Consider the following 288,358-nt stretch of genomic DNA (forward strand, 5'->3'; position numbering starts at 1 on the left):
AAAGAGCCATGAGAATGATTAAAGGATTAGAAAACATGCCTTATAGCGATACACTCCAGGAGCTCAATCTGTTTAGTTTAGCAAAGAGAAGGCTAAGGAATGACTTGATTACAATCTAGAAGTACCTACATGCAGAGGTGAATTATGGTTTTGTGGGGCCCTGGGCCAGAGCAAGCGGGGGCCCCACCCCTTCTGCCTGCAGTCCTCCCCAACTCCCCTCCCCAGTGCTCCTGTGAGGGAAATGGGGTCATGATGCAGGGGCTTGCCATGCTCCGCCTGTCCGCCCTGCTCCCTGGCAGGAGCGCCAAGCAGGCAGAGCGGGACAAGCCACCGTGCCCTGACCCTGCTCTGCAGCAGGGGCAGCTGGGCAGAAGGGGTCAGGACATGGGGGTTCCCATTTTTCTGGGGGCCCGCAATTGTCTGGGGCCCCTGGGCATGGGCCCTATTGGCCCAGTGGCTGCCTACATGGGGAACAAGTGCTTAATAATGGCATCTTCAGTATAGCAGAGAAAGGTAGAACATGATCCAATGGCTGGAACTTGAAGCTAATCACATTCAGACTGGAAATAAAGCACATTTTTAACAGTGAGAGTAATTAAAGTGCAAAGGGTCATGGTGGATTCTCCATCACTGACAATTTTTAAATCAAGACTGGCTATTTTTCTCAAAGCTCCACTCCACGAATTATTTTGGGGAAGTTCTACGGCATGTGCTATCCAGGAGGTCAGACTAGATGGTCCCCTCTGGCCTTAGAATCTATGAATGTCTGAAAGTCCAATGTTTCGTGGCATGGCAGAGCTTGAAACACTTTGGCTGCCCAGTCAGCTGTGGGCAGCAGGAACCTCTCACATTGTTGTGGTGTATTTCATACCCATCCTTCCCAGAGTAGTACATGCCAATTCCAGGGGCAGGGCAGTGGAGAATAAGGCCCTGATTTGTTAGCTGCTTTACCTTTGGACTAAAGGTTTCTCTCCACTCTGAGCTGAGGAGACCCTGTACAGGCGGCTCTCACCTATGGGTGCAGAACTGGAGTTTAGGCTCCAAAGCCTGCTTCCCCCTGACTTTGGAAAAGTCCATCCAGTGGGGTATTGCAGAGTTCAGGTATCATGGCTGGGGAAGGAACTCGGGGGTTTGGCCACATTCCATGGGATTCTCCCACCCCGACAAATCTATGGGGAGTATATAAGAGGGAGACATCCCTCTCTACAACAACACTATTTGCCATTGTAGTTCTAAACATGCTAGGTGCTGCATGGCATTTCGTCAGCACCCCATTCTTTCCAATACTGAAATCCAAAGCACGAGGGAGAAAATTTGGATTGAATTTTAATCTTTTGCCTCATTCTTCTTAAAGGCAGATTTACATAGTATGCCATAAATCTGTCATGTAGTTAATGACTCACTACTTGTTTTAAAGCTCACAGGAATTGCACAATATCTGCTGATCTTTTTCTAAAATATGAGTTTGGCTTGCCCAGTTGTTTATGTAGGAATGAATGTGACTAGACCCTGTGCTGACTGATAGCATCTAAGCACAGACATGTAAACTAAAGAAGAGTTACTGCATGCCCTATGCCAGTAGGTATTTGACTATTATCCGGATTCTATCGTCTATGTAATTACAGCTGTGGGAGTTTTGCTTTTTTTTTTTTTAAACGAGCCCAAACCAAAACCCCAGTAGCAAGCACCCCGAACTTCAGTGACACTTGGAGCTGAACTCTGATCCAAACACAGTGGCTTGTCCCAATCTCTCCAAATGGCTAAGCCAAAATCCCAGTCCGGAACTTTGCAGGCGGGTCCAATTTGAATCTATATCTGAACCTTCTCTATCTTATGTAAGAGTTCACTAATGGCATATATTTCTTGGAGCTTCTAAGAACTATGATTTGAAACAAGCTACCATACCTGAAAACAGCCCTTGATGGAGACACTGAGAACGGGACAATCCCACATGGTGACTGATGAAACTCTCATTCTGATCTGATTGTGCCTGATTCTGATCTGGCACATACTGATGTAAAGTAGACTGAAATCAGTGGAGTTACACCAGTGTAGATGTCAGGTAAGTGTGATCAGAACCAGACCCTCTATTTAGAACAAAGCCAAGTCAACTTTTAAGATCACAGTCTATCACCATGAGTACAAAGTACAAATCAGGAGGTGGTGGTAGAACAGGCAGTATGAGCCATCATGTGCATAGGTGCAAATACAGAATGGTTGGCCTCTGGCAGCTGGAGAAGACCTCGGTATCAATCAACAGGGAGCCTTTTTGTCCATTGAAGACTGTGGTAGTGATCTCAGTAGGTTCCAAAGGAAGCCATTGGCTTGTGTTTGTTGCAACATTTGGGCCAATGAATATTTTCCCTGAATAAGGGCTTGGACCCATTCTTATATATATAAAGAATGGGCCCAAGCCCTTATTCAGGGAAAATATATATATATATATATATATATATATACATATATATACACACACACACACATATTCAGTGCACTGTTAAGAATCCAAGCAAATAGCAAACCCTCTCTCTCCAGCTAACTTCACTGTTGACTGGAGCTGCTTGGGACATTAGAATGTTAGATGAAAAATGAAAGGCAAAAAAATTCTTCGCTCCCCTTCCATTTTTTTGATGAGTTTTGCTGTTAACGGATGTGGCCCAGGGGTTCTGATTATAATGGGGTGTAAATTTTGTGCTAAACTTGTCAGCTCCTAGCAATATCTGTTAGCTTGCCAGCAAGAGCTGGAGATAATGAATTTCTAAAAGAGCTTGCGGTCCATGTTGGTTCCGTGCAGAATGGATGGCAGCAAACTGGAAAGTCACGTCCTCCAAATCAGCTTTTCCTCTCATTTCCCTGCCTGCATGAGTCAGTAATATATCTGGTAATATATTGCACCATTGGGCACACACGCTGCTATCACAGATGACACTAACTGGCAATCTCAGAAAGACACTGTCATCCCTAAGTGGAGATCTGGGATGAGACACATCGGTAGGGTGGGAAAGTTTGGACTTTTGCTGCCTGGGCTGGACTTATTCTGTGGACAGAGAAATGTAGTCCCCAGTGCAGAGTACAGTCAATCCAGCCTTTTCTTGCCAGCTAGTGCTGATGAGATCCATTTATGGAATAGAAAACGTTTCAACGAAAAATGCAAACAGAGAGCCTGGTTCCATACCATTGAAAGCAATGGGAGTTCTGCCAATGGGCTTGATCTTGCTCTCTCTGAAGACAGTTCCATCTAATATGGTCTAATTAGAACTGGTCAGAACGTGGCATCAAAAATCCCCCCCCCCTTTATTTTTTCATTCTCAAGTGGAATGAAAATGGTGAAATTTCCTGCAAAATGAAAATTCCAAAATTTTGTTTTGGAAAATTGAAATGACATTTTGTTCCAACTTTATCAACTTGACTTGTATTATAAATGATAATATAACAAAACGTAAGTTGAAAGAATACGTTCAAAACACTTTAACCTCGTTGAAATTAAACTTACTGATTTTTTTGTCAAAATTCTGCAAAGTTGATAGATTCCAATGGAAAATTTAGATTTTATTGAAGCAGCATTTACTGATGGAAATCTGCTCCACCCAAACAGTTTTGACCAGCTCTGGTTCTGACTTCAGCAAAGGTAGACCAAGAGAAGGCATCAAAAAATCTATCTTTGGAAAACAAGTGTTTCTTTGGAAAGCTTTATTCTGCAGGTTATCAAAGAAACTTCATGTAAATGACCGGCCTTCCAAGAACATTTTTTCAGTATTTATTTTCAGACAGGCAGATGATCAATACGTTCATGGGGTATCAGAGTGGAATAAATGCCATATTTTTAACAGCAAGGGTAATTAACCATTGGAACAACCTACCTTGAGATGCAGTAGAGTCTCTGCCACTTGCAGTCTTTAAATCAAGACTGGATGTTTGAGCTGTAGTATCTCTGCTAGTAAACAGAAATTAGGGCCTTGCTGCAGAAGTTATAGGGTGACCTTCTCTGGTCAGGTCAGTCTACTAGACCCTTATAATGGTCCTTCCTGGCCTTAAAATCTATGTAACCATCGGATTGATCTTCCTGGAGAATTTCACCCCTAGAGGTGGCCCTGGGGTTGAGCACACTGACATGTAGAGTGTGGAAGCTTGTGGTGCATCTGACCATGCTGTATATGATCTGCGGAAAAAGAGAGAACTTCAGCCTCCAGAGATGTCAATGCAGCCCCTCCCCCAGCATTAAATTAGCTTAATATTATTTTTAAATTATAGGAGTGGGGCAGAAAACAGAGAGAATGTAAAACCCAGCAGAAAAAAACCAAAAGCTATAGAGACCTTCTTGGAGTGATCATAAGTCATTCACGGTGAGGCACGCAATACATCTTTGTTCCACCACGTCTTCCCCGTTACCAGATCTCTTATTTTTCAGTTTCTGTGTCCCAGTAAGTACAGAACATATAGACCAGGGTCAGCTTGGTTTGGTTTATAACAGTTTCCAGCCAGGAACTGCTCTGGAGTATGCTGAGAGACGCCGAGTACAAAACGAAGTCAGCCAGCTCAACAGTGCATTGTGCAAGGAAAGGCATGGAAAGAATCATTGCACTTGCAGGACTCCTGTGTGGGGTTTTTGAAGTCTTCTCCTGGATATCAAGGGCACTCGGCATCTAGCAGGAGCAGGCTCTGAGTCAGCATGAGGATGTGGTAGCACCCAAAATATGCTAAGCACTTCCCAAACACAAAGGAAGACATTCCCAGCCCTGAAGCAACATACAGTCTAAGGAGATACTGATTTAGTTGGGGACTGGTCCTGCTTTGAGCAGGGGGTTGGACTAGCTGACCTCCTGAGGTCCCTTCCAACCCTGATATTCTATAACACAGACAGTTGAAGGGTCGGGGAAGGAGATGCAGCATCCAAGAAAACCGATCAAGTTGATCACAAGCAAGTAGCTTATTAGTCACAAATTTGCTGAATTAATTTTTAGTCATATCCACACTAAGGCCTCCTGGTCCCTCCACCACTTTGTCCCCTAGCCTTGCCCTCCACAGCAGTCCCAGCTTCAGGTCCATTATCTCTACACCCCTGGCTCCCAGCAGCCAACCCTTCCCCTCCATGTAATTTCATAGTCCCATTTGGCTTTAAAGTCTATTAGCTCACCCACTCTGATCTGCTGTATAACACAGGCCATAGATTTTCATCCAGTTACTCCTCTGACTAATTTCCCCTAATTTTATTAATAATGAAGACTCTTTGGTGTTCGTGTCTTTTATCTCGTCTGGCATTTCTCTGATCATCGTGTTCTTGTCTAGTCACTGTTTTATTGAGTGTTCCCTCGAGCAATAGAGGGCCGACCTCCACAGCTGTAAATCAGTGCAGCTCCATCACAGTCAATGACTATTTATACCAGCTGAGGGTCTGACCTGTTATGTGGTTTTTATTTTTATTTTTATTTTTTTTAAAAAACAAGACTCTGCATAGCCAGCTCCAGACTCCTCCGTGGTTGCTCTGATTCAACTGTGTGTAAATATTTTAAGACAACTTTTTTCATCCTTCCTGCTTCCTGCCATCCCTGACATGCAGATGGCAACTTACTGTGGGAGAAGTTTTTGTGCGTCCTCTGTGGGCCTCCTCATGTTTGGGGAGAAATGAACTGTCTTTTGAGTGGAAGGCTGCAAGGAGATCATCTTTCTCCAGCCTAGCAATGACCTTTCTGTGAGGATCCTTTCATTGCTACTTAGTGTACTGTCCTCTAATTGCACTTGAACAACCTGGCCTCACATGGCCAGCTACCAAAGTGCTCCTGCAGACATCATAAGTAAGCAGATAGAGGTAAGATCTGGCTGAGATCAACCTTATCACTGTCCATAGTTTGTGTTACCTCCTCAAAAGACTCCATAAAGACCTGGGGAAGGCAGAGAAGACCTCCAGAAATACACAGATGTAAGGAAAATAATCAGTCCTGCTGCCTGCCTGGACCAAGGATTATTCTTCTGGGATCTATCCCAAGAGTTCTGTCCAGGCAAGAGGTCATGGCTCCTGCTGAACTATTTCCATTTCAATACTGGGTTCTATCCCTGCATGTCAGGTAAGTGAGGCAGCTGAAGGGATAGATATTGAACATGCAGTGCGAGTTAGACAAAGGCGCATTTCTTTACATAGTGCTTTTCATCCACGGGGCTCAAAGCACTTTAGAGATGGCAAACAGAGGCAATACTGTGAGTAAAGTCCTTGAGGAAGTCCATGCTAGAGCAAGGAGTAGAACCTTGCTCCCATGACACATGGCCCTAGCTTTTAACCACAACACGAGCCTGTCCCCTGTAGGGCCCTGTGTCCAATGACCAAAAGTGATGGTGGAACCATACCCTACTTGAAGTCTAACACCAGCCCTGGTGACCCCATTAAGACGGGGTCCCAACCTAAAGTTTGAGAACCACTGATCTAATTTGAGAGAAGGCATGATAAGAGAGGGTCACCGCAGAAGGGAAAGAAGCTGAGGGTAATGATTAAAGTTCAGATTTTTGTCATGGTTATTTTTAGTAAAAGTCACAGACAGGTTGTGGGCAATAAATAAAAATTCATGAAACCCTGTGACCTGTCCATGACTTTTATTAAAAATAAGCAGTGGGGAAGGGCTGACTACTGGGGGTGGGGGCTGAAGTCCAAGCCCAGGGGTGGCAGGGGAGGGACTGAAGCCAAAGAAGTGAGGATGGTTTGTTAAAGTCATGGAATCCGTGACCTCTGTGACTAAATCGTATCCTTAGTAATGATAGTAAGACCATGTGCTCACAATGGTTTAGCTACTGCACAGCTTGATGGATCCAAACTAGTGCAAGTTCTTTCTTTTAACAGATCTATAAAATTGTTTCCCCCTGACTGCTGCACAGCCCAGGTGCCAGGGGTTGGCAGACTTCTTGGGGGCGTCGCAGCAGGAGTAAGCCTTAAGCAGGGATAGGAGGGGCCCTGAAAGTGAAGACACAAAGCTTGAATCTCCTGTGGTGTGGAAGTCAGCAGAGGAACTCAAGGATAACAGTGACATGGTCAGAGCCATAGGCAAGGAAGAATCACACAGATTTTTAAGGCCAGAAGGAGCCAGGGTGATCATCTAGTCTGATCTCCTGTATAACGCAGGCCACAAAGTTTGACCCAGTAATTCCTGCATTGAGCCCATGTCTGGTGGCTGAGTTAGAACATTTCTTTTAGAAAGACAGCTGTTGTGTAACAGTAAGGAATCATATGAGCACAGGGGTGCACAAATAACTGTTTAATTATATACAACATGCAAGGCCTAGCTACCTATATACACTGCTACTTCATCAGGGTTATGGTGACTTCTGAAACACAGAAGACAGTGAAAAGAACAGGCATCTTAGAGACTAACAAATTTATTAGAGCATAAGCTTTCGTGGGCTACAGCCCACTTCATCGGATGCATAGAATGGAACATATAGTAAGAAGATATATCTTCTATTATACATACAGAGAAGGTAGAAGTTGCCATACAAACTAATTAGGCTAATTAAGATGACAGTGAGGGCCACTCAAGTGCTATTTAAAGGGATAGTAACCCAATTTCAATGTTACAACATCAAATCTTGATTTAAAGACTTCAAGTGATGGAGAATCCACCACATACCTTGGTAAATTGAAATTGTTCCAAGATCCTTCTAGCAGTTGCATTATAGATTTGTGATCAGGTTGCTTCATAACCTTCTCTCTGATCAGCTAAACAGATTGAGCTCCTGTAGTCTTTCACTGTAAGGTGTGAAACCTTACAGTGAAACCACACTTCAGTCTTGTACCAGTTTTCTGAACTATTTTCAGTTTTTCAACAGCTCATTTAAAGTGTGGCCACCAGAACAGGACACAGTATTTCAGCAGTGGTCTCATCAATGCTGTATACAGAAATTATCAGGTAGGAGTGGACACCTTATTTTCTCCTGTCAATACATCTAAATACCACGTTAGCCCTTCTGGAAATCTCATTAGACTAGTCTGTGGGCACAATTCTGCTCCCATTTAAGTCAGTGGGAACAGGGTCAGGCCTATTAACTGTATTATACCTCCCAATATGCATATGAGGTAGATAAGGGGCACGCAGGAGTAATCATTTTACCCACAAATAAAACGCAATACCTCTGAGGTAGGAAATCGCAGCTGTTTAACATTATACAACAATTTAGGGTAAGACGTGACAAAGAATATTCTATCGGAAACTGCAGAGAGAATTCAGATAGAATCATGGGGGGTAAGTGAACCTCAGGCTTGGGGAGGCTAGGCCCCCGGCCAGCTGGCCCCGCCAGCTCCCCTTCCCCAGCTGGAGCCCAGAGTCCCAGCCCCAGAGAGCCTGGTGGGCGGGCAGGCAGGCAGCACCCCCCACCACACTAGGTGGGTGCGCAGCACGGCTCCCAGCTCTGGGTGAGCCCACCCCCCCCCCCGGTTCTGGCACCACTGGCCCAGAGCTGCAGGGGGAAGCAGGAAGGGGCCTGAGGGTGGAGAGTAGGCAGGGCCACGCAGGCAGTTTGGGTAATCTGAGCCTTCCCCTGCCTTTAATACCCGCCGCCCATGTATAGAATCATAGAAATATAGGTAGAAATATAGGACTGGATGGGACCTCGATAGGTGATCTAGTCCAGTCCCATACACTGAGTAAGGGCTAAATATTATCTCTAGACCATTCCTGACAGATGTTTGTCTAACCCAGAGGTGGGCAAACTACAGCCTGGGGGCCGCATCTGGCCCTCCAGACATTTTAATCTGGCCCTCAAGCTCCTGCCGGGGAGCAGGGTCTGAGGCTTGCCCAACTCTGGCGCTCCAGCTGGGGAGTGCGGTCAGGGGCTTGCCCCACTGCATGTGACTCCCGGAAGCAGCGGCATGTCATCCCTCCAGCTCCTATGTGTAGGGGCAGCCATGGGACTCCTCACACTGCCCCCACCCCAAGCACCACCCCCACAGCTCACATTGGCTGGGAACCGCAGCCAATGGGAGCTGCGGGGGCGGCACCTGTGGACGGGGCAGTGCGCGGATCCGCCTGGCCATGCCTCCGGGTAGGAGCCGGATAGGGGCCATGCCGCTGCTTCTGGAGCCTGTTTGAGGTAAGCGCCACCCGGAGCCTGCACCCTGACCCCTTCCCGTGCCCCAACCTCCTGCCCCAGTCTTGGTTCCCCTCCCACCCTCCCAAACTTCTCGGTCCCAGCCTGCAGCACCCTCCTTCACCCCCAGCCCCTCATCCCCCCAGCCGGAGCCCTCACCTCACCCTCCTGGACCCCACCCCTCCTGCACCCTGAACTCCTCATTTCTGCCCCCCCCAGAGACTACACCCCCAGCCAGAGCCCTCACCCCCTCCCGCACCCCAGTCCCCAATTTTGTGAGCATTCATGGCTTGCTATACTATTTTCATACCCAGATGTGGCCCTAGGGTCAAAAAGTTTGCTCACCCCGGTCTAACCCCCATTCTTTAAAACCTCCAATGATGGAGATTCCATAACCTCCCTAGGTAATATGTTCCAATGCTTAACTACCCTTACAGTTAGAAAGTTTTTGCTAATGTAAACATAAATCTCCCTTGCTGCAATTTAAGCCCATTACTACTTGTCCTGTCCTCAGTAGATAAGAACAATTTATCACTCTCCTCTTTATAACAACCTTTTACATACTTGAAGACTGTTATTATGTTCCCCTCTCAGTCTTCTCTTCTCCAGACTAAACAAACCCAATTGTTTCAATCTTTCCTCATAGGTTATGTTTTTTAGATCTTCCATCACTTTTTGTTGCTCTCTTCTGGACTTTCTCAATTTGTCCACATCTTTCCCAAAGTGTGGTGCCCACAACTGGACACAATATTCCAGCTGACACCTTATCAGCGCTGAGTATTCAAGAATTACTTTTTGTGTCTTGCTTACAACACTCCTGCTAATACATCTCAGAATGATGTTTGCTTTTTCTGCAACAATATTGACTCATATTTAATTTGTGATCTGCTATAACCCCCAGATCCTTTTCTGAAATACCCCTTCATAGGCAGTCATTTCCCATTTTGTGGTTGTGCAATTGATTATTCCTTCCTAAACATAGTACTTTGCATTTGTCTTTCTTGAATTTCATCCTATTTATTTCAGACCATTTCTTCAGTTTGTCAAGATCATTTTGAATTCTAATCCTGTCAGCCAAAGCACTTGCAACCCTTCCCTGCTTTGTATAGCCCACAAACTTTATAAGTGTACTCTCTATGCCCTTACCAAATAATTTATGAACATATTGACTAGAAATGGACCCACGACAACTTACTGTGAGACCCACTTGATATGCCCTTCCAGCTTGTCTTTGAACCATTGATAACAACTGTTTGAATATGATTTTCCAACCAGTTGTGCACCTACCTTTATAGTGAGGCTATCATTTAGATAGGTAGAAGGTAATTTCTTGTTAGAATTTGGTCAGGGCACCAGGGTTAACACCTAAACTCCTACAAAAAGGGATATGTGGCCTTTATAGACATAAAAATAAGGACTTGACAGCTTCTATCTGCCAAAAGATGGCACTTCTAGCTGCACAGTGCCTCATTGCACTGCACATAGCACTGATTTTGTACTGATTCAGAGGGTAAAGTACCACCTGATGAATTGTCTCCATCACTTCCTTCAGCACATAGGAAATCACATTCATGACCCAAACACCAGTCAGGCTTGATCAAACAGGCTGTAATCACAGATGTCTTCCCAGTGCTCAGTGACTCAACCCCCCCTCCTCTTGATCACAGTAGTGCATCCATCAATTCGTCTCCAGGATCCATCTTCTCCTTTCTTCACCTGTGCTTGGATCAAGAAGATTCTCTGAGAAGGTCACCTGCATGTCATCCATCCTCAGTTCTCTTCCCAGGCTGCCTAAAGTGATTTTTGAGTATTGCAAATGTCCTTTCCCTGGAGCCATTTGTTCAGAGGTGGTCTAGAATCAATGGAAAATACCCAGAGTTTTTCAAGATATTCAGATTTCAGCGTGGTAGCATGTTAGTCTGTATCAATTACAGTGAGCTATTATTAGCAGGAGGAAAAATCACTTTTATAGTGGTAATCAGGATGGCCCATTTCAAACAGTTGACAAGAAGGTGTGAGTAACAGTAAGGGGGGAACATTAGAATGGGGAAATAGTTTTTAGTTGTGTAATGACCCATCCACTCCCAGTCTTTATTCAGGCCTAATTTGATGGTGTCCAGTTTGCAGATTAATTCCAGTTCTGCAGTTTGTTATTGGAGTCTGTTTTTGAATTTTTGTTGTTGAAGAATTGCCACTTTTAGGTCTGTAATTGAGTGTCCAGGGAGGTTGAAGTGTTCTCCAACTGGTTTTTGAATGTTATAATTCTTGACGTCTGATTTGTGTCCATTTATTCTTTTGCATAGAGACTGTCCAGTTTGGCCAATGTGCATGGCAGAGGGGCATCATGCTGGCACATGATGGCATATCACATTGGTAGATGTGCAGGTGAATGAATCCCTGATGGTGTGGCTTATGTGATTAGGTCCTATGATGGTGTTCCTTGAATAGATATGTGGACAGAGTTGGCAACGGGGTCTGTTGCAAGGATAGGTTCCTGGGTTAGTGTTTTTGTTGTGTGGTTGCTGGTGAGTATTTGCTTCAGGTTGGGGAGCTGTCTGTAAGCGAGGAGTGGCCTGTCTCCCAAGGTCTGTGAGAGTGAGGGATCATCCTTCAGGATAGGTTGTAGATCCTTGATGATGGGCTGGAGAGGTTTTAACTGGGGGCTGAAGGTGACGGTTCTTGTCAACTGTTTGAAATGGGCCATCCTGATTACCACTATAAAAGTGATTTTTCTTCCCACTGATAATAGCCCACTGTAATTGATTTGTCTCGTTAGAGTTGGTAAGGCAACCCCCATCTTTTCATGTTCTCTACGTGTGTATATCTATAGATATAGATATAGATATATATGTGACAGGTTTCAGAGTAGCAGCCGTGTTAGTCTGTATTTGCAAAAAGAAAAGGAGTACTTGTGGCACCTTAGAGGCTAATAAACAAATAAATGTTTTAGTCTCTAAGGTGCCACAAATATGCCTTTTCTTTATATATATCTGTATAATATATATATCTTCCTACTGTATTTTCTACTCCATGCATCTGATGAAGTGGGTTTTAGCCCACGAAAGCTTATGCCCAAATAAATTTGTTAGTCTCAAAGGTGCCACAAGTACTCCTCATTGCTTTTTCAAGATATTCAGCATCCTTATTAAGATCTGAATAGCCCAGTCACCCTAGAGATGGTATAATGTCCTATTTTCTTTTTCTGGGCCATAGATGACTCAGACTAAGTTTTTCACTGCAAAGTCAGGATTACTTGCCTTTACTTTCTTCCCTAGTAAGGATCTAATCCATGGTCCACTGATCAGACCCTCTTGTGCTTTAGGTAGGTTGAGAGATTCCTTATCTGCTTTTTCTTTCAAACAGATTACACACTGGTTAAACCTTTGGAAGATGAAGGAACTAAAGATAAACCGATGGCTCTAAGAAAAGGAGTACTTGTGGCACCAGACTAACAAATTTATTTGAGCATAAGCTTTCGTGAGCTACAGCTCACTTCATCGGATGCATGCAGTGGAAAATACAGTGGGGAGATTTTATATACACAAAGAACATGAAACAATGGGTGTTATCATACACACTGTAACAAGAGTGATCAAGTAAAGTGAGCTATTACCAGCAGGAGAGCTGGGGTGTGTGTGTGTGTGTGTGTAACCTTTTGTAATGATAATCAAGGTGGGCCACTTCCAGCAGTTGACAAGAACCTGTGAGGAACAGTAGGCTCTGTTAGCTTTGAGTGCTTGGAAATATGTGAATTAGAAATGCCCCTGTGGCAATGCAGTCATTTCGTAGTTGCTAAATGGGAACTGCTCACAATAACACTTTCTACCTTCTAGGAATGAAAATAAGTGTTTGTGTATGTTTTTTCCTGTTGCACTTCCAGTGGCTTAATATCCCAAAGATAATTATATGACTCAAGAAAATGAGTGCATACTTTAGAAACTCCCAGTACTGATAATGCTGATGGGTGGTTTAAAGTGTTTTGAAGCTCTCTGAACCCACAAGAACAATTGAATTCCAGGGCTTTACCGATACGACCTAAGCAAGCCCAGGCAAATGGCTGCATAGTTTTCAGAGAGTCGTCAGTGGATGAAGTACAGATAGCTCACTGGGAGAGCAATCTTTCGTCTTGCAGTATCAGGGTGAAGCGTTTTCGTGTCAGAGGAGTCACACTACGGACACGTTGTCAGGTAAGATTTTACTGTTTGTAATTCAGACTTTTTGAAAGGCCTTATCCAGATGTAGCTGGAACATTTTCCACTGTGAGTATAGAAAAGAGCCATGTACTTTCTGGGAGATGCCTCTTCTTAGTTCACAGTAAAGCCACAGAGAAGTATTTATCTGTTGACTAGATAAGCAAATACCGTGCGTAAAATGGACTGGCAGCTAATCAGTCTGTGCATGCCACTAACTGAATTAGTGATGATGGCTTAAGACTTTTTTTTGTATGGTGGTTGTTATACGTTTAACAGAGACAATATGGTTCGCTCTGTATGAGACACAAAAGACGACACAGCCCTTGCCCTGAGGATTTTAACACCAGAATAGGTATCTTACAGTCTACTTTTAAAATATCCCATGACTGATGTTGAAATAAAAGGCAAAGGAAGAAATAAAAAACATCTGTTTAACTATTCCATGCAATTTACTGAGAAAGGATCTTTAGGAGCTTTAAAATAATAATAAAGGGTCCTACCAGCTCCACGTGGACATAAAGATCTCATAAGACTTTTTACAAGAATAGGCAATTACACCACTTTCCTGGCCAATATTTCCAGTCCCACCAATGTTGTGGCTTCCCTCCACCCCAGAGGTGGCTGCATTTCTATGGCATTATACAGCCTTAGTTTGTGAGGTTCTCTGGGGTTGTTTGTGAGGGAATTTTTCCCCCAAATAATTTGAGGAGCAATTTCATTGGCATAATAACCTCTGGGGAGCTTTGGTGGAGTTGATTTTTATGGACAGAGGTGGTGAGAAGTCTGAAATGGATTTAAATTATTATTTTTTGCATAATTTAAGTAATGCATAGATGTCTAGGACTATACACAATATTTGTTTGATTTTTTTTTACATTTCTTCCATAGCTGTCTTACAATAGGCCAGATTCCAGCACCCTTAGATATATTAAAGGTGACTTAATGCTTCCTGACTCTGCAAATCGTCTTACTGATTTCACATTGGACAAGATTTTTAAAAGTACTCAGCAGTTCCCATCGTCATAGTTATTTCTAGATTTTCAAACACACTTAGCACCCTTTGGCTACCAAGCTCTTTTAGACAATCTGGCCCTAAAATACTACTCTTAAGCTTAAATAAGGATGGTAGAATCTATCCGAACCATGTTAATGATCACCATGTGTTCTTAGTAAGGTAATTGACATTGTAGCATATATATTTTTCCCCATTTAAAAATCTTTCAAAACATTGTTCGGAGACGGCTCTTAAAATAGGGGGTAGGACAATTGTTGCTGTTTTACATAAACATCTCTTCCCAGGAGATCATTCATTTCACGATTCCCATGTGCCCGCACTGAATGCTTTCTCCATGGGCAGGCATGGGACGTGGGGGAATGTACATTTCAACACAGAAATCTAAACCCTGTCCCAACATGCATATGCAATGTGTAAACGAGTGACTTGTCTCAAGTCATAACAGCTTTTTAGAAGATTTCTCTCCTGGGGATTGTAATGCCCAAAAACCACAGTGCTCTTGGCTTCTCCTTTAGCTATAATAAAGTCAGATTAATAATGTAGTAGTTCAAGATAACTATCATGAGATCATTTAATTAACATTGTGACCATATTCCGTGCCAGTTGGCTCAAACTTCACGGTTTAAGAAACTTTAAGAGCGGCTATATGGATTTTTTTGAATGATTGCATTAATGAACAGCTCATTAGTCAGCTTTCTGGTTAATTAAAGGAGAACGTTCATGGGGAAGGGATATGTGAGGCAATAAAGGGCCTTTGAGGATGATTAAATAAAGAAGCCATGCCGTGGTGTTTGATAACCACAAAGGCAGCTTCCTTCCTTGTACATTCCAGCACAATGGACATTATTCCTACTATATGAGTGTGTGCATGAGGGTCTGAGTGATTCCATGTCACTGTGTTCTAGGGGCCTGATCCAAATCTCATTGGCTGTGCTGGTGGCTGGAAGAAGTTTCCATGCATGTTGCTCTTGAGAGCAGGTGTGTAACTATTCAAAGGCTGGTTCAAAACGCTGAATCTTTTCCAAGGGCTGAACTATGTCTTGAGAGCAGGCTGTGCAGAAGCAGAGTGAGGTGACTGCACTGCTGTGACCATTTCAAATTTGTACATCTAAGGCCTTCTTTGCACTTAGAAGTTTGGGTTTCTTTTGCTGCTTTAACTATGCCATAATAGTTAAAGTGGCAACACTCCCACAGTTATGTCAGTATAAAAGCGCTTATGCCAGTATAACTTGTTCAGTGAAGTGAACTAATTTATACTATCATAAGTGCACTTATACTGGTATAACTGCATCTGCAGCTAGGCTTTCACTGGTGGAGTTGTGTCAGCAAAAAGTCACACACTCCCAACCAATATAGCTATGCTGGTAAAACTTTTATACAGTGTAAACCAGGCCAAAGCCAGTTGTACATCTGCACCCTAGATGCAGCACTTATTTAGATGTGTATTTGGGCATCTTCAGTGTCCAAGTCCTGAACTGAGGGAAATGCTGTCTAGATGAAATTACTATAAGGTGGGTGCACAACTGGCTGAAAGACCGTACTCAAAGAGAAGTTATCAACGGTTCACGGTCAAACTGGGAGGGCGTATCTAGTGGGGTCCTGCAAGGGTCTGTCCCGGGTCTGATGCTAGTTAGTATTTTCATGAATGACTTGGATAATGGAGTGTAGAGTATGCTTATAAATTTTGCAGGTGACTACAAGTAGGGAGGGATTGCAACTTGCATGCACTTTGGAGGACAGGATTAGAATGCAAAATGATCGTGACACATTGGATAATTGATCCAAAACTAGCAAGATGAATTTCAATAAAGACATGTGCAAAGTACTTCACTTAGGAAATAAAAATCAGATGCACAACTACAAAATGTGGAATAACTGGCTAGGTGGTAGTACAGCTGAAAAGGATCTTGTGGTCACAAGGAATCATAAACTGAATATGAGCCAACAGTGTAATGCAGCTGTGGAAAAGACTGATATTCTGGGGTGTAGTGACGTTTGTAACACATGGGAGGTAATTGTCTCACTCAACTCAGCAGTGGTGAGGCCTCAGCTGGAGTACTGTCTAGTTATGGGTACCACCACACTTTAAGAAATATATGGGCAAACTGGAGACAGTCCAGAGCAGAGAAACAAAAATGATAAAAGATTTAGAAAACCTGAACTATGAAAAAAGATTAAAAAAACTGGACGTGGTTAGTCTTGAGAAAATAAGACTGAGGGGGGACCTGATATAAAGAGGATGGTAATGAATTGTTCTCCATGTCCAATAGGACTGGTCCCAGTACAGACCCCTGGGGGACACCACTATTTTCCTCTCTCCATTCTGAGAATGGATCATTTATTCCTATCCTTTGTTTCCTATCTTTTAACCAGTTACTAATCCATGACAGGGCCTTTCCTCTTATCCCATGACAGCTTACTTTGCTTAAGAGCCTGTGGTGAGCGACCTTGTCAAAGGCTTTCTGAAAAGCCTTGGAAGAGTTCCACCACGTCCTCCAAAAATCTGACAGCTGCATGATGCAGTATTGGGGATTTAATCCCATGAATCTCTTGCTTGTGTGTGTTAGTGTCAAGTTGTTACAATTTATTTTCCTGTTGTTCTGGCCAGTTGAATTCTGCACAGTTTAGTCTTAAAGAGCTCTAGTGCAGCCGTTACTGTCCAGAGAATACAGGCAATAGATTGTTTTAATCTGGAAAAATTCCAAACCAGAAGCTTAACTGACCTTTGTCCTCTGACATCCAGTTCTTACAGATTAGAGGTTGAAAAAATGTTACTGAAATAATTCACATATTGCAGTATTTATTCTGCCATTAGGGAGGACTTTAACGATGAGGACAATAAGGATAAAGAATTGGATTTGTGCCCCTTTTTGCTGTGTAGTGATGTGAAGGATGAGTGGTGGGGGGGGGGATGAGGTTTTTTTCTGGCCCCGCCCCTTAAACCTTAGAAATATCAGGAATGTTAAGTCTTGTCCTGCTTGTTTTTGTTAGAGGACTAAGTTGAAGGTCTCAGGTATATTGTAATTTCTCAGCCCTTAGTTGAAGAGAGGGATAGCTCAGTGGTTTGAGCATTGGCTTGCTAAACTTAGGGTTGTGAGTTCAATCCTTGAGGGGACCATTTAGGGATCTGGGGCAAAAATTGGGGATTGGTCCTGCTTTGAGCAGGGGGTTTGGACTAGATGACCTCCTGAAGTCCCTTCCAACCCTGATATTCTATGAAGGGCTGAGGAAATGCTTATGTAACCCACTGGTGAGTGTGTAACAAGTCCCCCTCTGTGCCAATTCACAGAGGATATGAGTTGTTATGGCCCCCAACTACAGAGCCTTCATTCATTAGCGCAAGATGTAGCACTGCATGCTTTACACTGGGAGGTCCCTGCTTCAATCCCTGGTGTGTTGGTCAAGATGGCAGCCATCACTTCCTCTTTAACATGTGCTCCTAAATACCTGAGGTGATTTTTGAAAATCTCCCTCAGCTCTGACTGCATAAGACATTTGAGCTAATGGGGTGTTCACCACCATGCCGCGCTTCAGTCCCAGAGCACCCACCCACAGAGTCATTGCCTAGGACCGGGCAGCAGGTAAGAGCGGGTCAGCTCCCGCACACCCAGCGTGCGCTGGGGTCTCATTGTTAGGCAGAAAGCAGGGGCCATATTCACAGAGGCGAATGCGCCGGCATTGGGGCACCAGTTTAATAATACTGCATAGGGCCCCATAAATCCTAAGGACGGCCCTGCCTATGTGTCAGGGAAGAAGGGTTCAGGAGGGTGGACACAAGTCTACCCTGTTTCTGGGCCATGGAAGTAGTAGCTGCTTGGTGAGGGCTGAGGGAAAGAAGTCTTCCTCGGAGTGGCAGTAGGAGGAAATGGGCCCCAGACTTTCTGCCAGTATTGGCACAACTAGCTCCAGGAAGGGGCTCAGAGAGAGAGAGGGGGGCAGGCAGCAGGACTCTTAGTGATTCAGTGCAGCAGTTTCCAGGCTCCACGGGATGAGGATGCAACTTTCAGCACTGCTGTTTAGCAACATTAGACCAGCTGGGCCTGATTCTCCCATCTCTCTTTTACATTAGGGTAACTCTGTTGGCTCTGAATTACCTTCATGGAAGTGAGGGGAGAATTGGGTCCACCCCATTAGGTTCCTTCTGATCTAGTCTTAGGGGTATGTGCTGGGGTATGCCTTACCATGTAAGCACCGAGGACCCAGGTTATGCATTCATTTGGAAGCTTGAACTATTGGTGCGTGCACACGCGCGCACACTCCCCCCTCCAGCTATCGATAGAAGCACATACGATGCTCACAGTCATAGCATCTACGTGTCTAAACTGCATTTGAAGTAATGGCAAGGTCATACCTATTCAGAACGAACTCTCCATGTGGACACTCTTATTCTGCACTGAGCGCCTTTTTACAGTTTAACTTAGTCCACTTTCAAAGTGCAGAATAAAGGTGTCCATATGGAGAGCTATTCCACAATAGCTATCTTGGGCTATTTCTCCATGTAGACAAGCACTATTTGAGCTTCAGCCATAGGAGCCAACTCCATGGGTGCTCTGTGGCTAGAGCACCCACGGGGAAAAATTAGTGGGTGCTCTGCACCCACCTGCAGCCAAGCTCCCCCGCTCCCTTCTCACCTCCTCCTCCCCCATGTGCACCACATCCCTGCTCCTCCCGCTCCCTCCAAGAAAGTCCTAAGCACTGCCAAATAGCTGTCAGGCGCTAGGAGGGAGAGGGAGGAGCAGGGATGCGGCACGCTCAAGGAAGGAGGTGGAGAAGAGGTGGGTCAGGGGCAGGGACTTGGGGGAAGGGGGTGGAATGGGGGCAGGGCAAGGGTGGGGCAGAGGTAGGGCCAGAGTTGGGGGTGGGGTCAAGCACCCACTGGGCAGAGGGGAAGTCCCAGCTCAAAAACACACTATGCCCCAGATACCAGGATAAAAAGCCCCTATTCTGTGTGAAAAACATCTAATACCTAGTATCTAGTGGTTTTCCTCCTGATGTCTGGCTATTGCTCTGCTAAGGTTATGTTAATCAGGTGATAACGGTGGCCCAGAATCTTCCCTGCATTAAGACTGCATCAGTGCAAAGCAGGCACAGCACTAAAACCAGCACAGCCAGCCCCAGCCTTAGCACTGAATCCAGTTCAAAACCATTCTCCTTGTCTGGACTTGCCTCAAACAAACTCATGGACTGTCTCCTTCTCCCCTCCCTTCTTCCTCAGCTCATCTAGCAGTGGCTTCCTCTTTATCTCCCTGCCCAATCTTGTCAAAACAAGCGTGTCTTCCTCTATGGTTTCTGCTAACTAGAACAGTCATCCTGTACCTCTGTCTGCCTCACTGAGTCTTCATCTATTTTCAGATCTCATCTGGAATAAAGCTGATTCATAACCCAACACTGCTAATTACCTGTGGATAGACTGGCAGCTGGCCATACAGGAAGGGCTAGGAATGATTCCCATGCTCCTTTCCACATGGACAAGATGGGAGGAAAAACGTCTCTGCCTCCATGTGCTATTAATACCTCACAAAATGCAAATCTCCAGGTACTCTGGAAATTGATCATTTAAACTCTGGTGGCCATTAAAAATAATAAATAATAAGAGTAATATTATATTATAATTAAATACTAGAGTAGATAGCAAATCATTAGGGTTCAGCTCTAAACCACACTATACTGCATAGCTAGAGACTGCTGAATAGCATCCGAGAATTTCTAATGTTCAAAGGACATGGTCAGATGGGTCTTCAGGGGCTGAAGCCAGGTGCTCTGGATCTAAAAGCAGGAGCTGCTGCTGCTGCCTTAGCTAAAGGACTAGCTTCCTTAGCTTGAAAGCAGTAGCAGACTCAGAAACCTGTTATGTGGCTTAGCCCCTATAGGGGGCAAAGAGTCAGACTGTGTTACTGTGATATAATATATAACATACTGTGACAAAGTTCCTGCTCTACCTTGGTGGGTCTTGCACTTATTGGCAGATTTGCCCACCTTGAAGCTCCACGGCAGCCCTCAGCTTGGCCGTTTTTCTGAACCAACAGTCCAGGTCAACTCCTCCTGTGTCTGACCAGGAGTTGGGAGGATTTGGGGGGAACACAGGCCCACCCTCTACTCCGGGTTCCAGCCCAGGGCCCTGGGGAATGCAGCTGTCTAGAGTGCCTCCTGGAACAGCTGTGTGACAGCTACAACTCCCTGGGCTACTTCCCCATGGCCTCCTCCCAACACCTTCTTTATCCTCACCATAGGACCTTCCTCCTGGTGTCTGAAAATGTTTGTACTCCTCAGTCCGCATTCTCACTCTCAGCTCCTAGTGCCTCTTGCTCCCAGCTCCTCACACGCACACCACAAACTGAAGTGAGCTCCTTTTTAAAACCCAGGTGCCCTGATTAGCCTGCCTTAATTGATTCTAGCAGCTTCTTGATTGGCTGAGGGTGTTCTAATCAGCCTGTCTTAATTGTCTCCAGAAGGTTCCTGATTGTTCTGAAACCTTCCCTGTTAGGAAACGGAACGTCTTTTGCTTGCTCCTCAGCTATCTGCTTTCTATTCTTTCCTAAAGCCCCCTGGCCCGGATTTTTCTTACTTTTTGCACCTGCCTTAGTCCCCCCCCCGACCGGGCCAGACGCTTTTTTGATTTTTCTTTTTCTTTTTGTGTTTTTTTTCCGTCTACGTCCTTCGCCGGCCATCCCCCCCGACGCCTGCTTTCGGGCGCAGCTATTTGCCTCAGCTGGGCCCCTGGAGGAGGGGGGGGAAGATTGCCGATTTTGCTGTCCGGAGGGGGGAGTGGAAACCCCCAGACCCAGCCGTTTTGCCAGCAGCTCGGACCTTACAACATTCTTAACATACCGGAGGACTTGGAACACAGCCAACACAGCCGGAGACGGAGATTTCATCAGACAGAAGAAATAATATAAATCATTGTGACGAAGGCCGTAAGATTGAGTAACTTTCTGAATTATACTCTCGTGGGGGGGAGTTTGACTGTGATTACTTGCGTTTGTGGCGGCACAGGGGGTGTGGCGTGGAGACCCCCACCCCCGATCCATCGGTGCCCCTACCCCCCCATCGTTATTACAACTGTCACGGCCCCCCCGCAGTCTGTCCCTGCTGGCAATCTGCCATCTCCCTTCGGATCCAGCTGTTTGCTTTGAACTTTGCCTTCCGGACCGGACCTAACAACCGACCAACCGAGACTCTTTGGACAAACGTGTGTGGGTCTGCACCCCCCCCCCCCGGATTGCTTATCCCACAACTTGCCCCTTTTACTAGACCCCGATTTTGTTCCCCCCCCTCCTCCCAGCCCCCCTCCCTTGGCATTTTTTCCCTTCCCGTCCGCAGCCAGCGGAAGGAGGGGCTATTCTGCCTTCTCCCCCCCCCCCCCCTTCTCCTTCCGGTGTCTCCCTGTCTCTCCCTGCTCACAATGGCGGGGAACGAGAGGGGCGAGACTGCTTTAATAAAATTAGTTGTCCCTTCCCCACCACCACCCCTGCCCAACCCCCAAGGTCCCCCCCCTACTACTATTGTTAAGGTACTTGCCACCCCCCCTGCTGGGGCACCGGTAGCAGGAGGTACCAGGGTGATTGCTGCTGCTGCTGCTGCACCCACCACCCCCCCAGATTCTAGGAAACCCCCCCCGGTTCGCCAGAAGGGCCAGGGCGGGTGGAAAGGAAAGGGCCCCGCTAAAACCACTGAGCCCTCCATGGCAGGGGCTGCCCCCACCGCTGCGGCCTCGTCATCAACCGTGGCGCCCCTCCCAGCGTTTCCCTCCACCAGCTCTGCGATTGTCCCTCCCCCGGCCCCCAGGACGTATGCCCGGGCGGCAGCGGGCTCCCCGCTGCCTGCCGCCTCGTCATCTCGCCCCCCCCCGCCTCCGCCACCATCACCAGCGGCTGAGGCCCTTTCCCCGCCTTGACCAGGAAGCATGGCGTCCGTTGCCTCCTGGTGCCCGCCTCGCCCCACGTGGAGACATACGTGCAGGCGTTGGCGAAGGTGGTGGGACCCACGGCTATTGTGGCGGCCTCCAAGATGTATGGGAAGGTCGTTTTCTTCTTAGCCTCGGAGGATGCCGCCCAGGAGGCGGTGGAGAGGGGCCTGACGGTAGGGGGGGGTGTTTGTCCCCCTAGAACCGTTAGAAGACCTGGGCGTTCGCCTCGTCCTTACCTCCGTTCCTCCCTTCTTACCCAATGCTGCCCTGTTACCCGCTCTTTCCACCTTGGGGAAACTTGTTTCTGTCATCAGCCCTCTCCCGTTGGGCTGCAAGGACCCCACCCTCCGTCACATTTTTTCGTTCCGCCGGCAAGTGCAGCTTCTACCACCGGCAGGGGCGCGTGACGGAGAGGCGCTTGAGGGGTCCTTTCTAGTCCCCTACGAGGGAGCCCGCTATCGGGTCTTTTATTCTACCGGAGAGGCCCGGTGCTACCTCTGCCGCTCAGCGGGGCATGTCCGCAGAGACTGCCCTTTGGCTCGGGGGGGAGGGGCACCCGAAACCCCCGAGACCCGGCAGGACATCGGCCCCGTCGCTGCCGACGCCCCTGGCTGCCCAGTACCTGAAACCAACCCTCCTCCTACTCGACCCATCGCTGCTCCCGTCCGGGCCCAAGAGATACCTTCCCTACAATGCCCGGGCGAGCAAGGGGTTTCCACCCTTGCTAGTACCAACCCAATAGAGCCCATGGAGGAGGGTGTGGCAAGGATATTATCGGGTACAAGAGAGGGCCCTCCCCAAGGAGAAGCCCCCACCCCTCACGTTGCCCCACCGCTACCTCCCCGAACCCCTAAACCGTCGCCTCCGCCCCCCGACACGACCCCTGCTAACCAGCCCCCAGATGATGCTATGGAGGGCTGGACCCTAGTCCAGGGGAAGCGAGGCAAGCGGAAGGCTCGAGCTCCGCTGCATCCACCCGACGCGGAAGCCCCCCGGAAGACCAGGAAAGGAGGCACTGCTATCGAGCCTCCCGCCACGGCCGCGAGCGAGATCCATCCACCGGTGTCGGGAGGGGAAGACGGACTGGCATTGGAGGGCAGAATCCCCCCTCCACGGGAGACCCTCCCCTCCGAGACTTCTGAGGACACCCCTTCTGCCTGGACGCTACCCGAACCCCCCGCGGACCCTGAGGCGGCCGTTGAGGCGGGCCCTAGAGGAGAGGCCCCCGGGGTGGCAGGAGTTGGCCTCTCCTCCGTGTATGCGGAGATTGAGGCCCTAGATTTGACCCCGGTCACCCAGGGAGGGGATGATTTGCTGCCGGCTGGCCTCGAGCTGGGCAGCCTTACCCCAGCCTCCCTTTCCCCATGCTCCCTCCCCCTATTTGCCTTCCCGGGTGAGCACCCTGCAGAAGGCGGTCCACCACCTGATGCCGTGACCGCTAAAACCACCATGGAGCCAGCACCTAGCATTCTTGGGAGCCCCTCCCCTTCCCCCTTAACCCTTGACTCTGCTCAGGAGGCACTTTCCTTTAGCTGCTCGCCTCCTGCACCCCAGAGCCTTACCCCTGCCCCTGCCCCCACCCCTGCCCCTGCCCAAGGACCCTCCTCCTGCAATGTTACTGCCGCCCCTGGGGTTATTTCCTTTCCGCCTTTTGCAGACTCCCCCCAGGGAGCAGTCTTTGCACTTTCTAGTCGCGACCCGTTAGGAGTGGCAATTTTTCCCCTGCCATCCCCCTCCACCCCAAGGTGTGAAATGAATTTAATAACCCCAGCCTGTCAGACGCCCCGTCGGTGGTCCGCACCCTGTCTACCTGCCTTAGCGGACCACGAGGCTGTATTAAGAGGCCCATCAGGGAATACCTTGGGAATTGTAACCCCACCCCCCCATGAGCTGCGGCATGCGCTACGGAAGTTCCTAGAGCACTCCCGTGGCGCCCGCAATAGGGCACAGCTGGCTCTTCGGCTATGGGGGGACTTTGATCAACTCCTTCAGGCCACAAAGGCCCTTATAAAGGAGGGCAGGGGGCAAGGAAAGCGCGGTGCTGCGGCCTACGAGCGAGCCCGCAGCTTCTGAAGCGATCTACTCACCCACGGGATGGGTCATGGGTTGCTGTGCAACCCGCCGGGGGCCCTGAACCCCCCCGCCAATACGAGACCCCCACCCCCCCAGCCCTCCGTATGACGCCTCTTATTATTGCGACCCTGAATACCAGGGGCTGTAGGATGGCTCTCCGCAGGTCCCAGGTGCTCTCTTACCTTCGGGAGGGGAGGTACTCTGTAGTTTTCCTGCAGGAGACCCATACAGACCCGGCCGCCGAGGACAGGTGGCGGCTGGAGTGGGGGGACGGGGTATACTTTAGCCACTTTGCGACCTGGCAGGCTGGAGTGGCAACCCTATTTCTCCCCCAACCTACGGCCTGAGGTGCTAGGGGTCAATGAGGCCGTGCCGGGCCACGTGCTGCACCTTCGAGTCCGTATGGAGGGGCTCGTGGTTAATCTTGTTAATATCTATGCCCCGCAAATGAGCTCCAGGCGGCCACAATTTTATCAGCAGGTGTCCGACTTTCTCGGCACCCTGGATTCGCATGAGTGCCTGGTCCTGGGAGGGGACTTTAACACCACCCTCGAGGAACGGGACTGCTCAGGGGCCGAACCGAGTCCGGCCGCCGCGAATATTCTCCAAGGGATAGTCGACCATCACTCCCTAGTGGACGTCTGGCGCGACCATCACCCAGATGACACCTCCACGTTCACCTTTGTCCGGGTGGAGGCCCATCGGTCACACCACTCTCGGTTGGACCGTATTTACTTATCCCGTTTCCATCTTTCACAGGCCCACTCCTCCGCCATTCGGCTGGCCCCATTCTCCGATCATCATTTAGTCGCTGTAACGGTTTCCCTCCGTGCAGAGAGACCGGGGCCGGCCTATTGGCACTTTAATAACAGCCTGTTGGAGGACGAGAGCTTTGTGATGTCCTTCCGGGAGTTTTGGCTGGCCTGGCGAGAGCAGTGGCGTGCCTTTCCCTCGGTGCGGCGATGGTGGGATCTCGGGAAGGTGCGCGCCAAGCTCTTCTGCCGTGACTACACTCGGGGCACCAGCCGACGGCGAAATGCGGCAATAGAGCAGCTGGAACGGGAGGTCTTAGAGATGGAGAGGCGCCTGGCCGCCGATCCCGAGGACCCGTCCCTCTGCGGAGCGTGCCGGGAGAAGCGGGAGGAGCTCCGGGCCCTTGAGGACCACCGGGCCTGAGGTGCCTTCGTTCGATCCCGCATCCGCCTCCTTCGGGAGATGGACCGCGGCTCCCGCTTCTTCTATGCCCTGGAGAAAACGAGGGGGGCCAAGAAACACGTCACCTGCCTTCTTGCGGAAGACGGCACCCCCCTCACGGGTCCGGAGGAGATGTGTGGGAGGGCCCGTGACTTCTACACAAGCCTTTTCTCCCCGGACCCGACCGATCCTGACGCTTGCGGGGTGCTCTGGGAGGAACTCCCCACGGTCAGCGTGGGCGACCGAGACCGACTAGAGCTGCCTCTCACCCTGGCCGAGTTCTCGGAAGCCCTCCGTCGCATGCCCACCAATAAATCTCCGGGCATGGACGGGCTGACCGTGGAGTTTTACCGCGCGTTCTGGGACATTCTCGGCCCAGACCTAGTCACCGTCTGGGCTGAGTCCTTGCAGAGCGGGGTCCTCCCTCTGTCATGCAGGCGAGCGGTGCTCGCTTTGCTGCCGAAGAAGGGGGACCTCCGCGATTTACGAAACTGGCGTCCCGTCTCACTCCTTAGCACGGATTACAAAATCGTAGCGAAAGCAATCTCGCTGCGGCTAGGGTCCGTGATGGCGGACGTGGTCCACCCAGACCAGACCTATACTGTCCCGGGTCGCAGCATTTTTGACAACCTCTTTCTCGTCCGAGACCTTTTGGAACTCGGGCGGAGACATGGTCTATCGTTCGCCCTCCTGTCTCTTGATCAGGAGAAGGCGTTTGATAGAGTAGACCATGGGTACCTCCTGAGCACTCTGCAGGCGTTTGGATTTGGACCTCAGTTTGTGAGTTTTCTCCGGGTGCTGTATGCCTCCGCGGAGTGTTTGGTTAGGCTCAACTGGACCCTGACTGAACCGGTCAGCTTCGGGCGAGGAGTGCGGCAGGGGTGCCCCCTCTCGGGCCAGTTGTATGCTCTGGCGATCGAGCCTTTCCTCTGTCTCCTCCGCAGGAGGATGACGGGGTTGGTGCTGCGGGAGCCGGAGCTGCGGCTGGTCCTGTCGGCGTACGCCGATGACGTACTCCTCGTGGTCCAGGACCCGGGTGACTTGGCGCGAGTGGAGGCATGCCAAGCCATTTATTCGGCAGCCTCCTCCGCCCGAGTCAACTGGGTCAAGAGCTCTGGCTTGGCGGTGGGGGACTGGCGACAGGTGAGCTCCCTCCCACCCGCACTTCAGACCATCCGGTGGAGTGCGGGTCCACTGCTCTATCTCGGCGTTTACCTTTCCGCCACGCATCCTTCCCCGCCGGAGAACTGGCAAAATTTAGAGGGCGGGGTGATAGAGCGGATCCGGAGATGGACGAGGCTTCTCCGATGTCTCTCCCTCCGAGGGAGAGCACTGGTGCTTAACCAACTAGTCCTGTCCACGCTCTGGTACCGGCTCAACACCCTGGCCCCGGCCCCGGGTTTCCTGACTCACCTCCGGAGATTGATTCTAGAGTTCTTCTGGTCAGGAATGCACTGGGCCCCTGTTGGAGTTCTTCATCTACCCCTGAAGGAAGGAGGACAGGGCCTGAAGTGTCTGTACACCCAGGTCCGCGTTTTCCGCCTCCAGGCCCTGCAGAGGCTCTTTTATAGTGCAAGTAGTTCGGCATGGAGCATACTGGCGCACGCCTTCCTGCGCCGTTTCCAAGGGCTTCGATATGACCGGCAGCTCTTTTATCTTTCTTCGAGGGGTTTTCCGCGAGACCTCTCCGGGCTGCCGGCCTTCTACCAGGACCTCCTCCGGACCTGGAAATTGTTTCTAACAACCAGGTCTGTGGCGGCCACCGTGGGGGCAGATCTCCTCACGGAGCCCCTGCTACACAACCCCCAGCTCTGTGTGCAGGTGGCGGAGTCCCGCTCGGTGCGCCAGAGGTTGGTCCTGGCGGAAGTTACGAGGGTCGGAGACCTCCTGGACTACGACCGGAGAGACTGGCTGGATCCCCTGATGCTCGCTCGGCGCATGGGGCTCTCCAGCCTCCGTACCCCCCGGCGCGTACTTCAGGAGGTGAAGGCCGCCTTGACCCCCGCTGCTCGGGCTTATGTTAGCCGAGCCTTGTGCGAGGGCGCACCCCGCCCATCCCTTACCCCAGGCCCGCCGGACCTTTCCATCGGGCCCCCACCCCGTAGATCCCAACACACCCCTCACCCTTTCACTGCAAGCCGGCTGCACGAATTGCAGCCAGTTAGCTTTCAAATTGCTTCACGGAAATACTTATATACACTTACGCTTCACACCCTTCACGCCCACACCCTGGTGTCCCGCCCCGATACAAAGTGGCGGGATCTCCTGCCACCTTTGGAGGGTGAGCAACCTCGGTGGGCCAGCCTGTATTCCACCCTGGTCCCAAGGCCCGTCGGGGACATCAGTTGGCGGCTCCTTCACGGAGCTGTGAGCACGGGCGTGTTTTTGACACAGTTTACCCCCATTCCGGACACTTGTCCTTTTTGTAATGTGAGGGAAACCCTGGCGCACATGTATTTAGAGTGTGCCAGATTGCAGCCCCTTTTCCGGCTCCTCACAAATATTTTATTACGCTTCTGGCTTCATTTTTCCCCCCACCTCTTTATCTATACACTTCCCATCCACGGCCCCACAGAGTCGCGGGATCTTCTGGTCAACCTCCTCCTAGCTTTGGCTAAAACAGCCATTTATAAAACCAGAGAGAGGAGGTTGGCCCATGAAACGTCCTGCGATTGTGGGGCCGTTTTCCGATCCTCAGTACACTCACGTATCCGGGCGGAGTTCCTCTGGGCGGCGTCCACCGACTCCCTTGAAGCCTTCGAGGAGCGATGGGCGCTGTCTGGGGTTCTCTGCTCGGTGACCCCGTCCGGTTCCCTCCGTCTGACCCTTTGATTGAGGGGAAGAGCGAGAGACGCCAGCCCCAGCCATTGCCGCTGTGGATACCATCATTCCTGTCATCTAGGAGGGGTCCTATAATACATGGGTGTCTACCCCCCCCTCCCTAAACCGCCCACCCCGCAGCCGTGCCCATCTTACCGGGCACTCTCAGGAGAGGGAGGATCGGTGACACTGGGCGCGGCACTGGGTAACTCGAGGGGGTGGAAGACCACGAGTGTCGAGGAAGCCCCCCCGCTCTAGGCCACCAGGTAACTCAGGAGGGTGGAAGACCACGAGTGTCGAGGAAGCCCCCCCGCTCTGGGCCCAGGCTAGCCTGAACACTTCTCCCTCCTGAAAGCCGCTGTGTTATACCTTCTGATTGCGTTGTTTTGTTGCATAGTTGTTTTGTTTCCTTTGGTAATTCTGTAAGCGTTACCAATAAACTTTCTTTCTGTTTCAAAAAAAAAAAAAAAAACCTTCCCTGTTACCTTACCCAGGGAAAAGGGACCTACTTAGCCTGCTCTCCTCCTCCTCCTCCTCCTGCCGCCGCCGCCGCCGCCCTCTGGCCTGGGCTTTCCTTGCTTTTTGCCCCTGCTTTTGGCTTCCCCCCCGACCGGGCCAGATGCTCTCCCCCCTTTCTTTTCCTTTTGTTGTTATTTTTCTTTCTCTGCTATTGCTAGAGTGCCGGCCGGCTGCCAGCTGGCTGTTAGGCCGCCCGCCCTTGGACGCTGCTGCCGCTCCAGCTGAACCCCCCCCCCCCCCCCCGAGAGAGGGGTGGCCTGCCGGCCCGCTTCCCCAGAGGGGGGGAGTGGAAGGACCCAGCCCCAGCCGCTTGTTGTTTGTCTGTGGACCCATCTTAGGTTGAGAGGAATCTTATCACTTGCTCCGGCATTTCTGGAATGCAAAAAAGAAAACCCGGAACAGACAGAGAAACAGCCGTCTACCAGAGGAACATTGCCCGGGGAACTTACAAATCATGGTGGAAAGGGTCCAAGACTGAGTAACTTTCGAACTGTGCTCTCGTGTGGGGGGAGGCCTTGATTGTGTCGTGACTGTGTTTGTAGGGACACAGGGGGTGTGGCACGGAGCTGCCCCTGATCCATCTGTTTCCTCCCAACCCCCACACTACCATCTTCACAACTGCCTCCTCCACCGTCATTACTGGCTGTTTAACATCTGCCTCTGGACTTCGCTGCTCGCCCTGATTCCACCGTGTGGGCCAGGAGCACCAGCCAACCAAACAGGATTCTCTGGACAAGCGTACGGTGGTTCATGTGCCCCCCCCCAAACTGCCTATCCCACAGCCTGTCCCTTTTTACCTGACCCCAACTCCTGTTAACCACCTGCCACCGCCCCCGCTGGGGCATCGGCACTGGAGGGCATCGGGGTGATCTCCGCCACTGCCATGCCCACCGCCTCCCCAGACTCTAGGGGAGCCCCCCCCAGCTGGCGGGAAAGGCCAGGGCAAGAAGAAGGGAAGGGCCCCGCTAAAACCACCAGGCCCTCCATGGCAGGGGCCACCCCCACTGCTACGGCCCCGCCACCGACCATGGCATCCCTCCCCGCTGCCCCCCTTCACCAGCTCTGCGGGTGTCCCTCCCTCACCCCCCAGGATGTATGCCCGGGCGGCGGCAGCCCCCCCACCTGCCGCCTCGTCATCTCTCCCGCCCACCGCCTCCGCCACCGTCAACAGCGGCAGGGGCCCCTTCCCCACCCTGACAAGGAAGCACGGTGTCCGATGCCTCCTGGTGCCCGCCTCGCCCCACGTGGAGACCTACGTGCAGGCGTTGGCGAGGGTGGTGGGGCCCTCGGCCATTGTGACGGCTTCCAAAATGTATGGGAAGGTCATCTTCTTCTTAGCATTGGAGGCTGCCGCCCAGGAGACAGTGGAGAGGGGCCTGGCGGTAGGGGGGGCGTTTGTCCCCCTAGAACCGCTAGAGGACCTGGGCGTCCGCCTGGTCCTGACCTCTGTCCCTCCTTTTCTCCCCAATGCTGCCCTGTTACCTGCCGTTTCCACCCTGGGGAAACCTGTTTCTGTCATCAGTCCTCTCCCGTTGAGCTGCAAGGACCCCACCCTCCGTCACATCTTTTCCTTCTGCCAGCAAGTGCAGCTTCTACTGCCATCGGCAGCGCGTGATGGAGAGGCGCTCGAGGGTTCCTTCCTAGTCCCCCACCAGGGGGCCCGTTACCGGGTGTATTTCTCCGCGGGGGAAGCCCGGTGCTACCTCTGTCGGGCGTCCGGGCATGTCCGGAGGGACTGCCCCTTAGCCTGGCAAGGAAGGGCATCTGGGATCCCCGAGACCCGGCAGGACATCGGCCCCGTCATTGCCGACGCCCCTGGACGCCCGATACCCAAATCTGCCCCCCCATCTCTTCGGACCACCACTTCTGCTCAGGTCCAAGCGGCACCTCCCCTACAACGCCCAGACGAGCGGGAGAGCCCCGCCCTCGCTGCTGACAATCTGGCGGGGCCTATGGAGGAGGGGGTGGCAGAGATACCACCAGGCATGGGAGAGAGCCTGCCCCAGGGAGAATCCTCCCTCCCTTATGCCGCCCCACAGTCCCCTCCCAAGTCCCTGAGCCATCGCCTTTACCCCCTGACACGACCCCTGCTAACCAGCCCCCAGATGATGCCATGGAGGGCTGGGCCCTAGTCCAGGGGAAGCGAGGCAAGCGGAAGGCTCGAGCTCTGCCTCATCTACCCGAGGCGGAGGCCTTCTGGAAGACCAGGAAGGGGGGCACCGATGCCGAACCTTCCGCTTTGCCCACGAGTGCGTCCCGTCCACTGGTGTCAGCCGGGAAAGACGTGGTAGCACCGGAAGGTAGTGTCTCCCCTCCACGGGAGACCCTCCCCTCCGAGACCCTTGAGGAAGCCCCTTCTGTCCTGACACTACCCGAAGCCCCCGTGAACCCCAAGGCAACCACCGTGGCAGGTGCCAGTGGGGAGAATCCTGGGGTGATGGAAAGTGTCCTCTCCTCTATGTTCGAGGAGATCGAGGCCCTAGATCTGAGCCCGGTTGCCCAGGGGGAGGACGACCTTTTGCCAGCAAACCTCGATTTGGGCGACCTCACTCCACCCCTCTTTTCCCCATGCTCCCTCCCCCTAACTGCTGCTTCTGCTCCCACCTCCGAGGAGCCCCTGGACTCCTCCATTGACCCGGCTGCTGATGGCACCCCACTGACGACCACCGAGCCCACTGAGGTGACAGCCGGTGCCACGCGGCCAGGACACGAGTCACCAGGGCCCCCTCGCGTTGGTGCGGAGCAATCTATTTTCTTCCCGGGCGGGGGCCCAACAGAAGATAATCCACCTCCTGATGCTGTGGCCGCTAAATCCACCATAGAGCCCGCGCCCGGTATCACTGAGAGCTCCCTCCCTACCCCCTTGACCCTCGAGTCTGAGCGGGAGGCGCCACCATCCAGCTGCTTGCCTCCCGAAACCCAGAACCTCGCCCCTGCTCCTGCCCCTGCCCCTATCCAATTTACCTCCTGCAATGTTATTGCCGCCACCGGGGCTGTCTCCTTCCCTTTCCCAACTGATGACACCCAGGGAGCGGCCTTTGTGTTCTCCTGTCCTGACCCATTAGGAGCTGCTATCTTCCCTCCACTGCCCCCTATCACCCCAGAGCTTGAGGGGGGCCTAGAAGCTCCAGCCCATCAGGCACCCCGTCGGGGGTCCGCACCCTGCTTGTCCGTTTTAGTGGACCACGGGGCTGCACCAACGGCCCCGCCGGGGAACAACCGGGAAACCGTAACCCCACCCCCCCATGAGCTGCGAGGAGAGCTGCGGAAGCTTTTAGAGGATGTCCGTGGCTCCTGCAACAAGGTACAACTTGTTCTCCGGCGATGGGGGGATTTTTTTCAAATCCTCCAGGCCACAAGGGCCCTCATGGGGGAAGGTAAAGGAATGGGGAAGCAGGATGCCGCGGCCTATTGGCGGGTCCGCGTCTTCTGTGACCAATTACTCACCTACGGGATGGGTCAGGGACTGTCGCACGGCCTGCTGGGGGATGCGAGCGTCCCTGCCAGTGAGGATCCCCCCCGGGTCCCCTCATGACACCTCTCACCATCGCAACGTCGAACACCCGAGGTTGTAGGATGGCTCTCCGCAGGTCCCAGGTGCTCTCCTTCCTTCGGGAGGGAGGGTACTCTGTGATTTTCCTGCAGGAGACCCATACGGATCTGACCGCCGAAGACAGTTGGCGGCTGGAGTGGGGGGACAGAGTCTACTTTAGCCATTCCATGATTTGGCAGGCTGGAGTGGTGACCCTGTTCTTCCCCGACCTACGGCCCGAGGCGCTAGGGGTCTCCGAGGCCGTGCCGGGTCGCCTGCTGCATCTCCGGGTCCGTATAGAGGGGCTTGTGGTTAACCTCGTTAACGTCTATGCCCCGACATCGGGCCCGGAGCGGCTGCAATTTTATCAGCAGGCATCCACCTTCCTCGGCACCTTAGATTGTCACGAGTGCCTGGTCCTGGGATGGGATTTTAATATCACCCTCGAGGAGCGAGACCGCTTGGGGACCGAGCAGAGCCCGGCCGCCGTGGACACCCTCTGGGAGATAGTTGAACATCACTCCCTAGTGGACATCTGGCGTGACCACCACCCGGATGACACTTCCACGTTCACCTTTGTCCGAGTGGAAGCCCATCGGTCGAACCACTCCCGGTTGGACCGCATTTATTTATCACGCTTCCATCTCTCACGAGCCCACTCCTCCAGCATTCGGCTGGCCCCATTTTCTGACCATCACCTAGCCACCGTGACAGCCTCCCTCTGTGTGGAGAGGCCGGGGCCGGCCTATTGGCATTTTAACAACAGCCTGTTGGAGGATGAAGGCCTCGTGATGTCCTTCCGGTAATTCTGGCTGGCCTGGCGAGGGCAGCGGCGTGCCTTTCCCTCGGTGCGGCGATGGTGGGACCTAGGGAAGGTGCGTGCCCGGCTTTTCTGCCGCGACTACACTCGGGGCACCAGCCAACGGAGAAAAGCGGCAATAGAGCAGTCGGAACGGGAGGTCTTAGAGCTGGAGAGGCATTTGGCCGCCAGCCCCGAAGACCCGCTCCTCTGCGGAGCGTGCCAGAAGAAGCGGGAGGAGCTCCGGGCCCTCGAGGACCATCGGGCCCGGGGTGCCTTTGTTCAATCCCGCATCCGCCTCCCTCGGGAGATGGATCGTGGCTCCCGCTTCTTCTATGCCCTGGAGAAAACAAGGGGGGCTAAGAAACACATCACCTGCCTCCTGGCAGAAGATGGCACCCCCCTCACGGAACCGGCGGAGATGTGCGGGGGGGGCCGAGCCTTCTACGTAAGTCTTTTCTCCCTGGATCCGACCGACTCTAGCGCTTGCAGAGTGCTTTGGGAGGAGCTCCCTACCATCAGCGCGAGCGACTGAGACCGGCTAGAATTGCCTCTCACTCTGGCTGAGTTCTCGGAAGCCCTCTGTCGTATGCCCACTAATAAGTCTCCAGGCATGGACGGGCTGACCGTGGAGTTCTACCGCGTGTTTTGGGACATCCTCGGCCCAGACCTAGTCACCATCTGGGCCGAGTCTCTGCAGAGCGGGGTCCTCCCTCTTTTGTGCAGGCGAGCTGTGCTCACCTTATTGCCGAAGAAGGGGGACCTCCGCAATTTATGAAATTGGCGTCCCATCTCGCTCCTCAGCACGGACTACAAAATCGTAGCGAAAGCAATCTCGCTGCGGCTAGGGTCTGTGCTGGCGGATGTGATCGACCCAGACCAGACCTACACCGTCCCGGACCGCAATATCTTTGATAACCTATTTATGGTTCAGGACCTTTTGGAACTTGGGCGTAGAGACGGTCTGTCATTCACCCTCCTGTCCCTAGATCAGGAGAAGACGTTCGATAGGGTGGACCACGGGTACCTCCTGAGCACTCTGCAGGCATTTGACTTTGGACCCCAGTTTGTGGGTTTTCTCTGGGTGCTGTACACTTCCGCAGAGTGTCTTGTTAAGCTCAACTGGACCCTGACTGAACCGGTCAGCTTCGGGCAAGGAGTATGGCAGGGGTGCCCCCTCTCGGGCCAACTGTACGCTCTGACGCTCGCCCGGCGCATGGGGCTCTCCAGACCTCGCACCCCCCGGCGAGTACTTCAGGAGGCGAAGGCCACTTTGCTGCCCGCTGCTCGAGCTTACCTCGACCGGGTCCTGCTCGAGGGCACACCCCACCCACCCTCTATCCCAGGCCTGCTGGACCTTTTAATTGGACCCCTGCCCCGCAGACCCAATCGACCCCCTCACCCCTTCACTGTGAGCCGGCTGCATGAACTGCAGCTGGTACACTTCCAAAATGCGCCAAGGAAACATCTATACATGCTCGTGTTCCACACCCTTCATGCCCTCACCCTAGTGTCCCGCTCCGACACAAAGTGGCGAGACTTTCTGCCACCTTTCGAGGGTGAGCAGACCCGTGGGCCAGCCTATATTCCACCTTGGTTCCAAGGCCCGTCGGGGACATCAGTTGGCGGCTTCTTCATGGAGCTGTGAGCACAGGCACGTACTTGGCGTGGTTCACCCCCATCCCAGATACTTGTCCCTTTTGTGGTGTGAGGGAAACCCTGGCACATGTATATTTGGAGTGTGCCAGGCTGCAGCCCCTGTTCCAGCTCCTCACAAATCTCCTATTATGTTTTTGGTTGCATTTTTCCCCTCACCTTTTTATTTATGCACTCCCTGTCCGTGGCCTCACAAAGTCGCGGGATCTCCTAGTTAACCTCCTCCTGGCCCTGGCTAAAACGGCCATCTATAAAACCAAAGAGAGGAGTTTGGCCGATGGAGTTTCCTGTGACTGTGGGGCTGTTTTCCGATCCTCGGTCTGTTCACGTATCCGGGCGGAGTTCCTCTGGGCGTCATCCACCGACTCCCTTGATGCTTTTGAGGAGCGGTGGGTGCTGTCCAAGGTTCTCTGCTCGGTGTCCCCATCCAGGTCCCTTTGTCTCTCCCTTTGATTTGGGGAGAGAGTAATGGATCCCAGCCCCAACCATTGCTGCTGCGGACACCACCACCTTAGAGGGGTCCTTTCACACGTGGGTACACGTGCCCCCCCCCACCCCCGGATTGTCCACCCCATGGCCTGACCCTCTTGTTGGGTGCTTTCAGAGGAGGGAATTGTTGGTGACACTTGGGCGTGGTGCCAGGTAACTCGAAGGGGTGGAAGACCATGAGAGTCGATGAAGCCCCCTCGCTCTGGACCATCAGGTAACTCAGAAGGGTGGAAGACCACAAGAGTCGAGGAAGCCCCCGCTCTGGGCCCAGGCAAGCTTGAACACTTCCCTCCCCTGAAGCTAATGAGAAAACAGTTGTGATTGGTTGCTGTGTTACACATTAAATATGCTGCTGTTTTTACTTTGTGTGTTATGCAAATAAAAAAACATCTTTTGCTTCAAAAAAAAAAAATTACTCTCTTATAGCCATCTGGCCCGACCCTGTCACAATACACACATGTGAAATTTTTAAAGATGTGCTAATCAAATTCTTAAGTACATGGCAAAACTTAAAGCAAGTAATTGTAAATGTTTTAGTATGATTTGGCTCAATGTTGATAAAGCACTCTCCCTGACCTCAGCTCAAAAAGCCTATCTAGCAATCCTGCCAGTAGCTCCCTCTCATTTAAACCAGGGACCACAAGTTGAAGCACCCTGGCTAATTGCTACTGTTACAGCAGTCTCTAAGACACAGGTTATACAGCTACAGAACTGGTGGCAACTTTTTTTACATTTTTTTTCCCCTGACAAATGCCGATTTGTCGAAACCCAAACTGTTCATGAAACAGCGTCAGGTGTGAGACATCTGACTTAAAAAAATTTTGGTTAAAAAAGGTTTCAACTCTGTTGAACCAGAAAGTTTTGATGTTTCAAGTTGTTCTGAAGTTTTAGTAAATTTATACTAAAAATGTTAAAAAAAGAGAAGTTAAAACTGAGAGAAAACATTTCAATTGACCTGAACTGATTTTTTTTTTCCAGTTAATGACAATTTTTGAGACTTCAACTTCATCCTGGTGTGCGAATGGATGGGAAAAAATTTTGAAATGTCAAAAATTTTCACAGGACAAGAAAACAAATTGCCACTTCACCCTAGTCAAACCAACACCTAAACGTAATCTGGAAACTGTACACCCTTTCCATGTCTTGCACCCCCATGTGTGGTCTGGGCACAATTTGGCCAATAGGGTTAGACATAGAAATACTAGTTTCGCTCTGCATCAGTGGTTAGCTGTTTGCAGATTTTGAAGCCTGGCAATTGCAATAATTCACAATAGGTTTTGGTTATTCCTCAGAAAGAACTCCAGGAGGTGTTACCAGCAACTCTCTGACACTGTATGGGAAGCATGGACCTTGGTGACAACTGGAAGCTGGATGAAATCAACTGGCTGACTCACAGTGGTATTTTTCACTTTGCTAGTGACAGAGGAGGTATGGTAGCTGTGCAGTTTTTAATCCACCTGTTTAATCACTCTGTGCTCCAGACCCAAAAACCTTCCAAACAACAGTTTTGTGGAAACCAAAGTGTTTTGCTTTAACAAAAATGTACCACCCAACTCTATTTATTTTCCTTTAGTGCTGGTGACGGCCAGTCTTGGCACCTGTTACATGTCTTGGGAATTGTCCAAGGTATTGCATGGCCTTTATCCCTACAAATGCTTTCAAACTATTGGACCTTGTCCTTTGGCTTAGGCAGCAGGGGCTTATGCAACACAATGTACGGCCAACCTGTGGAACTCGTTGCCGGGGGATGTTGTGAAGGCCAAAATTATAACTGGGTTTAAAAAAGAATTAGATAAGTTCATGAAGGATAGGTCCATCAACGACTATTAACCAAGATGGTCTGGGATGCAACCCCATGCTCTGGATGTCCCTAGCCTCTGATAGCCAGATGCTGGGATTGGACAACAGGGATGGACCACTCAATAATTACCCTGTTCTGTTCATTCCTTTTGAAGCATCCGGCATTAGCCACTATTGGAAGACAGGATACGGGCTAGATGGACCATTGGTCTTATTCAGTATGCCCATTTTAGATCCATAGATCCTTGGTTCAGTCCCTGGAGACAATGACCACAACCACCAGAACATGTCCTGTTAACACTAGAGATTCTGATGCTATTCAGCAGTCTCTAGCTATGAGGTATAGTATGTGTTTGTGTTGAAGTGAATAAGGCTGTACTAATAATAAGCTGATAAAATTGTCATTTCGCTGCTTACCAAACTTGGATAGCACTTCACCTGCACTGGTGCTAGGGCTTAAATTCAGCAGGAACCCACTGGAGCAGAGCTTTGGTAAATATTTTCAAACCCGTGGGAGCTCCGCTGGAGGTGCTGGTGCCTCCCAGCACCCCGCTAGGTCCTGGGGGACTTAAGTCCGGAGCCCTGAATGGGGGGAAATAATCTTTGAGAATTTAAACCCTGACTGGCGCCATCCTGATCCTGCAGTCCACCTTTGTTAGAGAGGATGTGCTGCATCAGGGGCGGGGTCAGGGAAGATTCTCCTGATGGTGGTCCATCTGAATGCACCAAATTGTGGGTCTAATGTACTTAAATATTTGCACAAAAATGTAATTTCTTTTCCTCACAGTCCAATGTGGAAGTTGTAGGGGAAAAGAAGGCTGTTCCACAATAGTCTGTTTGTTTAAAAGGGTATGAAGTAAGGCTGGATAAGGCAACAGATAATTTAAGGTTCCTGGCGTAATTACTTTGTCCATTTTAAATATCTAGAAGAAAAACATTTTATATGGTCTTATCTCAATTCCCATTACTATTGATTTGTTGAACACTGGCCATGTGCTCAGGTCTATGTTATTCTTTCATATTTACATTATGGTAGTTCCCAGAGGCCCTGATCCTGTTTGTGCTTGGGGGCTGAACAAATAATGGTAGACATGGTCATTGCCATCAATAATTTACACTCTAGGAAGACAGGCAAAATATAAGGATAGAGAAGAGAGAGATGATCATATATAATGATTAGATACATTTATACAATATGGGTATGTGTGTGTGCACATTTATCAATCTGTGTTCCAATCTACTCTATAGTTTTGCAAATAAATATATTAGATCTGACGGGAAAAAATTCTAAACATTTTTCAAAAAATTTATTGCATTTTTAGAATTTTGAAAAACACTGAAATTTTTATGAAAATTTTTGAAAATAATTTTTTTTCCACCTGCTCTGAAACAAGCATTGTCTTAGCGAACCCTCAGACATCTCCCGCCATTGTCCCTCGACCTAACCATTAAATGTTGGCTGATGTCTTATTGGCACCATAGTATAGTCTTGCCTCAGCTAAGGTCAGGAAAGGAAGGATGGGCTTGTGGCTGAGGTTGGCCTGGGATTCAGGAGATGTGGATTCGTTTCTCAGCTCTGCTATAAACTTCCTGTGTGACTCTGGGCAAGTCACTTTGCTTCTTTGTTCTTCAGTTCCCCATCTGTTAAGTGGGGATGATTCACAGATAATAAGGCCAGAAGGTACCACTGTGATCCTCTAGTCTGACTTCCTGTAAAACACAGGCCATAGGACTTTCGTGTTTGAATTAGAGCAGTGGTCACCAACCGGTCGATCATGATCAACTGGTTGATCCTAGAGGATCTCCCAGTCGATCGCGATCTCCAGTGGTGCAGCGGGGCTGCCTCTAAGGCAGGCTCCCTGCCTGCCCCAGCCCCACACCGCTCCAGAAAGTGGCCAGCGCAGCCCTGCACCCCCAGGGGTGGTGGGTGGGGGGGGAGGGTGCGCGGGGGGGCAGGGGTCTCCCTCCATGTGCTGCTCCTGCCTGCAAGCACCGCCCCCGCAGCTCCCATTGGCCACAGCTCCCTGTTCCTGGCCAATGGGAGCTGCAGGAGCGATGCCAGCAGAGAGGGGCAGTGCACAGAGCCATGTGCCCCCTGTCCCCCCAAGGGGCCACAGGGGCACGTTGGCACCTTCCGGAAGTGGCGTGGGGCCAGGGCACGCAGGGAGCCAACCTTAGTGGCAGCCATGCTGCACCGCCGACCGGGAGCCGCCAGAGGTAAGTGCTGCCCAGCGGGAGGCCACAACCCAACCCCCAGCCCTGAGTCCCCTCCCAGAGCCACCAACCCATACCCCCTCCTGCACCCCAAGCCTCCTTCTGCTCCCCAAGCCGCAGCCCTGAGTCAGCACCACAAACCCCCTCCTGCATCCCAACCCCCAGCCCTAAGTCCCGTCCTGGTGCCAGCACTCCATACCCCCTCCTGCACTCCAAGCCCCAGCCCTGACCTCCCTTCCAAGAGCCAGCACCCCATACTCCCTTCTGCACCCAACCCTCTGCCCCAGCCCTGACTCCCCTCCCAGAGCCTGCACCCCCTCCCCTTCCTGCACCCCAACACTGTGTCCCAGCCTGGAGCCCACTCCTGCACCCAAACTCCCTCCCAGAGCCCACACCCCCTCCTGCACCCCAGCCCCTGCCCCAGGCTCAGCCCAGAGCCCCCTCCCACGCTGTGAACCCCTTGGCCCCAACCCAGAGGCCGCACTCCCTCCTGAAACCCAACCCCCACTCCAGCCCGCTCAAAATGAGTGACAGTGGGGGAGAGCAAGCAATGGGGCAGGGGGAATGGAGTGAGCAGAGCGAGGCTTTGGGGAAGGGGTGGGGCCCCAGGGAAGGGGCACAGTAGATCCTGTGTTGCCCTTAAATTCGAAAAGTGATCTTGCGCGTAAAAAGTTTGGAGACCACTGAATTAGAGCATATCTTTTAGAAAAACACCCAGTAATGATTTTAAAATTGCCAGTGATGGAGATTCCACCACAACTTTTGTAAATTGTTCCATTGGTTAAGTAACCTCACTACGGTTAAAAATTTGCATCTTATTCCCAATCAGAATTCGTCTGGCTTCAGCCTCCAGTCATTGGATCTACTTACAGGTTTGTCTGCTAGACTGAAGATCCCAATAACAAAGACAGTATAGTATAATAGTACTTCCTTACCTCACAGGGGTGTTGTGGGGATAAATTCACTGATGTGTGTGAAGTGTCAAGGTCCTTTGGTGAGGGTGACTTGCTAGATTTCAAGTCCCCATGTCTTATCCTCAGTGTAGGATAGTCCCTAGTGATTAATTTTCTTCTAGTGCCTTGTGAGAGTTTCTCCTGTGAGTGTTACAGGTGAAAATTCACAGAGTTAAAGGGCTCGCTTGGTCTGCTATTCAGGAGGAGGGAGAAAACTGGGCTGTAGCCCTTCCCCTCCTCTCCATAGGTTGAAATGTACTCTGGCTACACAACATCCCCATTTGATAGACAAGAGATTTTGGTATCTGGGAGATCAAATCCAGTGACTGAAGGGGAAAGAGTCTCTTTGGTTTCTTTGTTATTTATTTGTCTTTGAGGATCTGGCCTTTTTCAGGGTTTTTTTTTCTTTTTAAATAATTGAAAAACAAACAAAAAATCTCAAAGAGGGTGGGAGAGTTAATGCCGAATACGTTTGCCTGCTGTGGTTGCCTAGCAACCAGTGGGCAGGCAGGCCGGATGGCAAAGAGGGGCCTGCAGTAGCGAAGGGAGGTGTTTGTGTCCATTCAGGTGGACACAGGATCCGCGTGCTCACTTCTGGAGCCTCTGCTCTGGTTAATGATGCTTCTGGCCAATCTTTGGCCACTAAAAGGGACAGGCGATGGGAGTGGCGGGGCTTCTGAAAAGTCTGGAGGACACAGCAGAAAATGAGGTTGTTGTTTTACATGTGCAGCCTGGGTGTCCCATCACGGATCAGAATGGTGCAGTGCAGCCCCCCAGGACTCTGCCAGCGCAAAGTGTATGGGTGCTGGTGGGACGATGAGTTTTCATTTTGCAGCAAGAATATGCTTTGGTTTTGGGGCTGAATTGACCCAAAGTTTCTTTGACAATTGCTAATTTCCAAACAGACATGCTGAGAGAAAGCACCACCTGGCAGAACTAGTGGCGAGCTAAGCAACGGCCTCACTGCAGTGTTACTAGAAGCAGTTTTATTTCTCTAACAATATACATCTATGAATCAGGCTGCTCTTTCCAGGCATTTGTTCTTCTTCCTGCAGACAATGAGATTTCTGAAGGCGCACCAGCACCACTCAGATTGGATCAGTTGGGTAAGTCCCATGCAGAGCATATATTCCTATGTCTTTTTCTTCTCTGCATCCTATACTGTAATTTGGATGAGAAGACTTAGTTAAAAAATAGGGCAGCTGCTGAGTGCAGTCTGCCGCATAAATGCATCATTACCAGTGGCTCCTTTCTGCATTGCTTTTAAATGCACAGACCAGAGAGGTGGACACTGCTGCATACTAGGAGATGTATTTAGTACCTTTCTGAATCACATTTGCTTGGGTATTTAATTTTGTGCCAAGAGCTTGCACCTTTCTGTTGCAGAAAGTGTAAATGCTCCAGGTTTTTGGAAGTGCAGTTAAAGTTTAACCCGTGCCTGGCACCAGCACTTCTGTAACTCTCTGCTCTGATGGTTAGTGCTACAATGAGCTCCCAAAACTTTGTCCTCTGGTATGCTATGTTCCTAGTGGTTAGAGCAGAGGGGAATCAGGACTAGAAATGTGTGAAATCTGAGGAGTGAAGAGTCCAGCTCCCAGAATGAAATCAATAGTTCACTTCATATGGGTTGGTTTGGCAGGGTTCAACAAACTTAGGGGAACATACAGTCAGCCCCTTGCTTGGGCTCAAGATCCCACGCACTTTACCTTCAAGTGGGGAACTGGGTGCTGGTGGCCTGCTCTATCCCTGTTAAGTCTTGTAGCTAGAAGTTCCCCTGTTTGGGCTGCAGGGGGCACTAGGTAGCTTCTTGGGGGCCACCCAGTGTAGGCGACTGGCTCAAACAGGCATAAAGGCATTTCTGGGGACTGGGTGACCATCTACCCAAATAATGCAACAGGAAGCAGCAAACAGACCCTGCTGTCGGGTCTATGAGCTGAGGCTGAGAGACACCCCCTAATTATTTGCTTGGGGTCCTCCAGCACTTGCTTTCTAAGAGAGATGATCCATAATCTCTAGCAGGTTCATTAGGACATCGTTAGGCAATAAAGGTCATGAGTCTTCTCTTAACCCCAGCTCAGCAGGGCCATGGCAGAAGTAGTCTGTTTTGTAGCCCTAGCTAGAAGTGCTGTATTGAGGCAGGCCAGAGAGGATGAGATGGACTACATGTTGCTCATCAGAAGATCCTCAACAGGTGGCTCATACCATCAGCGCCAGTAGAGACAGCTGAAGATATTGACCACCTGTTGCCCTGAGGAATGGGGAGAGGGCATGGAGACACAAGAGTGCGTGTGTGTGTATGTGTGGTGGTGGTGTGGGTCATGCTTTCAAGACTGCCTGACAAAATGAAAAATGAGGCAAGAGGTTCCCGGGTAGTTTAGAAGTAGGAAAGGTTGGAGGTGTAATATGCAGTAAACATGCGAAGTGCAGTTATTCTAAGAGAGCTGACTAAATATGTTCTGGTTCTATGGGCAAGTGGCTTCTCAGAAAAGCTGGTGGCATCACAGCCAGCCTGGCGTGCCTAGCCTGCTCCATTGTCACACTGACAGTTCTGCCCTACTGCCATTGAGCAAGATGGCTGTTCAGCAGCAGGTTCTCAGCATGGGAGAAGCGGAAGCTGAGGCACTCACAGCAAAAGCGGTTATCCTGAGGAAGAGGTACACTCTTTCCCCATATAACCCCTTGGTGCCAGTGGACCTAGAACAATGGCTTTCCCTTTGTGCTTATGCTTCATACCAAAGTCATCTTAAGTTAGGGTGGTCTCAGGTATGAGCCCAGTGCTCTTTGTCAGCATTCTGCACTGTGAGGGCTCTGGGACCAAGTGACGTGATTCACATTACTAAACGACAGAGAGCAGACCTCTCTAAAACCAAACACGTTAATTATGTTCTCACAGAAGGAGGTGGGCAGAGTCTAATCTGAGGTGCACTGATATTTCAGGACTGTATTTGTTTGTGGTACGACTTTCAACATTCTGTTTAGCTAGACATGCAGAAAGACCCTTCTCTTGTGGTTCCCCCCAATCCTCCCCACTGCCTCACAGAAAGTCATGCACTTTTAAACTTGACCATTGGAGCAGAGCATCATGTCTCATAGAGGGCAACATTATGTGTCCATAAGAACGTACAATTTCCCTCATTGGATCATTAAGTTCTGGTATTCCACCTCCAGGAATGGTCATCACATGAACTTCGGTGGGAAGTGAATCTTCCTTCCCCACCACTCACAGTGCACCGTTTGTGCAATGTAGTTGGGGGGAAATGTCTTCCCTGACTCCTTCATTGATCATTTTATGCTCTGAAGCCTGAGATTTGAGTATTGCTGCGAACATACACTCCTTTTTCTGAAATACTGGTTTTCTGGTAAGGAGATTGGATTTTATGGAGACACAACCTCTTTTGGAGACAACATACAGGAACTGATAGATCACCAGCATCCTAAAGTAAAACACAGGGTTGTCCATAGGCAGAATTAAAAATGAGAAACAAGGTGGGTGAGGTAGTTTCTTTTATTGGACCAATTTCAGGAGACCTGAAGAAGAGCTCTATGTAGGCTCAAAAGCTTGTCTCTTTCACCAACATAAGTTGGTCCTATAAAAGCTATTATCTCAACCACCTTTTCTCTCGAATATCCTGGCACCAACACAGCTACAACAACACTGCATAGAAGAAAAATGGTCATTTTATCATGTACACATCTCTACTGTGAACCTCTGGTGCCCAGAGTTTGGATTTCTTAATGCAATGCCTAAATGGAAACTATATTCTAAAAACTGGATTGTAGGGAAGCTCTTGTGAGCTCTGTCTGCTTGATGTCAGGATTGAGATTATTAAAAAATAATCCATACTAGATGGGTGTCTAGTCTAGTGCTGAATATCTCTAGCGATGCAATGTCAACAGCCATCCTTTGGCTGCTTATTCCATTGCCTAACTGATCTTATAGGTCTAAAATCTGCAAATTACTTAAAACGTACTTGCCCTGCTGCAGATTCCAACTCTTCCCTTCTGTGCTTTTCTTATTGATCCCTCACATCTTCAGTCTTTCTTTACGTACCTTTTGTCATTGTTTTTGCCCTTCCCTTGACCACATCCTCACTAGTGATGGCTGAACCTCAAAAGTTCTAAGATCTGGTTTGGTTAAATGAAACAGCAGAGAGTTTGGATGATCAACTAGCAGCCTAGTTTTGTAGGTCCAAAAGATCTTAACTGTGTCTTTGCCACAAGCTCTAAGCAAGGGATAGAGCATTACTGTGCTTCTCTGAGAGTAGACCAGGAACTTTATTGTGACCTAGGACTCTCTGGTTCCATTCCTGCTCCGAGAAGGCAATAATCTGTGCCAGCCCTCTACTCAGTGGAAATCACTTTCCCTGGTGTGCTGGTACAACTGGCAAGTTGAGGGTGCTCCCACCCAGTTCCTGCTCCCCATCTGAACACTTGTGTGGGAAGGGGAGTAGCGGCTGTGTGGGAACATTCAACGTCCCAGAGGCCAGAAATTATTATTAAACGTAGTTTTGGTTGCACCCTACATTTCCACTGTTCCTTCCAAACCTAGAGTAAGACAGGATCTCACATCTAAACTAGATAAGACCAAAACAGAATATGAGACAATTGTGCAAAAATGGAAGAACAAGGAAAGATTAGAGCTTAGAAGAAGGAAGAGAGTTTTTAGCAAGACAGAGGTGTGTGTGAGAGAGAGAGAGATCGAGAGAGATCTCCTCATTGTCAGATAGTTAGAGACTTCCAAGTACAGAAGTGCTCCAAGCACTTTCATGAGATTCGGGTCCTTCCTGCTTCCTATATAGCTTGAAATATCATGAGAATGGTCTTTATTATGGTATTTGGGTTCTTTTGGCTTCCAGCATGAAACATAATAGAGGAGAAGAAAGTTTAACCAGTTTTTTCCCCCCACAGCTCATAAAAGGCTTGGTTTGGATGATCAGTACTGTCGTCCCTAGCAGTCACCAATGAGTCTGATCCTGCATGACAAAGGGCATCTCCTGAGTCGAGCTTTGCACGTTCAGTTTCACAAGAGCATAGGAACTGAGGGTGATGAGAAGCCTCCGGAGGTATTCATCATCTGACACAATTGTGCCCTTTTGTAGCTGCTAGCTGAAGTGTCCCGTACTCATTCCCAAGTTAAAACGATTGTGATAAGCAAGTACTGGAAGCATCATTTTGTCAGGGGTCCACAATGATTAGCCTAAAATGAACTCTTCTCTCTTCTTCTCATCCATTCTGTCTACTCTCCCAAAATTCAGGATTTCTGCACTTATGATTCTGCCTGTGACTGTTGTTCTGTAAATGATGAAAACAGAATATTTCACACTTGCTCTGCAGCCTAGCAGAAGAATGTTGTATTGTCTCCTTGGTGAGCTGTGAGGTGGAATTTTTAGTCTCGGAGAAAGGAAGGGCAACGGAAAGATGCTTTCTTAAGGAGGGGCGTCAGTTGATGCTGCCACAGCTACATCCTGCTTCTGAGTCACACCCAACTGGAAGTGTCACTAGAAATTGGTCTGTTTGCTGCTTTAGGATAAGATAGTTGAATATCAGGATGAAGAGAGGCCAGATGAGGAAAGATGTGTGCGAAGAAAGAGCTCTCTCCCTACATGAGTGGATCAGAGAAATCTGTGATAGAGTAATGGAAATTTGATAAAAGTGGAAAAATAAAATGGGGGGATGGGGTTTGAGATGGGAAACCCACTCTTCCTGACTCCAGATCTGAATGCTTTTGTAAAAGACCTAATACATCTGTGGAAATTCTTAGAGGCTGTGCACCAAATTTCCTGATAGCTGAACACGTGTGATTATCTAGATGTACTAGGGGAGGCATGCTACAACTACTGTGATTGCAGGAAATACAGTTTCTGTGGTACGTTGTTCCTGTGCAACCATTACAACTAGGAATCCAATCCCATTTGACTTTTTTAAAAATCCCTTGCCTGTTTGTTCCCATTGCTTAGTAGCCACCAGCTGCTTTTTTTCCTTGTTCTGACTTCATCTCTGGCTGGAATGAATCCAGGAAGCTAGTGCTCCATTTAACGGAGTCCTCTGCCAGAAACGAAACAGGTCAAATTATTAGAGGAAAGAAAAATGAAAGCTCTTTGGCAAAATTGGGAAAACAGATGTGCAGAGATGACTTTGCTGTCTGTAGTTGCAATGCAGCCTATTAAATGCACAGCGGAGGGGAGCTGATAAATATGTACAGCCGTCACCATAGTGAAAACCTGGCAGTGGCTATTAATTTAGTGCAATAATATATTTCTTTTAATGCTCACCAAGATTTTGAGTTTACTGGCCATCTGGTAGCTGGATTGTTTAAACACCTTTTGCAGATGGAATTATGGAACTACTGCTTGAAGAGCACAAGTGGATGTGCCTCTGCTCATAATTTAAAACATTTCAGAGAAGCTGATGACTGTTAAAATAATATCTGCTGAAACAAGCCGTGTATCTGGGATAAATGAAGTTAGTGATTAATCAGAACAGCTACATTCTTTCCATCTGACTGGGCAGGAGACATGGTAAGGAGGCTTTTTTTTTAATGGATCTGTGTTACTTACTAAATTTACTCTAATAAAACGTCTTCTTTATAGACTGTATTTTAATTCCACGTTTTGGTTCATGCTGTTGTCCAAGCATCTTACCATGACTATTTTGGTTGTTCCTATCTTAGGCTGGCTGTACATACACTATAGCAGGGGGTAATGCTAGTGGGGCTGTAAGTCGTGGGCTGCCTAGTCTAACATCAGAAGTGGCAGTCACAATCAAGAAATAATATGGGGTGCAGGCATTTGGGGTTGCCAAATTGTCAGCTGGAATGGGATAATTATTTGTTTGTTTGCATTTAGAGTCAATGTGATGACATGCGTAGGTGGTTTTAAATGTAATGAGCATCAATACCAGACTGAACTTACTGTTCAGAACGGCCGAGTCCACAGGAGTTCAGTGCTCTTGCCTGCAGCCTGGGTGTAATAAACATCACAGACCTATATAGTAAAAGGGAGTCACTAACACAGAGCTGACTGGGGACTCGAGATGACACAGGAGGTTGGTGATGACTCAGTGCAGAAGGGTCATTAGAAATGCGTGGAAAAATTTGTCACGTTTTGGGGAACGTTTGCTCTGCCCACTCCCAACTAAAGAAGAAATGTGTGGGAAATCTGGGGAAGTTTTTTTTTCCCCTCTCTCATAGATTAGAGAGCCTTCCATTTTTAGATTGCTGGTCTTAAATCTGTTCCAGGGCCCTTGTTAGCAATAGGTGGCTGGTCATGGGCCTATGTGAAATGAGATCATAGAATCATAGAATATCAGGGTTGTAAGGGACCCCTGAAGGTCATCTAGTCCAACCCCCTGCTCGAAGCAGGACCAATTCCCAGTTAAATCATCAAATTTGATGATTTATCATCAAAAAGATATCATCAATCCAGTTCATAGTGAATTCTTGTTTACATGACTATAATAGGCATCCTCAGCAGAGAGGCCAAAGACTGTGTGGGCATGGGAACTGAAATACCCTCTTGTCCCATTTAGGGTTACATTCTAACTCCATTAGACAAGTGGTGTGAGGAAGCTTGAGCTCCTGCTGGCCTGTACCAGACCTGTCACCTACTAGAGAACTTCAGTCTCCAATCTTGCACCCTTCACAACCACTAAATTAATTGTGAAGTCAAAACAGAATTGAACAAGAGAAGGACTTTGAAAAGCCCTGGCAAATGTGTCTCCAAAAATACAGGGTTTGGGGGGAAAGAGAAACAAAGTTACATAGGCAGAAAGAGACCATCATCCTCTGAAATTCAACACAATCCAGATCATGCATTGTGCGTTGAAGGGGCTATAGAAAGACGTATTAGGATATAATCCTCTTTGCAGGTGCCTGTAAGGATAGGCTAAAACACCAAACCAAACCTTTCTAAACACTGGGTTGGAGGAGTCTCTGGCTAATGTAACCAGACTCAGTTAAATCCCACAAATCTAGTTTTATTCAGATTGTATAAAATTCAATACAGGATCAAGGTAACTAAAGAAAAAATAATTAATTTACAGAAGCCTTACCCAGGCAGCCTATGGAATGCACGACAGCCTAGAGGAGCCCAGAATTCCCATAGTATTTATCACTATAGAGATTCTCCCCTCTCAGCCCCATCTCTAGCACACACCCCATGCTGGGGGCTGTGAGGGGGCTAGCATAGCATCAAATATAGTGCTACACTGCTGCTGCACTGGGGAGATTCTCCTCCAGCCTGTTGCAGCACTTCTCTGGCCCCTCTACACCATCAGAGTAGCACATAGGAACAAGGGCTGAGCCCAGGATCAGCCCCTTTGTCTTCTTTGTGGGTTTGTAAAGCACCTTGCACATTCTAGGCACTATAAAGTAACTACTAGGATAGGGCTAATCCTGCAGTCACTGGAAGTTTTGCTTGAGTAAAGGTAGCTGGAGCAATTAAATAGAGAAATCTAAAGGTACGTCTACACTTTGAGCTGGGGGTGTGATTCCCAGCTCGAGGGGACATACTCACACTAGCTCTGATCAAGCTAGTGTGCTAAAAGTACAGCATAGCCATGTGAGTGGTGGGAGGAGCTAGCCACCCTGAGTATGGGCCAGTGCTAGCACTGGGTACATACTCGGGGTGGCTGGCTCCTCTTGACATGACAGCTACACTCTATTTTTAGCAGGCTAGCATGATCAGTGCTAGCATGGGTATGTCTCCTTAAGCTGGAACTTGCGCCCCCAGCTCAAAGTATAGACATGCCTTAGCATTGTGTTCTCTCTCCTGATGAGAGACAAAAGAAGGAACTATCCAGTCACCGTAAGAAATGTTGGCGCCAGGAAATAAGGGAAAGGTACAGCACATTGAGTACAGATACATGGCATGAAGGGGGTATGCCTGCCTGCCCCCATGCCTCAGAAAGCTGAGTGCACCCCTTTGTACAGTGCTTAGAGATGCTTTGATGAAAGGCACTAAGTCCAAAATAATCACACACACACACACATGCTACCCACATACCGGTAGGTCTCCCACTTCGCAATCAGACTCTACAGCATCATAAGTCTGAAGAATGGCTTGCTTAGGTACGGTTGGTGAAGTTAAATCATGAATAATTCCAGCCATAATGAGAATGCATTCGTGGAACTGGTGTGCTGAATGGCAAAGAACCACTGTGTGCTGACAAATTTCCTGTTTTCCTGTTTCTACAGTACTGCTGTCCAGCACAGTCAATAAATCCACTGCTTGACACGAAGGAATATGTACAGTAAGCGATTTATGGGAAAATGAGTCGGGAGGCAGCTGTGCAGCAGGGAGAAGGGCCTGGATTTAATAACAGTAATGTTATTTATACTGCCCCCCCACATCTGCACACTTGGGATGCTGCTCAACAAAACAACGAAAGTGCAAATACACTAACAAAATGCAAATCCTTCACTCAAATTCTAACCGGTGTGAAAGGATTTCCTAACAGAGAGCAAGAATGGTCTTGCTAAAGGCACGGGACTGGGGCTCTGGAGATCTGGATTCAATGCCTAACTCTCCCACAGACTGTCTGTGTGACCTTGGGCAAGTCACTTAATTTCTTGGTGCCACCATTCCTTATTTGTAAAGTGGGATGATGATGATGATGATAGAGAGATGCTTTTTCTCCCACCCTTTGTCTGTTTTAGCTCTTTAGACTGTAAGCTCTTTGAGGCATGGGCTGTTATCATGTTGGCTGGGGCCTCTAGACCCTGCTGTAATACAAATAAACGATAGCAATACTACAAAAGGGGAACACTGAGATGGGGAAGGAGTGGAAGGTAATAAACATGGCCAGACCTGTTTTCATAGTTTCATGGAGTCTGAGGCCAGAATGGACCATTAAACCATCAACTCTGAGTGATAATTTGGGTTAGACTAAAGCCCTTCGGTCCTCAGGAGATTAAACTTGTGTGCCATAGGCAGTGAATGAGAGACTGAGGTACCACCAATGCCTGAGGCCCCGGTTTTAATGCTAAAAACATTTTTTTATCTCTCCGTCTTGAGTACTTATATGGCCTCCATTCTCTCAGTAGCTGAGCACCTCATAATCTTTAATGTATTTGTCCTCACAACAATCCCTGTGAGGTAGGGCAGTGCTATTAGCCCCATTTAACAGATGGGAACTGAAGCACAGAGAGACAAATGTTATGTCTACACTGGCAAAAAAAAAAATCCTGCAGCAGCAAGTCTCAGAGCCCAGGTCGATAGGCTCGGATTCAGAGGGCTTGCACTAGGGCACTAAAAATAGCCATGTAGATGTCCCAACCCCCTTGCCTGATTTCAGAGCCCAACTCCAGCCCAAGCAGGAATGTCTACACAGCTATTTTTATCACCACAAGCCCAAGTCTGTAAACTCAGGCTCTGAGACTTGCTGCAGCAGAGTTTTGGTTATTTTATTAGTTTTTATTTTATTCTATTTTTGCATTGTTGACACACTAAGTGACTTGCCCAAAGTCACACAGGAAGACTGTGATGGAGCAAGGAATCCAAGGTCTCCCAAGTCCCATGTTGGTACCCTAACCACCTAAAGTGATGGTGATTATGGTTGAAAAACTGACCATGTAAAATGGGACATGCTTGCTGTTTCCTGTGATCTGTGACTTTGGTGATTAAGCTTTTTCTGCTTTTTACTCCTATTGGGATGTCAGTCAACACAGCTAAGTGAGAATGAGCATGACTCTGTCTTGACTTATGTATCACCAAGAGAATTGTTAAACAAAACAAAAATTGTTAAATAAAACAATCCCCAATCCCCAAACCAACACAATTTGAATGAAATGTGATTATTCTGAATATAAAATAAATAAAATCTTAAATTACCTTCAGGGATGGATTCAGTTCGATCCATTCCAGTGCAAATATTGGCAGAAGAAACTTGCAGAGGAGACCATTCTAATTAGAAATTACCAGATTTCCCCCCCCCCCCCGTGTGTGGAGCATGACTCTGCTCCATCTTCACCAGAAGACCACCAAGTATTCTGTCACTCCCTTAAGCGGTTGCTTAAAACTGTTTCAATGTGTTTTTATGCCCTAGAATAAAATCCGAAGGAGTTTTAGATGAAACCGCGGTTAAAATCTCCAAACTCCTGCCACAGGGTTTCCACCACCAGCAGGCCCTGCTATGCCAGCGTTGCCTTCTCTGCCAGAGACTTCGCTTACTGAGTTCGATCTGTCCTGCTTTACTCCGGGTGCACTAGGACCTGGTAGCTCATTGGCGTGTGCGTGCGCGTGTGTGTGTGTGTTGCAGGATAGTGTAGTGTTACCATTTCGATGCCAGTCCCCTATCCCGCCCAGCCCGCTCAGCACAGTCTGCTTGGGACTGAACTCTCGCTGGATACATGGTGCAACATTAGGACCCAGCAGAGACTGCCATGATTTGGGCAGTAGGTAAAGCTCTGACATTCCTTTCATTCCAGTGTGAATGGGGCTGATTGTTGTGTCCTGGATCTGAGGTTTTCCTCTGCATCTCGATCCGTTTTCTACACATCATGTCAAGCAGCACGTTTGCACGGTAGCCGCTTTATGCTTTTTTTTTTTTTTTTGGTGGGGTCAAAACTAGCCATGGTAGCCTCATGTGGATTGCAAAGTTTCTGCCGGGAACTTCTGAGCAAGAAGTGAAAGGTAATAAACACAAACTTATTTTTGGAGGAGGTGGGGGGAAATTGCAAAAGCTACTTGCTCCATGTGATCTCCTTTAACAGAGCATGGGAGACTTTGGGGGGCACCGCGGAAGGGTTGAAGCCTTTGATTGCAGCTTTGGGGCTTTATTTTGGATGTAAACAGCGACTGGGAAGTCAAGTTAGTTCGCTTTTCCCTGAAAGAGTCTGACATATGGTTGCAATGTCTGAGATTCCTTCAGTCAGAGCTGCCTGACCATGGAAGTGCCTGTTGCCTCGCTCAGTGCTTGTTGATAGTGGAGCAGACTGGGGAAGGGGAAAAGAAGCTGGGGGAGAGAGAGAGAGATTGAGAGGGTGCCTTAGTGCAGGGGTTCTCAAACTTCTTTGCACCGCGACCCCCTTCTGACAACAAAAATTACTACAGGACCCCACGAGAGGAGACAGAAACCTGAGTCCGCTCACGCCCCGTCACGCCAGGTGAAGGGGGCGAAGCAAAAGCCCCACTGCCCTATGCCGGGAGGCCAAAGCCAAAGGGCTTCAGCCCCAGGCAGGGGGCCTCTAACCTTAGCCCTGCTGCCCAGGGCTGAAGCCCTTGGATTTGGGCTTGAGCTTTGGCTGCGGACCCCAGCGAGTCTAAGCCAGCCCTGGCGACCCCATTAAAATGCAGTCCCGACCCACAGTCTGAGAATTGCCTCAAACAGAGAAAAGCTTATAAGCCACATGCTTGTATGAAAGCTGTGCTGAGTAACCAGAATTCGGGGCAAACCGTGCACATTCTGATACCGGTTCTGCAATCAGTCAGTACAGATGTACTGCGCTTCTGCAGCCTGTCTCAGCAATTCTGTCTTTGTTCCATGGTATGGTCAGAAATAGGGCTGTTAGATAACCCTCCAGACAATACTTTTAATGAGTCCGGTGATAATTTAAAAAAGTTGTGTTGAAAGGTTCTGGGCAAACGACACTCTAAAGGTTGGGGCCTGATCCTCAGCTGGCTCAACGCTGGAACTCTGAACGGACAGACACCAGCTCAGAAATTCTGATCCATGAGCTTTCCTTGGAATGTGGCAGTGTAGGGGAAGAGACCCCGGTATGTTAATGCATAGGCCCTGCCGTCAGGGAGCTGGGGGTCCCACCACCCGTGCATGCTGCCGGGGACAGGGGTGGCACTTAACATGAAGAAGCAGCAACACAAGTTTATTTTTCAGCTGATTTATGTGTTGTCTTCAGCTTTAATGCAGTGTGAGAGCTGAATGACCCTAAATTGTGCAGAGAGAGACTCCACGTTTATTGAGTATCATGTTGCCTCTATATAAATCCATGGGACCTGCGTGCCGATCTGGTCGCCCCATCTCAAAAAAGATATATTGGAATTGGAAAAGGTATAGAAAAGGGCAACAAAAATTGATTAGGGGTATGGAGCAGCTTCCATATGAAGAGAGATTACTAAGGCTCGGATTTTTCAGCTTGGAAAAGAGGCGACTGGGTTGGGGGGGAAGATATGATAGAGGTCTATAAAATCATGACTGGTGTGGAGAAAGTGAATAGGGAAGTGCTATTTACTCTTCATAACACAAGAACTAGGGGGTCACCAAATAAAATTAATAGGCAGCAGGTTAAAACAAACAAAAGGAAGTATTTCTTTACACAACACACAGTCAACCTGTGGAACTCTTTGCCAGAGGATGTTGTGAAGGCCAAGACTATAGTTCAGAGGTTCTCAAAGTGGGGGTCAGGACCCCTCAGGGGGTCGCGAGGTTATTAAATGGGGGGGGGGTTGCAAGCTGACAGCCTCCATCCAAAACCCCTTTGCCTCCAGCATTTATAATGGTGTTAAATATATTAAAAAGTGTTTTTAATTTATAAGGGGGGGTCACACTCAGAGGCTTGCTGTGTTGATTGAGTCACAAGTACAAAAGTTTGAGAACCACTACTATAGTTCAAAAAAGAACTAGATAAGTTCATGGAGGAGAGGTCCATCAATGGCTATTAGCCAGAATGGGCAGGGATGCAAAATCATGCTCTGAAGTGTCCCTAGCCTCTGTTTGCCAGAAGCTGGGAATGGGCAACATGGGATGGATCACTTGACGGTTACTTGTTGTGTTCATTCCCTCTGGATCACCTGGCATTGGCCACTGTCAGAAGACAGGATAATGGGCTAGATGGACCATTGGTCTGACCCAGTATGGCTGCTCTTATGAAACAATAGTTTTTAAAACCTTCCCAAGCAACACACATGATTTCTGTACATTTATCGTCTTAAAAATAGTTTTAGGGTCAGTAAAGAAATGACCGTCTAAGTCATAGAATCATAGAACTGGAAGGGACTTGGAGAGGTCATCTAGTCCAGTACCCTGCATTCAAGGCAAGGATAAATATTATTTAGACCATCCCTGACAGGTGTTTGTCCGACCTGCTCTTAAAAATCTCCAATGATGGAGATTCCATCATTCCATCAAGTCCTATCATTATGTTTCCAGTTTTCTTTTAAGGTTGAATATGTCCAGTGTTTGATTAAACTTTATTAGAGAACACTGAAACTATTTCCATCTGAACTTTAAGGTTAGGGAACTAAATGTCTGTGGGTAGTGATGTGTCTGTCCTTAAAAGTCCCTTATTAAAAAGAACCCCAGGCCACTTGTAATACTCTTCTACATCAGAAATGTCACTATACATTGTCGTTTAAAGTGGTTTAGGCCATCAGTGCAAGAAGTTTTAACAGACTCCTTTCTCTGAAACATTTTAATTACTGAGGTGTGATTAAAGTGACATTAATAATTATTCAATCAAGCATCCTGCACTAGAAGTGAAAATGTGAGTTTGAAAACACTCAGCAATCATTTAGCAGTTGGTGAAGCCAAAGAGATAGGAGCCTTTAGAGCACATATAGATTAGAATTTGTCTTTCTGGATGCTTGGGCTTAGCAATTTTAATCAGAGTTTAGAGTACATCATCAGACAAGGGGAATATGCATGTAAGGTTGTTTGAAGTCAGAGGAGAGACGTAAGTAGGATATTTTCTTCTTTTGCAGGCATGCATGGTGGGCTGGGGGAGGAGAAGGAACTGGTCTAAAGAAGCTTTTGTATTTAGGTTACACTTTATTAGAGAATGGTGAAACATACTAATGCACCACAGGAAAGAATGAAGATAAAACTGTATATAAAGGATGCATAGATGAAAAATCAAGTCAGTTTAAAGAAGAAAACAATTAAATTGAGGCAGGTTTAGAACCTGAAATTACAAGTCTCACTGCCAGTTATTGTGGTTTTACATTTTCCTATTTTTTAAAAAAGTTTTTTCTCTCTCCCATTGCTGTATGAACAAGAACAATAGTGGAAATTGACTTAGTGGCTATACAGTGGAACCCATGCAAATGATTATTCAGCAGGTGCTGTCAGATGCACAGAGCAAATGATCAGTTACATCTCATCTATCGACGCATTTACCCTGGTCATGGTAGCATTTATAGTAGTACTTTATAGTGTTTATAATAATTTTAGGTGTTTTACAATAGTAGGTAAAAAACAAAAAGCCTTTCAGAGAGAGAGAGAGAGAGAGAGAGAGTGATTTTTAAATTGAATGGGGTCCTTTTACATTGTCTGCATGGAAATTTGAGGGGTGTATTTATGACAGCTATGTTGCAATTAACAAAAAGAGTTAATTATTTGAAAAGTATTTTAAAGGTGGCCTGTAAATACTTTATCAAAAAACCAACTGTGTGTTGAGTCCTCCAAATAGCAAAGGTAAAGGGATTTTTCACCCTCTAGTTACATTAAAGTCTCCCCCTTTTTTTTTCAGTCCCCCTTAAATCGCAGTACCATGCTCCTGCCCATCTGTGAAGCCCCAGCATGCCCTCTGTTGTGATGTCATAGCAAATAATAGTTCTACAGCAACTTTCATCCAAAGATCTCATAGCACTTTACAATCATTAGCAGATTAAGCCTCACAATACCTCTATGAGGTAACTCTATAGTGATTGCTTCACTAAAAATGCAGACACTTCTGAAGTGGAAAGTAGTAGCTGTGTAACAGACCACAGCAGTCTTGCATAACATTTTAGTACAGGAGGTGAAGTACACTGATCCCGCTGAAACTGCTGAGGGAATGTAAATAGGCAGAATATAATTGGCCAAGTTCCCAGGGGAACCCACTGTGCATGGAATTGGCCTATAGGGATTGTACAGCACCTGGCACACTGGGGCCCTGATCGTAGTCTGGGCCTCTGGACACTACTGTAATACAAATATAAATAGTAGTAGCAGAGTCAGGTCAGTGATGTGTTGGGAGGCAGTGTGGTCCAGTGGATAGGGCACTGGATAGGTGCTTGGGGTTCTATGCCTGGCTGTGCCACTGGCCTGCTAGGTGATGCTGGACAAGTCGTGTCATCTCTCTCTACCTCAGTTTCCACTTTCTGTGAAAGGAGGATAGTGGATCTTATCCCCTTCGTGATCTTCAGTTAAAAAACACTAAACTAGGTGCTCTTGCTAGCATTATAGGCCCAGTTTAGTAATATTTTTTTATCTTCTATCCCAAAAGATATTAAAAAATGGAAATGCAAAACCCCATTTCAATACCATGTCACATATTTGTAAAATATCGCTTCTCTCATCCTGTGTGGGTCAGTGCCAATGCTCACAAGGGCTTGTGAGTATTGGCACTGGATGTGATGTCACAACGTGGTGAATGCTGGAGCATTTGCAGCTAAATGGGAGCCAGTCAGCCAAGCTTTGGAGGACCTGGAATGAAATGTTAAAATGAATGAGTCAAATTCTCTGCTGGTGTCACATGGAAGACTTGGCCCAATATGCTGAAGACTCCTGTGAATCTGTTTGTGCCATTCAGCACATAGAATACCTATAGCTCATTTTGAGTAGCACATGCTGAAGACCCAAATATGGTGTCACATATTTTCTCTGGTACATCTATGGATACATTTTGAACATGTGGTTTAAAAAAAACCTGTAGGACCTGTTTCTTCACCTTCTTACCAATGTTCCCTCTAATTTTTGATAGGCTGTGTGTGCAAAAAATTTCTTCTGTGCAAATTGTTGTGCTTCTGTGCAAACTTTTGTGCATGCCGTGTTTCGCCGTGTGCATGGGGTTTAGGATCTGTGTGCACGCGCACAGCTGAGAGGGAACAGTGCTTCTTACATCAGTTTTATGCTGGTGTAACTTCACCAAAATCAGTGGATCTAGAGATCTTGGATTTATGACTTAACTGGATTGTTTGGGGGTGGGTGAAGATTCTCCAGCACACCACATCTACCAGGTCGGGACTAACTAACTCTCAAAAGGGAATGTGGTTTATCCAAAAAGGATAATCTGTAGCACAATACATGACCAAGTTAGATTCTTCCATTCCTGAAATGTGTTTTGATGATGATGGAGACTGGCTTAAATCATAAGTGGCTTGTGCATGGGTTTAGACCCCCAGACAAGCTTGCCTTCTGGGCTAGAACTGAGCCGGAATAGCCTGTGTATATCCTACTAGTACTTGGCAGCTAGATACCAGCCAGACCTATTCTGAGGGCTTCGCTGTAACTGCTTAATGGGAGACTGTTCTTATGATGTGAAAGCAGGGCCCTGCAGAGGTTGTGAGAGGTTCTGTGGAAAGGAAGAGAGGATATGGGGCCTAAGGGCCACCCACTGAGCAACAAGAGGGAGAAGAGGCAGCTGCTTTGGGTGGGGATCCCATAATGGAGGAACTCATCTTCATGCATGGGCCTGCAAAGAGAGAAGGTGGCTAGTGTGGCTGAATACTTACTTATTGGTATGGGGAGAGAAGATGATGTATGGTAGGAAAATCAGAAGTAAGGGAGGGGTGTATGTGTGTGTGCATGCGTGAGAGAGGGAGTGGAAGAGAGAGGGTAAGATTGGAGGGAGAATGCTGGCAAGGAGTGTGGAGTAAATAGGAAGGAGAGAGATGGGGAGGAAAAGTGGTATAGGTTGGAGAAGGGAGAGCAGGAATGAGCAGAGGCCTGTGAGGACAAGGGGGAGAGATGATGAAAGCGTAGAAAATGGAGAAGAACACAAGTCCCAGAGAGGAAGACAGAGCTCCCACAGAGCAAGCTGGGGAAGAATGAGGAATAAGGTGGGACTCAGGACAGGGGAGAGCTATTATAGTCTAAGGAGCTGGGACTTCATTATTGACACAGAAAATATAATGAAAGGGAACAGGTAGGGAGAAAACAGTAAAGGGGACAGAAGCGTAACTAGAATGTTCTGCTGCCCACTCTTTAACAAGGGAGAGCTGGCGGAGAGGGGGGCTTCCCGCTCAGCCTCCTATGTGCAAACATTATATAATATAAAAATCAGGTCAATGATTGGTTTAGCAATCAGCCAGATGGCTCAGACTGAAGCTAGGATTGCTGTGAGGGGAAGATGAGGGAGTTGCATGACAGAGTGAGGAGGGGGAGAATTTTGTTTAACTTAGCAAACGGCCAAACTTATAAAAAATAGGTCATGCACCTGTCATTACCCTGATCTTTTAGGGCCACATTCTGCCATTCTCTGCTCACTCTGATTAGTACCTTGCTGTGCATTGATTTCAGTGTATATGCTCACTGTGTATGGTGGAAGAATCAGGCCCTTTGCTTGTGTGTTGCATCATTTTCACCACCCTTTTCTATCTTTGTCTTTTTTAGACTGTAAGCTCTTTGGAGCAGGGTCTCTGCTTTCTTCTGTGTTTGGAAAGTGACTACTGCACTATGGGTGTGACCCCCAACTAAATAGGTAGCAGATTTCGGGGCCTTGCAAATCAGTTTCCTGTTGTAGGAGAAATCAGTGACATGGAGTTTGGGTATTTTCTTAGTATAATTTGCTTTAGTTGCCATATACAGCAAACCTGAAACAGAGGTGGTCAAACAACATGCGGGCAATTTTCTCTTTCAGGAATCAGCCCCACATGAATACCCAATTCCCAGGAAGCAACTCTGCCTCAAGAACTGACTCTAATTAGAGGGATTAAGGCAGAGAGCAAACTCCCTTGTGGCTTGCACTAGTTCCCCTGAAAGAAATCTTCATCTCGAAACTAACAATGTAGCATACTGCATAGAATGTCCACTACCAGCACTCTAAGGGAAAAAAGACTTGTAAGACTGTAATAATGCCAACTGGTGACTTCTGCTATAACAATAGCTAGCTAGCATAAAGCCGGAATGTGATCTCTGTACTCCACACATAATTCTTTTGATTTCAGCTGAACTACAGAGGAATGAATAAAGTAGAATACAGTGTCAGAATCTGCCCAATAATAAACAAAAGATGAGGCAGGAAGCAAAAAAATTCTGACATTTCCTGGCTTTTTCATGCTTGATGGTTGTGGATCCTGAGCGACATATGACTTAAAGTGCAGTTCTGAAAAGTGGCCAGAAAAATGACATCATGGGGTTCTATATTTTATGATGTTACAATGATTCCTACTAAAATGTGGTCAGTTTATACGTAAAAAGTTGTGTTTATTTCCTAGCTGCCACCTTGCCAAACCCAACCAGCTCTCTGAAAGGCTTTGAATCTTATGCCTCATCCATAGCTGCAGGCCCTTATTTAAACCATTTATAATCCCATTGTCTTCAAATGTAGTTGGGGATGTGTGGGTGCGTGTGCTTGAAGGCTAACGGGATTGAACAGGCGAGTGTAGCTGAAGGCAGAGTATTTATTAAGTTACGATGTGTAAGACAGAAAGACCTCCACTGGACTCTTAGAGCACCGTCTGAGATTGCGGGGCTGGCAGGCAGGGAAGAGTATATTTTTATATATGAACTCTGCAGATTTGATCAGGAATCCATGAAACAAAAGTCTAGTGCCCCACAATGCATTTTTTATACAGCCACTTTTTAGAGTAGAACTGCATTTTAAAGGTCTGAGCTGGTAAAATGTTACTCCAGCTTTCAGGTGGAAATAGCTTGCTCTTTGCAGCATCCTTATAGCGGGAGGAATTAGGGAGATGGCTGGATACATGTCTGGATATGTCTGCATTGCAAATCCCCCATTCCCCAACGCGCAGTGAGTCTCAGATCCCGGGTCAACTGACTCGAGTTTATAGGATTCATGCTACAGGGCTAAAAATAGCAGTGTAGGTATTCCCATTCAGGCTGCAGCATGGGCTCTGAGACCAACTCCTCTTGCTGGGTTTCTGAGCCGGGGCTCAAGCCCAGAGGGAATGTTTACACTGCTATTTTTTGCCCTGCAGTACATGTCCTGGGAGACCAAGTCAGTTAACCTGGGCTCTGAGACTCACTGCAATGAGGTTTTTTTGCAGTGTAGATGCAGCCTATCTGCTAATGTAATAGTCCCAGTGGAAACTTTTGCACTCAGGAATATTTTGTGGATTTGGGAAAATCCCAGGAAGATTTTGTTTTAATAAAACACTTTTTTTTGGCAGATTTGGGACAGATATAATCTGGTTTCCATTTGTTTCCAGAATATTAAAGGGGAACAGTCCTCATTCCACTCAGAGCAGCAGAGTTAAATTGAAGAGAAAAAAAATCACCTCTCCCCAAGAATAAATCCACATGGAAATTCACTGGACATCATTTTTTGAAATGTCAGAAAAATGTGAGGATAAAATGGGCACAGTGTCTTTTTAATATTTCTTATATATTAATATAATTTAATTTAATATAATCTTAATTTAATTTAATATAATCTTATATATATAATATATATTTCTTATAACATCAAATTCTGCTTTTCGTTTCTATAAATCTGGAATAAATCCTCTTCAGACAGTGGAGTAACACCAGTTTTACACTGATGAGCCAGGAAAAGAATTTTGTCCCACATCAGAAAGAATGCAGCAAATGGGCAATTGCTTCATCTAAAACAATAGTAGATATTGCAGTATTTATTGGCATGCATATTATGTGTCTTTTCAATTAGCTTGCCTATGGCATGCCATTCTATAAGTGTATCATCACTGCAATGCAGTTGCTATGCCTTTCCCTGCAGGGACATGTCATATTCTGAAATCCCTACCTCTTTCTTATTAACTAAGTCTCCTGATGACAGGTAGCATGACTCTGTGCAGTGTCTTTCACAGGAGTTATGTGATCTTTGGCATGAGCGATGGGTATCGCCTCCCCAAACAGTCCTGTGTTGCCCTGCCCGCACTCCGCTCCCAGGTCCACCCCTGGGCTGGGGCAGCTGGGGACCGGCCACCTGCCTGACGCTGGGGGAGCTGGGGACTGGCAGCCCACCCGCCCGGTGCTCCAGGGCTGGGGGAATTGGAGACCAGCAGCCTGCCTGCCTGGGGCTGGGGAAGCTGGGGGCCCGCAGCCCGCCCACCCAGCGCTCTGGAGCTGGGGTGAAAGGCACTCTGGTCTCCGGTGCGGGTGGGGCCTTGGCCAGAAGACATGGGGCTGGGGGCTAGCCTCCCCGAGGCAGCAGTTCACGGGCTGCCCATTGCCTTTGATCTTTTTACAATGCAGCATTTTAGGAATACATTTTTTCGGATAATCTTCCATGGAAAGATCCTTTGGATTATCTGGTGTGACTGGGGCTGTCAATTAGTCTCAGTTAACTCAAGCGATTAACTCAAAACAAATTAACTCGATTAAAAAAATTAATTGCAATTAGTTGTAGTTTTAATCGCACTGTTAAACAATAATAGAATACCAATTAAAATTTATTATAACTATTTTTGGATATTTTTCTATATTTTCAAACATACTGATTTCAATTACAGCACAGAATGTAAAGTGTACAGTGCTCGCTTTATATGATTATTTTTCATTACAAATATTTGCACTGTAAATGTCAGGTTATGAAATATTTGAACTTATTTTTAAATTTCTTTTTCCCTTTGGCAACACCTAAGTGAAATTAATTGTGCTGGGTAATTTCTGACACCTGAAAATATAATAATTTTTGAAGGGACTAACACGGTGAATCATACCTTGGATTGGAGTTCTGCAAATGTTTGTCCTGTAAATTGAAGCAGTTTGATATATGGATGGTTTCATTTCAGTGAAAAAATATTTTTCCTGCTTGAACACTTTGCATGGCAAGTTTAGCTTGGAGCAAAGTTTTTTTTTATGGCCTGAAGATCAGAATATATAATGTAATGAAAATGCCAACTGCCCCTTACCTGTATTGACAAAAGAGGTGCTGCCCATTCCTTGAATTGCAGGCTTCATGTCATCCTCTATATGTCAATGTTTCAAGGAGAGTTTCCTGCCTTTCCACTCTCCAGAATGTATAATATTTAATTTTCTATCTCAGAGTAGCAACACTGACATGAGACAATATGATCATTGGCATTTCATGTTACTGACAAGCAAAGTGGCAATTTAAAATTACTGATTACATTTAAAAAAAAAATCCTTACTATAAATCCAAGTTGTTGTAGTATCATAGATCCAACTATTCAGGTCTCAAAGGAAGAGAAAAATCAGGGCTAACAATATTTAGAGGCTTCTAAAGTGCATGCAAAGTGTCTTTATTCTGTAAATCATAATACAGACATTTTAAGGTCATTGTCTTCCAGGGCCAGAAGCAAGTGCTATATCTTCTATTGGAAAGGGTGAATCCCAGTTCTCCAACCAGATGAAGCATATGGGCCTGATTCTATGTGGGTGTGCACCTTGTGTAGTTCCTTAAACCTGTGCAGAAGAAATGCAAAGTGAATGTAAAATGTAGCTATTTCAGTATGGTAGGATTTTACATCCACTGGGCGCTCGCTGGGCAGGTTTGTTAGTGACCAACCCACATTCAAGGCAGTGGAGAATCAGGCCCTTTGTTTTTAGTTGGCCCAAGTTGTTATACTGTCATCTTGTCACTGATCTAGGTGAAGGACTGATTCTTGCTGTCCTCAGAACAGTGTAATTTTTATTTACGTTTGGGAGTGGAGAGGGGGTGGGCTGAGAGTTGTGAAGAGAGAAATTTTTGAAGCATTATTTTTAAATGCTGCAACCTAGCAGATATGGGATATTGGGCAGAGTTGAGGTGAGAACAGGAAATGGCGCAAGATAAAAGCAAATTGGCACATGAATATTACCATCATATAAGTGGTTTAAAATGTATACAAATGCATGGGTGCCTTTTTAAATTAGAGCATGAAAAGATTAGGGATCTATCAGTGGAACTCCCAGACAGTAGAGCCCCCTGTCTTTTTGGTACTCAGATGGTTTTAAACTAGATTTTTAACCAACTGCACTATGGACTAAGGTTGGTCTTGGGGAGGGATAGCTCAGTGGTTTGAGCATTGGCCTGCTAAACCCAGGGTTATGAGTTCAATCCTTGAGGGGGCCATTTAGGGCTCTGGGGCAAAAATTGGGGATTGGTCCCGCTTTGAGGACTAGATGACCTCCTGGTCCCTGATAATCTGTGATCCTTGTGGTGAAGCCACTAGCCTAGGATTCTTTAAGACCCAAGTTTCAATGGGTAGGGCTGTCTTTCAGAGGCACTACAGCCCAAGGTCAAAAAATGGGATTTTTCCTCATTGAAAATTTTGGTGAAAACTTTTCCCTCCCTCCCCCCTCCCCCATTTTCATCTAAATTTTCCCCTGGAAAATGTGTTTTTGTGAAAATCTGAATAATAAAAAAAGTTTGATTTGCATGTGCTGCTACACTGTCTCATGGGAGTTGTAGTTTAGTTGCCTCAGGATTCTCTTCTATAATCTGGGCTCTTTGGTCAGGCTACATGTCCCATAATGCACCACCATCTTCTCTCTTGGAAAGGGAGGTGGTACATTGTAGGAATCTCTAAACATGTTGCCTTATGAAGGACACTCCTGGAGAACATGGACTGTGTACTTAGGTCTCGAGAGTCCCAGGTTAGCATCTTCATAACAAGACCACCTTTCATCCCATGATGCAGTCAGTTAAATAAGATTACTTCAGTCAGGTGAACCCTGGCTGGTGAGGAGGGTGTGACTTATATAATGCTTAAAGGTTTAGAATGCACCAATAGATCCAGTAGTCTATTTGGATGAATATTGCCTGGGTTTTCCACATGAATCTCTTGCTTGATTGCTTGACTGGTTTTGTATTCTATGGTGGTGGATTTTTCTATTATACTTAAAAAAAATTAGCAATGAGAATTCAATTCTGTCCAGTCCTGGCAATGCTGTATAGCAGGGGAAGAAAACACTACGTATTTCTTCTGTATTTATAAGAAGCACTTCAGATCATATAACTCACCGATGTGTAAATCAGATGCTCTGGTATGGTGGGGAGTGTGTGCTTCCTTAATGTCTTTCATTTCCAAGCAAGCATGGATACATTAGTTCTTGTTGCACTTAGCTGGTGTGAGGATGAGCGTTATCTAATGATCATGCTAGTTTCTTGAAAATGGCACCACCAAGGAGTATTTCAGCTTGAAAGCCCTTCGGAAGAAGACAAAACAAGAAGCTAAGTGTGAGATCATTTTAAACGTGTTGCAATACTTGTGCAAATGAACCATCTGTGCCTAGATGCTGTACATTGAGACTCTTTTAGCAGCTTGTCATAATTAGCATTGCAACTTGTCACTTGAAAGGGACACCAACAACTTAAAAAAACACTCTGTCCAAAGTTGTTTTACCTACTGTTACAGGTAACGCTTGAGATGACTGTAACTGAAAGAGATTAGAGGAAAAAAAAACCTCCCTTGCTCTGGCCCATATGTACACCTGCAGCAGCCTATAGGGGCCAGACAGAAGCTTCAAGGCATCATGGGAGAATTTCCTCAGTGCAGGAGCAGGATAGGACTGATGTGAGTTCTAGGGAACCTCTGAGAAAATTTTATGCAGTAAGATAGAGCAGTCTGTGGGGCTGCTCTTACTTAGGGCTTGTCTACACTGGCACTTTACAGCACTGCAACTTTCTTGCTCAGGGGTGTGAAAAAACACTCCCCCTCTCCCTCCGAGTGCTGCAAGTTTCAGCGCTGTAATTTGCCGGTATAGACAGCTATGCCCCTCGTGGAGGTGGTTTTTTCAGAGCGCTGGGAGACGTCTCTCCCAGCACTGTGACGTGACTACACAAGCCACGTTAAAGCACTACCATGGCAGCGCTTTGAAGTTGTCAGTGAAGACGTGCCGTTACATTGGGGGCTGTTTCAGTCCATGCAGCCACCTGGAATCTGTAAGGTGCAAAGGCATCAAAAACCATCTTTACCTCACCTCCCCGGGGGCTTGCCTTCTGCGCTGTGCACAGAACAAAATATAGCCCTCTGTTTTTCCAATTTGTTTTGTGCATTTGACAGCACTTTGGTCATAGTCAGTTTCCACTGTTTGTTACAAAAAAAAAATCTCATGGAGCAACTGGGGAGAGAAAAGTACTTTGCAAATAGGGTAGCATGGTTATAATTCTCCCCAAATTGGCTGTGGGACTGAGGGGCTGGTGTAGAGTCTGAAACTATTTCAAAGAATTTACATTCTCTGTATTATTTCTGGAAATGCTTTATAAACCGCAGAATCACTTATTCCCTTTTCAATTTCAAGTGATTACTTCAAACGCGATTTCAGAAGCCTCAACCTCATTTAGAATCGTTTGATCCATTTAGAAAAATTTAGAAAATAATTTCTCATAGGAAATATTTCCCTCCATGCTGCACCATGACTTTCTATTCAAATTCTACTCGCGTTCCACAGTGATGAATGTCAGAGGAAGTGCCATATGTGCAACTAATGCAGACTATGCCACAGAAATCCAGCTGACTGAGAAGAGATCAAGGGGAGGTGGTGAGAGATGCAAGATAAATGAATTTATCACATGGTTCTGCAATTTATCACTCGATATGTGTCTAAATGGTAGCCACTTGTGGCTGTTTTATATGTATTATCTTTGTAAGACAAGTATTTTCTGTGCCTTTTAGAAGGAGAAACATGATTTATTCACATGTATGTGTGCTCACAATATAAACACACATTGTTTTAACCCTCCAAATAAGTCCCACTTTGTTTGGAAATAATCCTGTTGCAGGTCCGTGTATAGAAGAATCGGCTGAAACCCTTCCATTGCTATTCTCTAACACAGCCATAGAGTGCAGCATTCGTGAAATTAGCAACATTCTTTTGGAACTTTTGCAGCTCATTGTGTGTGTATCTGGTGCATAGAGCAGCACTGCAGGAGCATTTTGCCTTGTGTCTAGTGTTTTACTCAGCACTCAGGAGGTTGGCTAATGGTTGGGACTCTACATTTCTGAGCTGGAGCTGCTTGTGCCCATCACTTACTTTGAAAGTTTCTCCTACTTCTATATAAGATTCCACTTTGACTTTTAGTAACCCATTTATTCCAATCAGTCAAATGAAGGCCCTCTCTACATCTGCTTCGGGGAAGAAGTCTGTTTCCTAGATGTACCATTAGAGTTTCAAGAAATCTGTTTCTCTTTTGTGTTGGTAGGAATGAGGAAAACCTGAAATTTTGTATTGGATCCTTCCTGGATACCAGACTAAACTCACATCAGACACAGAAAATGTTTGGGTATCGCTCTTCTGCCTCTGGGTTGGCCAATTACTCACCTCCATTGGTCTTAATACATGAGTCATTAGAATGGTAGTGAACCTGTAAAGGAGTTATAAAATGTGTTATAATCACCCTCTGAATACAATATCTCCTTCTATATGATATGAAAAATACCACAATGCAAAGATAATATGTTTAAAATGGGTGCAACTAGCTACTGTTTAGAGAGTAGCGGTGATGCTGAAATTTAGCATAGTGCAAAACGTGGGCTCAATCATTCTCCTGTTGAATTCAATGAGAGTTGGATCAGGCCTTAAATATGCTTAGGATTCATGTCAACTACAAGTTATTGGACCTGATGCAGGAAACACTGGATAAATGTCAATTTAAAAGGAAAATATGTACTAGCCACTTATGCAACTAGATTGAATTCTGGCTTAGCGGTTTGAATGACTGCAAAAATGAATGCATATAACAACCACACATTGGCTTCTTGTTTCAGTGGACATCAAGATTTATTGTTGCTGGAGGTAAATATTGACCTTGGCTTTGCTTCAGACAATGTTTACCTTCCAGATCAATACATTGTGATGTCTGCCATAGCCATGTGTGTGCACATGCATAGGTTCACCACCAATTGAAATGCACACACGGTGGAAGGTAGCACTTGTTTAACAAAGCATGGCAACATGACACAGCAGTTTGGAGAGGAGTTACAGAGGACTGTTATATAGAATTGAAGGTATATAGGAAATGTAGGTAGGCTGAATGGAATTACTCAAATTGGAATGTGGTCTGACATACGAGTTAACTTTATTCTTGCAAAAAGTGTCCATGGGCTAGACAGTGAGTGGTCAGGACCAAAAGATGGCACTGTCATCCAAAAAGTGCTCCTGGGCACCGTGCAGACACTGGTGATATACTGACTCCAGGAAGTACCACCCGGTGAGTCACCAAATCCACTCTCTGTAGGGTGACCTTACATCCTGTTTTGGCTAGGACAGTCCCCTTTTTAATCTCTGTCCTGGACATCATGACTTTTTTGGTTGTCCCATTTGCTCTTCCCCGGGTGCGAGGGAGCACAGAGGAGCATTCGGGCAAATGCCCAGTTGCCAAAAATGTAGTGACCTCCATGATATTGTCTTGGGTGTGCAGCGGATGCTAGGCGGCTTGGGCCAGCCCTGCACGGTGAGTATGGTACCACACGGTGGCATGGTGTGGTATTGCCACCCTTACTTCTGCGCTGCTATTGGCGGTGGCACTGCCTTCAGAGCTGGGTGGTCGGAGAGTGGCGGCTGCTGGCCAGGAGCTCAGAGGTGCTGGGCCTATGAACTGCCAAGCCTAAAGGTGTTGGGGCTCTGCCCTGGCAAGCCCCAGCACAAATTAAGCACGCTCATATTGTTTCAGTGCAGAAAGGGCAGGGGAGGAGGGCAATAGGAGCGGAGTTGGTCAGGGAGAAGGACTGGGGCAGAAAGGTCATCTGTATCTACTCCCGGTGTCCCGTTTTCAGTTTAGGGAATTATGGTCACCCTAACTCTCTACCACACCACACAGCTCTCCTGTCTGTGTAGTGACTAGGCCAGAGTTTGCTTGGCTTATGAGCTCTGAAAGAGTCTCAACTGGAGGTGGTATAATGGACACAACCTATGGGCCAGATTCTGCCACCCAGGGCTGGCTCTACCTTTTTTGCCGCCCCAAGCAGTGAAGCAAAACAAATAAACAAAAAAGTGGCCGCCGAAGTGCCACCAAAGAAGAAAAAATAAACCAAAGTGCTGCCGCCAAAGTGCCGTCAGAGTGCCGGCCCAAGAACGGCCGGAGTGCCGCCGAGGAAAGAGTGCCGGCCCAAGAACGGCCGGAGTGCCGCCGAGGAAGGAGTGCCGGCCCAAGAACGGCCAGAGTGCCGCCGAGGAAGGAGTGCCGGCCCAAGAACGGCCAGAGTGCCGCCGAGGAAGGAGTACTGGCCCAAGAACGGCCAGAGTGCCGCCGAGGAAGGAGTGCTGGCCCAAGAACGGCCAGAGTGCCGCCGAGGAAGGAGTGCCGGCCCAAGAACGGCCGGAGTGCCGCCGAGGAAGGAGTGCCGGCCCAAGAGCGGCCAGAGTGCCATTGGAGTGCTGGCCCAAGAACGGCCAGAGTGCCGCCAGAATGCCGGAGTGCCGCCCCTTCCGATTTGCTGCCCCAGGCACCAGCTTCCTTAGCTGGTGCCTAGAGCTGGTCCTGCTGCCACCCTTACTCACACTTAGTAGTACTTCATATATAATCCTGCTGATCAGTGGGACTACTTGCAGAGTAAGGCACTGCTCCATGTCTCTAGAGATAGCAGAATTTTGGCCTATGTTAATTATCTAAACACCTGATACAGGGCCAGATCCCCAAAATATATAAATCAGTGCATGGAGCTTAGCCAATTTACACCAGCTGAGGGTGTGATTTATAAGGATTGAGGCCCGGTTCCTCAAAGGTATTTAGGCTCCTACCACTTCCAGCTGGTATAAAGTGGCATAGCTCTATGTGCTGTTTTGCGTGTGCTGAGGATCTTGGCTATGGCATAGTGTTCTCCACAGCTTGGTGCCTAGACAGTAAGATACATATGAGAAATAGCTAGCTAGATTGATGACAGTATTGACTATTGGATCTCCCTGCATGTATTTTAATGTCATATCTCTGTGTGTTCAAATGTCAAATCTTGGTACATTCAACATTGGCAATGACTTTCTCTTTAGAAGAAGTGTTTTATTCACATAAATAATATATTTGTGTACAGTCCAGCGACTGCATCCTTGTCTTCTGAGTAACCAAGAAAACTCAGAATGACACATGAGACACACAGGAGGCCAGGATTTGGTCTGTGTGTTGATTCTCATAGCTAAAACAGTGTAGTGTGCTCAGTCCTGGTCCCCTGGCGCAGCTTGTGAGCAAAGTCTGTGGACAGGGGAAAGGCACATGGGGTTGGGTGCATCCATATCTTTCTCTCCAGCCTGTGGACAGGGCTCAGGGCTGCTAAACTTCCCTCATGCCAGAACATTTGCTATCATCCCATCCCCAGATCCATCCTCATCAGGCCAGCCCAGTGTGGAGGTCATGGAGATGTATTCCTTAGTGCATGGGAAGGGGAAGAGGTTAAGCAACCTCCTTTTGTCACCCCTCTTGCTGTAGCAGATTTCTACTGTGTTCTGGGCCTTCTGCAGCATGTACTTAGGCTGAAGGATTTAGCCATTTATTTGTGTGGTGGGGAAAAAGTATTCCATTTACCAAGGAAATTCTGATGATGAGTCCTTCACAAATGAATAACTAGCCCCTAAATTCATCAAAATCAAAGTAAAACAGTGCTCAGCTAAACAAGTACACCCAGAAAACCTGTCAGCAGTCCATGCATGTGATAGACCCAGAGGCAGCTCCAGAGCTGCCAGCTCAATTGCTGGAAGGGGACTCTGACAGGGAGTTAGATGCTGATGTCCCTGGAAAAAAGATCCTCCATCCTGTTGCTTGGCATATTGAGTCTGTGCCTGGCACCCCAAGAAGAAGGATAGACAAGGAGAAGAGGGCAATGTGGGGAGGTTGCTGCCCCAAATGGCCTTGTGAACAGGTTAAAAATCCATAAAACAGTTGCTATAATATACAAATTCAGACAAAACAAATTCAGCATGGATTCTGTTGCTCATTTTTTTTTCCTAATTGCAAGCTCATAGCATGCATTTGCATTATTTGGCAGTTAACTGGAGTAGAGGGTTTATATAACAGTGTAAGCAAATGGGTTCGCACAATAACTTGTTTCACTGACTTGTTTGAAGCACCAGTGTGATTCCCTGCCATTTTTTAAAAATGCAGTGAGATTTTGAGTGTATTTAGTGCCAGTGAAATAATTCAGAGTGAGGGCATTAGAGAGAGGCTGAAATTATTGTATCAGGAGAACAGTACAGCCACTGCAGTGCGACTTTCCCTGCAGGTACCGGAGGGCTCAGGCTAACCTGCACTGTCCCCATAGGCTGAGGAGGACCCTGTTGACAGGACAGCATGATTAAGCTTGTATTACCAGTGCCATTGCCGGGGCTGTACCTGTTCTGCAGGTAGAGAATGTTAATCTCCAAGGCTGTAAATCCAGCACCTTTCATAAATAATAAACTCCCTAATTCCCCCTCCCCAATCAAATGGCTGGCTTTTTTATTAATTTATTTATTTTTGAATGATATTTGTTGGAACAAATGAAAAACCTCCCAGTAAAATGCCTCACCTTTACAAAGGCACCTCAGGCCGCAGCCTCTGGCAGCTAGAGGAAAACAACTCTGGCAAACAACCCCAAAGGCTTTTTTTAATTCTTTATTTGATTTGCTTATCAAAGTTTTGTTGAAATCTGTGCTGGGTGCATTTCTCTGCTGGAAGTTTCATATCATTAAAAATCCACCCGGCTGTAAGCATCTGCTCAGCAGAGTTATGAGCAATCTATCCATGAGCCGTGCCTTATTATCTCTCATCTATGAGTGGAAATCTAGGCTAGCATTTTCAAAAGTGGCTAGTGGTTCTGGGTTCCTCCATTTTGTGTGTGGGGGCGGGAGGGAGCGGAGCTGAACAAAATTTTTAAAAGTGCTTAGCCCAGACCAGCTCCCATTTATGCACCACAATTAGTGGGTGGGTTTTCAAAAGGGCTCAGAATCTTCTGTTCTCAGTGGGAGCTGCAGGGTGCGGGGTACTTTGTTTAGGTGCCTTTATGATAGCTGTGCATTGCTGAAACCCTGGCTCCTTGAGCCTGATTTGCAGAGAGGCTGAGCATCTGCAGCTGCCATTGATTTCAAGAGGTCAATACGTTGGTGCCGGGCCCATACTGGTCTCAGGTTAGTAGACCATGCCTGGTATTTGTGGGCATGATTACTGCCCAGATAAACTTTTCTGTCCCCAACTGTGGGCCAAGTACTTGCCTCTATCCCCCCTTTTTCTGAAGTCATTCCCATAGTTATAGTGCTCCCTAAGTTCAAGGCTCAAGTGGCTTTTGCCTCTTGAAAAAAGTCTGGGGCTTCACCCCTACAGGCCCACCACAGGGCCCTAGCAGGTCAATACTCTGAATAGCTGTTCTTTCATCGAAGCAAGGTCTGCAGAACCTTGGCCTCCTTGCAGCTTTGGAGACAGAACATAAAGGCAGAACTACACATCCTGCACTTGCCTATCATTGAGTGTCTGAATGGGCATCTGTGTCTATTCTGTAACGAGCAATTAGGCCTCTCCGGTGTGGGATCCGCCAGGGAGGTATAGCCTAGGCCATTGTGCTGGGGCTAGGGATCAGGTGACCCTAGCCCAGGACAAGTAGCTAGTGGCGGATGCCCCTGCAGGGATCACCATCCAAAGGGAAGTCCAGGAAAAAGGACCCAAATACTCTTCCAAGGTTCTTAAGCCCACATCGCCAGGTGTGGTGACTATAGAGCCACTAGGTTGTTGTGGGACCCTTAGGCCCAGCACTAGTTTTCTAATCATGCTTCCCGAACCTGTATCAGGGGCTTTCCCATCCAGTCCTATCATTAGATACTCCTGAGCTGCTTTCAGAGTGGTAGCCATGTTAGTCTGTATCAGCAAAAAGAAGGAGGAATACTTGTGGCACCTTAGAGACTAACAAATTTATTTGGGCATAAGCTTTCATGGCTAAAACACACTTCATTGGATGCATGCAGTGGAAAATAGAGTAGGAAGATATATATACACAGAGAACATGAAAAAATGGGTGTTGCCATAGCAACTGTAACAAGACCAGGTAATTAAGGTGGGCTATTATCAGCAGGAGGGGAAAAACAACAAAAATACAAACAAACAAAAAAACCCTTTTGTAGTGATAATCAGGATGACCCATTTCAAACAGTTGACAAGAAGGTGTGAGTAACAGTAGGGGGAAAAATTAGCATGGGGAAATAGTTTTTACTTTGTGTAATGACCCATCCACTCCCAGTCTCTATTCAAGCCTAATTTAATGGTGTCCAGTTTGCAAAATGAATTCCAATTCTGCAGTTTCTCGTTGGAGTCTGTTTTTGGAGTTTTTTTTGTAGGAGAAGCAGGCAAGTGACTTTAACCAAGACCCCCTAGGATGGAAGCTAGTTTTATTAGGCCTGTATTCCTTCCCCTTGGGGCCTATCTTCCTGGGCCAGGCAATCCTGGGATCAGTTCCCCCTCTCAGCCGAAATCCAAAGGGGGTTCAATAGAAAAGCAGTCCCACATGAAACTAAGAACAAGACCTGTGGCAGAAGGAGTCCTAACGGGTTAAGCACTAAATCCTCTGGTGAGGCACAGCAAACCTCTCCCTGTCCGAGAGTCTTGTAAGCATGAGCCAAAGGAAGGGCCTCCCAGGCACAAACTACCTAGGAACTACTCTGCCATCTTTTGACCCTGTGGGAGTAGGGGATTCATGTTCCCTTCCAAAGATCTTGGTCTCAAAGAAAACATCCTCAATGAGGCTAAGATGCCCCATCTCTTCTTGAGACTCCCCTGTGCCAGGCGCTCCAGGCGGAGGGGCTTTCCCAAGAGGAAAGAAACAGAAGGAATCTTTCTCCTCCTCCTCCTCCCCTTCTTCCTCCTCCTCATGGGAACAAGGTCAGCTATCTGAATCCAAGCTCCCTTGGCCTGACCAGATCAGCCATTCTGGACTGGGCAGCCTGCTATGTTTCCAGTCCTCAGCCTTGTGGATACAGAGGTGGAGGTAAAGGAGTACTTGTGGCACCTTAGAGACTAACTAATTTATTAGAGCATAAGCTTTCGTGAGCTACAGCTCACTTCATCAGAGGTGGAGGTGTTTGTCTTAGCTGCTTTCTACCAAAGCTCCAGGAAGTTCTGCTTTCAAGACTGATCCTTTTAAAGGGTCTGCGGCAGCGGGAGGAGCCTGTCTTCTGGTCTCATTGGCTGCGGGCGTCAGCTCCAAACTCCCCTTTCTTGGCCAGTATACAGTGAAGCAGAGGGGACAGCTGGGACTATATCTGTAATTACCCAGTTAAAGAAATGCTGCTAATGAAGGGTCTCACTGATTCAGCTGCTACGTTTGCTCAGTTACATCCATATGTTGGATAATAGAATTAGAAGAAAACAAAAGTGCTACGAGGAAAGGAAAGGAAAGCAAAGGAAAGGGATGGGATTAGTCGGCCCATCTGAATCATGTCTAGAAGGATGTTGTTCACAGGAGCTGATTGAGCTAAACAATATTTGTTTGTAAAGTGGAATCAGTGCTGGTGAATGTTGGGGATGAATTAACAGCATTGGTGGCTGAATTCCCCTTGTCATAGGCACCAACTCCATGAGTACTCCAGCCCTGGAGCACTCACAGAAAAAATTAGTGGGTACTTAGCACTCATTGACAGCCTGCTCCTCGCTCTCCCCCTCCAGCACCGCTTGCCCACCAGTGGCCCCACTGATCAACTCCTCCTTCTCCCTCACAGCGCCTCCCGCCTTCTGCAATCAGCTGTTCCGTGGCGTGCAGGAAGTGTTGCGGCGGGAGGGAGGAGGGGAGGTGTGCTAAGGGGAGGGAGCAGAATTGGGCGGGAAGAGGTGGGGAGGGGTTTGGGGGAAAGGGGTGGAGTGGGGGCAGGACCTGGGGCAGAGTGGGGGTTGAGCACCCCCAGGGCAAGGAGGAAGCTGGCACCTCTGCCCCTTGTTACCACAGAACAGAGACAGTCAATAGACCTTAGTTCCTCTGCTGAGATTGCTAGGCTCCCAGTTTTAGGATGGTGTTTTGATAATGTGGATATACGTCTCTTAGGAAATGGACTGAGATCAGCAACCCATTTCACATAGGTCAGTCAACAGCCGTGAGATGGTCACAGATTTGGGTTACTACCACTGGAGGGAGGAATTGAAAGAGCTCAAAGTGATGGACTCCATTACCAGTCGCCTGAACTAGAAGCAAATACCTGGTTTGCATTTGGGACCACAGGTGGGCCAGTCCTGCATGTACCTGGCTTTAGATACAGAGGCCCCAATTCATGGTGCTGTGAAACTGTCTTTCCTCTATCCCTGCACTGGTGCTGTGGTGAATCAGGACCTCTGACTGTAAACTCTTTGGGGTTGGGAGGGACTCTCTCTTGCCATTTGTTTGTACAGCATCTAGCACAATGGGGAGTTGATCTGGTTAGAGCCTAAGTGCTACTGTAATATAAATAATAATGGTCTATTAGTACTCCCACATGACTTCTCCTAGTCTTAGTACTCTTGCATACACCCACACACATCTTTGTGTCCCTCTTGTCTTCCCAGATCCTAACCACTTCCCTTTTCTTTGTAGCTCCCAATTTAAAAACAATGTTGTGGTAAAGCAAGCACCTTCCACCCCTTTCTTCAGATGATTAAAGAACAAACAGCTGATTATGTAATCCATGCAAGAATGAAAAGGCCCCTTTCAAGACAGGGTAAAGCAAAAGACCCACTGTGAGCCAAAGAGCTAGAAAATAAACGCCTGCCACATCCGTCCCTCTGTTTTTCCTGTTCTACTTTACTTCCCAGCAATGCTCCCAAATTCAGTTTATTTTTCAGTGTAGGAGATAACCTGCTGCTTTAATTTGTTTGAGATACAAATAGTAGCTTTCTAAGGAGCCAACTCCTCGTCTCAGTCTCTCTCAGAATCAGCCTTCATACGGTCACATGTGCTGCCTGCCATTCTCTTGCTGCCAATCAACTTTCTCTTCCTGCCCTCCCATTTGCTGTCAGCACTGGTTTTCAATAGCACTGCTTCTGCATGGAGCACTGGCCCTCTAAATCTTTTCCAGGCAGCTTCAGTGTGGTCTAGTGATTGCAGGCGTTCCATAACTGGGCCAGCAGCATGTGTGTTCTGTGGAAGGCTGCCACTTCGCCTGATGTTCCCAGCAGGCTGGCCCAGAATCCTGCCACCCTAGCCTGCAGGGCCATTAAAGACTCTCAAAGAGATTTTCTTCATTGCATTGTCATGAGGACAAGGAAAAGTGAGAACTTGAGTTTCGTGTTACTATTTAGTTGGTTTAGTACCAGCGCCGTTGTGCGATATGGACTATGACATCGTACGATATACAGAAATGTACGATATACAGAAATGAAGACATTGTCTGCCCCAAAGAGTTCATTCGTAAGATCAAGACATGTGGAAGATGGATCACACTAGGAAATCCAGAGGATGCAGGGTGAGATTCTGTGATGTGTTTCTTATGCTTTAAGCTGCCTTTGCACCTTGAATTTGGGCTGCTCCAGGGGCCAAAACTCCTCCTAGTGTCACTTGGGCAGCCCACCGTAAACTGCCTCAGGGAAGAAGCATTGCTCAGAATCCCGCTAGTCCCATTCCTACCAGCCCCAGGCCTCACCCTAGGCTGGAGCTTGTGGGAGGCCCCCTGAAAGGGCTGCTTAGGATGGGAGAAATCTCTGGGAGAAATCTTCCTTGTCTGGTTGTTGGTCTTACCCTTCGTGTTCAGGCATTTTCTCCTGTCCAGGTTCACTTCTGTTGGGCATGGTGGAAGATGTGATTTTTTAAAAAGGGGCTTGAATGCAGGGCGATTGGGACAGAGTGAGCGGGGCGATCCACCTCTGGGGAGCAGTGTGATAAAATGCCGTGTTGCAGTGGTTCCCAAACTGGGGTTCATGAAATGTTACAGGGGGTTCTTGGGAAAAAATTCCCTAATGGTGGCCAACGATCTCCCTAGGGACCCTGGGCAGCCCGGGGCCAGCAGCCCGGAGCCCCTGGACTTCCAAAGGTTAAGCAGATCAAAGCAAGCATATCTATCACAGTAAGGAGATTTAAACTTCAAGACTCCTTATAAGAAATGGAAAGGGAGGTGGATATTTTTTGCTGTTTTTAAAATTAAATAGGTAGCTAGTATTGTTTTTAAAATGATTATGGAGAACAAGTTTAAGCTTTGTTGTAATGTGCGTTGTTTGCCTGGATTGCTCAAGACCTGAATGCTTGTGTAGGAGGAACTCTGAGTTGGCTTCTTAAATACCTTCATGCTTTTTCACATCTGATACTCCTTGTTGAAACATAGGAGCCTTGTCTTATAACAGGGTTATTCAAAGTGATACAAGCTATGAAAGTGAGATCTTGGAAGAGTGTTACCGTTTTCATAATCTAATAAAATACTGTAATGATAAATAATAATAAATAGTGTGTAATAAGCATGTCATAAAAACAAACTTTATATTTCCAAGATCACTGTTTTTATAATTTATACTCAGGTAAAGGAGAAAATCACTGGAAATATTAATTTTTAGGAGGGGGTTTGCAAGACTTGACATTTTAGTGAAAGGGGTTCACGGGTTGTTAAAGTTTGGGAATCGCTGCCTTGTTGGAAGGAGGTGAGTCACCATCTCTAAGAGTTTGTACCTGGGAACAAAGGCTGTGCATGGTGAAGTAACCTTGGGGTGAATTCTGTTGGCTCAGCCCTGAAGCAGTTTTGGAACTGTTTTAGGGCTGGCTCCCATTCACATAAATGGAAGTTTTGCCATTGTCTTTGTTGGGAGCAGTCCCTTCTCCTCCGGAAAAGAAAAGTCAGTTGTTGAAACTCCATTAATAGCATCATACTCAAAGAGGAAAGAGACCTCTGCCTCGGACTGAAACTAATTATTAAGCTTAAATACCTTTCAAGTTTTATTTTATTGTCTATGGTCTGGGTTAAGGCCCTCTGCGAAACATGGATCTTTCAGCAACCATTATCTGTCTTACACGCAAACTGGTGTATGTTTCCTGTGCCAATTAAATCTGACATTTTATTCAAACTTATGGACACTGAACATAAAACACCACTACAGTAACAGAGACAAAGCAGAGAGGGATGATTTCTGCCTGGAGTTACTTGGGATTGGGACTGGTGTAACTGAGGTCAGAATCTGGCCCTGCATGTAAACACTTTGGGAGATCATCCTGGTTGTCAAACTTTTGTGATTGTAGCAAGAGTCTTGTGGTATTGATGTTTTATTTAAACCCTCGGCTCCTGGAGACAAGTGATTACGTGAGAATCTCTGTTTTCACTGAAAAAGGAAGTTGCTAACCCTTGTGGCTGCAGAGAAAAGGTTGAAAACATGACCCGAGTACTAAAGTCTCAACAACCAGAAGGCAAGTAAAAAGAACCCCAAATTACTATTATTTTTAAAAAATCTCATGATTTTAAGACAGTCTCATTATTTTGGAATCCTGATTCATGATTTTTGAATGTTTGGGGTTGGCAGTGCTGGATGATTCAGTTTGCTTTCCTTGCTTAGATTTTTCTGACGTGCTACAGTACACAGCTTATAGTCATAAAGCAAATCTAGGCTTGTTTTATGCAAAGCTCCCACTGATTAATTCATAGGAAATTTTGTGTGTGTGAGGTAGGCAGGGTTAGGCTGCTACCATGTTATTTTGTAGCAGAATGCGATATAATCATGTTAGAAATGAAAATTCTGTTCAATATAGATATATTTGGTCTATATCGGTATCAACACAAATTCCAGAACAATTTACCTTGCTAATCTGACAGTCTTTTCTTCTGCCTTATATTCACCCAATTGAGTAATCTTTTCATGTTGCTTTCTAAATATAGATATTCTGCACAACAGATCATGCCTACTCTGAACGATCAAATGGTGAATTCATTAACATTTCATGGCAACTCTGCTTTTCTCTCCTCTGGATACCAAAAAAAAAAAAAAAGAGTTTGCATATCAATGCCTATGAAGATATTGGGTTGAATTCTGTCCTGAGTTTTACTCATTTAGCCCTACTGAGGGCAGTGGAATTGATTCAGGGAAGAGTCACTAGTGAAACTGAGAGCAGAGCTTGGCTTGTTGAAAGCAAATGTTATTTAAAATGTGTGTGGTGTGTGCTATCGAATATTCAGTTATCCTTATCTTACTCTGAGTAATCAGGGTAAATTACTTTCTGTTATCCTTGGCTGCTTTTCTCTCCTGCAAAGACTGTACAGACTCGCCCACATGCTGTATGCTGTTGTCATTTATTATTTATTTGATGACAACCATGTGCTACAAACAGATGAAGAATCTGATTCTCCCTAAGCTTAAACTGGTGTAAGTCAAAAGGACATCCGCTGATGTCCAGGCTGCACCAGTGTGAAACCAGTGGGAGGTGAGAATCAGGTTCGAGATCACTGCTGTAAAAGAACTTTTCAGCCTAGAAAAACAATATAGACAGGGAGTATTCAGACACAGGAGGGGGTAATGGAAACTAGATAAGGCAGAGTGAATGAGGCATGCAGTTTAGCTCATGGTTTAGTAGTTCTCTGACTTTTGGATGGATTTTTTTTTAAAGTAAAATAAATATTTTTACTCATATAATTAGTAAATGGTCATCTAGTTGGTAAACACCAATCTGAGGAGATGACTAATGAGGACAGACCTCCTTGAAGGAGTGAGTCTTAAGGAGAATGGAGATAGTTTTGGCTGAGGCAAGGAGGGAAGGTTTATTGGGCAGCGTGGAAGCGTGCTCAGAACCAAGACCTGGAGAAGGACACAAAGGGGAAGGTGAGTCATGCAGTTTGAGTAGAGTCTGGGGACAGGAGGTGGAGTGGAAAGAGCAGATGGTAGGCCTAAGCCAGGTTATGCTGGGCTTGGAAGCAGGGACAAGGAATTTACTTTGATGCAGATAGTGATGAGAAGCTGGTGGTGATGGAATTTGAAGAGAGGTTGGACATGGTCTGAGTTGTGGGCAAGGGGCATGAATTTTGTGGTTGCATTTTGGACTGATTGAAAGGAGGGCTGAGATGATAATTTAAGAAGCCGGAAGGAGGAGACTGCAGCAACTGAGGCAAGAGGCAATTAAGGCCTGGACATGGTGGGAGTTGAGAGAAACAGGTGGACTTGGGAGTGGTGATAGAGAAAAAACTAGCAGGATTAATGTCAGTAACAGTGTTGATGGTGGAGAAGGAGGAGTCATGGATGTTGCCAAGAATAGCTGGAAGAGGCTGGAGCTAACAACAATAGACTAGAGAAGGGAGTAAAGATGAAGTGAGAAAGAGAAATCAAAAAGGCAGACAGGGTGCATATTTGGCTGCAGGGGATAATTTAGGTAAGAAGAAGTAGATCTGGAAGCTATCAGCATGGTGGTGATTTAAGTTGTGCAACTGGATGAGGATTCTCAGGGGAAAGGTGCAGAGGGAGAAAAGGAAAGGCTCATGGACAGCTCCCTAAGAGACTCTGATAGAAAGAGTGGGGAACAGGAGGTGGAGCAGCTGAGAGAGACCCTGTAGAATCAAAGATAAGCAGAGAAACAAGAGAAGTCAGGCTCTCTGAATCCTGAGAGAGAGAGAGACAGAGAGAGATTTGAGGAGGATGGGGAAGTGATGGACCATTTCAAAGGCCATAGTTCAAGGAGCATGAGGACAGAGAGGAGGCCATGCCACTTGGCCAGGAAGGTTCACTGATGACATTGAAAAGGGCTTTTTCAGTAGAACACAGCAGGCAGATGCTGATTGAAGAGGACTGGGAGGGATCTAGCGGAGAGGAAGTCTGGGCAGAAGGATTAGACAGTACATTCAAGGAATTGAGCAGTAAAGGGAAAGAGGGAGTGAGGTAGTTGGATGGAATCTTCTTTGAGACAAGTGTCCACACTGGTATGCTTGATGGCAGGGGAAAGGAGTTAGGTGACAGAGAGTGGTTAAGGATGTGGGAGACAGAGGGAGTAAGGGAACTCATGAATCAGGAGGAATATAGTCAAGGGAGTAGGTGGAGTAGTGAGCAGAAGAGAGTAGAAGACATGCTTCTAAGTTTTGTTAGCATTATGGCAGCCGTAAGAAATGTAAGCATAGTTATCCTTGATGTGGTTCTGTTCATGCTCTAGCTAGATCTTCGTTTTACCATATTAAGAATATCTGTACATACTGAATCATGTTATCTCTACCTATGTGGTGGTGATGGTACTCTACGAAACAATTATGTTCTGAATTAGTTGAGTGTTATTCATGAGTTCAGTGAACTTCCATGTAAAAGGCGTCATGGACTTCAGATCGAATTGAATGCTGCCATTGGGATTGTTTCAGATATTTGGATTTCTCAACCCTTTCTTTCAATAATACAATCTCCAGATATACTTCCCATTACTATTTTGTGGCTATACCTTGATTTATGCTCTTGCCAAATTTTATAAGCTAAGCAGGGTCAGGCCTGCTCAGTATTTGGATGGGAGACCTCAAAAGCTAAACGGGTGCAAGAAATGGCATTGATGATTCAATAGATGGTACTTGTTCCTCATATCCAATGTGCTATCTTGGTGTTGTTGGCTTTGTGCAGTTTGAATGACTTCCATTCAGATGACATGTGAAAACAAGGTTCAGGCCACTTATGACCATTCAAGATCCCAGTGCATTTCTTAGGAGCCATGGTGTCAGCCCTTGTATTATAGCCAAATTCCAGTTTGGGCCTTGTCCAGACTAAGAAAAAAAAGTTGCTTTTCTCAATGGGATTAGCTCAATCAACCTATCTTAACCCAATTTAAAACTCCACCATATATCAATATAGACACAGTTTAACTGCTTTAGCTTGATTTTAGCAGGTCAAGATATTGTCTAGGCAAGGCCTTTTGGGAGCTGATACATCACTCGAGTTGAACGTTAATGCTTTATATATCCTGTGAAATCAGAGATTCCCCGGCTGTTTGAGATGGCATAAATATTTATTCCTAGCTCTAGAGATTAAAATCATGTCAGATTAAAAAGGGGATGCAGTGATGATGGAAATAAATTAGTAATCAAAATAATGTGATTTTATGATCTTATGTTACATACCCTGTCAGGGCTAGAAATTAATTCTTTATGTCTTTAGGGGCGAGGGTTTCCCAGCTTTCCAATGATATAGAACAATAGTCTAGATTCCTGAGGGTTCACAGCGTGGCAGGCCTTCAACAGTCACTGGTGCCTCGGTCTAACAGTGCTTTTGTGGCATTGAACGAGGACTGAATATAGTAAATTCTGAATCTCAGAGCTCTGAAGCTTTCAGTGCTTAGTTTTGAACCTACTGGGCCTCTGACAGCTGGAATTGCCGCCTGTGTTTGGTTCAAAGCACAGCTGTGCTTTCTTTTCATTTATGGTTAGGTTTAAGGCATATTTTTTCCCGTGGCTTGTATAACTGCGCAGAATAGTCGTGTTTGAAATTATGGTGTAGTATAAACCTTCTTGGTACGCTAGAAAAAGCAGTGTTACATTATATTGAAAATTTGTCCTGTGCAGCCCTTAGCTGGGTGGCTGACCTTGGATACATTTTCCATCGTAAAGGACCAATCCTGCAAGGTGCAGAACACCTCTTGAGAGATTCTGAGTGCCCTCAGCTCTCAGTGAAATCAATGGGAGTTGAATCTGTTCAGCACCTCACCAGAAAGCACTCAGACCTGGCAGGAATGGGCCCTAAATCCGAAATGATGTGAATAAAAAAAAGGTCTGGATACTCCAGTAGAGCCACTCAGATCATTCAGCAAGACTCAGTTCATTATTCCAACATACGGCTAACGTGAGTCATGGCAGCAAGACTTTTCCCCGACTGTTTTATTGGCACTGACATCCCATTTTTCTTTCTTATAGGCCCCCTATCTGCTTCTTACAACCCCAGTAGCCCTGTCCAGATACTGGAAGACATTGGCTTTCTTTACCAGGACCATCAACTGTTTACCGACAGGCTTGATGTTTCCCCGTTAACAGCAGAGACAGTCAGTGGTGCTAAAAATAAAGCTGGTAAGCAAGCAACAACCCTTACACACCTACCTGTAAAATTAACTCCAGTTCCTTTTTCTGTTATCGACTTCTTGAAGAGAAATTTAGAGTTTCTTCAGAATGATCTGTAAAAACTTAAAAAAATCATGGGCCAAATCTTGATTCCCACTGAAGTTGAGGGAAATGTTGCCATTTACTTCAGTGAGAGATCTGGATTTGATCCTGTGTCATTTTTCACCCAGTGCAACATATCATGTTACACTGCAGTACTCAATTACTCTTCACTGGACAGTTAGACCAAGGTGGATGGCTCTCTGCTTAGGGAATAGGACTGCAAGAATCCTATGAAAAATAAGCACAGATCAGTCCTTTTGGGTCAAGTTTTCAAAAATAGGCAACAAAAGTGTGTCCCTAAAATATAGAACGTAGGGTGCAAATGGATGACTGGCTAGGCAGGTGCTGTAGAGAGACCTCCATCATAGGGATGGTGTCCTTAGCCTCTATTTGCCAGAAGCTGGGAATGGGCGACAGGGGATGGATCACTTGATGATTACCTGTTGTGTTCATTCCCTCTGAAGCACCTGGCATTGGCCATTTTCGGAAGACAGGACACTGGGCTAGATGGACCTTTGGTCTGACTGAATATGGCTGTTCTTATGTTATGTTCTCTGCTTATGTATGATAACTTGCTTTCTTCACTGTGATCGTGTCATTTGCCACCTCTGATGTGTTTATCTCATCCACATGTTGTTTATTGTCATAACCTAGATTGAGAACTCGTAGGGGAAAGAATATTTTTACAGGGGGTCAGCACGATGGGGCCCTGATCATTGGAAGTGGCTTCTAGATGCTACGGTAATATAAATCAATAGTAATAACAGCTGTAAATGAAAAGTAGGCAACTGCTGGTACAGATTAGGTAAATGCATGTGCAGGTATCCAACTGAGCACATAAATGGATGTTTTTGCATCTGCACATTTTGCAGGCTCATTTTACGGGCCTATTTTAAAAAAAATTACCCCTTCGTTATTTTGCAGATTTAAATGGAATCTATCCCTTTGCAAAGTGTGAAAATGTTTACATTTTAGTGATTTTTACATATGTGTTTTCTGACTCAAGCTCTGATCCAGCACTGATCCAGCAAAGCAGTTAAGCACATGTGTAGCTTTTAGCAGGTTAAGCAGTCCCATTGACTTCAACTAAATGGACATCTTGTGATCAAAGCACTTCCTGGCAGTGATTAGACCCTGCATAGGCAGATAATGTCCTCTGAAGGAACTTTGCAGAGTGTGTATCATGACTGTAGTGAAACAGCATGGTATCCACTCTCCCCTGCAAACCCTACAGTCATCTTTAAGACTTTGCCACAAAAATGTTAATAGAAGTGACCTATTTTCATAGTGGAGAGCTGAGGGTTTTTCTTTTCTATCTGGCATCCAATTTTGTATGTAAGTGATCACACAGTGTGAGCAATAACAGATGAAACCTCAGGGAGGTACCAAACCTCGAGAGAACATTCTTTTTTTAATTACTTTCAAATGCATTTTTTTTAAATAGTTCTAAAAAACTGCTATGAGAACTGAGAACAGCAGGCTTCAGAAATAACATTTCCAAGAGTGACCTCAAAAAATGAACACAGAATGGTGCTTCCTCATTGCCTAACAATTTGTGATGATTATATCCAACTCCTGAGGACTTGATTCTAATCTCGTTTACACTGGTGTCTCTAAAGAGTAACTTCATTGGTCTCGGTGGAGTTACACCCCTGTGAAACTGGTGCATGGTAAGTGAGGAGGAAGCAAGCCCTGGTGAGATTGTGTAGATAGAATTATTGCTTTGTTACAGTCTAGGAAATTCAGCGAAGACCCCAGCTACATATTTCACTTTTTGCAATTCATTAGCTGCAAAGGTTTCAGAGTGGTAGCTGTGTTAGTCTGTATCAGCAAAAATAACGAGGAGTCTTTGTGGCACCTTAGAGACTAACAAATTTATCTGGGCATAAGCTTTTGTGGGCTAGAACCCACTTCATCAGATGCATGGAGTGAAAATACAGGAGCAGGTATAAATACATGAAAGGATGGGCGTTGCTTTACCAAGTGTGAGATCAGTCTAACGAAATAAATCAGTTAACAGCAGGATACCAAGGGAGGAAAAATAACTTTTGAAGTGGTAAGAGAGTGGCCCATTACAAACAGTTGACAAGAAGGTTTGAGTAACAGTAGGGAGAAATTAGTATTGGGGAAATTAAGTTTAGGTTTTGTATTGACCCAACCACTCCTAGTCTTTATTCAGGCCTAATCTGATTGTATTCAGTTTGCAAATTAATTCCAGTTCTGTAGCTTCACCTTGGAGTCTGTTTTTGAAGTTTTTTTGTTGAAGAATTGCCACTTTTAGGTCTGTTATTGAGTGACCAGAGAGATTGAAGTGTTCTCCTGCTGGTTTTTGAATGTTATGATTCCTGATGTCAGATTTGTTTCCATTTAACTTTTGCATAGAGACTGTCCGGTTTGGCCAATGTACATGGCAGAGGGGCATTGCTGGCACATGATAGCATATATCACATCAAGGGCACGTTCACCTGCACATCTACCAATATGATATATGGCATCATGGGCCAGCAATGCCCCTCTGCTATGTACATTGTACCGGGAGTGGTTGGGTCATTACAAAACCTAAACTTAATTTCCCCAATACTAATTTCTCCCTACTGTTACTCAAACCTTCTTGTCAACTGTTTGTAATGGGCCACTCTCTTACCATTTCAAAAGTTATTTTTCCTCCCTTGGTATCCTGCTGTTAATTGATTTATCTCATTAGACTGACCTCACGCTTGGTATAGCAACCCCCATCCTTTCATGTGTTTATACCTGCTCCTGTATTTTCACTCCGTGCATCTGATGAAGTGGGTTCTAACCCAGGAAAGCTTATGCCCAAATAAATTTGTTAGTCTCTAAGGTGCCACAAAGACTCCTCGTTATATGAGCTGCAAATTGTTTCCAGTAGAAAACTAGGTGAGTGGGTTCAAGCGTTGAAAAAGTGGATTGGAATCAATTCAGACAATAGTCAGTATTTTGCAGTTACTCACAACCTGTGCAACCTTACTGAAGTCAGTGAGTTTCACAGCGTGCAAATTAATGTGGTATTTGGCCCCTAAAATACAGTACTTGGAGATTTGTGACTTTTCCTTAGCTCCTGTCCTCCTGTGGCTCAGGATATTGCATTATCCTTTTTATTCTCTGTGTCATTTATGGAAGATATTTTATCTAATTTGCCTATCTGTGATATTTCTAAGGTGCCTGACACCTGGGAATAGAACAGCCAAGGTACTATATAAGCAGATCTGATTTACATAGCAGTGCATCTGTCACCCTATCATCTTGTTAGAACTGACATGTCAAAATTACTGTTAATCATGTAGAGATGGCATTGTTAGAAATAGATCAAATTACTGGACTAAGATAGTAGATTCATGTCCAGATTCTACTCTTAATTACACCTGTACAACCTCATTATTTTTAATAGCATTTCAGAGTTTTCCCAACGTTATACTGCATTGTTTGGTAAGGAGGAGAGGAAGCTGGGCACTATAGTGTAAAAGGATTAGATGATTTCTCAGCAGTTGCCAGCCTTAAATAATGGTGTCATCAGAAAACATAAACCCTGATTTTCTTCTGTTCTATGTTTAGTTGAGGACACTCTTTGCAACTTCCACACTTCAAACTTCCTTGGGATCTCAGAGGTGGAAATGAGAGGTTCAGAGGATGTTGCAGCTGGAACAGTATTACAGCGATTGATCCAGGAGCAGCTGAGGTATGGCAATCCAAATGAGAACATGAATCTGCTGGCAATTCAGCACCAGGCCACAGGGAGCGCAGGACCATCCAACAGCACTACAAGCACACTTTCTTCCACAGAAAACCTCACACAAGAAGACCCACAAATGCTCCAGCAGTCAGCACGCCAGGAACCTCAGGGGCAAGAACATCAGGTGGACAATACTGTGATGGAGAAACAGTCCAGGGCCACACAGCCTCATCAGAACAATGAAGAACTACCAACTTATGAGGAGGCGAAGGCTCAGTCCCAGTTTTTTAGGGGCCAGCAGCCAGGTGCTGTTGGCCCAAGTTTTTACATTGCTGGAGTGTCCAGTCAGAAATCGAGAACAGAAGGGAGGCCAACTGTGAATCGGGCCAACAGTGGGCAGGCTCATAAAGATGAAGCACTTAAAGAACTTAAGCAGGGTCATGTCCGATCTCTAAGCGAGAGGATAATGCAGCTGTCTTTGGAGAGAAATGGTGCTAAGCAACACCCTCCTACCTCAGGGAGCAACAAAGGCTTCAAAACTGGAGGACCCCCACCCACGCAGCCTTCTGGCAAAGGAATGGATCCCAGAGGTCCCCCGCCCGAGTACCCCTACAAAGCCAAGCAGGTGGTGTCACCAGTCAGCAAGACTCAGGAACATGGGTTGTTTTATAATGACCAGCACTCGGGAATGATGCAGATTCTCAAACCCTCCTACCCTGCTCCTCTGCCAGCAAGAACGGAAGGAGCAGTTGTCAGATACCAGCCTCCCCCGGAATATGGTGTGACAAGGTAATTCTAGCTCCTGGCCTTTGACATTCTTGCTTTTGTAAATACTCTTGGCTTTGAACTTTTTTTTAAATTGACGTTGTTGATGCTTTTAAGCAAACAGGCCTACTATTTTCTTAATCCGGCTTCTTAGCTTTGAGGGTGAACTCCATCAGCTCCGTAATGCTAGAAAGCCAAGTAGGTTCATCTGTGGGCATTTTTTCCTGTTAAACAGCTTGAACCAAGGAATCAAATTGCAGCAGACTTTCCCACAGACTTAGAAATATGCTGTGTAGGTCATAAATAATTGTTTTCTGAAGGGATAAGTGAAAGTACAGTTGAACAAGCCCTGATCCTGTGCCCATTGACATCAATGGAATAACTCCAGTTGGCTTGTGCGGGTTCTGGTCCTATATAAACAAATATGGATCTGATTCCCATTACACTAGGGCCATTTTACATCACTAGCAGGGCAAAAGAGCCTTAAAATGGATGTAAATATAATTTACTCCCATTTCAAGGCCCTTTACACTGGAAGAATGGCCTTAGTGTAAATGGGAATCAGGCCCCATGATTATAACACTGATGATATATTTAAATATAGTGGATTATATTCTGCTCTCAGTTACAGCAGCATAAATCTGGATTAACTCTACTGAAGTCAATGGAGTTACTCTGGATTTGCACTGCTGTAACTGAGAGCAGAATTGGGTCCAATATTCTGATAACCTCTGAGCTCTAAAGTTCTTCAGAAATGAATATTGTATTTAGAAGTTCTTTAGTATCTTAATTCCTATTAATTTCACTTTACGCATAAACCTAAAAGTATCTGAATATATTTATACAATTGAACTATAGTAGAAAAAACATCAATTAGGTATGCAATTTTTCATCATTAATCTAATACCAGCCTGTACAGATGTTCCCATTTTAATGTAGGTTATTCGAAGCAACAAAGCTATCGGTCACCACCATAGGTAGTTAGAGGTGCCGTAAACTTTCTAACACTTACTGTGATTCAGCTTCTAAATTAAAGGACATAATGCTACCTTTGGAAAACCCTATTTGTCAATTGTTTGTAGTTCACAAGTAAGAAAAAAAAATGCTTTGGGCTGAGATTTGGCCTAAATTTTTTTTAGTCCAGGAGTGTTAAAAAAATGAAATAGGGTGTTGGTTCTTTTAAAATGAGAGTGTGAACCCCCCCCCCCAAAAGAAAAAACAAAAACAAAACATAAAGCCACGCTCTGCAAGGTAATGAGTTACCTGCTTATTTCAGGCTGTCCTCATTGGGTGTGAATTTCACTCAAAGTGTGAAATGCTGTCTTATGCAAAGGGCCCTATGTGCCTCTTATGCTCCACTTAAATCCTCACAAGTAGGCTTATGTGGCACATAGTCCCTTGTGCTGACCTTCTGCACAGGGGTGAGTTTCCCTCAAAGTGCATAACTAGTCATCTTAAAATGTTACCTTTTGTGGACTGACTCCTGAGAGCTACTGGAAACCAGTTCAGCATCATAGCTCCCACTGAATTCTCATGCTCCTGTCTGAAGGTGGAGTTTGGCCTCGAGTATGCCTTAAAGAATGAGGCTTCCACCATTCCTTAGGGAATTATTCCATAGTCCAATGGACCGCACTGTTAGGACATTTTTCCTGATATGTATAATCTCTGTTTCACCACATGACTCTTAACAATTCCTCCTTGGTCTCCCTGAACAACATCTCTCCTTCCTCCTTGGATCTGGAGGACTTTAAAGATCCACATATTTGGTGGTGTGTTAATATTTTTCATGTTCAAAGTGGTCTAATTAGATATTTATTGACCCATAAATCCTTGAAGCTCCTTTGACTTTAACTCCCAATGCAGAGTTCCTCTTCTTTCCTCAGCATTGGTCCATGGTGAAGCTGGAATACGGTCTGAATTTCCAGGCCCATTTCTCCTCATTTCTGATCATTTTTTTGAAAGCATAAATCAGAACATGAATATTTCATTATTGTGAATGTCTGAAATAGTGTAGGTAACTTGTTTGCTTGGAAAATGAGGGTAAAGATGATTGCTCGTTCAAATAGTGCAATGGTTGTACAAATTGATTAAATAAAATCTGATCCTGCCAGGCGGGGATGTCCAGAATCAGGACCTTGCCACTTTATTTGCAAGCATGAGCCTGCACTGGTGGCCTGTCGGCCTTCCCTTAGGCATGTTTAGTCTTGGGAACATTATTTGAATTCCACCAGCTAAACATGTGTTTTGAATACCAGCATTAGCTCTCCAGAGTTTGTATAATTTTTCAGCTGAAAATTATGCTCATAAGAGCCAAGTGAAAATCCCTGTTTATGATAAGAAACAGCTATATGAGAATGGGAAATACAAGATAATGGGGTCACGTTCAGGTTATATTCTCAGGAAGCGTAACAGGATTCCAGCTGTGATTCATTATGTTAACAAACACTGCAGACACCAAATGGATTAATCTCCACATAAAAGGGTGATGGCTTGATTTTTATAGCTCATGAAAAATGCTGATTCAATAACCAAGGAGCTTGTTCTGCTGAGTCTCTTTAAATATTCCTTGGGCAAGGCCCTGTGTACTAAGCAGCAGAGCTTACTCCAGTGTATATGGCAGAGCATCACTGAATTCTGTCTCAAAATGGGAATGATAGAGTGAGGTTAATTGACTGTGAAATTGTGTGGGCCCAGTTTGTGAACTCCTTATTGCTCATCGGTGAGCAGCAACTCTTACAAGTAGTCCCATTGACTTCAATGAGACTGCTCATTTAAGAATGGCCATACTGGGTCAGACCAATGGTCCATCTAAACCAGTCTTCCAACAGTGGCAAATGCCACATACTTCAGAGGGAATTAATAGAACAGGGCAATTATCAAATGATCCATTGTTCCCTGTTGTCCAGTCCCAGCATCTGGCAGTCAGAGACGTAGGGACACCCAGAGGCTGGGATTGTGTACCTGACCATCTTGGCTAAGAGCCATTCGTGGACCTATCCTCATTAACTTATCTAGTTCTTTTTTGAACCCATTTATACTTTTGGCCTTCACTACATCCCTTGCTAACAAGTTCTACTGGTTGATGGTGCGTTTTGTGAAGAAATATGTCCTTATGTTTGTTTTAAACCTGCTGTCTATTAATTTCATTGGGTGACCCCTTGTTCTTGTGTTGCGTGAAGGGGTAAATAAATAACACTTCTCTATTCCCTTTCTCCACACCATTCATTTTATAGACTGCTGTCGTATCCCCTCTTAGTCATCTCTTTTCTAAGATGAACAGTCCCAGTCTTTTTAACCTCACCTCGTATGGAAACTCTTCCATACCCCTGATCGTTAATTGGTGCCCTTCTCTGTATCTTTTCCAATTCTAATATAACTTTTTTAAGATGGGGAAACCAGAAGTGCACACAATATTTAAGGTGTGAGCACACCATCGATTTATATAGTGGTATTATGATATTTTCTGTCTTACTATCTGTCCTTTTTCCAATGGTTCCTAACATTCTGTTAACTTTTTTGACTGATACTGCAGATGTTTTCTGGTTCTGTCTAGATGATATCTGAGCTTTTCTGGGGTTTATTTTCTGTGTGCATATTCCTACTGGCAATGTTTAACCAGTCATCATCGCCGTCACTGGCGACAATTGCTCAGGAACAGTTTGAACTACTTTATTCTTGTATCTGGATTTGTTACAGTTTATTTGTTTTTACACATGGACTGTGTATGTCTTTCTTTCTGGTACTTTTGATACAGCTCCCCTTTGAAATGACAATTTATGGTCTGTTTGGCAACAGGAGAAACATTCAAAATGAGGATTCAGCCTTTGGCTAAAGTGGCGCTGATTTGGTAAACGTCACTCTGACTTTGGGCCATTTTATCTTCCATGTCTTTTGCTACAGTCTTCACTGACACAGTGATATCCCACAGCACAGGATTATGTAAGATCAGCCTCTGTCAGCAAATGGCTGGGCATCTCTAACCACACACCAAACAGCTCCTCAAACCATCATCCAGATTTGTTCCAAATTGGCGTGGCTTCTTTAGTTGTGCCACATGCACACTTGTGAGCTTGGCGGGCCGCTGATTCCACTTATGAATCTGGAAATGTTCTGCCAGGATAAAAGGTTTCAGTGCCAAATGCCTTTGTAAAGTGGCTGCAGTCTTTCGATAGCTCGTCTCTGTCACTGTGAATGTATGAAATGCTATGTGCACAGAGAACAGGAGCACTCGTGGCACCTTAGAGACTAACCAATTTATTTGAGCGTGAGCTTTCGTGGGCTACAGCCCACTTCATCGGATGCATAGAATGGACATATAGTAAGAAGATAGTTATACATACAGAGAACATGAAAAGGTGGAAGTACCCATAGGTTTTACTTCCCACAGGTCTCAGAAGGGAATGCTACCTTTTTGTTGTGCTGCACCATAATCATCAACAAACTGCTGTAATCATTCAATGCATGATTATCAGTCCTCACAGGATTCATCATAGGGAATTGTTTTGTTTCTAGGCCCACAATGATCTTGATTAAAATAAAGCATCAGACAATTGCTCCTCACCCCAATTTGTTCATTGTTTAGAGAGGGTTAGTGTAGATTAATTATCTAGACATCCCATCCATGTCACTAATTTGTGGCATCAGAAGCTGCAGTGGAGGACAATCATGAACAAACTTGATTAACAGCAAAAAAAAAAAAAGAGAAAAGTACAGAAAAGCATCCTCTAACTTGTTACATCTAAACTAGGGTTGTCGATTAATCACAGTTAACTCACGTGATTAATTCAAAAAAATTAATCACGATTAAAAAAATTAATCACGATTAATCTCAGTTTTAATTGCACTGTTAAACAATAGAATACCAATTGAAATTTATTAAATAGTTCCATGATAAAGAGTTTTCACTACAGTACTTGTATGAGGTGAATTGAAAAATACTATTTCTTTTGTTTATCATTTTACAGTGCGAATTTTGTAATCAAAATAATAGTATAAAGTGAGCACTGTACACTTTGTTGCAGTTTAAATCAATGCAACTTACGAATATAGATGTTTTGTTGTTGTTACATATCTGTACTCAAAACAATGTAAAACTTTAGTGCATACAGTCCACCGAGTCCTACTTGTTCAGCCAATTGCTCAGACAAACAAGTTTGTTTACATTTATGGGAGATAATGCTGCCCACTTCTTATTTACAGTGTCACCTGAAAATGAAAACAGGCGTTTGCATGGCACTTTTGTAGCCAGCATTGCAAGGTATTTATGTGCCAGATACACTAAACATTCGTAGGCCCCTTCATGCTTCGGCCACCATTCCAGAGGACATGCTTCCATGCTGATGACGCTTATAAAAAAAAGAATGTGTTAATTAAATTTGTGACTCAACTCTTTGTGGGAGAGTTGAAGGTCTCCTGCTCTGTTTTCCCTGCATTCTGACATATATTTCATGTTATAGCAGTCTCGGATGATGCCCCAGCACATAGTATTCGTTTTAAGAACACTTTCACTGCAGATTTGACAAAACGCAAAGAAGTTGCCAATATGAGATTTCTAAAGATAGCTATAGCACTCTACTGAAGGTTCAGGAATCTGAAGTGCCTTCCAAAATCTGAGAGGGATGAGGTGTGGAGCATGCTGTCAGATGTCTTAAAAGAGCAACACTCTGATGTGGAAACTACGGAACCTGAACCACCCCCCCCACCCCTTCAAAATCAACCTTCTGCTGGTGGCATCTGACTCAGATGATGGAAGAAAAACCATGTGTCCATCCGCACTGCTTTGGATCGTTATCGAGCAGAACCTGTCATCAGCATGGACGCATGTCTTCTGGAATGGCGGTTGAAGCATGAAGGGGCATATGAATCTTTAGTGCATCTGGCACTTAAATATCTTGTGATGCCAGCTACAACAGTGCCATGTGAACGCCTGTTGTCACTTTCAGGTGACATTGTAAACAAGAAGCGGGCAGCATTATCCCCTGCAAATGTAAATAAACTTGTTTCTATGAGTGATTGGCTGAACAAGAAATAGGACTGAGTGGACTTGTAAGTTTTACATTTGTTTTATTTTTGAATGCAGTTATTTTTTGTACATAATTCTACATTTGTAAGTTCAACTTTCATGCTAAAGAGATTGCTCTACAGTACTTATATTAGATGAATTGAAAAATACTATTTCTTTTGTTTTTTACAATGCAAATATTTGTAATAAAAATAAATATAAAATAAGTACTGTATACTTTGTATGCTGTGTTGTAATTGAAATCAAGATATTTGAAAATGTAGAAAACATCCAAAAATATTTAAATAAATGGTATTCTGTTATTAACAGCGTGATTAATTTTTTTAATCTCTTGACAGCTCTAGTATTTATTTCATTTAAAATATCCATATCCAGATAAGATCCTGGGGCTCTGTAGCAGACCCCAACCATTATCCAAGGGGAGCTTCTGTTACCTTTCTTCCCCAATTGATTTTGACCCAGATTCCATTTTATCCATTCCATCACTTCCAGTTTCTTTACAGTCTACCTCATCATTAATATACAATGCTGCTCCACCACCTTTACCTTTATTTCTGTCTTTCCTGAACAGCACATACCCTTCACTACCTGTAGTCCAGTCATGACGACTGTTCCACCATGTTTCCAGTATCTCTATAATACCTGGTTTCACTTTCTGCACCAATAGTTCCAGTTCTTCTGTTTTGTTACTCAGGCGCCTTGCAATAGTGTACGGACATCTTAGTTGTTGCTGCTTGGCTTCACTCAGATTTCTCGCCCGATTAGGTACAGTCGTTTTACCGCCAGTATCACATACCTGTTATTGGCAGTGCTATTGGCACATCTTTCCTCTTGATGTCCATTTTCCTACCCTCTGTTGTCCCTTTCTCCATTGCTGTATCCTCTTTCACATGATTTTCCTTCTGCTCAAATATTGGAATCAAACATTGAGATTATATGAGCACCTCCCAACTGTCTCTCCTGAATTCGTAGTTTAAAGCTCTTCAGCGGTGCCAACCTCCATCCCAGAAGTCTGTTTCCCTCCCTGCTCAGGTTGAATCCATCCCATGAGAACAGTCCTCTGTTGGTGAATGCCTCCCAGTGGTCTACCACCTCAAAGCCCTCTTCACAGCACTGTTGTGCAAGTCATCTGTTGATCATCATAATCTTGCCTGGTCTCTGCTCTCCTCCTCCAGGTATAGGTAGAATCCCACTGAAGATCACGTATCAGAGGGGTAGCCGTGTTAGTCTGTATCCACAAAAACAATGAGGAGTCCAGTGGCACCTTAAAGACTAACAGATTTATTTGGACAAAAGCTTATGCCCAAATAAATCTGTTAGTCTTTAAGGTGCCACCGAACTCCTCATTGTTTTTACTGAAGATCACCTGAGCTTTCATTTCTTTAAGCGTCTTCCTCGGCCTGGTGTAGTCTTCCTTGATGCACACTAATGAGAATCTAGCAGTATTCTTTGTCCCCATGTGAAGAATAATCAGTGGATTCTTGCCTGCTCCCATTAGGATTCTCTTCAGCCTTAGGTCCACATTCCATATATTAGCTCCAGGCAGACAGCACATCCTTCTATTCTCCAGATCAGCTCTGGTGACAGGCCTTTCTGTTCTTCTTAGTAGGAAGTCCCCAGTTACGTAGACCTGCCTCTTCCTGGTGTTTGGGAAGGCTCAGGCTCCCGCAGCCTATGATAACGACCACCCATGCCTCTTCCCCTCTTCCTGTAGGACTAGCCACTCTTCTCTTCTTCCTTGCTCTTCCATCTTCTGTTACTGCTTCTCCCTTTCATTTTCCAACAGCCTGTTCCTCAGCTCTATTTCTCCTTTGCTAGCCGGTCTTTTCTTCTGCCATGTTCTCATAGTCACACGCTTCCACTGGTCACTTTTTTCATCCACAGTTCTCTGATCTGCAAGTCTTGAGGTTTCCCTTCAGCCTTCTCTCTCTATCATCTGCTCAAATCCCCTTAGAAACTCAACCATAGTTTGCATCTCCAAACCTCTGGCCTTCTCTTCCTTTAGGTCTATCAGGCGGCACTTCATACGAACGAAGCACCTTTTAAGTACCCTCTCCAGAAGATTGTACATCCTGCAGCTTCCACATCTAGTCACCTTCATTCCGTGGGTCACTACCACTGCTGCTTCTGTAGCTGTCATAACCTTCCCTCCTAAATGCCTGTCAAAAAGGAAAAACAAACAAACAAACTATAAAACTATCCTGACAACACTAGAAAAGTGCAATCACTAGGGAAACAGCTATAATGGAAAAAAGTGAGAGCAAAGCTGGTTGAAAAATGATTTCAAAATTATGAAGTGTTCCACGTGGACCTATTTTTCATAACATTTTAAACTGAAAAATTAATCAAATTTTTATCAAAATCATTACTGAAATTTTTCATTCCCAAAAGCAGTGTTTTATTACTTTGTACAAAATTTTTCATTTACCAAAATAACAGGTTTTCAGTAAACAAAAAATGCCACTGAGTTCTAAAACAATTTTGACAAAAACGTTTTAAAAAATTAATAAAAACATCACTGGAAATTTTGCAAAAAATGGAAAATACCTATAATTTTGATAATTTTTCTTGAAGAGTCATTTTAAAAAATAGGCAGTTTTGTCATGAAAAACCTTTTACACAGGAAATTTCAGCCAGCTCTAATACAGAGTAAAACCATCATTTAAAAAGAATAAAGAAAAATCATTGGCATTTATATGCCCTGTTAGTCCAAGGGAGCTCAAATCTGTTGACTCTCTGGACAGAGGGCAAGCTTCGTTCATTTATTTATTCATTCAGGCATTAACTTGAGGGTTGGATATGAACTGTATTTAACCTCATCAGGGAATCTTATTTTTTCTAACTGCCAGTTTGCTTTTTGGATTGTTGTGTTATATGTATTGTACATGCATCCAGAGGTTTAACAGTGGGTTCAGTTTAAAAAAAACTTCAAAGGAAACCTGGGATAAATGGGACTTGTAAACAGTAAAGAACAAACTGTTCATCAGTAATTCATTATGTTTACCAGCCACACATCAAAAGAAGCGACATAAATTGTACAAGTTCAAGATGAAAATAGTTATGAGAACATCCAATACAATCTGGCCTGTGCAGAATCTATGGCCTGATTCTGCTCTCACATGGATGTAAATCAGGAGTAACTTGGGGTGAATAACTCGAAAATCAGGAATGACTGAATTAACTGGGCCTGCTTCTTCCCTCACTTCTCAATGTAAACTTAGATTGGCTGAAGCCAACGGAAAAGTGCAAAACTAATATGGTTAGAAATCCCCAAACAGGATAATCAGGGCTTAACCAGTATAGTTAAAGTAGGTACAGCTCACCTAGTTTGGATACAGGTATATCAGTATATAGGTACTTTATACAAGTGTAGCTATTCCTGTACAGGAAAGGGAATTAACTATACTGGTATAAGTCTCCTTTATGCTAGTATAACTGTGTCTACATTAGGCTTTTACCAGGATAACTATTTGGGTAAAATAAACACTAATTGAAATAATTATATTGATAAAACTATTAAGTGTTAGAATAGGCCTCACATAAACTAGTAATGTTCCATTTACTAGGTTGCATTGGGAAATATCTGACATGCTCATAATTGTATGTGACATTTCATTGCTCAACCCAGTTTATAATATTGGTCATACTATTTTTATATTGTTAACTTTTGAAACAAAAAGAAATTTCAGTTCCCTGATGAGGACAGGATACTGGCGGTTTCCTATGAGGTTTTACAAAGTCGAATGTGATGAAGAAAAGGGCAGTAACAAAATGGCCTCAGTATATCTCAAAAAGAAAAGGGGTACTTGTGGCACCTTAGAGACTAACCAATTTATTTGAGCATGAGCTTTCGTGAGCTATATAGTCTAACATCTGACGGCCACACCGTTCAGTTCACAATAAAAAACTGGTTGACCAGGTATAGGTCCAACCTCAAACGTTATTGCAAAGGAATGAATAAATGGGGCCCTTGAAAGGCCTCTCCCACAGCACGTGCGCCCGCATGCACAGTCCTTTCCTCTCTCTGATTTTGCTGGTGATAAGGAGACAGATGTGGCAGAGCAACATAACATTCCAAGCAGTATCACCTGTGATACTGCCCCTTCCACATAAGGGAGCATTGCGCAGCCTAAGCAAGATTCATCATGTTACTTCCCATTATAATCAATACTGAGAACAGTGTTGCTGTAACGTCCCATCCCCTATGACATCATCACTGGCATAGCCGTGTAGGAGAATTCCCAGTTCCAGACAGAGTTCCATTCAGTTAACAGTGGCTTTGCGTGTGATAGCTTCCCTTATTTCTTTTCCCCTTGATGCTCTGTGACCTCGCTTTAGCATCAAACATTATATGGCATAGGTGGGATGTGGCATGTAGTGTGAGAAGGCCAGGAGGAGGGGGGCTCTGCCAGCAACATTGAAGTGAAACTATATGGCTATTGAAGCGAAACATAGTATAACAATTGCAGCAAATCTGTCTCCTGATGTATTTGGTTCAAGCTCTTTCCGGGCACTCACCTGCTTTCTTGTGCCAACTTAATCATTAGTGAATTAGCAAATAAGTTTTAAAAAATTCACTAATGCGATGGTGTACTCAGCACACAAAGTAGCCTCATGAGCATTTACTGGTTAAGTCTGCCCTGCTGCCCATTCCCATCCCGCCTGTGTAATGGCACCTTTGCTGGTTCAGGGCATTTCCTATTTCAGCGAGGTTCTGTCCATCAAGGCACAAGCTAAGATACCTGTGAATTGCCAATAGGCCACCTGCCTAGCCATTGTTATTAGGCTGTGGTGAGCTCTTTAGTACTTGGGCCTTTGCTTTTAGGTAGGATTTTCAAAAGCATTCAGTGTTGGTCTAACTCTGCACCCATGGAGGTCAATGGGATGTTGATTCCAGTGGGAACAGAATTAGCCAATGCTAAGTGCTTTTGAAAATCCCATCTTCCCCTCCTTGTGAAGCACCATACACTGTGAAAACAACATTGATCACATGTATTGTGTATTCAGCAAAAAATATGGTGTATACATAATAGTATTCATAGATTTTAAGGCCAAAAGGGATAATTATGACCTCCTGCATAACACAGGATGCAAAAATTCACCCAGTGATTCCTGCTTCAACTCCAGTAACTTGTAGTTATCTGAGAACTTATCTTTCAGGAAAAGTAGCCTTGATACGGCTGCAGATGATGGAGAATGGGTAATTGGAGAGGAATGTTGATCCAGTGGTTAGGATGCTAACCTGGGGCTTCGGAAACCCAGGTTTGATTCCTTGTTCCATCACAGACTTCCTGTGTGACATTGGGCAAGTCACTTAGCCTCTCTGTGTGTCAGTTCCCTATCTGTAAAATGGGGATAATAGCACTTCTCTACCACAGAGGTGTGGTGAGGATAACTACATTAAAGATTGTGAGGCAGTCAGATACTATGGAGATGGAGACATAAAAGTAGCTAAGATAGAATTACCCTCACTGTATGGAGGGCTGGTTAGGGGAGGGGGGATTGGCCCCCCACCCCCATCCGCCCCCCCCACTTCTCACCCGCCTGATGCCCCCCCTCCCGCCCCTGGACCTTTTCCCCATCCAACCACCCCTTCTTCCTGACCGCCCCCAGAACTTCTGTCCCTGACTGCCCCCCACCGCCCCATCTCCTTCCAGACTCCCCCCCGGGACACCAACCACTCCTTCTCCCTGTACCCTGACTGCTCCCAGAACCTCTGCCCCTGACTGCCCCCCGCCACCCCATCCAACGCCCCCTCCTTCCTGACTGCCCCCCAGGACTCCTGCCCCCATCCAACCCCCCTGTCCCCCGCCTTATGACGGCCCCGACCCTATCCACACCCCCACCCCCTGAACACCCTACGAACTCCCCTGCCCTCTATCCAACCCCCCTGCTCCCTGCCCCCTTACCGCACTGCCTGGAGCACCGGTGACTGGCAGCGCTACAGCCGTGCTGCCTGGCTGGAGCCAACTATGCACCGTGCAGCACAGGGCACCGGGTCAGGGCGGGCTCTGCAGCTGCGCTGCCCCAGGAGCTCGCGGCCCCGCCGCCCAGAGCATTGCACTGGCGGTGCAGGGAGCTGAGGCTGCGGTGGAAGGGGAACAGCGGGGGAGGGGACGGGGGTGAGCCTCCCGGGCCAGGAGCTCAGGGGCTGGGCAGGAGGGTCCCGTGGGCTGGACGTGGCCCGCGGGCAGTAGTTTGCCCGCCTCTGATCTAGACCATGATCAAGTCATCTCTTTGTTTTCAGTAAGATCAATAGATAGATTAATGCATCTGAATATAACTCACCTATTCATACAATCATTATGAGGGTCTTTTGTAAAATGACTTTGATGATTTGAAATAATTGATCAGGGTTGTCCAGCCAGCCGTTTTGCAGCTGTCTGTCCAGCCAGCCGTTTGTCCAGCCAGGGTTGTCCAGCCAGCCGTTTTGCAGCCGTTTTGCAGCTGTCTGTCCTTTGCTAGGCTAAAGCTATTCAGGAACATCACATTGCTCGCTTCACTTCCTCCCATCTTCTGATTCAGCCTACCAGAATTCTACTCACTGACTCCAGGCAGGTAATGGTTCAAGGATGGGGAATATATTGTTAGCATCCATCAACCAGTACTCCTGAATTTTGTTGGTGTCTGAAGTCTGTGACACTAGTTGTGCAAAAGCAGGTTTCGGAGTAGCAGCCGTGTTAGTCTGTATGCATCCGATGAATGAGCTGTAGCTCACGAAAGCTTATGCTCAAATAAATTGGTTAGTCTCTAAGGTGCCACTAGTACTCCTTTTCTTTAAGCAAAAGCAGGATACCCAGTGCTTTCGGATAGATGCCTTTTTATCATTTTAGAGATCCAGATAAATATATAAATCATTGTCAATCACATGTGAGTAGATGCTTTACCTGGAGTACTGTTGTGATTTATATTATGGTAATACTTATAAATCAGGGTCCCATTGCTAGGTGCTGAACAAACTTGTAGTAAAAAGATATGCCTTATCCCAAAGCCCCTACAATCTAGATGGCTGGTATATTTTCAGGGCAGTTTTTCTGGGCTGATATAATTCTTTTCCCGTATTTGTTTTTATTTAGCCGACAATGTCAACCTGCTTTTCCATCGGTGCCGGTACAGCAGCACAGTCCAATGTCCTCCCAGGCCTCCTCCATTACTGGCCCACTGCACTCAGCAACCTTGCCACAGCTCCCATCAACTGTAACTGCTCAGCCTTCACCTGTGACTGCACCAAGCCAGCAGCTCACGCCTGATGCATATGCCATTGTGGAGCGAGCGCAGCAAATGGTGGAGATGCTGTCGGAGGAGAATCATGTTCTGCGGCAGGAGCTGGAGGGGTACTACGAGAAGGCAGACAAACTTCAGAAGGTACGTGGAATGTTCTCACAGGGTATAAGAGAGGCAAGCACCCATTATAGTGTGTCTAAAGTGTGTCTATTACCCTCCTAGGCACGGGCAGTGATCTAAGTAATCCTTCCTAACATGAGGCACGCAAACTGCCTGACACAGCCTGTGGTTCCTATCGTTGCCATGTGGGCCCTCTGTAAGTCCTTGCCAGTCATTGGATGGACTGTGATTCCAATACAGTAGGCTGTGCAGACTCCTTTGCCATGAAGATGTTACTCAGAAGGCGTGCTGTTTTTTCTTTTCTTGGGAGCATCTACTTCTTCAACTTTTTTATGCCTGCCTTAGGGAAACTTCCTTCAGTAGGCTCCCTTCTGGAGTGCAGCGTCTGAATACATGGCATTTTCAAGCTAGCACCTTTGTAGAGGTGTAGCGTAATCAGAAACATTTTGTACATACCTGAATATGTTTAGTGATCGCAACAAAATCTGTCCTGTGTGGTCTTGCGCATTTTAATAGATTTGCATTAGTCCTTCTTTTATCATAAGAAACAAACACACCAGTACTGTGGGTTGACTGATGTTTGGGACTTAGATAATAAATCTTTTCTGAGGAGTTGTTTTTAAATTTAATAATAAAAAAAAGCAACACTTCAGAGCCCAGTTTTAAAACATGGGCACCAAAAGTTAGGTGCCTAAATCCATTTTTAAGGCCTCTACATAGGTGACCTGATTTTCAGAGTTGCTTCCTTTGACCTCATTACATACCCAATCTAATGGGACCCACACTGTGTAAAATAATTATTTAAAGATTCTGTTCATATTTCCGTCACTGTGCCTATTTGTCTAGCTAACTGTCTAAAGCAACAATAGAAGAAAATGGAGAAAAAGAAAATCGAGCAAGAAGATGATACTTAAAAAAAGAGACCCACTGCCAAAGAGTGGGCACTGCTGTCTGTCTCCTGTCCAAGCTAACAGTAGATTGCTTAACTCAGTGCTAGAACTCTTAGGGTCTGTTTTTAGAAAGTGGAGTCTGTACATGTTAGGGCATAAACAATGATGTACCTACCTTGTGTTCAAGCCCAGGATGGCCTATAGGTTGCCGTGACTTCACTGCTGTTTTAACCTGAGTATTCTAATGTGGATTAGCAAACCCAAGTTAAGAACACACCTTTTTTTGCAGTATAGACATACCCTAAGTATAGGAAATACTGCAAATATAATCGTAACGTTACCTACGTGCAAAGGAAAATACTGTGAAGATTTTACACCACTGCACAATCAACAGGACTTTTATATATCCACTTTGAACTTCATGGGCCAGATTTTTAGAGAGTTGAGGCCAGAGGTCCAACCCCATACTGAATTTTGTGTAAAGAGTTGTAAAGGTTTTAATGGTGTCCTCTGTATGGCCTTCCTGGACAAAAAATGTTCTTTGAATAGGTTGGATTCCAGATGTTGGTTTTACAAAGGCTGCTTTATATTTTTATAAAATATATTTGAGTGTGATGCACAAAAAATGTATTAATTGAAGAATCTTACCACTTTATACTGGTTAGTAATTACATTCTATTTCTCTTTTTGGTGCTCTGGAAGTTTGTGGCATTAGGCCTTGACACAGGAAAGCACATGCTTAAGTCCCATGGAACTAATTACGTGCTTAAAGTTAAACACATATATAAGTGCTTTCCTGAATAGGGACGCTTCCCTGAATCAAGGCCTTCATTGGTCAGTCATTTAAAAGGGCTCCATTTTCTTACCTGCTTTGATGTGATGGACATCCGAGAGTGCTAAAGGAGTTGGCGGATGTGATTGCAGAGCCATTGGCCATTATCTTTGAAAATTCATGGCGATCAGGGGAGGTCCCGGATGACTGGAAAATGGCTAATGTAGTTCCCATCTTTAAAAAAAGGGAAGAAGGAGGATCCGGAGAACTACAGGCCAGTCAGCCTCACCTCAGTCCCTGGAAAAATCTTGGAGCAGATCCTCAAGGAATCAATTCTGAAGCACTTAGAGGAGAGGAAAGTGATCAGGAACAGTCAGCATGGATTCACCAAGGGCAAGTCATGCCTGACTAATCTAATTGCCTTCTATGACGAGATAACTGGCTCTGTGGATGAGGGGAAAGCAGTGGATGTGTTATTCCTTGACTTGAGCAAAGCTTTTGACACAGTCTCCCACAGTATTCTTGCCAGCAAGTTAAAGAAGTATGGGCTGGATGAATGGACTATAAGGTGGATAGAAAGCTGGCTAGATTGCTGGGCTCAATGGGTAGTGATCAATGGCTCCATGTCTAGTTGGCAGCCGGTATCAAGCAGAGTGCCCCAAGGGTCGGTCCTGGGGCCGGTTTTGTTCAATATCTTCGTTAATGATGAGGATGATGTGGATTGCACCATCAGCAAGTTTGCAGATGACACTAAACTGGGAGGAGAGGTAGATACACTGGAGGGTAGGGATAGGATACAGAGGGACCTAGACAAATCAGAGGATTGGGCTAAAAGAAATCTGATGAGGTTCAACAAGGACAAGTGCAGAGTCCTGCACTTAGGATGGAAGAATCCCATGCACCGCTACAAACGAGGGACTGAATGGTTAGGCAGCAGTTCTGCAGAAAAGGACCTGGGGTTACAGCGGACGAGAAGCTGGATATGAGTCAACAGTGTGCCCTTGTTGCCAAGAAGACCAATGGCATTTTGGGATGTATAAGTAGGGGCATTGCCAGCAGATGGAGGGACGTGATCATTCCCCTCTATTCAACATTGGTGAGGCCGCATCTGGAGTACTGTGTCCAGTTTTGGGCCCCACACTACAAGAAGGATGTGGAAAAATTGGAAAGTGTCCAGCGGAGGGCAACAAAAATGATTAGGGGACTGGAACACATGACTTATGAGGAGAGGCTGAGGGAACTGGGATTATTTAGTTTGCGGAAGAGAAGAATGAAGGAGGATTTGATAGCTGCTTTCAACTACCTGAAAGGGGGTTCCAAAGAGGATGGATCGAGACTGTTCTCAGTGGTAGCAGATGACAGAACAAGGAGTAATGGTCTCAAGTTGCAGTGGGGGAGGTTTAGGTTGGATATTAGGAAAAACTTTTTCACTAGGAGGGTGCTGAAGCACTGGAATGCGTTACCTAGGAAGGTGGTGGAATCTCCTTCCTTTGAAGTTTTTAAGGTCAGGCTTGACAAAGCCCTGGCTGGGATGATTTAGTTGGGGATTGGTCCTGCTTTGAGCAGGGGGTTGGACTAGATGATTTCCTGAGGTCCCTTCCCACCCTGATATTCTGTGATTCTATGACAGACAAAGAAGGGTCAAGTCCTTCTCTCTGAGGCTCCTGAGGTTCCTGTTGGACTTTAGTGGGAATTGTGAGTGTTCAGAACCTCTAAAAATAAAGCCACTCATTTAGGTGCCTAACTTAGGCACCTAAATCTGAATTTTTTTGCCTTAACTTCTATGTCTTTGTTTCCTCACCTGTCAAATAATAATTATGTTTACCTGTTTCACCTCAGTGTTGTGTGATTAGTTAAATAATGCATTTTGGACTTGGAAATTGCTCAGTGTTATTGAAAAAAGGCTGTATGTAATTTTTTCTAAGCAAAATGTGTCACTGCGAAATAATTATAATCATAATTAATAATAACAATATCTAGCTTTGATCATGCTTTTCATCGGTTGATCTCAAAGCTCTTCACAATCCTCCGTGTATTTGTCCTCACAAGACCCCTGCGAGGTAGGGATGTGTCATTATCCCCATTCTACAGATGGGGAACTGAAGCACAGAGAGGCTAAGTGGCTTGCCCAAGGTCACACTGGAAGTCTGTGGTGGAGCAGGGAAAAAATGTTTGCAATATGAGGACAATCTTTCCTCCACTGACATTCAGAACAGAACAGAATAAAAATACTGGGGACTGTGAAAAGCAGACTGTGTTCTTGATGTATATAGCACAGCTAGTAGTTTGTATGAACAGATTGTCCCTACGTGCTGTCAAATTCTAGACCATGTTTGAATAGACATTTTGCAATGAGTTACAAGGTGGTGATTAATCCTGGCATTGTTTGAAACATTGTCTCATTCTGACATCTAAAAGAGCTGTTATCTTTTTGATATTTCATTTTTAGCTCACTTGTTCATTGCTTTCTTTTTTTCTTTCTTTCTTTGTTGTTGTTGATACTACCTCTTTGAAGCTTAATGATCAGGTTGGCATGGTTTCAACCAACGTCTCATCATGTAGGTTGTTGGAGTGGGTTGGCATCAGAAGCCATCTGGGGATAGAAAGGATTGGGGATGGGGTGGGAGTTGAAAAGGAAATTGCAGAGCTGCTGAGAAACATGAGAATGATTTACTGGTGTTCCCCTTGTCCCCCTTTATCACTTTAAACAAAAGTAGCTTTGATGGTAGCTCTCCTTTTATCCTGCAGCAAGCCTGCCTCTGGTCGTAGCTGCTGGACCATGTGGAGGGACTTGTGTGGTGGAGTGTGTTTTGGGGGGAAAAAGATATCTAAAGAGTTAAAGGGTGTCAAGGTTCCTCCCCCACTCTGAACTCTAGGGTACAGATGTGGGGACCTGCATGAAAAACCTCCTAAGCTTATCTTTACCAGCTTAGGTCAAAACTTCCCCAAGGTACAAAATATTACCCCCGTTATCCTTGGAATGGCCGCTACCACCACCAAACTAATACTGGTTACTGGGGAAGAGCTGTTTGGACGCGTCCTTCCCCCCAAAATACTTCCCAAAACCTTGCACCCCACTTCCTGGACAAGGTTTGGTAAAAAGCCTCACCAATTTGTCTAGGTGACTACAGACCCAGACCCTTGGATCTTAAGAACAATGAACAATCCTCCCAACACTTGCACCCCCCCTTTCCTGGGAAATGTTGGATAAAAAGCCTCACCAATTTGCATAGGTGACCACAAACCCAAACCCTTGGATCTGAGAACAATGAAAAAGCATTCAGTGTTTTACAAGAAGACTTTTAATAAAAAAATAGAAGTAAATAGAAATAAAGAAATCCCCCCTGTAAAATCAGGATGGTATATATCTTACAGGGTAATTAGATTCAAAAACATAGAGAACCCCTCTAGGCAAAACCTTAAGTTACAAAAAAGATACACAGACAGAAATAGTTATTCTATTCAGCACAATTCTTTTCTCAGCCATTTAAAGAAATCATAATCTAACACATACCTAGCTAGATTACTTACTAAAAGTTCTAAGACTCCATTCCTGTTCTGTCCCCGGCCAAGACGACTACAGACAGACACACAAACCCTTTGTTTCTCTCCCTCCTCCCAGCTTTTGAAAGTATCTTGTCTCCTCATTGGTCATTTTGGTCAGGTGCCAGCGAGGTTACCTTTAGCTTCTTAACCCTTTACAGGTGAGAGGAGCTTTCCCCTGGCCAGGAGGGATTTCAAAGGGGTTTACCCTTCCCTTTATATTTATGACACGCCCCCCAAATCTCAGCTAGGGTGAAACACTGGCTGGGATTTCTTCCTGGAGCTCTAGGAAAACAGAGTTAATAAGACACATGCATCTCTAAATATACTACCAAGTACATAAAGACTAACAATATTTTCCACATCTCAAGGACGATTTTAACCAGTTGATTCTGGGAAACTTTCACGGGAGAGTGCATCAGCCACTTTATTAGAAGCTCCTGAGATGTGTTGGATGTCGAAATCAAAATCTTGGAGAGCTAAACTCCACCGAAGAAGTTTTCTGTTAGTTTCTTTGACGGTGTGAAGCCACTTTAGTGCAGCATGGTCGGTTTGCAGGTGGAAACGCCGTCCCCAAACATATGGGCGTAGCTTTTCCAGAGCGTAGACAATGGCATAACATTCTTTTTCAGTGACTGACCAGTTGCTTTCCCTCTCAGACAGTTTTTTGCTGAGAAACACTACAGGGTGGAATTCTTGATCAGGTCCTTTCTGCATTAAAACTGCTCCCACATCACGCTCGGATGCATCTGTGGTTACTAGGAACGGTTTGTCAAAGTCTGGGGCCCTTAGTACAGGGTCAGACATGAGTGTCGCTTTAAGCTTGTTAAAGGCCTTCTGACACTTTCCGGTCCACTGAACAGCATTTGGCTGTTTCTTTTTGGTTAGGTCTGTCAGTGGGGCAGCGATTTGGCTGTAGTGCGGTACAAATCGTCTGTAATAACCGGCCAAGCCTAAGAAGGATTGAACCTGTTTCTTTGACTTTGGGACAGGCCACTTTTGGATAGCATCCACTTTGGCCTGTAGGGGGCTGATAGTTCCTTGACCCACCTGGTGTCCAAGGTAAGTCACTCTGTTTAGGCCTATTTGACACTTCTTAGCCTTAACAGTTAGTCCTGCCTCCCTTATGCGCTCAAGGACTTTTTGTAGATGTTCCAGGTGGTCTGCCCAGGAATCCGAAAATATGGCCACATCGTCAAGGTAGGCGACTGCATATTCTCCTAATCCCGCTAGGAGACCATCTACAAGTCTTTGGAAAGTGGCGGGTGCATTTCGCAGCCCGAAAGGGAGTACATTAAATTCATACAGCCCGAGATGTGTGATGAAGGCTGACCTTTCCTTGGCAGATTCATCTAGCGGTACCTGCCAGTACCCCTTGGTTAAGTCCAAGGTAGAGATGAACTGGGCCCTTCCCAGTTTCTCTAATAGTTCATCTGTGCGTGGCATGGGATAGTTGTCTGGGCGAGTTACAGCATTTAGCTTACGGTAGTCCACGCAAAAACGTATTTCCCCATCTGGTTTGGGAACTAGAACCACTGGAGATGCCCATGCACTTTCAGAGGGGCGGATTACACCCATCTGTAACATATCCTGGATCTCCCGTTCTATAGCAGTTTTAGCTTGAGGAGACACCCGGTAAGGTTGGACCCTAATTGGGTGAGCATTACCTGTGTCAATGGAGTGGTATGCCCGTTCAGTCAGTCCTGGGGTGGCTGAGAACGTTGGCGCGTAGCTAGTGCACAGCTCCTGGATCTGCTGTCGCTGCATACGCCCAAGGGTCATGGAGAGGTTCACCTCTTCCACACCACCAGCACATTTCCCTTCGTAGTAGACACCTTCAGGCCACTCAGCGTCGTCTCCTCCCTGGGCTGTAAACTGACAAACCTTTAATTCTCTGGAATAAAAGGGCTTTAGAGAATTAATATGATACACCTTAGGCTTTCGGTTGGAGGTGGGGAATGCTATGAGATAATTAACAGCTCCCAGGCGCTCCTGGACCACGAATGGCCCTTCCCACGATGCTTCCATTTTATGGGCCTGGAGCGCCTTTAAGACCATGACCTGGTCTCCTACTTTGAAGGAACGCTCTCTGGCATGTTTATCATACCAGGCTTTTTGCTCTTTTTGAGCATCCTGTAAGTTTTCTCTAGCAAGGGCTAAAGAGGTTCGGAGGGTGGTTTGTAGGTTGGTTACAAAGTCCAGAATGTTAGTTCCTGGAGAAGGTGTAAATCCCTCCCATTGCTGCTTCACCAACTGCAATGGCCCCTTAACCTCACGGCCATATACAAGTTCAAATGGGGAAAACCCTAAACTGGGATGTGGTACAGCTCTGTAGGCAAAGAGCAACTGCTGCAATACTAGGTCCCAATCATTGGAGTGCTCATTTACGAATTTACGTATCATGGCCCCCAAAGTTCCATTAAACTTCTCCACCATGCCATTTGTTTGATGATGGTAAGGAGTGGCAACCAAGTGATTTACCCCATGAGCTTCCCAAAGGTTTTCCATAGTTCCTGCCAGGAAATTAGTCCCTGCATCTGTGAGGATGTCGGAGGGCCAACCTACCCTGGCAAAAATGTCTGCTAGTGCCTGGCACACACTTTTAGCCCTGGTGTTGCTTAGAGCTACTGCTTCCGGCCATCGGGTGGCAAAATCCATGAAAGTCAGTATGTACTGCTTTCCTCTGGGTGTCTTTTTCGGAAAAGGACCCAGAATATCCACAGCTACTCGCTGAAATGGAACTTCAATGATGGGGAGTGGCTGGAGAGGAGCTTTGACCTGGTCTTGGGGTTTTCCCACTCTTTGGCACACCTCACAAGACTGGACATAGGTAGAAACATCCTTGCCCATTCCCTCCCAGTGGAATGACCCCCCCAAACGGTCTTTGGTCCTGTTCACCCCAGCATGGCCACTAGGGTGATCATGGGCTAAGCTCAAGAGCTTGGCCCGGTATTTAGTTGGAACTACCAACTGTCTCTGAGGATGCCAGTCTTCCTGGTGTCCCCCAGAAAGAGTTTCCTTGTATAAAAGTCCTCTTTCTACAACAAACCTGGATCGATTAGAAGAGCTGAGAGGCGGTGGGTTGCTCCGTGCCGCCGTCCAAGCTCTCTGGAGGCTTTCATCTGCTTCCTGTTCGGTCTGGAACTGTTCCCTTGATGCTGGAGACATCAGTTCCTCATGGGATTGTGGACCTAGGCTTGGTCCCTCTGGAAGCGATATAGGGGATGGAGCTGTTTCTGTTGACTGTGAACCGCTCTCCGCTGGTGCACTATGTTGGGATTCAGGCTCCGGCTGAGCCTCTTGTGTAGGGTTATCGGCTGCTGCCAGTTCAGGTTCGGTGGGGCCCTCTGGTGTTGAGGTTGCAAGTACTGGATTCAGTGCTGACACGGGGTCTGGTGTTGGTTGTTCGGCTGGTTCCGGTTCTGGGACTGGTTCCGTCTGGGTCTCTGGGACTGGATCCACTACTGCTGTTGCAGACATTGGCCTGGGGTCCAGGTCCATCACCTCTGACTGGGTCCTGATAGAAGTTTCCGGAACAGAGCTAGGCCTCACGGCTTGTTTAGCCTGGTTGCGGGTGACCATTCCCACCCTCTTGGCCTGCTTCACATGATTGGCCAAGTCTTCCCCCAACAGCATGGGGATGGGATAATCATCATAGACTGCAAAAGTCCACATTCCTGACCAGCCCTTGTACTGGACAGGCAACTTGGCTGTAGGCAAATTGAAAGAGTTGGACTTGAAGGGTTGAATCGTCACTTGGATCTCTGGGTTGATTAAATTGGGGTCCACTAAGGAAGCATGGATAGCTGACACTTGTGCTCCGGTGTCCCTCCACGCGGTGACCTTCTTCCCACCCACACTCACAGTTTCCCTCCGCTCCAAGGGTATCTGGGAGGTATCTGGGCCTGTGGACCTCTGGTGTGATTCCGGTGCAATGAACTGTAATCTGTTGGGGTTCTTGGGGCAGTTGGCCTTTACATGCCCCAGCTCGTTACACTTAAAACATCGTCCAGCTGACGGGTCACTGGGGCGAGGAGGGTTGCTGGAGAACGGGGTGGTGGGACGATAAGGGGTCTGGAGGGTTCTTTGGGAGGTAGGTGGGGCTTTGGGCGGCCCCCGGTAATAGGGTGTGGTCTGGGGTGGTCCCTTCTGGTCTCCGCTCCAACTGCGACCAGTTTTCTTCTTCTCTGCCACCTCCACCCATCTGGCTCCAATCTCTCCTGCCTCAATTACAGTTTTGGGTTTCCCATCTAGGATGTATCTTTCTATTTCCTCAGGAACACCCTCTAAGAATTGTTCCATTTGCATTAGGAAGGGCAAATTTACTGGAGATTCAACACTTGCTCCTGATATCCAGGCATCCCAATGTTTTACAATGTGGTAGGCATGTCGGGTAAATGACATGTCTGGTTTCCACCTTAGGGCTCTGAACCTCCGACGAGACTGCTCGGGTGTTATCCCCATTCTGACTCTCGCCTTGGATTTAAACAGTTCATACTTGTTCATGTGTTCTTTAGGCATTTCAGCTGCCACCTCAGCTAAGGGTCCACTGAGCTGCGGCCTCAGCTCTACCATGTATTGGTCAGTAGAGATGTTGTACCCAAGGCAGGCCCTTTCGAAGTTTTCTAAGAAGGCCTCAGTATCATCACCTGCCTTGTAGGTGGGGAACTTTCTGGGATGGGAAGTGGTACCTGGAGAAGGATTGCTAGGGTTTGTTGGTATATTCTGCTGGGCCTTTATCCTCTCCATCTCCTCCACATGCTTCCTCTCTTTTTCCTTCTCCTCCTCCACATGCTTCCTTGCCTCCATTTCCCTCTTGTGGGCAGCCTCTTGGTGTTGTTCTGCCTCCCTTTCTTGTTCCTTCTTCAGCTGCATGAGTTCTATCTGTCTTTCATGTTCCCTTTGTTTTTCCTCAGCCTGAAATTTGGCTAATTCCAGCTGTAGTCGAGCTGAGGATTTGGCCATTCTAACCTCTCTGTTTTTAACTAACTTTACACCCGAGGTTTAGAAATAAACAAACAAAACTTGGCTGTAAAATTTTGCTGTGCTGGAATAGAATACCTATTCTCTGATAGTGATTGTCAGCCTACAGAAAAAGACAATTCCCTTGTCTCTGCTCTGGGCCCAAATTAAAGCAAAAACCCTCCAACTACTTGGAAACCTGCTTACCCAGCCCAAAGAAGAAAAAAATTTCTTTTCAAACCTGTGCTCCTTGTAAAACAAAAAAAAAAAAAAAATCAAAATCCTAAAAAAAACCCTGCCACTTTTGTCTCCAGGCAAATGGGTAGAGCACACACCCCCTATTTACTTTTAGGAAGAAAAGAAAAAAAAAAAAACCTCTGGGTTGGAAGACTGTGAATTTCCCTGCAGGAGTTAAGTACCCTGCCTCCAGGCAAAGAAAACCTGCAATTCACAAGATAATCCCCTTTTGTCTCTGCTTGGCCACAAAGCAGAGAGAAACCAAGCTGCTTTCAGTTTCAAAGCTGCCTTCTGGACTTCCTAAAAATTCCTTTTTAAAATCTGTATTTCTAGTTCAAAAAATCTCAACTGGATCTCAAAATGATTTCAGGTTAATCCCACCACTGTGCCACCATGTCAAGGTTCCTCCCCCACTCTGAACTCTAGGGTACAGATGTGGGGACCTGCATGAAAAACCTCCTAAGCTTATCTTTACCAGCTTAGGTCAAAACTTCCCCAAGGTACAAAATATTACCCCCGTTATCCTTGGAATGGCCGCTACCACCACCAAACTAATACTGGTTACTGGGGAAGAGCTGTTTGGACGCGTCCTTCCCCCCAAAATACTTCCCAAAACCTTGCACCCCACTTCCTGGACAAGGTTTGGTAAAAAGCCTCACCAATTTGTCTAGGTGACTACAGACCCAGACCCTTGGATCTTAAGAACAATGAACAATCCTCCCAACACTTGCACCCCCCCTTTCCTGGGAAATGTTGGATAAAAAGCCTCACCAATTTGCATAGGTGACCACAAACCCAAACCCTTGGATCTGAGAACAATGAAAAAGCATTCAGTGTTTTACAAGAAGACTTTTAATAAAAAAATAGAAGTAAATAGAAATAAAGAAATCCCCCCTGTAAAATCAGGATGGTATATATCTTACAGGGTAATTAGATTCAAAAACATAGAGAACCCCTCTAGGCAAAACCTTAAGTTACAAAAAAGATACACAGACAGAAATAGTTATTCTATTCAGCACAATTCTTTTCTCAGCCATTTAAAGAAATCATAATCTAACACATACCTAGCTAGATTACTTACTAAAAGTTCTAAGACTCCATTCCTGTTCTGTCCCCGGCCAAGACGACTACAGACAGACACACAAACCCTTTGTTTCTCTCCCTCCTCCCAGCTTTTGAAAGTATCTTGTCTCCTCATTGGTCATTTTGGTCAGGTGCCAGCGAGGTTACCTTTAGCTTCTTAACCCTTTACAGGTGAGAGGAGCTTTCCCCTGGCCAGGAGGGATTTCAAAGGGGTTTACCCTTCCCTTTATATTTATGACAAAGGGCATTGAACAAGGCTTCACTTGTATGACTTAACAATATTGATCTGCACTAATAAGCTGTTAAACTGCCTGGCTGTGTTAGTAAATTAATTTAATTGCAACAGGAACTTTATGTAACAGGTGGCTTTTAGGCAGGAAAGACTAACATGGGAGAATGGTTGTGGGGATAAAGCATAAGCCCTGGGAATCTGGAGAGGTAGGTTCTCTTTCCACCTCTGCCACAGACTTCCTGTGTAATCTTGGGTAAGTCACTTCATCTCCTGGTGCCTCATCTGGAAAATGGAGATAGCCAGTATAACATGAGATCCCAAAGTGATGAGGTGTCTAAGGGGGAGGGGAGTTATGTGATCCAGGGAAATGTTGAGAAGGAGCAGGGAGGTGATATTACCTCTGTATATGGCATTGCTGTGACCACTAGTGGAATGCTATGTCCAGTTCTGGTGTCTGTACTTTAAAAAGGATGTTGAATAATTAGATAGGGTTCAGAAAATAGACACAGGAATGATTTGAGGTCTGGAAAACCTGCCTTCCTGTGAGAGACTTGGAGAAGCTCAATCTGTTTAGCTTGGTAAATAGAAGGCTAAGAGGTGGCTTCAACATGGTCTATAAGTACTTACCCGAGGAGAAAATTTCTGGTAGTAGAGGCTCATTAATCTGGCAACAAAGACATAACAAGATCCAGTGGCTGGGAGCCAAAGCTAGATACATTCAAACTAGAAATAAGTGCTGATTTTTACACTAATGTAATTAACCAAGGTGTGCTGGACTCTTCATCACTTGAAGTCTTTACATTAAGACAGGATGTCTGTCTAAAAGATCTGCTCTAGTCCAGCCAGAAACGATGGCATGGCTCAGGAGCTGCTGAGTGAAGTTCTATGGCTTGTGTTATGGCAGAAGTCAGGCTAGATGATCATAATGGGCCCTTCTAGCTTTGAAATTTATGCCTACTTTGTAAGGCACTATGATATCTTCAGAGGGAAGGCACTGTTGGGGTGTTATGTATTATTATAGAGTAAAAACCAGCTAATTGAAGCATTGGTCTGATTCTGCAAAACTTGCAAGAACAGGCTTTCTCTTGAGATTTCTAGTAATTGTCATCCCAAGCAAAACAGCTTTTTTTGTTAAATTTTGGTCCAAATTTTGGCTACAGAAGATGAGAAAAAAAGTTGTCCAGATGTTTTTGAACCGCAGTAAAGATTCGGGTTGAATTTTGGACAAAGATGGACAAAGACTGAATTTTGGACAAAGTGTTTTATTTTATCCAAGCATGTTTGCCCGTTGCCAGTTGGAAAGTAAACGATTGCTGATAAATTCTCCAGTCGTAGTTCAGGAAAGAGTGAAAAATAAACTCTCTTCCTGTACAAGGTGGTTTTCTTACAGCAACAAAGTAATGTGGCAAGGTTTATTCGAGTTATTTTGAGTATGCGGTCTCTTGTGCTCAAAGTGCGACTGTTATTTTGGTGTGTCTCAGTTGTGCTAAAGAGAAAGGCCACCTTTTAAAGATGTTATTAGCTGAACAGTAATTCTGCTTCCTGGAGTTCTTGCTTTTTAAAAACAAAATAAAAAGGACACTAATTTGTGGTAGCACTAAGACAGTGTTTAAGATCATACTGTGCTGTTTCACTGCCATGTTACAAGAAGCCCATTGGATTCTCTGTGTTGTGCAGAATTGGGGGTCACTTGGGAAGCAGTGGACGTTAGGTAGCTTTGTTAATGACCTTTTAAAAATTTTGAGTAGAGATGAGCAGTGAGTGCATGGTAATTGTTAAATAACCACGTAAGTTAGATATTTGATGAGTTTGGAGACTGATCCAAAGCCCTTGAAGACAATAGGAGATTTTCCATTGATTTCATTAGGCTTTGGATCAGGTCCAGGTTAGTTTCCATTAACATAGATTGATACCCCTGAGTTTTACCTTCAGTGTCAGGTCTAAATAAACTGAAATCAAAAGTAAGTCGAAATGGCTGAGTTTCTCCTAGCTCGTTCTACATCCCAACCCTGCAAAGTCACACATCACAGGCCTCAGGGTGGTTCTAAACAATCACAAACCTTTTGGGGAATCTGGATGCAAGTTCGAGTTTGTGACAAAATGCAAAGCCTGGCCAGTTTCACTAGTTTCGAGTTCCACTGCAAACATTTTGTACAGCTCCAATACAAACATTACTGTAGCTGGGCCTCTTCTTTGCCGTTGCTGCAGCATCAAGTCCAAGCAGCATCAGAGAGTGCCCTAAACCCTAGAGTTTTCATGCCAGATGGGCTCTATTATAAGGAGAGATGGGCTCAGATCCAAATTGCCAACCCCAAGTGTCCAAAAATCCTGAATCAGGCCCTGAATATGTTGAGATTGGCTAAAATCTCATGAGATTGTAACCAGTGGTGAATTTGGGTTCTTTTAATTTGCCTCCCGATTTTTGAGCCATTAGGGGTCTTGTTTTCCTGCTTTTCTCCACAGCCATGAGGTCTATAAATATAGAGCCAGATACTCAGTTGGTGTAAATCAGCATAGCGCCATTTACTTCGCTGGAGCTATGACAGTTTGCACCAGCTGAGGATTCGGTCCTTATTTATAATTTTTTTTTTTCAAATGAAAACTGAGATTCTATCATAATCCCAGCACTCCAGTAGCTGGTTTTCATGAGATTCAGCGACACTGCATACCAGACCTTGCTTTTGACTCCCCTCTAGCACCCTTGGACCAGGTAGGGATCTGAGTACACTCTAACTCTGTAATGGCTTGAATACCAAATCTGTCCTGGCTTGAATGCACAAAAGGAGTTAAATACCTAAAATCCTGTTTTAGACCCCTAAATCCCGCGTTTTGGGACACTGCAATGTACTAAACTCCTGCTGAATCCTGCAGGCACCTAAACTCATTCAGCGCCTAAGTTTTGGCAGCAGAAATTGCCAAGGCACCTAGGTCTTTGCCTCTGAGCTAGTGCATACTGCCTCCCTGTCTGGGTGCCCTCACCACCAGGGTATAGAGTCATTCTTATGCTTGTGCTCTCTTTCTGGCACAAATAATGAGAGAAAGACAGAGACCTATATCCCAGGGTCCAGTCCCCCTGCTCCAATGACTCTAATTATTTAGCCACAGGGCAACAGCTTCCACTGGAGAGACTAAGGCCTGGTCTACACTACGAGTTTATGCTGGATTTAGCAGCGTTAAATCGAATTAACCCTGCACCCATCCACACAACGAAGCCATTCTTTTCGACGTAAAGGGCTCTTAAAACCGATTTCTGTACTCCTCCCCAACGAGGGGATTAGCGCTGAAATCGACATCGCCGTTTCGAATTAGGGTTAGTGTGGCAGCAATTCGAAGGTATTGGCCTATACAGAAATCGGTTTTAAGAGTCCTTATGAAAACAGAGAGTGCCCTAAACCCTAGAGTTTTCATGCCAGATGGGCTCTATTATAAGCGTAGAAGTGACATGTCTGGGGCTCTGTCCCGGAGCGTCCGTTTGATTCTTTGGTTTTCTGGTACACTTGTCTGAGCTCCTTAAGTTTCATGCGGCACTGTGTTGCATCCCTGATGTAGCCTCTGTCTCTCATGGCCTCGGAGATTTTTTGAAATGTTTTGGCATTTCGTCTTTTGGAACGTAGTTCTGATAGCATAGATTCCTCTCCCCAGACAGCAATAAGAACCAGTACCTCCTGTTTGGTCCATGCTGGAGCCCTTTTTCGATTCTGGGACTGTATGGTGACCTGTGCTGATGAGCTCGCCTGGCCAAACAGGAAATGAGATTCAAAAGTTCCTGGGGCTTTTCCTGTACACCTGGCCAGTGCATCCGAGTTCAGAGTGCTGTCCAGAGCGGTCACAATGGTGCACTGTGGGATAGCAGCAGAATACGGACCCTGGACTTCAGAAAAGCAGACTTTGACACTCTCAGGGAACTGATGGGCAAGATCCCCTGGGAGAATAACATGAGGGGGAAAGGAGTCCAGGAGAGCTGGCTGTATTTTCAAGAATCCTTATTGAGGTTACAGGGACAAACCATCCCGATGTGTAGAAAGAATAGTAAATGTGGCAGGCGACCAGCTTGGCTTAACAGTGAAATCCTTGCTGATCTTAAATACAAAAAAGAAGCTTACAAGAAGTGGAAGACTGCACAGATGACCAGGGATGAATATAAAAATATTGCTCGGGCATGCAGGAATGAAATCAGGAAGGCCAAATCACACCTGGAGTTGCAGCTAGCAAGAGATGTTAAGAGTAACAAGAAGGGTTTCTTCAGGTATGTTAGCAACAAGAAGAAAGTCAAGGAAAATGTGGGCCCCTTACTGAATGAGGAAGGCAACCTAGTGACAGAGGATGTGGAAAAAGCTAATGTACTCAATGTTTTTTTTGCCTCTGTCTTCACGAACAAGGTCAGCTCTCAGACTGCTGCACTGGGCAGCACAGCATGGGGAGGAGGTGACCAGCCCTCTGCGGAGAAAGAAGTGGTTCGAGAATATTTAGAAAAGCTGGACGTGCACAAGTCCATGGGGCCAGATGTGTTGCATCTGAGAGTGCTAAAGGAGTTGGCGGATGTGATTGCAGAGCCATTGGCCATTATCTTTGAAAACTCATGGTGATCGGGGGAAGTCCCGGACGACTGGAAAAAGGCTAATGTAGTGCCCATCTTTAAAAAAGGGAAGAAGGAGGATCCTGGGAACTACAGGCCAGTCAGCCTCACCTCAGTCCCTGGAAAAATCATGGAGTAGATCCTCAAGGAATCAATTCTGAAGCACTTAGAGGAGAGGAAAGTGATCAGGAACAGTCAGCATGGATTCACCAAGGGCAAGTCATGCCTGACTAATCTAATTGCCTTCTATGACGAGATAACTGGCTCTGTGGATGAAGGGAAAGCAGTGGACGCGTTGTTCCTTGACTTTAGCAAAGCTTTTGACACAGTCTCCCACAGTATTCTTGCCAGCAAGTTAAAGAAGTATGGGCTGGATGAATGGACTATAAGGTGGATAGAAAGCTGGCTAGATTGTCGGGCTCAACGGGTAGTGATCAATGGCTCCATGTCTAGTTGGCAGCCGGTATCAAGTGGAGTGCCCCAAGGGTCAGTCCTGGGGCCAGTTTTGTTCAATATCTTCATAAATGACCTGGAGGATGGTGTGGATTGCACCCTGAGCAAGTTTGACACTAAACTGGGAGGAGAGGTAGATTCGCTGGAGGGTAGGGGTAGGATACAGAGGGACTTAGACAAATTGGAGGACTGGGCCAAAAGAAATCTGATGAGGTTCAACAAGGACAATGTTTTTGCCCCATCAGGCAGTGGGATTTCTACCCAGATTTCAAATGGGCGGCGGAGACTGCGGGAACTGTGGGATAGCAACCCACAGTGCAATGCTCCGGAAGTCGATGGTTGCCTCAGTACTGTGGACGCACTCCGCCAACTAAATGCATTTAGAGCATTTGTGTGGACACACACACAATCGACTGTATAAAAACGCTTTCTACAAAACCAACTTCTATAAATTGGACCTAATTTCATAGTGTAGACATGGCCTGAGGAAGCCCCACATTCAGAATATCCCATAGCCCAATGGTTAGAGCACTCACCTAAGAGATGGTAGTTCCCTGTTCAAATCCCCTTTCTCCTTCAGGTGGAGGTGGGCTTTAGCCAAGGGTCTCCCACATCCTAGGGGAGTACCCTAACCACTCTCCTCCTCCTTACTAACAACATAGGTGCTGCTGCCAAGAGAGGATTTACAGTTCAGAATCCCAAACAGAGCTACATGCCTCCCTATAGCCTGGATTTAGGCACCTACCTCTGAGACTTGGTGGGATTTAGCACAACCCATCTCATTGGCATCTCCCATTGGCTAGCTTAGGCTGCTCCCCACATAGTGTGCTGGCTTTTGTGAGTTGCAGTCCAAAGTTCCTGTCTCTCCCCGTTTATTGTAGAGGAGCTTGGACGCCTATCTCAGGCTTTGTGAATCTTTTCAGTATCACCATGCCAAATTCCTTTTGTGCATTCAGGTCTCTATAATTTGCTTAAGTTTGGATTGGAATCTAGATTTCAACAGTCCAAGTGCAAGCGTGTTCAAATCCTGGCTTTTGCTTCAGTCCATTAAAGCAGAAGTTCCCAACCTTTATCTAAGATGACGCACCATTTTGTCTTTTTTTGCAACCTATCATTATATATACGCACCCTCTGCCCCAGGACCAAAACCCTAATCCTGGCCTGGTGCAGAGGGGCAGCCCTGGGCGCGGGAGGGTCGGGGGATGGAGTGTGAACCCAACCCCACTCACCTTACAGCAGCAGCTCCTGTGCCCTCGGGGCCAAACCTGAGTGGCACTGCAAGTCCGTGTCCCAGGCTGCAATGTCTGGAACAGGGATCCAGCCCCAGCCCCGCTGGGCAGGAGCTTGTGTGTGGGTTGAGTGTGGGGTGGACTCATTCTCCACACCCCACCTCCTCACCCACCTAGGCCCTCCCCTCGGCACCAGAACAGGAGTAGTATATGCTTGCCTAGGCCAGTACCTAGTAATGGATTAATTGGCCCTGGACATGGCAAACCATCTACAGCTCTCCAGTGACCTACTGGTGTTCGGAAAACAGTGTGTTAGAGAGATAAGGGGCCAGATTCACTTACACCAGTATAAATCAGGAGTAACTCAGCCCATTCTAATGTGCATATTTCCTCAGCACCCCCTGAGGACAGCTTTCAAGTGGAGGCCTCTGTAGCTGAAGAAAGAGGATCAAATCTCTGTTACATAACAGTCGTCTGTCCACCCCGCCCCCCCCCTTGAGTTTGCTTGGAAGCATTTATCTGAGCATTGACCTGTGCTATTGTAGCAGAATATTTCTGAGGTGGGTGGGAAGTTGATTGCTCAGTGCAATAGGGATGTTTAAAAAGTGCAGGTATCAGTTTGTTATCTGTCTAAAAGAATTCTTATTATAGAATCATATGCTTGTTTGAAACTTGGAACGTGCATCACCCCGGCACACAAAAACCCCTGGGAAATGCTCCAAGCGAGTGTCAGAATGACATACATTCCTGCCCTGCTTTAATGGGAGGTCTCTCTCCTTTCAGTTTGAAATAGAAATTCAGAGGATTTCAGAAGCGTATGAGGGCCTGGTCAAGACCACCACTAAGAGAGAGTCTCTGGACAAGGCTATGAGAAACAAGCTTGAAGGAGAAATTAGGAGACTTCACGATTTCAACAGGGATCTCCGTGGTATGTTGAGTTTTTTACACATTTTTTCACTCTAAGTGACATGCTGTATCATTCCTCAATTATCAAGCTCCTAATCGCCAGCCTCAGGCTTTAGACAAACCGATTTTCATGTGTTTTAGATAAACTGCTTTAGAAATCAAGTTCTGTTTGTTGGTAAAGGATAAAAATGCTCTGATTTTCCAAGTTACAAACAAGTTCCCCAGCAAACTACATGAGACAACTTTAAGCATTGGATTTTTGTTCTAATTCTTAAAACACCAATTTAACCTGAAGACCAAAATTATAAACTCTGCAGTAAACCTCTAAAGGTTATTCTTCCCAGTCTGCAAATCTAATCTATAATGAGTTCAACAGCAAGGTATGTAATATAATGTAATATATAATATAAAATATAAGTCTCAAATAGGACTGTCGATTAATCGCAGTTAACTCACATGATTAACTCAAACAATTAATCACAATTTAAAAAATTTATCATGATTAATCACAGTTTTAATTGCACTGTTAAACAATAGACTACAATTGAAATTTATTAAATATTTTTGAACGTTTTTCTACGTTTTCAAATATATTGATTTCAACTACAACATAGAATACAAAGTGTACAGTGCCCACTTTATATTATTATTTTTATTACAAATATATTTGCACTGTAAAAATGATAAGCAAAAGAAATAGTATTTTTCAATTCACCTCATACAAGTACCATAATGCAATATCTTTATCATGAAAGTGCAACTTACAGGTGTAGACTTTTTTCGTTACATAGCTGCACTCAAAAACAAAACAATGTAAAACTTTAGCGCCTACAAATTCACAGTCGTCCTTCTTGTTCACCAATCGCTAAGACAAACAAGTTTGTTTACATTTACAGGAGATAAAGCTGCTGGCTTCTTATTTACAATGTCACCTGAAATTGAGAACAGGCGTTTGCATGGCACTTTTGTAGCCAGCATTGTAAGATATTTACATGCCAGATATGCTAAATATTTGTATGCTCCTTCATGCTTCAGCCACCATTCCAGAAGACATGCTTCCATGCTGATGACGCTGGTTAAAAAAGTAATGTGTTAATTAAATTTGTGACTGAACTCCTTGAGGGAGAATAGTATGTCTCCCGCTCTGTTTTACCCGCATTCTGCCATGTATTTCATATTATAGCAGTCTTGGATGATGACCTAGCACATGTTGTTCGTTTTAAGAACTCTTTCACTGCAGATTTGACAAAATGCAAAGAAGGTACCGATGTGAGTTTTCTAAAGATAGCTACAGCAGTGGACCCACGGTTTAAGAATCTGAAGTGCCTTCCAAAATCTGAGAGGGATGAGGTGTGGAACATGCTTTCAGAAGTCTTAAGTAGCAACACTCCAATGCAGAAACTACAGAACCCGAACCACCAAAAAAAAGAAAATCAGCCTTCTACTGGTGGCATCTGACTCAGATGATGAAAGTGAACATGCGTCGGTCTGCTCTGCTTTGGATCGTTATCGAGCAGAACCCTTCATCAGCATGGGGGCATGTCCTCTGGAATGGTGGTAGAAGCATGAAGGGCCATATGAATCTTTAGAGCATCTGGCGTGTAAATATCTTGCAATGCCAGCTACAACAGTGCCATGCGAACCCCTGTTCTCACTTTCAGGTGACATTGTAAACAAGAAGCGGGCAGCATTATCTCCCATAAATGTAAACAAACTTGTTTGTCTGAGAGACTGGCTGAACAAGTAGGACGGAGTGGAGTTGTAGGCTCTAAAGTTTTACGTTGTTTTATTTTTGAATGCAGGATTTTTTGTACATAATTCTACATTTTAAGTTCAACTTTCATGATAAAAAGATTGCACTACCGTACTTGTATGAGATGAATTGAAAAATACTATTTGTTTTGTTTTTTACAGTGCAAATATTTGTAATCAAAAATAAATATAAAGTGAGCACTGTACACTTGGTATTCTGTGTTGTAATTGAAATCAATATATTTGAAAATGTAGAAAACACCAAAAAATATTTAAACAAATGGTATTGTGTTATTGTTTAACAGTGTGATTAATTGCACGATTAATTAAGATTTATTTTTTAATCACTTGACAGCCCTAGTCTCAAATGCATTACAAACATTCAAAAGCCAAATTTTCAAAGAGCTTCCCATTGAATAGGCAACATTTGTAGACACCCTTTTTGCAAGTGCAAATGGATGTGCACATTGTTTAACTGTGTGCCTAACTATCCACTGAGTGTGCACAGATTCCTCTTTGTGCGCTTGTCCAATGGAGGCCCTTTAAAAATTGAGTCATGATTTTACTCAGCACAGCTGGAGGCTGGTCACCATTTTACAGATGGAGAAATGGAAGTGAAGAGGCAATAAGGCTAGAGCCAATGGAGCAATGGGGTGCAGGGAGGTAGAATGAGTAGTGCCTGAGTGGTGGAGGAGGGTATCACATGTCTCTCTCTGTAGGGGAATCGCAGTTCAAAGCAGCACTGTTGCTTCTCTGGTACTAGCTGCTGGTCAGGAGTGAGGCTGTCCCCTTTGTGATGTGCAGCAGTACCACCCACAGCAGGATTGCCCTTGCACTTGCAGGGTGAGCTTCACCCGTGTACAGAGGGCTGGCAAAATGCTTAGGCATCATTTCATTGCCCTGTCATCCTCCAGGTAGTTCTTAATTGGGACAAAAGCATAGGCCTTGTGCTGGCCCTCAGCCTGGAGCTGAATTTCATCTGGAGACCACCACAAGCAGCTACATTAGAGTACTTCATACCGTGATCCACAGTGCTGCAGGCATTCAGGTCTCCTATTTCCTGTACTGTTAGTTTCAGGCTTTCATCTCCTGAAGCTTGACAAATTCAAACAGGAAATAAGGGGCACTCTTTAACATTGAGGGCAATTAACCATTGGGAACACATTACCCAGGGATATAGTGGATTCTTCTTCACTTGACAGCTTTAAATTAAGTCTTGCTCAAAGAGATGCTCTAGCTCAGTGTTTCTCAATGACAGGTCCGTTGACCGGCGCCAGTCCCTGAGATCTCCCTGACACAGTTTAGGAAGGCAACAAACTGGTCCCAGGTGTCAAAAAGGTTGAGAAACATTGCTCTAGCTCAACCACAAGTCACTGGGCTTGGGACAGGAATCACTGGGTGAAACTCTGTGGCCTGTGTTACTGCAGGCAGTCCAACTTGATGATCTAATGTTGCTTCTGGTTTTCAAATCTATGAAGGCCTGAACTCTGCCAACCAGTAAACATCTTCTTAGCAACCAGAAACTAAAAGATTAATCTTCTGAAGGAGTCCAGGGCTCATCCCTCACTGTTTGATATATACCTCAGCCTCTTTCATTTTTATATCTCCCTTTTGAGCTTCTATTTATACCATGCTGCTGGCATGCGTTTTCTTGGTTGTTGGCCTATAATTTTATATACATGTATTTATATTTAAAGTATTTCCTGTTTATGTGCAGACCGACTGGAGACTGCCAATAGGCAGCTAGCCAGCAGAGAATTTGATGGGCATGAAGATAAGGCAACAGAGGGCTTTTATGCCTCTCAGAGTGAGTACTGCATTCATCTCTTCTGAAGATATGGTTTTTAACTGGAGTGGAGGAGGGAGCTTAGTCATCATTTTTTATTGCCTTTGTGGTTAGGTTTTACTTAGCTAGTTCGTTGTGTAACATTATTGCAGCTACCAGACTAGGTTCTGTTGCCTGTTCTTTCTCTGTGCACCAGAGCCATGCAACAGGAGTGAACGGTACACACAAATTAGCTCATTTTGATTAAATATTTACTTTAAAATGTTGCTTGCAGGGGTAGTCCCAGAACACACACATCTCAGAGAAGCCAAATTCTTCTCTCAGCTGGGATAGGTTCAGAGTAACCTCCACTGACTTCATTGGAATGACTCAGGATAGACACTAATGTGAATGAGAGCAGAATTTGGCCCCTTCTTTGAAGAAGGGAACTGGAGGGACAGCAGTCATACACTTCTTGTGACATCCCAGGCATTTCCCCACAGGTTCAGGCTTCTTTATTGGCGGGATGCTGTGCTGTTCCAAACAGAACAAAACCAAATGAGAAATTTCCCACAAAAAAAAAAATTATGGAAAAAAAATAGTTTTGGGTCAATCAAAAAGTTTTGTTTCGATAAAATCACAACATTTCATTCTCATTTTGACCTTTTAAAAAATTAATCTAAAAATAACTAATTTTCTTTAAAATAATAGCCATATTGAAATGGAAAATGAAAACATTCCATTCTGAATATTTTGAAATGGGACATTTTGATGTTATCAAAATATTTTGTTTCTTTTATTTCTGAACAAAATTTTGTCAAAATCTACATATTTTCTGAAATGTTTCTATTTCTACAAAACCAGAGTGTTTTGTCAAAACTCCATTTTGATGAAAAATTTCCAACCAGCTGTTTCAAAGGAGCTTCAATGGGAGCTCAGGGTGTTGAAAACCTCCCTGGTGTTATGCAGCACCTTGTCGGATTTGATCCAGTTGAAGCAAATGTCCTGAATGTGACTTAATCTTCATTTTCTGGTGTGTGTTGATGGTTTCCTTGAATGACAGCATGTGACTATATAGCACTGACTGCATAATAATGTACGCAGGAGGCGATATTCAGGTTGCACAGACAGCCGTAATTTAGTCAGTGGATGATTCACTTTGCAACTGTAGCTTTCTTCTAGCATTGGTTTTTTTAATATGGAATTTCCTACATTTTAAAAAAAGGAGAAATAGGGAAACAAAGAAATTCTACCATGTGCTGCTATTTGCTAGCAACACTAGAATGTGCTGCATTGCACAGCTTGTGCAATCTGTGAGGCAGGAGCCTCATTCCGTGACCACCTGTCTTTAATGTATTGACTTTTTCTTTCTTGTACAGTGCTTAATAAATACTAAATAGTTCTAGAGGTTTCAGAAGTGTTCTTCTACAAGTAGATGCAGCCATGTATTCCACATAAGTGTGTGTGCTCCCAGTGCATCGGAGCCTGAGAATTTTGCCTCATAGTACCCGTAGCACTCACGCTTCGTGGTTGTAGCCCCTCCCCTGGTTATATAAGGTATAGTTTGCTCTCACTGCCTGGGGCTGGAGTCGGAGCTCTGTGTGGTTTTCACCTCACAATCTCTTCTCAGTTACTGAGAGTTTTTTCTCTTCGTAGTTATACAGTTAAACCCTACTTAGTGTTAGTGTTAGTTAGCAAGTTAGTGTCGTTAGTGTAGTTAGTTGCCTTGGGTGATGCCCTCCCAAGGTTCAAACGCTGCCTGTCGTGTTCAAGGGCGATCCCCTTCAGTGATCCCCACATGAGGTGCTTGCTCTGTGTGGGCCAGGGTCACGCCAAGGAGTGGTGTTAGATTTGTTAATCGTTCACAGAAAGGACTCAAGTGGATAGAGACCTTCGTCTGAAGCAGCACCTCATCGAGCAGGCCATGAGGCCTGTTTCAGCACAGAGGCCCGAGTTGGATCGGCGGTCGCTCTCAGATTCAGTGAGTGACGCTGCTCTGTGTTGCAGGGCTGGCATCTCTCCTAAGAGATGAAGAAGCTGTTCAGCCTCCTGGAGTGCGCCAAGGAAAAGGTCTCATAAAACCAATTGGGACCACTCCAGGTCTCGTGGAGACTCTTCTTCTTCGTTTAAGAGGAGTATGGACTGGTGTCGTGCTACTGCCTGCACGCGGGATGGAGCAGACCCTTCAAACTGCTCCCCAGTACCGCGTAGAGGCATAGGGGAGCACATAGCAGTGACTAGGATTACTAACTTCGGTTGGACATATTCCTGGAGGTTTCAGCAGATGACATAATCTTTAATTAAAGATTAATCTTTAATCCTTGGAGGCTCCAGGACAATCCTGGAGGGTCGGCACCTCTACGGTGACTCTAGTTCCAGCTCTGGAAGGCCCGTGGGGTCCGGTACCAATGGCAGTGATGCCAGCACTGGGTGTTTACACACTGACAGTATAGCAGGCAGCTGCAGATCTACTCTGCCTATCAGTTCTGGGCTTCCCGCTCATCCAGGACTTCACTGGGGTTATGGCATCCACGACCTTGTTGGCACCGTCTGGGCTTGTCTCAGTATCTTGGGGTCCGTGGACAACACAGCCTGATTTCCACCTGCCACAGACTGCAGAATTGAGGCCAGTGCGGGGCCTGGCACTGAGAACCTCCTCTGCACTGGTGCACTCCTTGGCACCGACATTGTCTTGACAGCAGATCCTGTCTTCCATCTCAGCACCATCTGCTGCATCAGTTCTAGAGCTGCTGATGTTAGTACCAACGCTGCTCCTGGCCCCGGATGTAACTGTGATGTATTTGGTGTCGGCTGCGCCAATTCCATCAGCAGCACTAATACTTCTTTCCTACTAGGTAGCAGGTGAATCAGATCATCTCCTTACATCATCAGGGCCAGCTCCATCACTGTCCCCGGAGACCCAGGGCGCCTCAGGATTCAGGTTGGGATCTTTCTTCTGCTCTCCCTCACCTGATTGATGCCGAGAAGAGCACTGGTACCAAGACAGAGGCCCCGACCCAGAGTCTCCTCGCCACCAGTGCCCTACCCGTACTTCCAGTGACCTCCTTGGAATCTGTGGGATGGTCCTCAGTGTCAAAAGTCACATTCCTCACCCTGTTCCAGAGCAAGACCTGATAGGGGTACGTCGGCGGCGGTGGTGTTCCATTGTGAGTTCAGACATCGGTTGAGCTTCCCTTCTCAGAGTTGTCCCGTCCAGATCTGACAGTTCAGGGCAGGACCCATCTCTAGTGGAACTGCTGCTTCATCATCATCCCTTGATGATTTGAGGTTACCAGGCTCCTCTTCTCCATCAGTCCTGAGGACTTCAAGGCCAACCAGGACCTTCTGCAGGGTGTGGCTGCTACCTTGGGCATCCAGGCAGCGTTCCTGCAGGAGAATACTCACAAACTACTGGATATTCTTCAGCCATCTTCCGTGGGAGGGTAGCCTATTGACCTATTAATGAGGTACTACGGAGTCTGCAAACATTCTTTGGAGTACTCCGGCTTCAGTGCCACCTGCAGCGAAGCGTTCAGAGAAACACTATTTTGTACCTACGCAGGGTTTTGAGGGCTTCTATTCCCTAATTCCCTGGTTGTGACTGCAGCAAATGATGGGGCTTGGCAGGGCAGGTGTAAGTCTGTGCCCAAAGACAAGGAATCCAAGAGGATGGACTTAATGGGTAAAAAAATCTATACCTCCTCTTCCCTGCAAATGTGTATTGCAAACCAGCAGCCAATGCTATCCAAGTACAATTTTATTAATTGGACAGCTATGTCTAAATTTGTACACCAGTTACCTGGAGCCTCCAGGGACGAATTTTGAGCGTTGGGAGCTGATTTCTATTTGGTGGCCAAGACATCCTTGCAGTCAGCTTTGGACATGGCAGGTACCTCGGCCAGAGTTGTGGCCTCAGCAGTAACCATGAGAAGGGCGTCGTGGCTGCAAAATTCAGGCATTGCTCCAGATGTGTTGCAGACTATTGAGGATGTGCCTTACAAAGGTCGAGTGCTTTTTCCGGAAAAGACTGCTGAAACCTTGCTCTCGTTTAAAGACTCAAGAACCAGCCTATGCTCTCTTGGGATATATACTCAGGCAGCATGGAGATGTCATTTTGACAGTGAGTGGCAGCATCAACTGTACCACTTGCAACACGCCTTTGGGCAATCCTTCCACCCCCAAGGCAACAAGACTACCCCAGAGAGGGTCATAGATCCCAGAGGCAGAGGCCGTCAGGTCTGGGGTTTGGCCAGCTGACTCTATCCTCTCACAACATCTACCAAATGCCTGTTTTAATTTGTATGTCCAGGGCAGTGATCCAGTCATGATCACTATATCCCCATCCCCCCTGTTTGGGGACAGGCTGTCTCATTTTCATAATGTTTGGGGCTTGATTACTACTGACAGCTGGGTCCTAAGCACCATCAGATCAGGTTATGCCATCCAGTTCTTTTCCATCCCTCCTTTCCACCTTCCTACCCCATCTCTCTTCAGGGAGCCCACTCACTTGACATTGCTCCTTGAGCAGGTTCAGTCTCTACTAGCTTTGAGAGCTGTAGAGGAAGTCCCTGTACAGCACCAGGGCCCAGGGTTTTATTCACAGTACTTTCTGGTTCCCAAAACCAAAGGAGGGGTGAGACTGATTCTTGATCTCTGCAACCTCAACAAATATATCAGATATGTGAGATTCTGGATGGTCACCCTATCAGCTATCCTCCCTGCGTTAAATCAGAACAACTCTGGACCGTCAGGGTGCTTATTTTCACATGACAGTTCTTCCGAGCCACAGACGGTTTCTCCAGTTTGTTGTGGCACACCGATATTATCAGTATACCATACTCCCTCTAGTCTGGCCTCTTCTCCCCCAGTTTTTACCAAATGGATGGGTGTAGTGACAGTATAACACAGGAAAGGGGGAAATTCATATCTTCCCGTAACTACATGATTGGTTACTGAAGGGCAAGTCCAGGGAAGAAGTTCTCTCTCATGTACACTCCACACTTCGCTGACTTGATCGTCTGGGTCTCATTTGCAACAGAGACAAGTCAACATTGGTCCCCACTCAAAAAATTGAGTTCATTGGGGCCTTAATAGGTTCTACAAGTTTGAGAGCACTTCTGCCAACAGATTGTTTTCAGGCGATTTGTCATCTGTATTTGGAGCTGCACTTTCAGCCTTTAACTACAGCTCTAGAGTGCCTAAAGCTGTTGGGTCACATGGCTGCTTGCCAAGTTGCATCTTCGCCCTCTCCAAATGTGGCTGCAGACAATTTTATCATCCAACCCATCACCCCTTAGACAGATTGATTTGGCTCCCTCCGCTCCTTATGGAGGTGGACTGTTGAGGGCAATATAGGCTGTTCCCTTCACTTGGTCTCACCAGCCAGGACTGTTGTCACTGATGCCTCCTTGATAGGCTGGGGAGCACATCTGGAGTCGCTGAGAGTTCAGGGCCTGTAGTCAGAACGAGAAGCTACATTTCATGTCAGCATTCCGGAACTTCAGTCCATTTACAACACATATCACGCCCTTTGAGATTGCATCGTGGCTCAGTAGTTCACATTCTTACAGACAACACCACCGTGATGCATTATGTGAACAGAAAGGAGAAGCACACTTGAGTGCTGTGTCAGGAACCAATCAGGGCATGGCAGTTTCGCATTGGAGAGAACATTACTCCAGTGATTAATCACTTACCTGGGGCCCAGAATCAACTCACAGATCACCTCAGCAGGAATTTCTTCCAAAGTCACAAGTAGTCTCTGAAACCCAGTGTCCTGCAATCCATCTTTGTAATTTAGGGCATCACTACGATCTATCTGGTCACTATGAAAGACAATAAGAAATGCCATCTGTTTTGCTCTGAAGGGGGCCTTAGTCTGGGCTCCATGACTGATACCTTTCACCTGGGTTGGGAATCAGCACTCCTCTGTGCTTTTCCTCCAGTTCCAATTATCCCTCGGGTAATCCTCAAACTCAGGTTGGATCATTCCAGGGTCATCCTCATTGCTCCAGCATGGCCAAGGCAATCTTGGTTCTCTTGCTTTCTGGTGTTATCGATTCAGCCTCCCATATCTCTTTCTCTTCATCCCAACCTCCTGACCCAGCATCACAGTCAGATCTTGCACCCTGCACTCAGCCCTCTATATATCATTGCATGGCTGCTCCATAGTTAAATTAGAAGGAACAATATTCAGAGGCTATTCAACAGGTTTTACCTAATAGTAGGAAACCCTCCACCAGATTGGCCTATTTGGCCAAATGGAAATGTTTATTGGTGTGGTCATTGACTCGCAGGGTTCAACTGATGTTGACTGGGATTCAGGACATCTTGGAGTATTTGTTGCATCTTCATGCTTCAGGTCTTGCACTCAATTCGTTGAAGGTCCACCCAGCTATGATTTCGGCATTTCATCCACCCATCCAGGGGAGGTCGACATTTGTGAAAGCCATGGTCTCAAAGTTCTTGAAAGGAGTCCTTTGTCTCCACCTACCAGTGAAAGAACCAGTTCCTTTGTGGGACCTCAGTACGGTCTTAGGGGTGCTGATGAGACCTCCATTCAAGCCTTTGGCATCTTCTTTTCCTCTTCTGTGTCAAAAAACTGCATTCCTGGTGGCTGTAACATGCGCAAGGAGAGCATGTGAGTTGCAGTCTTTGATGGCAATTCTCGAAAGACAAAATGCCTTTGTGGTCACACCCTAAGTTTTTATCTAAAGTGATATCTCAATTTCACCTGAAACAGGCAGTGTATCTATCTGTGTTCTAACCTAAGCTACATTTAACGCTGGAGAAGCAGCATCTTCTTTCGTTGGATGTTAAGTGTTGCCTCGCCTTTTACCTGGACAGGACTAAACCCTTTATTATTTTGCCTCATCTGTTTGTGTCCTATGCAGACCAGATGAAGGGACAAGCAGTCTCTTTGCAGGCAGTCTCCAGGTGGATAACTTCCTGTATTTGAGACTGAATATGAAAAAATGCAAGCTACACCCCTCAAGGGGTGTGAGCTCATTCCATGAGGGTGCAGGCTACATCAATGGTATTTTGAAGTGGCGTTTCAGCATTGGACATTTACGGGGTGCCACTTGGTTGTCTGTGCATACGTTTACCAGTCATTATGCCATTGTATCTGCTCTGGATGTTGCAGTAAACTTTGGTAGAGCAGTCCTTTAAGCAGACTCTGGGCCCCACCTCCTCCAAGTACTGCTTATGAGTCACCTAAGTGCAATACACGGCTGCATCTACTCAAAGAAGATGAAACGGTTACTTAGTATAACTTGGGTTCTTTAAGATGTGATGCAGACGTAGTATTCCACAATCCACCCTCTGTCCCCTCAGCTTTGGAGTCTATACTCTTGGCGTTCAGCGTGAAGGAACTGATGGGGGTTGCGGAGGTGCTGCCTCATATAGCCAATGGAGGGGCTATGGCTACAAGGCAAGGGTACCACTAGGCAGCATTCTCTGGCACCAGTGCACTGTGTTTGCACACACATAAGTGGAATACACTTTTGTATCACATCTTGAAGAACCAGTTACAGTAAGTAACCATGTCTTTTTAAAGGACTCTGTGATAGTTTCAGAGTGAGGAAACTGGACTCAAACTGTTGGATATTCCAGAATATTTAGGCTCTGTAATTCCTTAACATTCTAATATTTATGTCTATAATGTAGCCTGTGGGTGTGTACTTGCTACTACATGTTACTAAAAACACTAAACTTTATTTGAACCAGATCACGTCATACATTATACTGCGATTTAAAGCAAATTTTTAAAAAATCCTTTACTAGGACCTTAGCCAATGAGATACCAACCAAAAGTATACCCAACACTGAAGAACAAATAGTTACTGCACAAATCTTGAATGAGTGGATGTACCATCCTACTAGCTAAATGAGTGTTTGCTAGGATGCATAGATATTGTTCTATGACCACAGATTTCAATGTGTTAAAAGAGTGTTTAAGGAGAAGTCACTCTGCAAAGTGACCTTGTATGGGTTTCATATCTTTTCCTTCTCCGTGGCTTCCATATTTCCATATCAAGTTTGCTGAGTTTACAAGTTAAAAGTAGGAGGCAAATCTTCAGTTGGTGTAAATCAGCCTAGCTCCACTGAATGCATTGGAGCAAATGCTGATTTACACCATCTGAGGATTTGGCTTGGGGTTTCCAACTGCCAGCCACGCTAACTCCACCTGGAATTTGAAAGTCATACTGTGTTCTTTCTGGCTCATGCAACATCATCAGTAACAAAGATGCCACTGTGGGAATGTAGATGATCATTTTGTTGTAGATGCGCAAAGCAGAAGGCAGTCTAGCCCACTCTTCCATAACTGTGTTGGCGCTGCATTGTTAACAGATGTCATTAGACCTGTAGATAGTGTTCTGAATACAGAAGCAGGTCTGTTGAATAAGAAGATACCACTTTCACACAGGCCTTGTCTATTCTGGGGACAGTTTCAAGCAAGGATAGATTACACCAATGCAATTTTCAGTTTATAATGCCTTTGCCTTTTGATACAAAGGGTCTACACCAGGGCAGCTAAACTGATGGCTGGGCAACTGATGGTTAAAATCGCCAGTGTAGCCAAAGCTGTAGTCCCTTTTCTGACTACAACTCTGCTTCAAAAGATGGTTTTATTGACACATAACCAGAAGTAATGATGTAACCGCATGCTGTGCTCTCAGCATATCACAGATAACAATTATAAACAAATATAGCTCTTTGAGATCACATCACACAAATTGGTGTGGATGCTTGGAGTGTCTACTAGTCTAGGCCAGAGAGCCAAATGTGACAAATATGATGTAAAGCTTTTCCAATAATAGAAAAAGAGGGGGCACAGAATTTACAATCTGTATTTATATTTTGTGGGCAGCTATTGCCTGCAGAATAGATTAGTTTGATATGAGAATATTGGTTGAGTACTTTGCTGTTGAGATCCACAAGGAATTTCCTTTTCTCCAGATGTAATGAAAATCCCTTTGCAGTCCAGGTTTAGCAGGGACCATGTGACTGATGTCACTGATATGGTGTCATTTATAAGTCCTTTCTGAGGGGCAGAATACAACTTGGCTTGCACTCTGTTGCAAGCAAGGTCTGGTGTTATGTGGGCCCCTTCTGTACACTCTGTTACATCTTTTGGTAGGAGCTTCAGCCAGAAGACTGCAAGCTCTTTGCAAATTTGTGGCTAAATTGCAGCCTGAGTGCACTCAGTACAGCTTCATTCATATGTGTCTGTATGTACTGAGATCTACATAATTAGAAGAGACAGGTTGTGGTGATTGAAAGGGCAGCCACTGGGGTTCCATAGGCTATCAGAGCTAAGTTCCTATCATCTATGCCTCTCATTTTGATAACATCTGAGCACCTCACCATCTTCAATGGGTCTATCTTCATAACATCCACAGAAGGTGGGGGCATTTTGTTATTCCAGTTTTACAGCTAGGAAACCGAGGCACAGAGCAACTCAATGACTTGTCCTACGACACACAGGAAGTCTGTGACAGAGACAGGAATTGAACCCCGATCTCCCAAGTCCCTGGCAAGCACCCTTACCACTGGACCATACTTTCTCTTGTTTTTTCAAATCAGATTAAGGACCAAATTCTGCTCTAGGTCACACTTGCTATACCACTGATAGCCCCAGTGTATAACCCATGGCCCCAGTGTATAACCCGAAACAGAATGTGGCCATAACAACTGTCATTCTGAATCAGAGTCATTTACCTCAGGGTGTTTTTGCAATCCTGTCTATTTTTTAGCTAATGTGTTATTTAATTCTGGATTATTGCTCTTTATTTATAGCTGTTAATTGCAAAGATGCTGTGCAGAGACCTTGCCTTTCTCAAATGTGAATTCCTGTAGTCATTTAGTCTTTTATCAGTCTTGCAGCCCCTACCATGGGTAGTTTTCCGATGAGCTTTGTCATTAGCTCACCATCAGTAATTGAAACTGTAGAGGGAATTTAGGAGGGTAGACTGTAATTACCGCTGATGGAATTTGGCCAGGACATAAGGGTTAGGACTGCAGCTCTTGTGCAATGGTACCTGATTTTCAACATATCAGAGGCCAGGATTGTGCACATACAGTTTCACTCATGTTGTGTATCTATAATCACTGTAATTGTGTGTGCAAGTGTGGGAATTTCACTCAGCCCTTCCCAGCTGTGAGGTGAAGGGATGAATGTGAATAGAGGTTAAGCCATAGAAACAGGGGTGGATTAACGGAAAATGGGGCCAGACTCACCAAAACTTTGCTGCCCCACCTCAAAAAATCACCCTTTTGCTGCATAGACTCCTGCTCTTTCTCCACCCCAATGGGCTCCCTGATATTACCCTCTCAGCCACCCTAGATAAACTCTTGATGTCCAGGTTGGTCCTCACTTGCCCTCCCATTAGGAGTCACATCTGTGTCAGTGAAGGCAGAAATAAACACTTCATTCCTCCATGGCACTTTGCTATATCAGGCCACTCAGACTGCTGGACTTCTGGATCCAGAGACCCTGCGTTAGTCTTTCCTGTTGGGATCAGTGCCTACAAGTTCAGAGTGAGACATGAAGTCTGGAATGCGTGGTGAAAGCTTGTCCGACTGCAGTCCATCCTGTATGTCTTTGATGGGTAATCAGGTCTTAAGGTCTGGCAACTTGGCCCCTTTCAGTTAGAAAAAAAATAAGAAAAGCTTCATTCTGTGTCTCAGCAGTGCAACCCCCATTGAATTAGCAGGATTTGTGGCATGCAAGCCTCCCACAGTGCTTTGAGAACTAAAGGTCTTTGCAGCATGCGAAATGACCATGTCTGAATTTCAGTATCTTCTGGAATCTTGTGCTCATCAGTTCTGCATTCATTCTGCCATTTTCTGTGCCATCTTCAAATACTGGCATTTTTGGTAGGGGCTAAGGGTACAAGTGGCCTATATCCCTTTTCACCCCTGTGTCCCTATGACCCCACCGATCTGTTAAGGTCAGGTTCTGTGAATCAGCCAGATCAAGGCTGGAGCTGAATGAGCAGAAAAGGCATATCTTGTTACCTAGCCTACATTCTAGTGAATCAGTCACCCCATGATAGGCCTGGCAACGGCTGCAGCAATGGGTTCCTGCATTTGTAAATGGCTCATGACAAAACTCATCAGAGCGCTTGCTGTGTCGGGGCTGTAAGACTGATGAAAAGCTAAATAACTACTGTAGTGCTCACTCAAGAAAGGCAAGGTCCCTCTGTGGTGTCTTTGGAAATAACAGCTGTAAGTAAAGAGCAATAAACCAGAACTAAACACCCCATTAGTTAAAAAAAGATAATTGTGAAAACAACATGGAGAAATACTGATTCAGAATGAGGGAGATTAATATTTTTAGCAAAACTCTTGGAGCCAAATTCTGCCCTCTCTTATACCAGTCAATTTTGATAGTCCCATTGTTGATGATAATTCTAGAGGAATCAAAAATATTTATTTTAAAGGCTTCATTTTGCAAGACTTTGGGTCTGCTCCTGTTCTGGGTCCCTGGGACAGCATGAATCAGACCAGATCTGATGATCAGGAATGGATGCTCAGGAACACGCCATTAAACAAAGACCGACTTGACCATCCATCTTTAACCTGACAGGACCCTCTCCTGCACATCTGTCTGTCCTGCCCAATCTCAGCCTCTCCACTCGTTCTCAGTGTCTCCCAGTCCCAGTTTCCTGCCATCTGCCTGTCTGCCCTCTCTCCTTGCTCTCTTTCTCTCTGCTTACTCCCAGATGCTCTGTTTCTCCCCTTATTCACCTACTGTCATTTTCCCGGAGGGGAGGGGGCCACCTCCTCCCACTTTCCCAGAGGAGGGGCTACCCCTCCTTTCCATAAAACAATGACTGTGCACTCACTCTAAATCATATATTCCCATACTGGGTAGATTCCCGTTACCATATTTACAAATATATATAACCCAAGACATGTGTGTTTGAAGAGAACCTTAACACACACTCCCCACTGTATTCCCTGTTTGATCTGTCCAGACACACTGAATAGCTCTACTCATTCTCAGCACACTGAAGGCTGACTATCACAGGAAGGGGATTGAACTCTATATAATTACAACCATAACGATAAAAGAGAAATCCTTTGGGAAGCATCCCTTAACAGTCTGAGTATATTGACCCATTACAACAGGGGTGGGCAAACTACGGCTTGCGGGCTGCATCTGGCCCGCCAGCCATTTTAATCCAGCCCTTGAGCTCCTGCTGGGGAGTGGGGTCTGAGATAAAATTTCTAGTCACTATTAATGACTACTAGCTAGTCTAGCTTGTCCTAGAACCCACAAGGGGAGAGGCAATTCTTGATTAGACCTAAGTGGAGCACAGGATCTGGTCTAAGAAGTGAATATAGCTGAATCACTGTGTAATAGCTACCATAATGTAATTCAATTTATCATCCTTGTAGAGAGGAAAATACCAAAGAAGAACACCACAGTACCATTTAATTTCAAAAAAGGAAACTATGCAACAATGAGGAAGCAAGTTAAATGGATATTAGAAAGAACAGTTGCAAGAGTGAAATGCCTCCGCGCTTCAAGGAAACTTTTTAAAAACACCATAATAGAGGCTCAATAGAGGTATATGTATACCCCTAATAAAAAAAGCCCCCAGTAAGATGACCAAAAAATGCCACCATGGCTAAATAGCAGAATAAAAGAGGCAGTTAGAGGCAAAAAGGCATCCTTCAAAAATTGGAAGTCAAATCCTAGTGAGGAAAATAGAAAGGAGCATAAACATTGGCAAGTCAAGTGTAAAAGTATACTTAGGCAGGCCGAAAAAGAATTTGAAGAGCAGCTAGCAAAAGACACAAAAACTAACAGCAAAAAAATGTAAAGTACAGCAGAAGCAGGAAGTCTGCCAAACAATCACTGGGGCCACCGGATGATTAAGGTGCTAAAGTAGCACTCAAGGAAGACAAGGCAGTTGCAAAGAAGCTAAATGAATTCTTTGCATCGGTGTTTACTGCAGAGGATGTGAGGGAGATTCCCACACTTGAGCCATTCTTTTTAGGTGACAAATATGAGGAATTGTCCCAGATTGAGGTGTCAATAGAGGAGGTTTTGAAACAAATTGATAAATTCAACAGTAATAAATCACCAGGACTAGATAGTATTCACCCAAGAGTTCTTAAGGAACTCAAATATGAAACTGAAGAACTATTAATTGGTATGTAACCTATCACTTTAATCAACCTCTGTACCAGATGACTGGAGGATAGCTAATATAATGCTAATTTTTAAAAGAGCCTCTAGAGGTGATCCTGGCAATTACAGGTCAGTAAACCAGACATTACTACCAGGTAAATTGGTTGAAACTGTACTAAAGAATAGAATTATCAGATGCATAGGTGAACACAATATGTTGGGTCGAGTGCTGTAGCTATTTTTAGAAATCTCACATTGGTACCTTCTTTGCGTTTTGTCAAATCTGCAGTGACAGTGTTCGTAAATCAAACAATGTGCTGGGTCATCATCCGAGACTGCTATAACATGAAATATTGGCAGAATGCCGGTAAAACAGAACAGGGGACATACAATTCTCCCCCAAGCAGTTCAGTCACAAATTTAATTAACGCACTATTTTTTTAACGAACATCATCAGCATGGAAGCATTTCCTCCGGAATAGTGGCTGAAGCATGAAGGGGCATATGGATGTTTAGCATATCTGGCAAGTAAATACCTTGCAATGCGGGCTACAAAAGTGCTATGCGAACGCCTGTTCTCACTTTCAGGTGACATTGTAAATAAGAAGCAGGCAGCATTATCTCCTGCAAATGTAAACAAACTTGTTTGTCTTTGCGTGATTGGCTGAACAAGAAGTAGGACTGAGTGGACTGTAGGCTCTAAAGTTTTACATTGTTTTGTTTTTGAGTGCAGTTATGTAACAAAAAAATCTACATTTGTAAGTTACATTGATGAACTTTTTCCATATTTCCTTGGCAGAGAATTTCAAAATTATTGATTTTCATGCTGATTCAGAATGAAGCCTGCTTTTTAAATTCTTTGTAAAACAGAACTTCTCTTTTCCACACAGCTTTAAAAATTAACTGCTCTCCCTCAGGTAAGAGATGATCCAATGGCGAACTTTATGTGCGGGTAGTTCCACTTACATTCACAGGAAGGGTTTCTTTGGTGAGTCTGGGCTGTAATGAATTAACATTATGCTCTCAATAGGCAGCTAGCCAACAAAGATGCTACCTGGGCCTATGAGTTGTTGCTTAGATCTTGTTGCCTTCTGGCTAAAGGAAAGATGGTGAGCATAGCTGGTTGTGAAATTTGATTTTTTTAAAGTCATTTTTAATTTTGAAAATTTGAAATTTTGTTTAAAAATAAAAAGAGGAGGATGAAATTTTGGCAGAAAATGTCCCTATTTTCGGCTGGCTCTAATGGTGAAATTAGATCTGGCAAAGGAGAGGATTACACCCATGACAGAGGTCTGACACTGCTGTGTGTGCTCTGCCATCAGGGCTGTTTGTGTGGGTAGTTTCTGGTACATTTGTTGTGAAGGAAGGGATCACTCATTACTGACATATGAACAGTCACCTAGTAGGAGAAGAGCCAGTTTGCTGGCAGTCACAGCAGGGCTGAAGGGCACATAGGTTATCCTGGACTAGAGGATCAACTAGAGCTCCACTGGGACTAAAGATTAAATTCTGTTTCCTGGAACTCCTTCTGGAAATCCCTGTTGTGGGTCCTATGGCTATGCAGGGGCTATAGAGCAAGAGAATGCCAGTTACTGGAGATTACCATCCTTTCCCTTTAAATAATAAAATCACAATTTCAGTAGGGTTCTAGTGAACCCGAAGGTGAGGATTCTGAGCTGTGGTCAGTGAGGCACTTTGATCAGCTCCCCTGTCTGGCTAATGACACATTAACATCCTTTCTGCTAGTGCATCTTGACCTCCTATTTGGGCAGGTCTGGATTATTTACTGGAAAGTAAAAGGTCTTTGCTTTTTACCCCTCGGCAGAGGCAGAGAAGCAGCTTTGTGCTGGCAATGTAGTGAGAAGTGATTCTGTTCTTTTGGCTAGTTTTTGAAAAATGAAAGCCTTGCGCCTGTTTAACTTGGTCACCTTTGCCCATTCATTTTGTGAAACTGCTGTGGCACGCCAGTGGCAGGCCAGAGTCTTTATTCAGCAGCCCTCTCTGGGGCTCTTCAGCTATCCACTCATTTGTTTTGCCATGGATTGAATACAGTATAATTTGCATTTACTATATGACACCTTTGCACTTTCTGTATGTAGCATCTTCCATTCAGTGATTTCAAAGGGACCTGGTCAGTCATTTACCTCTAACATCAGCAGTAACGTAAAGCCAGGCTGTGAGCTAGTGAGTTCTGGCATATGAGACTCTCTGCCCATCACACCACTGCACAGTTGAATCTCAGGCACTGTGCTGGAGTAGGCCAACCCTCTGTTGCTTTGCATAGGTTTTGTTTTTTTAACATGGTGCCAACTTACCTTTGGCACTTGGCCCAGAGTCTGTGCGCTGTTCTGATAGAGCTGCTCTTGTTCTTGTCTCTCTTCCAGACAAAGAGCACTTGAAGGAGAGGGAGAAGCTGGAAATGGAATTGGCAGCCGTGCGCTCTGCCAGTGAGGATCAGCGGAGACACATCGAAATCCTGGACCAGGCACTGAACAATGCTCAGGCCAAGGTCATCAAACTGGAAGAGGAGGTGAGATGAGGGCATCATTTCCTCTGCTTTGCTGCAAATGATTGCTTGTATTTAGTATTCATTTTACAGCTGTAATTCAGCCCAGCCTCTTAACCCTTTCCAGCACCAGGGTGGCAGCCCCCCTCTTTCCCAGACCCTTCCAAACAGAAAACAATTATAAAACACTGAGCCAGGCAGGATTTGAAAGGAAACCACAATCCCAGATGCTTTCTGTATAACCAAAAGCTTGACCAAATTTCACCAGCCGATGGCTAACGTGATGTTAGGACTTTAGAATACCCTATCTACTAATTTAGGACTTGTGTAATTAATGAGAAAATATCTTATATGGGTATAGTCCATTTCTTCTCAAAGAATCCCAAAGTGCATACATATAGTGTGTGTCTGTGTATACAAACACACACACACACAGAGTGCACCACAGTCAGCCAGATCAATTCACAGAACTCAGTACAACAGGACCAGATAACTTGCATTCAGGAGTATTAAAAGAAATGGCTGAGGCACTCTGATATTTAACAAATCTTTGAATACTGGTGAAGAAAAGCTAATGTCCCAGCATTTATACAGGATTAACATGGGTAACTATAGGCTGGTTAGCTTGACATCAGTCATGGGCAAAATCTTGGAAAGACTGATTGAGTGCAATCAGTAAAGAATTAAAGAATGGTCTCATAATTATTGCAAATCAGTATGATTATATGGAAAACAGAGATTGTCAAACTAACATGATATAATTTCATGAGATTACGAGATTGGTTGAGTTTAAAATAATATATTCAGATTTGTGTAAGACATTTGACGAAGTGTTGCACAACATTCTGATTAAAAAATTAGCATTATACAAAATCAATGTAGCCCTTATTAAATGGATTAAAAAGTGGTTAACTGATGGATCTCGAAAAGTCATTGTACATGGGGATTAGTCACAAATGAGGATGTTTCTAGTGGATCTGTTCTTGGTCCAGTGCTATTCAATATCTTTGTCAATGATTTGGATGAGAACATAAAAACATTGCTGGTAAAGTTTGCAGGGTTCTGAAAAGAACTACAAGAATGATATGAAGTCTGGAAAACCTGCCCTACAATGAGACTAAAGAAGACTAATCTGTTTAGATTACCCAAGCGTTGTTTAAGAGGCGATTCAACCACAGTATCAGAATACTTACATCATCGTGTAGATCAGTGGTTCTCAAACTTGTATTGGTGACCCCTTCCACATAGGGAGCCTGAGTGTGACCCCCCCTTATAAATTAAAAACACTTTTTATATATTTAACACCATTATAAATGCTGGAGGCAAAGCAGGGTTTGAATCTTGTGACCCCCTGAGGGGTCCCAACGCCCAGTTTGAGAACCCCTGGTGTAGATGTACTTACATAGGGAGAACATTTCTGATAAAAGAGGGTTCTTTGATCTAGCAGACAGACAAAAGCATAACGGTATCCAGTAGCTGAAGATGAAACTAGACAAATTCAGACTAGAATTAAGGTGTACATTTTTAACAGCGAAGGTAATTAACCATTGGAGCAGTTTACCTACGGGGGTTCTAGCTTCTCCATCATTTGAAGTCTTTAAATCAAGATTGCATGTCTTTCTAAAAGATCTGCTATAGCTCAATCAGAATTTATGAGCTTGATGCAGGAGTCACTTGGTGAAATTTTATGGCCTGTGTTATGCAGGAGATCAGACTAGATTATCATAATTGGCCTTTCTGGTTTTATCTATGAACAGTGTAATGAGGGAAATTCTGAATAAGGATAAAAAGGCTATGGGACCTTGAATGTCTATACAGAGCAGATCAGACCTTGGTGAGAGGGAGGGTTGTCCAGTGGTTTGGGCGCTAGCTAGGACTTGGGAGATCCAGGCACAATTCACTGCTCTGCCACAGAGTTCCTGTGTGACCTTATGCAAGTCACTTAGTCAGTCTGGCCCATATTTTTAAAGATATTTAGCCATTGCTTCTCTCAGCAACATCGCTGCCGCACCTAACTGATTAAGGAGCCCAAATCTTATTTTCAAAAGGGATTTAGGCACTTAAGAGCCAGAATCCAAATGGGATTTAAATATTTCTTGAAAATGAGATTTAGGCTCCTAAATCAGTTAGACATTGCAACACTGAGCGCAGCGATGCCTAATTACCTTTACTAACCTTTAATAATAGCAATATGTTATTCCCACAAGAAAGGTTGGGGACCACTGGCCTAGATGATCATAATGGTCCCTTAAAAAGAAGAAGGAGTCTGGTGGCACCTTAAAGTCTAACAGATTTATTTGAGCATAAGCTTCTGAAGAAGTGAGGTTTTTACCCATGAAAGCTTATGCTCAAATAAATCTGTTAGTCTTTAAGGTGCCACCGGACTCCTTGTTTTTGTGGATACAGACTAACACGGCTACCCCCTGATACTTGACATAATGGTCCCTCTGACCTTAAAATGTATAAATCTAAGGCTAGATACTGGTTGAGCCAAGAGAGAAACTTTTTTCCTGATCACTGGGCCAGGACCAGCACCTGGATAAGTTTACTGATCCTATGAATTTTTCTATTGTTCCATTAAATGTTTCTTGCTCTAATAAGTCATGAGTTATTGGATCATAAAATCATATCATTCTTATTATGCTCTTGCTTCTTCACACACAGTTCAGTTCTAAGCTGACTAGCAATTATTTCCCCACCAAATTTCTCCTGTTCTGTTTAGCAAACATTTTTCACTTTGATTTTTAAAGGTATTTGTGTGCATCTGGTGATTATGAAATTACAGACTGGGTAAGGATGTCAGAATTGCCCAATAATAATAATTCATTATTATTTATGGACAAGTGAGCTATATTTTTGTGTATAATCAACAAAATTGTTAACAAAGGGCTTGATACTGTGAACACTTCAGTGCATTCCTTTACTATAGTGAATAAAATTACATGCATGCTTAAGCATTTGCAGGGCTGGAGCCTAAATTCCAATTACAAAGCAAAATTTTGCATTTGGTTAAATCAGTGCACTTCCTTTGCAGACAACAGGGTTTCTCAGTTATGAATGAGAGATAATTTGGCTTGGAGTGTCTTTATTGCTACTGATGATGAATGAGGGAGAAAGAATCCAGCTTGACTCTCTGATCCCAGGCTCAGTTTGCAGGGCGGCAGTTAGTAAAACCATCTTTTTGCTTGAAAACTGAGCACCTTTGATCAGTAAGCCAGAGATCATGAACATGGAACCCCACAATACCACTCTCACAGAGTCACACACCCCTTGGGAATCTAATCTTCTGATTGCTTCTGGACATTAGTTCAGATTCTAATCTCATTCATATCAATGTAAATCCATTGAAATAACTGCTGTTTACAGCAGTGTAATGGAGATGAGAATCTGGCCCATTGTTACTGAGTCTAGAAAGGCTGCTTAGAATAAGTTTTGTCTTGCACCTGTATTGTAAAAAAACCTCCATCAATTTCATTCTGATTTTTGACTTGGGTATTTTATGGTCACAGAGAACAATTTTGAGGCATAAGACTCCATTGTCAGTATAATCTGTGGGAAGGTACATAGCTTGATCTAGCATTGTGCTGAAAGAATTCCACCTATTCTGGCTGAAACACCTGAGCCCCCGCTTTATAATTGCTAAGAGCTTCATGCAAAGGACCACATTCAGGAAAGCATTTGCAATCCATAATAACAACTGTTATTGGTCCTACAAAACCCAGGAAGAAAGCTGCATATTCTGGAGCGCCATCTAAGAGCACATTATCTATTAACTAATTATTGACTAGAGCTGGTCAGAAATTTTCTAGTTAATCTTTTTTTGGGGGGTCAAAAAATGCCAGTTCACCCAAACTAACACCGTTTGCAAACCCGGATCAGGTTCAAGGAATTTCCTGACTCAAAAAAGCCAAAAAGGTTTTGAATTGTTGAAACATTTCACTTTGACATTTTCAAAATGAATAATTCCAGTGTTCCAGTTTGAGAGGACTTTTTGCTTTGAAATTTAAGCGCATAAGACCAAAAAAAAGTTCTGAAAAGAAGGTCAAAATCAAAATTAAATGTGTTGAAATTATCATACTGAAACAATTCAATTGACTTGAAACGGGGAAAAAAATTGGTTTCCCAGTTTGCAAAAGTTTAAGATTTTGACTTTTTGTCCTGATCTGAGAGGTGCAAAAATATTAAACTCTTGAAAATATTTGTGAAACTGGAAAACTACTGTTTCCTATTCACATGTATACAGACATGTTTCTTTATAGAGCACTCTTCTAATGATAACTGTGTTAAACATTAGTCTTTCAACCTCCTATCTGGACTGTAAAATGTGCAAAGAACCAAAGCCACGTGAGCACAAATAAATGAGGAAGAGTGGGAGTGTCTGTGTATCTAGACTAGAAGCCAGGAATCCGGTGTATGCTAGGAATTAGCTGTGACTTTGGATAGTCATATTAACCTCATATTGTCATACTGTGACTAAAGTCATATTAAACTCTCTGTCTCAGTTTCATATCTATCAAGTGGCAATAATCACACTGATCTCTGTAAAGTCAGTATTTAACAAAATCCAAACTATCTAACCCCAACTCCTGGGCCGAGTGAACTTTTCGGTAAGGCTAGAAATGTTTTTAATTGGTTTGGACTTGCAGCCTTGCTTTATGCTAATTGATTTTTTCTGTACAACACAGCAGATATGTTTTGAAGGGGATTAAACAATTAAATTGTTGGGATGGAAGAACAAGAACACAATATCTCACCAGAGAGAGGCATTGCAGCCTGCAGGGTGAAGTCTTGAATCTGTCTGCAGCAGTCAAAGTGATATGCATGCAAGTTTAGGGTTAGCATCCAAGCTCCATGGGAAAGAGAACTGTATTTTAGTCACTCTTGATAGAAACAATTTGCATTTTGGATTACACTGGGACTGATCCTGAGAGGTGCTGAGTAATTCCAACTCCAATTGACTTCACTATACCCCAGGATCAGGCCCATTTTTTGTCCTAGTTGCTTCCCTAGGATCAGTTTTCACAGAAGGCTTTGATGCCCTTCTCACTGACATGTGCCTTGGGCAGTCTGTGGCATATCTGAACTCTTCCCCAAAGGTTCTAAGGCATGTTAATTCCCGTCATAGATTAATATCATTTTACCTTGTTGTCCTGCAATTACCACTTCTGTAGCACAGTGGGAGGCTGCAAGAATAATGGCTCAGATAGCAGCTATGATGCACCTAATATCTGCATCCACTTGCATGCCTAAAAGGTCACAGAGAAAGTCTGCAGTCCACTCCCACAAACTCCTGTTAGGGTATGCTACTTGAGCAAGTCAGGATTAATCTCAGGCCATAAAATGCTAGGTTGCAGAATCCTCATGTAACACTGGGCCTATAAATCACTCAGTGCATGCATTAGAAGTAAGAATGGCTTTAGCTGATACTAACAGTCACCCATATTCATCTGTATGACCTAGCCCTTGGTAGACAAGAAAACATTTGGAAACCGTCCAACAGATGTATATCTTCAGCTAAGGGTCTGCAGATGCCTTTCCCATCATCGGAGACTGGATCATGCAGATATACAGGGTTAAGATTTATTTCTAGAATCATAGAGTTGAAGGCTAGAAGGGACCATTAGATCATCTAGTCTGAACTCCTGTATATCACAGGCCAATTAAATTTCACCAAGTTATCCCCTTATTGAGCCTGATAACTTGTGTTTGGCTAAAACATAGAGCTTGATTTGAAAACATCAAGAGAGGGAGAATCCGCCTTTTCCCTTCGTACTTCATCCAGGTGATTAATTACCTCACTGCTAAAGATGTGTGGCTAAATTCTAATTTGAATTTGTCTGGCTTCAGCTTCCAGCCACTGGTTCTTGTCATGCCGTTCTCCACTAGATTAAAGAGCCCTTTGCTACCCAGAATTTTCTCCCTGTGAAATTTAGGTTCAGTGAAAGCCACATTTATATGCAACATGCACATGCCAGTGATTTATGAGATCATATCACAGCCTAATTCATAGACATAAACATTCATGTCATATTTGTTTGGCTTCTGCTCTTCTGTTAATGACACTGTGCCCTCCGCTTGCGCTCTGCCCCCAGTTGCGTAAGAAGCAGGCCTATGTTGAGAAAGTGGAGAAGCTGCAGCAGGCTCTGACCCAGCTCCAGGCAGCATGTGAGAAACGGGAGCAGATGGAACGGCGATTGCGCACACGGCTGGAGCGGGAGCTGGATTCGCTGAGGATGCAGCAGGTGAGAGGCTGATTGGTCGTGGGCCACAAGCACATCCATCCTGACGCCTGGGTAAATAAGGACGGAATGCTTCATGCCCTGTACCCCTGGCATTACCTCCAGGATGTGTCTTGGCAGTGAGAACAGGAGGACTGGCCTCTCACCCTTTGCCACCATGATGATAGTAGAAACAAGAATGGTATTTTATTTGCCCATCCAAAACAATTTCCTTCCCCCCTCTCAGTGAGTGGGTGAGTGCAGTTTTGTGAGGCTGAGTTAGGGGGCGCTTCCAAACCCTTGCTTGTTTCTGCAGTGCTTCGTTAGCTCTCAGTGCCTTTTTCCATCAGTTTGATGCAATGGTTGCAAGAGTTTCTCTCTGAAGTTGGCCACAGTTAGCTAAGCCTTTTTGTGAGCTCTACATTGGATTAACGATGCAGTGCTTTCTCTGTGGGGCTACCCATGAAAGCCATTTGGAAGCTACAGCTCATTCAGCATGTGACAGCCAGCTTGCTTAGTAGCATTAGCCAAAGTGCATATTACACCAGTGCTTCAACGGCTGCCCTGCCTCTATTTGATTCTAGGCACAATTCATCATGATCCTTAAAGCCCTGCCTGGCTGAGTCCTAGTTATAAGAGGGACCACGTCTCTCCCTCTGCAGCATTGTAACAGCTGAGGTCAGCTGAAGTGCTCTCACCTACAGATCTGAGTATCTGGAGGTAGACTGTTTTCAGAGAAGGACCCTTTGAGAGGTCCTTAAGGCAGGTGTTGAGGTTAGATAGCAAAGTACATGATGACAGACTGCTGATCAGGCCTGCATGGTGTGAATATTCATATAGCAGTCACTCAACTCCTATAGTCATGACCCTACATGTTCTTGCCTTGGTGTAAAACCTGCACAGACTCTTGTTGGTTGCTAAATAAACCAAAAAGCAAACCAGCTCAATGACAAGCTAAACAAATACAGGAGCATTTTGGAGAATTGTCATATTCTTAGGATTTTTATTTTTTTTTACCAGTCCCTCTAGAGAGATTCAAGAATTCCTTGACTCCATGGGGTGTTTTCAGGGCTCCTGCATTAGAGCTGTGTGAGCACCTGGTTGAGTTTTAAAGCTCTGAGTTTTCCATGCAGCACTGAAGCAGAAACCTGGATGCTTAATACTCATGACTTGACACGTACCACATACTTTTTTCATTTTTTTAATCAGGACAGTCATTTTTAACTATATCAAAGGTCACCCTGATGGAAATTTCTGGATTTTAGATGAATCCTTCACTTGGAAAAGCCTGTTCAGTGCTGACTTTAAATAGAGGATTATTTATTATTTCTCCACCATTTTTGCTTGATGGCACTTGGCTCTCTCCAGATGCTGAATAGACACTAGTTACGGCTCCATAGTTAAGGTTGAGTGTAGTTTTGCACTGAAAGTAGGGATTCAAATGCTTTCATATCTATGGAGAATAGTGTATCCTCCCCAAAATTGCTTTTCAAAAACTACCCTTTGCACCAGACCTGTTCAACAGGGAGGGTAGGTGGGAAAAACTCTGTATGTGTGTACAGGTGCATGCAGAGGAATGTAGGGGTTGAAGGAGCAAGTGGGAAATAGGTGTGTATGTCTGTGTGTGCAGGGGAATATGAAGGGCCTATGGGAAGGAGAAACTGGGATATGTGTCCAGGGGAATATGGAGGGAGTGGGGAAGCTGGGGGGAGGGATGCAGGAGAATGTGGGGGACAGGATGTAGGGGAAAAGTGGGGAATGTACTCCATTTTGTTGTGTAGCTGTGGCAGGGCAAAGCAGCTGTAAACCCATCTGTACTGGTAAGTATGCTCTGGCTGATTTGTGCTGCTCCAGGGAGGTGTAAAGCAGCCAAAGCACACTGGTGAATCTGGCTACAAAAGGCTTAAAATAAATAAATAAATAAATAAATAAATATGATGTTTTAAGGTTGATATTACACATCTTCATGTCATTAGAAATATCGTAAGGCAACATTCTCTTTTGTTTCCTATTTACGGTTTAATGTATGAAAATTGTAATTAAAAAAACAAAACAAGGAAATTCGTAGACAAAAACAATGTTAATCTGAAGTTAGGTTTGTGAGTACATATATCAATCATTTAGGGTAAAACACATTACAGGAATGTTGCAGTTAACCCCACAAACAAGCCTTATAAACCTAGGAAATTCAGATTTCAGGCTAACCTTACCATAATAAAAATATGGTATGGTATGGAAATGCAGAATTGGAGCACTCAAACAGCCTTTACTCTGCCTTGTGGTGAAACAATGAGTGGAGTGGGGTGGGGAAGGAAAGCAAAAAAAATCTAATTTGCTTCAAAAATCAATCTAATTTGGGACTTATCACTAAAATCCTTAGCTGTAATCATATGGTTATTGCATGATGTCACTAAAGAGCAGAGTTAAGGTCCTGAACTGGGACCAATGTAAGTAAGGAATGCATACGCTCTCCAGCCTTAACTTTGGCAATTCCAGATTCTTAAACACTTCACAATTCAACCGTATCATTTATAAAGCTTTGGGATTTACACCTGCTGAGAATCTGACCCATAGTTTTTCTGATGGACTTTTACTGAAAATGCAAGTTACTATCAAACGGATCCTATAGAACCAAACACTCAAACAGCATTTAATAGCATTTTCGGTGTAACATGACATTGATTTGGTATATGGAAATACACGCACAAATTCAGAATAATTTACATGATTACAAAGGACCATTTCTTCTGCTACTCCAATAAATTATTTATATATGGGTTAAAAACAAAATTGGATGGAGGTGCGGAGACATGGTTCTATGAATGCTTCCCGGGATCTCATGGGTTTTTTGGGGAGCTCTGCATACAAGTGTTTGAGCCCGTACTTTTATGCTTAGTTGAACTGTCTTAGCACAGTTACTCATCTAGATAAGTAACTGCCTCTTTCGCCTTCACTTATCACCACCTCCTCAAAACAAATCGTAATGTTATTTTGGGGAGTAGATTAGTTCATGACAAACAAAAAGCATTGAAGAGTTTGCAGAGAGAATTCCCAGCTGGCAGCTAGCACTGAGATCAGAACATGTGAATATTGGCTGCTGAGGGTCAGCAAATGGATATACTAGTGCATTAAGCCACCATTTGAGAAAAACAGCTGAAGGGTGTAAAAGGGAACATAACTGAGGCATGACATGTAGTTTTAACTTAGAAAGTTCACACATTTCCCACTGTCGAGAAACACTGCTGCTGCCAGAACCCTACTGGAATCAGGGCTTGTTATTGCTAAGACTTGTGGCAAATGGACACACTGCTACACAGTGGTGTTGCTTAAAAGCAAAGGACCTGATTCTGCTCTTAGCTACGTGGGGGTAAATCAGAAGTAACTCCATTGACTTAAATGGAGTTATAACAGTGTAAAAACCAGTGTGAGAGGTGGATCAGGGCCCCAAAAGAGAAGCTAGTTGCAGTTAAGTAACATTAAAAAAAAAATCTTATTTTCAGTGTTTGAATATCAGAGAGCCACATCAGCCTGTGGTGTAATCAGAATGGACTTCTGGATCAGGCACTGGACTTGGGTTCAGGGGATCTAGGATCAATCTCTGGCTTTGCCACAGACTCTCTGTGTGACCTCACAAGTTGCTCAATCTCTTTGTGCCTCAATTTTCACCGGGAAGGTGGGAAATCTGCAAATATTTCTCTACTTCACAGGGATATTGGGGGGATAAAAGCATAAATACTGGGCAGGCTCTATAGTTAGTGGCTTGGAATTGTAATTAGCACCATGTTTAAAGTGTCGTAATTCTGGAACACCTTTTCCCTTCAGATTTTCACTTCAAAAAATTGCCTTGGCCTCTCAGCTAACCTGCTGGGTTTGAGGGGAGGCTGGTATGAATGTTTGGGTTATTTTTTAATTTGAGAGAGGGCCAAAACCAGGTTTATGATGAACAACTAGCTCTAATTGTAACTGTGGGGTGAGTCCCATCACTCCATAAAATGACACCTGCTATCCATGTATCACAGTCATATCTACGGAATATTGAGTCATGCCAAATAAAATAGACTTTTACTACTTTTTACCCCAGTGAGCTTTATAGACCCAGTCCACCTGGGAGAGAATGAGCTGGATTTTATTCTGGCTCAGTTACCATCAACAGAATTATTAGCTAAATTCCAAATGGCCAGTCTTTATTGTTGATGATGCATGTATCCAGGAAAAAAGGACCTCTTAACTTTATATTCCAGGTTGAGTTTACGGGGTTGGCATTTATTTTGATCTGAAATTAATAAGACACTCTACACATGGAGTTTCAGGGTACAATTTTTACAGAGTGGAATTGCTCTGTAAAAATATGGTCATACCTTCCAGGACTGACATTATCTGAAGCATAACTGATGTTTTTATTGGTGAAGCATCACAACAGTTGCCCCCAAAGGATTGTTCCATAATGGATTGTTCCAGAAAACTTCTTCCAAAAAAGTCAGTATTACCCCAAAGCCAAAGTTCACTTAAGTCTTCTCCTGCATTCCCAAGTCATGTTTTCTGTCATCAAGAGGAAAGGTTCCAAAACGAAGAAATAGAGGCTGTTGTATTTTGTGACATGAATTCCAGAGAATGGAAATGTAGGTTACATGGTAACCCCTGAGTTCATGGTGTTGATGCATCACATAGGGCCTGCCTTGCCCTGGGCAGCTTGTGATGTGGCAAAGTTGACAAACAGGGGTGTGCACAACATAGTTTCCTCGTCTCTGACACAATCTTACGTGCCACTAAGTGCAGCAACTCTTATGCTTTATAAAACTCTTCAATAATGTCTACTCTCTGAAGGTCTCAGAGAACTTTACAACCCTTAATTCTCACACCATCCCCTATGGATTAGGTAACTATTGTTATCCCCATTTTAGGTACAGGGAGGTTAAGTAATTTGCTTAAGGTCTTACTTTCACTGTTCCATACAGAGTTCCTGTGGGAGCTGAAAACCAGCGTTTTGCTCAGTTTCAAACCAGGGACTTTTTGCATGCTAGATAAACACACGAACTGCTACACTAGAGAAACCACCTCCTAAGATCGTGTGGGAGAACCAGGAATAGAGCCAAGGACTTTTAACTCCCCATCCTCTGCATTAGCTTCCCTGCTTTGGATAAACAGTTTTCTATTCTATCGGGTTCTTTCATCCACTGTGTCCATTTTGCTTATCTTATAACTCTGAAATTTCAAAAGATGATGCCAAATGAGATAATGCGTAAACAAACGTCAGTGTTCTCCATAACATAAGAAAGCTTTATCCACACTCATGGATTGATCTCTGTATCTTATGATGATGCTGATTATTGAAGTGCCATTAATGTGCTACGTGCAGTAGAGGTACGGTAGCTGGTATTAAGAATGCTCTATAAACTCATATGTTTAGGGGAGTCGGACAGTCTGAAACTGGTGCTTAAGAAGCCATAGTAGATACATGGGGCCAGATCCCCAGCTGCTGTAAATTGGCATAGAGCCATGGCCCATAATAGTGGCCAAGTGCCATTTAATTTAGCATGCTATATTGCTTTGCTTCTGGGTTATATTTAACTATTTCCGATTCCCCTACACATGTTGGACACTCTCTCCATGCATGAGAGAAGTGTGACAAAGAGTCAGCAAAAGAGGTATTTTAATGCTAGGTTTGGAGTATCCCACGATGCCCTTGCATTCCAGGAAGAGCAGCAGGAACCCTAGTTCTGTCAGCCTGGTTCAGCATCACACGGAATATGTGATGGCCACAGTGAGCATCTGGAAAGCCAGTCCTGCCAGCACATTTGTCAAATGTAATAACAATGGAACACAACCTTTGCTTGCATTGCACCTTTCCTACAAACTGCACCCCCCAGCTGCTTGGCAGTGCAAGACAGCAGCCATTAGAGAGGTAAAAGACAAAGGGTGGGACTTTTTAAAGTGCTCCATGTAGGCGCTGCAAAAGTCCCTGGTAAAACTCCCGGGTAAAACTCCCTGGTAAAACTCCATGGAAGCAGACTTAGGTCAACTCTAAGCTCTTTAGAAAATCCCATTGCACATTTTCAAACTCAGGTTTGAAACTTTAACTAAACTCTAACTTTAGGCCCCAAGGCCCAGATTCTCAAAGGTATTTAAGGACCTAATTCCCATTGAAAGGAATGGGGGTTAGGCGCTTAAGTACCTTTGACGATGTGGACCCAAATCCATATTTAGGTACCTGTTTAAGTGGATGGATTTTCAAGCGTGTTGAGAACGCTCCACTCCCACTGACTTCATTTGGATTTGCAAGTACTCAGCACCTCTGAAAAGCTGGCCTCTGATGTAGGTGCCCTAACTTGAGGCTGCCAGGTTTGAAAATGCTAGCTTAAAAGACAGCAGGAGGAGAGAAAAATGAAGGAGCCTGGACACGGCGGATGAGAGATTTGAAAAAAGATTGCAGACCAATAAGGGAGAGAGACACCAGCAGGCTCTCTCAGACAAGGCTGATCTCTTGCACAGACAGCATGGAGATTACTTGAAGGAACTGAGGAAAGAAGGGAAAGGGGCATAGAGACAAGAAGTCAGAACCCTGTGCAGTCCGTGTGCTGTTTCAGCTCCCACGCATGCTGTAATAGGCAGCAGACATGCTGTCTCTACTAGCCTATTTCACAATTCCATTGCTTTTTCAGCAATCCATCAAGTATGTTATGTGGGCAGATGTATGCCCAGGATAGCAGCTCAATTCTTTCACCAGCCCATGCAGTATACGCATGTGCGAGGGTGAGCATCCTGCTCAATCAGCCCATGAGGTATTAACACTCCACGGTGGAGAGCTGGACTGCTCCACCCCGTGAGGAGTGTGCTTGCTGTGGTGGGACCACCAGTTCTTTTAGCCTCTTTCTAGCATCTTTTAGCCCTCAGTCAGTCACCTTCAGGAACTTGGGGAGGACCCCACCTTCAGCTGGAAGTTTTACACACGCCATCTGTAGCCTTGCCTCCTTTGCTAAGCAATAAATCAGCTTTCCTGATGCTGTTGAGTTGCTAGGGACAGTTTCTAGAGCAAACTTGCATCTCACTGGTTGTAGGCAATAACTATTGGGTCACGCTTTGACAAGGAGCCCTATTTAAGCTCTGATCGCCAGGGTGGCTACTGATTCAGCAACAGGCCACCCAAAAGGTTGAAAGCCCCTGGGTTTGTTTTGCAGAAGATTTTGTAGAAGAGGTGCCTGCAGCTCTCGTGTTGGTGCAGGCTGAATATCTTTCGTTGTTTCCCTCTCCCCAACTCCAGAGACAGGGGAACTACCAGGCCGAAAGCCTGCCAGAACACAATGCCCCAGCACTGATGGAGCTAGTGCGGGAAAAGGAGGAGAGGATTCTGGCTCTGGAAGCTGACATGACCAAGTGGGAGCAGAAGTATCTAGAGGAGAGCACAATCAGGCACTTTGCCATGAATGCAGCAGCCACAGCGGCAACAGAAAGGTAAGATCATATTGTTCTAGGCAGTCAGCAATACACTCAATCAAATGAGGCTTTGTATAGTAAAAAGAAGTGGGTGTTTTCTTAGGGACAAATCTGGCGTGGTTTATCCAGTCATGTAGTCCCATTGAAGTTAATGGGACCATTCACTATAGCAAGGCCATGAGGCCTTGCCATTCCGGGTCAGGATCAATGGTTCATCAAGGCCAGTGAACCAGCCTCCAGCAGTGTCCTATAGCTAGGGCCCTGTGTAAATCATTATTATTATTTTTTTTAGAAAATTCACAACAGTGTAAATGGCAAAGTATTGAATTTCATGGAGTTTGCACAGAATGAAGTTTACAAATAATGTTCATCAGTTTCAAGGACAGAAAATTCATTGACTATTGTTACTTGTAAAATTCATTCCATCCTTGAAATGGACTTTCCTGTAGACTTCTACGTTTTAAAAAAATATTTTAAAGTCCCTTTATTATAATATTTTCACAACTTCCATGCCCTCCAGGAAATCGTGATTTATTCAGGGTCCTACCTATAACTGTTTCATCAAAGGAAGGCAGAAGTTTTCCTTAATAAACCTGGTTTAATGTACTTGGCATGTGTGGGGGAGGAGAGGGAATTTTTCTCCATAGTATTAAGGGCTCACAAAGGAATTTCCCTCCATTTACTGCCAGATACTATCAAGTATTTCACATAGACCCAGGCATTTTAATTACCCAAAAAATGAGTGTATTCACTGGGGGCTTGATTTTCAGAGAGGTATGTCATGGGGCGCACCACTCACTGCCTGACTGCCTTCTGGTACTCTGGGGATTAGCTTGAGGCAGACGATCCCCATCCATGGTTTGCACACCGTCACCCTGTCCACCTGGAGCTCCTCTCACAGCATCCTCTTCATGGCTCGGCCCTGTGGCTGTGTCACAGGTTACCACCCCCCTCCCGGTGGAGGTTTAGCTCCTTCTCTCGCTCACTGCCTCAGTGCCACTTGCCCAGTGGCTGGTAGGGGAACCCAGGCCCACGCTCTTCTCTAGGTTCCAGGCCAGGGACCCTCAGTTTAGCAATCTGGGCCTTCTCTCTCTGGCCTCACTGCTCTATCCCTGGGCTTCTTCCTACTGTTGGTTCCCCGTTTCTTCATAGGCCTACCAGTTCTCCAACACCTCCTTCCTCTTCCCAGGTAGTGTCTGCAGTCTCCACTCATTCCTCCCTTTCTCCTGGGGGTGTCTGCCTTTTTTCCCAGTAGCCCCTTCTGCTTCAGCTCTTAGCCTTTATAGACCCTGCCTATTCCGACCCAGCTGAGCTTCCTTAATCAGCTGCCTAAGGGGTTAATTGGCACATCTGTCCTGCATTAAACCCTGCAAGGTGAGCATGGGGTAGTCACCCCATCACAATGCAAAGTACCCACAACTCCTGTTGACTTCAGCTAGACTTATGGGTGTTCAGCACCTTTTCAAATCAGGCCGTTTGTGTCTTCAGAATAGGGTTTTTAATATTTCTGTCACAGGTAATACAAGGCATTGTCACTGATGTGTACTGGCATCTAAAATATCATAATTAAAAGGACCATATCAAATATTTTAGATCCTAAACATAGGTATGACTTTATAAAAAAATGTAAAATAAAAAACAACAAAACCCAGGTTTGCAAAATTTCACATAAAATACGTTTTTTAATCAATTATATATTTTTCTTTATATAAATGTTTTCTTGAAAATTTTCCCCTATGGCTTTGGAAACCCAAACACACTAGCTTTGTGTTAGTGTATGAGAACCAGAAAGTGAAACTTAACTTGAAACAGGAAATTAACTTGATCTATCTCATTTTCTCATCCAGCATTGAAGTGCAGAAGCAAACAGCAAATTAGATTTAATGTGCTGACTCTTGTGATTTTCTTTCAACCTTCACATTATTTGGTGTTTTTCTTAAAGCCCCAGCACATAGAACCAAGTGATTACATGAGAATCTCTGCTTTCATTAATTTTTAAAATTTTTTTCTAGCCCTTGTGATTGTACAGGAAAACATGAAACATGATTCAAGTGTATTTCAAAGGCTCAGAAACCTGAGGGGAGTTAAAAACAATCCACAGTTCATTTATTTATTATTTATATCACCAGCTAAGGATTTATTGTTTAATATACTGGACCAGGTCTTCAACTGATGTAAATCAACATAGGTTCATTGAACCCAAGAGAGCTGAGCTGTTTTAGACTGGCAGAGGATCTGGTCCATTATTTTTATCTTGACAGTGTCCTTTAATTTTAATTCATTTTAGAACATGAGATTTCACCTCCAATTTGTTCCCTCCCACCTTTTGTTGTATTTTCAGAAATCCTCATTTCACTGGACTATTACACCCTCCAAATATAGCTGTAGATTTCCATTGTAACGTGAATGGTGAAAAAACAGTTGCATACCTGTTTGTATCAAAAGAGGCCTTTTATTGAACCAAGTGACACTAAAAGGTGTGGCTGTGTCTTGTGTTGCTAGGGATACCTCAGTCATTAACCACTCGCGGAATGGCAGCTACAACGAGAACTCCCTGGAGGTTCGAATATGGCAGGAAGAGGAGGAGATTGTTCAAGCCAATCGGAGGTGTCAGGACATGGAATACACGTAAAGGACAGCTTTAAATACTTACTGCGGGATTTGTGCTAAAGGTCTTATCTTGAGATCCATAGCGTCCTAACCGCTTGGATCCTTGGATAAGCTAGCCCATGCGTCATTTAGCCCTTCGCATGCCAATAGGCCCATTCTAAAAAGAGGGATTTTGCTCCAGTTTGTCTTCTAGTCATTTCACTCTTCAGCTATTAAAAGACAGGGATTAGGTTCTGCCTCCTCCCCTCCCTGGATTTAAACCTTCTTCACATCAAAGAGAGACCTTAAAAATGGATGGTTTCCTTACTAGAAAAAGGAGGTTGGCATGAGCTTGCATGATCTCACTCAAAATTCTGACTTTTTAAAGCAAGACTCTCTAGTAGCCAATGCTTTAAATATGACTTCATTGCTGCCCAACCAAAAAGGTGTGTGCATGTATCTGATATCTCTCTGAGTTATATGAAAGGTACCATGGCATGTAGGGACAAACCTTCAAAAATGAACACCTGAAGTTGAACCCACACAAAAATGCATACACAAGTATGGGGATGGATTTCACCTGAGTAAGGAGGGAAATAGACTTCTAGGATGGAGGATGTTACAACTGGTCAAGAGAGCTTTAAACTAGGAATCTGCAGGAGATGGTTGGGAGATGTCCAGGTAATCTCCACACCGGATTTTAACATTGAGAGGGAAGAAAACGAAGTAAGAAAGGATACAGTCGTGGGTAGGAGAATGGACATAAGGAGGAAGGGCAGTGTACATACCAGTCTAATAGGTGATACTGGCGGTAGAATGTCTGTGCCTAATCGGGTAAAGAATATAAGCAAGGCCAAATGGCAAAAATTAAGATGTTTGTTCACTAATGCGAGGAGCCTAGGTAACAAAATGGAGGAACGAGAGCTACTGGTGCAGGAAGAGAAACCAGATATTATAGGGATAACAGAAACCTGGTGGAACAGTCGTCATGACTGGACTACAGGTATTGAAGGGCATGTGCTGTTTAGGAAAGACAGAAATAAAGGCAAAGGTGGTGGAGCAGCATTGTATATCAGTGATGAGGTAGACTGTAAAGAAATAAGAAGCGATGGAATGGATAAGACAGAGTCTGTCTGGGCAAAAATCACATTGGGGAAGAAAGCTACTAGAGCCTCCCCTGGGATAGTGCTTGGGGTGTGCTATGGACTACTAGGATCCGATCTGGATATGCATAGAGACCTCTTTAATGTTTTTGATGAAGTAAATACTAATGGGAATTGTGTGATCATGGGAGACTTTAACTTCCCAGATATAGACTGGAGGACAAGTGCTAGTAATAATAATAGGGCTCAGATTTTCCAGGATGTGATAGCTGATGGATTCCTTCACCAAGTAGTTGCTGAACCAACAAGAGGGGATGCCATTTTAGATTTGGTTTTGGTGAGTAATGAGGACCGCATAGAAGAAATGGTTGTAGGGGACAGCCTTGGTTTGAGTGATCATGAGCTAATTCAGTTCAAACTAAATGGAAGGATAAACAAAAATAGATCTGTGACTAGGGTTTTTGATTTCAAAAGAGCTAACTTTAAAAAATTAAGGAAATTAGTTAAGGAAGTGGATTGGACTGAAGAACTTGTGGATCTAAAGGTGGAGGAGGCCTGGAATTACTTCAAATCAAAGTTGCAGAAACTGTCAGAAGCCTGCATCCCAAGAAAGGAGGAAAAGTTCATAGGCAGGAGTTGTAGATCAAGCTGGATGAGCAAGCATCTTAGAGAGGTGATTAAGAAAAAGCAAAAAGCCTACAAGGAGTGGAAGATGGGAGGGATCAGCAAGGAAAGCTACCTTATTGAGGTCAGAACATGTAGGGATAAAGTGAGAAAGGCCAAAAGCCATGTAGAGTTGGACCTTGCAAAGGGAATTAAAACCAATAGTAAAAGGTTCTATAGCCATATAAATAAGAAGAAAACAAAGAAAGAAGAAGTGAGACTGCTAAACACTGAGGATGGAGGGGAGGTTAAGAATAATTTAGGCATGGCCCAATATGTAAACTTTGCCTCAGTCTTTAATGAGGCTAATGAGGAGCTTACGGATAATGGTAGGGTGACAAATGGGAATGAGGATATGGAGGTAGATATTACCACATCCGAGGTAGAAGCCATACTTGAACAGCTTAATGGGACTAAATTGGGGGGCCCAGATAATCTTCATCCAAGAATATGAAAGGAACTGGCACATGAAATTGCAAGCCCATTAGGAAAAATTTTTAATGAATCTGTAAACTCAGGGGTGGTACCATATGACTGGAGAATTGCTAACATAGTTCCTATTTTTAAGAAAGGAAAAAAAGGTGATCCGGGTAACTACAGGCCTGTTAGTTTGACATCTGTAGTATGCAAGGTCTTGGAAAAAAATTTGAAGGAGAAAGTAGTTAAGGACATTGAGGTCAATGGTAATTGGGACAAAATACAACATGGTTTTACAAAAGGTAGATCGTGTCAAACCAGCCTGATCTCCTTCTTTGAGAAGGTAACAGATTTTTTAGACAAAGGAAATGCAGTGGATCTAATTTACCTTGATTTCAGTAAGGCATTTGATGCGGTTCCACATGGGGAATTATTAGCTAAATTGGAAAAGATGGGGATAAATATGAAAATTGAAAGGTGGATAAGGAACTGGTTAAAGGGGAGACTACAACGGGTCACACTGAAAGGTGAACTGTCAGGCTAGAAGGAGGTTACTAGTGGAGTTCCTCAGGGATCAGTTTTGGGACCAATCTTATTTAATCTTTTTATTACTGACCTTGGCACAAAAAGTGGGAGTGCGCTAATAAAGTTTGCGGATGACACAAAACTGGGAGGTATTGCCAATACAGAGAAGGACCGGGATATTATACAGGAAGTTCTGGATGACCTTGTAAACTGGAGTAATAGTAATAGGATGAAACTTAATAGTGAAAAGTGCAAGGTCAGGCATTTAGGGATTAATAACAGAATTTTTGTTATAAACTGGGGACGCATCACTTGAAAGTAACAGAGGAGGAGAAGGACCTTGGAGTATTGGTTGATCACAGGATGACTATGAGCCGCCAGTGTGATATGGCCGTGAAAAAACTAGTGCGGTCTTGGGATGCATCAGGCGAGGTATTTCCAGTAGAGATAAGGAGGTGTTAGTACCATTATACAAGGCACTGGTGAGACCTCATCTGGAATACTGTGTGCAGTTCTGGTCTCCCATGTTTAAGAAAGACGAATTCAGACTGGAACAGGTACAGAGAAGGGCTACTAGGATGATCCGAGGAATGGAAAACTTGTCTTATGAAAGGAGACTCAAAGAGCTTGGCTTGTTTAGCCTAACCAAAAGAAGGCTGAGAGGAGATACGATTGCTGTCTAGAAATATATCAGAGGGATAAATACCACAGAGGGAGAATTATTTAAACTCAGTACCAATGTGGACACAAGAACGAATGGATATAAACTGACTATCAGGAAGTTTAGACTTGAAATTAGACGAAGGTTTCTGACAGTCAGAAGAGTGAAGTTCTGGAACAGCCTTCCCAGGGAAGCAGTGGGGGCACTAAGCTTGATAAGTTTATGGAAGGGATGATATGATGGGATAGCCTAATTTTGTCAATTAATTGATCTTCAACTATTAGCGGTAGATACCCCCAATGGTCTGTGATGGGATGTTAAATGGGGTGGGATCTGAGTTACTCCAGAGAATTCTTTCCTGGGTGTCTGGCTGGTGAGTCTTGCTCACATGCTCAGGGTTTAGGTGATCGCCATATATGGGCTCAGGAAGGAATTTTCCTCCAGGGCAGATTGGCAGAGGCCCTGGGGGTTTTTCGCCTTCCACTGCAGTGTGGGGCACGGGTCACTTGCTGGAGGATTCTCTGCACCTCGAAGTCTTTAAACGGTGATTTGAGGACTTCTATAGCTCAGACATAGGTTAGAGGTTTGTTACAGGAGTGGGTGGGTGAGATGCTATGGCCTGCGTTGTGCACGAGGTCAGACTAGACGATCATAATGGTCCCTTCTCACCTTAAAGTCTATGATTCTATGTTGATAAATTGGAAAGGGTCCAGAGAAAAGCCACAAGAATGATTAAAGGATTAGAAAACATGCCTTATAGTGATAGACGCAAGGAACTCAATCTATTTACCTTAAGAAAGAGAAGGTTACGGGTTGACTTGATCGCGGTTTATAAATAGTTGGTCCTTCCTGGCATGGAATCTATGAAAGCAGGAGTTGGTACAGAACCTGTCTATGCACACGCAAGTGCCCATTTGCACATGCAGTTTTCCCATTTTGAGCATGCAAATGCAAATATGTATGTAGCACGTCCAATTACTTGTTTGCTAGAGCTGCTCAAAAAATTTGTAATCAAAACTTTTTTTTATTAAAAATGTTTTTTTGACTAAACAGCAAATTTTTTTGAGAAAATTTCTGTTTTCACAGATATTTCCCAGGTTTTGTTGAAAAGCAAAAAAAAAAAGCCAAATAAAATTCTGACAAAAAATTTCATGTTCTTCAAATTTTTTTTCAGAAAATAAAAATATAATTTAACCGGTTCTATGTTTTTCATCTTATAGACACGTGCATGCATACACACACACAGAGGACTTGAAATCAGTGGGAATTTTGCCATTGACTTCTTTAAGAGATGGATCAGGATTTTATGTTGCAAGTGCAAATTAGGCACTCCATTTTGAAAATGACAGCCTTAAAGTTTCCACCTCCCTTATGTGTTTATTTACACCATATGTGACATTTCTTTTTTAAAACCCTCCCAAAAAACATCTGCTGTGTTTGGCTATATTTCATAAGACATGATTTTCATTTGACTGGCATTTTAATTAGTTAGTTCAAACCTTTTCAGTTTGATTCAGTCTTAAATTCCCCACCGCCATGTTTCCACAGCCTATTCTCAAATAATTGATTCTTTATCATCTTAAAACACTTTCAGGGTCTAGAGAAGAAAGCTGTTGGGGTCTCCAGTTAGTTGGAAAACACAGACCATTAGTTGTTTTCACTGCTTTCAACAGAAACTAAGGGCCCAATCCAATGCTCACTGAAGGCAATGGAAGTTTCTTTCATTTATTTCAGTGGCAGTTGGTATGGCCCCTCAGAGATTTGGGCAAGATAATTTAATTATTAAAATCTTTATTTCAATCTATTATAGGGCCAGCTCCTGAGGTTTTTACGCAAATTTAATTCAGTCTACCTTGATTCAGACAAAACTCCCCCATGGCAGTCTGCCACAGTAAAGAACTCAGGATTTAGCCCAGAAGTATTTTGGGGCAAAGAAAATTGCTCCTGAATGATCCCATCAGTCCACAGCATCTTTAGGACTATTTTTCAGATTATTCTTGCTAGTTTATTGAAGTAATATCAATGGATCAGCTTAATTTAAATCTATTTAATCTTACAAAAAGATTGTAATAGCAGGAAATATTGCCCAGTTAAGCTGTGCAATTGCCCTCAAAGGAAATGGTGGAAATTTCATTGTTTGAGTTGCTTAAAACTGGAAGGGGTAAAGCAGCAGAGAATGTACTAGAGGGAAAAGGCAGCAGTGGAATAGCTGTGATCTAGAAGTTATTTTCCATCTTTGTCAGCAGAACATTCATATTTTGGCAGGATAAAGAATCTGCATGCGAAAATAATTGAGAAAGATGCCATGATCAAGGTCCTTCAGCAGCGTTTGCGGAAGGATGCTGGGAAAACAGATAGCACAAGTTTACGGCCTGCTCGATCGGTCCCGTCCATCGCTGCAGCAGCGGGTGCGCATTCCCGCCAGACCTCTCTCACCAGCAATCAGATAGCTGAGGAAAAGAAGGAGGAGAAGACCTGGAAAGGAAGCATAGGTGAGCACCAATTTGAGCAAGGCATTGGCAGTGCAAAGGGTTTCAGTGAGAGGACGGCTTAACAAGTAAAATCTGTCTGTGGCCAGAATAAGACTTTGAGGGTCAGCTTTGAAAGTGTGATTGGCCACTTTCTACAAACAGTTTGAGCCACCACCCTGTGTGTTCCGGCACAGCTGCACTCGCCTGACAATCATACCCAGAGGAATGCAGGCAGTGTATGCATATTTCATGGGAATCAAACCTACTCTGGGCTAGGAAAAGTTGCATTAAACTAGAGAGCAGACAGCACTTTGGATAGGTTTCAGAGTAACAGCCGTGTTAGTCTGTATTCGCAAAAAGAAAAGGAGTACTTGTGGTACCTTAGAGACTAACCAATTTATTTGAGCATAAGCTTTCGTTGCATCTGATGAAGTGAGCTGTAGCTTACGAAAGCTTATGCTTCGCCACTTGTTTTCTCCCAAGATGAAACATTCCTCATTTTAAAATGTACCTTTCATTGGTGTAAGGTGTGGCAGTAATTAAGGGGACACACCTGATCATGAAACCTAACACACACAACTTTGCTTCTTTTATTCCAAATGCTGGGGGTAGATGTCTCTCTTCCTGATAGTGAGATCTAGGAGGCTGTTTTTCGGGGGGGGGGGCCTCCCCAGGTGAGTAGTGGTCCCCTTATTAGTGGATATATTTAAAACTACCCTGCACCAAAGCCCTGGAGAACAATCCTTCCCTGGAAGGAGGCTGGCCTGGGGGACCTAGCAGGGCTTCTCCATCTTTGATTTTACTAACATGATCATTATTGTGTTTTTAGGGTTGCTGTTAGGGAAGGATCATCATGACCATTCATCAATCCCTGCACTGCCTCCCCTGCCTCCCTCTTTGTCCTGTGCAGCCCCCTCGTTGCCAGTCAGCACCTCCCATGCTAAAACAGGCAGCAAAGACAGCAGCACTCAGACTGACAAAAGCTCTGAGCTTTTCTGGCCAAACACTGCTTCTTTCCCAGGCAGGGGAAGGTTAAGCACCACCCCATCAAACAGCCCTGCCCTGAGACACACAGGAGCCAAAGGCACTAGAGATAAACTAGGTAAGTGATTCCAACCTTCATGGTACAATCAGTGCATTGATATTATGGTGAATCACGCTATATAGGTGCCTGAGACAAATATAATTATAGAGAGGCAATACTTCTTAAATGGATGAATAAATTGTTGCTGGTTATTATCTCAAGACAATCAAAAGCATTCTTTAAGTCAAATTTAAGAGAGAGATGTGTGCAAAACCACCTGCTTTGGCCTTGCAAACTTTCCTATGCAGAGCTTAGATTTTTTTTTACCAGTTTTCATCAAGTTCCATTAATTTGCTGAAGGGGGAAATTTCAGCATGTACAGTTATTTGTGGTGCCAAAAGTGACATTCCATCCTGGAACTGGTCACAACATTTCTCTCCTTGGATACATTCCGCATTTGTTCCCACATTCAGACAAACATTTTTTTGGAGAATTTTCCCAGTTTAAACTATTTTGGGGGGGAAGAAATCATTTGTTTCATATTTTTATGAAAACTCGTGGGAAAAGTGAGCCGAAAACACAGAATGGTTTACTTTTGTGTGAAAACTAGGGAAATTTGATTTAGAAATGATTTTTGACGGATGAGGACTGTTTCCATACACTCCTAGTTAGAGGAGACATTTGTTTTAAAAACATTATTTTAGAAAAAGACTGTTTCCCACACAATCTTTTATTCCCCATGAAAAGAACTCCATCGCTGTTAATTGAAAGAGGTGCAGTCAAGTAATTTAAACCCTAAATTTAGACTTCAGGAAAGGAAATAAGATGGATGTAAAGTTGTGTTTTCAGCCTTTAGATACTCTTGTGCTGGGGGCAATAGACAGATAGATAAAATACATGGATTACAATAGTATCTTGGACTAATTTTTCAAAATGCTATACAAGTAGAACTGTTTTCACATATAAAGAAAAAGAATAAAAACAACTTAAAAAATATTTAGGGATTCTATACTCAGTTATATCTCTATAGATCCAGAGTAGCTGCCTTGAGAAGCTTCCCCAAATAATGGTAAAGCCTACAGCATATTGACATTTTCCAAATTTCAGTTTTTCATTAAAAGTTGGGATTTTGATGCCCAACTTGAGACACCTTAAAGGGGGCAAAGCTGAGCCACCCTCCTTCTAAAAATCAGACCTCTTCAAGGTGTCCAAAATCACAAGTCTCTTGAAAATCTTGGCCAGTATGTTTTCCAAAATTCAGCTCTGGGGTTTAGTTCAAGCCCATTTTCAATTAACAATGAATTAAACTTTTAAACTTCTCTGTGCTTTAATGATCTAAAAGATTCTTTCTGCTTTAAGAATCTGAGGATTCTTACGGTGATACGGCAGTTTCAGTATCTAGGTAGGCATTTATTGTGTTTATTAGCAACACAGGGGAAGAAACATTGTTAAATGTCATTTTTATCTTTACCATGTCCCTTTAATTCACATTGTGTCCAATCCTACATTCTTTGCAAGCTAATTAACCTACTAACGTCAGTGGGATTCCTTTGGTGCACCAGGAATTCAGGGTCAGGTTCTACTATGAAATACACCCAAGCCCTTCTTGGTGCAAATCCAGTTTGCCACAGAGAACTTCAGATGTTGCAAATGGCAGGAGTTATATTTTCAAATTGCAAAACTGAAACATAAAAATAAGAATTCTATCTCAGAGGGCATAAGTGACTGAGGAGTTGTTGCATCCTGGCAAACACCAGAGGAACTCTCTCTGATGTCACTACCCCAGGGATGAATTTGGCCTTACATTATAAAAAAGTATTGTTAGAGATTTTCCCCCCAAAATAGTTTGCATTAGTTTTTGAGAATTTCTGATGAATCTGGATTTCTCTCTCTCCTCACTGTCACAGAGAACTCCCCCAGCCATGGGAAGCTGTCTGATAACAAAGGCCGAGTAAGCAGTTTGGTCCAGAAGCCTGAATTTCCTGATGCCGACATGATGGAAGTCCTCATCTGAGGAAAGAGTGACCTTCCTCAGGATTTTGTGCAGACACATTTAAGTCCACGGAGGCCAATGTTGTGCAAATCTTAAAAACTAAATATAAGAGTTTGAAGAACGTCTGAGAAAGATTGAGTCTGGAAGGATCCTAGAGGCTGAGATGAATTAGACTTTGAATGACAGAGGGAAAAGAAAGAGATGTAAACATGAAATGAAGGATGCTGAAGGTGGACATGAATGGCTGGAATATTCTGACAACAGAAGGTGATAAGGAAACATGGATTCACAAAGAGATGGTAAAGGAAATAGGAACTGCATTTACTATTGTAGAGAAAACATATCTTTTTACCATTTACAACAGTGTTCTATAATGCTGTTCTATTTTACTCTCTAGCTACAACCAAGACAGAGACTGAAATCCTGGCTCTGTTGAAGTCAGTGGGAGTTTGTGAATTGTCCAAGAGAAGTTTACACTTTTCTCAAATTTAGTCATTATTCATAATTGTTCACCAGATTATTTTAGTGAAAAATTCTTGGTCTGTAGATTGAGCACAAAGCAGTTTGTTGTAAGTATTTGTTTCAAGCCGGGTTGGTTTGTTTTGGTTGGATGTATAGGTCTTTCCTGATTGGATGAGTGCGACTGTTGGGAACAGGTTTCCAAAGCAAATTCTCATGTTTTGCAAATTCAAAATTTGCTCAAAATTCACTGTCGCCAGGAGCATTTCTTTGCTAGAATTTGCATAGAAGATGCATGTAAAAGGGGCATAAACCCTGTCAAAGCAATTTCTTTTACAATTTTGGTAACTATTCAGGGGAAAATGTTGAGCGTATTCCCTCAGCTCTAATACATAATACACACACACAAAGCTGTGTAAGCAGCAAATTGTACATACATTCAAGTGCTAAAAGTTTTTACTCCTGAGGGCTTGGAGACAATGGGCATTCAGGATGCTCAGCACCTCGCAGGGAACAACATGGTGCCACTATAGATGTATTCTCTGGCTTATTAAAATAATAGTACAGTATTCTGCAGTTTCTGTCCAAACTGCTTCAGCATTGTCAGTGGGGCAAATTCTACCCTCCTATTGTGACCCAGGGTGAATTTGAGCATGCAATGGCAGGCAGCATTTCAGGCCAGGGTTACTACAGTGTTTGGGGCCAGTTACTGTAGAGGTTTGAGAGGAATGTGGAGATCATTGACTGATTTCAGCCTAATTCATCCAGGTTTGCTGCTTGCAATTGAGATCAGAATCAGGCCCTTGGGTGTATATTAAATAACAATAATAAATTAGTCAATACACTTGGGATGAGAAATAATAAACGTCCTCACTTAAAAATGGATTTCCACTGCACATGGCACTGCAGGAGTTAATTTGCACAACTGCTTAGCATGGTTCAGTTTGTTGGTAAGATTTCTACAGCACTTCGTAGCTGCCTGACTGGGATGTTTACATTCAAAGACATTTTAAAAGACAGCCTGGTTGTGTAAATGAGAAAGGATGTTTCTGAACATGCACGGAAATTCTCCTAATCCTTTTTTCCTGATCTTAAAGGGACCAATCCTGCAGCCCTTATATAAGTAGGCGTGCCTCACCCGAGTCAAGGTTACAGGACTGGGCTCAAATTTTAATTGTGACACACGTGAATGTGTGTTGAGAGATGGAAGATTTAACATTTCTAAGGTCACCAGGTTAGGGTCCCCGAGGGATATTTTGGTGGTGAGTCTGTATATGTACACATGCACAACCATTGCTGTCTAAATGATCATTCCTTAGAAGTTGCATTCACCCCCCCATGCAGAGGAGCCTGCACAAGACCTATGCCCCACTTAAAGCTTCCCAATAAGGCTTAAATGGGACAAAAGTGGAACCTGTTCTATGTAAAAATATCCTTGTCCTGGCTCTCTGCACAAGGGTGAATTTCATCCTCCATGATTCAGCGAGAATTTGGTCAAATCAAAACATGTTTTCGTGGAACAGGACTATGTATGCAGAGTTCCTTGATGGGGGCTGGAATTCACCTTTTCATCACTTTGGTTGTGGGGCTGCTCACAAGAAAAGAACTCTATGAAAAGCACTCTTTTTTTTTTTCCACTCAAATACTGCTGGAGATTTGTTCAAACTAAAAAATAAATGGCTTCTGGGCAGAGCCCAAGTTTTGAAAATGTCTCCCCAAGGTGAGAAGGCAAAGGTCGGGACGCAGCATATTCTAATAACTGGGAGCCTAGAAATTCGCCATGCGCTAATCTTGGCTCAGCCACTGTCTCGCTGTGTGTCCTTGGGCAAGTCAGTCAATCTCTCTGGGCCTGATTCATCGCTGCGCTACTCCAGTTTTACACCAGAGTCACTGACCTAAAAATGGGAGGTGTAGCAGTGTAGCATCAGGCCTTGTCTGTCTGAGCGACCCCAGCTGTAAAATGGGGATAGGAATGCTTTCCTTCCTACCAGGGCTGTGGAGAAGGCTGGTGTTTGTACAGTGCTTTGATAATGCAAAGCACTATATAAGTGCTTAGTGATTTTAACCCCAAAAAATCTCCCCAAGATAACCCCCCCGCCGCCCCCCCTCAGGTCTGATCTTACATTCCTTGCTCCCTCAAGTTAATGGGATTTGAGACACTTCAGCAATATAGAACTTGGCTCCTAGAGTTTAACTGCATCATTGTTAATAATCATTTGGTTGTTTCCTGCTGAGCTGCCATCTCTCTTCGCCACTTGTTTTCTCCCAAGATGAAACATTCCTCATTTTAAAATGTACCTTTCATTGGTGTAAGGTGTGGCAGTAATTAAGGAGACACACCTCATCATGAAACCTAACACACACAACTTTGCTTCTTTTATTCCAAATGCTGGGGGTAGATGTCGCTCCTCGTCATTTAAAAAAAAAATCTTTCCAAATCTTTGGATTCTCTTTTCCCACTGAAGTTAGGGGTTAATACGGCCTTGAGATGGGGGTGAGGGTGATTTTGCAGCCCTGGTGGTCAAAGATTCAAAGTGTGCCAAGGCACCTCTTCCGCCTCGCAGGGCTCAGCACTTGCTCCTCTGCCGGTGGAGGCGGACCTGGAGTGAATCAGCCCCACTCCAGACAGTGTTTATCTTCCCCCAGGGGGTTTATTTGTCAATATTTTCCAGCTAGGCTTCAGCGGAGGTCCAAGGAGTTCTCCTCCACCAAACGAAAGGACACAAATTCACAGCACAGAAAAGGGGAATACCTTTTCCTACCCTCTTTCTGGGGTTGGGTGACGTTGTTGGCCCTGGGGTGCCAGTTCATCCCCTAAACAGGCAGGCAGTTAGGTAGCTTCCCCTGTAGGGAGGTGAGCAGCCTTCCACCATGGAGGAGTCCTTTCTCCTTGCTGCCACTAGCCCTGCAGCAGCTAGTCTCTCCCCCTCCTCTCTCACCAGCAGAGGGGTTTGTACAGGTTTCAGGCAGCCCTTAACTGGGCTCAGGGGTCCCTAGTGGACCTGAGGTAACCCCTTTCCAGCTTAGAGGGAAAAGGGCCTTTATCATTCTAGGGCTCATCTACCCGCCTTCCACCACTCTCTTCCAGCTGTCCAGCCTGACTTTGTCACAAAAGTCACAAGTTTAGATGCATTCATGTGTTCAGGGCTGGCCCCAGGAGGTTATGAGGGGAACCCTCTTGCAAACACTTACACTGAGCTCTTTCTACCAGCCACTAGATTGTGGAGACTGCAACCACTTTCAAGTCTGCTTCCACTAAAAACTTGTGCTCTGAAGGCCTGCAGGTGCCAAAAGCCAGCCATGTGTCTGCTACAACATGGAGTAGTGCATAGCAAAGCGATGCTTTTTTTGTACTAAACAATGTTGTTAAATCTATGCACTTATATTTCTCTATACATAGAAATATTCATATGTCAGCATCTCCCTCTCTTTAATTTTTGCACTTGTTAAAATAGGGTATGTTTTTAAGTATTAGCAGCTTTGCCTTGCAAAGCAAATGCATAAACACTTTGGAAGATGTTACGCAATTTAATATGCATTGTAACAGTAATTCTTTTTCCTCACTTTGTTAATTTAAATGTTTTAAGAGGATATGCATTCGACATATGGCTTCTATCTGTCCTTCATACAGTCTTGATCCTACAACCTTGATTCACGTCAGTAGTCCTTACTCAAGTGAACAGGTGTGGCAAGATCACACCCTTAATCAGGCATGGATCAGCAGAGAGACAAGGGAGTAAAAATAAAACTACTAGTGATAAATATTTCACCAAATGGACCTTGGATCTTTTCTAAGGAATAAGGATACACAAAAGCTTTGTAATCCTTTTGTTTGTTCAGTATTTTATTGCTAGCTATACGATTTCCTTTCAAGCAGAGCTATTTAATATATGCTGTACATATATACAACTAGTCATCCAGCAAAAACGGTGTTCTATTAACGTGCATGATGGTGTTGTTTTCACACAATTATATCTGCTAGCGGTATAACTTTGCTTCTTTTGGTCACTTAGAATACAGCTCTCCCTCTCTCTTTATATATATTTCCAGCATTTCTTTAAGCATCAATCCCTCCAGTTGCAATACCCAAAGGTGTGTTTACAATTGATGCTGCCCAGAATTCTAGTCATCTACAGAAAACTATTTATTTAGATAGCTTTTGAATTCACAGCTGACATAAACGTAGAGGGTAATTCTTCCTGGTTTTGTTGAGCTCGTGAAATTTTTGTTTTCACGCCAAGGAAGGCGGTGGATCTCTACCCAAAGTTAGAGCATTAGTGGCAATATGTGTAAAGTACTACTGTTAGTAAATCAGTTCACCTAGCCTCAGCAAACCAGTGTAACTGCATTTCTACTGTTCTTCCCAACTGCTTGATTTGTATTGTGCTTTGTGAAATTGTGCTGTAGCCATTCCAGGTGATGTTGGTAACTGATTGTAAAATATTGTCATTTTCTACTGTTGTTGGTTGTATAGAATGGTTGGTGTACAGTGTTGTACAGCTGGAGGGGTGTTTGTACATATGTGGGGAAATGAAGAACATTATATGTCACTTGCGGCAAATATTGATATTGTTGGTCAGCCAAAGATTTTCCTATTCTTTGCTGCTTAAACTTGTGCCTTAATATTGTATATAATAAATGTATAAAATGTTTCCTTCCTTGAGTTTCCAGTGTGAAATGTATTAGCTGTATGAAAAAAACACAAATTTTTAAACCATTCTCTATGCTTTTGCAGGCCAGTTACTAAAACTGGAAAGTGATGGCCCCAGTTAGCTTCAGATCATTTCCCCTTTTCATAACCCTAAACTATTGACATCATGGCATACTGGTGGAGAGGAAGTTGGTTGTGTCTCATCTGAAAGACAAGGACAATACAGACTCCCTGCACATGGCAAACTCTTATAGATAGGCCTGCAAAGCGAAGGGTAAAAACAAATAAAGGAAAGGAACCTAGCCACGATCCAGCAAGCGTGAAGAATGGGATCAGAGAGAATTAATTTAACTTCTCACATGCTCTTGAATGCGTCTATTAAAAAATTCCTGAAACGACTCCAGAGGAGCTCCGTGTATGTAAGGTATGAAAACCATGAAGTGTATCTTCCCGGCTGCTTGCCACATTCCTGCCTGGCTCTCCTGCACCTGTTTTTAAAAAAACAACCCTGGAATTAACATGTGTCAGAAGACACACAGGGATGTCATAGATACCAGCGTGGATGGCATCCTTCACACATTGCAGCAGTCTCATGTCCCACATACTCAACACAGGTTTCAGGTGCTGGGTCACCTATCTTAGCACTCTCTCCAAGATGCAGCAGCTGTATCTATTTTTAGTTCAGGTGGGCTTTGCCAACAGCAGCAAAAAAAAATTAGGTAACGCGCTCAGGCCCATAGAAGAATCTAGTTTGTTGTTTGAAAAAAAAGCCGGAGCCTGGATTTTGTAGCAAGATTTAGGACTTTGCTGAGTGGCTTGAGATCATGTTAGGAAATGAACCAGCCCAGGGAAAAATGGAAGGAAATGTGTAGGAAAAGCTGAATAAAAAATATGTCCAGCTATAGACCAAAATGGATTTGATCCCACTTTGGAATGCCTACAAACACAGGAGCTTCCCAAACTGCCAGCCAAATAAGGAGGATCACTGAGGTACCAAAATAGCACCACTGGGCTGTGAGTCAGGCGTCCCCTGTTCTGTTCCCATCTTTGCCACTGACCTGCTGTGCCCCAGGTGGTAAATGGGAGTAGTGATACTGGCTGGAAGAGCTGCAGGTGAAAAGAAGCCCAGAAGGACAAAGTGGTGTTGGCGGCAATGCATTCACTATGCTCGGCAGTTCCACGGCTTCTTTGTTGCCTTGTTCCTTCTCAACATGACCGATTAAGGCGTCTTTTACAAAAGGAAGCCGTAGCTCAGAGTCCAGTTAGTCCTCCCTTGGTGTAACAATTTGTGTTCAATATTTTGATTTAATCACATCTACTGTCATTCAATCTTAATTTTGTGAAGTTTTCTCACTGTCTCACCCAGATGTCAGAAATTGTTTCATTTATAAACAGCTTCAGAATCTGCCTCCATTGCACTGCGCTGAGTCATTTCCTCTCCTTGAATCCACAGGAAATGGCGTAAGCACCATGGCTTAAGATATTTAAAACTCAGTGTGAGAAATGCAGACGGAGAGAGTGGCCAGTGTAAGAAGCAAGCTGGCACCGGCGGGAACGGACTAGGTGACCACAGAACTTCTAGAAGCTTGCCTTAAACCCATCCTTCCCACTTTACCAGACAGTTGGCTCTCATTGCAAAAACACGCTATTTAGGATGCAGGGCTGCTGTTACAACAGTGGCTTGCGCTGCAGCTCTCCTATCTTGGGAAGCGCTTCCATCAGACAGCAAGCAGGGAAAACGAGGACTAATGAGCAGCAGCATTACATCCACTGGTAAGCCCAGTACAAGAAGAGCAGTTGGCATCATTTCTGTTCTGTATTAATGGTAATCCATCCCTTAAACCATGGCTTTGCAGGCAAGTGAAACTAGCTTAGACTACACCACACTCTCAGGCTACAAAAGGGCCAGGAATTAGATTACACTAAGGCTGAAAGACCCTAGGGCATTGTCTTTCATAGCAGCTACTTCAGCTTTAGACGAATAAATATCACCGCTCATAGTCACCAGAGGATCCCTTGGCTCCCCAGCCCAGAGGGTGAAATTCCCCCCACCCCCACCCATGCTGCAGTCCAGTGCACCACTTTAAGTCCTGTTTTGATGTAAACCAGGAGTAACTCCACTGAAGTCAATGGACCGACACTGGTGTACACAATATCAGAATCAGGCCCAAAGTGTATTGAATTAGGGCCCAGGCCTGGAAAGTGCTGGGCGTTGAGAAGCAGCCAAGAAGGGGCACTCAGCACCTTGCAGCATCTTGACTTTTCCTGAGTACATTCTGTAAGGTGCTTTGAAAACTACTGGGGTTGTATCAATGCAAGAGCATTATCAGTTACTGAACATCAGCCCACAATGGCCAACAGTTTCCAACCATTCCTAAAGGAAGATCAGTGCCCCATGAAAATCAGGGCACTGCGTTAGGTGCCTCACTATGGGCGTGGGTGCCTAGCTATGGGCAACCAGTTTCGAAACTGTACAAGCAATGGCCAGCTCATTGCCCAGCCCTCTCCTGCTGTATTTTCAGCTACAGATTTGATGTCATTAGCAGTGATGATTTTGCCCTGCGAGGTGAGGCGATTTCTAAGTCCCCCAAATCTAAGGTGTCAATGTACAGCCACTTGCCTGGCAGAATAAGCTTTCAGGAAGAAGCAGCGGCTGATGTTTTAAGGGAAGGGCCCTGACCAGGGACATTTATCATTACAAAAGAAGCGGGCCTGGCAAACAGAGTCTGCTCCTGTCAGTTTTGCTTTGGTTGTGCAGTGTCAGAGCTCGACTAATAATTGACACGGACCTTTTCTAACCAGACAGGGTGCTCAAGGGAATGTTTCACAGTCAAACTATTTCTGAAAGGGTTTGGTTACCAGCCTGTTTCACGTTTCCCAGGGTGACCCGGGCAGCTTACCCAGAGCAGAGGCCTCAGCGAATGGCATCGGCGTCTATTTCAGTAACAGGTCTGGCATAACTTTGAAATATCATTACACGCTACACACTAGATTGCTGCCTGTGTGTAACTTGTAATGTCACCAGGAGCCTCCCAGCTAGTTTCTCAAGCTCCTCACTCTCAAATTAAAGCAAATACGGGAAGAAAAAAATGTCTTCAGTTCCTATATAGCTCAGCCTGTCCCTTCCGGAGTTTGGCACATCGGTAAATCTCTGTGTGGAGCCCTGCACACAGGTGACTAGGAAGAGGACTTTAATCTTGCAACTATCTTGAGCACTGTCTTCATGTCAGCTAAATGGATCAGGGAATGCTAATGGTGATAGAAGCCCAGATCCTGAAAGGTATTTAGCGCCTAACTCCCATTGATTTCAATGGGAGTTGGGCACCTAAATAGCTTTAAGGATGTGGGGCACAGAACCTCCCCCACCTTGAAGGTCAGCTGTTCAAATCTTACACTGGAAACTTTTTGTGGCAGGTCCCATGTCGTTATATGTCTTTGTACTACGGCTGCAATGAAAAAGCACATATGCCAGGTCCTGGGCTCCTCCGACAATCTGGTCAAGAAAAATATATTTGATCATTGTGAAATGAGCTTTCCGTCTAAGTCCAATTCCTAGTGCCTAAGTCTCATTTGCATCAACGTAAATCAGGAGTAACTCCACTGAAAGTTAATGGGCTGGTTTCTGGTTGATTTTGGGGCTACTCTGGTGATACAAAGCAGCTCTCTAGCTGCCCGGTTATGTTGTGTTTACAGCTGCCTTGGCTTACCAGAGCAGTGCAAAGTAGTCAGAGCGTACTGGGGAATTGGGCCAATGGAATTTGCTATAAATAATACTGTTTGCTATAAAACTGGTGTGAAATCAGACTCAGTCCCATTTGTGCCCGCAGCAGATATGGGTGTAGAGCTGATCAGACAGCGGGGAATTCATTTACGAGCGCTTTCACTACTTTGCAGTCTCTGTCCATTTGGCTATGTTTGTGCCACCTTGCTTTTCTGAGAATATTTGTGCAGCTAGACTTTTGCTCACACATGAACAGGGAAAACCAGATCTTCATGCAATTGCCTGTGTTCACATGCAAAAAATAAAATAAAATGGTGTTCATGCCCAACTGAAGAAGTGAGCATCCCCTATTGATAACATTTCAGTCACGCAGTCAGGGCACAGAAAGCCTATCATGTGATGTATGTGACCAATCACACACTAATTGGGAGTAGCTGAAGGCACAGGCAAAGAGATTGATTTGTGAACAACCAATTGGCTGAAACACATTTGCATACATCACTTGCTGTACAATGAGGAATAATGAAGTAGCACAATCTAGATTCTGTGCTGCATTGCCAGGAGGTACAACCCAGGAGGAGGGTGGGCAAGGTGGCTTTTCACCACCTATGTGCCCTTTGGATTCTGGGCTACTAAGGGTCTTCACTCAGCTCCTAGTGTAAGTTAAAGCAGCCACAGGGCTGCTCTAACTTCAGCAGTCTTCCCAGAGCTGTCTATGGGCTGCGCAGCATCCCCAAATGCCCCATAACTACAGCTACTCCCCTTCCCAACAGGCCAAAGGCTGACAGGACAAAGAGACCGAACTCTCACTCCTACCAAAGGCTGCATTGCCCTGACCCATGCTGTATTTGTTCAGTGTATGAGCACGAGGCTCCAGGCCTCAGGGTTGCAGCAGAATCACGTCACTGTATGCGGAGTGTCTCCCGCTTACATTTAATGCAGCTCTGAGCATGAGTGATATGGAGAACAAACAGTTACAACTAAAGCTGAGCCCAAATCAATGTCTCCAACCTTTGGGGAGCTTTTAATGGATTTAACCTTTCCCCTGACCCGTACCACTCTCATGGCCTGAACCAAAATGCAATCTGGATCCCAGCACCCACCAGCTGGGGCGGAATTGCTGGATCTGGACTCTGCAGCTTTGGCCCATCTCTAATTAGACCTGGGTTCGTTCACAGTCGATTGGCTCTTTGCTTTCTGTTTGCAGAGCGGCGGAATTTCCATTTCCTTTCAGGCCCCTGGCAGATGGGCTATAATCCTGGTTGAAGGAAAGAAGGAAATGAATCCTAGGGGACGTGACCTGAGCACTGACCTTCTAGACCAGCAGTTCCCAAACTTTTTCATTTCTGAGGCACCCCTAACATGCTATAAAAATGCCACAGCCCAGCTGCGCCACAACACCTGGTTTTCTGCATATAAAAGCCAGGCCCAGCATTAGGGGGTAGCAAGCAGGGCAATTGCTTGGGGTCTCATGCCACAGGGGCCTCTGCAAAGCTAAGTTGCTCAGACTTCAGCTTCAGTCCCCAGGTGGCAGGACTCGGGGCCCTGGGCTTCAGCCCCATGCAGTGGGGCTTTAGCTTTCTGCCCTGGGCCACAGCGAGTCTAACACTGGCCCGGCTTGGCAGCCCCTCCTGAAACCTGCTCACCGCCCCCCCGGAGTCCTGGTTGAGAATGACTGTTCTAGAGGGATAGACTGTAACAGTCCCACCCACCTGGGCTGGGATACAGACTCGTTCTTAGAATTGCCCTAGGTCAACATAGAAGCTGCTGCTGCTAATAATAATACTGGCCATTCAGTACTTCCTCTGCCAATGAGCAACTGACAGAAGGAATAGCATAGCTATGACTGGTAGAGGGGATGATCCCTACCTATAAGCATTAGGTGTCAGATGTTCCAGACTCATTTATAGCTATTTTGCATTAAACACTTCAATGGAAACAGAACTGAAGGATCTGTTCGCCAAAGAACTTTATCCAACAATCGTTTTGACTCCCCATTTATGGCAGAAAAATTCTACATATACACACATATGGCTTATGCATTACCTGGAAATGCAGTTAGGTCTCTGCAGAACATTGAGGGGGAAAGCTGATGACTCACCAGGAATTCAGAACTTCCTGTGTGACAGCTGGACCCTGGAGCAGAAAATAAGGGCTACGCAGCAGCCGGCTTCACCATCAGTCTCCCGACTCCTACAGAACTTGAACGTTAACAGCCAATGCAGACAAAGTCTTTCTGGATCTAAACACAGAGAGACCAGCATTGTTCAGAAAAATTGAGAGCCTGACCCTGATGGGTGCTGAGCAAAGGGGCCCCTCTCTGTGAGGATCGCACTCTACCCATTCAGAGCTCCTCGTCCCCTCATTTGACCCTCTATGGCTTTGAGTCTCCACAGGTTAAGAGGGTGTGAGCAGGACGGGTCTCAACCAGGTGCTCTCCCTGGCCTCAAATCTGCAGGCCTGAGTTCCTGCAGACACAGAGTCAGATGGGAAAGGCCTATTAGGTTACCTAGTCCAGCCCCCTGCCAGCGCAGGATTGCTCCCTACAGTATATTAGCTCACCCACTTTTAAATTGATTCTGTTGACAGAGTTTCCACCATTGTGCGTGACCACAGATTAACAGATTTCTAACTGGCATGGTTGTCAGCTCCCATTTGCCCTGTTCTTAATTTAAGCTCATTGCTCTTAGGTAAATCCCCTTAGACATCCTTATTTGTGGGGTACTACACCTCTGCACATGAATGAGCAATGCAATCCTAGGACAAATCCAACCCCACTTGAACATGTATAAAACCACTGGAATTGACAGAGTCACAGCCATCTGAGTGCAGAATCTGGCCAAGAGCTGTAAAACCCAGCCCAACTTTTCTGTCCGGCTATTTGTGTCATCTTGGATTGACTAATGATAGACTTGTAGCTGAGGCTCTGGCCTGGGACTCGAGAGACCTGGGGTCAGTTCCAACCTCTACCACAATTCCCCTGTGTGCCCTTGGGTGAGTCATATAATGTCTTTTTAGAGAGACAAGGTGGGTGAGGTGATACCTTTTATTGGACCAGCTTCAGTTAGTGAGAGAGAAGTTTTCTCACTTACAGAGAGAAAAGCTCTGTGTAAGCTTGAAGGCTTGTCTCTCTCACCAACAGAAATTGTACCAATAAAAGATATTCCCTTACCCATCTTGTCTCTCTAGTATCCTGGGGCCAACAGGGCTCTTGTCTGTTTTATCTATATGGTAAATGCTAGAGGGTGGGGACTCTCTTATTATGGGTATATACAGTGGGGCCCGGATAGCTGTTGGGGCTTTGAGAGCCAAGTACAGTACAGATAATTAGCTAATGCGAATGCACAGCCACAGGGTGACAAGTGAAAATTCACATTATAACCAGAGCTGCTAAATGCAGAAAAATAAACTGACTGAAAGCTGACTGAAGGGGGAGGAAAAGCTGATGTAAATGACTGTGGAAAGGAATTGGACTGAAAAAATTAGATGCCAAAAATATAAAACTTACATTATGTTGTTATAGCAACGAAAATGTGTGTGGGTAAAAAATGCTACGAGGCTCGCATGTCCCTTGTGGTAAGGTATCTATTTAGGCTGGTGAGCATTTGGGTTTCAAAGCAAGCTGTTCTGCCATTTACGTGGCAAAGCCTGTCTGACGTGCCATCAAGAAGGAACAAACCATATGCTGTGAAATCCTTATAGAAAGTGTAACATGAGCCAAGCAGAGTGGAACTATAGTGAGGAGCGGCTGTCCAAAAGTTTGGAAAGCCACACGCTAGCTTGACCCTCAACTGAAGTTAGCTTCAGTTGCAAAAATCTGAATCTGGTTCATTGTTGTTCAAATCCAGGATTCTGAATTGGGTGCATCTCTGCTCTAAAGTGTAAAAGCAAAACAGAAGTCGATTCCTGGTACAAACCTATTTATTTTAGAAAACAACAACAATAATAATTCATTAACCAACACACCATATTGGCTTGTTTGTGTCTCTCGCTCCCCAGTATCATCTATTGATTTGAAAGCTAAAGGCCACTTGTGCGGGCCCTTGTGCGGGGATGGCTGGGCAGGTACAATGAGCCTTTCTCCCCACTCCCATCACCTGTTTCTCCCAGCAGGTTCCTCCTCTCACTCCATTCAAGAGTGCAAATCATTGCAACGGGAGCCAGGTGGAAGTGGGGCCATGACTAGTCTTCCCCATAGCAGAGCTGTGGCGCTCAGGAGATGCTCTCACTTCCCCAGGCTCCCAGCACCCAGGGGAAGCATGGACACAATACTGTCTCTGGATGGTGTATCCTGCGCCCCTCAGACCAGGATGGGATGGAGCACTTGGATAATCATTTAAAATGTATGGTAAGAAGAGCAGAGCTTGGTTGGGTCAGTAGAAAAAAGGGAATGATGAGGGTGTTGAGTTGCAGAGAGCTTTAGCATTTAGACTCATAGAACCATAGGGTTGGAAGGGACCACAAAGGTCATCTAGTCTAATCCCCTGCCAAGATGCAGGATTTGTTGGGTCTAAACCATCCAAGACAGCTATGGAGTAAGCTAGTTTGTTTATGTTCCACTCAGGGTCAGGGAAGGAATTTAGGTTCATCTTGTAGAACATGCTTTGGCCTAAAGTGTTCCCTTGTGTCTCATGAACTGCCCCCAACTGCCTAGTTTAAGGAAAGGCTGGGAGAAGGTATAAATAGGAAGGGGCTCACTATGCATATATCTCTTATGGCAACTGTATTGCACAGCGGGTTTAGGGTATGTGGCAGTATTTATCATGCAAATATATCTTACCCTGCTATATTATAGATGTTGCACATTCTCTCCCCTTTTCTGGTTGCACCAACCCCCTGCCCTCTCTATCTCTTCACCTCAGCCTTGCTCCACACCTGACCCTCCTACTTGCCTCCTTCATCCCATCGCAGCCCTGTCTCCTCATCCCTCTCCTTTCTCTGTCCCTTAGCTTAGCTCCTCTAAACTCAACCCCACTCTCCCGCCCCCAAAAACTCAGGGAACTAATATGCCATTTGCCATCATCATATTGTTCACTCTGCTAGAGTGTTATACGACTGTCTTTTTTTTGTACAGTGGCAAATGAAATTTAATGTGGATAAATGTAAAGTAATGCACATTGGAAAAAATAATCCCAACTATACATACAATATGATGGGGGCTAATTTAGTTACAACTAATCAGGAGAAAGATCCTGGAGTCATCAAGGATAGTTCTCTGAAGACGTCCACGCAGTGTGCAGCGGCAGTCAAAAAACAAACGGGATGTTAGGAATCATTAAAAAAGGGATAGAGAATAAGACAGAGAATATCTTATTGCCCTTATATAAATCCATGGTACTCCCACGTCTTGAATACTGTGTACAGATGTGGTCTCCTCATCTCAAAAAAGATATACTGGCATTAGAAAAGGTTCAGAGAAGGGCAACTAAAATGATTAGGGGTTTGGGACGGGTCTGATATGAGGCGAGATTAACGAGGCTAGGACTTTTCATCTTGGAAAAGAGGAGACTAAGGGGGGATATGATAGAGGTATATAAAATCATGAGTGGTGTGGAGAAAGTGAATAAGGAAAAGTTTTTTACTTGTTCCCACAATATAAGAACTAGGGGCCACCAAATGAAATTAATGGGCAGCAGGTTTAAAACAAACAAAAGGAAGTTCTTCTTCACTGAGCGCACAGTCAACCTGTGGAAATCCTGGCCTGAGGAGGTTGTGAAGGCTAGGACTATAACAGGGTTTAAAAGAGAACTGGATAAATTCATGGAGGTTAAGTCCATGAATGGCTATTAGCCAGGATGGGTAAGGAATGGTGTCCCTAGCCTCTGTTTGTCAGAGGGTGGAGATGGATGGCAGGAGAGAGATCACTTGATCATTACCTGTTAGGTTCACTCCCTCTGAGGTACCTGGCATTGGCCACTGTTAGTAGACAGCATACTGGGCTGGATGGACCTTTGGTCTGACCCAGTATGGCCATTCTTATGTTCTTAGTGCTTACCACATTGGGGCCCGGTTCTTGGTTGATCTCTAGGGACTGCCATAATAAACTCAATTAACAATAATACTAATATCAACTGAAGAAATGACCTTTCAGATGGATTTGTTACCCAACACGTGTATGGTAGGTTAGTACATACTACATAGTACAAATACCTGCTAGTTATAAGGGCTGGACTGGCCTATATTTCTCCCAGAGTTCTGTTCACTCACGTTAAGTTATCGCCTACAAGACCCTGCAATAGTACAAGCCAACATTTGGCATAAGCAGATCGGAAATGTGTCACATCCAATGTACATTTGTTCTGTGTCTTAGTACAAGCCAGGAAAGTATCTTTCATTGACCAGTACCTGGAAAGCTAGTATCCAAAACAACAAGTTAAGAAACTGGGACAAACTGCTGGGTTGGATTTTAAGTGACCTGTAAAGAATTTTGTAACTTGCAAAAATCATACTATACATACTCCGCGCTGAAATGTGTAACGCTGGGAGCGCACTTTCTGGGTAAGGGGAATATAACAAGGCTCGGTGAGCTGACTTCCTGAAGACTGGTAGCATGTTGAATCTTTTGCCTGTACTTTATTATTATTATTAGTTTAAAGCAATAAACTTGACTGACAATGATTATTTGGCCTCTGGAATAGATATTATAATGAATCAAAGTGCGGACAAGCAACTGGCTATACAGGTTACCAACACTATCTAGGGAGACGTTTAGAGGTACTTTACCCGATCCACCACTGTGTTACTCCAGTTTCACACCTGTGTAAATCAACAACAGTTGCATTGAAGTCAATGGAATCACTCTAGGGTAAAAGGCAAGGAAGTATGAAAACTATCAACTGGTTCCGGAGAGAGGTATTGGTTGGTTGAGAATTACAGAGGAAGATAAGGCTATTGTCCCTAGAAAAAGTAACCTTCCACTGATGTCTGAGAAGCATGCTTTCATTCTGGATTGAAAAAGGAAAAGCATTTGTGGGAGATAGACGTGGGGGGGCAGAGGCAGTGCTAAGGAATTTTACATCTATTATAAAATAAATGACTAAAATAGCAGAAAGGGAACCCAGATGTATGGCCTTTGAGAGCACCTGCCCACACAGCTCCAACGCTTACCTGTTATTAGGCAGAGGACATTGTAAAAATGCCTTGAATTTTAATCTGGCAAGAGAGCAGAAAGACATTTCACATAGGCAATACAATAATGCCTCTACACCAGAGCAGGTCCTATTTTAGACTGGCTAGGCTTTTCATTTGAGGACATGCTGGAAGCCTGATCACATTACCCGGATTACTGTTTGTACTCGGGCCATTTTACCTTCTGTCAGAGGGACCTACCCACAGCTTCCCTGCAAACTCCAGGGTGAGGCTTAATAGCCTTTTGCTGACCCCTGACTACTGTGCTCCAACGTTTCTGACAGCATGGTCACTCTCCTTTCCCAGAATAGGTACCTGATATTCCTCAGCACTGGGGAATTGCCTGACAGGCAATCCTCAGCACTGCTATTGCCTGACAGGCAAATAAATACTCCCCTACAGTTACAGTTATAGCTACAGTGAAGTCCAGCTACAGTGGAGAACATTACAAATGTCCAAAGCATTTCAGGGAGCTGCATTCCCTTTCTCATTTACCATGCAGAGGTTAACAAGGCTGGCCACCGTTCTAAGGAAACACTGGAACCTGAAGAACTAATTTTGTTTAGGCAAAATCTGCATTTGCACACGCAGTTCTGCATTTGCATGAGCAAAATAGGAAAATCCACATGTAAATGTGGGGTCTACAATTGCAAATTGGTGCTTATGTGATTTTGCAACTCAAATTTGCCCGTTAAGTCAGCCCATGTATCTGCTCATAGGCTGGGATTCCAAACAGTTGTTGTATATTCATTTGACTTCATTTTTTAAAAAACATGTCAAGACACTTTTTTATATAACAATTTTTGTACCAATTCCCAGAGTCATTTCCCAGTAGCTTTGTGAAGTCGTGGAGAGTGCGGTGCTTTGTACTCATGCAGTTGCACGTTCAAATCCTATCTAAGAGGTGGGGTATGTGCTCTTCAATTTGGAGGCAGCATATTCTAGTGGATAAAGCACTGGATTGGGTCTCAGGTGACCTGGGTTCTATTCCTGGCTGTAGAACGAGCCTGATGAGTGGCTGACCTTGGGAAAGTTGCTTCACCTCTAAATTCCTCAGTTTCCCCTTCTGTAGAATGGGTAAAATGACACTGATCTCCTTTGTGAAGCACTTTGAGCTGTACTGATGAAAAGCACTATATATAAACTAGGTATTATTATTATTATTTTTCTAAGTGCATCAGCTTCCCTCATGGAAATGTTATTAATCTCAAGATTTTCCCATGTGAAAATGTCCTTATACTAAACGTTCTAACTAGAAGAGAATTTTTGGACACACAAATTTAAGTCTCTCTTTCTCAATCCTAGCAAAAAATATCTAGCCCTTTCTAGACTTTCCCTTGGGAATTTCTCCGCACTGTTCCACTGGCCACCCTTTGGGTCTGATCATGCAAGGTGCTGAGTGCCCTCTGTGAAGTCCCATTGGCTTGGAAGACCCACCCAAGATCACTGACACTCAGCAGAATTGAGCTTTTTGGCCTTATGGTGCTCCTCTCACTACATTCTGTACTGGTTATCTGCAACTGCAGCTGGCAGAGGACATTCAGATCATCCATTATTGGGCGAATAATTGGCTCTGATAGGAACCAAATTAGCTGCGAAACTAAAGAGGCACAAGCAGATAAACAGATTGCGCTTGTGGGAGGTTGCCTTCATACCCTTTTTTCCCCCATTCATCTTATCAGGATTCAAAAGAGAAATAAAATGTTCCTGCGTAAAGTTAACTAAAAGCAAGAGGAAATTTGTTCCATTCCATGTAATATGATGCGGCTTTTTTAGTGCAATGGCCTGCCTAAAAATTGTGTCCCATAACGCTCTATAGAATTAAATCATGTACAGCTATTAGCCATATGTGTATACGATAACACACAATGTGCTTTCAACAGCAGGGTGCAAACAACAATGGGCTTGAGACACAGCACCGAAAGCACAGCTCAGGAAGAAGGAAGAGGCTGGGATAAGATGGTTTTACAGTACAGTTTGGATTCTGGCCTTCCTTACAGGCCAAAAGAGCCTCTGGTGTAAGTTAAAGCAGCCCCAGGGCTGCTCTAACTTCTGGCAATCTTTCCTGGGCTGCACTATAGCCCAGAATCTGAATAGCTACTCCCCAACGTGCCCCATTCCCAGCCCTGTCTCAGGATGCTTCCTACTCTTGTAAGGATAAGGCCTTTTCCTGTAGCTATATTGTAAGACCTAAGGCCTTTGTCTGCAGCCATATTAGGAGAGCAGTAGCCATTAACTAAGATGTAGGAAGTCACATCCTCACATTCTGTCTAAACTACATTAAAACAATGTGTAACCCTTCTGCCCATCAGAGTTGGCAGCAACAAGGGCCGGGTTCAATATCTAGGGGATCCATTCCAATAACACAATGCAAACCGGCTCGAGCCCCCACCCAGTGACCTGGGACAAATATATACCACCCCCGCTGGGCGCCTCCAAGAGGCAATACTTCCCCTCTCGCAAGCACCTAGTCTGAGTGTAGCAAAAAGCCTTTTAATAACAGAGAGAAACAATGTGGCATTATGTTGGGGAAACACCATCAACAGGATTCATAACACAACCCATGAGCAAAAAACCCACCCCAAGCAAATTGGGGCATGCCATTTCCCTTTTGTTCTTGAGTCCAGCAACCCAAATCACCCAAAGTTCCAAAAGTCCAATGACCCAAAAGTCTCTGTCCCTGGTCAGGGCAGCCCCAGAGTTCAAAAGTTTATCTACAGAGCTTTACCTCCCAACCTGGGTGGAGATGGGGGTGGAGGTAAGAGGCACCTCACATGATCTGAAGCTGACCGCCCCACAGCTCCATAGGCCTTCACTCCGCTCCACCAGCCGCCCCACAAACTGCTTTGCTCAGCTCCGCTCTGTGGCCCACCCGCAGCTCCCGCCATCCCACGAACTGCTGCACGTCCCACCAGCAGCTCCCGCCATCCTATGAACTGCTCCACCAGCCTGTCCACAAGGCACTCCAGCCATCCCGCAAACTGCTCCACAATATATCTTCAGGCTCCCCCACTAGTTAACACAACGCTCAGTAATTTCAGCTCTTAATCAGTTCAGCTCTTTGGTGAATTCAGCTTGTAGTAGGGGAGCCTCAGTTCTGGGGCACTGTTAGCCCAAAGTGAGCTCAGCAGCCTATAACTAGACTTCTAATGAAATCAAAATTAGCTCTGATATTCCACAGTGGAGAGAGGAGGAAGTGCAATTAGCATGTAAGTCCCTCACCAAGGGGCCCATGCCACCAAGTATTAATACTTGTCCCCAGCATCTCTCCTTTCACAGAGTTTTGGAACCCATGACGCTTGCCTAGCGAGTGCTACTTAGTTGATGGTGAATCCCTCCATCATAACAAAAGGCCACGTGCAGTTCCAAGCACAGTTCCCATAATCAGGGTAATAACAATTTATTCTTCCTGCCCCAATAACAGAGACACTGGGGATCCCACAGCAGCCAAAGTGACCATTTGGGCAGCTATGGTCTCATTCTAGGTGGGGTGGGTGTGCCTATGCAAATGAGATTGGCCCCTGAAGTTCTTTTCCACAACTTGCCACACCTCACCACCAGATGTCAGGGTGGAGCTCATCCTGACACTGCTTACAAATGTAATATCGGGCTGTTAAGAAGGAGACCCAGTCCTAATAGCACCCACTATCACCAGATAAAGAAACAGATCTTAAGATGGTTAATGAAAACTTAGTTTGATAGCATCCTGTCTGGCAAGGATGTGGTTGTGAAATTCTCACTTCTTTATTGTTTTGTCATTATGATCCCCACTTCTCTATTGTTTGTCTGTATGCTCTCTGTCTGGTTCTTTGGTTGTTTCTGTCTGTTACATAATTAATTTTGCTAGGTGTAAATTAATTAAGGTGGTGGGGTAGGATTGATTAGTAAAATTTTAGTAAAATGGTTGGTTATGGTATAGCTAAGCAGGACTCGAGTTCTTCTTCCTCCAGGTCTTTCCCTCTTCTTATTCTTCTATTCCTTCACTGCTGGTCTCCTTCTTGGACCCCACAAGTACTCCTGTTCTTTTTGCGGATACAGACAAACACAGCTGCTACTCTGAAACCAAGTTTATATAGTGAAACTTACCTCCAAGACGCAGCCTAAGATCAAAGCTGCTAAGAATCCTCTGCATGACCATGACGTGCAGCAACCAGAATCCAGACTAGACTGACTTTGCCTGGCCAACAGGGAAAGTCCGCCTGCCTGATCTTATGGTGAACATAGCACTGTATGTGTAGCATGTGTATTCTGCTTGGTAATGGTCAATACATAAATAAGGATATTACTCTTTCACTGGTAAAAGGTCCTGTAAACATGCAAAGAGTATACACCCTGAGCCCTAGGAATTGGGTAAGGGTGGGTGTCTAAATTAAGAGAGTTATGCTTTGAGCCCTAGGAACTGGGTAAAGTGGGTCCCCTAGAGTGTACAAGTAACAGAGAATCTGTATGGGTAACACACTGGCATGAGGGGTAGGGGACAGCACAGGGTCACTCACAACAGCCCTACTTTACTCCTGTGCCAAGGAAATTTTCCTCTGGTCTTTTGTGGTTTATTTACAGCCCCTATAAACCACCAGTGTATAGGGCCTAGGACACAGACCAGACAACGGGCCCCAAAGAATGGTTAACACATTAAAGATTTCATTTATAAAAGACCATTAACAGAAGGTGAGAGAATTTAGAGAGGGAGAGCTGAATACATGTCATTTTTCTGGGAAGACCTGCAAAGTCACTTGCTTTGCTACTTGTGAATAAAAGGCAGTCATCCCAAACACATGCTGATAAAACCTTAATACTTCACTCTTATGTTCCCAGCATACACACAGAGAAGTTAGGGAAAAACATAAAAGCCTTTCCCTAGAAGGTTGCAACATAACACTACTTTATTTCTTAGAATTCAGAACCCTACAAGTACATCTACACTGCAATAAAAGATCCGCTGCACGGCCATAGCTGACCCAGATCTCCTGACTTGGGCTTATGGGGCTTGGGCTGCAGAGCTAAAAACTGTAGTATAGAAAGTTTCGGCTTGGGCTGGAGCCAGGGCTCTGAAACCCTGCAAGGAGGTGGCTCTCAGAGCCTGGGGTCCAGCCTGCACATCTATGCTGCTCTTTTTCATCACGCAGCCAGCACCATGAGCCCAAGTCAGTTGACCCGGGCTCTGAGACTCAGTGCCAGGGGATTTTTTATTGCAGTGGAGACATCCCCTAATTCACAAGAGTCAAAAACAGAGTGAGAGAGACACAAAGCAGGCTGTGCCCTAAGGCACAACTCACCAACCTTAGTCTGCAAAGAGCCAGCCTAGAGTGACTGCTGAGGAAACAGATCACATGCTGCCCTCAAAGTTCCCGAGCCTGCAAGGAGGACCAGGAAGCCAGTCTTTAAAGGGGTAGCTTGTAATTTGAACACAGTTTTCAATACACCACACTCACCGACCCATCAGATATTTTAATAGCTCACCAGCTAGTTTTAAAATCCTTATCGTTCTGTACAGTTTGCTGTAATGTAATTTATCCTGAATTTAATAACTTGGAACAACCAACAGAGAACTTCTTCTCACAGAACAAATGGGTCAATCTTAGGAACAGATCCTGCTTTGGCTATTTCAGCCACGACATGGTGCATTAAAGCAACACGAGACAATAATGTCTGTGGGCCCCATAGTATGCTGCCATTACACTGCCCTCTATCTAGTCACAGCTGTGTATACAAACTCTTTTTTTTAATCAATCTGGTCCTCAATTTAAATCTCTGAAAAATGAGTTTTAGTAAAAGCAAAATTGTTCTTGGGTCAAATCAGTGTTTCTTTAGGCCCCAACTGACCTGTGCGTCATATAGCTGTAATGAGAACCATGTGTTTGGAACAAAGGTAAGAGGAGTCTGCTGTAAACAAAGAAACTGCCTTACGATTGCAAGCCATAGGCTGGCAAGTGAGTATGAGCCTGCTCTTGGTCCCTCTGAAGTCAATGGCAAAACAGAAGGAACAGGACTGGGCCCTAAAACATGTTGGTGCTGCCATGGTAATGGGTTTAACATGCCTCTGTACAGGAAACAGCTAATGAAAGTTTCAGCATAGTTCTACTTGGTATCCAATTATAACTGCTTGCAGCCATGGAAATAAAAACCACTGGCCATAGAGGACGGCACAAAAAGTTCCTCCCCGCTCCCTACAGACAGTAATTTGACACAGTAACGAAGTAGCAGGTGGATATCCATTAATACCTAGGTACCACAACATTTGTCCTGAATGGACCCTAACACCTCAAAGCCCCTTGCATGCGGGGGGAAGAGGGGAGTGCGGACTAACCCCCGGAAAGGAAATACTGTGGGGGGTGAACTATATTTCTGTGCACCAAGCTGAGTAGGGAGCAGGTAGGAGTTGGAGTGAGTGGGCCCCTAGTGCTAGTGCACACTGTGGGGAGCTGGTCCTCACCCAGGCGGTCCTTTCCCCTCTCTGGAGCATCCTCAAACGAGTAGCAGTGCCAGGCCCAGGTGGGTCAGCATGTAGGAATCCAGGGAAGCTGCAGCTGGGACCAGGCAGAGGGGCATGGGGGGCCAGAGCTGGCAGGAGTCCGGTCAGAGCCAGATGATGTTAAGAGCTGAGTAGCGGTGCCACCCAGACAATGTAGCATGCTGAGGGGGAGTAGGAGTTGGGCACAAGTAGTGGGGAGGCAGGGATGGGACAGACTCTGTAGGCAGTCACTCCCTGCTCCTCTGGGCCTCCCCCAGCTCCCCACTGCCCTTATCTCTCTCTCAGCTCCCCTGCCATTAACCCCTACTTCCCCCCACGGCTTTCCACTCCCCCATTATGCACCTTACCTCTTCCACCCCCTTCAAAGCAAGCGTCTGTCACCTCTGCATGTGTGTGTTTGTTCTGACAGACCGTGGGACTTATGAAGGGCAGTTTTAAGTCTGGCAGGAAGGGAGCCATGAACTGAGCAAGGAGGAGAGAAGATGACAAGAGTGGAGAGTTGACCCAGATCCAGGTCCTACTAGGCCTTGAAGGAGAGGACAAGGAGCATGAAACTGGATTCAGAGGTGGGGCAGAGGGGAAGCCCGTGAAGGGATTTGCAAAGGAGTTGGAAGTATGTCATTCAAGTAAGATGATTTTGGTAGCAGCTTTCTGGATGGTTTAACTGGGGATGAGGCGGGTGCTGTGCAGGCCAGAGAAGATGAAGTCATAGCAATCCAGGTGACTGGACAGGACAAGGGTCTCAGGAAAGGAAGGGGCAGATTTTGGGAGAGGTTGTGAAGGAAAGACTGGCAAGATTTAGTGATAGTATCAATCTGGGGGAGAAGAAGAAGAAGAAGAAAAGACCAAGGATGTGGGCCCACTGGGCAGAGAGGACCAAGAGTTGCCAACAGTGATAGGAAAGGAGGGAGGCGGAACAGTTTGGAAGGAAAGGTAAGAGCTCAGTTTTAGCAAAGTTAAGTTTTAGTTGGCAGCAGGACACCGGAGATCACATGTGCGAGGAGCTATCAAGGTCCATGTCCTCTCTCCTCAGTGGGAGCGGCCAGAGGCACAAGCCTGGATGGAGCAGAAGAGGTCAGGTGCAGAGAAGTAGATAATCAGCACAGAGGTGGTAGCTGAAGCTGTGTGACCCAGGGCTAGAGCACGTGGTAGAAAAGGCTTAGATCCCACACACAAAGCAGGCTTAGTCCTGCTTAGTGCACAGATGGGAGCTCGCCAAAGAAACCCCCACCCAGGTGCTACAGGGAGTGGTGCTGTGATTCAGAACAGAGCTGATGCCTCAGTGCGGGAGGGGCTCACTTTTGCCAGATATGTAAAATTGGGTTCCTGAGCACTTAGCATCATTAGAGAGATCCCAGTGACTTTTGCAGGAGTAGGGGTATCTGTTCCAGTGTCCTGAAAGACAGGGTTAATACAAGGTGCCTTTCTGAATTCACGTGCCTTGGAAAGCTGGTAAAGGAGTTGGATGCAAGTGCAGAGCCAGAATAAAAAATTTTATCCAAATAAATCCCCACAAACAAACACTGTTGGTTCCGATAAACTGGAACCTGGGCCTAAACCACCTTAGTTTTCTATGGCTATTCTCTGCTTCTATCCTGGGGAGCAGAGCAAAAGCTAGAGCCGAGTTCAGGGTGCCTGCTATTCAGTGCTGCGTCTTAATCCTTGCCTGCCAAAGGCTATAGAAGGATAAGAACAACTATGCCACTTTGCTGGGATTCTGGGATTCTCGAGTTTCAGTGGTATGGTGTCATGAGCCTCTCCTTCCAGTTACAACAGGGATTTCATCTGCGTGTCTCTTTTCATCTGCTCTCTAGTAACAGGGGTCAGGACGAGCCTTTGGGATTTGCTGTTCTTAGTGAAAAGACCATGAGAAAGCACTTTCCTGCAGCATTTCCAGATGTGCACACCCAGCCCCCTTTTGGAACTATCCTGAGAAAGTGCTTTTCAGTGGAATTTCAAACAGTACACAGTCCAGCAGCAAGCGGCTGGGAAATCCACTGGGGAATGGGAGGGGATGTTAGGGCTGAATGGAAGGATAGGAATTGGCAACAAACTCAGTTACGGAGGAAATGCTACCAAAAAAAAAAAAAGTAGATGATTTTCTTTAATAGTTTAAAGTTGGCTTCTCCCTCCCTTTGAAGAACAAACAGTTCATTAATAATAATACTGTAACACGCTGGTAGTGTATGTGCATAATTCTGCCCTCTAGTTACTGGAATCTGAACAGCTCAATTGAATGGAACAGGCCCAGTATTGCTAACTAGTAATGGAGATTCTCCTTTGTTAAAGTGGTAGGTGATTGTGCTTCTGAGATCTTTCCCCACTCCTCCTGGGAAGACTCACATGGTGCACAGCATCATGACAAACATTAAATCCAAGGTGATAATGGATTTGTTATCTGACTTCATACTTAGAATCAAAGATGGTACAAAGCATGTGACTGAATCTAGAGCCCAGAATTTTTGGAAAGAGGCACATCCAGATCTGAACCTTGCAGCTCAGCCTCCTCTCTGGAAGATGGATCTAAACCAGGAAACAAGATCTGAATTCACTCAAAATGTGTAGGTGGTTTTGGATCCAAACTTCTTAGTGAAGGCTCATCTCTACTTATATAGGTTCTTTCATATACAGTTCTCAATGCACAGTACAAACACTAATAAACCAAGTGTCTCAAAGTAGGTATCATTATACTTGTACTAAAGATAGGTAAACTGAGGTACAAAGAGATGATTGAGTAATTGGCTTAAAGTCCCATGGGCCATCAGAAACAGAATGAGAATTGGAGCCCAGGAGTCCATTGGCCCAGTCCATTGCTTTAACTACTAGACAACACTATTAGACGTCACTGCTTTAGATGAAGAGCTAGTTCTGAAACAAGCCCCAAGATGCATGCAGAGCTGATTATTCTCTGTATAGACATCCCCATCAGAACTGACTCAAGTGGGAGCAGAATTGTCTTATTCCAGAGCAATCAAATATGGGACACTGTCCCTTCCATTTTGAAATGACTCATGGAAATAATAAATAATAATACAAAATAGTTATTAATTATTTAGTAGCACCTAAGGGCCCCAATAAGTTTGGGCCCCCACTGTCCTAGGTGCTGTACAAACATACAGAGAGACAGTCCCTGTCTTGACCTTAGTCTAAATCTTACAACAGTCACATTAACACTGTAACATGCCTATTTCTAGTGCAATGACAAAGACCAATAAACCTGTTCATCCTATTCATACAGCCTAGGCCCCACTAAGTACTGTAAAATGGGGAAATATAATTACTAGGGTAGTGTAATTACTAGTGGATTGAACTGGGAGTCAGGAGACCTAGCTTCTCTTCTGACTCAACAACTGACCTGCTGTATAATCTTGGACAAGTCATGTCACTTTGTTGTACCTCCGTTTCCCCATCTGTAAAATGGCCCTTATGGTACTTACGTTTCTTTTTAAAAGTCCTTTGTGATGGATAGTTGGAAAGTGCTATAAAAGTCCAAAGTATTTGTGTTATTATAGCACAATGTAAAAACAATGGCCAGGATTTTTCAGAAGTGACTAGTGATTTTAAGTGCTGCAAAATTTGGGGTGCCCAACTTGAGATAATTGAAGGGGCCTGAGTTTCATAAAGGGGCATCCTATAGGAAAAACAGGCCCCTTAATAGGTATCTCAAAGTGGTTACCCAGAAATAAAAGGTACCCAAAATCACGAGTCACTTTGGAAAAATCTTGGCAAGTCTGTATATTGTGCCAAAATCCCTGATATGTGCATTGTGCACCAATAGAGCAAGCTGGTGAGCATGAAACTCAAGTTGTGCCACTGGATCCATGAGAATAACAGCAAAAAAATATACTGGAAGTCTTCATCACATTTTACACTATATGATTGTCCTGGAGCTGGGAGTGGACAAGATGGGACAGATCACCCAATGATTGCCTGTTCTGGTCATTCCCTCTGAAGCACCTGGCAGTGGCCACTGTCGGACGACAGGATACTGGGCTGGATGGACCACTGGTCTGACTCAGTGTGTCCATCCTTATGTTTCTATGTTCGGTGTATACGGACACTTTCCATCACTCCCTCCAGCAGTAAAGACTCTACATTGGTGCTGAAGGCTTCTTTCCCCAAGAGCCCTGCCAAGAAAAACAATCGCTTAAGCAATGGAAGCTAAATCAAATCTGCTATTACCTCCCTCCCATCGCCCCAGTCTATTGCATCCCCGCTCTTGCCCACCTAGAAGCTGCTCCTTCAGCTTGCTGAGCTACCATCCAGGTGCAAGGGGTGTTAGAATCACCTATCCTAGGAGCACAAAACCAACAAGAGCTATGGCAGCAAAGAAAAAAAAATCATTCTGTTATCTCTCTGCAAGCAAGCTGTTCCTTTTCTCAGTTCTTGTTATTTTCAATAGGGAGATGTTGCTATAGCAACATGGCAATACAACTGCCTTCTGGCAATGCTGAATTAAGAAGGGAATTGCAAATTCGTCATAATATAAAGCACTTCCCCAGCAGGGTCCATTCAAGGATCTCAACAGCATTATTCCAAACATTCATTTAGCCTCGCAACACCCTGCTGAGGCAGATTCATATGAATATCCCCATTTGACAGATGGGGTAAATGGAAGCACAGAGGGTCTGGACCACATTTTCCAACTGGGATGCCGGAAGTTAGGCCCTGAAATCTGCATTAAGGCCCCTAGATGAATGGCCTGATTTTCAGGTGTGCTGAGTCAGCCATAGCCCCCATTGCCACCCCAAACTGTGGGGGCCATTCAGCGCCTCTGAAAAGCAACTCACTTATTAGCCAAAATGGGAATTAAGTTGCCTACATTTAAGTGTGCAAGTTTAGAAAGTTTGTCTGAAGTGACTTATCCCAGATCGTACAATGAATCAGGGGCAGAGCGGAGAATGAATCCAGGTCTCTGCCTCTCAGTCCTGGGCCATCTTTTACCTTTTTCTTTAAATACATGATTATTTCCTTGCAGGTTAAAACAGAATCATAAAGGTGTTGAAAACATTTGGAAATGTTCATGTTTTAGGAACCTGCTGTTCATTCTTAGGCATGTTACTTTTTATGCATAGCAATATTTGGTGCTCCCATTGCTGCTTTATATTTCAATCCATAGGTGTAAGTACCTTGGACACAAAGCCTCAAAGGTATTTAGGTGCCTAACTCCCATAGGGCCTAAATATCTTTGGGGATCTGGGCCTAAATACATGCCTCCTTTTAAGCAGATGAGTAATCCCATATTTAGATATTAAATTGGGGCAATAATATGTAACTATCTGATAGTCTATTAAGCTATAGTGACAGGATTTTGCACACTATGGGAGAGCCCCAGAATTACCACCTCAGTTTAGAGTGAACTAGAAGGTTGTGTTTGAACACTATTGTCACTAGATAAGTGACCGGCTTGTGATGCATCTTTACATGTCCATGCATATCAGTACTTGGCTTCAATTGCCTGGACTGTGAGAAATGTTCTGAGGGAGCTTGCATCTCAACACTAGGAGACAGAGCATTACGGTAAGTGCGACCCAACGAGATGAGAATTACAAACCGGGTTGCAGGAGATGAAGGAAGATTACTGTGTTTGACAGGGGATGAGACAGGAACAGCATTAGAGGCTAGTCCAACACAAAAGGGAATGCCTTATTGTGCAGACAATATGAAATAAAGAGGAGCAGGATTACAGTGCATTCCATGTAATGGCAATAGGCACCGAAAAGTGTTTTTCCCCCAAAGGAGGTATAAAATTATATGGGAAATGATGTTAAAGTCGATCAGAAAGAAGCCATTGAAATATGCACTATAATGTGTGCACTACTAGGTGTCACTTGATTTACTGACTAATTTATTTCCTGACTACAGCCAGGCAAGACATGAGCTGAAACACTCACACATCTGTCCAGCCTAGCATGCTATAGGAATGGGATAGGATTTTTCCATGTCCTCTGTGGCTACTTCTCTAATGAGTGCTATAAAATATTTTTTGAGTTTACACGCTGCTTTAGAAACACAAGGCCGAACAACTGCTGTCTTTACTCGGGCCAGCAGCCAAGAAAGAAAGTGAAAACTGAAGAAGGACCTCAGGATTTCATCCATACACGGGAGCTTGCAATCTAAGTGATGAGAAGACAGACAAATGCAAGCCAAGACATGACAGCAGCTCAGGAAAGGGAGGGTGTGGAGTTACTGAAGTAGAGAAAGGAGGAGGTAGTTAGAAGGGACCGATTTTTAAGAAGGGATTTTAAGTCAGAGAGAGGGAGCAGATGAGGGCCTGGGCACTTTGCTCGTTGCAGGGGCCACCATGAAATAAGACTGGGAAAAGGAACAGAGGGAAGAACATAAGGAGTGAGAGTCGACTCGGGAGAAATCAGGGCAGGGGCATAGTAGGCACAACTACGCAGGTGAGGATGAGGAGCATGAACTGGATGTGATAAAAGGCAGGAAGATAATACAGGGATTTGAGGGAGATGATGGAATCTGAGGAGGAGGAATAGAAGACTACTTTAGCAACAGTATTTTGGACATTCAGCTCCTATTAAACAGACCATTTCTAGGTCGGCTTCCAAGACCAGAGGTATCTCAGAAATGCATCCTAGGCCATGTCAGCAGAACACCTTCCATTGACCCCAGTGGGCTTTGAATCAGACCCATTGATCCTAATCATCCTTGCCAAGAAATGAATGGCTAAAACCATGTATTATATAGTAAGAGATACATGTTAACATTTCCCATTTTGCATGTGCTAATGCAAGGCAGCTCTAGTTCATAGCCTACGAAAGATAAAATAGGCTGTTTGCCTTAATGGTGGTGTTAGAAACCATGCTACCCAAGGAAAGGGATGTCTGGTCAATACGCAACATGACATGATGCTTATCCAGGCTAGCAGCTGCACTGTGCGATCTGAACAGTTGCATGTGCATTGGCCAAGCAAGATGCTGCAGTAAGTGGCTTGAGCTGGCAACAGACACTGGGTAGCTGCTGTGTTATACATTGGAGTCCTTTGCTGAAGGCCATTCCACCGATGACTTTGAAATATCTACAGAAAATACCTCATGTTTACCATATAATTATAAAATAAAACAATTGGAATTTTAAATATTGTACTTACATTTCAGTGTATAGGACACAGAGCAGTATAAACAAGTCATTGTCTGTATGAAATTTTAGTTTGTACTGAATTTACTAGTGTTTTTTATGTAGCCTGTTGAAAACTAGGCAAATATCTAGATGAGTTGATGTGTCCCCAGGAAGACGTCTGCATGTACCCCTGGCTGAGAACCATTGGAATAGAGCACTGGACTGGAACTCAGGAGAACAATAATTCTTTAATATATGGTAACAGAAGGTTGTTGTTTCTTTGCAGGGCCTCATCTTCATTCAGTGCACAAGTTGAATGGTGAAGGAGGTGGGTTTGGCTATCAAGCAAAGCATGGATCCAGAGGGTCTGTTTCATTTATCTGTGGCAGTTGGATGGTGTGCTCTGAAGGAAGCAGAAGACACACACTGGAGAGGACAAGCAATAACTAAACTGGTCACAATTATTTGGGGCGGGGAAAAAAAAAGATTTATCATTTTTTTTCCCCAAAAGCGATTTTCAAATTAGATTTTATAGTCAGTGTACAAATATCTTGTTTTTCCACCAAAAAATTTAGACTTTTAAAAGTTAAAAATATGACTTTCATTTATGAAAACTTGGGATTTCAGTAATGACTTTTTAAATAATGTTTTTACACAAATATTTCAATTAAAATAATAAAAAAGTGGTTTTTTTAAAAAACAAAAACAATCAAACAAACCAAAACAAAAAATGGGTCTCTTTCTAACTCTCTAAAATGAATACAACCTGGAAATCACTAAAATTTTCAGCTTTACTACTGCTTCATTCTTCTACCAGCTCTCAAACAGACCCTTAGTAAGAGGAAAACTTTCCATGACAAGGCAACAGATTAAACCCAAAGGCGCAGAGAGCTCTGGAGCTGTATGGAATTCAGAAGGGCAAGAGGCTGGCGCAGAGTTCCCTTGGGTCTCTTCTTTTATGGAGTGATTTGTTCAACTGTTTTAAAAAGAAAAATAAGCAGAAATAATGTTTAAACAAAGTATAAAAAATTGATGCTGTTCTTCATTTTTCAGGGGAGTTTTTCCATACAAGATAAAACAGTGCTGCCTAGAGAAGAGTTGGGAGTATAATATGTAAATTAAAGCAGGGACAAGAAAACACATCTTGTTTTCATTTCTCTCGCCTAGGATCTCTGGTCTTTGCTTTATCCTTTTAGCTGTTTCTGTTTTTTATAGTCCACCCTATGCAAGATCACCTGATGCTAAACCATAAAGGGGGCCATTGTAAAAGGCAAACGTGACCCTCATGCAAGATTGTCTTCTCCTCCCCTCTCCCACTATCTTCTGAGAACATACGTGGGGAAGATCTAATACAGAAACATCAAAGATCACAGCTGAACAGTGCCAAGTCTTGACTTTAGACTTGAACTCTAACAGGGAATGCTACAAAGAAGCTAAAATGTTTTGGCTGTTCACATTAAAGCTTCCAGCCACTCATCCTGGAGTTGAGAAGAGGGACAATGTTATATTTCCAATTAGGTTTTCACATTCCCAGCTGTTCCGGGACTATGCTTATTATGTGAATCATGGAGGGAATAGCTTTTAGTTGATGGAATCATGGTTACTCTTCTTGGGGGCAGCGGCTTTGAAAACATCTCAGGTACTGGCAGAATCCTTAACACAAGGATGTGGGAGGACAAATTACAAATAAAAACTTGTTAAAACTCCCTAAATAAACAGCTAGAAATGACAAAGTTTAAAGCCAACATGTTGAAAATCAGTTTCTCTCTCAGTTTTCTGCCCATACCTACTTTCAGACCCTTGAGCCCAGATCCTCAAAGATATTCGGGTAATAACTCCTATTGAAGTTAATGGGAATTAGGCACCTAAGGGCTAGATTCACAAAGGGAATCATGTGCCCTTAACTGTCTCTTTACGTGCTTAAGTCCAACACTTTGGCACCACTAACATTCGCAAAATCCCTGCTCAGCTGCCACCTAACACTGGAGGCACCTAAATTCCCTCAGCACCTATGTTTCCGCTGTTAAAGGCCCTGAGGAGCCTAAATTTCAATGGCTGGGCATGCGCACAGCCACTTCAGTCCTGACCCCACTGAGCTGCTTGACATTTACCTCACACCTGAGTCCCTGAGGGATTCACAGACTAGGTGTTCACTTCGGAGCTGATCTGGTAGATGTTCTCGGAGCACAGCTACACTCACAGAAAATGGCTGCAGGAGGCAGGGGCAGTGGTTGGAGCCCAGTGGTTAAGGCACTTACTCAGGAGTGCTGGCATTTGTGGTTCCTGTTCATAGGCACCTAGTTGGGCTGTGAATTGCATTATCTGCAATCGAGGAGCTAGCCATTGCAATGCCTAAGCACCCTTTGGGGCTTGGGGATTTTGGTTTCCATTGTAATTTTTGAAGGCCTAACTGACACTGAACACATGGTGAGTCATGCCACCTGTTCGGCATTAAGAATATCATCAGCTGTCACAAGGGAAACCTGGAAACTCAAGACTATGATGTTATGTCAAGTCAGGTCTGAAGCGTCTCCAGTTGCAATGTTTTGGCACCAGGCATTGTCCTGTTTGCTGGCCGGGGTGTAACATCTAGGCAGCAGCTACAAATAAGAAAATGATTCTTAGAGAGAAAGACCAAGGTAAAAGGAGCTTAAGGCAAAGAACCATCTGTTGAGGCCCAGTCCAGTGCCTTAACCACAAGACCATCCTTCCTCTCAGCAGCTACTCTCTTTGTCAACTCCTTGCCCCTCACTCAGGGCCTGATCCAGAGCTCACTGAAATCACTGGCTCCTCAATGACTTCCCCCACAGGCTGGAGCAGGCCCTCACTTTGGGCAGTGAAATGTTCTCTTTCTATCTAGTTTCTATTTTGGGTATTTTCTTTAGGGTCCCAACCCTGCAGGGGAATGTTTACAGTTACAGAAAGGAAGAAAAAAATATACAGTTTCCATTGCCTTTGGTTTGTGGCACTCTCCTCTTTTTCTGCATGGGCATTTTACCAATGGGCCTGCATTCTGCATCTAAAACTTCTTGACTGTTGTCCCTTTCTCATCCTACCAAGTGGGATTTAGGAGTGCTCATTATAAGCAATGGTGTTTTTGATCAGTGCCTCAGCTGATGATGACTGCACTGGTTAGTCACTGTAAAAGAAAAGCACTTTTAGAGTAACCCGTTCATTTAACATCCAGCTGTAGCTGCAATCCGTAAAAAGAATGAATTACAGTACTTTAGCCATTTGCCTGTGGGTGGAGAAATGCATAGGGAAAGCCTCTGGGTGTGAAGCATTTTTCTTCTATTCCCCCCTCCTGCTTAAATTCTCCAGTGAAAACTTTGTCCATAACATGTCCATAAACAACTTGTCTTGGGGCTCGATTGTGGCGGTGATCTATAGATTGCAGTAGGGAGCAACACAGAAAACTGGTGCCCCCATCCAGAGCTCTTGGAGGTTTTGGAACCGATTGTGATCTCACTTCGGGCCTGATACAAAGCCAGTTGAAGTAAATGGAAAGACTCCCATCAAACCCTTATACTAGTGAAAATCAGTAGTGGGTACACTGAAGTCAGTGGAGTAATACCAGTGTGCATAGGTGCCAACTCCGTGGGTGCTCTGGGGCTGGAGCACGCACGGGGAAAAATTGGTGGGTGCTCTGCACCCACCAGCAGCTCCCTGCCCCAGCTCACCTCCACTCTGCCTCTGCCCCCTCCCCTGAGAGCGCAGCGTTCCTGCTTCTCCCCCTGGCTCCCAGCGCTTGACGCCGCAAAACAACTGTTTCACGGCGGCAAGCACTGGGAGGGAGGGGGAGGAGGGGGAACACGGCATGCTCTGGGAAGAGGCAGGGCCAGGGCGGGGATTTGGGGAAGGAATCCAATAGGGGCAGGTAGGGGGCAGAGTTGGGGCGGGGAATTTGGGGAAGGGGTTGGAATGGGGGCAGGGCAGAGCGGGTCAGGGGTGGAATTGGGGTGGGGCCGGGCTGGGAGCAGGGCCAGGGGTGAGCACCCACTAGTGCCCGGGAAAAATTGGCACCTATGCCAGTGTGAGTGAAAAGAGAATCAAACCCATTGTGGAGGTACAGTGGCTTCAGGAACAGAAGTAGTGTTGATTTCTCCCAGTGCAGGGCTAACTCTGTTGGCTGATGAGGAGCTCTAGGCAAGGCCTTGGCCCTACGTACCCTGTCTGGGGAAGCTAGTGCCCATGTAATCCTTGCATTCAAGCGGGTTCAAGATCTAAAATTGGTCTCAGCCCTTTTGCAGGAGCACAAGCAGAGGAAGGCTCCCTGCATCCTCTCTCCCTGTGGCACCAGCCACACCGGTCCAGGTCCCCGGGGGTTTTCATTCTATACAGTATGTGCTATTAACAGAACTAGATCAGTGAGACCTGCACTGATACATTGTTATGGTATTTTTAGTTATTACTGGTACTGCGCTAGCCCCCAAAGGCTCCCCTGAGGAGCGGGGCCCCGCTGTGGTAAAAGTTGTACAGACACACAGGCTCAGCCAATTATTTGATTGTAATTTAAGTCAAAGACGCTTAGAGCTATAGCTAAGAAAATCCATAAAACGTGCCTATCAACTAAAATGAAATTGTAAAGATGATGTGCCAGCCCGCAAATGCTTACAAGCTATAGTCCTGATCCCTCAACGCTCTGTACAGGGGGACATCTGTGGCTGCCTAGAGACCCATTCAGAGAGATCCACTGGAAGGAGCTTAACACAAAATACAATGAGTGGGTGTAACAAGCAAAAGGAAGGAAAGAGGGAGGGGAAAGGTGATGGGAGTGCCTGGTAACGTGGACTCATTCTGTGTATAATAGACGTATGGCATGAGTGGAGAAAATGCTCTTCCTTTTGTATGGTTTCAGAGTAACAGCCGTGTTAGTCTGTATTCGCAAAAAGAAAAGGAGTACTTGTGGCACCTTAGAGACTATCCAATTTATTTGAGCATAAGCTTTCGTGAGCTACAGCTCACTTTATCGGATGCATACTGTGGAAACTGCAGAAGACATTATATATGAATGGTAGGGAATTATGTCACATAGCTGGTAACAGGGTGCAATATATCGCATACGGCTTTGGGGAATTACCATCGCTAATAGTGAATGACTGAACATTATCCTGTGTCCTTTTCTTTCAGTGGAGGTAAAGACAGTTTGCCTGTAAATTCCTTGCAGCCTTCAAGATTATGTTAGAGAAGCGTGAAACGTGTAAGGAACTATCCAAAAGTATCACAGTCATCACATGTTCCTTTCCACATGAGGCAAATATGGGGAGAAAGAAGCAGCATCTCATCCAACACTAAAGGACCAGGCCAACTATTGAGTTCATTTTTAAATGGGATGAAAAAAAGGGGGATTCCTAACTGATAAAAAAAATTCACTTGTAACTCCATCTATTTCAGCAACAATTTCCCTGCCCACCCATGCTGTCTCTGCTCATACAAGAGCAATCTTCCTACCGCTGGTGCTGAACAAAAATAAAACTCACTATCTAAAACACCCCAGGACTTTACATCTATTGAAAACCTGAACCTTGGCTGGATCCAAATGAACCCTACCCTTTTTAATGGGCAAAACCCCAAATCCAAACATGCCTGAACTTTAAGGAGTGCCAAATCCAGAGCAGGATCTGTACTTTGCAGCTTGTAGATCTGACTACGATGCAAGTTTCTTTATCCAAATGGTCTCCATGGAGACATCAGGAGGCTGCTGTTTCTGCTGACAGAAAAAATGATAATTTTTTAACCTGCTAATTTGGTTTCAGAACAGACAGTGGGCGTAAGTCCTCCTACTAGCAGATGGAGACAAGAAAATGTCAGGCTCTGACACCCTTCCTGCCCCACAGAGAGCTGGGCCCCCCGAATTTGTTCCATTAGGGACTTTGCAGCAATCACAACTCTAGCACCTTTAAAAAACCTTCCTCACCCTCAGGCCTACTATTCCCTCTTCCTTTCTCTCTCGTTGGAATTCAACTCAGTGTCATTTTTGACACTGTGGAGCACCCGCCACCTGTGTGACAGCCTGTCCCCTGGCTTTCGTGACACTGTCCACTCGTGGGGCTTGATCCTTGAAGCCAATGTGACTCTTCATGTGCTTCAAGTTATGTAGATGTTTAAGTGCTTTGCTGGATTGAGACCAGAGTGCTCAGCGGCTTGCAAGATCAGGACCCCATCATTGGCTCTCTCCTCTTTTCCATCTGCACCCTAGAGGGATCTCATCTGCTCACATGGCTTTGGCTGCCACCACCATGCCAGTGATTCACAAATCTACCTCTCTGCGCCTGACCTGTCTCCTGCTGTCTGACCCCGCACCTGCCCCTGTCTCTCTTACAGCTCCTCCTGGAGCTCCAGCTGTCAACTTAAACTTAACTTGACCAAAATTGAGCTTTGAATTTTTCCATCTGAAATGGCCTACTCCCCTCCCTTCTCACATTCTCTGTCACTCTTGACAGCACCCCACATCCTCTGTTAAGTCATGCACATAACCTGGTGTCATCTTTGACTTCTCCCTCCCCTTTGTTCCTCAAACAGACTGTCTTGATCCTGTTGCTCTTTCACAACGAGCTCTCTAATGTCTGTGCTTCCCTTGCTATTCAAACCAACTCTCTCCTCCAGGCCCTCATGCTTTACCCTCTTGATTACCTTAATCACCTCCTCCTTGACACCACACTGCCTCCTTCCCCTCCCTTCTCCCCCCATCTCCAGTCCCGCTCTCTGACCAGACACCAGTCTGTTGTGATGGGATCCAAACGCTGAAGCTGACCTGCTGCTAAGCTCCCTGGGTCTGAGGAGGAACTGATCACCATTCCTGTTCTGGACCACTCAGGTGCATTCTCTGTGTCTGACACCCCTCTTCGCACTGGAGATCCTTCAGCCTGGCTGCCTAGGCCCTGCAACCCCTGTTGCTTAGATATATTCCCTCCAGGGTCCACCTGGCTGGGTGAGTTCTGGGTTCTCTAGTTACACCCTGCAGAGAACATGTGACAGGGAAAACAAGGAGCCAGGCTTGGCTTCTCACTTACACTTAGCTCTGAAAAAAGAAAAGGAGTACTTGTGGCACCTTAGAGACTAACCAATTTATTTGAGCATAAGCTTTCATGAGCTACAGCTCACTTCATCAGATGCATACTGTGGAAAGTGTAGAAGATCTTTTTATATACACACAAAGCATGAAAAAATACCTCCTCCCACCCCACTCTCCTGCTGCTAATAGCTTATCTAATGTGTATGATAATCAAGTTGGGCCATTTCCAGCACAAATCCAGGTTCTCTCACCCCCTCCCCCCCACAAACCCACTCTCCTGCTGCTAATAGCTTATCTAAAGTGACCACTTTAGATAAGCTATTACCAGCAGGAGAGTGGGTTTGTGTGTGTGTGGGGGGGGGGGGGGGGAGGTGTGTGTGTGAGAAAACCTGGATTTGTGCTGGAAATGGCCTAACTTGATTATCATACACATTGTAAGGAGAGTGATCACTTTAGATAAGCTATTAGCAGCAGGAGAGTGGGGTGGGAGGAGGTATTTTTTTCATGCTTTGTGTGTATATAAAAAGATCTTCTGCAGTTTCCACAGTATGCATCCGATGAAGTGAGCTGTAGCTCACGAAAGCTTATGCTCAAATAAATTGGTTAGTCTCTAAGGTGCCACAAGTACTCCTTTTCTTTTTGCGAATACAGACTAACACGGCTGTTACTCTGAAACTTAGCTCTGAGGCAGCACAGGAGAGTTACCGATCTAGGCAAAACTACCAAGACTTAAGTGCAACCCCTCCCCTGGATCTCACCCCTCTGTTTGGGCCCCAGGTCTGCCTATGCCATCTGGCTCTCCTGCAGCAAGTCCCTCTTGCTGTTGGTGGTGGCTGATCCCTTGCACACACAGCCCTCTGGCTAAAAAACAGCCATGGGCTTGAGCCCCCCAGTGTGAAAACTCATACCCCAGTCATGCTAGGTTAGCATGCACAGCTCCCTTATTTCACAGGGGGAGGTAAAGCGGGTGGGGAGCTGCCTGGCTGGTTCTTCCTGCATTAGCTCTCCCCAAGGTGAGAAACAACCGTCCTCCTCCATCCGTCACAAACAAGCATATAGCAGTTCAAACTGGCTCCCAAGACAGGACACAAATATGATCAGATACAAAATAGTCGTCCTAATCCACTGTGCAGGTTACCATCATATCTGATACTCACAAAACACAGTTAAATCCATAGGCTGACACTAAGCCATCCCACCCTCCACAGGCTCTCCTCTTCCATCACATCAATTAAAACTTGTCCTTGCCTTCAAAACACTGCACAGCTCTACCCCTCCCTACTTAGCCAGCCTCATCTCTTACCTCCTTGTTCCCCATACCCACTGCTCTTCCAACACCACCAGCCTTGATGACCCATTTGTCTGTTTCTCCCACAGTCCTCTCTGCACTTTGTTCCATGCTGCACCTTATGAATCCATCCTGAGTAGCCTTTCCTCAGAAGCACCTACTGATACTGCTGTCCCTCTGTGCTTTTTCCTGAACTTGGGCCTGCTATTTGGTTTCCCCCTTCGTTGCTTCCTGTCCCTGGAAGGTGCAGGGGTTAGGGTTGGGCTCCTCTTTTTATAGCTCCCTTCGAACCCTGTAAAATAACCATATAAATCTCAGAGAAACTGTCTCTACTCCACTGACACAATAGAAAACAAAGTGGGAGGTCTGGCCTGGTCAAGGAACCTGATGAAACTTTATTAGCACATTAGCTTGATGTTGGTTTATGTAAAGCAGACATCAGCAAGAGGTCCCCATGCATATTTAGGCCTTTGAAATGTAAACTCCTTGTTTCTTTACTGTCTTTGAAAGCAACACTTAATCAAAGCTGCCAGGACAGTAGCTGAGGAAGCATATGTGGTTTTGCTACAATGTATGGTGCAAGCAATCCATATATGTTTAGAATGAAACATGTTTAGTAATCAGTCTAACAAGCAATAATAATTCCACGCCATATACATGGATTTCCTTCCCTGAACGACTCCATAAAGCAATTTCCCCCTCTCCTTTCAAATCCTTTCTCAAGACCCACTTCTACCAGGACGCCTATAGCAAATTGTCAATTACTATTAGGTAGGTAGGTGACCAATCACCGATATCAATATCTCATTAGTTCATATTTTATAATTAGCAACAAAAAACCCTCCCAGTGTCTTGACAATAGCTAATTTCTCTGCATATAGCATTATCATTACTGATTATTTTCTATCTTGCCGGGATTAATGGACAAAAATAAATAAAAATTAAGCTTTATTTTTTTCTATTAAAATAGCGATTAAGAAGAGAGAAGAGAGGGAAACTAAAGCTGAAGGAAGAGGAATAAATTGTGGGCTAGATTCCTCCACTGATGTAAAGTGGTATAGTGCCATTGTCTTCAAAGAATTTATGCTTGTTTACACTAGTTTAGGACATGACTCATATCTCCACATTTTCTTTCATATTTATATGCTGATCTTCCAAGTGCTCCTGTTCACTGTTTAGATTAATTGAAGATTGAATTAGGTTACTGGTGTGAATTCCAAATGGATTTTCCATGATTCTTGCACAATAATCCCCTCAAATTTGCTGGCTTGGTGAATGTTTTATGTCTAGGTTCTTATATTGCCTTCATCAGTCTTCATTCCCACCAGTAAAACTCATTTACTGGAATATTGATGCAAAGGCCATGAATAAAGTCAAAGTAAGTTTGTATTTAAATCTGAACAATCATTAATGGATTTTTTTTCATGTTATTTAGCCACTAGCCTTGGTAAAATGATGGCCATTTCCTATAGGAGAGAGGTAGTTTGAGAAAAGATCTAGTCAGTTAACCTGTGTTACTGAGTCATCAAGGCTGCGTCAAGAGTTGTTCATAGATTCCAAGGCCAGGAGGACCATAGTGATCATCTAGTCCAACCTCCTGCATAACACAGGCCTAAGCACTTCCTCACAATAATCCCTAGAGCACAGCTTTTAGAAAAACATTCAATATTGTTTTTAAAATGGTCAGTGATGGAGAATCTACCACAACCCTTGGTAAGTTCTTCCAATGGTTAATTCCTCTCAATGTTAAAAATGTACACCTTATTTCCAGTCTGAATTTGTCTAGCTTGGACTTCCAGCCATTCTATTGCATACCTTTCTCTGTTAGATTGAAGCGCCCATTATTAAATATTTGTTCCCCATGTAGGTACTTATAGACTGTAATCAAGTCACCCCTTAACCTTCTCTTTTTTCAACTAAATAGATTGAGCTCCTTGAGTCTATTATTATAAAGCATGTTATTTAACCCTTTAATCATTCTCCTGGCCCTTTTCTGAACATTCTCCAATTTATCATAAGAATAGCTGTATTGGGTGGGACCAGTATCTAGCCCAGTATCCTGCCTTCTGAAAGTGGCCAATGCCAGATGATTCAAAGTGAACAAACAGAACAGGGCAACCACCAAGTGATCCATCCCCTGTCGTCCAGTCCCAGCATCCGGCAGTGAGAGGCTTAGGGACACTCAGAGCATGGGATTGAATCCCTGACCATCTTGGCTAATAGCCATTGATGGATCTATTCTCTACAAATTTATTTAATTCTTTATTGAATCCAGTTATAGTTTTGGCCTTCAGAACATCTTGTTCCACAGGTTGACTGTGTGGTGTGTGAAAAAATACTTCCTTTTGTTTGTTTTAAATCTGCTGCCTATTAATTTAATTTGGTGACCCCTAATTCTTGTGCTATGTAAATAACACTTCCTTATTCACTTTCTCCACACCATTCATGCTTTTATAGACTTCCCTCATATCCCCTCTTAGTCATTTCTTTTCCAAGCTGAAAAGTCCAAGGTCTCCCAAGATTTCTTTCTTGTGTGGTAACAGCTAATTTAGACCCCATCATTATGTATAGTTGGGATTATGTTTTCCAATGTGCATTACTTTGCATTTATCAACTTTGAATTGCAGCTGCCATTTTGTTGTCCAGTTACCCAGTTTTGTGAGATACCTTAGTTACTCTTTGCTGTCAGCTATGGACTTAACTATCTTGAGTAATTTTCTCTCATCTGTAAACTTTGCCATCTCACTGTTTACCCCTTCTTTCAGATCATTTATGAATATGTTGAACAGCACCGGTCCCAGTACAGATCCCAGAGGTACATCATTACCTCTGTCCATTCTGAAAACTGACCACTTAATTCCTACCCTTTGTTTCCTGACTTTTAACCAGTTACCGATTCCTCATCTCATGACTGCTTACTTTGCTTAAGAGCCTTTGGTGAGGACATTTGACAAAGGCTTTCTGAAAGTCCAAATATACTATACCCACTGGTTTCAGAGTAGCAGCCATGTTAGTCTGTATCTGCAAAAAGAAAAGGAGAACTTGTGGCACTTTAGAGACTAACAAATTTATTTGAGCATAAGCTTTCGTGAGCTACAGCTCACTTCATCGGATGCATTCAGTGGAAAATACAGTGGGGAGAGTTATATACACAGAGAACATGAAACAATGGGTGTTACCATACACACTGTAACGAGAGTGATCAGGTAAGGTGAGCTATTACCAGCAGAAGAGCAGGGGAAAAAAAACTTTTTGTAGTGATAATCAAGGTGGGCCATTTCCGGCAGTTGACAAGAACGTCTGAGGAACAGCCGGGGGGAGGGTCGGGGGCACAGCGCAGAGGGGAAGATAAACATGGGGAAACAGTTTTACTTTGTGTAATGACACATCCACTCCCAGCCTTTATTCAAGCCTAAGTTAATTGTATCCAGTCTGCAAATTAATTCCAATTCAGCAGTCTCTCGTTGGAGTCTGTTTTTGAAGTTTTTTTGTTGAAGAATTGCCACTTTTAGGTCTGTAATCGAGTGACCAAAGAGATTGAAGTGTTCTCCGACTGGTTTTTGAATGTTATAATTCTTGATGTCTGATTTGTCTCCATTTATTCTTTTATGTAGACTGTCCAGTTTGGCCAATGTACATGCCAGAAGGGCATGGCTGGAACGTGATGGCATATATCACATTGGTAGATGTGCAGGTGAAAGAGCCTCTGACAGTGTGGCTGATGTGATTAGGCCCTATGATGGTGTCCCCTAAAGAGATATGTGATCCCACTGGATCACTCTTATTGACATGCTTGTTGACCCCCTCAAAGAATTCTGCTAGATTGGTGAGGCATGATTTCCCTTTACAGAAGCCATGTGGATACTTTCCCAACAAACCATGTTCATTCTACATGTCAGACAATTCTGTTCTTTACTACCGGGGCGTACCGGCTTACTTTCACCTCTGATATTAGCTCTTTACTAGTAATCCGTTACAGAAACTGATTTAAGCGATAGATTACATACCATAGTTAGTTTTGCAATTTCATATTTGAGTTCCTGGAGAACTCTTGGGTGAATACCATCTGGACCTGGTGACTTATTACTGTTTAATTTATCAATTTATTCCAAAATCTCACTCTGGGACATTTCTTCAGATTTGTCACCTAAAAAGAATGATTCAGGTATGGGAATCTCTCTCACAACCTCTGCAGTGAAGACCAATGCAAAGAGTTCATTTAGCGTCTCCACAATGGCCTTATCTTCCTTGAGTGCTTCTTTAGCATCTCGATTGGCCAGTGGCCCCACAGATTGTTTGGCAGGCTTCCAACTTCTGATGTACTTAAATTTTTTTTCACTGTTTGTTTGTGAGTCTTTTGCTAGTTGCTCTTCAAATTCTTTTTTGGCCTGTCTAATTATACTTTTAGCCTCGACTTGCCAGAGTTTATGCTCCTATTTTCCTCATTAGGATTTAACTTCCACTTTTTAAAGGATGCCTGTTTTCCTCTAGCCACTTCTTTTACTTTGTTGTTTAGCCATGGTAGCACTGTTTTGGTCCTTTTACTAGTCTTTTTAATTTAGGGTATACATTTAATTTGAGACTCTATTATGGTGTTTTTTAAAACTTTCCAAGCAGCTTGCAGGCATTTCACTCTTGTGACTGTTCCTTTTAGTTTCCACTTACTTAGCTTCCTCATTTTTGTGTAGTTCGCCTTTCTGAAATGAAATGCCAATGTGGTGAGCTTTTGGTATTTCCACCCTCCCCCACACAGGATGTTCAATTTAATTATACCGTACTATGATTGCTTTACTGAGCAGTTCAGCTATATTCACCTCTTGGACCAGATCCTATGCTCCATTTAGGACTATAAAAAGAATTGCCTCTCCCCTTGTGGGTTCCAGGACTAGCTGCTCCAAGAAGCAGTCATTTATGGTACCTAGAAACTTCATTTCGGTATCCAGTCCTGAGGTGACATGTATCCAGTCAAATGGGGGTACAGTAGTTGAAATCCCCCATTATTATTATTGAGTTTTCTATTTGTATAGCCTCTCTAACCTCCCTGAGCATTTCATAGTCACTACCTGGGCGGTAGCATATTCCTACAGCTATACTCCTACTATTCAAGCATGGAATTTCTATCCATAGAGAGTCTATGGTACAGTTTGATTAATTTAAGATTTTTTACTGTATTTGATTCTATGCTATCTTTCATATATAGTGCCACTCCCCCACAAGCATGACCTATTCTGTCATTCCTATATATTTTGTACCTTAGTATTAGTGTCCCATTGTCACCTTGCCACCAAGTTTCTTTGACACCTGTTATATCAATATCCTCATTTATTACCAGGATCCCACTTCAGAGACTGATGAGGATGAAGTTTCTTGTTGCAACCATAGCAGGGCCATACCTGTCAGTACTGGGAAGGTGGTTCAGACTGAAGAAAGAGGAGTGGAGGATATCATCTGTGAGTTTCCCCTAGACAGCACCAGCCTCACTGATACCCTGATGTCCACATCCGTTGGTGCTGCGTGGTGCAGAAGTGAAGATGCTGGAAGCAGCACCTTGGGCACCAGCGCTGGATGAATCTCGAACTGCTGGTGATTGCAGCACCGAGAGATTCAACATCTCTTTCACAGCCTCAAATGCCTCAGGAATAGACAGTACGAGGAAGACATTCTGTGGTACCATGGCATGAGGAGATGCTGATGAAGGTGCTTTGGGCATCAGTTTTGACAGGCCCGCGCTGGGCTCTGGTGTCAACCAGCTCCCCTGTTTAGAGGCCTGCTCTGGGGAGTGTTTCCTCTTTGACCACCCTCCCAAGTCTTTAGAACAGTTCATCCTCCGAGTCTTTTGATGATCCCAGTACCAAGTCTGATTTCCAATGCCTCTTCTTCAGTACTGGTGGCACTGATCTGCCTCTTGCTACTGGTAGCACTGGCGATGTGCTGCTGACTGACGCCAATGAGCTCAGTATCGGATGGAGGCCATAGACACCGGCTGCCTTGTCTTGTTTTTAAAAACAAAAACAAACAAACAAAACAGGGCTTAAAGCCACGCTTGTCACTCACATGAGCCTCCACTAAAAGCAGCTGGGGTGAGGGTCACAATGAGGCATGGCCTTGCCACAGGACAAGTTTTCTGTTCCATTGAAGTCAGTCTGGTTAGTGTAAAGAGTACTGAAACTGTTATTGTCTGTTACCAGCTTGATACCTGGAAAGCACAGTATATATCCAGTACCGGTACCCAGACTGGGTGCTGGAGCCACACAAAACAAAAACAATTTAAATTTTTACTGACTATTGAATTACATTAACTATACATGGGTATAATATACAGTTTTGAAGAAAAGACTTGCACAAGCAAAGATAGGGAGCTCCAATAACCGTCACGGGCGGTAGGAAGGAACTGAGGGAGGGTCTGGGGCAGCACAGTCTTTTGTGCCTGTGTGGTGTGCATGAGACAGCACAGGATGACCGGGCAACCCCAATGGGTACTGCTAAGGGTAGCAGAGGAATGGCCATGTGGAATCACTCGAAGAACACCGGTTTGGTAGGACTAGCAACAGCGGCAGAATTTTTGGATGTGAAAAGCCACGTTCCTGGACCTGTGAGCTAAGCTCACCCAGCCCTCCAGCACAGAGACATGAGAATGAGACCTGCACTGACAGTTGATAAGCAAGTGGCGATCACATTGGGGAAGATTACAACGCCAGATTGATATCGGTCAGTGGGAAAGCATTCTGAAGTTAGAAACTCCACAGCAGGAGCTATTGTCATGCAAATGTGCAGGGCCATTAATCTCCTCCTGCTAGGTAGGACTGTGATTCTCAGCAAATGCATAGGACATAGTGGATGGATTTGCAGCAGTGGGGTTCCCAAACTGAAGTGGGGCAATAGATGGCACACACATCCCTATTTTGTGACCATCTCGACTTCCACAGAAAGGGCTACTTTTCTGTTTACGCAAGTGTTGGTGGATCACTGGGGACACTTCACGGACATCAACGTTTGCTGGTCAGGGAAGGTGTATGACACTCAGATCATGAAGAACACAGGACTGTTCAGAAAGCTGAAATTCTTTTCCAACCAGTAGATTGCTATTGGTGATGTTGAAATAGCCTGCTCCTTGCTCATGAAGCCATACACCGGCCACCTGAACAGCACCAAGGAAAGATTCAACTACAAGCACCGCAGGTGCAGAATGACAGTTGAATGTGCCTTTGGTAGATTGAAGGAACACTGGTGGTGTTTACTGGCAAGATTGGATCTCTGTGAGAAAAATATTCCAATGGTCATAGCTGCCTGTTGTGTCCAGCTTCTTCTCTCCACAGGCCCAGGAGATCCAATAGCTCCTATTCTAGTCCAGGCATGTCTGGAGTGTGTAGCCGGCGTTGTCAGTTGCACACAACAATGGAGAGCTGCTAGGTGTGATCGCCAAGCTGGGCAATCAGGAAAAAGCATTTCAAAAATGTATGGGTTTTTAAAAAAGAATGCGAGAGTTAAGGGGGGGAGGGGCGTGGAGGGCTTCCAGCCTCCGTGACTCCGGGCAATGGAGTTTACAGTTGTGACCAGAGCTATCAGTGTAGATCATTGTGGAAAAGCTGCTGGAGGACTATTAGGTGAGTGTCTACACTCACATTGTGTTGACTTCAGTAAGTTGACCACAGCTCAAACCATTTGGGGAGGTGTTACTGCATCTCCCAAATGGGGCGCTTACATCAGCAGGAGACATGCACTAGGTTTAAACAAGGTGGCTTATGTTGACCTAACTTTGTAGCCTATAGACCAGGCCTCAGAGAGCCGCTTTTAAAGAATGATCCCAAAGTGCCATGGAAAATAACGGAGCCTGATTTTCCCTTCACTTACAGCAGTGTGAATCAATAGTAACTCCACTCTAGTCAATGGAATGGCAACAGTGTTGGGGTGGAGCTCTTAAGAAAGCCTGACTGCAAGTGTCACATCGGGAGCTGCTGGGTGCTGAAAATCCAGCTCCAGTTTTGCGTGCTGAGCACAGTCCCACATGACTGTTTAGCACTAAGGCCCATAATCTAATGGGTAGGTTGTCCCCAGAGCTGGTTTCTATTCCCAGCTTTGCCATTGGCCTGCTGTGTCACCTTGAGCCAGTTATTTCACCTCTATCTCACCCTTTGTACCTCCTGTCTATTGCAAACTCTCCAGGGCAGAGTCTGTGTCTTACTATGTACAGTGTTTGGCACAAATGGTTCCTTACCTCAGATACAGGCTCTAGGTGCTACACAATAATTAGAAGTACTTTTCCCTGCCTACGTTCCTTCTCTCATCTCTTTTTTCCCCCCATTTGTTATATTCTTCCCAATCTTTTCTCCAGACTTTACCTTAAGTCTCTTTCTACCAGTCGTGACTTGGCACCTGAATCCATTCTGCCTCTCATTTAATGTGATTCAACTCTCTCCCTCTCCTATTTCAAATCCCTCCTCAAACCCTCTTCTTTTATGAAGCCTGATGGCATCTTCAGATGTTCTTGCAAAACATCCAGCCAAGTTCTCAGATTTGATTTTCCTGGCAAAATAGATTTTTTGTTGTTGTTGTTGTTATTGAAAAAGGCACAGGAGGAAACTGCCAGCTGATGATATGACTGCAAACCCACAAAGGCAGCAGATGAGACCTGCACCCAGCCTACAGCTGGATAAAAGGAAATGAGTTCAACACAAGTGTGCTATTATTTTAACAGTCTTCTACAAAAAGAAAAATATTAAAATGTGTTTTTTCGATAGAGCCTACTTAAGGGACCAAGAAGTGTGCCTTGGACAACACAGAATTTTAGTAACTAATATTAATGCCAAAGGAAACAATTTTCATGCTAGACCCATTAAACGCTTTTGTACCTTGTGGTTACAATTGAGATATAAAGCAATTCAGCAAAGAAATAAACAAATATGTTTAGAACATAATAGGAAACAAAGATATTTGAAATAATTCCTTGCATTTGTTCTACTCAAGTTCTTATATGCCCCTCATCATGATAGCACCCTAGTACATTCCAGCAGAGCTTTGAGTGAGATGTGACATCTATCGGCTGTGGTTTGGTCTTTTCCTCCCCCAGTTGAAACTGTGGGTGTTTTTTCCTTCCTATATGTACACAGCAACTTTTATCCAGCATCGCAACATACTTCTCTGGCTTGTATTACCATAATGTCCCAATGTTTCATAATCTTTAATGCATTTATCCTCAACACCTCATGAGGTAGGGCAATGCTATTACCCTCATTTACAGATGGGAAGTGAAGGACAGAGAAGCTAAGGCTCAGATCCTCAAAAGGTATTTAGGGTCCTAATTGCCACTGATTTCAGGAGAAGAGCAGGGAATTGAACTCAGGTTTTCTAAATCCTTCACTTTACAAGTTTTAAATTAAATTAATTAAGGCTGATGTCTATAATATGAGATATGGTGTTCTCATTTTACAAGTGGATAAACTGAGGCACCAAAAAGGGACAGATTCTGCTCCCCACCTTACCCATATTGAGTAGGGCCTTTGGTGAGCAATTAGTAAAAGGAGAGGGAGCAGAATCTGGCTCTAAGTGATTTGTCCATTATCCCACAATGAGGGATAGAGCTGGAAATAGAACCCCAGAGTCCTGACTTATAATCTCCAACTCTAACCACTAGGTAAAAATGCTTCTCTTTTATTCATGACTTGCACAAATTGGCATGAAATATGTATTAATAAGTGATATATAAATGGACCCCATTGTACATTCAGAGTTCTTTAGCACAAAGCTCTGGAATTCTCTAAAAAGTTATTTTCCCTATTGAAAAGACAATATATTTATAGTAAAGCTGAACTCTAGAGAAGCCAACATGATTTAAAGTTGGAGTCAATAAAAGTACAAAAGGATCTCAAGGCAACTGAATTATTTCTAAAGCTCTTATGGAACATGATTCATCATCAACGTCTCAAACATGTCTCCACTCTAGTGCATTTTGCTGAAATGAGTTCATCTGAAAATGCTTTAGATTAGAAAGATGTTTTCCATGGCTCAACACCATCCCATAAATCAGAACGCTAATCTCTCTCACTGTACTGACTGGAACAGGTCTAGCAAACTGACAATTCTGTGTATTATTGTGAAGAAACTTTGCTGCAGAAAGTTAATTTAGAATAGTCCTTTCATTGGACCCAATGATTTTTCCCTCGCCTTGGAAAAAAGGAAATGTAAATAAACCTAATTGAGTATGTAAGGTGATAAGCACTCTTGATCACCGTTAATTTCAGGTCAGATTCAGATTTCCTCAAGCACATGCAAAGCACTCTGTACTGGGGCACTAACATTTTTTTAAGAAACAAAAATTACTATAAAATGCCTTGGCTTGAGAGCTGGGCCCAGATCCTCCCATGTATTTCGGCACCTAAGTCCCATGGGAGGTAGGCACTTAAATACCTTGGAGGATCTGGGCCTTGGGGTTTAGTGCACAAGAATTTAATCGCAGGCCTACTTGATAAATTAGATCACAAATGAAGCTGTGTGTGGTTGTGTGACAACAAGGATCCAAACACTCCAAGGGGAGAACAGGGGGTTTGAACCCCAATGAATAAGCAGGTTTCAGAGTAGCAGCCATGTTAGTCTGTATCTGCAAAAAGAAAAGGAGTACTTGTGGCACCTTCGAGACCAACAAATTTATTTGAGCATAGGCTCACGAAAGCTTATGCTTAAATAAATGTGTTAGTCTCTAAGGTGCCACAAGTACTCATTTTCTTTTTAAAGAATAAGCAGTTAACCAACTGATTGTATACACTGTTATTGTGGTATTAAAATGTCAAGTAAGGTCTCATAAAAGCTTGTAATGTTCTAAATTTAATCATCATGATGATATAGGAATATAGGCGACCATCACAATTTTATGTATTTGTGAATACAGAGAACTGTGCTCATAAAACTTTGGCTCCACTTCACAGCAGGACGGCAAGTGTTGAGACAGGAAAAGGCACCTCTCAAGACAGCTGTTTACATGAAACCAACTTCAAGTACCCATCCAGTGTCCAGCCCAGGAAAGGATAATAGTGGACCACTAAAGTTAATGGAAAGACATGGACACGCCAGCTCTCGAATCAGAGGATTTCCACACTCTGAACAAACATAAGTCAGCATGGATTAAGAGGTGGGGGAAAAAAAGAAAAAGCTTTTTAAAAGCAGGCTTCTGTCAGATTTGGCATCCCGAAACTGAGGGACAGTCGCTTGGTGGGTGCTGTCTATAAACCGCTAGGTCCTCTCTATGGCTAGGGGAGCTGGGAAACTGTTCAAAGGTAATAGGTAACTTGTATTAGAAAAGCGATTTTGTCTAATATGGAAGTGTAAAGCCTGAGGTTGCATCTTATATTTATTTTTATGTAACTGGTATGTGTTGGCTTTCCCTTGCTCTTGCATCTTTGAATCTGTGGCTTTTCTATTAAATAAACCTTTTATTTTTACCCTAAGCAGGTCTCTGTTGTGCAAACTGTGTGGAGACCAAAGAAAGTGGTGTTGGGGGTTGGTTTCAGACCGTCTGGGCTGCGAAAGAGGAGAATGGTCCAAGTTTCTGGTACTTGAACTTGGGGAGGATGGATTCGGGGAGTCTCAGGACCAGAAGGGCTGGTGGTGTCACCATGTAAAGAGTAAGTAGGGTGGTGGAAGACAGGGTGTGATCTTGTACCTGTGGGCAGGCTACTGCTGTCAGGGGTCTGAACCAAAGCTGCACAGCATAAAAGCATCCAAGGTTACAGAACCCCTTACTGGTCTGTGAGATCCCCAAAATGTCACAGGTTGGTCTCATCCTAGGCCTTAGTCCACATGACAAAAAGACTGACATATTTTAGCACAATTAGTCTTTGTAGGAGAGGTTGAGCCCTGAGATGGCAGGGTTGACTCAGCTCAGAATTCATGTGCACCGGAAGAGCTATGAGGGGCATCTTGCCTGCGCTATGCCTGTGTCCAGCTACCAGAGTGCTCTCCTAGGGCCATATCCAAAGCCCATTAACATCAATGGAAAGATTCATATTGACTTCGGTGGGAATCAGATTCTTATACCCTCACTTTCAGGAGAGCCAATTTTAGCTGACATGAGAAGAGAATACCCCCTGGCTTAGCTCCAGGGAGCGATCCAAACAAGTAGGTAAGCCACAGCACAGCATATACTGCTTGACCAGTGCGTACCACACACATCGAACCAATACCACTCATGACTTACATACCACTGGCTTCAATAGGGCCACTACACAAGCTGGTATTGGATACCTCAATTTCAACACAAGCGAAAAATGAGCACACTGACTAACACTCACCAATAGTTCCTCTATTTCCCCTTTCCTACTCACTTGTAAATATACTCTGAGAAGTGCTGTCCTGACCTTCACTCATTCAGACACCGGTTTCTGAGTAGTACAGTAAAATAAATTTCAGTAGAAGAGGATGTTTCAGTGATCTTGCTCATGAGGGATACCCAGATCATAAACCAGAAGAGCCTGATTTTCAAGGGGGAAAATAATTGCTAATTGAAGAACTAGGAGGAAAGATGGTCTTGTGGTTATGGCACTGGAGTGTAACTGTAGAAATGTGGGTTCAGTACCCAGCTCTACAACACACTTTCTGTGAGTCCTTGGGCAAGTCATTTAATCTCTCTGTGGCTCAGCTCCCCACCTGCCCATGCTCTGTCCTGCCTAATTCAACTATTCAGGATATGGCTTGACTTTTACTCTGTATTTGTCTTGGATCCAGTCCAACAGATCCCTGACGTTCGCTGGGGCCTGTAGGACTATAATACAAATAAATAATTATCACATCCTCACTATTCAGCTCCTGTGTTTTGAAGCCGATGGAAATACCCCACATATGCATTAGACCAGTCTGTGGTTCTGCTTCATTTTCCCCACATTGATGTAATGCTTATTTCCCTTCTGATTTAGAGACTGTCTTAGATTTGGTGGCAGCGCAGTATTTGCACGGTGGGTGATTCATTTTGTTTAGATTCAGATAACTCTTCATTTTGGATATAGCTGCGCTGCACATTTTGGAATTCCCAGACCAATTTTTTGAACCACTGGGCAGAAGCTATGAAGGAAAAAAAATCCAACTCCTTACACAAATATATATTGCTCTCATATATATTTTAAGCACATTCCATGCACTACTAGGAATTGAAACAATGAAGTAAGAACTATACATTGCCACTACTTCATTTTCAACTATAGTTATTTCAAGTCAGATTTCCTCAAGCACACGCAAAGCACTCATCCTCCTCAAGGACGAAGACAATGGAAAGTTTGAAGTTTAAACACTAACCTATTTGACAGGTTTTAGAGTAACAGCCGTGTTAGTCTGTATTCGCAAAAAGAAAAGGAGTACTTGTGGCACTTTAGAGACTAACCAATTTATCTGAGCATGAGCTCTCTGTGTGTATATAAAGTCTGCTGCAGTTTCTACAGTATGCATCCGATGAAGTGAGCTGTAGCTCACGAAAGCTTATGCTCAAATAAATTGGTTAATCTCTAACGTGCCACAAGTCCTCCTTTTCTTTTTACTGTGGAAAGTGTAGAAGATCTTTTTATATAAACACAAAGCATGAAAAAATACCTCCTCCCACCCCACTCTCCTGCTGCTAATAGCTTATCTAAAGTGATCACTCTCCTTACAATGTGTATGATAATCAAGGTGGGCCATTTCCAGCACAAATCCAGGGTTTGAGTTATCCAAGAAAAAAATGTCATTGGGTACAATTTTCAAAAGCTCCCTAATCATTTTGAAGAGTAATGCAGGCATTTAGGAGCTCCCAGACATTCATTTTTTGAAAAGGAGGGACTCAGATGCTTTTGAAAATGACTCATCTACCCCCCCCCCCAAAAAATCCCCAGGTACATAATAAACACTTTCCGTGTGAAAATACGCTTTCTTCAAAATCTTCTTATTCTTGCTCTGTTTATCATTCTTCACAGTGTACAGAATTATTTAAGAATTAATGTTTGCCATCTAGGTAAAAAGGTGTTCAGTGCTCAGGATTTCAGCAGGCCGACCAAAGCCAAGAGGGGGAAAAAGGTGAATTTGAAATCAGAGTTTACTTCAGGGATAGTCCCTACATTGTTGTTTCCTGCCAAATTGCATTATGTATGGGAAGAAATGTTTATTATGATGGCACTACCTCAGTCTTTTGTAATTTTTCCTCTCTTTTAAAGGGGAAGCAAGGACTTCAATGACTGATCTTATTTCCTTGAGAATATATTTTATTGGTATTCACCCCCATCCCCAAGCTGCAAACTGTCAGGCAAGCCTCTTTATTTTTCCATATTGTAAAGCACCAAGCACAAGGATGAGAAGTCATACAGATGATCCCTTGAAATGCAATCCTGATTTTTCAATGTTGCAGTACAAAACTAATAGACTTCAGCCTCAGTCAGACCCACCAGGAATAGCTAGCGGAATACACTTTGAAGAGCTGAAGCACTTCTCTAAACTTCAACACATCCCTTCAAGTTTGAATCAGACTGCAGCCCTTTGAAGTTAAGTGCTTCAAGGGAATGTCCCACACCCCAGCAATTGCTTGACCCTGTACTCAGAACTAGTTTGCAGTACCACGCAGTAAGATTTTTATGGTATTTTGGTGTTAGAGGAGAAGAAAAAGCAGAGAGAAAGAAGTTCAGCAGTTTGGCAGAATCTGATGACTCCCAAAATCTTTCTGTACGAGGATAGCCAGAGAAAAGGCCCCCAGCAAACATGGACCAGGAGGGTTCCCCATGAGACATATGAGGTTAATACTAGATGCACCAGATGGCCTCAACTCCAACATTTTCCCGAAAGCACAACTCAAAATAGCTATGTCAACAGAAACAGTGATACATATTTTTAAAGAAAAACTACCCTCACCCAGGCTCCCAGTTTGGAGTGTATGCATCAGACTTTTAACATGTAATTAATTGTCTTAAAACAACCAGCACTTTTATTTATCAGAAGAAAAACTCAACCACTGACACCGCCTCATTTTCTCTGAGGGAAAAGAAATGACTGATTAAACAGCAGTAAATGTATATATTTCAGCAGTAAATGTATATATTCAGATAATAACGGACTTAATTAAGCTTCTATTTCTGCTTTGTATATCACCAAACCACCAAAAATGTATTCTCTAAATCAGAGTTTGAGAGAGATACAGCCAACATGAAATCTAGTCAATTTTTAACAAATGATTGAAAGTCTATTTATAAACACAATAGTCCCATTGTACTAGGTGCTGGTTCTCTCCACCATTGGTCTGTGAAAAGACTCAAACACAGAGAAACTGTGATACTGACTATGCACAAAATGTTGCCAAATGCACAAGGTAAACCAACTGAAAAGATTCACCTCTTCCAGTTACAGCCATCCTAGGTGTTACTTATACGAAAAAATAGGCAAAACAATTCAGATATAAAGTGCTATTTTTAAATTGACATCCATTTAACTGCAGAACATAAGCTGTATTCCATTCTACCTTCAGCTGCAGCAGAGCTGCCAACTATGCTGGTTCCGTGTAAAGTTATTTGTCAAACTAAGCAGATGTTCCTGGGAAAAATATCCAGGGAGCAGATGTGTACAGTAAAAAGGTGCCATTTTCTTTCTTTTTTTTCCTTTCTTTTTTTTTTTTTTAAATCGTGGCCACAATGGACCTTTTTAATACATAAACTGGATCAACTTTGCTTCCTGCATTTTAATACTAGAAGGGATAACAGAAAATTAGGCCACTGAATCAGTGGTGAAGTAATATTTTACATTTATATAGTGCTTTTCGTTCTGAAGGAACACAAAGTGCTTCACTAACTGGATACCTACACATTGTTAAAGTTGCCTAATATTCAACAACTGAAGACCATTTAGAGATATGGCCTCAAACTCCTTAACTTTCTATTGTGCCTGGCTGTTGTAGGATTTCCAAACAGTAGGTCACGTTACACAGCTCATGGGTCTGAAAAACAATGTGAGAGATGGAATTTCAGCGTAAAAATCTGCAAATCCTGGCTTTTGTAGTTTAGTTGACACACAAACAAAACAATAAAGCCTATTTTAAAAGTAATGCTGAAGAACTAACGTTAATCCGGGGCAGATTCTCATCTCCATTTCTATAGCTGTTCCTCTAGAATTATGGGGAGAGTCACTGAGAAGGTAGTTAATAAGCACACACACATAATTATAAAATATTTCAGAGATTAATTTGATTTTTATTTCTACTTGTACAGGATAATCTCATGTAGCTACAAAGCTCATGGAACAAGGGTCCTTTGGCAGCTTGTCAGTACAAGAGATCACTCTTCTATACACAAAAAGGGCTACAGTGTTTCAAAGATCCATGAAGGGAAGAATATAAACTAATAAATTTCTACAAAGACACTGAACTAGCTATAAAACCACATCTTAAGGTTTTTTTTCCCCCCTAACGTATTTACTTACTCACTTTTGGCTTAGCTATATTATATATCTTGTAATAGTGCCTAGAGTTAAGTATTATTGTTGTTGCGATGACATCATCATTTTGTTAAGTCAGATCTAAGCAACAGCTGGCTTCCCCACTGCCACATTTTGCCAACTAACCGCTCTTAACTCAAATCTTGACTTTTTAATGTGTGCTCATTAGGAACTATGGCTGATCCCCTGCTTCCAAAAAGCCATCATCGTCGCCAAAAGACAGATAACATGAGCAAAATCAGTACATATTCTTTCCTTAATTCCAAGTGAAATAAGTGTGTCTCAATATGGCTTTTAAACGTGCATATAAAATTCCCTGTTCTATGTATGTACTGACATTACCGGTTTAGATAGTTTAGCCCTGACTGGTTCATCTTGTCTTACCATAAAAAAAGGAAAAATATAAAAACTAATGAAATTGCCTAGGCAATACAAATATGCTTCTAATACAGTAGTTTAACAGGATATCATTTAAAAACCATGTCTAACAAAAAGACTGAAATATCTGTCCTGAAATTTCAAAACCCCTGACCATCACGGTCATAAATATAAAGGGAAGGGTAACCACCTTTCTGTATACAGTGCTATAAAATCCCTCCTTTACAGGCAACATCCTGTTACCTGTAAAGGGTTAAGAAGCTCAGCTAACCTGGCTGACACCTGACCCAAAGGACCAATAAGCGGACAAGATACCTTCAAATCGGGGCGGGGGGGGAAGTTTGTTTGTGCTCTTTGTTTACATGGTTGATCTCTCTTGGTACCGAGAGAAGCCAGACAGAAATCCATCTTCTCCAACCCATCCTAATCCAAGTCTCCAATATTGCAACCAGTATAGGTAAGCCAGGCAAGGTGGATTAGTTTATCTTTTGTTTTATGTGAATTTTCCCTGTGTTAAGAGGGAGGTTTATTCCTGTTTTCTGTAACTTTAAGGTTTTGCCCAGAGGGGGATCCTCTGTGTTTTGAATCTGAATACCCTGTAAAGTATTTTCCATCCTGATTTTACAGAGATGATTTTTACCCCCCTTTTTTAAAAAATAAATAAATAAATAAAATCCTTCTTTTAAGAACCTGACTGATTTTTCCATTGTTCCAAGATCCAGGGGTTTGGGTCTTTGATGATTTTGTAACAAATTGGTTAGGATGTTATTCTCATGCCTCCCCAGGAAAGGGGGTGTGTAGGGCTTGGGGGGGACGGGACGGGAAGGGGGGATATTTTGGGGGAAGACGTCTCCAAGTGGTCTCTTTCCCTGTTCTTTGTTTAAAACGCTTGGTGGTGGCAACATACAAAGACAAGGACAAAGTTTGTACTTTGGGGAAGTTTTTAACCTAAGCTGGTAAGAATAAGCTTAGGGGATCTTTCACGCGGGTCCCCACATCTGTACCCTAGAGTTCAGAGTGGGGAAGGAACCCTGACAATCACTCTGAAAATATGCAACTAATTTTTAAGTAAGAGATTGTGAGCAACATTCGTGCTATAGAAACAGGACTAAATGGACAGATATAGCATGGGCAGCCAACCAGGCAAGAACTCTACGTAAAGGCACCTTAAATCCTTTCTGACTTGCAACAACTACTATTCCATTCTAAGATCTCTCAAGTAGAGACTGCTAGTCATGTTCTCGTATATGGAGGTTTTGAAATGAATGCTAATGGTGAGTAAGAAACCACTGAACGCTTTCACTCGTGACCTAAATTGGGATTGAACTCAGGTATCCAGAGATAAAAGGATGGTATTTCAATCCAATGCATCACTCAGCCTCCTTTTGTAAGTGCATCTCAAATGTGACAATGATCACAAAAGAGAATAAAATCCTTCTGATAGCTGAAGAACACTGTACTGATTGTGATATCCTCTGAATTAACAGAAAAGTTTTCCCACATATATTCTGAGTTTTGTTCAAATTGACTTATAAAAAAAAAGTTTCGTGTGATGACTGGGTTGGGTGCTGCCTTCATTGAAAACATAGTCCTGAAACCAGATTTAAAGATTGCAGGATTGGGCTCTTCCAACCTTGCATCCATGTGGCTCTGACTGCAAGATTGGGGGTTAGAAACACAAGATTACATAGAATGGAATTTCCTGGAGAGAGGCAGCACACCACTGTGCTGCACACTTGCTGGATGCTCCTTGTGGCAAAGCAGTGAATCAGGTCGAGCTCATGATATAGATGAAGGCAGAATTTTTAACAGCTTGGAGCTATCCAGTCAGACCACATTCTTAACTGTTACATCAGAGAAACACTCAATATTTAAGAAGTCAGATAGGGAGTTCATATTGGCTTTCAACTAGCCAATCAAAGGAAGGAAGATAATTAAATTTCATGCATAAAAAGGCAACTTCAGTACTCTCTTCCAGCATGTAGAATTTCACTTACCTTTAAGAATATGAAAATTTACATAATCTGCACAAATTACACATCTCCATATTACATACAGGTTGTTTCCCAAGGAACAGTATTTAGACAATTAAAGTATTTATTGCAAACCAGTCTCTTGCAACATTACATGAAGGCCATTAAAAGTAAATGCATATCCACTGAATTAAACAGAAACAGGTTTAGTTAAAACAAAAAAGGATGCTGAAAAGGATAAAACACTCCAGATACAAGGCGACAATTAAAAAGTTGTCAATGACCTTGAAAAAGCACTTGGAAATTCATGGCAGGAGACAATTTTCAGCCATCATTCTGGGGGAATGGGGGAAGTACACCACAGAGGGGAAGTCACCTTGACCCTTTGAGTCTTTCAGCAATGGAGCACATAAAACTGTACTATTTGATGTATTTTTCCATGAACTTTTTGTGAAATTCAGATCGCAGAGTATCATTTACAAATCTTTTGTCCTTTTTCATTTCATCTATTCCCTTGGCACAGTTCTTGAAGACAACATCGTCATCCCATCTGAAAGAAAAACAAACTATTTAGCTGTACAGTTAAAATTTACTACATGAAATTATGGCAGAGCAACTTAAATAAACTATGTTTAAAACAGTTTTGTAGATTTCAGAAGACCACTGTCTTTTTAGAAAAAACTGTTAACACACATCTGAACTTATTTTGAAAAACCAAAATACAATTATTGTGTGTGTTTTTCATACAAACTATATCCTAAAGTTGTTTGCAGTGTTGTTGTAGCCATACTGGCCCAGGATATTAGAGAGACAAGATGGATGAGGTAATATCTTTTATTGAACCAACTTTTGTTCATGAAATAAATGAGCTTTTGAGCTCCTGAAGGGCTCTGTGTAGCTCAAAAGCTTGTCTTTCACCAACAGCAGTTGGTCCAATAAAATATATTACTTCACCCAGTGGTACCATTTGGAGGGGAGGAGGGGCTCCTGCTCCTCCCCTCCCAGTTTCGTACAGGAGGTGTGTTCTCAGGTGGAGCTCTTAACTACAGCACAGCAGGAGTGTGGAATGTGAGTTCTGAAGAGGAAAGGTGCTGCTCAAAGCCTGTGCCCCTGGGTTTTGTTTACAGAGGCAGGGTGATTAAGATAAGAAAGGGCTGGTAATTATATTAAGGGTCTGGAAGTCATTAATGAGTCTGTAAAACAGGAATCCCTCTGCAGGGAGTGGAGAGTATTGAAGAGAGAAGGCAGGGGACTGGAAATACTACAAAGCCTTCTGAGCCAAGATAACATTCAGAAAAGAGAGAGATGTGAGGGGCGTAGGTGAAAAGAAGGGGCCAAAACCAAGGGAAGGGATAGCAGTGATATAGAGAAGTTCCCACTCTACTTGTGGTACTTATGTGGCCCCATCACCATAGTATTTGAGCACCTCACAACGTCCAACCTATTTCTCCTCACAGCCCCTTGGAGAGGTAGAGCAGTGCTGTTCTCCCCATTGTACAGATGGGGCACAGAGGCACACATGGACTAAAGGCCAGATTTTCAAAGGTGTTTAGGCACCTAGTGGGATTTTCAAAAGCGTCTAGAATATTAGGTGCTTTGTAAACCCCACTAGATGTCTAGCTCCATCTTTGGGTGCCTAACAACCTTTGGAACTCTGTGCCTAAGGCACAGGCCTAGGTCATACAAAAAGCCCACGGGGGAACTAGAACCCAGGTCTCTCAGGGCTAGCTCCTTATCCACTGGACCACCCTCTCTCTCTGCTGCACGCTGTAAAAAAAAATAAAAAAACAAAAGAAAAAGAGGACTCTGACAGATGGGAGCAAAACCAAGAGGGACAGTCCTGAGACTCCAGAAAACGGTCCCAGGCAGTTGGGAAGGATGTCATGGTTGACAGCATGAAAAGCAGCACAGAGGTTAGGAATGATGACTAAAGAGAGAATGAGTCAGATGAGAGGAGATCACTTAACCCCCAAGGAGTGGAAGGTTCTGCCCCAGGCTGGATTGTTAAGCAACGGTTGCTGTGCAATTTTACATTTTAACTGAGAATCATTGAATATCAGGGTTGGAAGGGACCTCAGGAGGTCATCTAGTCCAACCGGCTGCTCAAAGCGGGACCAATCCTCAACTAAATCATCCCAGCCAGGGCTTTATCAAGCCTGACCTTAAAAACCTCTAAGGAAGGAGATTCCACCACCTCCCTAGGTAACGCATTCCAGTGTTTCACCACCCTCCTAGTGAAAAAGTTTTTCCTAATATCCAACCTAAACCTCCCCCCACTACAACTTGAGACCAGTACTCCTTGTTCTGTCATCTGCTACCACTGAGAACAGTCTAGATCCACCCTCTTTGGAACCCTCTTTCAGGTAGTTGAAAGCAACTATCAAATCCCCCCTCATTCTTGTCTTCTGCTGACTAAACAATTCCAGTTCCCTCAGCCTCTCCTCATAAGTCAAATCATTTTGTCTTGTCATTGTTTGTTCTGAGTTTGAGAAAAAGAAGGAATGAAAAAGTGTCATACGAGTATCAGATGTGTTTATGCCTCACATTCTTAGGATTTTAGCTGTATCCAGGCCAATTCCACAAGAACAGAAATTGCATTCAGAGTCCATAAAGTCAACGATTATGGTCATGATTTGCATTATTCATTGGGCACAATCTGTGTGCTCAGCACGGTTTAGAATATGCCAGAAAATGTAGTCCCTAAACTAACACAAGATGTGTAGCCCCAGATAAGATGGCTCAGATATTTAAGTATGAAGTCTATAGTTACTGAGCACATATTAATATTTATGAGTGGAGGCGCTGATGGCAATAGAAGTTTTACTTGATTAAGGATTAGAAGATTTGACCCTTCAACTTCCTTTTAAGAGGAGGAGTGCTAAGAGCTCCTGTGTCTGTTTATTTTCCTTTCCTGCTTGCAGTGGCCTTGATATACCTCAGAAGTATCCATTTTTTTCCTCAACTTTAAAATGTGGAATTTTTTCTTGGTGTTTGATTTTAAATATTCTCCTGTGAGAACTGCAACTCAATCACTGTAGTGTTGCGTTTAAGAGCCTTCTGGAAAGTAACTAGCCTTCAAACAGAAGTGAAAGCAGTATTGCCAAGCCTCATGATTCTGTCATGATAATTATTGTTTTCCTTAAAGCCAGAGGCCCTGAAGTCAAGTGGATGTGTGATAATTTCAGCCTTCATTCTTAAAGAAAAATGAAGTTTCTAGCCCTCATGGCTGTGGAGAAACCTTCAAAAATGTGACCCCAGTGCACCTTAAAAGCTCAAAAAGCAGAAAGCAAATAAAAAGAACACCAAATCTATTATTTTTACATAGCCTTGGTGAGCCTGATTCATGATTTCTGAACATTTGGGGTTGGCAATACCATGAAAGTGACTTGAAAGTGTCAGTTTCACTCCTGTTTAAAGTCAGTTTCTAGTCTATTATTTGTAGTGCCCTAACACCCCTAAAGCCCCCGGCAAGTGCAGTATAAACTCACAGGGCCATGCCCTAGTAGGATGTTTCCAAAAGTTTAATGATCTATTCCAAGCTTGGCGAACTGCAAAAAAGTAATATAGATTTTTCTACAAATTGTTTTAATTGTTGTATTCAAGCATAACAAAGCAAGAATATACACTAAAATTCAGTGTCCTTTAAGACAAGTGCCTTGACACAAGATGTCAGAACATATTAGTATTAGAGCTAAGTGAGTCTAATATTTAATTTTCTTTCTTTATATAGGAATTAGATACAGTGTTCCTGCCAGCTAATTGCTAAATTATCTGCAAAAAAACAAACAAAACCACCTAGAGTCTTCAGGTGCCTACATAGCCCCTTGAATCATGGTTAAAGTTGCTCCCCACTAACATCTGAAATGGCGCCCCGACCTAACTCACATTCTCTCTCTTATACCCTAAAGTCTTTACTGTGTAAAAAAAAAAAAAGTAAAAAATGAAAGGATTAGTATTATTAAATCCTGTTTATTAGGGAATGCCTAAGGACTAACCAAAATTGGGGCTCTATTGTTCTAGGAATTATACAAACACAGAGGAGCAGGCAGTTCCTGACTTAGAGCTTACAAACGAAACAGACAAGACAGTCACAAGATGGACGCAGGATGAGACTAATACACAAGTAGAGTGAACAATGTGATGGCAAACAGCATGTTAGCTCTACAATTTTTTACAAAAAGATGTGTTTAATCAGGAGGGGATCAGCTAAATGGAAAGAAAAGTGAAGGGACAGGGGACAAGACAGGGAAGAGGAAGGTAAGATGTGGAGTGAAGCTGAAGTGAAGAGACCGAGGGAGGGCGAGAGCTGGAGCAAACAGCCAATCAGCACAGGAAACAGAAAGCCCAGTCAAAACTGTAGAAAGTTCTCTGAATGTCCAGAGGTCCCTACTTTTGAGTGAAGCTCGTAAACTCCTCATCTATTCCCTATTTTAGTTAAATGGAATACTACCTGGACTATTTCCTAACAGAAACCGTACTATAATCAATAGAAAACGAACCATAAAAAAAAAAAGTGCTAGCACAAAAAATTTCACTAGTCACTCACACTAACAATCCAAAGTAGACAGATGTGTTTAGAAAGGTGTAAGAATGAGTCTGCCTATGAACTCTCGCCACATTGCCTCTTGCAAACATATTGTGCTGTGGATGGCAACGCAAGGCGATTAAATTTTCAATGCAATTCTCTTTGCCCTAAAAGAACCAGGGTGGTCTATTTGGGAAAAAAAACAAACCACCGTCCTTACAATACCTTAATTTCATGTCACATTGTTGACGCAAGGCTTGAGTGGAGAAATAAAATCAATGGCAGTGATACCAGTTTAGCTGCTTTACAGACTGCTGGAGCTCCAGGAAGGGACAAATGTATATTGAGCACAGTACCTTCTCTTCACTTTGAAGTTTGCCTGAGGCTGCACTGGGCCTGTAAGATTTAGTAAAGGGTTGCCACTCAGGATGTTTTCCATTCGAATCCTCTCTTCTTCAGCCTTTTGCTCTTGCTCCTGACAATGAGAAATAGATGCATGTATTTATTAGTTTTTGGCCATCTTTTCAAGCTAATTTACAGAGGAAGATGATGATCATTTAGCTGATAACTCCCACACAGACAACTTCAACTCCTAGTTTAGTCATCACTCCCAGCTGATTTAAAACAGTTGTGTGTGTGAAAAAACAGAGGAAAGGGTGAGGCAGAAACTCTGAAAATCTTAACATTGTTAATCTACTGTCATCTAGCAAAGCTGAACCCTGCATTACTAGCCTTTGATGTTCTAAAGTTTGCAATTAACACCCCATAAATACTAGCATGTTATAGGCTATGTATTTTGTGTATTAATAAACAACCTACCAGATTTTCTTCATTTTAAATTCTATTTAACCTCACATGAGAAAAAGAGAAAACGTTCAGCAATATTCATTAGGTAAGTGGAAGGTGTTATACACTGTTGAAAACAAGCTATTGTCTTCTACCTTCTCAGCCTTTTACCATCACAGAGTCTTACTATTTCCTTCTGCGATACTGTACAACACTGAATAATCTCATGATACCCAAATTTTAAGAGTTTTGCTGTCCGGGTCTCCCCTCACCCTGTTCCCCAATAGCACACTGTAAACTTCTGATTAAAACAACAAAAAACGTATCTGGCATAAAACTGGTTTCACTAACCACTTTTATAAGCCATCTCAACATCCAGTCACTTAATCTATCCTAGACTTCAAGTTATGTGCGACATTCTGTCTGTATCAACAATTTTTTCCAGAAGCTTTCAAACATGTTACCAGGTTCACTCTTCGATGTAAACATCAGGGGGAAAAGACTGCTCTCTTACTTGGATGACTGAATACAGGCATATCCTTCTACATGCTAAAGTATGGTCTGGAATCATTCCAGTTTAAAAAAATATTGCATTCAATGCTATAGAACTGCTACATGGACTAAAACCAGGGCTACTATGATATATGGATCATAACTGGTGTTTCTTTTAAAACTGCAAAAAATTCATGGATCAGGGCACTTTGGGGACCCAGAACAGGAAATGCTTTTCTTGAGAATAGAATTTAAGATTTTCAGCACTATAAACTACACTGATGCTAACCAGAGTTCGCAAGCTTTAAGCACTCAATCACTGTGAAAGAGTACATTAATAAGTCCTACCTATTTTATTTTTTCATGTTTGTGGACTGAACATATAAGTGGAATATTTCTATAAAAGAGGCCCAAGAGGCCTTAATAAATACAATAGTAAATCATTCTTATAAACATTAGGCAGTTCTAATGTAGAATTTACAAGATTTCTATAAATTTTACTATGCACTTAAGGTACACCAGCCTGTTTCATGCAGAGAACAGAGTGTGTGGGGGTGGGGGTTGGGAAGTGCTTTTGAGACACTGAAGTTATCAGCATATAGAATTCATAGACCAGCTCACTTGTCAAAACTTTACCTCTTTAGGTCTGCATAGTTCAGAATACACGAAAGAATGATTTTTCTTAGATTTTCTTTCACAGAGGAATTTTAAGCTAGCCGTAGGCCTGGTCTACACGAGGAAATTAGACTGGTATAACTACGTCTCTGAGGATGTGAAAAGCCCACACCCCTTAGTGATACAGTTAAACCAACCTGACCCTCAGCATAGACAGCGCTAGAGAATTCTCCCATTGACCTAACTACTGCCTCTCAGAGAAGTGGATAACCTACGTCAACAGGCGTAGGTAGCATCTTCATTGAAGTGCTACAGCAGCATCGCTAGAGTTCACTTGTAGACAAGCTCTCACTTGCAAGTTAGAGCACATTAAAGCAGCCCTGGGTGCCCTAACTCCTGATGTGTCCACGCTGGCAAGGCACGTAGAGCGCCCGGACTCTGTGGCTGGAGTGCCCCTGGTAATCCACCTCCACGAGAAGCATAACGCTTGCTGCGCCGCAGCGTCAGTGTGGACGCACTGCTCTATTAATGCGCTCTGATTGGCCTCCAGAAGTGTCCCACAATGCCCTGTGCTAGCCACTCTGGTCATCACTTTAAACGCTACTGCCCTGCCCTCAGGCGACCAACCATCAGACCTGCCCTTTAAATTCTCTAGGAATTTTGAAATTCCCCTTCCTGTTTGCTCAGCAATGTGTGGAGTGCTCTCAGCGCATCTTTCCAGGTGACCATACCTCCACGTGCCAGGCGATCCCCAGTATGCAGCAATGACGAGGTGCTGGACTTCATCAGTGCTTGGGGGGAGGAAGCTGTCCAGTCCCAGCTGCACTCCAGCCGTAGGAATTACGATACCTTCGGGCAGACATCAAGGGACATGATGGAAAGGGGCCACGACCGGAGGAGGAGGAAAGCGGTAGCGAGGGTGCGGAGGAGGAGGGGGACAGCCCGGCATCCCTAGATGCATGCAGCCTGGAGCTGTTCTCAAGCCAGGAGGAAGGTAGCCAGTCATAGGGGACAGTGCTTGGAGAAGAACAAACAGCAGAAGAGGTGCCCGGTAAGCGGCTTTTATTTTGGGAAGGAAGTTGTTCGGTGTGGGCTCTTGGGGAGAAGAGGGTTAGGGCTGCACGCATGCCTAGATGTGGAATAGGGCGTTGATGTGCTCTCTCACAACAGGGTAATCGGCCTCAGTGATCTCTTCAAAGGTCTCATGCAGAAGCTGGGCAATCCACTTGCGCAGGTTCCTTGGCAGAGCTACTGTGGCTCCTTGTCCCAGTCAGGCTAATGTGTCTGCACCACTGTGCCGTGACGGCCGGAGGGACCATTGCTGCACACAGGCAAGCTGCATATGGGCCACAGCGGAAGCCGCATTGTAGCAGAAGACCCTCCCTTGCTTCCCAGGTCACCCTCAGCAGGGAGATATCTTCCAGGACGAACTCATCCTGTAGAAAATGTGGGGACAGTGTTCCGCATAGGGACCCCTGCAGTTGTTGTTTCTCCCTGAGGCACAGAACCCCAGGGGACAGTACGGCCATGAAAAAAAATCAGTCCCCTGTGCTTACTCACCACTTTGGGGCTCCTGTGGGTTACGTGCGCTCGGTTTGGGATGGGTAATTTCTGCTATTGTGTACACTGTACTTGTCTTTAACTATGGACGAATCATTGCTATGTCTGGTGTGAACAATGCTGCCTCTGTTAAGTGTTGCATTTTGGCTTTACAGATGCAACCTTAAGATCCCAGCCGTCCTTGTTATCAACGGCCAAAAGACTCCAAAGAATCAGGAAGTGTCTGCGAAGAAGCAAAGAGGACATGCTACATGAAGTCATGCAGCAGTCCCTTAATGAAAATCAAAAAGTACAGGAGTGGCGGGAGAGCGAAAGGAGGCTCCACCAGCAGAACGCGGATCATCAGCATCAAAGCACAGAGCGGCCGCTAAGCATCATGGAGCACCAAGTGGACTCAATACAGGCTCTCGTAGCAATGCAGGCGGAGCACATCCGAGTCTGCCCCCGGTATCCGGTTATAGCACAACCTACATATTTTTTTTTGACAGGCCAAGTGTTTTTTTGTTTGCTTGTTTTATTTCTAACTCTCGGGTGTAAAGTTAGTTAAAAACAGAGAGGCACACATGACAGAGCCCAAGGCAGCAACAGCCAAAGAGGCTGCCCACAGGAGAGCTATGGAGGCAGCGAAAGAGGCAGAAAAAAACCAAGAGGCTGCCCACAGGAGAGCTATAGAGGCAAAGGAAAAAGAAATGGAGGAACAGGGAAAAAAAGAGGAAGCATGAACTGGAGTTGGAGAAGGTAAGGACTGAGCGGAATCTACTGGATAACCCTAACCATCCTTCCCCAACAATCCACAAATGGGAGCGACTATGTCCACAGTATGATTAATCCAGTGATATTGCTGAATATTTTCTCACCTTTGAGAGATTGTGCACTCTCCATAAAATTCCTGAAGCTCATAAGATGACCACACTGGTCGCAAAATTAACTGAAAGAGCTCTGGACATATTCAATAAGATGCCTATTGATGAGGCTTCTGACTATAATAAGTTCAAGGATTTGGTTTTAAAGCAATTTCAAATTATATCTGAAATGTACAGAGTAAAATTTCAAACCCTTGAGAGAGGCCCTGGACTAAGTAATGTGGCTTATCTAAACCAGATGAAGGATCTGTTAGATAAATGGGTCCAAGGAAGGGGTGTCACTAGCTTTGAAGGAATGTATGATTTGATAGCTCAGGAGCAATTCCTGAATATGTCCAAGGAGGAAATAAAACAGTGTTTATAGGATAAGGAAATGGACTCAGCAGAAAGTCTTGCTTCTTATGCTGATTGATACGAGCAGTCCCAGAACACCAGAGAGGCGGGGCAAGCCGGAACAAAAAACGAGTGGAGGGAGCAGAGAGGAACAACCCTGGTCGCAGTTGGAGCAGATACCAGAAGGGACACCCTCAGACTACACCCTACTACCAGGGGCAGCCCAAGGCCCCAACTACACACCAAGGAATACTCCAGACACCTTATCCTGCCACACCGTTCTCCAGCAACCCACCTCGCCCCAGTGACCCGTTAGCTGGACGATGTTTTAAATGTAATGAGCCGGGGCATGTGAAGGCCAACTGCCCGAAGAACCCCAACAGATTACAGTTCATTGCACAGGAATCACACCAGAGGTCCTCAGGCCCAGATACCACCCAGATTCCCTCCACTCTGAGGGTAACTGTGAGGGGGGGGGGGGGGGAAGAAGGTGGAGGGACACCAGAGCACAAGTGTCTGCTATCTATGCTTCCTTAGTGGACCCAAATTTAATTGACCCAGAGATCCAAGTGACAATTCAACCCTTCAAGTCCAACTCTTTCAATTTGCCTACAGCCAAGTTGCCCGTCCAGTACAAGAGCTGGTCAGGAACGTGGACTTTTACAGTATATGACGATTATCCCATCATTGATGACTACCCCATGCTGTTGGGTGAAGACTTGGCCAATCATGTGAAGCTAGCCAAGAGGGTGGGAATGGTCACCCACAGCCGCGCTAAGCAAGCCGTCATGCCTAGCTCTGTTCCGGAAACTTCTACTAGGACCCGGTCAGAGGTGATGGACCCGGACCCCACACCAACATCTGCAACAGCAGTAGTGGATCCAGTCTCAGAGACCCAGACAGAGCCAGAACCGGAACCGGTGGAACAACCAGCACAAGTCCCATTGCCAGCACTGAATCAAGTACTTGCAACCCCAACACCAGAAGGCCCCACTGAACCTGAACTGGCAGCAGCCGATAACCCTACACAAGAGGCTCAGCCAGAGCCTGAAACCTAACATAGTGCACCAGCGGAGAGCGGTTCACAGTCTACGGAAACAGCCCCATCCCCTACATCGCTTCCAGAGGGACCAAGCCTAGGTCCACAATCCAATGAGGAACTGATGTCTCCAGCATCAAGGGAACAGTTGAAAAGGAAGCAGATGAAAGCCCCCAGAGAGCTTGGATGGCGGCACAGAACAACCCACCGCCTCTCAGCTCTTCTTATCGATCCAGGTTTGTTGTAGAAATAGGACTTTTATACAAGGAAACTCTTTCTGGTGGACACCAGGAAGACTGGCATCCTCAGAAACAGTTGGTAGTTCCAACTAAGTATCGGGTCAAGCTCTTGAGCTTAGCTCATGATCATCCTAGTTGCCATGCTGGGGTGAACAGGACCAAAGACCATTTGGGGAGGTCATTCCACTGGGAGGGAATGGGCAAGGATGTTTCTACCTATGTCCGATCTTGTGAGATATGCCAAAGAGTGGGAAAACCCCAAGACGAAGTCAAAGCTCCCCTCTAGTCACTCCCCATCATTGAAGTTCCATTTTAGCGAGTAGCTGTGGATATTCTAGGTCCTTTTCTGAAAAAGACACCCAGAGGAAAGCAGTACATATTGACTTTCATGGATTTTGCCACCCGATGGCTGGAAGCAGGAGCTCTAAGCAGCATCAGGGCTAAAAGTGTGTGCCAGGCACTAGCAGACATTTTGCCTGGGTAGGTTGGCCCTCCGACATCCTCACAGATGCAGGAACTAATTTCCTGGCAGGAACTATGGAAAGCCTTTGGGAAGCTCATGGGGTGAATCACTTGGTTGCCATCCCTTACCATCATCAAACAAACAGCCTGGTGGAGAAATTTAATGTGACTTTGGGGGCCATGATATGTAAATTCGTAAATGAGCACTCCAATGATTGGGACCTAATGTTGCAGCAGTTGCTCTTTGCCTACAGAGCGTACCACATCCCAGTTTAGGGTCTTCACCATTTGAACTTGTAATGGCCCCTTAACCTCCCGGCCATATACAGTTGGTGAAGCAGCAATGGGAGGGGTTTACACCTTCTCCAGGAACTAACATTCTGGACTTTGTAACCAACCTACAAAACACCCTCTGAACCTCTTTAGCTACTTCAGCGCAGCATGGTCAGTTTGTAGGTGGAAATGCCATCCCCAAACGTATGGGTGTAGCTTTTCCAGAGCATATACAATAGCGTAACATTCCCTTTCGCTGATTGACTGGTGGCTTTCCCTCTCAGACCGTTTTTTGCTGAGAAACATGACAGGATGGAATTCTTGATCCGGTCCTTCCTGCACTAAACTGCTCCCACACCACGCTCGGATGCATCTGTGGTTACTAGGAAAGGTTTGTCAAAGTTTGGGACCCTTAGCACTGGGTCAGACATGAGTGTCGCTTCAAGCTGGTTAAAGGCCTTCTGACACTCTTCAGTCCACTCAACTGCATTTCCTTCCTATTACTTACAATTTGTAATCTTAGATGCTTAGTTCAGGTATGGCTTTAGGAGATGTATTTTCCCTGCCCTGGTTCCTCGCTGACCCAGAGAGAACACACAGAAACACAAACCTTCCTCCACAGATTTGAAAGTATCTTCTCCCCTTATTGGTCCTTTTGGTCAGGTGCCAGCCAGGTTATCTGAGCTTCTTAACCCTTTACAGGTAAAGGAGGGCTTTAATGCTACCCTTAGCTGTAGGTTTATGACACTATTATTCACCACATTTTTAAAAAGGAAAGGAAAACTAGGGCTCAAAAGGAATTTAAGTTAAGTGTTTTAAGGAACAGTTAGAAGGAAGTACAAGACAATATTACCTGCAGTCACTAGATTGTGTATATTTTCCACCTCCGTGCTCTCAATTATTTCACACAAGATCACTTTAAAAATCAAATTTATTATGGAAAAAGTTCTAGATAACAGACATTACAAGCAAAAAAACTGTGGCAGCCACAAAAGTCATCTTGACTTTTCTCTACTGTAGTGGGTGATATTACAACACTTGTAATATCCTTCAATTCAGATTAGCCCAACAGATTGATGATTTGTACTCCATACTAGTGACAATGATGCAGCACTATTCAAAGACTGAGGTATCAGAAGTAGTGACAAAACAACTCAATTAAAAAGCAACATACAGCAAGGCCCTGGCAGTACACACCCAGAAGTTCTGAAGGAACGTAAAAATGAAATGGCTGAGCTGCTAGAAAAGTCTGCACTCATTAAAATCTGCTACTATAGCAAAGGATAGTACGGTACCAAAGAGTGCACTGACAGATTTAAAAGAAGTGCTTGGGTAATCTGGGGAATTAGATGACTACAGATTATTGATTTGTACTTGGTAAATTATTTGAAACAATAATTTAAAATGGTTATAAAACACCAAGAGTGACCAGCAAAAGGAAACCATGGCACACTAATTAGAATATTTTGAATGGGTCACAATAAAAGAGTGGGTAAAGGAAGGAAAGGCAGTTGACAATATATTTGGAAGGCCTTTGACAAAACTCCTCACGTGAGGCTACTAAAGACACTAAAGTCATTGGGCAAAGTACTGTTGTGGGTAACAAAGTAGCTACAAAAAACATAAGATAGGAATAAATGGTCAAAATGGGCAATTTTCATGATAGCAAAAGCTTAATGGAGGTGCCACAAAATTCTGTAATAGGACCAGCATTGTTTTCTATTTATTAATATATATTTATTAATGAGCTGGAAAAGAGGTGAACCAAACAAAGTGAATAGGAAATAACGTGAGATGAAATTAAATGTTCACAAATACAAAGTAATGCACATTGCGTATAATAATAATTTGAACTATTCACATATCTTACTGGATTCCTAATTAAGTGTATCAATTCAGAGAAAGACCTGGTCATCTTTGTGACCAGTTCAATGAAGCGGCAAAGAGTCCTATGGCACCTTATAGACTAACAGACATATTGGATCATAAGCTTTCGTGTGTGAATACCCGCTTCATCGGATGCATGTAGTGGAAATTTCCAGAGGCAGGTATAAATATGCAAGCAAGAATCAGGCTAGGGATAACGAGGTTAGTTCTATCAGGGAGGATGAGGCCCTCTTCTAGCAGTTGAGGTGTGAACACCAAGGGAGGAGAAACTGCTTTTGTAGTTGGTGAGCCATTCACAGTCTTTGTTTAATCCTGATCTGATAGTGTCAAATTTGCAAATGAACTGAAGCTCAGCAGTTTCTCGTTGAAATCTGGTCCTGAAGGGTTTTTTTTGCTGCAGGATGGCTACCTTTACTTCTGCTATTGCGTGTCCAGAGACGTTGAAGTGTTCTCCTACAGGTTTTTATATATTGCCATTCCTAATATCTGATTTGTGTCCATTTATCCTTTTACGTAGGGACTGAATGAAGATTCAATGAAGATTTTTGCTCAATGTGAAGCAGCATTTTAAAAAAGCAAAGAAAGTATTCTGTGATGGAAAATATGGAAAATACTAGATTATTAGTTAAATCAGTACACTCTCACAAGAAATACTGTGTTCAGTTCTGGTTATCCATCTCAAAATTAGTCAAGGAACCCAAGGACATAAAGAGAAGAAATTCTTGAACTGCCTATACACTAATGCTAGGTGTCGGGGTAACAAACAAGAAGAACCAGAATTGCTCATTTATGAGCATAAATTCGATTTAGTTGGTATTAATGAAAGCTGATGGGATGATTAGCACAACTGGAATGTTAAACTTAATGTTTATAACCTATTTAGGAAGGACTGAACAGGTAAAAGGGGAGGGGGAGCGGCACTATGTCAAAATAACATTACCTGTTTCCGAGTCACGGATAAGTCGGAAGAAAATTATCTTGAATGCTTATGGATCTCTGTCCTAACAGATAAACCACAAGATAGGATATCAGTTGGTGTCTTCTACAAACCACCAAATCACAATAGGGAACAGGATGACTGCCCCCTTGCATACGTATGTATAATGTGTACTGGGGAAAAACTTTGATTTGACGGACTTCAGTTTGAGTGACATATGATGAAGGTCCCATGCTACAGCACTAAAATATCTTTGGAATTGCTAAACTTTATAGGTGACAATTTCCTAAGTCAAATAGTGTTGCAGCCAACCTGAGGGAATTTGTTATTAGACCTTGTCATAACAGATAAAAAGGAACTGATCACAGAACTAAAACTTAATAGTGGTTAGGTACAAGTGATTATGATATGACCAGATTTATAATGTGCAAGCAGAATAAAGTTCAGATTAGTAATAGATATACTTCGTGCTTCAAAAGGGCCCATTTGACAATGCTGAAAATAATTATGAGCAAAATATGAGCTCATAATATGACCTGGAAGGAAAAATTAATAAGAAAAATGTAAATGATAATTGGGAATCATTTAAGAACACCTTACTAGAGGTCAAAAAACCCACAATCCCTCAGTTGAAGAAAGCTGTGCAGGTTTAGAGGGGAAGTGAAGGCAGTTATAAAAAATAAAATAGGTGTATAACAAATAGAAGAAAGGTTAACAGTAATAAATATAAATCAGACGTTAGGAACTGTAGAAAATTGCTAAAGGAAGCAAAAGGACACAAAGAGAAGTCCATAGCCAGTAGAGTTAACAACAATAAGAAGGAACCTTTTAAAATATATTGGGTACAAAAAGAATCCTGACAATGGTACATTACTTGATGGAAATGGTAAAGTTATCAATAATAATGGAGAAACAAAAGAAATGTACAGTAAGTATTTCTGTTCTGTTTTTTTGGGGGGGGAGGGAAGAGAGGATATAGTCTCATCATATGGTGATAACACTCTTTCCATTCCACTTGGATCTCTGGAAGATGTCAAATAGAAGATACTAAAGTTATACATTTTTAAATAATCAGGTCCAGATAACTTGCATCCAAGAGTTTTAAAAGAGTGTGCTGAGGAGCTCGCTGGACCATTATTGTCAATTTTTAATAAAGTCTTGGAGCACTGGGGAAGGTCAGAAAGAAAGCTGATGTTGTGCCAATTTTAAAGAAGGGCAAAGGAGATGACCCAGGTAATTATAAGCTTGTCAGCATGACATCAATCCTGAGCAAGATAATGGAACAGTTGATACAGGACTTGATTAACAAAGAATTAATGAAGGCTAATATAATTTATGCAAATCAACATGGGTTTATCGAAAATAGATCCTGTCAAACTGTCTTTTTTTTTTTATGAAATTACAAGTTTGGTGGATAAACATAATGGCACTGACATAATATACTTAGACTTTTAGTACTGCATGACATTTTGACTAAAAATACTTAGAACAATATAAAATTAACATGGCACACATTACATGGATTAAAAACTGGTTAACTGATAAGTCTCACAATGCAACTATAAATGGGGAAGTGTCATTGAGTGGGTTTCCAGTGGGGTCCTGTAGGGTTCTTGGCCCTAACTCTAGTTAACATCTTTATCAATGACCTGCAAGAAAACGAAATCAACAGTGATGAGCTTTACAAATGAGACAGCTTTACAAACGAGACAAAAATTGGGAGAGTGGTAAATAGACAAGATGGCAGGTCACTGATTCAGAGTGAACTGGATTGCTTGGCAAAATGGATGCAAGTACACAATGCACATTTTAAGACTCTTAAACGTAAGCGTATACATCTAAGAACAAAGAATGCAGGCTATGCTCATAGGATGTGGGACTTTATCCTTGGAAGCAGTAACTCTTAAAAAGATCTGGTGCTTGTGGTGAATAATCAGCTGAACATGAGCTCCCAATGTGACTCTGGCCAAAGGAGCTAACGTGATTCTGGGATGCCATGATAGGGTGTGCACTCCCACACATGCCCTGAAGAGTTTAATGTGGGTCTGAGAGGCCAATTATGGTATCTGGCTCCAACTGGAGGAGAGTCAGGGCTGATAAACTCTAACTGATGATGAAACCAAGCTGAGCTGGGGCAGATTGGGCTGGTACATAACCAGGAAGTGGACAGCAAGAAGAGGCTGAAGGGAGAGAGTCTGCAGTCACTGGAAGCAGAGAAGTGGGGAGGAGAAAACCCAAGAGGGAGGATAAGTGCTGGGATCCCAGCCCTGGAAGAAGGGTCAACCCCAGATGAATTGTGGGGAAAGAACCTGAGAGCGTGGAGTAGAAAGAAGCCCAGGGAAACAGCAGCAAAGAGTAGGACTGAGCAGACCATGGCTGCTCATTATAGGGTGCAGCCCATAGAGCTAGTTTAGCCTTTTATTCTACTCAGCAGTAACACAAGGAACCTACAGGCCTGCATCCTGTAAGACATTAGTCTAAGCAAGTTAGCATAAATATAGCTAAGCATAGTAGGCCTGTGTCCCTCAGCATAGATAAATAGCACAACAGTTACCCTTAGATTTTGGGGACCTAAGAATAGCCTGCTCAATAGAAGGAGTTGGTATGTAACAGTACCATCAACTGCAGGAACACTAAACTGATACTAGGCTTGGATATTTTAGGATAGAGTTGTTGGCAGATATCTAACCATAAACTTGCTTGAGCAATAGCCGACGTATATGCAAATGAGTTAAATGGTATTAATATGTTAACCTATAGCAGTGGTTCTCAATCAGGGGTATATGTATCCTAGGGGGTATGCAGAGGTCTTCCAGAAGGTACATCAACTTTATCTAGATATTTGCCTAGTTTTACAACAGGCTACATAAAAAGCACTAGCAAAGTCCGTACGAACTAGAATTTCGTATTGACTTGTTCATATGGCTCTATGTAGTATACACTGAAATGTTTAAGTACAATATTTATATTCCAATTGATTTTATAACTGTATAGTAAAAATGAGAAAGTAACCAGTTTTTCAGTAATAGCGGGCTGAGACACTTTTTGCATTTTTATGTCTGATTTTGTAACCAAGTAGTTTTTAAGTGAGGTGAAACTTGGGGGTACGCAAGACAAAATCAGACTCCTGAAAGGGGTACAGTCCTCGGGAAAAGTTGAGAGCCACTGACCTATAGGATAAGTGCGCCCCAATATTATAAGAAAGTTAAATTTGGACATGGAAGGCTTGGCATCAGAATGAATATTCATGATAGTGCTCAGGTTCTATAACAGGGCTAACTATGAAATAGAGTGGGTTGCCTTTCTATCATTTGACCCTTAAGCTCTATTGTTATCTACCACCAATCTCTGGGCATTGGGGAACCTAGACCATTGGACTCACTCGGCATGCCAGATGCAGGGCTGGTCCTTTGTCTCTCACCACCAGGTCCTCAAGGAAGGGTGTAAGTATAGAAGTCTAAGAGCATGTGCCAGGAATGATACCACAGATATCCCCAATACTATATTCCTATCTGCTTATGTGATTTGGAGCTTTTCTGTCTTTATTACTTGTTCTAATAAAAATCACCATTGCTCTGCTTTCCCCTCAGCATGAGTATCCTTGCCATACACCGCAAGGTTCCCTACAAGACATTGAACTCATCGGTATTAGTTCTGTGGACCTGATTCTGGGACAAGAACCCCATTATTCCTACCTCGTTAATAAGGAGCAAGTGGCCACCAATATGCTTATTATTATTATTAGCCATTAAAAAGGATCAGGCAACAAGGGTCCCTAGGCTGGAACCAAGTGTAAAGGGTGGATCTAGGTTCCCCTACCACCCACTGAGAAATGGCACAGGATTGTTGGAGACACCAACTGGACCATTGGTCTGGAAGGTCTGAGTTACCCAGAAGGGGAAAAAGCTGTATATAAGGGCCAAGCCATGAAGAGGAAGCACTGCAATTCTTAGAGAACAAGAGGGGCTGAAGTATAAGTGAGCAAGGGAAGGAAGCATCAGACTGGGCAGAGCTAGTCCCCAGATGCAGCCAAAAGGGGGGATGCACCCAGCAGTGAATGGAACCCCAAGACAGGTGCATAAACAGGGGACTCTTGAGTAGGAGTAGAGACATTGTTTTACCTCTGTATTTGACACTGGTGCAACCACTGCTAGAATACTGCATCCAGTTGTGGTGCCCACAATTCAAGAAGGATGTTGATAAACTGGTGAGGGTCCAGAGAAGACTCATAAGAATGATTAAAGGATTACAAAATATACCTTATAGTAATAGACTCAAAGAGCTCAATCTATTTTAGCTTAACAAAAGGGTGACTTGACTACAGTCTATAAGTTTCTGCATTGGGAACAATATTTAATAATGGGCTTTTCAATTGAGCAGAGAAAGGTAGAACATAATCCCATGGCTGGAAGTTGAAGCTAGACAAATTAAGACTGAAAGGGGGTAAATTTGACAAAGAGGGTAATTACCCACAGGCACAATTTACCAAATATTGTGGAATCTATCACTGATGATTTTAAAATCAAGATTGGATATTTTTCTAAAAACTATGCTCTCGGAATTATTTTGGGGAAGTTTTACAGCCTATGTTATGTGTGCGATGCAGAGGCTCATTGGTAGTTCACTAGTCAGTGTGAGCAATTCATCAGGCCTGACATACTCACTATACCTAACACATTGTCATAATCTGTATCTGAAAGGTTTTAGTTGGTATTTATATGCCTCCTTAGATATGAATAGCCTGAGACCTTTGGGACACAAGCCTATCTACAATTAGTGAGGTATGAGAAGTTCTCCCACTTACAGCAGGTTTCAGAGTAACAGCCGTGTTAGTCTGTATTCGCAAAAAGAAAAGGAGTACTTGTGGCACCTTAGAGACTAACCAATTTATTTGAGCAGGAGCTTTCATGAGCTACAGCTCACTTCATCGGATGCATACCGTGGAAACTGCAGCAGATATTATATACACACAGAGATCATGAAACAATACCTCCTCCCACCCCACTGTCCTGCTGGTAATAGCTTATCTAAAGTGATCGATCACTGGTCTGATCCATTATGGGAATTCCTTTTTGTTTTTTTCAAGTTGACAATGTCCCTTTAAAATGTATATACTCTTAGAAGAGAGGCGTAAGATGTCAGAATTGTGCGGTGCATGCTTACTGTCTAATTATTTCCAGAATCAAGTGTGCTTAATATATAAACAAACAGATGTTTTTCTTAACTGCCATCCCTGCGAATATTTAACACCTAAAAGTCAATCTGGGTTCTTCTTTCTGCAGGACAAACTGGGCCCTCCCAATGCTAGTGTTTGCAGCTTAGCAATTCTATTGACGTGCAACAGTTTGCTTACTTTTTGCCCTGCAGGGACAGCAAAGCCAACAGGAAGAACAAACTTTACAAACTTATTGTGTGTCTCTAAATATCAACAGTCAAGACTCTGAATACAAACAGGGAGCAGGTCTGTTGAAAGGCAATGCCAGTTTTAGTTACTTTGCAGAGTAGAACTAGTAGTACTAAGTTGGCAGTAATCAATTTATGGCATTCAACAGCTCAGAAGTTGTTCTAGGCTGGATGACATCTAAATATATTTGAACAGCTTTAAGATGCTGACTAGTTTTAAAGATGGTGCTTGTAGATTTTATATTGTTTTACTTGGCTATGTCCTCCCATATAGGCACATTTTGTAAAAATCATCTACTGCATTTAATGTTCTGGAGCCATGATGTTAAAAAAATGGACATTTTAAGCACTACAATGAATTATGTCTTCTCTACCCTTAGTTATACATTTCAGCCCAAGCTGCAGAGTCTTCTGCCTATAGCCAAAAAAGGTTTTCACTGAGTTTTAAAATTTTCCATATTAATCTTCCCCTACCCACTCCCTGTCTGAAGGTTACGACTCTCCAGGCATTTGAGTGTGGGTTGTTTCACATCAAACAGAATCTTAGCTGTCTCAGCTTCACACCTCTGGGATATGATCAGGCCCAGGAATAAGCAGCTCAGAGATTGCTCCAAAATCCATATTGCTTTTCTTGTGTGTCCGTACAAAGATTTATTAAGCAACAGATAAAACATACAACAAACTGACAACAGAAATAAGCGTTAGGAGGGAAGAGTATAGCTTTACTCGCCCCACCCTATCCGCCCTAGGCAAGGGCCTCTGAACAGTGTTGTGTCTATATTAGCAAACTGCATAGGTGTAATTCACCATGGGTGTAGCACTGCTGGTGGTAACTGCAGCATAAATAGAGCTCTGCCATTTTTACTTCTGTCATCTAACATGACTGAGCAGAGTCCAATACTTGAGTTGTGTGTTTTTTTCCTGCAAAAGTTGAGGCCATCACTAAAGCTTAGTGCAGAGCAAAGAGCTGCAGTGATTCTGCTTTAGGCACTAGTAAAGATATATTTGGGTATAGGCTAAACATTTGGGGAAATAAAGCTTGGGGAAAACAAACATAAAAGTCTGAACTCTGGCTTCAGAGAAACGCATGATGATCTAATTTTAAAACAGTTTTATATCCAACTGACAATTTGAAATTGTTCAACACTTTTTAATAATTTTAATTTACCTTTTAAGGAAGTGGTTGACACTTGACAGATGTTGGATCTTTAACTCATGGACCCCAAATCAATGTTTAGTTTTAAAATTCACATGAAACCTGTTAATTACTGCCTTTATACTAAGTATATGAGGCACGTTTTGTTAACACTTGTACGGTTTTAAATACGTTGAGAAGAATATCAAATGGAATAGATTGCAAAAATAAGATACATACGTTTAACATTCATGGATATAAATTTGATTGGTCACTTCAGATCTTGATAAGAAGCTAAGACTTGAAGACCCAAAACTCTTAAACTTGTGTTTGAAAGGATGGAAAGGAAGTGAGGACTTTTATAATGATTTGGTTACTGAAACTGTTCATAGTTCTTATTAGATGTTCGTCTGACTGACAATATGTTTCAGTATGAACATGGGTCAAATTCTGGAACCATAAGCCAAAAATAGCTTTGAAGGCTTTCATACTGAAGTTGACAACCACAAAAAGGAACACAGTCAGGTATGCTCCTAAAATAGAACCTGTCAGAAAATGCATAGAGAATAAAAAGAGTCAGATTTCCCTGCCTCAAGTGGAGCCAACTATATTATAGTACACAGGAGTTGGGCAAAACAATGAAGGGTATGGCTGATATTCTTGGATGTTTTCCAGTCATCAACTGCAGTCTATGAGTTGGTGCATCTACAAATGCAAGGACAGAAGACACTATGGCAGTACCTCTTCCAGCCCATTAAGTAACAAGGTCAGGAAGAAACAAAACAGTTTACAAAAAATTGGTTTATTTTTATTTATTTTATGCTGCTAAAAATATAAATCTAAACAAGCCACTCATGGTAGGTCCAACTGACAGATCATAAGTTTTACATTTATGCCTTTTCCCTGCCATTTGTCAAGAAAGTAACTGTCTTCAGTATTTAACATTTACTGGAGATGCACCTTAAAAGGAAGTGTTCTCATTTTATAGTAAGCTAAATACTAGACTTGGATCTAACTAGTGAAAATATTATAAAAGATGAAAATTATAAAAACATGCAGTTTACCCTAAAGAGGCCTCAAAATAACTCCACTAGGACTATACTGCTTTTTATCCTAAAATGCAAAGCTTTAAGAAAGGTAACACATCTGTGGCAATATTTATGTATATTAAATGCAAAATAGACAACAGAACTGTACTTTAACTAGAGAGAACTTTAAGGTTTTGGCCCTGCATGTTCCTACTAGAGAGGAACACTACCAACAAAAAATTGACCTTCAAATTTGTGTTCCTGTGCCTCTGTGTCCTGCTGCTCAACAGCCAGTATGTGTAATGAGTTTGCCTGGGATTTGTTCCCCTTACACTACATATTCCACTTATATACTGTACAGCACATTTAAACAGAAGCATGCTGTTTGTAGTAGACCATGTTCAGACTAATACTCCTGAGGGAATTCTGCACCAAAAAATTAAAACTTCTGCAAATTTTATTTGTCATAAATAAATGTGGAGGCTCCAGCATGACAGTGGGGAGCACAGGCCACTGGCTGTACGGAGGTGGAAGATCACCCTGCAACTCCTCCCCCTGGGACACAGACTCAGCAGTGAGGCTGCAACCGACCCTGACAGAGCACAAGGGCTAGGCTTGCCCCAGAAATACCCCCAGGCCCTGCCCCTCTACACCAGGTACAGGCAGGCAGGCTCAGCCCAGCAGGATTAAAGCGTGGGGGGGAATCCAGGTGTGGGGTGAGAAGGCTCTAGATGGGATAATCTCGTGTAGGCAACTCAGTGATGGGGTCCAGCTGTGGGGGGGAGGAGAATCTGGATGCACAGGGGTTGCTGAGAGGTTCCTGGTGCAGGGACAATGAGACTATGCAGGAGGGTCCACGTGAAGATGGTTGGGGCTAAGCAGGGGGTGGGGGAGGGGTGGGGTGTCTTGGTGTGGGGGCTGGGTTAGGTGATCTACAGCAGGGGGGTTGGGGCTCATCAGAATGGGGGTTTGAGTGCAAGGAGCTCATTGGGGGGTGGTCTGGTGCAGGAGTGGGGGTCTGGATGCTGGAGGGGCTTGGAGGGGAGGGCTCTGGATGCAGAGGGTGAGGCTCAGTGGAGTGGGGATTCGGATACGGGGAGCTCAGTGTGTGAGAGGGTTCGGCTTGGCGGGGGGTCCGGATGCACAGGGGTTGGGCAGATGGGGGAACAGCTCCCATACAGCAACACCTCCCCCCATGGCTGAGAAGCGATAGGGGCAGGAAGTGAGGGGGAAGGTGCAGAGCTTTCTGCAGCCAGCGGAGGTTTCTGGGGGTGGGCCTGACCCAGCCCTAGCTGCTCCTTGCGGGGGAAGAGGAAGCCCTGTCCTCCTCTGTCCCCAGTGCAGCCAGGACTAGCAGCTGAGCCTGAGTAGGAGTCACCACTCTGGGTATCCCCGCCCTGCCACAGTGACCTCTCCACTGACTGCTCTGGGTACCCAAAACGATGCATCTCCACTGCTGGGGAAGGGTGCATGATCATTCTTGAGGCTTTCCTTTGCTTCCCCATCAGAAAGTCATTTTTCTGCAGGGAAGCAAAGAAATATGCGGGGGACATGAATTCAGCACACACGCAGTGGCACACAGTTCCCCCAGGAGTATGAGTATTGAGCATCTCCTTGATGAGAGCCCTGAGATAAAAAAAATGGAAGGAATAATACAGTAAATCTAAGCTTCAAGTTTGAAATGTAAGCTTCCCAAAACTATGGGTTCAAATCACAAGACTAAAGGATTACACCTTCGCTTAATACATAAATTGAGTTCTCCCACTGTATGTGGGTCTTTCAGATGAGATCTTAAAAATTGAGGTTCAGTTTGTTCCGTGGAGACAATAAGAGTGAGCAGGCATTTACTCAGGGTTAAACTTTCCTTTTCCTCACCAGTGTGCAATGTGATTTTTGCCATTTGCTTGTCTGATTTCCTCCACTCCAGAGGTTCTCTATTTCAGCAGTGAAGCTATTTAATTGTGTATGTAAGGTCTGATCGTGCAAACATTACTTTTGGGGGAATTCTGCACTACTGTGCATGTGCATAATTAATAAGCCAGCATATTTTTGATTTTTTTGAGCAAGAACAAGCTTCTGCCAAAATTTTGCTGCAGTTCCGCCTTTTGTCCACCAGAGGGTGCTGTGGCAATAGAACAAAGCAGCAGCTCCCTGCCAGCGAGGGAGTAGGAAGAGCCTGCCTTCTTCGCAGAAGGCCAGGTCAGGAGACAGGGGCTACGGCGAGACAGACAGAGTGGGATGCTGGGGGCGTCAGACAGGAGCTCATAAAGGCTAGTAGGGGAGGACAGATTGGGGCAGGGGCTGAATGGGAATGGAGGCACAAGGCCACAGAGGGGAGGGAGGTGCAGAGCTACATAGGCACAGGGGGAGGGGTGCACATGGGGAGTGCGTGTCTGAGTGGGGGTGGAGGGATACATGTGGACGGGGGGTACAAGGACACATGGGAGTGTAGAAACACATGGGGACAGGGGTAAATGTGCCTCACTGAATGGGAGAAGCTAGGGGTCAGCCAGCGTCTGCATGTGGGAAGCTATCAATCCCTCCTAACCCCCCCCCCCGTCCAAAAAACCTGTTCCATACTTTTCCCACCCACACCCAACAACCTTACAAATTCATGTCCAGCCTCCTTCCCAGCAATTTACTTGCCTCTCCCTCAGCTCCCTCATTACCCCTGACTCCCCCAAGCCTTTGCACTGCTTCTGAGAGGTGCAGGAAATAAAGTTCTGTATTGTAGTTTAAATGAATTATTACTCAGAGTTCTGTGTTCATATGCCTAGTAAGGAATCTGTCAAAAAACATTTCCTGAATCTTTTTTGTTGTCTGTATTAGAATCACAGAACTGGAAGGGACCTCGAGAGGTCATCTAGTCCAGTCCCCTGCACTCAACGTAGGACTAAGTATTATCTAGACCATCCCTGACAGGTGTTTGTCCAACCTGCTCTTAAAAATCCCCAATAATGGAGATTCCTCCACCGCCCTAGGCAATTTATTCCAGTGCTTAACCACTCTGACAGTTAGCAAGTTTTCCCTAATTTTCAACCTAAACAATTTAAGCCCATTGCTTCTTGTCCTATCCTCAGAGGTTAAGAGCAACAATTTTTCTCCCTCCTCCTTGTAACAACCTTTTATGTACTTGAAAACTGTTATGTCCCCTCTCAGTCTTCTCTTCTCCAGACTAAACAAACCCAATTTTTTCTATCTCCCCTCAAAGGTCATGTTTTCCAGACTTTTAATCATTTTTGTTGCTTGTCTCTGGACTTTCTCCAATTTCTCCACATCTTTCCTGAAATGTGGTGCCCAGAACTGGACACAATACTCCAGCTGAGGCCTAATCAGCATGGAGTAGAGCGGAAGAATTACTTCTCGTGTCTTGCTTACAATACTCTTGCTAATAAATCCCATAATTATGTATGCTTTTTTTGCAACAGTGTTACATTGTTGACTCATGTTTAACTTGTGGTCCACTATTACCCCCAGATCCCTTTCTGCAGTACAGTGGAGTCACATCTTACGCGGGGGTTATGTTCTAAAGTCAACGCGTAAGGCGAAAATTGTGTATAGTCAAAATTACCCTTGAAAATCCCTTAAATCGCCCATAAAGTACAGTATACTGTACATGGGTTTGTGTATACTACCCTGTAAAGTAATATGCATAAATGTAGACAGTAATTCTCCAAATGCTGCCAGGAAGTGAAGGATGAGGGAATAAGACAATGGGAGCTAAGCTAGTGAAGAGGGCATGCAGCTAATTTGGGGTGGGAGAGGAGAGCAAACCCTCTCCATGGACCAATGCGGTAGCTGTGAAAATAGAGTTTTCATCCCCCTTTGTCCACTTCTTTTAGCAAAAAAAGATGATCCATCCTAGAGATTTCTGGAATCCAAATCCCTACCTCTCCCTCCTCTTAAATTAAAATGGATACTTTATCTTTTCCTGATCTTTTGCAAGCTTTCCATTTAATCCATCCTAAGTGCCGAAGGACAGGAGAACACTTGGATGGGGAACACGCTTTTTTGTTTTTAAATTTAATGTTTATCTTTACTGTTGCCATCATAATGAAGCCTCCTTAACTTGATCTCACTAACAGGCTTTTTATGCCTCCCATGACAGTAAGAGGGAGCCATATTCAATTATCTCAATTTATATTATTTCAGAATATTCTGCAAACCGTGTCTTTTATACACAGTTTTGATTAGTACGGACTTAATTTTCAGACTAGTGCTATAAAAAAATTCCAAAGTACTTTGAAGTCATCAATATTTACTAAAATATTTTATGCTTTTATGCCTACATATAGGATAATTTTCAGCCACTGGCTGAGTCTCAGTAGCGAAGAACAGACATCTCCTTCCCACTAAAATATAAAGCAAGTGTGTGACAACATACACCACCATATCCAATAATATTTACTTAGCATTTCTTCTTAGGAGGAAACACGGATTCATTTTAGGTCACTGTCTATACATGAATTGTTACACACTGACTTACTCTCAAAAAGAGGATTACAGTGAGGATAAAGAATATTAGCAGGTTAAAAAAAAGCCAGCAAAAGCCAGATGATTTTTGTGTTATATACTTCACAGCTTCAAGTGCCCTCTAGTGGCAGATAAAGTGTACCTTTAGAAATGTAATTCCCACACCCCCACTTTTGTATAATATAAATCTAGAAATACACTTCTGTGCACAGCAATTCCAAACCATTAAATTCCCAACGCAAAGCCATCTGTACATCAGTGTGAATGTAACAAACTAAACTATTTAATGGATACAGAATTATAATTCAAACTTTCAGTCAAATTGAAATTATAAGTTTTCCTTGTAAGAAGAACCTTCTCTTGGATCACAGAAACAAAAGTCTCTTCATACTACTGCAAAAACAGATACACTGAACTCACTGTGTTTAAATAAATTTTGAAGCAGGAAAATTCTGAGGTAAGGCTGCCAGGCTGTTAAATAAGTCCTGCTAGGCCAAGTTACTATTGCAGAGCATAGTTTCAGATTCCTGGCTATCATTACATATGGTACTTGCTGCAATTCCTAGGCACAGAGGTAAGAGAAAGACACTTTCAAGTACAGTTTAAACGTTAAAAATGGACTAGTTTGGTAGGCTCAGCAGCAGGTATTTGGAATATCAATAGTAGAACCACAGCTTCAAACCCAACCAGGGCTGATTCACCCCTTCAACTTTCCATGATTATACTAATGGCCAATTTGGTTTTTTGTGTATATTGCTGCGGGCCTTATGAAATACTCTGGTGGACCATGTACGGCCCATGAGTTGTAGGTTGGGCACCCCTACTGTAACATGCGAAGCTGGTTGAGTAAAGCTTGGGGGGAGGCCTAGGTTTCAACATGTGCAAAACTGGTCAAATTGAAGTTTACAGTGCCTTGTTTATACCAGACCTTCAAAACGTTCTAGAACATTCTAACAACACACCTTTAAATTCTGTTAAGCACAGGATTTGGGACACCATTCCAAACTTCTGGACAACCATGACCAATGGCACACAACTGAACGGTGGCATTGCAAGAGCATAGCTAAAGTATTTGTGTTTTCTTGGGATGAGAGGCACCATAAACTAACAGATTTGCATTTCTTATTTCCCTGTTTATAATACCCAACAGAAGTTTGAAAATAATTTCCTGTGCTATCAACACTAGAAGCTAGATGCTCAGCTGTATCCAGTGAGGAAGGTCAGTCACAAAGGACTTTGTTGCAGGTCCCCAATTTTGGCTTATTCTAAAATGGCTGTGACATAATAGGCTGTTCTAGAATATCCCAGCAAACAATGACCCCCCGCCCCCCCGAGAGATGTTTGGCAGCCAGAGATTACTAGAACACACTGCATTCCAGTCATACCTCTTCCCCTCCCTTACACCAGGGGCTGCTGATGAGGCTGGCATAGCAGCCAGCTATGCCAACTCTAAGTTCAAATGAAACTGTCTTATGGAGTTGTATTGTATCCGTGTTGCTCCCAGGGTCCAAGAGAGACAAGGTGGATGAAGTAATATCTTTTATTGGACCAAGTTCTGTTACCTGAAATCTGTTATTTACAGCCAGGCACTCAGGTACCATACATTATGCATACAAAGACACTCCACCTTACCACCCCACACTGGAACCCATATGGGGTATCATCAAACAACCACCTCCATATTTGATGGGGACTCCATCCTGAAGTAAATCTTTCCTGTACCCCCTTTTTTGGCCTTCAATGGACCAATCTCTCCAAGCTCATCATCAGAAGCAGCTCCCCACAGACCAGAATACACCAACTCAAAGTGGCACCAGATCCTGCCAGAAGAACAGATACAAAACCTGCAGACTTTGCTCCACTGCTACATGATCAACACTCTCCACAACACACCTTTCAATATCCATGGGTCCTACACATGCCTATCACAACATGTTATATACCTCATCCAGTGCACTAAATGCCCCAATAGCAACTATGTGAGTGAAACCAGACAATCATTATGCTATCAAATTAACTCACCCAGGAAAATGAAAAGACAAAAGCACCACATCACCTGTGGGTGAACACTTTTCATAAAGCGATCACTCTATATCTGATCTATTTATTGGTCTAATAAAAGATATTACCTCACTCACCTTGAGTGGCCTTAGTCAAATCTCCAGAAGTACTTATCAAAACAGTAACACAGTTTGGCAAACTGGCAGCCTTTAGTCAAGAACCACTTGGCACAGGAACTCAAAGGTCGTTAGAGGATGAAGTGCATTGGTTTGCACAGTACCCCATCCCAGGCCTGACTATCTGCTGCCATTGGCCTTTCCTTTAATGGAGTACTAAGTTCACCCCATAAAAAAATTTAAATAAGAAATGTATTCCTGGTAAATGTCCTTTTAAAGGGCTACTGCAGTATTAAAATGTGCTTCTTACTTGTTTTTAAGAGTTCTACACTTTATCACTTTCGGTATGGTTTCTAGTATACTGTGAAACTGCATTTTTTTTAAATTAATTTTCAAGCAAAGAGCCTATTTAACTGGTGAGATTTTACCTTTCGGGCCTGCTCCTCAGCTCTCTCTTTTTTGATTTTTTCTAGTTCAGCCAGAAGAGCCGCAGTATCGTCATCGCTCTCTTCATCAAAATCCTCATCTTCATCATCTTCCTAACAGGAGGAAATGGTGGGTTGGTTACTTCATTCCATTTCATAAAACCAGCTGTCTATTGTGGAAAGTATACATTTACTCCAGAAAAAGAAATTACACAAACCAAATATTTTGCCCAAACATTGTAAACCCAGGACTGCCTAAGTAAGACTAGAATTTGCTGGAAGTGGATTCCTGAAGCGTTTTGGAGGTTGCAATGACAGCAAGTGTAATACAAATTATTCTTTTGTCCTTCAACACTAACAGCAAGGCACAAATGGATGCATTTGTTCTTATCCAGACTATGCAATTCATTACTTGCATCCAACGGCTAGGCAGTTGGCATGCTGATACAATTACTGACACCAAACAATCCTTTCACTTGTACCTCAACCTCCCTCATTCCTTGTTTGATTTTAATTCATCAGTTGTCTCTAGTGGTATGCTAAAACTGTAAACTGTTTGGAGCAGGAACTGTCTTTTTGCTAAAGGAGCGTATAGTAACTAGCACAAGGTGGCCTTGAATGGAACTTCCAAGTACTATTTAGAAACAAAATTAATATTGTGCTATCAAATGTGCCACATGCACCCAGAGCAGCACGAAAGGAAGTAATTTTAATATTACAAAATAATGAGAGTAAGAGTGTGGCACATCAGCATCAGAAACTCTAGCTACCTAAGTTTTGATTTAAAGTCACTTCTTTCCCAATAACTGTTGGAAGGAAGATCCTCATTATCTACCAGCCAGAGCCTTCTATTCTACCCCCCTCCCTTAGCTTCCTAGCTACTGCCAGCGGTGTGTAAAAAGTGATTTCTTCAAACTGCTGTTAGGCTGTGAAAGCAGGGTCCTCCAAACAATTCTATATTCCACTGAACTCCAGTTATGGTAACTTGTTAAAGAAAGAGACCAGATGTCCTGGAACCATTATCTGGTAGTCTGGTCCTTAACATATCTCCTAATGCAATATGTACAACTATTGAGTACCCTAAGGAAAAGCAAGAGATCTGGGGAGGAGAACTGAAAATACATACATCTGTGAGTGGATCATCTGCATCAAGGTTTGCTGCAGGAATCTGATCTAATCGAGGTTTCTTAGACACCGAAGAGGATGTGGTGTGCTCTGAGAAGTTAAAAAAGGAAAATTTATGAACATTAGGACAAGTTAATAAGATAGACAGTAAAGCAGAATCACCAAACTTGACCCTGCAACATCTAACTTCTGGAATCAAGTAACTTGATGCCTGAACTGACCTCCCTCGTAGAGACATCCCACGGCAGTGGAACTGGCACCCCAAAATACTCATTTTGTAGAATTTCTTCATGTCATTATTTGAAGAGGAAATGGGGCCAGCAGAGGTGGCTGCACTGCACCCTCCCAACTCCACAGATCCCAACGAGACTGGAACCCTCAGTCTTGCATATGGGCTGCTTCTAAACACTGGCAGTCTGGACCTTATCAGCACAGCTTCTTCAACCCATAGAGTTTGAATGTCCCTATTTTCTTACCACGAGTGTTGATTAAGTATCTAGATGCATTTTAGATGATCCACACAATCAGTAGTGCCTAAATTTTCACATACATCAGCACTATAGAACACTAAGAGTTATTTGAAATATTAATTTCAGAGGAATTCTCCATTATTCAGTGACAATCTCACATATTTTGTAATGTACTTGTCTCGCCAAGGCTAAAAAAATATCCACAAAATGTGTTTCCCCCAAGCAGGACAAGAATAAAAACTCTTTTAGTACGGTCATTAACTGGCAACATATATGTAACAGTCATGCTTTAGTGGCTGGCTCATAGATGATGTGTGTTTTAATATTAGTGACGAAGGTTCTCCTTCAGCTCCAGTAGGTCATGAATTCTATCCCCGTGATATCCTGACAGAAGCGTATGGATTCATTACAGAATGTAACTTTCTGTTTAGTAGAAGTTTCATTTCACCTCTTGCTGGTCTGTCTCTGTTCTTTTCTCTTACAGCGACTCGTTCTCTCTCCTCCAGTTCTCTTCTGAAGTCACGGTTACGCACCTCCTCAGGGGCATCCTGTGTGGTCTGTCTAGAACAGGCAATGAAAAAAAAATAAGAAAAGAAAGGTGAAGCAGACAGTTCCCAGTTTGTAGCATTTGCCCCCGTGGGCCTGAAAGTTCTGGAATGAAGAGCTAGTTACCAGAAGTCAGAAAGATTCTGCAGAGCTATACAAGCAGCATGAGACACCATTCAAGGTGCATTCCCCACATGCTTCAGTAACATTAAAACTTCATCCAGTTTCCAGTGGCTTTCAAATGGATTTTAAAGACATCACAGAATTTCTGTAAAAACAGGGAATGACTATCCATCTCTCTTAGGTATTTCTAAGACACCTAGTAGTGTGTTATACAAGTATCATGTCCTAGCCAACATTCACCAGGACCTGACATTCTGGCCGACATTCTCTCTCTGACAGTTATAACATCCCAAGTTATTGCTGAGCACATAAGGTTTTCCAGGCCTCTTCAGATAAGATCAAGACTAAAATGTGTTTTCAGTTAATCCCAGATAGATGTATCAGAGGACTATAGTTTATCCTTGCAGAGAGATGGTTTATCTACCTGCAAATTAGATGATTCACTAACTTGTGTTCTAGAAGAACAAACAAGTGGGAAGAGGGGGCAAATGGAAATAATAGCTTCAATAAAATATTATAGATACACCATGCATATTTAAGAGATCTCAGCCACGAGCAACAGCACATTCATATTTGACACACATTAATGCAAGCCTTTTTCAGGGAGTGTTGAATTTTCTGTGGAAAACTTAAAAAGAACTAAAATGAATAAAGTGAGCAATGATTCATTTCACTCCTCTGTTCTGGAAATAAGTGTACACAGTGCCTGGATGAAACCCAGATTCAAGCAGCTATTAATATACTGTATGCATATATCTGTTTTTATGGTGAAGTAATTTGCTCATTTTCTTACTGTATAAACAATAATCAGGATTTGCAGATCCCATATCTGAGTGGCTTGTGGCTGATACAGCCACAAGAACCCCAAATACTACATGTCATTCGAAACAGAACAAGGGAGACCAAAACACTGCAACAAGGTTCAATGATGTAGTACTATTTAACAAAGCCATCCTTCAGATCAGATGGAGAACAGGGACATAAAGACGACACTATTAAAAAGCACCCAGAAGATTTGTTAAAATATTCAGCATGTGCTTATGCATGTATTTTCCCCATTGTTACTTATCTGAGAAAGTGAAAAACCAGTATGACACATCCTACTTGTCTTCCATTTCAAGCAAAAACATTAACTTTAAAAAAACATATTTGTCTGATAATGTCTTCTATATTATTGCTACAAACACCTAAAATTTTAACTAAAAAGTAGAGAAACACCACCATTTTTTATACTGTGCTTTTGACAGGATTTTGTGTACAGTTTTGTTATATTTCCAGCATGCTCCATTTCTCACCTATGAGTCTTGCACATAGCAAGAGAGATGAACAAAGCATTTCAAAAGGTAATGAAGTGAGAGCGTAAAATACCAAAATTTGCAGTGGAGGGTCCAGGGAACTCAGAGAAGTGTAATATCTGCTACCTTTAACTGTTTAAAAAAAAAAAAGATTGAATTTCAAATTGACACTGTCTTTAAATCTTGAGTTTCTATCTCAAACGATAACCAAAACTTGCCATTTCTTCCTCCACAACATATTGAAGATCCAACCACTCCTCTCTGTCCCAACTGTAAACAGATCATTTCATGAATGAATTATTTTCCACACTGATTATTAAAACCTCCTCTTCTGTAGCCTGTGTGACACCTGTGTTGCTCACCTTCTGCCCTTCCAAAACACAATTGTAAAAATGATCTTTCTTGCCCAATGGGATTTCATTATTCCCCACCTTTGACTTTCTCTGCAGGCTCCTTTTTGCCCAATGTGTCAATTTAAAACCTCTGTCCTGGCTTGTAAGGCCCTTTAGAACCCCACCCCAGCACACATCTCTTATTCCATCTTTTAGCATGCCTCCCATCAGCTTCTTTGCTCTGCAAATACCAGCCTTGGTGATGATTATGATAATGATGAATGAGACATCATCTCCTCCTCCTTCCTTCACATGACCCTGTATCTTTTCCCTTATGCATAGAGTGCTCTGCTCAAGACAGTTCACCCTTTTCTTATTCTGGCCCCTTCTAAAGACTAAGTTCTGCTGTGGTGCCCACAAGAAACAAGTAAATACAATATATATTAAAATATTACAATTACTTCCAGTACATCCTATTTTCAGTGTTTGCTCTTCAGACTGGAAACTCTTCTGTCTTCCATTTCTGCACCCTCACTGTGGCAGGTGAAATGCCCTTATTTTGCATCTGTATAGTGCTAAGTACATTATCAGTGTTTAATATATAAATATTATCTGTGATATTTCTCTTTCAGTAGCAGTGCAAGTCTGAGAATAATTCACTGTACACCATGTTCTGCAAGAAAAGAAACTGGCCTTTACCTGTATTTAATTTTAGTATGAGAAGGAAGATCTCTGCTGGAATATTGTTTGGAGAGTTGACTTAAATCTCCTTCTCCTTTTCCTCTTCCTCCTCTTGCAGGTTCAAATGTTGGCCTCGCTGCTGTCGTCATCTTAATTACTTCAAGAACAAATATAAAAATTTGGTAATTACCACTATTCATAATTAAAGGCATTAATTTAAGAAGAACATTACTCATGGAGTTATAGCAGCAACCACAGCTCTTGCTACAGTTAAAGAGTGTAAACTACAACTTGGCAAACAGTGCTGCATCTGAGGAACATTTTAGTTAACTGAATAACCTATTCAGATTTTCATGAATCTGTCAGGAAAGGGAAAAGAAACACAGGGCATGAGATTATTACATATATAGAAAGCTCCTTTCAAGAAAGACAAAGTATTATAAAAAGTCAATAAATTTCCATTTTTGTCTTCTCAAAAATATGAGTCAATATCACTCAAGTCAAATCACACATGCAAAGTAATCTATAATTAATTTCTATAAATTAAATTAGTCAAATGTTAGTTTATCTCAAATGAGACACTATGATAACATATGAAAACCTCTGTTACTAGCTTTCTGTCATTTCCCTCAACACAAGGTTGTCATCAACGGCATGAACAAGCTCTCTCTTCTACATTTCCTGTTTTCAGAGTAGCAGCCGTGTTAGTCTGTATTCGCTAAAAGAAAAGGAGTACTTGTGGCACCTTAGAGACTAACAAATTTATTTGAGCACAAGCTTTCATAAGCTACAGCTCACTAAGGTGCCACAAGTACTCCTTTTCTTATTTCCTGTTTTGTAGATCTGCCTTTCTAGACCTTCCCATCTCATTTCAACTCTTATCAAAACATGCAGAGAGACACTTTATAATCTCTATATACATTTGTACAAGCAGGAGCATTACATTTAAGTTTCTTCATAAAAAGTGCCTAAAACTTTTTATGCATCACAGATCCATCTTGATTTATCCAACATGCCCAGGTGCATGTAAATATTAGTTTTTGAGCACTGCATCTTCTTTCTCCCTGGAAGGCACTATAGCCTAGTGCAGAGGTTCTCAAACTGTGGTCCGCGAGCTCCATTCAGGTGGTTCGCGAATAGTTCCCTCTAATGTGCGCGCCTGGGTGGCTGCACACGAAAGAATGAAAGGCCATCCACCTAATTGGTGGATCCGCTCCACTAATTAGGTGCCTGTACCCTGGAGAAGATGCACATGTAAGGTGAGGTGGTGGCCTTGCGGCGGAATATGGGGTAGATGGGAGGGGGCAATTGGGTGAGAAGAGTGGGGGGGGGGATTTGGGACATGCAGGGCTGCGGCGGCCAGAGAAAGAGGTGATTTTCCCCAGCTCCAGGGTTGTGGCAAGAGACGGCCCTCCTTCCAAGCCTCAGCTCGGGAGCTGCCATGGAGGGGGAGAGACCCCTCTGCTTCCCAGCCCCAGCTCGGGGGCTGCCACGGCAGGGGAGAGAGGGCACATCCATCATATTAGAAAGGTAAGACTACGGATAATAAAATATGAGTTGTGTGCTTTATTTGTAGAATAAAGCAGTTAATTATTATTAAAGTTTTTTTTAATATGGTGCTTTTACCCAAAGCGCTTTACAATAGTTAGCTAATAGTACAAACAACATTTGGAAAGATCATTAAGTGATCCACCGAAACCCTCAGCAATTTTCAAGTGGTCTGCAAAAAAAAAAAAAAAAAAGTTTGAGAACCACTGGCCTAGTAGCTAGAGCATTGGGACTCAGGAGGCCCAGCTGGCCTGTTGGGTCACCTCAAGCAAGTCACTGCCTTTTCCTGTGCCTCACCTTCCCCATCAATAATATGTGGATAATGATACCGACCTCCTTGGTAAAGGGCTTTGATAGAAAACATTATATAAGAGCTAGATATTAGCAGTAACCTCGCACCCTCCTATTGCATGTTATTTTAACTGTGGAATAGTGTTTAACCTCCATTTAGGACACAGTCCACGTGAAAAGAACTATGTAAAATGTCATCATTGAAGCTAAAGTCTCCACTAACGGCGTAGCCCTTGACTGCCCCCCCTCCTCCTGCCCCCTGCACAGAGATGCCCCGTTTTCCCCCATCAAAGGCACCGCGCCCCCAAATCAGCCCCCTCGCCTTCCTCTCCAGCCCCTTCCGTCAATGACACCCTCCACTCCGCCACACGGCCCCCGCCATCAGAGCCGCCCCCCCCCACGGGCCCCCCTCCAAAGAACCCCTCCCCCTCCCTCAGAGCCGCCCCCCAACATGGCTCCCCCCATCCGTGACATGCCCCCTCTCACGGCCTCCACACCCAGGGCTCCCCCCTTGCCCCCAAGAGCCCCCGCCTCCAGGCGCCAGGACTTACCTTAGACACAGCGGGTCCCCCCCGCCACTGCCCCGCTCCTAGGCCAGCTACGCGCGCTCGGCCAGTCCCTAGGCCATAACTCCTCCGCCTTCCCACAGGTCACCGCGCGCAAACCATAGACACGGACCCGCTCAGGGAAGCACCATAGAGAGGTCAGAAGAGGCGGGGCTTACGCCTTCTCGGCGAGGGGAGCCACGTGACGTGACGTCACGTGACTGCGCGGGCGCTGCTCCGCCGTGATGGTTACCGGGGCGGAAGTTCCCTCGCTCTGCGCCTGGAGTGGGTGCTGTGGTTCCATTGTCGCCCGCCGCCCTGTACCTACGGCAGCTCCTCACGCAGAGCGTCTGAGACCCCAGCCCGAGAGGGGGCAGGGTCCGGAGCCTGTGCGGTGCAGGGGGCCAGGCTGGGTGATTCGGAGGGGCTCCGAGCCCGTGAATGGGCACAGGGGAGCCGGGCGCCCAGCCCGTCGCGGCTGCAGTGTGGCCCTGCCTCTGACGGGGCCTGAGGGCGAGACCCGCCTCGTCCGGTCTCTCCCCTGCGGCCGGTGCTTTTCCCGTCGGTTCGTCTGGTTTAGCTTGGGCGGGGGGGTGTCATGCCCGGACAGTCCGGCCCCCTCAGAGGTCCAGAGAGGCCCGGGCCACTTCCAGCCGTCGAAGCCCCCCAGCGATCGTAAAAATAAAACACGACGACAGGTGGAAACAGAATAAGGCACCAGAAAAGGAGGGAGACAGAATTTGAATATTTCTTTATTGAACAAATGCTTCTCGCCTCTCGTGTTTGCTGAACTTTGCAGCTCTCAGCTGAGAGAGGGGGGCCACGTTTTGGTCCAATAGGGACGCACATAAAAACAAGTTGCGAAACTTACCAAATGCCAAAAAATTAACAAGTGTATAAATTTGAGGACCCCCTTCCTCCCCCCACGCTTGAGCTTGAGGCCCAGGCCAACTGGCCCTCCTGCCCCCCCACCCCCATTGGCCCTGCTGACAGTTACCGGGGCAGAAACCGATCCCAATGTCCCCCTCCTAACAGCTTGCTGTTCATGACATCATCCACCAGGGGGTCCCCAGAGCTAGTGGGCCAGGCTGAGCCACAGTAACAGGTTCATGGTGGCCAGGAGCAAAGTTTGTATGATCTAGGGCCCAATGATGGACGAGATTGATGCCTCTGGGCCCGTTTGACTGAAGTATTTCTGAGCACTCCACCCTGGTGCTTAATGCCTGGGAGAGAGTCTCGTTGTCACCGCTCAGGGCTGAACTGTTCAAGGGCGGTGGCAGGGCATTGTCACCCAAGCACCCTATCGGTGGAATTTGCTCCCTTTGATGTTCTTCCCACGCCTGTCTCTCATGATCCCCAGGGTCTGGTATAAGATACATTTACTTGATATGAGTTGTAGTGGCTTTGTGTGTGTGTATGTCTGTGTGTCTTTTAATTCCTGGGAAAATGACAGCCCACTTCCCGCCATTTGTGAAGACATCAGAAGAGGGTCTTTAATGCTCCCCAGTGGAAGTGTCCCAGAGTTTTACATAATATATTTTAAAGAAATTGTTATAAATGTCTAGCTGCTACAGGCACCCAGTAAATTAAGTAACAACTATTAAGGACATTCCCGAGAGTTACACCTGTAAATAAATATTCATATTTTTGCAATAAGCCCAATTCTACTGCCTGTGAAATCAATAAGAGTTTTGCCATTGATTTCAAAATGAGCAGGATTATGCTAATAGATCAAAGTATTACAGGGAGTCTAGTGCATCCAGTTTTGATCTGAAGACATCAAGAGCGGGAGAAGCCATCACTTTCCTTTGTAGCTTGTTCCAGAGGTTGGAATTAAATGGTATGCAGTTCCTGTACAGGGTGACTGTTAGGTGAGATCTTAAAGCTGGATGTTGCCCCAGCTCTGAATGGCTATTAAACATGAGGATGCTGTGTGGTAGTTGGCTGGTGTCTTTCACCCCAGCTGTGTCTGCATTTCAGTAGTGATGTGTGTATGTATAACTGCTGAAGTGTTTTGGGTTCAAAGTTACTAACCGATGTTCAGTGATTGCGGCTCAAGTGAGCTTTATTGTGTGGTTCGGAGATTGATTTTTGGGTTGGGGAGGTGAGACAAATGGGTTATTGAGTAGGAAGTTAGGTAACTGGCAGGCTTTAGTGGCACTTTCACAGCCTTTACTTTAGTGATATCAATACATTCTCTATAACTGATCAATGGACTTTCTACCTTATTGCATCTCACACATGTATGGATCTGCCCTGGCACCTTGGGGAACCCTTAGGGCCCCAATCTACCAGCTCCACACAGGGCAGATATCCCATAGGGAGAAGAGAATTCTGCAGTGGGACGGCCCATTATCTGACAGGTTTCAGAGTAACAGCCGTGTTAGTCTGTATTCGCAAAAAGAAAAGGAGTACTTGTGGCACCTTAGAGACTAACCAATTTATTTGAGCATGAGCTTTCGTGAGCTACAGCTCACTTCATCTGAGAGAGTTGTGGAGATACTGGTTCCTTTTTTAAAAAGGACAAACTAATGCTAGATAGAGGAAAGGCAGTTGGGTACAAGCTACAAAGAAGTGGGGGCGGCAGGAAGAAATAGATACAATAAATTATATAAAAGTAATAAGCGAATCCAGGGTCACTTTTCCCAGAGGAGACAAAGGGGATGGTTAAGAAGCGTTTGGGATTGTAGTTGGATAGGGAATTTTAAAAATGCAAATTTAATTTTTTTTAACAATTTAGAAGAATCAAGATTTTATCTTTGTTTACAGCATTGGTGAGACTGATACTGGCATACCGCGTCCAGTACACATTTTTAAAAGGATGCTGAAATATTGGAGAGGGTTCAGAAAAGAACCACAGAAATGATTTGAGGGTTGGGAAAAGTGCTTACATTGAGAAACTGAAGGTGCTCCATCTATTTATCTTATCAAAAAGAAGATTGAGAGGTGACTTGATTATGGTATGTAAGTATTTTCCAGGTGGGTATTAAAGGACTGTTTAATCTAACAGAGAACAGCACAACAAGAACCAATGGCTGGAATTTAAAGCTACACAAACACCCACCATGGATGGTCTAAGAATACTTAATCCTTCCTCATTGTTGGGGGGATGGACTAGATGACCTCCTGAAGTCCGTTCCAGCTCCACATTTCTGTGATTGAATTTCTGTTTTTGGAGATGGAGTCACAAAACAATAGGAGGAGAAGGTGCCTTCATTATAACTTTTAGCCTAGTGGTTAGAGCACTCATTTGGGAGACCCAGGTTCAGTTCCCCCCATGCCTGATAGGGAGAAGGGATTTAAACATGGATCTCCCACATTGCAGGAGAGCACCCCTCGCCACTGAGATAGTCTGGTGTGAGTTTCAGTCTCTGCTCTTGAAGTAGTTCCACCTTTTATAAATAAATAGTCATTGGAGCAGGGATTGAATTTGGGATCTCCCACATCTCAGGTTAGTGCCCTAACCGAGGGGTTCTCCGCCTTGCCAGACTACTGTACTCCTTTCAGGAGGCTGATTTGTCTTGCGTACCCCCAGTTTCACCTCATTTAAAAAGTACTTGCTTACAAAGTCAGACATAAAAATACAAAAGTGGCACAGCACCCTAGCACTGACAAATTGTTTCCTTTCTCATTTTTACTGTATAATTATAAAATAAATTGTGACACCCACCCCCAAGGTTGAGAAACACTGATATAGTCTATAGAGCAGTATAAACAAGTCATTGTATGAAATTTTAGTTTGCACTGACTTCACTAGAGCTTTTCATGTAGCCTGTTGTAAAACTAAGCAAATATCTAGATGGGTTGACATACCCCCTGGAAGACCTCTGTGTACCCCTGGTTGATAACCACTGCCCTCAGAACTGCAGAGTCATTCCCACTCATTCCCTAGCCCAGTAACAATTCACAGTGGCAATTCATAGCCATTCATAATGATAATGTACGGTCTTTTTTTTTATTACTATTATTATTATTATTTGGAATTGGCAGTGCACCGAAAAATTCATTATTTGCCCAGCTCTAGATTTTTAGAGATGGTGGCTTAATGCACAGGTTCAGAAAGCTCTGAATCAAAAATGTAACCTTAGAAGAAGTCAGGAAGTTACTGTTTCCTTGATTTAAAAAAAGAATGGATGACTGATAAAGCACTTTTTTCAGAGTAGCAGCCGTGTTAGTCTGTATTCACAAAAAAAAAAGGAGTACTTGTGGCACCTTAGAGACTAATAAATTTATTTGAGCATAAATAAAAGCCTCTGAGTCAGCTTTACACTGTTTGTCTGTATTAAGAACTGTACTCTGACACCTTTCACTGCTGGTTCTTGGCCACACTCGCTGTGCCCCCATTGTGCAGGAAGTCTTTTGGTGCTGCACAAGACTAACACCGTCTATTAACCTTTTCATTGCTGGGGTCCACTGCGCTGCCGCTGTCCGTTAACCCTTTCGCTCCTGCAAATATCAAGAGTGTTACTCAGCACTCTAGTAGTTAATGACCCATGGAAACCAAAACAAAGATTCAGTTATTCCAGAGTGCTAGGATGGGGGACTGGCAATTGACTGGAAAAATCTCCCAAAAAAGTACATAGGAGAAATCTTGTGCTCTATCTCTGAAGCATGAGACAAAGACAGCAAACCTTTCAGTACTTGACTGATGGAGCAGTGGATACTGAAGTGGGAAAGATTAAAACAGCTCTCAATTTGCCAATCGAAACATTGTTTGTAGTGTTGTTGTAGCTGTGTGAGTCCCAGGATATGAGAGAGACAACAGAAATTGGTCCAATAAAAGATATTACCTCACCTACCTTGGCACCCCCAACAGAAACATTTCTAGTTAAACAATCTTATACATCAGCACGTAAACTACAGCGTCAGGAGGGATTTCTCTCCCGCATCACAGTTGGGGCCTAATCCTGTAATTCACCTGCACATAAATCCCATCGCAAGGTTTGAAAACAATACAGGCAAATCATTTAACTCAGTAGGAATCCCCTGCAAGGAGGACTTACAGGATCTGGTCCCCTTGTCTAGGTGCATGGTTGAGGGTGTGGTCGCCTTTCTGTATTGGCCACTTGCTAAATACCAAACGTCCTGGACCAATGTTCTAATTTGGTACGATAGCATATGGTATCCCATGTCATATTGGCATTTCCTGGTAGGCACTGGATTTGAACTTGCATTTTGTTTATTTCCTGATTTTTCCTCAGGCTGCTTAATTCAACCACACGTGCAGCTTGCTGTCAAGACCTCAGTGAAGCTCACATACAAGACATAATGTCACCCGAAAGGAATTTAGCTTAATGGGGTGGGAGGATTCTGGAAAAGCAAGCTGACATTTTGAAACACAGTGGGCTCACTTCCTTGCCTCATTGTTTAGGAGACAATCTGATCCCGATACAGACTCTCTTGTTTCTACAGGATCAAATATTTTTCTGTGCTTAGACCAAAGAAAGTAATTGTAGTTACACAGTATTTACGCACAGTCTAGTGATTGTATCTGAGCTGTGTCCACACCTGCATCCATCTTTGGGCAAACTATTCCACTGTCTTAACCCACCAGCCAAACATTTCTACTAATAGCTAAGCTAAATTTATCCCTTTGTAAATGTTAGTCGGAAATGACTCATCTGTGGCCCCCCACCCATCATAGAGAAGTTCCGGTAGCACAGTGCCCCCAGTACCACACTGGGGAATTGGCTTTATATTGCCTGATCAGAAAGAAAAGCAAATCACCAATGCACCACTTCCTACCTTGTCTTTATATCTTTTCGATATATATTTGAAGGAAAGGAGACCAGCACAGCATTTCACTGATGGTCCTACCAAAGCAATGTGAAAGGGCAATGTATGGTCTTTTTTTCTGTAAAAGATTCCCATGTATCAGAATGGAATTATCCATTTTAGCAAGCAATGGTATTGCACTGGAAACTCATATCCATGTTGTTCCTAATAATTACCCACATTTCTTTTTTTCATCGCTGCTTTCTAGTTAGCTTACTTTAATCTCTGAGCTACGTGTGGTTCTTTCCTAAGTGTATTACAGTACAAACCTCTTTGCCTATCCATGGGTGGAGAATTTAAATCTAAATTTGATGTCTTTCTAAAAGCAATTCTGTAGCTCAAACAGAAGTAATGGGCTTCATACAGCAATTATTGAGGAGAATTCTATGCCCTGTGTTATGCAGAAGCTCAGACAATGATTATAATGTTCCCTTCTGGCCTTAAAAATCTATGAACTCCAGAGATCTGAGCTGTAGCTCACGAAAGCTTATGCTCAAATAAATTGGTTAGTCTCTAAGGTGCCACAAGTACTCCTTTTCTTTTTTAGAGATCTAAGTGACATCCAAATCCTCCAGATAAATGGGGTTTTGGCTATCGGGGTAATTACTGAGAAAACATTTCTCCTGGGTCCCAACTTTGTAGCACAGAGAAGGGTTTCCAAGGAGGGAAAGAGATTTAAATACCAGTCTAATCAGCATTGAAACCTGTGCTCTTCCTTTTTTAGCAGCATCTCAGTGCAGCTATCTCTGAACTCATTAAAAACAAGCTAAGCTACAGGTCCAGCCCTGCTTCTACTGAAGTTAAGAGATTTGCCACCAACTCCCATGGGAATAGGATCAGGCCTTAGAATGTATCATAGTTTGCATGTTCCATGGTTTCTAGCCAATAGGACCAAACCATGTGAGCCCTCTTGGTTTGGGAATAATTAACTCTTTAGTTACTGGATTAACACACAGTCCAAAGCATTTATCTAATAGTGGGTGCGATTACATATTTGTAATAGTCTTAAACACCTGGCATTGTCTTCACACAGACAAATGGGAAGAATCCAGTTTACTGCCATTCAGATTTTAAAAATGGACTGTTACTTGGAAAACGATGGTATCTTGGCATGTAACTGGGATTAGATATTTAATTGGGTTGATTCTTGATTGATTGGTTCTTGATTATCACTTTTCAGGTTGAGATGAAATTGTCCGCCACGGCACATTGGGGTGTGTATGTGATGTTTCCCGGGTCCCAAGGCACCTTGCTAGCACGTGGAAGCCTTGTCTGTGCCTTCAGTGGGTTAACTCCCCAACTCCACTTGCCATGGGCAACACAAGCACCCCTACACAGGCCCTACTGTGTCTTGTCAGGGATTGGCACACTCCAAGTCCTCTGAGCATCTCTGTTGAATTTCTAGCCCCTGGTCCACTGGACATTCACAGATTGGCTGTTTCCAAAGAATCAGTGCACCGCAGCTTAGCCAGTCCATCTCACATCACCACTCTGCTTAACACACAGCACTTAGATATGTTTATAGTGAAAACAAGTAACAGTAAGGAGATTCAAGTCATAGCAAGTGACAGTATCGGAACAAACATAGTAAATGAAATCATAACACACATTCCAGAACCTAGACTTAACTAGATATTGTCATGTCCTATAGAGCAATGCTCATCCAAAGTCCTTCCAGCATTGTACAGCTAGGCTTGGCTGTGGGCCTCTGTTCATAAGATAATTACATGGCTAGCCTGCCTCCTCCGTGAAGGATCCAGGGTTTGCCTTTGCACCCCCAGCTATACCCCAACAATCCACTGACTTTAGTCCTACCAGGATCCCATCCTGCTGTTTATTTCTTCCTGTAAATTTCCTCTCTTGGAGATTTCGCAATCTCTTGATTAGCATTTGGCTCAGTATGCCCACAGCCATCCATAATGGGACATTCAATGCCCAGGCCACACAAGACCAGACAGAGAGATAAGTGTCTGTTACTTTCTGATTGAAAAGAACCTGTCTGAGACATGTCACCTTCTGGTTACCTGCCTTTAAGAACGTAATTTTCAGTAAAAACAAACATCATCCAGACATACATTTCACAGTGATTATGATGATCAGTGGACTACTGTAGAGACCTCACATGCCACTCTTTAGTGAATTATTCATATATCTGGTCCAGGGGATCCCTGTAAAAAATCTAGGCACCTCCTGTGCCCTCTGCCAGTTGATACCAAGAGGTTCCTGGGTCACAGTGGGGCATCACCTTCCTCTGGAGCACCGAGCAGAGGTCAAGAAAGGTTCGGATGTGCCTCCATGGGCGATTCAAGATTTGCAAAGGTCATTCCTTCCATCTTCCCCTTATTTTTTCAGTTGAGGAGTAAGCAGTTTTTGCTGGGCTAGCAGTTGAGACATATAGTTGTTTTACCTGGTTATGCCGTCATTTAGTTAGGGATCTAGGCTTTGCCATGCGGCTCACTTCCCTTTTAGATGCATGCCTAAAGTCACAGCTCAGGCATATGCACAGAGCTTATCTGTACAAGGTGCAGTTTTTTGTGTGTCTCATTAAATTGACTAACTGCTGTAAATGCAAAAAGTGTGTCATACAAAGGGTGCTGTAAACTTTACTTGCCTTGGCAAGCCTCTGCATGTTCCTCTATTGGCGCTATTCCACATTAGTCATTGAAAATGAATTTTGTGCACTACCCCCCCACCCACACACCTTTCTTGTTTTCTCTGGCCTATAATTTGTGATGATCACAACACAATCAGCTTGATTTCACTTTCTTCCCCCTGAGATGAACTGCTCAAATGCAAAAGCACAGAGGAGAAAGCCTGACTTTGTCTCTCCTGCCAGCCACTGTGTTGTGATCAATTTTACTTCCCCAGCCCCCACATAGATCTTTGGGTCTCCAGTCCCTGACCTACTTCTGCATGCCAGGGCCAGAGAAGAACAATACACAACTGTGTTAGTAGCACGTCATACACAATGCAGAGACAAGACCAGAGGATTGAAGCATTATTATCTGAGCTTGTCCTGGGACTTCTGGGAAATAGTGGGGGTGGGGTTGTTGTAGGAATTTTTGAACGCTTTGAATGCACATTCTTCTTTAACTATTCACACCCCATCCTTCTTCCTGTCTTCATTGTGATTCATTGTCCTGCATGATGCCGCCTGCTCTGTATAAAACATGCCTCTCTAGTCTTTACACAGCAATAGCATTTGACATTTATGTAAAGGCAGTAAAGCACAAAGCCCTTCACAGAAAGTATAGACATACAGCACCAGCAAAATGCATTTAGTGCTTAGGCGGGCAACCAGAGAACACACAGTGCACAATACCACACTTAGGGGTGAGAGGGCAGATTTTGATTATGGACCCTTCCTTGAGATCTGACTGAAATGAATTTGGATTCAGCTAGGTGTGCTCCTGCCCCCTCAGCACTTCCTGTACTTTTTAATCTATCCTCAATTTATGGGCTAACTAATCCTCTAGCACCCACCCCTCAGCCTGATTAGCTAATTGCATCCCAATCCCTAATCAGATTGCTCTGTGGGGTCTAATTAGTGCCAGAGTGATCAGAGGGTTGGCTCATTGGCTAGCTTTGAGCACTTATAAGGAGTAAAAGGACTTTGGGTGGTGATGGTACTAAAGGGATTTGGGAGGTGGAAGTAGCAGAGATTATAAACTCTTTGGGGGTAGAGCGGTGGTTTTTCAAACTGGGGTATGCATAGCTCTAGGAGTACACAAGCTGTCGTCAGAGGGCATGCGAGAAAAATCCTGTAATGACGGACAGTGCCTTTCATTCAGAAAGACTTGGCAATCTAATCATAGGTATAGTATGACCCTACTGCAGATGGAGGTACGTGGTAGACTACAATATTTGGAAAGGGGTATGCAGCCTAAAAAGCTTGAAAACCACTGGGGTAGAGGCTATTTACTCTGTGTTTGCACAGACCCTAGTATAGTGAGGTCCTGACTGGTTGAGAGCACACTTAGGCCATGTCTACACTACGGGGGGGGGAGATCGATCTAAGTTATGCAACTACGATCTAAGTTACGCAAGTGAGCTGAAGTCAACGTACTTAGATCTACTTACCTCAGGGTCCACACTACGCTATGTCGATGGGAAACGCTATCCCATCGACTCCCCTTGCGCTTCTCGTTCAGGTGGAGTACAGGAGTCGACGGGAGAGCGATCTGCGGTCGATTTAGCAAGTCTTCACTAGACCTGCTAAAGCGACTGTCGATGCATTGATCACCACGTTTTAAGTGTAGACAAGCCCTTAGAAGTAGTGGAGCATGTTGGCTGAGGCACCTGAGCAGAGGGCTGAGCTGGGCTAGGATGTGACTTGGGGAAAAAAAATCTTTTATTTTGAATTGGAATTCAGATGTATGTTATTCTGGAGCATTTTGCTTGTATGTTGTCTATCTTCTGTTGTGGGTCTGTTTTCTTGTCTGGTTAGATACTAACTAGCCTTTTGGGGGCAGGGACAGCATTTTCTTATGGGTTTGTACGACTAGCACAATCGGGCCTGATCCTGATTGGGCCTTTGCTCACTATCACAATCTACATATGTAATATAATAAATCTTGAATAATTAATAAAACCCATAGATTAGCATTATTCATGATTTGATCACAGTCTGTAAGTGCCTACCCGGGTAGGTAGATTTCAGATAGAAGAAGAATCTTCAATCTAGCAGACAAAGGTATAACAAGATCCAGTGGCTGGGAGGTGAAGCGAGACAAAGTCAGACTGGAAATACAGTGCAGAGTTTTACCAGTGAGGGTAATTAGCCACTGGAACAATTTAGTGTGGGACCTAGTGGATTCCCCATCATTTGCAGTCTTTAAGGCTGAGTAACTTTCTAAAAAAATTGGCTGTGGCTCAGCCAGAAGTTATGGGCTTAACACAGGAATCACTAGGTGAAACGCTGTGGCTTATATTACCTGGGAGGCCAGACTAGATGATGTGATGGTCCATTTTGACCTTAAAATCTATTTAGGAGATTCAGACTCCAGATACTTTACTTCACTGTATTGCTATTATGTATTGTTTGTTTGTTGTTTTATTTGATTACAAAAGTGCCAACCAAGACTGAGGCCCCACATAAACACATAGGAAGACCCAGTCCTTTACCATGTAAATAGACAAGAGAGAAATGGGAGGAGGGGAAATAGAGGCACAGAGGTGGTATGATTTTCTCATCTCAGAAGAGAGGGTGTGAGATTAGTAAAACCTGAGAAAACAAACCAGTCTGGCACTCTGCAGATGCTTTAATCAGCAGGCATGTCGTTAACCACACCCTGGGATTGCCGGCCTATTTGGTAATGTAACTATATTTTGGGGTGCGGTGGGGTGCGGTGGGGAGTGGGGGGAACATTTTCAGAAGCACCAAAGTAACTTAGGAGCCTACATTCCATTTTCAAAAGTGACTTAGGCACTTGGGTGCCCAGTGAAAATAGGAGTTAGGCTCCTTAGGCGCTTGTGAAAATGTTACCCTGTGCCACCTGTATACATATAAGCCTGACATTTAATCACACTCTGACACCTCATGTCTGGTTTCAGTTCTTTATTTCCCAGGTACTTTTTCCACAGATTTTCTATCCAGGTTTTGAGCTGAAGCCGATTCTCTGCTTTTCTGGGCTCAGGCCAGTGGTATCTGCATTCGCGTTTTCCATGATCTCTCCTGAGTGTGACTAACACTTTCTGTCAGGGTTGGGTAACCAGGCATATCTCTGAAAACAAAACAAACCCATTTACTACATTTTCTGTTGTTCTTTAGACTGTTTTCTCCGCCTACCTCTGGCTCCCCCACTGGACAATATCACAGTAAAGGTGCCAATAGATTTTCCTGCTTCGGTACTGCTCCTGACGTCATCTCCCTGTGTAAGGGAAGCCTTGTAGGTGAAGCTCATCATTAAAGCTGGGATATTCTCAGCTCTTCCACAGATTTCCTGTGTGACATTGAGCAAGCCACTTTAGCCTCTCTATGGCTCAGTTTCCCCCTCTGTAAAATGGGCTAATCCTTCTCTTCTTCATAGGAAGATTGTGAGGTTTAGGTGCTTTAAGATCCTTGTTTGGAGGTTGCTATAACAACATAAAATATTATATAAGTGGGATCTAATCTGTATGCTATTGATGTCTTTGTGAGGGACTTACCAATAGACTTGACCATGTCCATCCATCTCCCCCAGCAGGAAAGCATACATTGTCTTGAGTCTCACCTGATGCTCTCTATGCCCACTGTTCTGAAAATGACCAGTCTGATGCTGCATCTGATTCTGCCTCCTTGCCTGCAGGCAGTCTTGTTTCACCTTCTTCCACTTTTCTCTCTATTTCCACCACCCTCCTAGCCAGGTGGTCACACTTTGTGTCAACATGCCATACTTAGTCTTCACTTTCAGTTCTGTGCATCTCTTGTCATGCTCCCAAACCCTTCCTTTTCCTACCTGTCAGCCATTGCCCCTCTCATCAAAAGCCACTTCTTCAGCTGCTGATGGATTTGACCTGCTCCCTCTCAGCCTTACAGAATGGATGCTATGGGGCTACAGTTATTTGCATTCCTCTCTTGTTGTAAGCCCTTCAGTGCCCCAGCAGTGACAGGGAGATTCCAATGGAAGCATTGTTAGGACAGTCTCCCCCTTTACCCAGTTGACCACACAAGGCAAAAATGGGACTGACCAACGTGCCATATACAGATACCCATTGGACAGATGAAATCACGACAGACAGTGATGAATGGCTTTCATTCCAGTTTGTTTTCCCATTAAATACCATTTTCGCAGATTAGGCCAAAATATTCAAAAGTAGCCATTGATTATGGGTCCCTTAATTCTGGTGTGTCCCACATGAGACCCTTAAAGGGGCCTGATTTCAGAGATGCTGAGCACCCACAACTCTCACTCTCTTGCATTTCTGCCTTTGGTTAATCAGTCCTGGTCTTCAAAGGTCAGGTGAGACCTTTGGGCCTGAGGCTTTTCAGCATTAAGGGCTAGTGACTGTGGTTCACCTTGCATAGGTGCAAAAGGGGAGAGGGAGGCCACCTCTTCCTGTGACCCTACGTCAGAGCCATGCACAACATGGCTGGGGAGCATGATACTCACAGGTAACTAGTAGCTTTTGAGAGATAGCCATCCCGAAAGTGGCAAAGAGAAGTCGGCTCCAGGTAGTGCCAAGACCCTGCTAACTCTCTACACATTAGCCAGCAGGTGGCTGGAGAGGACATGCTACCTACCCCCTCTCAGGGGTGCTGGGGTTGGCATTACAGTGAACTGCCCCAGCCCCTTTGGAGCCGCAGAAAGAATTCCTTCTCCACTCACTCTGTGGCTCTGAGCAGCGATCCGGCCTGGTCAGCTGATGATGGGCAACAAAGAAACCAGAACAGTTATCGAGCTCCCTCCTGCACCGAATTACCCCTGAGCTCTGAGTGTTGGGAGCGATCTCCTGGTGCCGATGTAATTTGTTTGTGTGGCGTGTGTCAGCAGAGCCCTGCACGTGTTCAGTTTCATAATGCGCTCTATGCAGTAAGCTCTCACTCCCTGCAGGGAACGGCTGCGGTTTCATATTTCATTTCCCTTGTACAGTACACCCAGATTCCAGTTGCTTTCTGGCTTCACTGCAGTGCATTACGCAGAGCACAGGTCCTGCATCATATCCAGCAGAGACAGACAGGGCTTCTCTTGGTTCCAGGCAGTGGACCATGAAGATGTCAATTTTATTTTCACTTTGCATCTTTGCTTTCCCTGGCTTTTCCCAGGGCAGGGTTGTTGGAGTGGATGAAGCTGGCTTTGCTGAATGCAATGAGTTCTTTTATGGAGAAACCCCACCAGAAGGATTTACAGAGTCTTTCCATGTGAAAATCTGTCAGCAGTACAACAAAGAGCCACGCTTCGCAACGCTCTACAGCATGGAGGACAAGACCCCTCTTTATTCTGCTTTTAAATACACAAAAGCAGCTCAGAGAGGGGAGGAGAGCTGGATGGTTGAACCGCAGGTAAGTCAATTTCCCCAATAGCTGTCAAGCAAATCTTCTCAAGAGTTAAGGCATGTCTTTATCCTGGGCTGTTGGGGGTGGAATTTTGCAAAGAAGTCAGGGAGCTGTGAAATCCTTCTAGACACTAATGTATTAGAAATAGTATTTATTCTTGGGTTCAACCCTGGACAAATCCATGGTCTCTTGTCCCAAAGTGCTTACAATGAAAACTGAAAGGCATTGCATTCAAAATGGAATAAGAAAAAGAGAAAGAAAAGGAAGGATTTCACACTTTAAACCACCAGATCTGTCTATCTACCTGAGAGAGACAAGGTGGATGAGGTAATATCTTTTATTGGCCCAGCTGCTGTTAGTGGAAGAGACAAGCTTTCAAGCTTCACAGAGGTCTTCTTCAGGTCTGTCAGAGCTCTGTGAAGCTCAGAAGCTTCTCTCTTCCACTAACAGAAGTTGGTCCAATAAAAGATATTCTCTCACCTACCTTGTCTCTCTGGGATCCTGGGACCAACACGACCATAACACTGCAAACTATCCAGCTAGCTACCTGGTAGCTATTACACAACACAGAGGGAGGTGGCTAATACAGTTAAAAGTTTCAGTGGCAAGTTGATGTTTGTTCTATTGCCAACACCGATCCAGTAGCTGATAAGAGCTCATTAACTTCATTGCACTGGAATGAAACCCACATTTGTGATTCACACAATTGACGCTATGGCAGTTCTTTGTGTCCCTCTGTTGTGGATACTGTAGCTGGAAAGAGAGGTGTAGCATAGTGCCCTGCAATATGAAAGTTTTCAGTCAAGGCAGGAGAATTCAGTTAAAAAAATGTTATCTGAGTGTCAGTTGGTCTTGTCTATACTGCCACTTTGCATGTTTAGCTGACTCCTTAGGGTTGTTATGTTATAGCGTTCACCCTTAAATCCTTACCAGTGGCCTAAGAGAGCTGAAGAACTTTACTTTGATATTTGCAGTATTCAAGGTATTTCACTAGTAAGTGTAGGATAATACTGCACATACTGAAGTAACCTGATCTATTCAGCTAAAGCAAAACTGGCGCATATTAAGGGTGACCACGTAGCATTGACGATTATTGTTTGTACTAGAGTAACACCTAGTCTAAAAGGCCCCATCTAAAATCATGGATCCTTTGTGCTAGGCACCGTACAGACATACAATAAGAGACGGTCCCTGCCCCAAAGAGCTTACAATCTAAATATACAAAGGGACTTGCTATTTTCCAGATGAGGAACTGAGGCTCACAGAGACTGAGTGACTTGCCCAAAGTCACACTGAAAGAACTAGAATTGAACCCAGCTCTCCTTATAGATGCTGGAACTAGGGCTTGAAGTGGTTTCCACTCTAAACACGGTTTGCAATTTGGTTAAATGGCTCTCAGCAACCCCACTATAAAAACTGTTCCAGCACCCCTGGCTGACCTGAGTCCCTGTCTTAGCCACAAGCTCCTCCTTCCTCTCTGTCACCGTAGCGGGTGTTCATTGTTGGCTGTTCATCTAGCGTTGTTCCATTTTATGCAAACGCCTGTCAAAGGTGGCCACCTGCCACCTGAAAAAGAGAAAAGCCTTTTAAAAGCCATGTAATTACCAAGCTGAATAATGCATAGGAATCTTTAATAGCGGTAGGCACAAAAGGACCTAGACAAGAGAACATCATCTGCCAAATGTGTCACATAGGCAGCAGAACCCAGCGACAAGGAAGGTGCCCTTCCCAGCTGCCGAGCCCTCCTGCACCAGCCAGGCACAAGCGTACCCAGCCTGACCCTTACTTCCAGATGCCATATCTCCCTGTGTTCTCTTCCAAGCACCCAGGCCTCCTACATACCTCACACTAAGCACCTTGAATTTGTTCCTGCACCCAACTGTCAAGCCCTCTTATTCCCTTCCCCCAGCCACCCACGCCCTCCCCAAACACACATCCACGACTCAGCAGCCAAACCTCCTTGGCACTCAGTGACTGGCCTCACCCCCAGCTGCTAAAACCTCCTTGCTGCAATAGTTAGTTTCCTGTTTCAAAAATCTAGTCACGTTCACAGGGGTCTTCCCCTTGGTCCCCTCTTCTCATCAGTCCCGATTATAGGCCTGTCATTCCTGAGCAAGTGCAGCAATTTGAGAAACCACTGCATCCCTGCACATTCTACACTGAATTACCTTGGCCAGTCACTATTTTATAATAAGTAAAACCTCAGAGTTATGAACACCTCGGGAATGGAGGTTGTTTGTAACTTTGAACAAATGGTTATGGTTGTTTTTTCAAAAGTTTACAACTGAACATTGACTTAATACAGCTTTGAAACTTTACTATGCAGAAGAAAAATGCTGCTTTTAACCATCATAAATTAAACAAACACAGAAACAGTTTCTTTACCTTGTCAAATCTTTTTTTTTAACACTTTCCCTTTATTTTTGTACTAGTTTAGATTTAACACAGTACTGTACTATACAGTATTTGCTTTTAAAATTTTTTTTGTCTCTGCTGCCTGATTGCATATTTCTGGTTCCAAATGAGGTGCGTGGTTGACTGGTCAGTTGGTAACCCTGGTGTTCATAACTCCGAGGTTCTACTGTATACTTAAAAATCAGGGCTTGAAATAAAGTGGTGTTTTACCCACAAAAGCTTATGCCCAAATAAATCGGTTAGTCTTTAAGGTGCCACTGGACTCCTCGTTGTTTTTGTGGATACAGACTAACATGCCTATCCCTCTTAGCTGCTCTGACTTCACACAGTGTAACACCATTGACTGCAATGGAGTTATTCCAACTTTGCATCAGTGTCTGGGAGATCAGAATCTGGCCCCAGTGAGCCCTGCTTGATTTTGATCAATGATGATGTGAGATAAAGGGGGAGCTTTAGATTTTCCTTCCCTGTACTGAGCTGCTGTGAAATGTGCTAGACCAGAGAAATCCAGTTTGCATTCTCTGTCTAACCAGATCCATTTGCTGTATTTAAAAGGCCCATTCCCTTCACTTTTGCTTGTTGTTTTGTTTTGCTTTTAGTTTTCAATCTCCAAGTGTTCCCTAAAACAAAACTGTTGTTCCTATTTAAAAGACTGGACATTTAAACACAAATATGGATCTAGGTCAATATAGACAAAGCAGACTCCCTAATACCAACAACAGCTTAATCAAGGAGCAGAGATTGCCAGACAAAAAGCCTTATCTATGGAAATCCTTGAAAAGCAATGCTTTAACGTAGCTCCAAGGATCTGATCTTTGACATTGGTCGGAGCTGTGCCTGAGAAGGGATTGCAGTGTAGTACAGAAGCAATTCTCATGGTTTTTGCCATTAAAGCACAACAAGATCTTGCTATAAATTCTGCACATAACTAGGCAATGCAAAAGCACCCTATTATTTTTGTTCCCCTTCCTCCCCTTCTTGCTCACTTGTTTCATCCTCCTATTATGTCTTGGGTTTTAGACTATAAGTTTTCTGGGGCAGGGGATGTCATTAACTATATGTTTATACAGTGTCTAGCACAATAGGACCCTGTCCTAGTTGACTCCGCTAGGTGGTACACCCATACATTACATAATGTACTAAATAAAGTGTTAAAGGTTGCAAAGTCAAATACTCAAAAGTTAGGAAAGGCCAGAATTTAAGTTGCCTGTGCAACTTTAATACACATCCACCCTGCTTTGTACGCATGCATCATGATACAGTCTTTAATTAGATCATCACATACCTGGTTTTTCACTTTACAGCTACCATATACACAGGCATCCCATTCAACAATCACTGAAATGCAGCCACTTCCATGGTGGAAGAAAGCAACTGATTACTACTGTGTGGCAACATTACACGGTTGTTTAGGACAGGAAGTGGAGAAACACACCTTCCACAAATTGGCAAATAAACCTGTAATTGGGAAATCAGTTCTAAGAATCAAAACACTGAGGAGCAAGTGAGTGGATTTTTCTACAACTGTCTGGGCAAGTCTACACTTAAAACGTTGCAGCTGCACAGCCATGTAGCACTTTAATGAAGACGCTCTACGCCGATGGGAGAGAGCTTTCCCACCAGTGTACTTCATCCACCTCCCCGAGAGGCTGTAGCTGTGTCGGCAGGTTTGGTGGATTTTTCACACCCCTGAGTGACATAATTTTACCATTATAGGGCTGTAGTGCACTGCAGACCAGACCTCTGTCTCTCCAGAAATAAGCAAACAAAGGTGCAGCAGCGAGCAGAGGTGGTGCTAGCCCATTGGGGGCTTCCACACACACAAAACACATAATAAAAAGCAAATTAGGGGCCCTGTTGAGTTGCTCGGGGCCCTAAGCAATTGCTTTGTCTGCTTCTGCCTAGCACCGGCTCTGTCAATGAGTCATGCAGGTAGAAAGTGAAGACGAATAGTGATGATATTAGAGATTGCTCTGTGCGATGCTGAGTCAGACTGGGGCTCCTAAGGGAATCGGTACAGCACACGGCCCTCTAGCACATCTAGAAAAGTGGTGACACCAGTTATCATCAAAGTCATTTCATGAGGGATATGGACACAGCCATATGCACCCAGACATGACCGCGAAACATGCATGAACACAGTTATGTGCATAGGTGCACACACAGACATAACAAAGTATATCACACAGCAACCTTTTTTCACTCTGGAGTGACTAAGGGTTATCTCAGGATATTTTGCAATAGATCATAATGTAACTTGGAACTTCACTTGTCTCCTCCAGTGTACCATGTTTGCTTCTTCAGGGATGTATGAGGAATATTTGCCAAAAGTAGCACAGAAGTAGTAATCCGATGTGACATAAAGGGAATGTCAATAGCCTCCACTGTTGGTGTGATAAATGAAGGGGGAGGGGGTAGCTCCCTTTTACGGGCACCCAGCCAGCCAGTCGCTATGAAATCCCTCTGAGTAGCTGTTCTCTAATTCCTCTACCTATAAAGGGTTAAAAAGTGTTACCGCAAAAAACCAAAACCAAAACCAAACAACAACAAAAAAACATGTCAAGGCTAATTCCCCACTTTGGCAATTCTGGCACTGGTGGGGGCCTGCAAGGAGTCTAAAAATTAATACTTGCCACTCTAGGCTTGTATTAAACTTCCAAGGTTACAGCTTTTCTCTGACCTTGGATTGGTAGATGGTACCACCACCCAAGTGCAGAACCCCTTTGAGAACCCAGGAAGGCGCACTTGGGAATTCCTTCCTCTGAGGTACCCTCAAACCCTTTCACCCCCTCTCAGACCTGAGAAAGAAAACACAAGAAATCAGCTGTTGCCACCAGCTAATTAAACAACACGTGCACAAACCTCTTAGCACACAAAAATCCAATTCTGTTCTTAAAAAGAGGTACATTTTATTAAAAAAACAAAAGGAAGAAAATACATCTGGGAACTTAGGCTACTGCTTGATTTAAAAAGAGCAACTACAAGGATTAAGCATCAAGAATAGTTTCTTGAGGTCCAGGTTAAAGGTTACAAGCAAAACAAAAGCACCTGGGGTTAGCACAAAAGCATCCACAAGCCATAAAAAATAAAAATAAAAAAATCTAATCACATCTTTCTAGACATTTCCTGATCTACTTATATATCTGGGGTTTTAAATTAGTAGTTTCTAGGTATGATACTGATGATTTTTCATACCTGGCCCAAAGCTTCTTACAGCACATCTGCTCTGTCCCTTCTCTCTGGGAGAACAACCACAGACAAACAAAAGGGGAGTCTTGTTTCAATTTTAAAAAGTTCTAGCCTTCCCATTGGCTCTTTTGGCTAGGTGCCCACTCACTTCCTTTTACCTATGCATAGCAGTGAAACTTTTTAACCCTTTACAGGTAGAGCAATTAGAGAACAACTACTCAGAGGGATTTTATAGCTACTGGTTGGCTGGTGTCCATAAAAGGGAGATCCCCTCACCCTTCATTTATCACGGTTGGTTAGCCATGTGATGCGCAGTGATCCAGCAGTCAGGATTTTTAATGGAATATATTTATAGAGAAGAAGGATGGTCTAGTGGTTTGGGTGCTAGCAGGCACTGGTTCAATTCCCTGATCTGCCACAGCTTCCTGTGTGACCCTGGGAAAGTCCCTATGGGCTTATATACACAGGAACATCCAGGAAAGTTAAACCAAATTAACTGATTTCAGAGTAACAGCCGTGTTAGTCTGTATTCGCAAAAAGAAAAGGAAAAGGTGCCACAAGTATTCCTTTTCTTTTTGCAAATTAACTGAATGTGTGACTTTGAAGTGGATTTGTTAAACTGTATTAAATCCCTTGTGTGGATGCTATTATTCAGCATTAAAGTAGCCTTATTTCACTTTGGATCAGGACGAGATCCCTGGCGTGCAGCCTGGGACAGTGGGACCGCTGTGCCCCCTTAACTCTCCAGCCTGGGCTGTCTCTCACAATGTTTTGCTAATGACAAGCAGCAAACTCCTCCAGGCATTATTATCACTCAGCACAACCTCATGTGGAGCCCCACACCCAGCTAGATTGCATGAATGTTCCCAGAGCCATGCATGAATCACACAGAGAAAGACACCAGTCAAATCCCCCCAGCTCCAAGCCTTGTACCTCAGGAATATACCATCTTGCACTGCTCAAGACAAGCAGTGCAAGTTTATTAATTGGTTCACCACGTCATCAATGGAAAGTGGACATACACCAGCTTTTGTAAACCTGAGCAGATTTCCAAACACTTCAGGCAACCTCACTGGTAAAGATAAACAGTTAAACAAATTTATTGACTACAAAAGATAGATTTGAAGTGATTATAAGTGATAGGCAAAAAGTCAGAGTGGTTACCAAAAGAAAATAAAATGTAAACATGCAGTCTAAACTTTCAACCCTATTAGACTGGTTTCCTACCTGTAAAATCGTAGCTCCTTCACTGGGGTGTTGTGAGGATAAATACATTAAAGATTGTTTGTACCATTGTTGAAGGATATGAGAGAGACAAAGGGGATGAGGTAATATCTTTTTTGTTGAAGCAACGTCTGTTGGTAGAAGAGATAAGCTTTCAAGCTTCACAGAAAGATGGGACCTGAAGAAGATTGAGATTGCATGAAAGATTGTGAGGTGCCAGATACTCTGGTAATGGGGGCCAGGCAAGTGCCAAAGACAGCTATAAGTGTCAGCACACTAAATGAGCGCAGTTTCATTTTGACTGTGTTAACGGCCCACGAGAGTTCTGCAACAATGCTTGTATCCGAGTTTGAAATGGTGCTGGAGACAGCCTTCCTGGAGCTCTGTTAAAGAGAAAGAGAGCACTCGTGGCACCTGGCGGTTGTGTCAAATAAAACTGCTGCATGAAAAGATTAATAATGGTGGGAGGCATCAAGGAAAGAAATGTTGCCAGTTGCCAGTGTTGCCAGCTGCAGCATAAACGGCCTGCTCTGATATTTTTACGCTTGGAACAAAAGACCAAACGTTCAAAGTGAATTGAACCCCAAATCCTGCAGTTGCAGCTGCACATCCACCGCAGACAATTGGCCGCCTACACAGTCAGCTTCTAACAGCTACCTGATTCGTAACTATGATGTTTTGCATTCACAAACTGGTGTGCTTGGAAAATTAAGTTCATGTCACATGTTCTGTATAGAGTATCCCTCACTGTTTAGTAATGACACATGATGGAGTCTATGTGTTGTCTCTTTATCATTCCATTCACATACAAAATTCAGCACAGGAAAGAGGCCTGGGTATACTGGGGACAACTTAGTGAAGACTTCTGCCTATGACCAAGGTTGCAATCAGAAAAGCAAACAAGATGTTAGGTTACATGAAGAACAGGATGAGAATAATATAGAAAATATTATAATGCATCAAAATGATTCATATGGCCTCTTCTGTAACAGTATGCAGTATTGGTGTGCAGTATTGGTCACCCCATCTCCAAAAAGGATATTGCAGAACTACTGGGTGTCAGATAATGGCAACAAGAATGATCAAGGGCCTGGAAAAATGCTCATATGAAGAGAGATTGAAAAGATTAGGGTTGTTTACATTAGAGAGATGAATAATGGGGGACATGATAAAATAATGAATAGCCTATAGAAGGTACAACAGGAACTTCTCTCCTGTCTGTCTCATAACACAAGAACAAGGGGATATTCAATTATGTTGAAAGGTGGCACATTCAAAAATGATAAAAGGAAGAACTTTCACATAACCTGCAATTAGATGGTGGAAGTCATTGCCACAAGATGTCACTGAGGGGCAAGAATTTAGCAAGATTCAAAGAGGGATTGGACATTTATATGGATAACAGGAACACCTTGCTGTAATAGCTAATGCTAATACAAATTTTGGAAAGAATATAAAATTTCATACTTCTGAGTTTAAGCCAATCTCTGACTATTAAGGGTAAGGGTGAGACCCTCGGGGAGGATTGGGGGCAAATTACCCCATATCAGCTTTCCATGGAACTTCTTGCACTTTTTTCTGAAGCATCTGGTGCTGGGCACTTTTGTATACTGGTCTAAATGGACCAGAGATCTGATCCACTATGGCAATTCCTATGTTTTATGTACAAGACTTATAGCTTAAATAAATCAATTAAGAAAGGAAATAGAGACAGATGATGCAACACGTGTATAAGATGCTAAGATCACAAATTTTTGGAACCATCCTGCCCAAGTAAGCCTGTCTAAATCCAAAAGACACCTGGCTACTCAGGCTGCCTAGGGAGTGATTTGGGACAGACTTTGTACCATGCAGTTTAAATTTCCAAAAGAAGGATGTAGGACGTGTCAAGAAAGAATGACTGGCGAACAGATAGAGCTGTTGTGTCCTGGGAAAGAACAGGGCAGACATTGCTTCGAATATGCTCCGTTCTATGCGTTCCTCCTCAGACTGCTTGTTAGTTTGCTTGCATAACTCCATTGTCACTCCAAGTAAGACTCCATGCAAGAATGCCTGGCACAGGAATTACTAGCTAAGATTTCCTAGTACAAGATTTACAATAATGAGTGTACCACATATATAGCACTGATCCCATAGAATAGCTGGGGACATACAGGCTCTGTCTGCTGTCCCCAAGTGATGTGCTCCGTTCTCCATCATCTGAAGTCTTTAAATTAAGATGGGATGCTTTCTAAAATATATACTGTACTCCAGCTCAACCACAAATAATAGGCTTGATGCAGGAATTACTGGCTGAAATGGTATGGCCTGTGTTATGCAGGAGATCAGACTAGACCATCAAAATCCCTTCTGGCCATATATCTATTAATCTGAAGAGCTACAGGAAAAATAGAATAGATGGATGGATTCATATCATCTGTTGACCTGAGCATCACAGTGGGTGAGATACATGTGCATTTCCATACATAGTTTGAATGTAGCTTCATATTATGCAGCAAGGTAAACCGCATCCAGTAATTGTTCTCTTTTGTGTCTCAGATAGATGATCCTGGAAATGACTGGGAGGAAATGGTGCATGAAGCTGATGCTGTTGGCTCAGTGAACAACCTTGGAGCAAACCAAGCCCTGACCACAGACTATGTGGACTCTGGTTATGAGAGAGGGCAGCTAAACCCCAGTTCCCTCAATGAAGATGATTTCCAGCTAGCCACATACACCCTTACTAATGCTGTCCCTATGACTCCATCTCTCAGCGAAAGCTGGCACAAGGATGTCGAGAAAATAGTAGAGCAAGCTTTGGCTCCACATTGTGAAAACGGGGCTCGCCTGTATCTTGTTGCAGGTGCTGTTCCGTCCAGCCTCAGAGTTAAAGACAAGGTGTCCATACCAGAGTTTCTCTGGCTGGCAGCTTGCTGTGATGCTCCGGAGGTATGGTCTGTGGGCTTTCTGAAACGCCCGAGTGGTGAAAACAGTATAGAAGACCTGTCTGTGGAAGAGCTGGAGAAGCAGCTTCCTTCAGGAGCTCACTTGTTTAAGAGAAACTGTGGGGGAGGCAGCCAAAGCCAGGAGAAAATGGAAGCCATATTGCAAACCATAAACCAGATCCAGTCTGAAGAGCCCATACTGCAAACCATGGCTGGGAAACATGGAGAAGGCCAGAGAGCCCAAGAGAAGCGCGGAGAGAGGAGCCTGCTGAGAAGAGTAGCTGGCATCGTTGCAACCCCTTTCACCAAGCTGCTGAGAATCGTCGGCTATGTGTTGGTGGAGGTGGTGAGATACACGTGTTATTTCCTGTGGTATGTTGTCAAGCAGCTCAGCAACACTGCGATGGGCGGACTCTACAGCTTATGGAATGGAGTGATGTCCTATGTCAAAGAAATCAGCACAGTGCTGCTGAACATCCCCAGGGACATGGCCAAAGTCACAGCAAATATCATCATGGGCTTTGTCCGGATCTTCCAGAAAACCCTGAGCCTCATCTACAGGATTCTCAGCGTCCCCGTTGGACTCTTCCTTCATATCATGGCTTTCCCCTTGGACACTCTCTGTGCCGTTCCCATCGTCCTCAAAGACATGGCCGCTGGAGTTGGCGGCACTTGCTCACTCATTGTCGATGCCACAGCTGCCCTGATGTCCGCCTTTTATTACCTAGCTACTCACCTAGGCAAAAAGTTTGTCCCTAAGCTCTCTTCTGATGACTGATAGGGACGGCAAACAGAACTGCACAGAGATGTGGTGAAAGAAAATGGGGGCAATATGTTCCGATACGTGACCAATGCTGACAGTTCTTGTTGGTATTTATTGCAGTGACATTAATAACACCAAACCAATCTGGTGGTCACATGGAGGGCCTATGGCACTTCAAAAGGGGATTCCATTACAAATCGACTTCAACTTATTGTAAAGTGTTCAGGGTTTCAACTGGGGTGACAAGCTGTCTGTGGATTTCAAGGCCAATGTCAAGCTGCTTCTGCTGTGAGACACGCTGAGTGTAGCACAAAATTATTCCTTCACTACTAAAAGAGGAAAATGCAGATACCTGTTCACGGGCCAGGCTACAAAGGCACAGCAAAAGCACGTGTTGGTTGGTGCAGGCAGATAAGGAGCTTATGCTGCCCCTCCCCTCTGCTAGGATTATTGCATGGGAAGAAACCACATAGAGCCTAATTCTGCTTTTAGTTGCACTATTGACTTCAGTGGGGTTTCGTGGGAAGGAACTGAGGGCAGAATTTGGGCTGGTATGTTTTAGCTGATAATTCTCAACTCTTGGCCTTTCAAGGCAGCTGAAATGGATGGAACAGCCCTTAATGAGAGTAAATCACAGCTGCCAGTTGCTTGGTGGGGTGTGGGGGATATTTACCATTTTTCTTAACTATCCATAACTTTTTAAACTGACCATTGGTATCAAACAGTTATCCAAGACCTGGGGTCTTTATTCAGTGTGGTCCCAATCCAAAGCTCAGTGAAGTCCAAAATAGTCTTTCTACTGGCTTTGGATCACACCCTAATGCCCCAAACAACCCCACAACCATTGCCTCTGATTACAGACCAAAGTCTCCCAAATGCATGCTTCTATGCCAACTCATCTGGAGATCTTGGCAAGTTTTGGGACTCAGTTGTGTTCGATTTTTTTTTTTTTTTGGTGATGTGCACTGGGAGCCCCACTCAGCTGGAAGGAACCCTCCAGGCTGAGGCGACAAATACGTGACTCTATCATCCCGGTTGGTCTGAACAAACAGTCAGCGCAAGGCCTTGCATGCAATGACAAAGGGCAGAGGAGGAACCAGGTTCTGCCACTCTAACGCTGAGTAATCTGTCACTCTGCAAGAATACCCGTTGACTTACAGGGAGGCTATCTGCAGGGTGAGGGATGAATTGGCGTGAGCAAGGTGGCAGAATTTGGCCCTAGGAAGGCTGGCTGATACCTGTCAAGTGTTCTGTCTCCTGCCTACCTACATCCAGTGAGAGGGGAAGCAGATCTGAGGAACCAGCCTGTGGTCTTCATGCACCCCAAATTCCCAGTGAAGTCAGGTTGGAAGGTTATGGAAGTCCTTGGGGGTGAGCTAGGAAAGCAGGATGAGGCAGAAGCCCATCGGGCTGGGGAAATGGTGATCTTCAGCATCCTGCAGTAAGTTTGGAGCAGGGGGGTCGGCCACTCTCACAAAGTTAGCTCATCAGTGCTGGTGCAGGCAAAACTGGTAGGGGCAGGAGGCCCCAGGGTGGAGGAGGCCCCAGCCCGTCAGTGATGGGTTGAAAGGCTGGCGTGACTGTAATTGCCCCGTGACACACGGTGTGAAGCACAAGCTGCTTGATGCTAATAGAGCTTGAGGGGACCCGGCCCCTGCCACTTTATCACAACAGCCTTGTGCCCCCTCCTCCTGCTGACAGGACATACCCATCCACTTTCGCCCCTAGCTCCTGGACTTCCTACAAGTGCACCTCACAGTGCTGGACACATCCCCTATTGTCCTCTGTCCCCCTGGAGATCCCTCAGCCCCAAGCAGGCATGCCATTGGAGTCTGGGTGAGTGGTGACTCACTTCATCTGGAATACCACAGCGGGCAGATGAGATCCTAAGCAAAGGGCTTTACAGGGGAGGTCACAGTTTAGCTCAACCGAGCCCCACTCCAAAATGCAGTGGTCCTGCATACTAAGGGGACATGGTGCAGGGGCACGATCTGTCTGCTCCCCAGTAAACAAGGGAGTAACTTCAGCTCAGCTTACACCTCCCCTTGGGAAGGGACTCATGGGAAGGAGTTTTGATTTCTTGTTACTGTATAAGCTTTGTCCCTTGAGAGTGATCCTTGCTGACTGCATCAGCATTCACTTCTGTTGATTCAGTCTGCAAGCACACAAATGCTGTAAGCAGTTGTAGAAGAGACACGCACTGACCCTCCTCTAAGTTCCTTCCCACCGCGCACTGTGCATTTTATATGCATGACTATTCTGCTGTATTTTTATGTAGCTCTTCTATGCTTTTACATTTGTGGGCATAACTATGCAAAGTCTCTGCTGGGGGAATCTGGCTGCTCTGTTACATGCTACTTGGGAGCAGTTCTGGGTTTGAGAAAACTTTCTTACAGTATGTGGCAGCGTTCGCACCTCTTCTATTTAATGACAGGCTGAATTTCGGGGGAGTAGATGGCTCAGGTGCTAACAGTGGAATAAAGAAACTCTGGCTGGTTCAAATCCAGCCCAACTTAATCATGACTGAAAGTTATTACCCTGGGATCTGTGTGGAACAATTATGTGTCCCAGACCAGTTCCTAGCAAACAGCCCAACATACCTTGGCAGCAGAGAGGCCATAGAGAAAATGGACTTGGAGATCAATGCCACCTGTCACTCGTAGAGGTGGTCACTCCAGGTCAGGGTAGAGGCATATGAGTGGAGTCATATGGGGAAGTTTACACGGCTACTCGCCATGCTGCACCTGATCCCTGGAGAAACAGGGTTGTCAATCCAACATGCACAACATGGGTCCCAAATCCCATTGGTCATTTTTTACTATGGTACATGTCCAAGCAGTCTATAGAGAAACTGCCTAAAACACAGAACAAATATTGCAAAACAGCTATGCACAGCTGTCAACTAGCTGTCGTTTGAGATTAGCCTTATCTGGGCACAACTTTTGGTGTGGGAGCTTGACCTTATCTTTGGAGCTATGTGGTATTAACAAAATTAAAGTGACTTTGAAAAAAGAAAGACTCCATATTACATTGCTATGAACCATTATGATTAAGACTGCTGACACAGCTCAAAGGGCCATACCTAACTGGGGGAAATAACAGTGTTGTAGTTTCACTTAGCTGCTGCACCGCTCAGGATCTGATGGTGTTAATAACAAATATTTTGTGCTTCTGTAGCACCTTTCATCTGAAAATCTCAAAGCACTTTGTACGGCTTAGTTCATTAAGCCTTGCGACATACTTGTGAAATAGGTGAAGGATGAAGATGATATAGATGCATATGCCCCTCTTCCCCATAAATTATCTAGAGAGGGAGATCGAGAGAGAGAGGTCATTTTATTCTTCATGAAATGCAGCTACCTCGGGGATGAATCCTGGCAGCTATTTTTTTAGCACCGTAACATTGCACCGTAGTTTAGGACAGGATGAAAAATACAGTAAACAGCTGAAACTGCAGTGGGGAATGTAGGGAGGTAGGAGCCAAATACCTGGGTTGGGTATTGGCCAGAACAATGTAGTTAGTACCTCCAGTCTTGCAAGCAAACAAACCAACCACACACCACGTTATCTTTAGTGACCATAGAGGTCAGGACTTTGCTCTTTGGTTGAGACACAAAACTAAAGTGACACCTAAAAACCATGCGGGGGCACTGACTCCAGTTCTGACACAGAAGGAAGAGTGCCACTTTCTGCCGCACTGATGTTTTCTTGGAAAGCGCCCTATCTATCTGAACCCTGACCCACCTTGCTTAGCTCCTGAGATCTGAGAGCATTCACAGCAGGAGACGGGAGGGAGATTTTTCCCGCCACCTGTGCCATTGTGCCTGATCTGGCTGGAGTTAATGACCCTGTGATGGGGTGGCAGAACCCCATCCAGTGTGGGGTGAGTGCACCCCCTCCTCCCAGCTGCCCTCTACCTCAGGGCGGTGAGGTCTAATGGCTAGAATTGATATAATTTGCCTCCGAGAGGGCATGGCCTAGTGGTCAAAGTCAATTCGGCTGTCCTTGTCCTCTGGGCAAGAAGACCTAATAGCAACGATCAATACAGATGCCCCCTCCCTTAAGGCTGAATGGCCCAATGGCCAGGGTCAATAGAGTTGCTCCCGCTTGCAGGGCTGTAAGGCCTAATGCCCAGAGTGAGTAGAGTTGCCCTTGTCCACAGGGTGGTAAAGCCTAGTGACCAGAGCCAATGGGGTTGCCCTTATCCACAGGGTGGTAAGGCCTAGCAGCTAGAGCCAATGGGTAGGTGGTGACCAGGCTCAGGGGACTTAGGCCCACCATGCTCCACCAGGTCCTGGACCAGGGCCCTAACAGTGGTGGAATGTTCCACCACTGAGTCAGCGGGACTCCAATCAAAACACACTGACTTCCCACAGGACTATAGCTAGTTCCCCTGGGCCACTTCCTACCAAGTCTCTTGGAGCAGTAGTTGAGGTGTTGTCATAGTCTCCAGGCTTCTCGGTGCATGTGGTTCCCAGTGACTCCAATTCCATCCTTGACTTGGGCATCCACAGGTATGGATGTTTGGGTGTTTGTCTGGCGCCTCTGGCTTCCGTGGTCAGGGGTTCCAGCTGCTCCCGGGCTGAATCGTGCAAGGTGCAGCCTTCCTCCTCGGCGGTCAGCCCAGACTGAGCTTGGCTGTTCCTTTTTATACTAGTACTGCATTTGGAGCATGCCCAGTAGGGATGTGGGGTTGTGACTTCTTCAGCCCACAAGGAGGAGTTAACCTTTCCCTATCCAGTGCGGGGTTTCCCCATTATAGGTCCAGAAAAATATCCAGTTCTTTTTAGTTTTAGTGCCTGTGTAAGGTGCTGGTTTGTCAGCCCTACACCAAGGCTGGACAAAGCTCTAGAACAGAATGAATCATCAGCGTTTATGTGCTGGTTTATGTCTTCCAGGGGGCTTATGAATATTGTCCCAGATTCACTTGCCAGGTTAGCTGAATTATACCTATGCCAGCCTGGGCAGTATAGCTGCTTGTTCACCCCAAGCTTCTGTTGGGGATGAGCAGCTTTAACCACTGTCAGCTACATTTACATTCCCTTTGAATTTGGCCCATAGAGGTGACTAACTTGCCCTAAGTCACAAAGGCACTCAGTAGCAGAGCCTGTATTGGACCCCAAGAACCCCCAGTCCTGTGTTCAGCTCACCAGGTCACATCTCTCTTGAAGCTACCCCTAACAGAGCCCCTTTTACAGATAAGCACCTCTCCATTGCCTACAAACTATTACCTCAGCTCTGCATGGAGGACCAGCTGCTCAGATTCAGGCTGGTGTTATTCACAAGTTATCACCTTGGCCTAGTCAATGCCAAAAAAATCACTTCCTGAAAAATAAATACAAGTGTAACTAGTTTGGCCAGAAAGGGTTAGCAGACAGCACAACATCCAAGGTGTGTCCGTAAGTATGCCTGGTATGTCAGTTACTGGTACTGTATGTTCACCATGACAGGATATATTGTAGCTGCATATTCTTAGTTTTATCCAGCACTGGATACCATCTGTCATTCATTTCAATGAAACAGCCCTTTTCAGATGAGCAAATATCTCTAAGCAGACAGACCTATGGAGATTCCACATTTGCGCTAATACTGCAGTCAAGGGCCTCTATACAGCATGGTAAGCTGGCTCTATATTCTTCAGCAAGGTTCCTGGGTTCAGCAGTAGCTTCTTTCTAATTAATACAGGTACATTTTTAAACTAATTAAATATGGAAATGAATAGAACCATCAGAGCAGTGGCCCCAGTGTTATTTGCTTTGATAGTCAATTCTACAGATGATATGTGGTCCCCACATTTTCTTTTTCCTGTTTGCCAAGGGGTTTGGTATGGACTGCATGTAACTGCATCATAGGTGGTGTCAGACACAAAACTGGAAGTTTTGGCAGATGGCAAGGGGGTGTCATACAGTCTGGAATAGCTCACAACTGAGTGTCAGTCTCAGGTCAGACTGTCAGAAAACAGGGCAGACATGTCAACCTTGTGGTATGTTCTATAATAAGATTTCACCAAGCTAGTAACAAATGTGAACTCCTGGATCACTATATTAGTCTGAACATGGAGTCACAGGCAGTCCTGTTGGGCTGTCCAGCCTGTCTTGCCACCCTGACAATCTGGACTTAGTGATAATGGTCACATAAACCAAAAATAACACCACTTCAGGTTACTCCCAACACCAAAGGGTCAGTCACTTACCCCTAGGTCAACTGGTACTCTGAATCTTAAACCAAAAGCAATGCTAGTAGCCAATTCTCTAGTAAACAAACTGAAGATTAGCTAAGAAAAAGAAATGAGAATTATTGAGAGGTTAAAGCAGGTAAAATAATTAACAGGTGACTCAAAGTTTGTAAATCCAAAACGATAGCCAAGATGTAGTAATCTGCCAGTTCCAAAAATCTGTTAGGGCACCCCAGAATAACTCTAGGGATCTCTGTCCACTTGCTCAGTATTTCCACACTGTTGGCATCCAAACCGTCCAGAGATACAGGATCGTTCCTTGAAATCCATTTTATAGCTTCTTCAGAAACCAAGCTGACCAGTGTCTTCACCCACGTGGGTTTTGATACACAGGAAATGCAGATTGAGTCTGTGAATTTCCATTGTTGAACACACTGGCCCTTGCTTTGAAGTTAGCATTTCTGGTTACAGCCATTAAGTCCTTCACAAGGTTTCTTTAATCTAGATCAGTGGTTCCCAAACTTGTTCTGCTGCTTGTGCAGGGAAAGCCCCTGGTGGGTCCGGCCGGTTTGTTTACCTGCCACTTAGGCAGGTTCGGCCGATCGCGGCTCCCAGTGGCTGCGGTTCGCTGCTCCAGGCCAATGGGAGCTGCTGGAAGCAGCGGCCAGTATATCCCTCAGCCCGCGCCGCTTCCAGCAGCTCCCATTGGCCTGGAGCAGTGAACCGCGGCCACTGGGAGCCGCGATCGGATGAACCTGCCTACGCGGCAGGTAAACAAACCAGCCCAGCCCGGCCTGGGCTTTCCCTGCACAAGGAACGGAACAAGTTTGGGAATCACTGATCTAGGGTTATCTAATTACAGAGATATACATAATGTAATGTGATAGCAATCAACAGGTTATAGATAAGTGAAGACAATGCTATTTAGCACATCAGTGAATTAATCTATGGCTCTGACCTGCTGGTCTGTCAGTGTCACAGAGGGCAAATGGGACATGTGGTGCCTAGCAAAGAGTAAATGCAGCTAGTGGGATGAACACATGAGCTGGGTATTCCAGATAAAATGGTCAGTAGTGAAATAGTTAAAAATACTGACATTTCAATGGTCACCTTTTGGTTTCAGAGTTATCAAGCCATCGAGATGACTGGAGCAGGTCACAGAGCTATTGTTTCAGGCTGTGTATAGACTCAAGAAGACATCACTGTATCAGGGTACACGTCGTTCATGTTGCTCAGGTTTTCTTCTGAAACATATTCCCACTGGTGGGCCTTGGAGGCCTTCCCTTCTCCAGCAGGAGTTTTTAGGGGAATCACCATAGATCTTAGACAAACAACTCTGTCTTTCCCCACAACCTCTTGGAAAGCTCTTGCTTCCACCTGGTGCCACATGTTATATAGGTTGCCAGTCAATAGGTTTGATTCACAGGGACTTCTGCCTCCAGAATTTTGCTTTGAAGGAATCCAACATCTCAAATCCCAATTTGGCAGATAGAGCTGACTTTGGTTTTATGTGAAACCACCAAGCGCTCCCTAATGATGAACCAGCTCAGACTTGCTCAAAGTGCGCATAAGCCTTAGAGAGCCTGGCCCACATTTTGAGCAAACTCATTTGGTTTCTTTACAACCATTTTACACATTGATAGACAACCTCCCCGCCCCCACACTTCTCATGTGGCTAAGGGCACTCTTCCTCCCCAAGATCTCTGGTATAATTGGTTGCCTCATGATGCGTTATTGCTACGTAATGGCCTTCACTTGAAAGAAAAAACGGCATTAAGTGAAATCAATGAGCCATTTCTTATAGAACAAATATGCCTGATGATGTTCTACTCTCCAGCTATGCTCCATGCATAGTCAAGGGTTATCCACCCCACCTTGAATTTGACAGACAGTGCCATAGATTCTTGTTATCTGTAGGAGGGGAAGTAAACCTGCTGGTAAATTGTATCAGGGCATCAGTGAGATATTAATGGTCTCTGCTCATCAGTATCTCCAGAAGTGGATTGGGAGAGAGCAGGAAGGGTAGTAGTGCAGATGCCTGTTCTGGTAACAGCAGGAATGAGATTGAAAACCAAACAGGTCTTATACTGAGATTGACCCAAACATCTGCAAAGTTCAGTGCTGGGAAGAGACTTGGAATTCTGATCAGGATCTGAATTCAGTCAGTCACCCATCTCCATAATGCAGGAAACCAACCCCCCAGATCCAACACTCCAAAACTTTGGGGAAGGGAGGTGTATTTGGGAATCTGAATTTTCTAGCTGCTATTTCTATAACTGGCTGAATCAAATGCTCAGATCCAATCACCCCCAAAACTAGGAGATCTGAATTTTGCAGCATGTAGCCATCTCTGGTCTCACTGAGTGCTAAGACCAGATCCTCAAAGGTATTTAGGCACCTAGCTCCCTTGGATATCAATGGGAGTTAGGCACCTAAATAGGTCTGAGGAGCTGGGCCTAAGTAAAGTGCATTGGAATTGATTTCCCAGTACTGTCTGAGCCTTCCAGGGAGACTGCAGTTTCAGGAACTCTGCTGGGATTGGGAAAGGTGTGTCTTGGGGATTATAATTAGCGCTGCTTGGCAATTTTCAATCAAAATGACTTGCTGATTGAAAATGCCATCTCTACTAAACTGGGAAAAATTTGATTTTGTTAAAAATTTTTGATTTTCTCTCATGCAAATTGAAATAAATTATTTCATTTCAGGTTGATCGGCCTCAAAATATTTCAGATTGTTGAACTGCTCCGAAACTTTTCCAGGGTACTGTCCCCCCTTCGGTAGGTATGACCTACATTTCGTGCTCCTAGATCTGTAACTTTGCAGTTGCAATTATGCGTTGGCATAACTTTGC

The 288,358-nt window shown here is 44.4% G+C and overlaps 3 protein-coding genes across 4 annotated transcripts; 2 read left to right on the top strand and 1 right to left on the bottom strand.

Annotated features, from left to right (window-relative positions):
- Nucleotides 1-13,228: 13,228 nt before the first annotated feature.
- Nucleotides 13,229-168,046, top strand: AMOTL1 (angiomotin like 1). Of its 2 annotated transcripts, XM_084617772.1 has the most exons (15): nt 13,229-13,253; nt 36,555-36,690; nt 41,285-41,335; nt 81,717-81,866; nt 85,533-86,439; nt 99,514-99,802; nt 118,542-118,686; nt 122,134-122,223; nt 137,713-137,858; nt 143,927-144,076; nt 151,311-151,501; nt 153,986-154,111; nt 159,707-159,933; nt 160,742-161,014; nt 162,844-168,046. In XM_084617772.1, exons 2-15 carry the CDS (start codon nt 36,597-36,599, stop codon nt 162,948-162,950), a joined length of 2,946 nt encoding a protein of 981 aa, XP_084473898.1. In that variant the 5' UTR covers nt 13,229-13,253; nt 36,555-36,596; the 3' UTR covers nt 162,951-168,046. The 2 variants fall into 2 exon arrangements, with proteins under 2 accessions (XP_084473898.1, XP_084473899.1); XM_084617773.1 differs by lacking the exons at nt 13,229-13,253; nt 36,555-36,690; nt 41,285-41,335; nt 81,717-81,866 and adding an exon at nt 51,735-51,859.
- A 47,596-nt stretch (nt 168,047-215,642) lies between these two features.
- On the bottom strand, nt 215,643-255,219 carry CWC15 (CWC15 spliceosome associated protein homolog). The gene is made up of 7 exons (XM_084643157.1): nt 255,074-255,219; nt 252,702-252,840; nt 250,155-250,267; nt 249,238-249,326; nt 248,115-248,225; nt 224,401-224,519; nt 215,643-220,069 (listed from the first exon to the last, which is right to left on the bottom strand). The coding sequence occupies exons 2-7, from the start codon at nt 252,830-252,832 to the stop codon at nt 219,940-219,942; spliced, it is 693 nt and encodes a 230-aa protein (XP_084499283.1). The 5' UTR covers nt 252,833-252,840; nt 255,074-255,219; the 3' UTR covers nt 215,643-219,939.
- Nucleotides 255,220-268,379: 13,160 nt separating this feature from the next.
- Nucleotides 268,380-282,341, top strand: ENDOD1 (endonuclease domain containing 1). The gene is made up of 2 exons (XM_084616979.1): nt 268,380-268,823; nt 278,184-282,341. The coding sequence occupies exons 1-2, from the start codon at nt 268,530-268,532 to the stop codon at nt 279,345-279,347; spliced, it is 1,458 nt and encodes a 485-aa protein (XP_084473105.1). The 5' UTR covers nt 268,380-268,529; the 3' UTR covers nt 279,348-282,341.
- The last annotated feature ends 6,017 nt before the right edge of the window (nt 282,342-288,358 follow it).

The sequence above is a fragment of the Lepidochelys olivacea genome (assembly GCF_965140295.1).
Source record: "Lepidochelys olivacea isolate rLepOli2 genome assembly, chromosome: 1".
In the NCBI taxonomy this organism is placed as follows: Eukaryota; Metazoa; Chordata; order Testudines; family Cheloniidae; genus Lepidochelys; species Lepidochelys olivacea.

Excerpts from the sequence above, each read along its gene's own strand:
- AMOTL1 (XM_084617772.1), top strand. The coding sequence starts at position 36,597 with ATGGGAAGCATGGACCTTGGTGACAACTGGAAGCTGGATGAAATCAAC. Across the intron at positions 41,336-81,716 it reads ACTCAGATTGGATCAGTTGG|GCCCCCTATCTGCTTCTTAC; the intron begins GTAAGTCCCATG and ends TCTTTCTTATAG. Across the intron at positions 86,440-99,513 it reads CCGGAATATGGTGTGACAAG|CCGACAATGTCAACCTGCTT; the intron begins GTAATTCTAGCT and ends GTTTTTATTTAG.
- CWC15 (XM_084643157.1), bottom strand. The coding sequence starts at position 252,832 with ATGACGACAGCAGCGAGGCCAACATTTGAACCTGCAAGAGGAGGAAGA. Across the intron at positions 250,268-252,701 it reads CATACTAAAATTAAATACAG|ACAGACCACACAGGATGCCC; the intron begins GTAAAGGCCAGT and ends TGCCTGTTCTAG. Across the intron at positions 249,327-250,154 it reads CAGAGACAGACCAGCAAGAG|AGCACACCACATCCTCTTCG; the intron begins GTGAAATGAAAC and ends TTAACTTCTCAG.
- ENDOD1 (XM_084616979.1), top strand. The coding sequence starts at position 268,530 with ATGAAGATGTCAATTTTATTTTCACTTTGCATCTTTGCTTTCCCTGGC. Across the intron at positions 268,824-278,183 it reads GCTGGATGGTTGAACCGCAG|ATAGATGATCCTGGAAATGA; the intron begins GTAAGTCAATTT and ends TTTGTGTCTCAG.